We start from the raw sequence: 283,853 nt of genomic DNA, 5'->3' as shown, positions 1-283,853 counted from the left end.
GACACTTGGTATTTATCATATCCTACCATCCACCTGTCTGCAGTCCTGGTAGCTCATTTATTTCAGCTGATTCAATTGCTTCTAAATTATAATATCACAGCCTCACCTTACGTCGATCATGAAAATAAATCTGATTGAGAATACTTCACTATCATGACAATAATTGTACTTGACCCTTTCTTAAAGACCTTACAACCAATAAATGTTAATTGAGCACCGGGCTAAAGTGCCAGTTCTGGCAGAGAATGAGTTGATATTGGATTGATCTCCCACCTAATCTGAGTCAGCTTAAGCAATCTGTCATGGGACTGTTTGGGGTTCAAAATTTGGCAGTAAGTAAAATAAATAACAATGGCAAAAGTCAAGACGTGGGCAACATGCAGTTGGGGAAGAGCCCAAAATGGAAAGCAAACTTGAGAGATCAAGGGAAGGTCAGAAAAGGCAGAAATAAAGAGAAGCCTGACAGAAAAGAACTGACAATGGGGATTAATGGGGAAAGCAAACTCCAACCAACAGGCAGGAGCTACATGCCTCTTGGGCCTCTCTGGCCTTTAAATTCTCAAGTTCCCCAGGCTGGGAAGAACATTAATAGCATCAATAGCATCATGGCTAATATTTACTATGTATTCATTAAATGTCAAGGTCCAGGCTAAGAAGTTTACATGTGATATATTGTTTAATTTCATCGTGTAATCTTCCCATGAGATAGAACATAGCAAATCCCTTTCAGATGCTAAGTGATTCAACCATAGAATGGGTATCAGAAAAATAAAGACTCAAACTAATCGTCTCCATCCTTCCTTCAAAAGGCTCTTGGAATGCTTAGGTTCATTCATAACAGTCTTCCAATGTCGGACATACTTAGGTGATAGGGCCTACCCTCAATCAAGGTGGCCCCTCCCATTTGAGGGCAGCTCTGAATTACTTAACTCATTCATTCAGCTGATATTGGTAAACACCTATAATCTATGAGACAGACATACTTCTAGGCTAAATTCCCAATTTTGAGGACTGAAACTGATCATCTTTGAAAGGATCCCTCTGGCTACTGTGTTTACTATAAAGACTGTGAGAAAGCAATAGCTGGGAACAGAAATGGCCAGTGACAAAGGAATTGCAATAATCTAGGTAGAAAAAAAAAAATTGGGTGCTTAGAGTCAAACTAGTAGCCCCGGGAAATGGTGAGAAATGCCAGGCCACTGAGCACATTTTGAAAGTGACGCCCATAAAATGTAATGGATGGATAAGTGAAGAATTATGTGAAGAGAGAAATCAGAGAGGACTCCGGAGGCTGGGAAACAGGAAGGATGGAGTTTCCAGCTAGTGATATGTAAGTCAACAGGGAAGATGTCAGAAGAAGGCAAGTTGGGGAGATAGGAAGGGGAAGTGGGAACCTGACTCCGATTATGGGAAGTTGGTTGTCATAAGACATTAAAGTAGGGTTGCCACAAACACTTTGTTTCCTATTTTATGTGGGGTATATGTCCCTCTACTTCTCACCATTTGGGAGAAAGTAAGACTCACTGACAAACCCAAACTGGATAATGCTGATAATTTTTTTAGTTGCCATTGAAATTAAAATATCAACTGTGAAGAATGAAAGGAATGGCCAGATGGAGAGTCAGTTCCCATATGGAGAGTAGGAGGGAACAGAGGAGAAAACAAGCCAGGGAAGGGCATGGGAGATGATGATCTATTAGGATGCCTGTGCTTGCTGTGTGATTACTTAAGTCTTTCAAATATTTGTTTTTATTGTGTTACTTCACGATCGGGCCTAACCAAGAAGAGCTGTCTCTGTCCCCCCGAAATGACGGTGAATGATTTCTCTACAAAGAAATAGCTGACTCCGTGTCATGGTTCATTCAGCTCATGTTTCAAGAGATGAGGACCACAAGGCTTAAGCTTGTTCTTGATTTGTACAATTATTTCCAGTGAATAAGTAACATTTGCCGGGACCACTCCATGTGCTAGTTACAAAGGAGTCAGGAAGGAAACCTAAGACTACAGGAAGAGAGAAAGAAAAGGAGCGAGGAAAGACGCTTGCCCATGTTGGAACCTAATCAGGCTAATGTACACCAGCCAAGGTGCTTTACCATAATCCCAGCCACCAAAAAGGGGCAGGAAAAATGAAGGTAGCATCACTGCCCAGAGGCAGTCTTGGGTAATGCAATCTAAGCATGTAACTGAAGTTCTGCCCGTAATGGATCGCAAACCACATTTCCCTTCTGATTCTCCGTTTCCCCATGTGTAAATTTTTTCAAAGTCAAATTATTTCTTGGTAGTTTCTGCAATTTCAGAATTCTCTAACTCTGCAACACTTTGCACAAGGAATCCTTTCTTAAAGGAGCTTAGAGCAGTATAGGGAGGAACTTCCGGACACTAGCAGTTTCCACTTCCAGCACTGAGCTACACCCTACCTACCCAACTTCCGCCTCCTAGGGAGCAGGAACGAATCCTGACCCTCCCCACTGTTGGCTTCCACACTCTGCCTCATTGTCCGCCTTTCCCGGCTCAGGAAATGGGAATTCCATCCCAAAGAGCTCCCCTAAAGGCTTCCTGTGTTACAGGCGCGGAGCCCATCCTGGGGTGCCCTCGTGGAACCTCGTGGGGGTGGGGGGGGATCAGTCCTTGGGGAAGCACAGAGGTGCAGTGGCCTCTGAGGGGATACTGAGGCTTCCTCCCCGCCTCTCTCTCACTTCCCTCCCCCCCACCCCTGACCTCTAAGAGGGTCTCAGCTCTGCTCCACCAGATGTTCCTCCTCCATCGTGCAATGCCTGGCAACAGACCCCAAAGCAAGAAGATCCTGAGCCAAAATAACCTCTTCCCAATAAACCACTCGGATCAGAAATTCTGGAATCATCCTTCATTCCACACCGTCATCCCCCATCCCAGCTTCCAGCACATTACGTTGCCTCTCCCTGGGAGTTATAGGCAGACAGCTACGGCAACACTGTCCACAAGCACAAGCGTCCAAGACCACATCACCCTCACTCCTCCTTTAAACTAAGCCAACAGCTGCCCGGTGGGCTCTTCAGCCTCTACGGTTGTCTCTCCGAGCCCTTCCTTGACATAGAAGCCAGAGAGATCCTCTAAAACACACGTCACGTTACGTCACCGGGCAGCTGAAAACCCTCCAAAGGCTTCCTGTAACTTCCTATTTCCCGCAGGGCCCACTTCCTCTACCCATGACCTCTGGGATACTCATGACCTCTTGGACCTCACTTCCTGCCCCATCTTGTCCACCACCCTATGGTCATGCCAGCCAGTCTGTTCTCATTCTAGCAGTCTGAGCATGCTCCTACCTGACGGCCCTGAACTGGACACTGGGCATTGGCTTTCCCCTCACCTGTTCCGGGTCAACAACTACACAGCGCCTGCACAGGGACCTCTTCCCTAACCAGCCGATACATAATCTCGCTCCACGCCGCCCCATTATAGCCCGTATCACATGACGCAGCGCCTGCTCGCTTCTGTGACTGTAGGGTGCATTTGTTCAGGGGCAATGGGAGGGGAGAGGATGGAGCCAGGTGGCAGCGAGGACGGGGCTAAGATATGGCTGTCGGCAGGGGAGGTGAATGCCTTCCGTTTATTTTCCATCACTGAGCAGGGGTAGATCTCTGCCCAACTCGGAGTCCACTGCTCAAAGGCTGTGTCCCTCTCTCACTTATCTCCCCCAAAACACACACACACACACACACACACACACACACACACACACACACACACACACCAGGAACCTGCAGGGCTGTAGAAGCTGGAATCACCTCGGGCTTGCTGGTGTCAGGGCCCTCCCTAGCTCATCACTTTAGAAATAGCACTTGTGCTTTGCTAATTTCATCGTTCAGATGCCCCCTCCCCGGTGTGAGGGGTGGGTGCCCAATCTACAAAGGGAAGGAGAGCATCTGCTGGATGTTCTTGTACCCTTTGAGGACCTGGCTTGTACTTCAGGTCACTTCTGCAGCCTCGCACAATGGGCAACCACATTCCCAGAGTCCTGGGGCCATTCTGGATCCCGCTGATGGGGGTGGGGGTGGGGAATCAACCCACAAATGCACTGTCTCCCTGATGAGGATGCTGTATCACACCCTGGCCTCAGATCTCTGGCTAATTTCCCATGGCTGACACCAATTTGCCTGCCTTAACGTGTGTGAAAGGTGTGTAGCTGACAGGTGCGATTTTCTCTGGCCCATATCCTGGGTGTGTGAATCTAGCAGGGGAGGAGAAGAGACAGCAAGGCAGAGGTCTTCTCCAGCAGCTATGTGCTAACCTAATAACGATGTGGCATTCTCCACGGAGGAAAGTGGGAACAAACAAGTGGGACCACTCCTTCCCTGTGAACCAGAGCACTTGTGATGTGTGGTTCTGTCCTTGATGGTAGCATATGTGGGAAAGGAAAGAAAAAGACCCTGAAGTTTGCTACATAAAGCATCTGCCAATTGTTGCCTGCTTTTATATTTCCATTTTCTCCAGGAGGCAACTCAGGAAAATGGCCACTAGGCTACATGATATCCTAAGTTATCATTATGACATTTATCACCTGACACAATTACTGTACATGCATGTGGGGGATTCCACAGTGGAACCCTTCTGAATTAAGGGACAATATTACTCAATTCCACTAGGGGAATGACTGGAGAAATACGTCACGTGTGCAACTCTGCTGTGGTGGTTTCCAGCAACCGTTCCATCTTGGTACGGAACCATTATGCAGGTCCCTTCCACACATCACACAGGCTGGTCTCCCAGTGGTGAGCAGTGGCAGTGCATGACTTCCCAGACTAAATTACAAGACCTTGCACCTGCTGTGTTGCTTTCTCCATAGACTTCCTGTGGGAGGGGCCAGCAGCCATGTTGTAAGGCTGCTCAAGCAGCTAGCACAGGCCTACTATGTGGACAGGACACTCTGATTGAGATTTGCTTTTCTGAAGATTAGCATACTGTGGTATCTTGATGAAAGAAGCCAAAGGTAGGCTTTGGGGGTCATTAGGGTGGTGGCATCCTGGAGGCGGGGAGAAATGGGGATGGATTCGAGACCCAGTGACAGTAAAAGTCAGTAGATCTGGTGGTCACTGAGACTAGGAGGATGGAGGAGGGGGACAGGGAGGTAAGAGAAGAGGTGTCTGGTTGAGCAAATGGGGTGACTGGGGTATGAGGCCAATGGGAAAAGGAACACTAGAGGAGAAGTATATTTTGGGGAATGGGGAAGAGAGGGAAAATGGTACTGAAAATAAGTACTGAGCAATGCATTACGGAAACAATTTGAAAGACTTCAAGCTCACCAGGTTTTAGTTTTTCAGTGTTTTATTATGGCACACAGGACAGAGAATGGAACCGTGTTCATACTTCACACAAGGATTTCTCACCCCAACAAACTATTTCCATGTGGGTGGTTACTTTTTACACATACCCACAGCATGGTAGACAAGGAAATATTTTTACTTGTACACTCACATATTCACTAGAAATAAGTAGTGCAAAGGGTTCAAATAATTTGAAATGGTGACCACTTTGGTGTCAGGTGAAATACCTAACTTTTAAAGGTCATCAAAGGCAGATATGGAACAAAATTAGCTGGCAGTCTCAACTGTGTAAGAACAGAAGCATAGTTGCAGATAGCCAATAACTGTATCTCAATTCCACACCAAATACAATACATATTGTCGCAGTGGACACAGGCAGGCAGGGTATTTATTTGATGCAATATTCAACCAGTTAAGCTATCATTAGAGTTCATATATTCCCCAGGTAAGACATGCAAGACAATGCCAACATAGCACAGGTATATTATCTCCCTCCCACACTACTGGTAACAATGTCATCAACCTTATCTGTGATTTTTAAAAGCTTTCAAAATGTGTGGCATTAAATGATATTGATTTGAAGCAATAGAATTAAGCTAATTAACACAGAACCATGAGTTCAGGATTGTAGGCAATGTGTTCTCAGGGACAAATACCAATGATAGTCTTATCTTCTCTACCCACACCTAAATATTGATGAAAAAGCATTTCTCTTGATTATATCATGGGCTATGGTCCAACTGCCACACGTGATATTAAAAATGTAGTTGTAATAACTGTAGATTTCTGTTCAGGCCACATTGCATTGTTACATTACATATTAGTTGGCCACAAGGAATATATTTGTCACCTAATTTCAAAATTCTGTCCTAGGAATCCATCCTATACCTTCATGAAGCACATTTTATGGAGCAAAATACATTGTTATTTTTGTGTACTCTCACTCATAATTATCAACAGTAAAAATGTTTGCGGGAAGAGACTTTACAGTCAAGACTTACGTCCCTCAGACAAAAGTATTGTAGCTGTTTACCTCTTAAGTCTACAAAGGCTTGGAGGACCAACAGTCTGCCTGTATATGCTTTACACTTGCACTGTCTTTAAAGGTGTTCCACTTCAGTTAAAAACACAACGAGCAATGTCATTCACTGTATCTTTATTTACTACGTATTGCACATAACTCAAGGTCTTTAATTTCTAAACACCAAAGGTTCCAAAGGAGTCATTTTCCATGAAGTTTAACATTCACATTAGTGGACTCATTTATTCGTGTTGTGTGGGGTGTTGTTTTTTTTTTTCTTTAATTGTAAACATCTGAATGGTTCTCATTGCCATAGATCCTGAACTCATAAGCGTGGACCATGCACGGGCTGGCGGCAAGCCAGAAAGCCACTCTGCAAGCTAACAGATACTCAGCGTAAGAAGGAAAATTCATAGCACAACATTGAATGTCCCACCTAGTCATCTCGGAATTATACATATAGTGACTTCCTCATCCCTAGAGGATCTGCAACACAACTGGCTGGTTGGTGATGAGGTTTGATCTGATTTGGGGAGAATTCTTCTTAGGGACAATTAAGGGAAGTAGGGGAGGGGGAGGGGGCGGGGGGGAGGAGGGCTCAATCTTTCTTCTTTGTTGCTTGTTCCTCTCCAGCACCTTCCTCCTTCTTCTCATCCTCTTCCGATTCTTTGGTGTCTTCTTCTTCGCCATCACCTCCTCCTTCTTCTTCCTCCTTTGCATCTTCAGATCCTTCCTTGGCTGTTTGAACATAGAAAGAAAATTTATAGTATCCAAACCCAGGTAAGCACAGGTGTGACACACTTGTACAAAGGCCCTGCCGTGCTTCACACTTGTACAAAAGCCCTGTCGTGATGAAGCAAGGGACAGCATGCTGGCCCTGCCCTTCCAAGCTGCATTCAGCCAAAGCACATGCTGAAGAGAAGGCTTCTCTTGAGCCTTCTCCACACAGCATATGTGTGAGGAAGTGCTTGAAAGTACTGAATGTTTGGGCTCCTCCAGTTTAGGTAACCTGGACATTTTTATACGCCTGCCATCTCTTTGTGTTCTTTTAAGACACCAAACTATGGTACTAAACAGACCCAAAGTGAGACTTTTCTCTGAGTGTCAATTAAAAATATTTGCAAAGAAGATTTTGCAAAAATCTGACCCATGACCTCACTGACTAAAGGCATGTGGAACCCACACACCGTTTTTACTGGGGATTGCAACCTCATGTGTGAACACATTTTCCCTTGATACGCAAGTGTGTCAACTTCTGGGACCAACTGGTGACAGTTCTGAACCCTGCACACAAAGTGGGAGGGGCGTGTTTTTAAGGATACCTTCTTCCTCTTCCCCTCCCTCCTCTTCCTCGGCGTCTTCCTTCTCCTTCTCCTCCTCTTCTGCTTCCCCTTCCGAGGGGGGCTCGTCCTTGGCTTCCTCAGCTTTGGTGGCCTCGATGGTCTCCTCCACTTCGATCTGCTCTTCCTGGACGTGGCTGGTGTAGTAGGAAGGGAAGGAGCGGGCGGACATCAGGTAGGAGCTGGTCTGCAGACCACCGTAGGCAGAGCGGCCGAAGACCTGGGAGCTCTGGGAGTAGCCGCCGGTGATGCTGCCCACACTGGTGAAGCTGAGCCGTGTCTCCTCACCTTCCAGAAGTTTCCTGGGGATACAGGAGAAGAGTGGGGTTCAAAGAAAGAAAAGAAAATCAACACAAGAAGGGAGTTCGGTGACTCGCTCTGAGCTCCTAAGGCCACCCCAGTGCAGTACAGCCAGACATGATCAAGACAAAATGGCCGGTTGCTTGGTGATGGAGACGAAACACATAAGCACTAACAAATCATCGACACAAAAACTCCCAAACCAAGCCAAAAAAACAAATCCCTAAACAGTCCTATTCGATTTCAAATTTAAGAGGAAATTGAGAATGAGACTCAGGATGACCAAGATAAATACTTCCTTGCAAGAAGCCACCTCGCTATTATTCTTCCAGGCTTCTGACTCAATATGACTGAGTGGAATCTTTCTTTCTCAGGCGTCCTGACGGGGGCTCTCCGGGGTCTGTGACGTTACCTGTAAGCTGCAATCTCAATGTCCAGGGCCATCTTCACGTTCAGGAGGTCCTGATATTCTTTCAGGTATCTTGCCATTTCACTCTTTGTGGTTCGGAGCTCGTTTTCCAATTTGTTGATCGTGTCCTGTGGGAGGATTTAAGACACACCCAGGCATAAACGCCTGCTTCTCTCATTTTACTGTGGGACATTCATAGCTGTGCAGGGCTGTGAAACCAAGATGCCTGCCTCTAAACAAATAAATAAATAAGCTCCCCTTTGTTGTTAAAAAAAAAAAGAAAGAAAGAAAACCTATCTTGCCTAAAATTACAGCTTCAAGAAACGTGGGAGGAGACAGTTAAGACTTGAAACATTGAAAATGTCTTCAACCTAAGGATTATAAAACGGCTATTTTTAAAAATGGATAGAAAAACACAAGCTCTTTAACTAGGTCATGTTGGAAAACGTGTATGCATTTCTTTATAGAAAAGTAGCCAGGGTTTTTAGTTTGTTTCTGTAAAATGCTTTCTACATATCTGGATTTCTACTCCTCAAGAAGATAAACAGGCCTTTTTAAAAATGATAATAATAAATGGCTTCCTGCGACTAACCATCACCATCTAAGGGCCTTAAATATTCTTGACTGTGCGCCCGTGTCTCTGCTAAAGGGTGGGAACGCTTGGGGAAGGCAGCCCTCAAGTAGGCTAGTTTGGAAGTGGAGGCGTTTGCTGACCGGATACTCCCGTAGGCGGAGACAGTGGCTGGTTGGAGAAGGGAGGCCAGTAGAGAGGAGGTCACTGCAGATGAAAGACAACGCCCAACTCCCCCCGCCCCCACCATTGGGGTGCTTCCTGCAGAACAGACAACCCACTGCACCAAACAGACTGCAGAGGTCCGCCCCGCCCCACCCGACCCCGCCCACCTCACCCCCCCATCCCTCCCTCCCCTCCGTCTCTAAGGGGCCACGCCCTACGTCTCTAAGGGGCACGCCCACCTGTGCGCAGGCGCCCCACCCCCAGGTCCACTTCCTGGGCCCCTCCACGCCCTCACCCCGCACGCCCCCGCCCCCCACCACCCCCACCCCACCCCACCCCGGGCTCCGTCCCGAAGGCCAGATACCTGCATGGCACTGATGTCGGCGTTCTGCTTATCCTCCAGCTCCTGCAGCTGCTTCTCGAGCGCCTCGTTCATGCCCCGGCAGGCCTCGATCTCCAGGGTCTTGGCCTTGAGCAGGCGGCGGCTCTCGGACACCTCGTCCTTGGCGGCGCGCACGGCGTCGGTGTTCTTGGCGGCGCTCTCGGTGAGCACGGTGAAGCGGCTCTTGAACCACTCCTCGGCGTTCTGCATGTTCTTGGCGGCCAGCTTCTCGTACTGCGCGCGGATGTCCTTGAGCGCGGCGGAGAGGTCGGGCTTGGAGGACACGTCCATCTCCACGGAGATCTGCGCGTACTGGATCTGGGCCTGCAGCTCGGCGATCTCCTCCTCGTGCACCTTCTTGAGGAAGGCGATCTCGTCCATGAGGCTGTCGATGCGCTTCTCCAGCTCGGCGCGCGCGAGCGCGGCCTCGTCGGCGCCCTTGCGCGCCTCCATGAGGCGGCCCTCGGCGTCCTCGCGGCTCAGCACCTCCTCCTCGTAGCGCGCCTGCAGCGTGCGCAGCGTCTCCTCCAGCCCCTCGCGCTCGCCCTGCAGCGCCTGCTTCTCGGTCGTGGCGTCCTCGGCCGCCAGGCGCAGGTCGCGGATCTCCTGCTCGTACAGCGCGCGGAAGCGGGACGGCTCCGAGTGCTTCTGGCGCAGCACCAGCAGCTCGGCCTCCAGCACCTTGTTCTGCTGCTCCAGCTCGTGCACGCGCTCGATGAAGCTGGCGAAGCGGTCGTTGAGGTCCTGCAGCTGCGCCTTCTCCTGCGTGCGGATGGACTTGAGGTCGTTGCTGATGGCCGCCACCTGACTCAGGTCGAGGTTCTCCAGGCTGGGCATCAGCGACCCGGAGCTGGAGGAGTAGCTGCGGCGCACCGACAGCGAGGAGGAGACGGGCGCCGAGTAGCTGGAGTACGCGGAGCGCGCCGCGCTGTAGCCGCTGCGCACGCTGGCGATGTGGACCCGGGGCGGCTCCGCGTAGCGCCGCTTGTACGAGCTCGAGTAGTACGGCTCATAGCCGAAGGAACTCATGGTGGCGGCCGTGCGCCCCCGGCCCCCGGGCCGCGACGGAGGCCTGGACGGAGAGAAGAGCGGGAAGGGAGGGAGGGAGAGAGAGAGGGAGCGGAGCGGGGCGGATGGATGGCTGCGTGCGGCTCGGCGCCGGCCGGCCGCCCCTATTTATACCCGGGGAGGCTCGTGACGCAGCGGGCGCGCGGGCCAGCGGGGGCGGGGCGCTGCCGCAGCCCGGGGCGGGTTCTGCGCCAGGAGACCCGGTGGGGGTGAGCCGCGGCCGGCCGGCCGCAGAGCTGCGGCCCCGCCGCCCTTCTCCCGGGGCCTCTGCTTCCTCCAAGACCCCCGCGCCCACCCCATCGCTCCCTTTCCCCGTCCCCTCGCCCAGCCCCGATCCTGCTGTCTGCACCCGACCCTCCCCCCCCCCACTTGGCTCCCTCAGTCTCCCCAAGGCAGGACCTCAGTCTCCACGGACACCCTGGGGTTTTTCAATCGGGGCCCCCGCCCCTTGCCCGCCCGGAGCCTCAGTAATCAACCTTCTTGGTGTGGTTTATGGTGGCCGGGAGACTTGTGAGATCGTGTAGCAATGAGTAACAAACACAGTGTTGCACATCTGCGGCGTTTGCGGAGGGAAGCGCTGCATTCCTTTGGAGCTACTCCAGGCACTTTTCTTCAGTTCGCCCCCCTTTTTCCTTATCCTTTTTTTAATTTAATGCGCCCTCTCTCCACTCCTAGGTCCTGTGTCCCAACACACACACACGCACACACACGCACACACACACGCACACACACACACACACACACCGGGAAATCGCAACGCGACCGATGTTCCTTTTCAGCGTCTGGAAAGCTTGGGGCCGTGGCTCCGCCGGTCACTGTGTCCAGATGTCCCCATCTGGGGGTGGGATGGGGGGGGGGGTGAAGCCTGGATTGCTTTCGCTCGGGGAGATGACGGAGAGCCGGGAACGCGCGAAACTAACCCCAAGACCGAGTGGTTAGGCAGCCGCGCGTTCCGCAGAGCCTGAGGCCGGTACTAAGCTACAACCCGGCTGGACGCCGCCACCTGCGTCCTGAGAGAGGCCTCCCCCTTTTACACCTGCGTGACACCCCAACCTGCTTGCTGATTTCCAGAAGCCGGTCGGGGAGCTGATTGTCCCCAGAAGCTGCAGCGGCCCGCGGGGAGCGCAGGGCGTGGTCTCTCCGGGAGGAAAACCGGACCCTGAGACCTCTCGCTCTGGCGCCCACAGAAAATAGAATAGGGCCCCCCCCCATTCATAATAGTAATAACAACAGCAGCAGATGCGGTCAGGAACCCAGGGGTTTGCTTTAGGAAGCACCCAGACACCCTGACAGGTGGGGCAGGGCAGGTGGGGCGTAGGGCATTGTGCTAGGAGTGCCACCAGGTTCATGGAGATACTGCAGAGATTTCCAGAAGATAACCTAAGAGTTTTCATTTAGTGTTCGGTTTATTTATGCAACACCGCATGTAGTGTGAAGCTTGCTGATTTTTTTTTTCAGTTGTGCTGAGAGGATACCTGTAACTTTGCAAATAGGAACAGTGGACCGCCTCACCTGCCTCCATTGTCTCTGGGAAGGGGTGGGGGGGGTGGGGAAGCTTATGCAATGAGGGCCTTTCTGCCACCAAACCAACAAACCGACCCACCCTCGATTCTGGATTCCTCTCCCTGTGCGCCACCCATAAAGGCTGGTCCCGAAAACTTTCTTGGGACTTCTAAACGGGATAATGTAACGCATTTGGGGAACGTGGGTGCCGGTGGGTAACTCGGTGGGGGCTCACACCCTCCTAGGACTTGAAGCTGACCGGCAGACTCCTGCCCTAGGCTTCTTTATTCTGATGGCTTCCGATCACCTGCCTAACCCTGATGTCTCCTTCCTCAGTGACTCAGCAGAAGGAACGGCTTCTGTAAAGAAGAGAGAGGCGAAACGGAGAGCTAGAGAGTGATCCTGGCATGTATTTTCCTGCATCTAATTACCTATATAGGGGTGTGTGTGTGTGTGTGTGTGTTTAATCCAGCTCCGTGTAAAGGGCTTTGTCTCACTTCCCTTCTTCCAACTGCCTCTCCCAGGACCTTGCAGGGGGCACCCTCAGAGATCCCAAGTCTATCAGCATTTCCTCTCCCCAGCTTCGGCCTTGGGCTGCAGGTGCTGCTGGGGGGGGGGGTGGGGAGGAGGGCACTGGTTGTGGCTGTCAGCGGGAGGAACCATGCTTCCCCACCTCTGCTGCCCTTACAATCGCTGGGCAAGGGGGTCGAGAGTGGGAGGGTGGAGGGCCCCGGCCTTCACTGAGCCAAAGGCAGGGGGGAGCCAAGCTCTAGGTCGTCCGCCGGACTTAGAGAATAGCTCCCGGCATAGCCACCGGCTTCTCCCCGGCAGCCTGGCCGAGCCCAGCCGGGAAGGGTGCGGGCTTGAGGGACCCTCCAGGGCTGGCTCTGCCTGAAGCCCGCTGCTTTTTAAATGTCCTGCCCAGTCATCCTCCCTCCCAGTGCAGTCTCCTCCCCCAAGCCTTCGGCTCTGAGAGCCCACAGGGCATTTTCTCCGCCTGCTACAGTGGTGAAGTACGGGACTTGGAACTTGATTTCCCCTTAACTGGGACTGGGACTGGGACAGCCTTTGTGTTTTCTGCAACAGTGACAGTCTCTTCAGAGGAAGTTTTGTGTGTGTGTGTGTGTGTGTGTGTGTGTGTGTGTGTGTGCCCTCATTCCCCTTTAGGAATATTCTCCACAAGCATGGCATTGCTTAAGGGCTCCCAGAGTCAGCGCAGGAATCGGGGATGGAGCCCACAAATGGAGAGCCTGCCCCTCTGCTTATTCCCGAACACGCAACCTCCTCCAAACCTGCCACCGGAGGATACCACCACAAAGGCCACAATGCAAATCTCTCGGAGCACCGCGCACGGAGGATATTTTACTTCTGCAGTGACGTCAGTCTGAAGGCTTTGAGCTGACCGGGCGGGCCGGGCGGGCGGGCGTGGCGACTGGCGGCTTTTCAGTTCATTATCCTAAAATCCTTTCGCACAGCATGGGGCTGAAGTACGTAGGGGTGCGGGCCAGAGCAACTTCAGGCTGGAGCCAGGAGAGTCACACCTCCTGACAGCAGGGGTGGGGGGTGGGGATTGTCCTAGATCAGAACAGCAGGCAGGTCTCCATCCACCTCATCGTCAAGAAACTGCCTCCGTGCCCCCCAAAGCCGCCATCCACCTGCTGATGCCAGGAGGGATGAAGGAAATAAGCCCCTGTGGCCGCCGCCACCGCCGCCCGTGTGGCTGGCCCCGGCTGCCCATTATCTAATCAGGGCAAACTCCCGGGGAAACGGCCGAGGCCAGAGAGGCTAGTTCACTTGCCAAGCCACACAGTGGCCACCTCAGCTCGCAAAAGCTCTGCCTGCTTCCACACGGACCGGTCTGCCCTACCCCGCCCTGTCCCTGTGGGGTTTGGTCATTGCAGGCTGCACTGTGTGTGTGTGTGAAGCCTCTCCTCTGGGGTGACCAGTATGCACAGATACTGGGGGGTGGGGGGAGGAGGAAGAGAAGGGTGGGGAAATCAAGGAAGGGAAAGAAAGGGAAGAGGAATGCTGTAGGATCATCATGCTAATCCCAATGTCAAATAAAATAGATGAAGCCAGGTATGGCAATACAGTTCTGTAATCCTAGCAGTGTGGGGGGGGGGGCAGAAGAGGGGTAGGAGGATCAGGCTGTCAGCCTGGGATACACAGCAGGACCGTGTTTCACAATCAATCAACAAACAATAAATGTAATAAATAAATAAGTGAGGGCTGGGAATATAGCCTAGTGGTAGAGTGCTTGCCTAGCATGCATGAAGCCCTGGGTTCGATTCCTCAGCACCACATACATAGAAAAGGCCAGAAGTGGCACTGCACTGTAGCTCAAGTGGTAGAGTGCTAGCCTTTAGCAAAAGGAAGCCAGGGACAGTGCCCAGGCCCTGAGTCCTAAGCCGCCAGGCCTGGCAATAAATAAATTTAATGACTAAATAAATAAAATAATAAAAAAAACAGATGCCCTTAGTAAAACACAAAACAACCGGTGATACAACTTCTTTGGTTTTTAGTCAGAACTTAATAACATCACTTTAGCAAGCACATTCATCAGCTAGAAGATCCCCAGTACCTCTCCTACTGTGTTGTTGTTTTCTAATTAAGGTATCTTCCTTCTCTACTTGGTAAATGGATGTTCTTTTAAAAAGTGACCTTAAAAGTTTGCAGTAAGGACTAAGAGGAAAAAAAATAGCACTAGCACCCAACATCCCACTTACTAGACTTTAGCACACTTGCCATAAATCTTTTAACTCTTCCAAAAGAAACATGAAGATAAAAGCAAAAGAAATGAGTGCCTTGTTGAACAACTTCCCTCCCTATTTCTTGCTCTATATCATGACAACCACCCTAGGGAGCCTGCATGCCCCTCTTCCATGGTTTGGGAAATATGTTTGAAAGGCAGCTCCCTATTTGAATATGAACTATGTCTAATTTTTACAACCTCACATTCAGAAAGTGATGCTTTGTCAAGTGTGCTGTGCGGCTACAGAAGATCCTGATCGCAGCACAAACCAGAATGTCTCCTGAATCCATTAAAAGTGTGTTTATATTCCCAGCACGCATGCACTATTAAAATGACAGCAGCTTTCTGCTCTCCAAGCAGAAATGATGGCGATGGGCTCAGACCCCTAAATGCTAGTTCTGCGGAGGTAATGTATTCTAGCAAAGGTAATGTATTTCCTCCCTGGGGGCCTGCTCTGCCCTCCATCACAGTCACCAGTCTGAGGTGAGAGAGTCCACCCGGGACAATCATCTCTCCCAGGTCACAACAGTCTTGGCTAGAGCCAACAACCCCAACTCTGCACGTCTGGCTGTTCTTTCCTATCTGCAAGGAAGTGTGGGCTGCTTCTGCAGTTTGGGTCTTCACGAGCCCCCAGATAGTTCATGCAGCACCTGGATTTCTTGGGTGACCTGTGTGTGATTGTGTGTGTGTGTGTGTGTGTGTGTGTGTCTTCAGAAATCAAGGGGAGGGAGGAAGCAAGGCTTTCTCTTTGCATTTCTGTGCTAGGCAGACAAAGCCTGAGGCTGGCGCCTTTGCGAGCCCCGCTGGACGCCAGCCACCGTCCTGGCCAGCAGCTCCCGGCTGCTGCTCTTGTGGAATGCAGGCTGCAGGCTGCGGGCTGTGGCAGCTGCTGAGTAACTGCAAATGGGCGGATCCCTGGATCTCTACCAGAAAGCACACGCCGGCTTCTGAAACCAGAGAGTGCAACCCTGGTGCGAGGTAAGTTGGACATCGTGAGATTGTCCGGAGAGAAAAGGGAAACTTGCTTGTGTCTCGAGTGACTTACCAACTGGTTAAATACCTCCTGAGGGTGTTCACTCATGAAGCCACCAAATGTCCACGGAACACTTCCAATGTGGGGGACTGAATTGTGTGCCTGAAAGGATGCAGAAACCTCACAGCACAAAGGGCTTGGAAACTCCCTGAGCATAGTAAGAATCCAGCGGTGGGTGACACACACAACAGTGATAAACAGTGATAAACCTCATCCAGCATGCTGGTACTGAATGAAAGAACTCCCGGATACAGACTGCGTGCTGCATAATTCTGTTGATAGGCAAGTCCATGATGGGAAAGCTTACTTACCTAGAGTGGGGGGGGGGAGAGGAAATTCAGAGCAGTCATTGTTACTGAGGAGGTTGGGGAATGACAAGGGAAACTTCTGGGGTGTGGGGGGTGAAGGCATTGTTCTGTGCCTTAACAGGGTGACCCCCCCTCCCCCGCAGGTGTCTGTATTTGTCAGGATGCCAACAGCAGCATACCAGGACTCATTCATTTCATTGAATTTACATTTTACACTGGAGGAAAGAAACCTAAGACATGTTTAGTGTTATATAGTTATGAATGTATATACACGTATGTCATATGTAGATACCTCACACATCACTTTAGAGACAAACCCACAGGCACATGATATTTCAGAGAACTCTGCGAAGGTTAGAAGGCAGACATGTGTGGACGGCTTCGTGCTCCACGCCCTGCAGGTGCCTCACTCAGGCGTGAACTCGGGCTTCACGCCCCTCTAAGAAATGTCTGTCTCCCACTGATGTTAAGGATGAGTACTGGGTAACTGATAGCCTTTGCTCATATCGCATTAACGTTTTAGCAATCTTACATCGCTGCCTCATATTAATTTCAGATCAATATTGCAATTTAAAAAAAACATCGAGAGCTATTTATATTGTGACTTTGTTTAAAAACCCAGGATAATAACTTATTTATTTTCCTTAATCTTCAACATAAATACTTTGGGTCCTTTTTTCTAAACAACACAACAAAAAAAAACCCACAAAATTCTAAAACAAAAAATAAAACTTCCCAAAGTTGGGTCAAATTTGATCATGAATGAATATGCTGTTTCTTTTTAATGGAACACTATTAGAAATATACTTTATATGCCAGATTTCTTTTCAACTTCTTAGATCAGGAGCCAAGTTGTTTTAAGGCTTCTATCTGTGTGGTCCGTACTTCCTCCAGTGTCCCCAGGATGATTTCTAAAAGAGCAGATATCTCTAGGGAGATAGAGGCCTTGGTGCTCAACCCCTAGCTTTGGTGTCTTTCTTCCTAAGCTCCTTTCTCCCTGCAGCAGTCCTGAGGGACAAGCTGACTCAGCACTTGCCCTGCACCAAATTAAAAGGATCGGAGAGAGCTGGGGAGGTAAGGGGGGGGGGGGACTTCAACCCTTCCTCTTTCCAGCAACAAAGCCAGGGCTATACCCAGGTTTCCTCTTCTGTTCAGTTCGCTGACATCTTCTCACTCCATCTTGCTGCTTTGTACATACACGTTCCAGGCCTGTCCTGTGGCAGACCTCCGCATGGTGAAATTCCAGAAACAGGGAGGCCTCTTCTAAAGACGCCTAATGCGCGTCTGCTGGAGAAGGAGCTGCTGGAGACGGCTCCCTCCCTTTCCCTCCCATCACAGGAAGCCAGCGTCCATGGGGGACTGGAGTTGGGCTGATGCTGACAGGACGATGGCTTGCTTGTACCTTAAGATTGAATGTGCGGCTGGTGATGGTTTCAGAGAGAGGAGAAGGACAGAGACCCGGTGTAGAGGGGGGAGTGTGTCTGACCTCCTTGAGCAGGGAGCATAAGGTAAGGAAAGAAAAGAGAGAATAAACACCCAGGGGCTGAAGGAGCTGGTCAGACAATGAGCCAGGAAATAGCAGGGATGGAAACAAAACATTCATTCCCTGTGGATGTGGAATTTGCCAGGCCTATGGCAAAGGCCTCTGCTTTCCCGGTGCAATTTAACCAGCATTTCCCTTGCATTCATCCCAATCATGGAGGCCTGGGCTATCCAGGGTGTATTTAAGCCAGGAGGCTCACCTACAGCTTCATTTCAGAGAGTCTTTACCCACCTGAATTTTGGCCAAGGAAATTCTTTGCGTTGACAGGCACCTTTGAAATCTTTCTCAGTTCTTACATATAGTCCAGGAAGTTGCTGAGCAACTGGCTAAATGGAAAGGAAATGGACAAAGGAACTGCAGAACGACAGAACTAGCCACTGTGCCAGGCCGTCAAGCTAAGGGTCGCTATCTTCTAACCTAAGAAGACAAGAGAAAGGAGAATTTGCATTTGCTAAGTATACATATATGTTCAATAATCTTGGCCAAGCATTGGACAAGGTCATTCTCTTAGTTTCATTCGGTCATCTCAAAGTCCTCACGTGTTGCCTATTTAAAATATCCTCCTCTTAAAAGATGGGGTGGTTAAGGTTTAGCGGAGACAGTCTGCAACTGGGCTGCATTCGGTCATTTGATCTTCACAGAGCCCTGATGAGGTGAGAATAATTTTCATGCTACAATTTTTTTTAAAATATGAAGTTCAAAGACTTTAGGAATACAGGTCATAGAGCTGGGTCCCGGTCTGGCTAAATGTTCGTAGCTTCTGCTATGACAAGCCTGGTTTGGAATATGGGATACAAATCAAATAGCTCATTCTTTTTTTCTTGCCAAGTTTAAATGGGTATACTTATTGGGAAAAAATGCTGCAATAATCAAAGTTGAAAATATTCAAATCCCACAAAAGAAAAGTAACTTATGTTGTGGAAGTTTAGGCAAAGCATCACAGGCAGAAAGCAAGGAAGACAGCACTTTTATTTTATGAGTGGCCTTCGGAAATAGCCATCCATCAACTGAGCTCATTTATAAGGACCGAAAATTGCACCAGAGAATCTCTGTCCAGATACAGGCTCCATGTCACTCTACTAACAGTTGCATTTATTGTTTTATTATCTAGAAGAGAAACACACACACTTGAAAAGATGCTCTGCCCCTTCCAGCCTTGCTTTACCTTACAAATTGAATAAACCGCAGTACCAAATCACATTAGCATAACAGATAGGCTTTTGGATCTGCCTTGGTGATTGCAATTTACAAAGTGGTTTTTCTTCTGTCTTGCCAGCCAAGTTCTTGCCCATTACACTGATTAATATTTGCCTTATAGAAGGTATCCAAAATTAAAATGGTCTCCCAGTTTTGTTTCCGCGGCCCAATGACGTTTGGAGAGATCGCCTGTGTGGGGCCAGTACTCTGTGTGCGGTGGAGAATACAGGGATGGAAGGCAACTGCTCAGCGGCACTGAAAACTCTGAGCGGTCTGTTGGCGGGGGACTGGGCCCCCGCATGAAGCAGTAGAATGGGAGGGAGGCATTGTTCCCCTCGGAGCTTCCCTTCTCCCTACCCACTTCTCTGTGGTTAATCAACTCTGATTCCAAACTGCCAGAAAGGTGGGAAGAACCAAATAAGCTAAGCTCAAGGAACATTTTACAAGGATCTCAAAGGAGCGTTCTAGAACACAGCGTTACCCCAACGACTGACTTGTTCGTGCTTTGTCAGATGTGAGTCAAAGGCACTGTGACCAAAACCCACAGGGTGGCATCTTTGAGGGAAGAAAGGAACAGACACTAATTGAAATCTTGGGGTCGGGGGATCTATATTTGCTGATTTGCTGTAATCTTGTCCTCCCTACCAAATACGGCTGAGTCCGTAGTACACAGCTGGACAACGGTCAATATGGTATCTGTTCAATGAGTTCCCAGGCCAATATACTAAAACTCATTTCCCCAGCTCTGACTTTTAATTTTCCTAGATTGATTAGAAAGGAAGGGGAGGGGGTGAAGCAGATGCTTCTCTTATTCTGACTTTGACTTGGGGATTAAGGGTCGAAACAGAGAGAGTGCATCTAAATTCATTTGCATTTCGCATCTGGGATCCAAGAGCCAGCATGAGGAATTGACGAATACCACACCAGCCTGTCCTCTCTCTCTCTGTCTGTCTGTCTGTCTGTCTCAGTCTCTGTCTCTCTCTCTGTCTCTCTCTTTCTTTCTCTCTCTCTCTCTCTCTTTCTCTCCTTTAAGTCTTTGATTCTTTTATCTCTTCCTGAAATTTGTCTATGGATGATTTTCCTTGGGAGAAAGGAACCTACACATTTGAACCCCACGTCTGTGGCACAGTCGACGTCGGGGTCTAGGCAGCGGGCTGTTAGAGAGAGGACCAGCAGATAAATCTCCATGTCACCATGGGAACACATCCTGGAGGCTGAGCGGAGTTGGCTGCTCCAATCACCCAAGTCTGCTGACGACAGAGTCACCCTTTCCCGACAGCTGTCTTGTGCGGATGTAATATCACTCTGTCAATAGCTTTGAAAGTCTGTATAGTTTTAAAAAAATAATAATGTCAGCAGTAGACACGGTAATGGGATTGAGATGTGGCGCTCATCTTTGGTCTAACGCTGTCACTGATCTAGTACAGTTGACCCAAAAGTGGCCCTAACATTCTCATGGGGAGACTCACGGACGGTGCTAAGGGGACCCTTAGGGCCCCCGTTTTCTTTCATAGAGTCAATTGACTTTAACCAGAAGAGGAAGACCACAGGCTGCCTTCTTAACAATCACTGGTTAGGCGAACTGCAAAACCAAATGGCTGTGCTACTTCGGCATCCCTGCGTTCATAAAGTTTCAGCAAATCCTGCAGAGCAAGAGGAAGAACACTTGGGTCGTTTCTTGGGCAGTTAGCCATCCTAGGTTGAAAAGAGGCATCACTAGTCCATAAAAATAATTACATTAGGACGTGATTCTACACTAGAGAATACTTCGTTCTGTAAATACTTCTCAAACCACCATTCGGAATTGTATAATGGAATTTTGATCATAAGTATGAATATGTTTTCTGCAAGTAATCACAAATCCTTATATACACACACTCTTTCAACACTAATTACTTCCCTCACCTAGAGTGTTAATTCTATTTTTGTAGATAATAAAGCTACCATAAGACAACAATATTGACCAAGCTTCAAAAACTGGCTTTTTTACTTCATCATAAGTACATGGAAATTTTTTAATCCAGTCTACTTTATAACTTGTACACATTCTCCTTTCCTGCTTCCATTATAATGTGAATGAGATTTATTATTTTTCCTGAGCCAAGGTCTCAGTATGTAAACAAGGCTAACAGTGAACTATCTAGCCCTGGCCAGTCTTGAACTAGGGACCCTCCTGCCTCAGGTCCTGAGGCTGGGATTTGCATTGTGTACCACCCATGAATCTTTAGAATTCCCTCACAGACTCATAGATCACTAAAAATACTTTTTATAATAGTTTGATGTGTGCTTTTAGACTTAAAATTTAGAAGGATTTCAAATACTGAGTGAAATGGCTAAGAATTAACAGAAAAGCTTTCATTCCTCTATGTGTAAATATATATTTATGTGTATACTTAAATACTGATATGTTGATTTAATGAGATTTCCCAACACTTGGATGTCATATATACGTGCATGTTTTATGTCATATATACATACGTGCATGTTTGTGTGTGTGTGTGTGTGTGTGTGTGTGTGTGTGTGTGTGTGTGATACCGTTTGGCAGTACCAGGGATTGAATTCAGGGCCTCAGGCAAATCAGGAAAACAGGACCATTTGAGCTGTTCTCCCAGCCCTGTGTGTGTATTTTGAAAGGAAGAAAAGTGCTTTTAACAGTCATTCTAGCAAAAAGTAATATTCGTTCATGAATGTATGGCTTGTAAGGAGAGTCATTGCAAATAAAAGATCATTATTTAAATATATGTTCATCAAAATGTATCAGATTTCTATGTTTTGAGAAACTGTGTGTTAAATAATACTTGGGATCATAATTCAATGTAGAAAATGTTTGTATTTTCAAGAAATAAAAGGATTTGCATCGTTATACATAATTTATTATAGAGAAGAATATTAACAAAATATTATAGAGGATATTGATTTAAAATTACAAAGTGTTTGCTTAGAATAAAATAATGCAATATACTATAATAGAAACAAAAGTACAAGGAGAAAACTATAAAACGAATAAAGACTGGAGAAAGTTTTGGTATCTTTCAATCGGATGGTGGTAGGTAATGAGTTGGCACTTTATTTTGGCTCCTTCTGATATAAAAATCTCACGACTTCATTCCCAAATATCTACACTGAAACTATACTGAAAATTGCATCCGGGCCACTTTTTAAACTTTATTCTGATGAAAATTTTTAGATAGGAATTTACAATCAAATGAAGAGCCCTGTAGATTTCCAATAGTCTTCTGAAATGTTTTTAAACTATATTTTATTATCTTTAAGTAGTTGTGCAAAGACATCGTCATTCAACAAATCCGTTTATGAACACAGTGCATCTTGACCCGTGTCTCCTGTTTGTCATCCCCCTCATCTCTGGTACAGATCCTTAGGTCTCAGCCTCCTGAGGCTCTGGGATCACAGGTATGAGCCCCTAGTGCCTGGCCTCTGTTTTATCTTTGACTTTATTTGCTAATTTGTGTTCTCAGTGACTTTTGAATATGTACCTTCTGCTCCTTTTCTGGATGAATCCTGCAAAAGATTATTTATTTTCATTGAACTGTGATCTTTTTTTAAAAATCCCTTCATCTTTCTATTTCATTAATCTCTGGCTTTTATTTATTTCATCTCTGGGGAGATGTCTTACTTTGTTATGGTTATTTTATATAACGTAGTGAAGTGAAATTCCAGCTGTTACTATTCCAATTTTTTTCCTACTGCAGCTATAAATTTACAGTTATCAACTTCCTTTTAAAATAAAGTTACTTGTTTTTATTAAGTAGTTATACAAGAGGGGGATTAATTCCAGAAGTTATGAGTAGAACGCATCTTAATCAATGTCATCTCTTCCATTGTTCTCCGCCATCTTTCCCCCTCCCATCCCTACCTCAGGTTATGTAGTTCAGTTGTTCCATAATGTAATGTATGTAGTGACAGTCCCTGCTCACACTTCCTACCTCCATTCCTGTCCTTCTCATCCCCCGACCCTGAACACGTTTCAGCTTCCTGCTATTCATTTTGGTAAACGTTGGCTAGTTGATCAAAGGAGTTACATGGCCGGACTCTAAATGTCCTTTTAAGTGGCTGCATAATTCAATAACTCTCAAAGCATTTTCATTGTCCGTCAATTTAAATACCTTCTGAGCGTTGTCTTGAGTTGTTCTCTGAACCAGGGGTTATTTACAAATATAACTTTAGAAGTCTAAACAGCAGGTTGCTGCATTTATGTTTTTAGTCATTAATTTCTAGTTTATTTACAGTGGGGTTGGAGAGTGCTGTCTAGCTGATTTTATTTTTAGTAATTAATAATATACTAAGAATGATTTCTACCATCTTCCTCTCCTTTCTGCTTGGCCTTCTTTTCTTTTTTTTTTTTTTTTTTTTTTGGCCAGTCCTGGGCCTTGGACTCAGGGCCTGAGCACTGTCCCTGGCTTCTTCCCGCTCAAGGCTAGCACTCTGCCACTTGAGCCACAGCGCAGCTTCTGGCCGTTTTCTGTATATGTGGTGCTGGGGAATCGAACCTAGGGCCTCGTGTATCTGAGGCAGGCACTCTTGCCACTAGGCTATATCCCCAGCCCCCTTCTTTTCTTGTTCTTTCATTGACAGTGGTCAAGCTTTCTATCTTTCCTTCTCTCCCTGATTGGAACAGCTTGCGTTTGCTATCATTTCGCGGCTATGGTTTCACAGTGAATTGGAGTTGCTGAAATCTGAAGCTAGCATGGCCCGGGGAGGGAGAACCAGGTGGAGACCCTCTCACCACCTCTCCCGGGGACTCTGTGCTGCAGGTGCTTTGTTTTCTCTTTGAGAACTCCAGTGCAGTTCATTGTGCTGGGCATAAGGGGCCTTGAGTTCCAAGTCAAAAATGCCTGCATTCGAATCTCAGCTCCAAACACAACTCCCTGGAGAGGCTTGAGGATGGAATTTTTTCTAAGTTTTAATTTTCTAGTCTCTAAGAAGACTCCAGTATACCTGGGTCATAGTTAGGCTGGGAGAGTGCACTAGGAGAATGTATGTGAATGTATTGCCAAACGTGGTTTCAGCAGAGAATTCGTATTTGACGATTTCTCTGGTGGTTTGCCTTAATTTCACAGTCTTGACCTGGTGTCTTACCTTATTCAGCGGGAATGACATTATGCCGAGATTCCTCTGTAGGTGGGCGTTTACTGTTGTGTGCACTCTTTATTACTGAGATCAGTGCTAGTTTCGAAGCTATCACCCTCGGAGATGGACCTAAGATGTCTGACTCATTGCTCCTCTCTTCCAAACTGGACTGCTAAGGTCTCCCAGCCCTCCCACAGCTTGCGAAATTTCCCTGGAGCTAGCTACATATGAATGCTCAGGAATTATCTTGCTGAACTAAATAGTCAGACCATCTAAGAATCAAGGGCCAGGTCTATTTTACAGTTGGCTTATATTTTAGTTGAAATTGGATGCTGAAAACAAGCACACACACACACACACACACACACACACACACACAGAATTTTAAAAAGTGGTTTCATTTCCTGAACTGAGAGTAGTCCAATCAACGTAAGCACCAATTAGCTAACTGCAATTCCCACACTGATGAGCAGATTTTAGCTGCTAGGCGAGTTTGTGAGACAAGGTAGGATTGTGGAATTGGAGGCCCCGGCGTGGCTAGACTCACCATGGTATCTAAATAATCTATGCAGGACTGTAAATGAGAATCTGAAAGTAACTCTAGGAAGCACCACATAGAAATGCCTTGGGTTGAATCTGCTGGATTTTTATTCTGAAGATTACTGATTTACTTATTGCTTACACAGGAACTCACGGAGGCTGGCCTCAAATTCCTGGCCCCCTTGATCTGCCTCAACCTTCAGAGGAGCTGGAACTCCATTCCTCCAGGGTATTAGATTAATTTTCATACAATTCGCAGTTTGGTTGTATGATATGTTTGTATGATTAGGAACTAATTAGGCAATGCGCTGCTTTTTTTTTTTTTAAAGATGTTTTCACTCCTTAAAATCACCCAGAACCTTGGTTTCTGAAAGACAACCAAGGTTCAACGCTCGCATCACAAGACCACCATCTAGTGGTGAAAAGAGCACAGTGTAGGACAGATGTCAGCCCACCAGTGCCAGCTGCCCGCTGACACCCCACCCCCACCACCCCGCAACCGCCCTTGCTTTCAACCCCCCCCCGGGGGGGGGATCATCCTCTAGTGCCACCCCCCCGAAAAGGGCTAGTGGCAGAATTCCCGGTATCTGACTGCTCCATGGAGGAGCTCACTGGGGAAAGATACGGGTGGGTTCTTAGTGTCCTTTCATAGATGATGAAAAGCCAGTGATCATCTTTAGACGGTGAATGTTGCTATACCAAATTTTAGAAGAATTTCTTTCAGTTGGTGTAGAGGATACAGCTTAGCTTTTATTGGTGCTCCTAACATGAAGCAGGATTGACAAGGCTTTAAGTGACTTGTCTGAGACAGAGACAGACAGACAGACAGACAGAGAAGCTGGGATTGTACCTCCAGGTTCTCGGACATGCTGGGAAAGCATTCTGCCCCTTGAGCCACACCCCCGCCCCTTTCTGCATGTTCTCTTTGAGCTGGGGCCTCTCAATAACCCTCCAATGCCACCCACACCTGTTCGGAATGGCGTGGGCTTTGTGCTGCTGCTCTCCCCGCACGCTTTCCCTGCGGTCTCAGTTCCTCCCGCGGCTGAGCTACAGCTTTCTCCCGGCCCTTCCCGCCCCGGGTGCTAACAGTGCTGCTTCCCTTGCAGCGTTCCCTGTTTCTGTGATTGCCAGATTCTTCTCGCTATCGTTTTGTACCTATTTGCTTGGAGCTTATCGTGTTCGCTTGTGCTTCTAAATTCCCCCACAAAGCTTGAGACTCGCTAGCAATTGACAAGATTGAATCAATGAGAAAAACGCCATTTAGAAAACAGCTCATGGAGGCTCAAGGACATTCGTGTTTGGAGACTCTGAAAGGCACACCTTGGGCTCATTATGGGTAGATACGTGACCTTGCTCCTTCCTGTATCCTGGATGAGTCCATTCCCACCCTCCATCCCATATCCGCCTGTGGCAGTAAGAGCTGACTGTATCTGTGGGGGATACTGTCTGTGACCCCATGGCTTAGTCTGTTGGCTGATGAGAAGCATCTGCTCCAGTGCTAGTGAATTCAGCAGCCTTGGAGGGAGAGCCAGGAAGGAGGCCCTGCACGAGAAAGCCATCTTTCCTTGCTTCACAGCAAATGCAGGTCTAGGGCACAAGACTGACAGCCCCCCGAAGGCTTGTCTTCTCTGTTAGCCCGGCTACTTAGAGATCGTGATGAATATTTTAGCATCTGTGTAATAGCAAGGGACACTCGGGGACTAGGTGCTGACCCTGAGCTTTTGTGCTCAAGGTTAGTGCTCTACCACTTTGAGCCACGCCTCTACTTCTGGTTTTCTGGAGGCTAATTGGACATGAGTCTCATGGACTTTCCTTCCCAGGCTGGCTTACAAACCACGATCCTCAGATCCCAGCCTCCTGAGTAGCTGGTGAGCCACTGGCACCTGGCTGGAACACAGTTTTGTCCTGATGACATTATAGAGTAAGTGCCTTATGAGCTGGGGCTGTCCTATAAAATAGGAACTTCAGAGATTCACACTTAAGAACAAGGAAAGAAATTGGGCATTAAATTATTTAGCCCAGGATCCAGTTGGTAAGTGGGAAGTTAGACATGGAAGTTAAGCTTTCTAACCCCATTTCTCCCTTCCCAGAGGGAACACCAGTGAGTCAAGGCACCTGCATTTGAAGTGCTGTAGAAAGGCCGCTTCAGTGATGGGTGCAGTGCCTCACTCCCATAGTTCCGGCTGTGGAAAGCATCACAGCCTCCTAAGTATGAAGACCATGGCCTAAAGGGGAAAAAATAACTGAACTAAAGGTGACTAATTCAGAAAAGGCTGAGGGTATGGCTGAAGTGGTAGATCACCTATCTAGCAAACACCAAGGTCCTGAGTTCAAATCCCAGAACCACAGGAAGGAAATGAAAGGAGGAAGGAAGGAAGGAAAAGGGAGGGAAGGGCCATTTAATTCTACATTGTTTCCTACTGTGCCTTTCTCATATGTTTTAAACCCACCGTGAAAAGCAACATGCACAGATGCCAATGTCATAAGTATCGGGAAGCGTTCTTTCTAGAAAAGACATGCAGCTGAGTGCTTCAATTGGGACACATACCCTGTAAGTGACTCTAGAATACAGCTCCTTCTTGAACTGTTCTTTCTTGTTTTTCTTTTCCTTTTCCTAAGACCTTGAAAATCATAATACACACCTAATCCTAGAGAGGCAGCCGACACCCTGTGTCCGTGAAAGAAAGGACAAGGTAAGCGCAGAAAACACAGTTCTCATACCTTTGGCTGCTCCGCCTTAGTAACAATCTGATGTCAGACTTCTCAAGTAGAAGAAAAACAAATAAACCCTTTTTCTAGTTGATCACGGGTATTTGTGGGAAAGGTGCGAAGGCTGCTGGCTGGCTCTTAGGAAGAGGTGTCCAAAAAAGAAAAAAGAAAAAAAAAGCAAGCTTTTGTAACAGAAAGGAAGCAACCCTCGGGACTTGATGGTAACAGGGCGAGGGGTTCAAAGAGAGCAGAAGCCAAGGCCCCGAGCAGCAGAGATCAGGACCGCACTGGGCCGCACTGGGCCGCACTGGGCCAGCAACAGCAAATCCAGCTCGAAGCCGACATCAAGTGCTGAGAACGCTTTCCAGGAGAAACGCACGGAGACTGTGTACACTCGGTGAAATCCCACGGGCAGAGCCAGCCTCGCTTTCCAGCCAGGGGCAAGGCCTAGGATGAGGTACAGCTGGGAAGCCACAGGGGGAAATCCCACCTCTTCTCAGGATCACGTCCAGGGGGCGTGGGCATGGCCCGAGGAGCCGTTGACCCACACCATGCACGCGTGCTCCCCAGGAGTACCAGAGAGCAATTTAGGGTCAAGCGGAACATGGCTGTGAATCACGTGGCAGGGGTGGGGGGGGGGTGGGAGCTACTTCTCAGCCTTTGAGTCTCGGGACCATATGAAAGAAGAGACTTGGGGAATTTCAGCCCAAGCCTTGAGTCATTTCTGCCTCTTCTACCTGCACGTCGGTTCTGTTGGCTCCTGTTCTCTGTGTCCTGGGTCTTTGGGAACAGCTGCTTGTGACCAAATGCCAGATGCTCTCTGATTGCTCAGGTATGGGATGCCAGGATGGAGACAAGGAAGCTCCCAGGGTTGCGCTCCCACCCAGTTATGTCTGATGATCTGTTAGAGACAAGGTCATCAGATGGAAATCTCTCCATGGACCATAGGAATGATGCCATTCGTGTGTGTGTGTGTGTGTGTGTGTGTGTGTGTGTGTGTGCATGGATGTATGTGTACGCCTGGCATGTGAGAGACAGAAATATGCATGGGAGAAGAAAATAAACGTGACAATCATCATTTTTCTTCACTCAAGAATAATCACAGTTTATTTTAGGAAGTTTGCTTTCATTGTACATACATCATAAATCATAATCAATCAGAGACATGTACATACCTGAAGCTATCTTTATCTTTATATATATGTAATATTTTCACTTCATATCAAAAAAATACTTAAAACAGATTTATTTAGAATTTGAGCTGTACAAACAGAGACAGCATTTAACTGAATTACAAGGACTCTTCTGTGGATAGTTAGATAATGTAATAATAAACTAATTCACTACAAGCCCAGATACATCGCTGGCATGTAAAAATGGTAGCCTCCAGAAAGAATGATAGATCACCCCTGTCTTGTTACATCTGGAAATATCTTTTGAGACTAAAAATAATGGGTTACATTAGTTAATGCAGAGCAGTTATTTGGCTAAATTAAGCTTCAGCTACTATCAAGAGACTCATTCCAAAACGGGATCTTTTGAAGTAATAATAGTAGTGCCTCATTCATTATTTATAAGGTAATTATATCTGAGCCCCTGCTGTTTCCATCCTTCCATGGTACTGAGACTGAGGGCAAAGGAAAGAGGGGACAGGCACCCCACTTCCAAGTCCACATCAAGGATGATGTTTTTTGAGGCTCAGAATACTCAGATTGGTTCTCCATAAAGGATCGAACCCAAGATTTTTGTATCTTTTTTAAGAGAGGTGTTTTATATGGATGGCCTCCCATCATGTGTGCTCTGTCACATTCTCTGACATTCTGTGAGGTTACAAGCCATTCTTCAAATTCATACTCGATGGGGTAGAGCATGCACAGAGCAATTGTGTTGGAAGGAAGAAACCACAGGGCCACCGATTGATTCACCAACAGACATATAGACCTCTGTCTGTGCCCTTGCAGAAACCATCATTGCTTTTTATCAGGAGACACTCAGGATAGAGGAAGTGTTCCCTAGAGGAGTCCCCTAAGTAGAGACTTTATCCATCTTCTAGAAAACCCAGTGATAAAGATCCAGAGTACACGGTGCTTCCATTGAGACGCCAAACCAACCAGAAACCCAGCAACAGCTCTCTCTCTCTCCTCTCTCCTCTCTCCTCTCTTCTCCCCTCTCCCCTCTCCTCTCTCTCTCTCTCTCTCTCTCTCTCTCTCTCTCTCTCTCTCTCTCTCTCTGCTACAGAAATAACATGGAGTCAGAAGCTGGAGTCAATTTTCACATGAATGTCAATGCCTAGTGGAGACTGTTGTGTGAATTATCCTGAATTCTTATCAGGGGAAATTCAGGGGGAAAGGGGTCATTATTGAGAGAAGAGGTGGTTGGATTCTGCATCTATTAAATTGGCTTTTGATGGTCTTTATACAACTAATATACATGGTGATTGCTACAACAGGGAGGAGACTGGCCTATGCTTGCATGTGTGTGCATGTGCAAATGCGCGTGCGCACACACACACACACACCCCATCACATGCAAATATTTCCAACATGCCACAGACATAAGGAAGGAAAGCACATTTCTAAAGATTTTCTTCAGCATGGGGAAACTGAGTCCTAGCTAATCTGAAAATAACAACTTGTAGTGATTAGCAAATGAAGCAAAAATATAGAAGAACATACTGGATTCAGGCTGTGTGTGTGTGTGTGTGTGTGTGTGTGTGTGTGTTGTGTGCAAGGAAGAGAATTTCTCTTAATAAGTGACTGCAGCAATATCCTGCTATAGCTGGTCTCAGCATCAAGCAAGAACGCTGCCTATAAGAGCAATCAGATACATTTCAAAAGAAAAATAATTACCCACTTAAAATCAGTTATTGCCACAATCATACCAGAAATATCCGATTCAAAATCAATTAGCTAGCAATTCAAAAGGGAAAAGAAAGGAGAAAGAACATAAGTGTCAAGTTTCTGGGTAAAAAGGAGAACAGAACAGGTTCACAATTGTTTAGCTTACTATAACCAGACACCCGGAGTTAAAGCCACAATGTATACATTGGCTATCCCATAACACAGATGTAAATATGATTATTCTCAACAAGGGTGGGATTTGGACATCTCTATTTCAGCTTGAAGAGACTATGAGGTTAAAGACTTGTTCCTGTGCCCTAACACAGGAAAGGCTGGGCATACAGTCTAAGGAAATGGTGCACAGTGGGACAATTATGTATGGGTGTATTCATCGCCTTATTGTTTATGCTAATAAAACTCTGTCCAACATGGTGAGGTAACTTAAACACATGCTGATTCATATGTCCAAAAGACTATGAAGCAGCCTTAACAAATAGGCCAGGCAACATCTCATGCCTTACATACCCTCATGCAGATTTTCCCATGCCTGTGTACACATTTATGTGAAATGCAATCTAAATTAGGACTATATTATGTGTAACATTTTACCCTATTTTTTAACTTAATGTTCTATAAGTATGCCTTTAAGGGTAGATTAGTATAAGTGATGACAGATACAGAGCTTTAAGTTCCATCCCGTAGAGCTCCTAGCTGTTTGTTGTCAGCCGTGTCGAAGGTTCTTCTCAGCCGTCTAATTTATGGGCAGTAACTAGCTCATGAATTGGGGCAAACGGGGAGGATTCGGTCATCTGTTTGCTAAATTACTTGAAATGTTTTGAGGATGAAAGAATCTTTGCAAAGTAAAATCTGGGCAAAAGTCAGACTATGGACAGGAAGGCTCGGTGCTCCACCTCCTAGATCTGAATGCATTTCCCACAGCAAAGAACGAGGGCTCCGCAGTGCTGAGGACTCGCCCCGCGGCCCACGGTGTATACAAAATTCATTTGCATTTCCTATATCCCTTGCCCTCATCACCAGAAAGTAATTTGATATAGCATCTTTAATAACTTTTTTTTTTGCATGAATAAGGAGTTAGTTGGGGCTGGGGATACGGCCTAGTGGTAGAGTGCTTGCCTCGTGTACATGAGGTCCTGGGTTCAATTCCCCAGCACCACATATACAGAAAACAGCCAGAAGTGGCGCTGTGGCTCAAGTGGCAGAGTGCTAGCCTTGAGCAAAAAAGAAGCCAGGGACAGTGCTCAGGCCCTGAGTCCAAGGCCCAGGACTGGCAAAAAAAAAAAAAAAGGAGTTAGTTGCATTGTGTAGATTTTTTTTTTTCCTACCTGGTACAAAATTATAAGGATTCTGACTTTGGAACCTCCTCAAGTTTTCATTATTGGTACCAATCTGTAATGTCATGTCATCAGGCAAAGCCAACTTTTGTAACTTGGTCTGCATTCCGTGATGTGCACCTCTGAAGAATTATTTCAACGTATTCCAGGACCAATCTCCAAATATCATCTCCATTTCCTCTTGTGACTCAGAATACTTTTTATCCTAGAGCTAAGTCTAATCATTTTGTACTTACATCCATCCTAGAATGTCACGGGCCCAGGTGGAATGGCCATTTTGGCGTAGCTCGGCTTTGAGGTGTGAGTGACCGATGCCTGTCCTTAGAAGGAAGCAGGGCTGGGTGAGAGGAGGAGAGGGGGCGAGGAGAGGGAAGGTTGGAGCCCAGAAACTCCAAAAAAAAAAAAACCCATAAACCTTGAGCACCTCACAAACCTGCTTCAAACTCTCCTGAGTCACATATATCATTACTCACAATGTGATACAACCAAACTGACTATTTGTGTGTAAGAATTAATAGAAAAGAAAAAGGTTACTCCCACCTTACGTAAATGCCTTCTTTTTTTCTCTTAATTAATGATTAGGCTAGCCAAGATCCCTAATTGAACACCCTACCTTAAAACTTTTGTTTCTTAAAAGTGGCATTTGACTAAAGCTGGAAAGAGAGAGAGGGAGAGAGAGAGAAAGAGGTTTTGTACTGTACTTAGTACCACATAATTTTATTCCTGCTGGGAACTTTTACAGCTGGTTACGTGCAAGCCCTTGGTTCTATAAAACACAAAGCCATCAAGTGGCCTTTACAATGAACCACATTTCTAGCCCACACCAAATCTGAGCAACCTTAATGGCCCGTATTACGCATTAAACTTGCTTTATATGTGTTTGTCCTCCCATTCGATAACCAATGAATTATAAAGCACAGAATTATGGTAAGATTTAAGACGTCTTTGACAGACAAATAAATTCCTTTAGCCAGATTGCTGACATTATAAGACCCAAGGGAATTGGAAGGGTGATGATTTGAAGATAAAACCCAATGAATTATGGGTGCTGTGTCTTTATGCTTATTATTTTAGAAGAGAAGGAAATGAGTCCGTGGCCAGGATGCTCATATTTCTTGTTACGTAAATGCTTCTCCTTGTACCTCTTGATCCCATAAAGCCAGGAGGCTAGCAGAAGTTTGCCATTATTGCTCATAAAATTTGGACTCAGTGAAACCACGTAAGAACAATCTAGAGATGAGGCAAATTGCTGGGGGAAAACAATCAGCATTAAACTACAACTGGAGGAGTTGGGGCTTTAGCTCAGTGGAAGTGCACTTGCCTGGCAAATACAAGTCCCCCTCCCCATCTCAAAACAGAAGTACAACACGAAGCCCTGGCGCCATTTTCTGTTAGCCGCTGGAGTGGCCCATCCCAATCTCCAAGTCCTGCAGTCTGCCTTGATCTCCAAGTCCTGCAGACTGCTTGATCCTAGCAAAGCCTTTCTGCCTCACTCGTGGCCTGAAAGCAGTGACAGTGACTCTCCTCTGCGGCATCGTTTACAAAGCCAGCTCTTAGGTGGATTAAAATGTCAGACATTTGGGCAGTTTAAATTGAGAGCGAGGAGAGCTTTCCCTGAGTGCAAAGCTCCCTGCTGCATGATTCCCCCTTCCCCGCCCTCCCCCATACCACCCCCATAACAGCAAGAAGGGAGACAAAGCGGCTGAAGGTACACAAACCATCGATCTCTGCACGGGTAAAGCAGCTGTCTGAGTAGCAGACCGACTGCAGGCAGGACAGCCCTGTGTCATCTTCCGCCTTGGGTGAGACGCTGCCTTCACGTCCTCTTGCCTTCCTGCCTCCCCCACCCACCCCCTCCACGCACCAGCTGATCCTAAGATTCTACTGCAGCAAATGCATACATTTTGCTAACCTGCAATATGCAAAGGATTCACATTGAGATATCAATTCATAGATCGTGTGTGTGTGTGTGTGTGTGTGTGTGTGATGAAAGAGCATCCTTGGTCACAGTTACAGAAGCAAGTTATGAGTGACAACAAAGACAGATCAGAGAATGAGGCCACGGGGTCTGCAGACTCCTTTGAGTTTCCAATCGGGGCCCCATCTTCAGGCACAGTCAGTGCAGCCTGGAGTCTTTCCTGCAGTGTCTCTGCCCTCACCGTGTGGGATAGCAGCTCATTTGCCTGCCGTCCCCCCGCTGGGTATGCTGTGTGGGGTCAGATTTGTCGCTGGACGGTGCTGTGCCCATACAGCACGTCCCGAGCACACCTGCAGCAGGAGGAAGCAGCCATCTGCAGATCTCAGACGTGCACCACGGCGGGTCCACAGACAGAGCAGAGCCGGACTGGCCACTAACAGGTTACAGCCCAAGTTCATCTCCACCATAGACATGATCTCATCCGCAGATCTCGCCAGAGACAGGAGTTATGTCTCATTAAAAGTCTCAGCGCACCCACATTCTGCTGTGTCACGGACATCCATTTAGTTTACAGTTCTGCAGTGTCACTGGGCGGCCTTTGTGTAGGAACACGGGGGAAGAAGAGGCTGCAGTTAACCAATTCGAGGCAAAAGGGGAAAGAAAACAATGGCAGAACCACTGAAGGTCAAGTTCAAGATTAAAAAAATATGGAACGAGCTGAACTTCTGAGCTGGAAGGGGGCCCAAGGTGTGAGGTGCTCAGGGAAATGCGTGGCGTGTGTAAGAGTGAATGAATGAATGAATGCATGCATGTTTGCATGCATGCATGGGCACAGAATTGAAAATCACAGTGTGGGGACTGCTTTCTCTGCTCCGGCTCAAATGCTTATTTTCTCTCTTATTACCCTCGCATCGTCTTCTCCCCCCACCCTCGGCCTGCAGGTCTGTCGGGGTGAGACGTAGGGGCGTCTCCGTCCTGGCGGGCGCGCGACCCGCGTGGCAATGTGACCGTTTTCCTACCCACGGACATAGACCACGGAGTCAGCTTCTGAGAGCGAACTAACTTTATTGAGAGAGGGGCAAGGGTAGATGATCAGGGGAAGGAGGTTGGCCAGGATTCCCATAGGCCACGAGCTGTCAGGTGACCTCCAAGGGGCTGGTCACTTGACCTCCAAGGGGCTACGTCACTCTGAGTGCGCCAAACCAGGGCGGGGCTGGTAGGCGCCAGGCTGGCTGCCAGCTAAGTCGGGGGTCTCTTATCGGACCGGTTTCTCCAGATTCCAATGTATAGAGGATGGAAAGGCCGCATTCCCCAGCTGGGGGAGGTGCATCAGGCCCCTTCCATCTAGGGGGGAAGATGGACCCCAACACACAGGAATCAAACGCTAGAGGACCGTTCAAGGGAGGATCATGAGGGTTAGGAGTGGGCCTCAGGGGGAAGAAAGACCAGCTCCGAAGAACTCATGGGAACATGGCTGGGAATGGAAACCAATAGACATCTGTAATCTTTTGACAAACCCTAGAAGTAAATGCTAAAGGCAATTCATCCAAAAAGTGGGATAACTCGGAAGGATGCGGTCGTTATGTATTTTTTAAATTCGATCTGGGCTGGCTGTGGAAGTCTTTCTTTTGGGAAAACTTCTCAGGGGCCTTCTCGGATCCAGGGAGATGGAGTGCCGCATGCATTTTACTTATCTGTCTATCTATCCATCTATCTATCATCTATCTGTTTGTTGTTTTAAACAATGTGTGGGCTGGGAATATGGCTTAGAGGTATGGTACAGTGCTTGCCTAGCATGCGTGAAGCCCTGGGTTCGATTCCTCAGTACCACATACACAGAAAAGGCCAAAAGTGGCACTCTGGCTCAAGTGGTAGAGTGCCAGCCTTGAGCAAAAAGAAGCCAGGGACAGTGCTCAGGCCCTGAGTCCAAGGCCCAGGACTGGGGGAAAGAAAACCCAAAAACCTCGCTCCTGGTTTCAGCACCTGGGTGCCTGGACAGCGTCCCTGCTGGTGAGCGGCCCTTAGTTTGCATTCTGGGATAGAGATAGAGATAGATAGAGATAGAGATAGAGATAGAGATAGAGATAGAGGTAGACACATTTGGGGTCCTGGCATTTGCCCTTTGGGTCTCGCTCTCTGCCTTGTGCTCCCCGTCGAGACTTCTCCTTTTGTGCAGGCCCCAAGGAGACTGCATCCACATTGCAGTGACTTGTCCAGAATACTGAGTGGGGGGGGGGGGGGTTAAGAGGGGTGAGGGGGGAGCGAAGATCCCCTGCAGGCTGGGCAGAAGCGAAAGGCCATCCTTGGACAAGGGGGACACGGTCCCCACAGTCCCCTCGGCCCCCAGCGATCAGAGGTGCGTGCAGGAGCAGGGTGGAGTGCACCTTTTGGGGGGGGCGCCTTAGACCCGCCCAGACTTGGGGGTGCACAGCAGTGTGACAGACCACATAGAGGAGGGAACATCCCCTGATTGGCACAGACTTTGGGGTTGGGGTGATGCCCCAACACTGCCTTTGTGGGGGAGCTAGAGTGTCTTCTCCCCTGCATTCCTCCCAGGGTACACAGCGCCAAGGTGTTCATGTTGGCGGAGCGCAGCACCCTGTCTTCCCTCCGGAGGCAGAGTCCCCGCTGTGAGCTGCGTGGGGGCTGCAGAGGAGCCCCCAGAAAACGCGCCCACCTCCTTTCCACCCACCCTGTTCCTGCGTGGGTCAGGCACTTGGCTACTGCCAAGGGAAATGGGTGTTGATTGGCACAAAAGCAGCAGTAGCCTGCCCGGGCATGGGCTGGCCTCCACCAGTTCTCTCTCTCGGCTCTGTGGGTTGGCAGCATCCAGGGCAGAGTAGAAAGGCCGAGTCTGGGGTGGGAGGAAGGAGCCCACGATGGATGTGGCAGGATGCCACGCAGGACCGGTCATCCACGCTGAGGGCACTGGGTACAGAGTGACAGGGATCCGTGGGCCCCAGGCACCCCACTCACCGTATCCCGGTTAGCTCGTGAAGAATGGGGCCTGGACAAAGGGGCACTGGCCGCTCTGGAGCCCAAGGGGACCTGGTGGTGGGCTAGAGAAGCAGAGGGAGGGAGTATCCACAGGCCTTTCCCCTCTCCTGAGCCCTTCTCCCAGTCTCTGCGTCCATTGAGTTGGAGAGGACTTCCAGCATTTTGAGCTTCCATGCCAATTTTCCTCCCTGGATGGAACAGGGCGAGAGATAACGATTAGTCCTGGCAAGCCCTTCCCCTAAGAGCTCCTGTCTAGAGACTCAAGGCTCTTCTCCCTGTCTACCCCCGTTGTTTGTGTTTTCCTTCCTAAACTTGGGTGCCCAACTTTAGATTTTTCCCCATGAGTTTGTGCACATCCTCTCCAACAGATTATATTATTATTTATTTTGGAATCGTGGAGGGGGCAGCTGTCCCATTAGCTGGGGTTGCTTTGCCTAATCTTTGTTCCCCAGAGATTAGGGAATGTTGTTCTATAATACATGAAGGTTTTACTTGAGAGCAGTCTCACAAGCCCTGTCATCTGGGGCCACACAAAATTAAATAGAGAGCCCTGCTTGTATCTGCAAGGTTCTTGCTTATTTCTGCAATCCTCCAAGCAAAGAACAGCTAACCACCTTCCCTGCACTGGGTGCATTTAACTCTTTCTGCCCTGGTACAACCAGAGTGCTGTCTTTATAGCTGTGGGCATGAAGGCTGAGGAAGTCCAGATGGTTTGGAATTATCTAGAACTCCAGCATTATGGGATCCACACTTTGGGGATAGATATAGTTGGACACTGGTCCAGCAGAGACATTGAAAGCACAGACAGTAATCTTGCAGTAAGAAACACTGACCTGGTTTCTAGACTTCACTGTGGACTTCTGTAAATGGCATAAATTATTTACTTCCCCTAAGTCTCAGATTTTTTTTATTTGCTTAAAACACAGATTTATAATAACCTGTCTTCAAGGATGCAGGAAGAATTAACACTGTTACCTACGTTGAAAGTGCCCAATTCATCCTGGTCTCTAAGTAAAGGAAAGTGACCTTCCTATCTTCCCTGTGTTTTTGTAATGATGAGAATTGACTGGTTTAGCAATTGATTCCTTTCATAATCCTGTTACCCTCTATGGAAGGAAATGTACGCTATCACTAAAATTGTGGTTTTCTGTCCTTGTGACTTAAAGATCCTAAAAGCTCGGAGCTGCGTTTAGACAAAGTCCTGAGTCATCCCAGGAAACTGAAGGGGTGATGGGCGGAGCTGGTTACCCAGTGTGAACGGGCTCCATGGGCCACTGCAGTCAGCTGGTATTAGAGGATTAGGGGATTCAGTGTGCAAATGGGCTGAGAACCGCAGATGCCCCTGGGACCAAAAATAATAATTAATAATAATAATAATTGGCATCAGATTCCTAAGAAAATCTGGCTGGCTGCTTTCACAAAGAGATAGCAACACTGAGCCACTGGAGTTGGAGGAGAAATAAGAAAGTGAGCCACAGACTGTGAAAGGTATCATCCACCAAGAGGGCGAAGAGGTTTTAAAAAGAACTGGAGGCTCTAAGCTCCTAGCCCTGCCTGCTGCCAGCCTTGCCTCCCTCCAGATACCAAGTCCGTAAGACTGAGGGAACTGATTCAGGCCATGGATGGGTATCCTAAGGGTGTTCATTCCCAGGGAGAGATACACTTGTAAAGTAAACACCTCCAATCATTCAGTTTCCACCCCCCAGGAGACAATTTCCTAAGGACAGGAGAGAGAGAGGGGGGAGAGAGAGAGAAAGAGAGAGAGAGAAAGAGAGTCTAAGCAGGGCTTAGATGTTTAAAGTTGAGGTGAACAGGCAGAAAAATAGCATTTAGCTAAGTGGAAATAGTTGGCAATGTAGAGAGGGCAAGAAGGGAGCCATGTAGCGGTTACCCAAAGTCTGTAGTCACCCCCCCACCTCCACAGGATAATGACAGGAACTGGGCTATGAATGAACCAGAGGAACATACTCGGGGGTCACCCGATGAGGGTTCTGGGGGAAGAGAGGTGCCCAGCGTTCTGATCTCAAAGGAGTGGAGGTCTCAACCGCACTTTGTTAACAGCTCTGGAATCGGAAAGCCACTGAGGAAGGACTTGCTGTAGGAACGAGCAGCGAGCTTTAGAAGCGGGGCCAGCACGTAGAAAAGGACCTTGTGAGGAGGGAGGAGGAGGAGGGGTGTCAAGAAATGAGAGGGGTGTCCACAGCGGCCCGCACTGAGGGTTCCTTTACCGAACTTCTGGTCCGTTTCAGCATGGGCTGTTGCCCCCACGGGTGGATCCCCGGGAGAACTTCCCGTCATTCTGCTGAGTGGCCCCCAGCATGACCCACAATTCCCTAGTTCCACAGCTCTCTGTCCAGAGTTGGGAAAACGCTTCGATGGCTTTCTAATGTGAAGGGGAAATTTTCACAGTTATCAGAAATGTAGAACAGCAGGGTCCCTCTTGAATCCTTGTGTAGAAACAAAAGCCAATCTCCTCTATCTCTCTCTCTCTCTCTCTCTCTTTCTCTCTCTCTCCCCCTCTGTCTGTCTCTCTCTGTCTCTATCTCTCTCTATCACACACACACACACACACACACACACACACACACACACTTCTCAAGGAGCACAGAATCAGTCATGAAGGCAAATGTAAATGCAAAGAAAATTCCCTTTCTAAGACAATCAGCTTGGCCCAAAGTGGGCCTCGTGGAGGATACAGGGTCTGCACAGGAGCAGACAAAGGGTTATCAGGAGCCTTCCGTCGTTGCGCTGCAGAGGGGTGAGCAGGCTGGGCGGGGAGACTTCAGGTGGCTCGTAACCAGGTGAACTTGCACATGAACCTCCTGAGGTCTGTGCGTTTTGCTGGAAAGCAGAACCAGATGGCACACTCTTCGCAGAGATCTCTACAGACCTGGAAAGTCAGAATCTGTACTGTAGGGTGTGCAAAAACATCGTCAGCTTATTTTTCTCCATTACCTCTAAGCAAATCAAATGACAGTAATGTCAGGGCCATGAGGTGAGCAAGCTCCTGGTCAGCAGGGGAGGAGATACTGGGACCAGAGGTATTATGAGATACTGCCTTTACATCCCAGCATTCAAGAATATTACCCGCCATCTGAAACTCCCAACCCTTCTTAAGGCAAAGCAGAGACGCTAATTTGCAGGTTGCCCTGATCAAACTTGGTATGTGCCTTGGAGCTGGTAACTGGTAGATTGGAAATGACTTTCAAGAAGAAAATGAGCCTGGAGGAATTACGATGGCCTTCTTTCCCTGGTTACTCTCAGGAATGAGTCACAATGCCCAAGTCTCAGTGACTCATCGCTTCAGAGAGAAAGACTAAATTGTGATTCCAGGATGGTTTTGCTTTGCTAGGAATTTTATAGAAGGTTCTGGACTCCTTTCCAGACCAACCCAGGCTATCTGTGTGGGCATGGTATAAGATTGTCTTAAATAAAACCAAAGAAAGCAAATCAGCTTTTATTTTTAGGGTTGCATTTGTTTCTCCCCCTCACCTCTCTCTCTCTCTCTCTCTCTCTCTCTCTCTCTCTCTCTCTCTCTCTCTCTCTCTCTCTCAAGAATCTTCAGACAGGAAGCCTGGAGCTGAATTTCTAAATCCTCCCAGCACTGCAGAAATCCTCTTCACCATGCAATATCCAAGCAGCAGTGAGACCTCCCTGTTTCAGGGGTAAAGCTGAGACACCCAGATGTTTTAGGAGTTTAATCTTCTACTTTGACACAGCCTCAAGAATACTGAGCTCCTGGGGTTTGCCTTATTGCCAGCTCCTCTTTCAGGCCAGGACAAAAGGAATGACTGGATGGCAAGCAAAGGCAGTACAGACTGTTCCTGTTACTTCTACATTGCTCTCGGCTTCTCTTTTGTTTTTAAATGAGAGCTCGGCAAGTATTTGGTGCAAAAAATGGAAGCTATGTGTTGCTGCCCAGGGCTGCAGAATAGACACTGCGATGTTTAAAGCAAGGGGCTGAGGTGGAAGTAGCTCTCTGCTTCTTCTGTACTTGAGAAACGGTAAAGGGACCTGGCTGGCATATCTGATCAATTATCTTGAGGAAGCAACATAGGTTCTTCTCCATTGCTGAGCTAGGGGGGTCTTTGTGACGTTAAGTAGATGCTAAAGGAAAATGGTACCGAGGACTAAGGGACAGACCGGCTGTCTGGACTGGAGTATGTCGTGATTTGGACCTGAGCCAAACCAGGAAGCAGCAAAGCTTTGCCTTTCTTCCCCTATCCAGGCCTCTTCCATCTGTGAGAGCTCACAGGCCCCACTCTTCTTCATGCCTTCCTCCCATCTCCCTTTCCTGCCAGTGGGACTTTCTGTCAGAAAGAGGCGTCTCTCCCCGGGTCTCTTCTCTTCAGAATGGAACCTGAGCTCTCTCAAAAGTGTCTCCAAATCTACAAGGAACAGATGGGCTTCACTTCCAAGCCTCTATGCCCTCAAAAGAAAAACGGGATGGTGGAGGGGGTGGGGGGAGGGATCTTACATCATCATTCAGGATCAGTGAAGGGATTTGTCTTTGATATTACCAGCCCTCCATCCACCTGGGGTAGGCGCCACGTTGCTCAACCACAAGGCTGCTGGCATGTCAAGCAGGTCAACTTGTTGGACAGCCCTGGCCACACCCACTAATTGTCAGCCACGCGATCAGCCTTGGACCACGAAAGGTGTCCACTCCCCCCACAGTGTAGATTTCCAAATGTGCCTTTTCTTTCCAAACCACTGGACCGTCAAGCTAACTTCCATGAGAAGGTTTGGTGTGCCAGACAGCTCTTGTCAGGTTGGGAAAGACGGTGAACAAAAGCAAGGCGGGGCCCCTCCCAGGAGAGAAGCCTGGAGCACAGGGGGCCCCTCGCGGAGAAGGATAGCGGAGGTGACAGCAGACAGCATGTACATCAACCAGGCATGGTGGTGCGGACCTGCAGTCACAGCCCTGGGGGGGCAGGGGCAGGAAGACGGTGTGAGTCCTAGAGACACAGACCAGCCTGGGAATCGCAGAAGGACTCCACTGGGGAGGGGGGGAGGGAGGGAGGGAGGGAGGGAGGAAGGAAAGAAGAGGGTTTAGCAGTTTATACCTGTAATCTCAGCGACTGGGGAACTGAGATAGAAGGATTATGTTCTAAGATCCTATCCCAAAAGCAAACTAATAAAAGGCAAAAGGACTGGAAGCATGGGTCAGTCTCGTGATGAAGTGCTTCAGCCGTGCAAGGCCTTGGACTCAACCCCAGTACAGAAGAAAGACAAAAGAGAAGAGGGGGGATGAGGGAGGGGGAGAGGGAGGAAGAGAGGGGGGAAGGGAGGAAGGAAGGAAGGAAAGAAGGAAGGAAGGAAGGAAGGAAGGAAGGAAGGAAGGAAGGAAGGAAGGAAGGAAAGAAGGAAGGAAGGAGAACAAGAAAGAGAGTAAGCAAACAAGATAGAGAGAGAAATGATAGATGGACAGATAGATAGATGTTGTATTTAGGCATAAAAGGTTCCTTTTAGGCTCAAAAAGTTCTCCCAACATCTGGTCTTTCTCAAGTGCCTTCAGCTCAAAACGATGCCCCTTGACTTACGATGGTTCCGGTCCATCTATGGCCTCTCAGGCCTATGAGGGTGCAGAAGGAGAGCCACACCACCCGAGTCCACGACCACTGTGGTCTTCAGTGGACTGCATGCAATGGCCACTCTGTTATACATAGGCCTCGACCCTCATCTAAGGCACGTGTTCTTCATGTGCACATTTGAGGCGGGCAGTGGTAAGCGACGATGCTAGAAGGTTCCAGGTGTCAATGAAGTTTCCAGCTTTTCAACTAGCAATGCGTTGATCTTGATGTAGCTTTACCATAAGCCTAGGCACATCCCGGTGCTAGGAACTCCTTCACGGGCCAGCCAGTGGAAGGCTACTGTCCTTCCCGAAGTGGGAGCTGTCAGGTGCTCCAGCTTGAGAAGCCATGGGGGTCGTTCTGACCGGGAGACACCATCCACAGCATGACGGACAGCCGTGCTCACGGGACACGGTGTGGGGAACGAACTCTACCACTGGCGGGTGGAGACAGGAGGGAAAAGCGAGGAGAGAGTGAGGGAAGGGACGGCATTATATCCAAAAAGGAAATGTGCTCATTGCCTGACTGGTGAAACTGTAACCCCTCTGTACGTCACCTGCATAAGAACAGTCGGAAAAGAAGAAAGGAACAGAAAGGAAATGCTGAAGTTGAAACCAAGCTCAGAGGCCCACCCAAGCACCCGAAGCTGACAGGGGGAGGGAGAAGGGGCCACTCAGAGCTGACCAGAGCTGACACCCTCTTGACTAAAATGCCCTTCCGGACGCCCCTTGATGGGAAGGAGCCCGTCAGCATGGGGCACCAAGACCGTCATTGTCCCCTCAGGACCCGGATGCTGGGCGACAGACAGCAGTGGGTTAATTCTCCAGCTCTTGTCCTTGTTGTTCAAACCGACACAGGGAGCAGAAAAGGGGAGGGGAGGGGGAGCCATAAAATTCTTTCCCTGCCTTTGGGCAGTGACTGTGCATTTTCAGCAGTGATTTAAGATGGCCAGGATGGCCTCCCGCAATCATTCTTGTTCTCTTTCAAAGAACCTTAACGCCTGATCTGCATTTATGAGCGTGTCGGTGGAAGTTGGAGGGGCAAAGCCCACTAGTGTATCCAGTAAGGACGTAATAACACGCCCTCCCTCCCTCCCCCTCCCTCCCCCAGCCACCCTGGGCTCGTTTCCTGAGGTTCAGGTAGACGGTGGACCCTGCAGAATGCCATTGCCTCTGTGCTTGGCAAGTTCAGTGTACAATGAATTGCGACTTGGCTGCTTCTGTTTGACTTTGCATTCGTTGTCGAGGTTGCCCTGCAGAAAGGGAACCATTAAAAACGAAGCTTTCTAAGCAAAAAGAAGGACGTCCCGGAGACGTGGCAGCCTCTCTGTCTCCCTCCCCACTCAAGGTGTGACTCTTATGTGATCGATTGAGGGTTACTTGAAAACCTCACATCTCCGCTTCCTGTGGTTCTCCACATGTCAAACTCAGCCTCCCATTTATACCCGGGTCTCCTGCCCCCATCCGCTGGTCCTGCAAAACCCTACCCCTGCCTGACTTTCTAAGCAGAAGAGAGAATCTGGTTGAGTGAGTCATCAGGCCCCGCCCGGGGGCTTCTGGGAGGTGGGAGTGAGTCCAGGGGTCCAGGATGGCTGCCGGTTGCTGACTCACCTGCTAGCTGCTACTTGCCTGGTGCCCCGGTGACTAAGCAAGCCGCCCTCCCTGCAGGGCCCGCCCCCTTCCTGATGACGCGAAAGGGCCTCGTTGCTAGGGTGATTTACTCCACCAGGAACCTAAAGAAGGCAGGCGTGCTTTTCCCTTTCCCTGTTTTATTCAGGGTAGGACCACAGAAGGCAGGGCTGGCTCCTCCAGGCTCTCCAGAGACAGGGCTTCTAGGCAGCCGCATTGCCGCAGCATCCCGCTATCACAATGGGGAGAACAGGTCCAGGGTGATGGTGAGATGCTAGCTCCTGACCCTGCTCCTGGCTGGGCTCCTGGCAGAGCCTAGAGAGAGGCAAAGATGGCCCCGTTCTCTTCCCTTCCCCCCTCCCTTCTGTCCCCCCATCCACCCTCCCTTCCTCCCCTTTCCTTCCTTTCCTTCTTCTCCCATCCCTCCTCTCTCTTCCTTCCTTCTTCTCTCTCTTCCTTCCCTCCTCTCTTGTTTCATCCCTTCCTTCCTTCCTCCTCTCCTTCTTCCCCCTCCCTGCCTTCCTTCTTCTCTCCCTCCTTCCCCCTTTATTATTTTCTTCCTTCTGTCCTTCCCCGTCCCTTCCTGCCTTCCTTCCTTTCTTTCCCTCCTTCCTTCTCTATTTTGTTTCTTTTTTTTTCTCACTTCCTTCCTCCTCCCTTCTCCCTTCCCTCCTTCCCTTCCTTTCTCCTTCCTCCCTCCCTTTCTCTCTCTTTTTCTGTTTCTTTCTCTCATCCTTTCTTCCTCTTGCTCCTTCAGGGGTGAAGTGTCTTACATTCCTCTTCATCCTACTTGGAAACCAGGCTTTATTCCACCATTCGCCCAGAGAAATAACATTGTCGTGTGCTCCCATGAGACTTCTAACCGGTAGCTAGTTCTGCAGGACTTTCTCGCTCACCCCACAACCCCTCTCCTGCTGTCTGCTGTGCATCTGAGAAGCAAGAATATCTGAGTGTGTGCATTGCTCGAGCAAACGGCCCACGCTGGAAATCTCCCGTAGGAGGTGGTGGCGGAAGGTAACTGCCTGGAAAGGCCACCGCAGGACAGAGCTGGCACATCTACCTGGCTTCTTGAATGTCCACTGTGACAGGGACCATGCAGGCCACCCAGGCCACATACATCACGCACGATTGCACAGGGGTGGGCTATTTTTTTTTCCTTTTTTGGTACTGCTGGACGAGCAATGTACCACCCAGTTCCCAAACCTTAAGAAGGAACATAAACCAACTTCAGAAAATACACTCACAATACTCTGGAAAGTGCTTTCTCCATAATTTTGTATAGAAAGGTTAGTGAGAAACAACAGAACCATTCTAATCAGCTATTCTTGCATATTTTTGTGATTTCCTGAAGTCTATTTCTGTATACACTGGCTGGATCATTTGTATTTTTTTATAGTGTAGATAATCTTTCTCATCTAGCGAAACCACCACCAAGAAGACCACCGAGACTCAGACATTCCGAAATGCAATAGCAAGGCAAGGCTTTATTTAAGTGAGCTGCAACTCAGGCCTCGTCCTACCCACCGACACAGCAGAGGTTAGGAGGAAGCCTCGAGCTGTGATTACACAGGGCTTATAAAGGCAAAGAACAAGGTTACAACAATCAGGTGTTCAAGCAAGCAAGATTAGGACACAGGTACAAATCTGATTGGCTCAGGGTTCAATTCTAAAATGGGGTTCATGTGGTAAAATGGGGTTCACGTGGTAAAATGGGGCCTGACTTCAAAGTGTGGCACTTCAAAATGAAGTCAGACCAGGCAGAAGAGTCCATGAGTCTCTTAGCTCTAATTAACCACCAAAAAAGCCAGAAGTGGGGCTGTGGGTCAAGTGGTAGAGCACTAACTAGCCTTGAACACAAAAACCCAGGGATAGCATCCAGGCCCTGAGTTCAAGCCCCAGGACCAGAAAATGAACAAAAAAGCTGCTCCTGGCTAGGAGCAGAGATTCCAGAACAAATCAGGGAGACACAGGTCCCATGGTTTTTAATCATGGCACCTTAAAGTCCGTAGCTCTAAACAGGATTTACTCTCAGTTGGTGCTGGCAGAGCCCCAGCTCCCCCATAGTTAGCCATTTAACCACATACCAGGTTGTGTGGCGAGCGCTCTAATGTAGAATCTTAGATACCCACAAAATGTCAGATTGGCAGACGTTATCACCACTGTGCATTTAAGGAAACGAGCTAGAGTGGTTAAATAATTCATGCACTCCATAAATATTTATGGAGCACTCGCTCTCTGTAGGAACTAGGCTAGGTGCTTACTCTTGATGAATAAGACAAGCTCATGATCGAACAGGGCTGCTGGCGTCTTTTTCTTCCTCCTTCAGCCTTTGAGCTAAATGAGGGCTACAACAGCAAACACTGAAATAAAGATCATGAATGTCGGTGATAGGACTGATAAATCCTGTTGTATCTTCTAGTCCTGGTCATTTACTAAACAAGTGGATACCTTCCCTTCCTTCCTTCCTTCCTTCCTTCCTTCCTTCCTTCCTTCCTTCCTTCCTTCCTTCTTTCCTTCCTTCCTGCTTTCCTTCTTTCTTCACCTTCCCCCTTCCTTCCTTCTTTCCTCCTCTTTCTTCCTTCCTCCTTTCTTTCCTTCCTGCTTTCCTTCCATAGTTCCTATCTTCCTTCCTGCTTCCATCCTTCTTTCTTTTTTCCTTTCTTCCTAGTTCCTTCCTTCTTCCCTTCTTCTGTCCTTCCTTCATTCCGTTCCTTTCTTCCTTCCTCTTCTCTTCTTCCCTCCTTCTTCCTCTCACTCCCTCTCTTCCTTGAGGAGTATGCATTTTTCCCAGGGAACAAAAAGGAAGTTTCTGCCAGCACATCAACGAGGGAAGAGCTCAGAGAATTTAGCCAACATGCCATTCCTTCCCCCCTGCTAGCCAAACCACCATCAGAGAGAGACAAAGAGAGAAAGGCAGAAGGATTCCTCCAGCGGACACCACTGTGCTGGAAACGCGAAAAGGAGATTCCTCCTGAGCAACATCTGGAAGGTGGACAGTCAAGGAAAGAGAACTGTATGTGTATTTAATTAATTCTAATTCTAAATTCTTTTGTGGGACAGAAGCATTGGGTGCTACAAGAGGATATAATAAAATAACCAGTTGTGGATGCCCATATGAACGCATATGAAGTAGGTGGGCAAAAAATAAAATATAAAAAATGGGAGAGCTCTTCAGTAGAGGAGAGAGCATGGGCGAAGGCCCAGGGGGAAGAATGAAACCAAAGAAGATGGGCGGGGGAAGAAGAGGGGGAAGCTCCAGGAAGGCAGAGGATTTGGATTCCATAGGAAGGGCCATGGAAAGTCATTCACATATTTATAAATAGAGAAATGACGTCTTCCCAGGCCCCCACATAGCCTCTACCTCCACACCGTGGCTGACACCCTAAGCAGAGGTTCTGACTCCCCCGTGCAGCCAGACTCCTCCTCTGGGAGCGCGGAAAGCCGCTCCGTGCTCAGAGGCTGCTTTGATTCCGCCCAGTGGTGGAGCCCCAAGTGGCTTCAAGTGCTGTCCTGAGAACTAGGCGCGGCCACTCTCGTCTCCTCCGCTGGCCTTCACGGAGCTGCCTCATTGATTCATTCCTTTCCTTTTGCAACTTTAATTGAGCAGAGCGTGCTCCATGTCGAAGCCTATTTGCGTCCTCGGCTGTGATGTCTGCGGCCAGGCTGCCTGGTTCCAGCCCATTAGCATCATCACATACAAGATCTGGACCCAGTACCGTTGCCCCTACAATGTCTAAAACAGGCAGATCACAGTCCAGGCCTGCACCAGAACAGCAAACGAGATCCTAGCTGAAAAAAATACCCCGGGGCTGCGCAGCAGTGGCCCGTGCTCCTTACCCTCGCTACTCACGAAGCTGAGTCTGAGCAGACTGCCTGCCATTCGAGACCAGGCAGGCAGAAAAGTTCACTGGACTCTATCTCCAGAACAACCGGCACAAAAGCCAGACTGGGGGCTTGGCTCAAGTAGTAGAGTGCCAGCCTTATAAGCATGCTATCCTGAGTTTAAACCACAGGAATTCCAATAATAATAATAATAATAACCAGCACAAAATGGGCAATAGCATGCCTGACCAGCAGGAAGGCCTGAGTTCACACCACAGTGCCACCAAAAACCAGTTATCGATCAATCAAAGAAACAACAACACTGAAATCCACGATGTATGTTTAATTTGTATTTCTATCTGTTGATGGTTTATATTTCATCTCTTTCCAAAAATGTTAGGAGTAATTGAGAGTTTTCCCAGTCATTACTTTGGGTTATGCAACTGGGTAGAACGAGGCTTCCAAAACGAACCCATGACTTCGTGAATATTGAAGACAGCTATTGGCAGTGACTGCTATTTTGGATGACCTGAAGTTTTTGATAGACTTGATCAATTTCCATCTTTAAATGATCTAGAGAGAGAGGGAGAGAGCGTTCTTTCACAGAAGTGTACTCTAGCAGCCGTGAGACTCATCTGAGTCACCAAGCTCGCAGGAGATCCTGAGCTCTGAAATACTAGAAGCTCCCGGCATCGGTGGATCTAGGTGAAGCCGCCCACTACAGGCCTTCCTCCCTTCCCTTCTGAGCACTAGTCATCCTACGGGGCCCGGCTCTCTTTCTGCCCACTCCTGAAAGCCTTGCTCAACCACTCTTCCTGTTGAGTCATTCTGTGCACCCATTCTCTGCGGCCATTTTTTGTGCATACAGATAAACAAGGCACAGGCTGTAAAGCTCACAAGACTTAAGTGCATAACGTGGCAGACTGTGGAAAATGCATGCTCATTGTTCCTGCCCACATTTCTATCGCTCAGTACTTTCCTTTCCTGCCCCTTCTCCCATCACTGTCTCCCTACCCTAAGGCCACCACCTTTCTGATTCCAGCATAGATTTGTGCTGACCGTTCTTCATCTGTAACATGTGGGTATTGTTTTGCATCTGACTCCTCTCACCTGTTTTTGAAGTTCATTCATATATCCTAACATACATACATATATAGTCCATATATGCTTATATATACATACATACATATATAGTCCATATGTGTGTGTGTGTGTTCCTTTTTGTTACTGAGTAGAATTCTACGTAGGAATGTGCCACAGTTCATTTTCCTGAAGAAGAGCATTGGTGTCCGAACATTCTGAGGAAGCCATTTGGCTGATGTCTCCATTTTGTCTTGAATCAATATCTGCCGTGGGATTGTTGGGTGATGGGTAAGTGCGGACAGATATGTCTTTGGTTTTAAAGAGAAGCCGGCACTTCTGCAAGGCATCTGTACTAACGAGCCCTCTTACTGGGACAGCGTCAGTCTTGTAATCCACCACTTTTACCAGCTCTTGTACCATCAGCCTTGAGCCACAAGAAGTCCCTCACCTTGGTTTCCATGACACCTGACTAATGCCAAACTGCACTTCATGATTATGATTCACACTTCTCAGCATAGTTCTTAAGCCTGTAGAGACCTTTGAGTTTTTTTGAGTGCTCTTGGTTGTTGTTGTTGTTGAAGTGTTTTGACACTTGATGGTGGACTTAACTGCCTTTTGTAAGAATCCTTTATGCATGCTAAACTCCAATACTTCCTCCCTGCTCTGGGCTTCTCCCTTGTTTATCCTTCGGTTGTGTTTTGACACACCTGTTCCCTAGCTTTCTCACCACTCTGAGGGTTAACTGAGAAGAAGAGCTGAAAGGATGAAACGCTTCCTTTTCCTCACAGAGATTTCAGGGCATGGCTGGCCGACTCCATTGTTTCTGGGTCTGTGATGAAGTCAAGAGTCCTGGCAGAGAGGATGGGGTACAGGCCACCCTGCTAATGCCATGGGGTCCAGGAAATAGTGAAAGCAAAGGAGAGAGAAGAAGATCTAGGTCTACATACAGCCACCCAAAACACACCCCTGCAAGACTCCACCTCCCAAAGATTCCCAACAATGCCGTCAGAAGATGACCTCATCCGTCCATGACCCCGCCGCTGCTCAGTTACAGTGGGTAAGGTACGTCACTCAAAGCCCTCCCTGCTTCAAAGGTTTCTGTTGAGAAATAGGCTGTTATTCTGATAGATTCCCCTTGTGAAGTGGCCTGGCTGTTCTCTCTTACGGTCTTCATGATCCTTTCCTCGTTGGTGGCGCTTATTGTCTGAAACTGTAAGATGTAGTGGAGAGGTTCTTTTCGGGCCTGTCAAAGTGTTCTGAGCGCCTTTCCACCTGATGGGCTGGCTTTGTCTTTCTGTGAGTTGGGGCGCTTTCTGCTGATACTTGGACAAGTCCTTTTCCTACACCCCTCTTCTCCTTTCTCAATACCATAAGCCATAAGTTTGGTCTTTTGACTGCGTCCAGAAATTCTCTCTGATTCCCGAAGGAATGACAATGGTAAGACTAGCTTCCACCCACCAAGCACTCACTCCCTGCTACGCTGCCCTGCCTCACAGGGGCCCACAGGACACAACCAGCAGCCAGGGCTGAAAACTCGGAAACCACAAGCCAAAGTACACTTTTCCTCCCCTTACAGAGCATACAGAACTCAGGCGTTTTGTGACAGCCACAGAACGCAGCCTAATGTGGCCTATAACGTGCTGCTATACATTTATCTGTCCTTCATGGGAATTCAGTATGAACAGCCTTGGGATATCAGATATCAAGGTTGGCTTTAATGATACCCCAAAGTCCCTGTATTAAAAGAAAAAAGAAAAAAAAAAAAAAGGATGTGTATTCTTTGATTGGCTGTGAGCCTACCTTCAAGATTGCTAAGGTTGAAGTGAAGAGCCAGGGACACGGAGACTTAGTCCTGTTTTGTGATTCTCACTTCACAGTACCCTGCATCCCGGAGCAGCGGCCAGTCGTAACCAGCCTTTCCCGGGAGCCCTAGAACGAAGCAGCGCCAGGACTCTCAGAGCTCCAGCGTGTGTTGGAGTCACACGACGGCACGCCACCCTGACTTACACCCGCTGTGATTCTCCAGAGTGACGCCCTGCAAATGCTCCTGCTGCAAGCCACACTCCTGGGACTTTCTTTTCAGTATGGTCACCGGGGCCGGGGTACTGCTCACCTTTCGAGTTCTAGTGCCTGGAGCCACCATTCCTCCTGCTCGGATAAGTGCTACAAGACACACCCGGAGGGACTGCCGATGGTCTCCTGGTCACGGGGCCTTGCTGGGACTGGGGGACCCCAGAGCCATTATCCTACACCGTGGTCCCTGGTGTTCTCCACGAGGAATGTATTATTGATGAGCATCTCCGTCGCTACATTCTCAATATTTGGAAAGCCATCTATCATGCATGCGAGACAGCCTGGCCAAACAAAGCGTATCCAGCGGCGGCGCCCTGTTCTGGGCTAAATGGGCTGCAAATATATATATATTTGCTTTCACTTATTTAACTTCCAGAGATCTGCATTTCCTTGGAGGAGGTCACCTTGACATTTCTGTACCACAGAGGATTCATTTACTGAAGAAGATATCTAAGGTGAAGTAAATAGCGTGTTTATAGAGGATCTTGCCATGTCATTTTGAAGAAGACAATAGAAGTGAAAGGAAAGAGAGAGAGAGAGAGAGAGAGAGAGAGAGAGAGAGAGAGAGAGAGAGAGAGACTATAATCTGAATACTGGTGCCTCACACCTAGAATCCTCATTACCCAGGGGCCTGAGATTTGAGAATGATGGTTACAAGCTAGCCAAGTAGCTAAATCTAAGAGAAAAAAAAAGCCAGAAGTAGGGGAATGGCTTGAGTGACAGAGCAGGAGCGATGGGAGAAAAGCTCGAGTATGAGGCCTGCAGTTCAAGCCCCAGTACTGACACACACAAAAAGAAAGAAGAGACTATAAAGGACCCTAGAGCTCAGGTACAGTGGCTCGTGCTTGTAGTCACAAGTACTTGGGAAATGGAAATAGTTAAAGACCATTGAAGATCCCTCTCCCCACCAAAAATAATAATAATAATTAGCAAGACTATCTCAAAGAAAAGGCCAGGCATGGAGATACATGCCGATATTCCCAGCTATGCAGGAGGCAGACGCAAGAGAATTGTGGTCCAAAGCTAACCCAGACCAAAAAAAATGTGAACCCCTATCTGAAAAACAACTAAAACAAAAAGGGCTGGGGACGTGGCTCACGTGGTAAGCTCTTGTCTAGCAACTGACGGGCTCTGCGTTCAAACCCCAGCACTATTGATAAATGAGATGAAAAAAAAATTTATAAAATTAAATAAATAAAAATAATATGGGTCCTGGCAAACCATAATTGGTCAAGAAGGGAACTAGATCAGACACAGGTTTGGGAAGCTATGCGCCGGGAAGGACTTCCCTGTGAGTCAGGCAGGGTACGTGGCCCCTTCTCGGGAGCAGAGAGAAGGCCACAACCCAGAGTGCCCACGTGGCCACTGCCGAGGAGGGTCCCTCCTCCCAGAAGCCCCCACCGGACCAACAAAGCTCTTGCCGAGCGGTGCTTTCGCGGAGAGAGGAGCGAGGAGGTCACAGCCTCCTTCACCGGCAAGGCTACGCGTCTGACTGTGAGTGGATTGCTCCAGGGAAACCAGGGACCGTTAGCTCCTCCACATCTTCTTCAGCCTCTAGCCAGCTAGCATCAGGGGCACTGATCTGTGATGTCCCACCCCCCCACCCAAGAGAGAATCCAGCGAGGTGCGCGGGCATCAGCGCTGGGGCCAGAAGGCGCATATTAGCTGTGAGACATTTATCAGCTTTCTATTCTAAAGATCTGAATAACCTTGAAATTGACACCTCGCTCATGCTTTCAACTTCGTCATTGTCTCCTGCCCTAAGGATAATAGTAAGGATGCAAACTTCCGAAAGAGGAGACATTAGGGAAAGGGAGAGAAGGGGAAAAGAAAGCACGTAGGAAAGGGACAAGAATCTGTTAGGACACATGGAACCATCGATGGGATCTCTTGGACTGGGGTAGGAAACTTGGCGATTCGAGTGTTCCACATGGGTCCTTTAGATCATAGATTAGTAGCCTGTCTTTCAAAGACGGCTGAGCTGAGCGTGGTGGTTCAGGCCTGCAGTCCCGGAATTTGAGAGACTTCCCTATTTTCCACTTAATCCTTAAAAACCATTTAGTACTAAGTGGAATCTCGGCTGGCAGGCCCTGCTTGCTCTGGTTTTTGAAATATTATTCTTCTGTTAATTTACAGAGGAAAAAAATGATCTGGTGTTTTCATGTGTCACTTCCAAGAAGAGAGCCAGGGTTTAATTTACCTTTCCATTGAGATTTATGTCCTCTCTTGGATGTTTTGAAGCAAAGTGCGTTGGGCAGTCGCTTACTCTGTCACTAGCATTCACAGACTTGAAGTTTTGTTCTCCATAATGGCGCCTAGAGGCGGCTGCGGACCTGATTTTCTCCCAGTCGTGTATTTTATGGAAGTCTGTTCCAGGAAGTGTTTGGAGGAAGAAGAGAGTAAAATATTGGTGTCTCTCCCCTCTCAAATTAGAATGCATGGTATTGCCTTGACATCATACAGCATCCATCAACCCATGAGCCAGTCTGATGTATTTGCCTAGTAATTTATTCCATCAATAAGTGGAATGCTTCACTTGAGGACCTGTCAAACCATGAAGGATTTATTGATCACATACTATGTGCCAAGGTTATGCCGAGCTCCATGGAGAAGGCTAGCAAGAATCTGCCAGGCCATGGGGAACAACCCTGTAGTCTCTTGGAGATAAAGACACCCAGAGGTCATTCAAAGGGGCGCTGGAAGTGAAGGCACGCGGGCGTTGGCAACACCTGTCTATCTTAGGGTGGATGAGTCGTGACATCCCCAGCACCGTGGGGATGGAACGAGCATCCTCAGCCAATGAGAAGGAGCAGCCGATCGGGTGAGGGAAGCTGCAGGTCCCCGCCTGTAACGGGAGACGAGGGAGGGTCGGGTTTCACAGGAGCCACCGTGGCCAGCGGCGCGGGAGGGAAGTGGGGAAGGGCACATGGTGGGTGTCAGACCAGCACAGGTCCGCGCACACCGGGTGCTGAGCACAGAGCATGTGTGGTGTCCACGGGAACAGAGCCCCGCCGTAAAGGTTGAAGGTCAAGAACAGGACAGAAGATGGGAAGTGCACGCGGCTGGGCAGAAAGCCGGGCCCCCCTTGGAGATGAGGAGGGCGGTGTGCAGATTCTGGAGAGCCATGGAAGCCGGCGTGCAGAATTGCAAGGAGTGAGGGCCGCTGAGCGGATCGCAGAACCTCTCGACAGCCCCAATAAATAAGCAGGGTGCCCCCCCACCCCGGGAAACAGATCCCAGGAGGGCAAAGCAAACAGGGCAGTGACCCCAGCAGACGCCCCACCCTCCTGGCCCCCAGTCCCAGGCACTTGACATCAACCCACGCAGCGTGACCGCAGCCGTCTAATTAAAGCAGAGGAGGCAGCCTCCTCTCCCCTCCCAGCTCTGCTGCTCTGGGCTGCGAAGCATGGAGGGTTAAAAGAGATCGTGAGGCTTTTCAAGGAAGAGTGTTGTCTTTCTTACTTTCTTTTTTTTTTTCCAATACTGAGACTTGAACTCAGGGCTTTGAGCTCACAGTGCTCGCTTGCTCCTAACTGGCTCACTGTCTACCACTTGAGCTCAGGGCCTCACAGTTTCTATAGAAACTTGAGCTACACACCGCAGCCTCCCATTTCTGCTTATTTGTCAGGTAGGGTCCCATTTTTATTTATTTATTTTTACTTGGGCTGGCTTTGAACTCCGATATTCCTACTCATACCTCTTGTGTGCCTGGGAATACAAATGTAAACCACCGTGCCCCATTTGCTCTTTAAGATACGGTCTCAGGGCTAGGAATATGGCCTAGTGGCAAGAGTGTATACATGAAGCCCTGGGTTCGATTCCCCAGCACCACATATACAGAAAACAGCCAGAAGTGGCGCTGTGGCTCAAGTGGCAGAGTGCTAGCCTTGAGCAAAGAGAAGCCAGGGACAGTGCTCAGGCCCTGAGTCCAAGCCCCAGGACTGGCAAAAAAAAAAAGATGCAGTCTTAGTCTAGGTCTGCTTCCAAAGTCGCTGGATGAGAGGTACTGCACCCAGCCATAAAAATGTCTGTCTTCAATCTCAGACCATTCCAAAACTCCCAGGACAGCTCCATCAAGAACTCCTCTTGTTAACTGCTCGATCGGCTTGCATCTTAACTGGCTGAAATATGTGCCTTTTCTAGACTGCTGAGATGCCGGGCAATTTCACCATTGGGTGGGCGGGGGGTGGGGACAGGTTCCTTGTGCCCCCCTTGGGCTTTTTATTCCAAATCAGCGTGGACTCCCCATTTCCCTTGAGGCGCTGCTCCCCGGCAGGGGTGGCAATGTCTCCCTGCACCAGAGGCGCTGGGAAGGATCCATCCGACCTTCAAGCCGGGACTTGGCTGCTCGTTTGGACCACGTTGAAAGCCCCCAGCTGTCCCTGGCGAACCTTTTAGCTTCATTCGGTGTCACCAAAGCAGTTCGGGCCAGGGAAGCCACAAATTGAAGCCCGGCTGCTTATCCTGATGTCTTCGTGTAAATAATTAATATCCTCACCCCAGCCGCTATGAGGAGGAGAAGCCAGTGAATCAGCAGTTTCTCTCTGCAAAGCTCTGCTGAGAATAAAGAGCATCAGCACAGTGGAGGAGAGAAGGAAAAGCATTGATCCTTTCCCGGGGTACCTGCTTTCAAGCGCCACCCCCCCCCCCCGCATTGGCCTGCCCACTTCTGCTATTTCCGGTGACCCTGAGCAGACCCCAAGTCAGGGCAAAGATCTGACAGAGCTGTCCTTCCATAGGATGCAGCCCAGATCGACCACCCCTGCAAGAAACCAGATGCTGCCCCACCCCACCCCCATGATGGCCTCCCCCCAGGGGTGCCACCTGCCTCGGCCTCGTAGGCAGTTCCTTCTGGTTTCTAGTGTCCTTATCCGTACGTCATCAATGGGACCAGACACAGGTAGTACTCAGTGGGAGCCAAACATGCCCAGAAGCCTTCGAGAGAAATGACCCGTTTGCTATGGACGGCTGGGTTCTGGCTTATTTGCATCTGAGAACATTACTCTGGGATGATGGTGCTTTCCAAAAGTCTTGAGGATCCGTCCCCAGCGGAAGGTGGGGGAGGCAGAAATGCCACCTTAGCCTCACAGGAGACGGGACATGGATCCTTCCCGGAGCAAGGAGAGGGCGCGGACAGTGGAGCCCCCAACCAGGCTCTGCCGGGGTTTCTGAAAGAGCTGCTGGGAGGAGTCCTTGCCCCAGGGGTACTAGGGCCTTGTGCCTAGCAGGTTAAGGAGACACAGACCGCAGCCACGCTGGTAGCCCCTGGGGTGACATCAAGTCCAGCACAGCCAAGGGTGGGGGAGGATCCCTGAGGGGAGGAGGCCCAGATGACTTGTGATTCTCTTTTTACTGTGACCTGCTGTTGTTGTTTTTTCCCCCACTCTCAAAGGGACCCGTTCATTATCCAAGCCTGGAAAATGCATAGCAACATGGTTGGGAGGTGACAAGTCACTTCTACCTCGTAGAAATCTTTTTATTCCCGTGAGCACATAGCTGCTTAAGTGTTAAGGATGCATCCTTTCTACCTGTGGCTCACAGCTATAATCCTAGCTACTCAGGTAGGAAAAGTCCTCAAGACTCTTTATCTCCAGCTAACCACCAAAAAGTCAGACGTGATAGAGTGCTAAGTGATAGCACCTAGGCTGAGTTCAAGTCCCAGGACTGGTAGTCCTGTGCGGAGAGGTAAGGGCCTTGGGCATTTAGGACAATCTTCCTTTTCCCTTTAAGCCATATCTGGACTGTTGTAGCCTCCATTTCCCCATCTCTAGTATTCAAATCGGTGGATGATTTCCTCAGGTCTCTGCCATCCTTCTGCCTAGGATGGTGATTCTCCTGCCTGTGCCTCCCTTCCACCTGTGCCTCCAGCCTAGCTGGGGTTACAGACATTAACCACCACGTCCAGCCTGCTTCTTGTGATGGGGGAGAGGCAGGGAATGGGGGTCTCGTTGATTGTTTTCCCTGGGCTGTCCTCAGTCCTCCCAGTCTCTGCCTCAGGGGTACCCGGGAGACTGGGTTACCTCACCCAGGTAACATGGGATAGCTCTGTGCTCGGTGCAGTTAGAGCACACAGGCATTGCACAGGAGAGACAACTGGCATCGTCGCTTTCTTTCACAGTTTCCCCCCAGCATTTAAAAATCCACTGTGAACGGCAACCTGGGGAAAGGAGCGTGCTGCTTCATTTAGCAGCAAAGCGATTCGCGGCCCAGATGGTTCACTCCCAAACCAGGCCTCCTCCGAAGTACGGGTAGAACCAAAGCCATTGTTCCCGGCCAACCTGGGCGTTTTTCCCTAGCAGCCGGGCCCTGCTCCCTAGCTCCCAGCGAGCCATGGGCCTCCCATCTCCAGTCTCCCGGAGCAGACATCCCACCTTGAAATTTGGGTTTGTTAAGAGGAATTGACCGGGGCTTCAAGAAGGTGACAGATCACGAGACTGTTCAGAGGTATCAAGAAAAATCGTGACAGCAATCAATGAACCTTGCGTATCACAAGCTCCGAACTCAGAAAGACTCATCTCTTCCAAGAGCAGCTCCTCCTGTGACGGACAGGTCGTCAATGCTGTCAGCGAATGCACACGCTCCCCACAGCCAGAGAAGACAGACATTCTGCCCAGCGCCATGGACATAACCATGCCTCGGGCAGAATGGGATCTCAGCCTGGTGCAGGTGGCTGGGTCCCCGCGTCTCAGGGCACTGAACTACCCAGCCGGGCTTCAGTGCACACAGGCGGGGTGGGCTGTGACCCTGGACCACGTATTTCATGCGGGTGCTTCCTTCCTCATCTCTCAGGTCAAAGGTTAGACGGCGTGCTGTAGTATCCTTTGTAGGGAGATGAGCTTACAGCGCTTACGAGGACCCTCATCACTTCCACTCTCCAGTTTTCTAATAGAATTTCTCGCATATGATATTTATCATGTTCATGCATTCTTGGGTCCTTGGAGAAATGAATATTCATGCACTGATGATGTACCTCGCCATCTTGTACCCTCCCTGGAAGCGGGCTCCTGACTGCATTTTCTTTTTCTTTTTTCTTTTTCGGCTGGCTGTGGAGCTTGAACCCGAGGCCTGTGCACTGTCCCTGACCTTTTTTTGCTCAAGGCTAGTGCTCTGCCACTTTGAGCCACAGCTCCACTTGTGGTTTTCTAGTGGTTCATTGGAGATAAAAGTCTCATAGATTTTCCTGCCCGGGGCTGGCTTTGAACTGTGGTCCTCAGATCTCAGTTTCCTGAATAGCTAGGATTACAGGGATGAGCCACGGTGCCCAGCCTTGTGCTTGTATTTTCTACTGCCTAATCCATGGCCTCTGGATAGCCAGAGGGTCTCTGCTGGGTTGAAGGGAGTAGGGTACATACACCGGGTATCTTAGGGCAACAGTATCTTGTCTAGAAAGAACACAGATCTCGTCACCAGACAGCCCAGAGTTCGAACTCCATCTGTCCCTCAGCAGCCATGAGATCCAGAGCAAGTCACACAGACCCAAGCACCTTCACGCTCGCCATTGGAGGGCAGAGGTGACACTCCCTGCCTCGCAGGGTGCACGCCGGGACATGTGAACCATCCCCAAAACATGGGAATGTGACCAGATGCTCAGTAAGCGGCGGTGATCCACTTTCCCCACGTCTATCTCACCTTCCGAAGCTCTGCCTTCTAACTACCCAGAATGCATTGTACTGACTTATACCATCCAACTTGTAACCATATTACTTCCTCTCTTCCCCTTAAATGAATAGGGCTCTGGTACAACTCCCAGACGTTAAGTCACAGGAAAACAGACTAGCCTTTCATTGGAAGTGTGACATGCACCCTGGTGCAGTAGATGGGCAGGACCATGGATGAGTCTCTACTCACAACGGCTATCAGTTTGTTATTTAAACCACCCTGGAACTCAGTTTTATTTTCCATAAATACTGACATGGAATAAAAGGTAGCTTCCAATATTCACTTTTGTGTGTGTGTGTGTGTGTATGTGTGTGTGTGTGTGTGTGTGTGCTGGTCCTGGGTCTTGAACTCAAGACCTGGGCGCTGTCCCTGAGCTGCTGTATTTGCTCACTCTACCACTTAAGCCACAGCTCCACTTCTGGCTTTTTGGGGGTAAATTGGAGATAAGAGTCTCATGGACTTTCCTGCCTTGGCAGGCTTCAAACCACAATCCTCTGATCTCAGCCCCCTTAGCTAGGATTACAGGCGTGAGCCAGGGGTACCCGGCTTCACCTCCATTTTTTTTTTTTTTTTTTTTTGGCCAGTCCTGGGCCTTGGGCTCAGGGCCTGAGCACTGTCCCTGGCTTCTTTTTGCTCAAGGCTAGCACTCTGCCACTTGAGCCACAGCGCCACTTCTGGCCATTCTCTATATATGTGGTGCTGGGGAATCAAATCCAGGGCTTCATGTATACAAGGCAAGCACTCTTGCCCCTAGGCCATATCCCCAGCCCAGTACCTCCACTTTTTAATCATCAAATTTTTCTGACAGCTAAATATTTGGGGTACACAAAGGTCAGGGCAGGCACTTCCCCTACGAGCATCGTGAGGGCCAAACCTAGCCAGCCATGGCATGGTTCCTGCGCGGCACAAACCCCATCTCTGAGAAATAACCACAGAATGCTAGTGTCGGACGGGGGCAGGGGGGCAGGGAGTCTTTGGGGTCACGCCAGCCCCCAGCTCCCCTGCCACCTTGCTTCCAGTAGATGAAGTGAACAGACCTCTGTCCTGGCTGGGTCTGCGCCAGCTGGCAATCCCAAGCTCCTGCTACTCTATCATCTGGTTAACTAAGATGATGAAATCTCATCACTCCCATGTGGAGGGGGTGGGGGGGAGTGAGGGAGGGAACCCCAGGGAAGCTCAGCAGGGCCAGTAGCTCAGCTGGGTCCCGTCAGAAACACACAGATCTGGGCTGAGGTAGTGGGAGGCGCAGAGCTGGGCCTCTGGAATGCACCTGGCAGGCTGAGCCCATGAAAAGTCCCTCCTTGGTGGGGAGAAGCACCTGCCGTGAGCCCCTGCCTGGCTGAACAGCCACCTGTCTGCGAGGTAGCAGAAGTTGGGACCATTACACTGTGCTGACTATTTAAGACATCAGCATCGTATTAGTTAGTGTTGTGGGCTTATCATCGGTAACTTCCAACTTCAATCAGGTTCATCAAATCCAAGTTAATCAGATCTATCCCAAGATGGCAAATGGGTGAGGCGGGGCCTAAACCTCAGGGCCCTCCCCCTGTCCCTTGAGACACACCCGCCTTTAAGGGTCCTGCCTGCAATTACTAACACTGGAATAGTGAAGGAAACCTCATACACTTTATTGCCCTTAAACATAACAGTAAAGATTCAGTAAATACACATTTGACGAATCAGTTAAATTGGGGGTGGGAGAATGAGACAGAGCATCTTTATCTGAGTCCAAAACTTTCTGATAGTTCTGATTTTTATTGACTTGCGGCACACTGCGGATTAGTTCCTCACTGACCGCATTGATCGTGCTCCTTCCACACAAAATCCAATATTCTGAAGAGACAGGAGAACATTTCAATTGCTCTGCCAGCATCAATCTTTCTATTTCAAGTGTTTGGAACCTAAAATAAGAATTTATTTAAATTCCAAAGAATGTATTTAAATGCTGGCACATTTAAATTCTGAAGAGATGAGTTTTGAAGGTTATTCATATTTTATAACATAAAGTAAAACTTCAAACCCTATTAGAGGAGACCTGAAGTGGTAAATATGTATTTACACTTAAACTGTTTTTAGGAGGAAAAAAAAGCTAATGTACTATAGTGTGTGTGTGCGTGTGTGCGTGTGTGTATGCATGTGTGTGCATGTGTGTGTGCGTGTGTGTGTGTGCGTGTGTGTGCATGTGTGTATGTGTGTGTGTGTGTGTGTATACTCATGGCTTTATCCTCTCACTTGACTTTTTCTCTCAAGGCTGGCCTTCTACCACTTTGAGCTACAGCTCTACTTTTGGCTTTTTAATGGTTAATTGAAGATTAAAATCTCACAAACTTTTCTGCCCTGGTTGGCTTCAAACTGCAATTCTCCAAGCTCATCCTCCTGAGTAGCTAGGATTGTAGCAGTAAGCAAGCCACCAGTGCTGGCTTCCTTGAACTTTTCTATCACTTTTCTTCCTCACGGTTTCTTGTACAGCATCTCATCCCCTCTCAAGGACCCCTTTTTCTTTTCTTTCTTTATTTTTCATCAGTCATGGGGCTTGAACTCAGGGCCTGAGCATACTGTTTCTGACGTCTTTCGCGCAAGGCTAGCGCTCTACCACTTTTTTTTAGCCACATCTCCATTTTCAGTTTTCTGGTAGGTAGTTGGAGATAAGAGTCTCACAGACTTTCCTGCCCAGGCTGGCTTTGAACCACGATCCTCAGATCTCAACCACATGAATAGCTGGGATTATAGGCATGAGCCACCAGTGCCCAGCTGGAATCTTTTTATTAGAAACAATTTTCTATTGTGGCAATCCGCGCTCTTTAAATTTCCTTAAAATGTTTAAACCTGCATTCTGTGGACTATTACTCAAACAATTTAGATTTATTTCTTATCTGTCCCCAACTCCTTCCTTCCTTCCTTCCTTCCTTCCTTCCTTCCTTCCTTCCTTCCTTTTTGTGCCAATCCTAAGGCTTGAACCTATGGGCCTGGGAGCCATCTCTGAGCTTATTTGGCTCATGACTAGCATTCTACCACTTGAGCCAGAGTTCCATTTTTGGCTTTTTTTTTTTTTAGTAGTTTATTGGAGACTAGAGTTTCATGGGCTTTCCTGCCCAAGCTGGCTTTCAACCTCAGTCCTCAGATCTCAGCCTCCTGAGCAGCTAGGATTATACGTATGAGCCAGTAGCACCCTGCTTACCCTTTCCTTTAAATGTCTACTTCCAATGTGTTACTTCTGCAGTTTCTAATAGTCAAATGCTTATTCACAGGACATCTTCTCGAAGATGCTCCAGAGCAAAAGGTCTTTGTTGTATGTACATTTATTTTATACTTTATTCTATGTAGCACTAAGGTTCCAACCTGGTATATGCTCAACATGGCCTTCTACCACTGAACTATATCCCCAGTGCTGCCAAAGGTCTTTTGTCTGTTCCAACTTCCTATGGCACTTGTATTTGATTGAGACTCTCTTTGAAATCTAGTTCCTTTCCATGAACAGCAGCCATGTTGCCTCTTGCCACGCAATCTGAATTTTGACTTTCTGATCCTCAAAATAATGACCCCCCCTTCTTGTTTTATGAGATCCTCGCTCGTACGCACACCTGCGACAGAGTATTCTAGTGAGAGGACTCTATGAAAATCCCCTAAGGTGCTTCTGACAACACAGTAGGTGGCCACAGCTCTGCTATAGTTCAGAACTCATGTGTCCCGACCGCTCCGGTAATTTCCTGCTGATTAGGTTTCTTTTCTTCTTTATAGAAGAAGTACCATGCCAGGCTAATCACCTTAAAAGCATCATTTTTATTATGTCACTCTCTTGGCTTAAGGACACAAATAAGGAAGGATAACATCCTCATTCCCCTCTTCAGGGTACCCCGTGACCTTCCAACAGCGTGGAATCGTGGCTCCAACCCAACCAGTCTTTCCGCCACCCTGGCCTTTGCTTATCCTGCCAGCTCCCAGCACCTTGTCCTTGTCCCTACTCTCTTGGTTCAAGTCCTTTCTAAGTTCTCCTCCTTCTCCCATTGTGAGAGAGTTCATAAAGCCTTAGCAGCTGATTTTATCCATTTGTGTGTGTGTGTATGTGTGTGTGTGCTGGCACTTGGGCTTGAAGTCAGCCTTGGTGGTGTGGTGTCCCTTAGCATTTACATTCAAGGCTGGTGCTCTACCACTCGAGCCACAGCTCTACTTCTAGCTTTTTGGTGGTTAACTGGGAATGAGAGTCTCACAGAGTTTCTAGCCCAGGCTAGCTGGCCAAAGTTTGTTTCTTTCATCTCTTACCTTCTGAGTACCCCGTCTATACCATAACACACACCTGAGATCTCAGCCTTCTGAGTAGCTAGGGTTACAGGTGTGAGTCTCTGGTACCAGTCAAACTTTATTTCTCTCTTACCTTGTGAATGCCCCTACTATGCCATAACACACACCCACTTTTTTGTAGCATGTATTGTACAGCTGCTCCTTGTATTTGGTGGTGTGCATTTACTATACTTACATCTATATTCAAGTATGCATACAAAACATAAGGTGACACGTATAGCCCTTTCTTCATCCTGTATGTGAAGATCATATGATCCCAGCAAAGTCATAAACTCACAGAAGGCAACAGCTATGCTGCTTTCTAGCGCAGATTGGGGAAGAAGTTGGCTCTCAATTAATATCCACTTCTGCCATATGTGATTCCTATCATCTGTTATGTTTTCTATCGGGCAAGGACAGAAAATCTCCATCAAATGGAAAGGAAAGTTGATTTTTAAAAAAATGAAGATAAAGGCTGTGCTGGCAAGGCTGGTGCTAGGCCAACAGAACACAGCAGGAATGAATGAATGAATGAATGAATGAACAAATGCATGGAATAAAATTGAAAGAGAAGCTGTGCACAGTGGCTCCTACCCTTCCTCCTTGCTACTCTGGAGGCAAAGATCAGAGGATTGCCAGGACAAGAATGTCAGTGAGACTGTTATTTCCAATTAACCATCAAAAAAAACTGGAAGTGGAGCTGTGGATAAAAGCTCAAGGACAGTGCCCAGGCCCTGACTTCAAGCCCCAGTACACACACACACACACACACACACACACACACACACACACACTGCCAAGATCTTGCCGCCCTCTTCCTCACGACACCACTGCGCTTCAGTGTCACCAGGGGGGCTGCACAGTTCTTTCTAGAAGTTTCCTGGAGGCTGACCACGGGGTCCTGCAGCTGGAAATCATCTCACCCAGAAACAAGGCTGGGCTCAGCACGCAGGCTGGCTGTAAGAAGGCTAAGAAGAAAGGTTACCTACGTGCATCTCATTTCTCCCTACACAGATGGACTCCCTTGAAACCCGGCCTCCACCTGAGGTCCCCTGGGGCCTGAGCAGCACCCCGCTTGTCTGGTGACCCCTTGAGAGTCCCCAGGTGCAGCCACAGAAGGAACTGGATGGAGAATATTGAGGGCTGTGACTTGAACAGGGCGTGCCCGGGCCGGGCTGCTGCAGGCTGCATTGCAGTGCTCGGCTGAGGGGGGGGCGGGGGGGGGGGTGGGCAGGGCCTCCCAGGAACCCAGTGCCGGGTCTTCCAGGCAGCCGCACAGTGGCCTCAGCCGCTGAGCTGTACTTAAGTGAGATCTCCTGATGACTGCAGATTTAATGGGTGGGGAGGGGGACGCAGCCCGGGCTCTCCTCCTCCTCCCACAGAGCTCTGGAGGTTAGGTAATTGCCACAGGCAAGCTGAGCGCATAATGGAAGACGAGTCATTGTTAAAGCTCAGGGTCAAAGATGACGCTGATCAAGATGCATTGTCCTCACAGACTGACATGTGGAATTGAAGTGTCTCTGTACAAGTACACGCAGAGAGTGCGCAAGAAATGGACGTGGTGAAAAGGTGCTTCTGGAGAAAGCCTTTCACCTTTGCAGAATGTTCAGGCTTATGCCCTGAGGGTAATCGGGTGGGTGAGCCACAGGACTTGGAGAAAGATCGGGAAGCGCAGGAAGCTTCTGGAAGCAGATGTTTCTTTATAGCCAGTACTGGATTGATCAGCTATTATCATGACACAACTTGAGTGCTCAGTGAGGTTTGCAAGCATCCTCTCTCCATTAGTGCTCCTGGACCTCTGTTCTTCTTTCCTGGTTAATTGTGGGGCTTAAACTCAGGGCACTGTCCCTGAGCTTTTTTCACTTAAGGCTAGCCCTCTGCTACAGTGCAGCCGCAGCTCCACTTCCGCTTTTCCGGTTGTTAATTGGAGATGAGAGTCTCACAGACTTTCCTGCCAGGGTTGACTGCAAACGGAGATCTTCAGATTTGAGCCTCCCAAGTAGCTAGGATGACAGGCGTGAGCCACCAGCAACCGCTCTCCTTGAGCTTTTATATAAGATCTTCTTTTTTTTTTTTTTTTGAGAGCTCACTGTTGCATAAAGTTATACAGAAAACAGCTCCAATTAAGTGCCTTTCCTCGCCTCTCCAGCTTGCCATACTTTCCAGTCCTACTAACGAAGATGAAAAATGCAATTAGGCCATTTAAAATAGTAGGGCTGTGTGCTAGGTGTGGGTAGGCTGCTCCCTATGACCTTTCTGCATCTTTCTTACAACCTTCCTGCATCTTGCATCTTACAGCAATGGCCCAGAAAGCAAGCAAAGAGAAGAATACATCTCCGTTCCTGTTGGATCATAACTTAGCGTGTCAGGCTATCTCAGGAGAGAGCTCAATGTCCCCGACTCTTCTGGGATGCTCTAACACTTGCTGCTTTAGGAGAGACACAAAAGCGTTAGGCACAGGTGAGAGAGAGAGTTGAGAAACCTACAGACTTTAGCTTTATTGGAGCATCTAATAGCAGAGGATTCCGTCTGTGACAGCCCATGACAACGCCCTTAGAACGGGAGCCAGAATAATCAGATGCGAGGACATCAACCTGTACTGCCGGCAGCTTGGGAGTTGGGCTACTGGACGGTTGCAGTTTGATGCTAGTCCAGGCAAAAGCTAGAACGACCCTCTCTTAAGTCAGGCGTGGTCACGCATGTCTGTGGTCCCAGGTGCTCAGGAAGTGGAGGTAGAGCACAGTCAGATGCCAGCCTGGCAAAAATAGGAGTTGCTATCTGAAAAATGAACTAAAAGCAATAGGACTAGAGTGTGGGACTCAAGGGGTAGAGACTTGCCTAACAAGCATTGGACCCAGAGTTCAAGCCCCAGTACCAGGAAGGAAGGAAGGAAGGAAGGAAGGAAGGAAGGGAGGGAGGGAGGGAGGGAGGGAGGGAGGGAGGGAGGGAGGGAAGGGAGGAAGTGGGAAGGAGGGAGGGAGGAAAGCAGGGAAGGAGGGAGGGAGGGAAGGGAAGGGAGGAAGTGGGAAGGAGGGAGGGAGGGAGGGAGGGAGGAAAGAAGGGAAGGAAGGAAGGAGGGAGTGAAGGGAAGGGAGGGAGGGAGGGAGGGAGGGAAGGGAGGGAGGGAGGGAGGGAGGGAGGAGAAAGAAGGGAAGGGAAGGAGGGAGGGAGGGAAGGGAAGGGAGGAAGTGGGAAGGAGGGAGGGAGGGAGGGAGGGAGGGAAGGGAGGAAAGAAGGGAAGGGAAGGAAGGAGGGAGGGAAGGGAAGGGAGGGAGGGAGCGAGGGAGGGAGGGAGGGAGAGAGGGAGGAAAGAAGGGAAGAGAAGGAGGGAGGGAGGGAAGGGAAGGGAGGAAGGGGAAAGGAGGGAGGGAGGAAAGAAGGGAAGGAAGGAGGGAGTGAAGGGAAGGGAGGGAGGGAGGGGGGGAGGGAGGGAGGGAGGGAGGGAGGGAGGGAGGGAGGGAGGGAGGGAGGGGAAAGGGGGAGCCAAAACAAAGAGGCAAGTTAATTGCTTAATCCATGCGTACAGATTTGTCCAGTCATCCTGAATTTACACTTTGGGGTCCTCCTGCCATCTAATGGTCAAATCTCAGCACTGCAAAGCAGGAAGCACAAAGCAGGCCCCGGCTAAATGCTGCGCACCCTGGCTGAATCTTTTCTTTTCCTGCTGGGGGATGTGTCCTCATCCTCCCTCACCACACTCGCCTGCCCGGGTGTGTGTGATAGTCCTAGGGTTTTTCCTAGGTGGGTTATGGAAATGTCTATCGGCTCCTTCTGCCACCGAGAACATTCAAATTGGCTCTTATCGTCACCTTAACCAGATAGTTGACCGCTCTAGGTTTCTGTATGGTATATGGAGGCTGAACAAATCAGGGAAAGGTCCCACATCTTTCTAAACTGGATGGCGAAGAGAACACTGGTGGACTCATGAGAGAAATGGGCAAGAAGTGAATGAAGATGTTGATGCCCTCCAGACACAGAATGAAGCCGACATCACACACCTGACTGGGTCTGATGTCACGGGAGCAGCAAGGAGTTTGGAGTAGACACAGCATACACCACCTTCATACTAAGTTTGATTGAGTTCTTTCTCTCCAAGTAACGAATACCTTAAGAAAGAATCCCCCGGGCTTACTGTCAGTTATCTTTGGACGTGACGTTGTTGTGTTGTGCCTGGGAGTTTCTTCTGATTTGTGTCGGTGTGACCTTGGCTGACCTTCTCTACCACATCCTCCCGATTGTGAGACATCTTCACCTGTGTACTCAATATGATAGAAAATCCCCAGAAGGGATCTGAAGGAGAGGAGAGGTAGCGGGCCCTGTGCCCTGTGCTTCTCTGGGCTCTGACCTGCCCTACAGCGGTCAGCCTCTATAGCAGAGCTGGTACAGTGCAAAAAGTGACAAGGCACCGGCACACACACGTGGCTCAGAAGGCCCCTCAACTTGGGAGGCAGAAATGGGGGAATCGAGGTTCCAGACCAGCCCTGCCCCCCCCCCCAAAAAAAACTTCTCAAGGCTCCATCACAATCAGTGGCTGGACACAGTGACCCATGCCTGTCACCCAGGGGGGACCTAGGAAAGTATAAATAAGAGGACCTGGGCACAACATGAGCTGCTGCCTCTCCCCCAGCCCCTCGTTCACAAACACAGCCTGCCAAGTCCTGATCGGGGCAGGCCCCCAGCTCACAAGGAGAGCAAAGCAATTAGACCAGGCTGAAGGCCAGCTAGGCCCCGCCCCCTGGGCTGGCGGTGGCCTTGACCTTGGGGGGGCTCTATCTGCAGATAGGAAGGTGGGAAGGGCAGTCCGCATCCACTGGTTTGAATTTCATCTTCACACGCAGCTCAGGCCAATGACAATGGAGATCGATTTGTCACCAGATGGGATGACAGGGTGTGTGGGGCGTGAATCGGGGCGTCTGAAGGTTGTGACGGACGAGGAAGGAACTTTCCTGCTGATGGGAGAGAAAACGCCTGCCAATTCTGCAGTGATTGCAGACAGCTGAAGATCACCCCACACTCAGCCCTCCCCTGCCAGCCCCCACCCCACCCACCCCAACCCGGGCAGGGCGTGGAGGAGGGACCCAGGCCAACAAGAGACAGACCTTCAAACTCAGGACTCCCTGGGCTTATCAGCTAAGGCCAAATGTCTTCCTATTCCTGCCCTGATGTCCTTGCTTCGTCCTTCAGGAGACGGGGGGGGGGGGGGGGGGGGGGGGGGGGGAGCCGTGGGAGGGCCTGCCTCCCAGGCCTGGGTCTCAGTCGCCGCTGTGACTCACTGAAGAGAGCCTAGCAGGTCTTGACATTGGGAAAAAGCCAAGGGAGAGACCTCCCTCCCTCCCTCCCTCCCTAGAGGCTCTGGAAAGAATCCCCCCCACCTTGGGGACCCCCCCCAGAGGACTCCCAAGGGACCGGACACTTTGAACCCCAGACTGAGGGGAAAGGAAGCCCAGTTTTGATGGGGTTCTTACACTTTTCTGTTGTTTTTCATGGATGGAGGGGAGCTCTTCGGCAGTCATGTGACCCCTTTGAATCCCATCTCAGGAGACCACCGTCCTCAGTTCCATAACCTAAAGTAATCGTCAATTATATTGAAAATGGTGGCTAAGAAGCTTTCAGCGGCAGGGTATTTTTGGACACATTTGCAATGCTAATTTTCAAAGCACCCCATTAGAGAATTTTTATCATCCTTTTTTTTTTTTTCTTTTTGCCGTCTTCCATAACTCTTCTCAGGCCGACTATTACCTCACAAAAAAGCAAAAGCGAGTCATTTCAATGGGCGCCAAGCCTGAACGAGCAGGCGAGAACTTCGGTGTCTCATTTTCAAACTGCTTGCACTTCTTTGAAAATCGGCGTCTTTCCTCTTCACCCGCGCCTCCCTTTCTCTCCCCCCTGTTTCATTCATCCCGTTTCCTAGGGTGCCTGGAAAACAGCTTGCTCCTGGACGGTTCCTAAAAACCCAACCCCAGCAAAGAACTCCCAAGTCAGCAACCTCAGAGGCCTTCCATACCCAGCTTCTTCTTGACCCGTCCCTCCCACGGGGACCCCCAAAGTCGACGCCACATCGCCCTTGATTATCAGAACCCTTTATTTTTCCTCAGAGCATTTTTTTTTTAACTTTGGTCCTCATGACAGAGCCCTGCTGTGCTAAAGCTCCCTGCAGGATGGGAAGCCTCCCTGTGCTCTTACAGCAAAGGTCAACGCTTAGCTTCCTTATCTTGATAATGAAAGGTTGTGTTTTCTGCAGCTGGTCCTGAGGGAAAAATCCTGAGGGAAGATCGCTGCTCTGTGACTCAGCGGAAAGGAAAACGGGGGAGCTCGCGGCCAGGGAGCTGGGTGGACCTCAGACTTGAGCTTAGAGTGACACCTAGAGCCAGCTGGGAAAGAATGGCATCAACACTGCGCTGACACTGGGAATTAGGATGATTCCTGGGGTCACCTTATACAGCCTCGGGTTGCAGCTGATGCCACGTTTTCCCCTCGAAACAAAATCGGTCTGGTAACCCCAGCCCTGGTGGCTCACACCTGTAATCCTAGCTACCAGGAGGCTGAGATCTGAGGATAGGGGTTCATAGCCAGCCCTGGCAGAAGGGTCTATGAGACTCTTATCTCCGACTAACCACCAAAGAACTGGAAGTAGAGCTGTGGCTCAAGGGGGTAGAGTTCCTGCCTTGAGTGAAAAAGCTAAGAGACAAGGCCTAGGCCTGGAGTTCATGCCCTAGTACCGGCACACACACACACACACACACACACATACACACACACACACACACACACACACACACACCAAATATCTTGTGTGACCTACCAACCCATCAGGCTGCCAGAAGCTTCTATTTCAGTCATGATATGAATTCCCTGTGTACAGTTCCACACCTGCCATTTAAAACATCTCAAGAAACCTTACACAATATGGGATGTTGTGGAAAGCCAAGTCCATTACCCAGCTCGGATTTACCTAGCGTTCACAGCATAAATAGAGTAAGGATCCAATCCACCTGCTCATGGAGTAAATGACCCGGCGGCCCTAAATCACGCCATTGCCTCTGCCATAGGAAAATGACCTGAGCCTCCCCAGGAGGAAGAATCCGGCAAGGGAAGGGCCGCTCTGGCCCGGCAGGGGCGGTGTCCTGAGGGTCTTTGCTCTGCCTGCCTCCCTCCATGCTGGAAGCGCGTGAGAAGACAAAGACGCACACGCAGGCGCACACACGTTCCTGAGACACAGACTGTGAGTTCAGAAGAGGAAGCTCCAGGCTCAACTGTACTCTCAGGCAATTCCCGTAGAGCCCCCTCGCCTGTAGAGCTCCTGCCATTTACAAAGGCCCCAGAAAAATGGCCTCCGGAGGGCAGATGGCATGAGTGGGTGCAGAGAGGAGCGCGTGAGGCGTTTTCCCCCGGCTTCCATGGTGCAGTCGGTACCACACTGTGCTTCCTTCCTGTAGAAAACGCCAGACTCTGCTGGGCCGGGCTCCATGGTAGTCAATCACAGGCAAGCCCAGGCAAGCTGCTTAGAAAAGGGGCTTATTCGTCTCCATCAGAGATGACGGCCTTGTTTTCTTTTCCGACATGGCCAACCTGTTCCTTGACACCACACATCATTCTGCAAAGCTAATGGGACCAAGGGGACCCATCACCGAGAGGAGCTGCGAGAGGGGGACCGGGGGACCCTTCTCCATTTCCCGGCACAGCAAGGTAAACTCCATCTTCTCCCTCATCTAACTCTCCCTCACTCTCTCCTCCACAAAGCGCTTCATTGTTTCCATAGCTACAGACATCTGAGCCGGAGAGATGATTAGAACTCTGTCCAGTAGGAAACCACGAGTCACCGGCTGGATGACAAGAGCTAGCAAAGCAACACCACTGATTTTTTTTTTTTACTTAATCTTCAAGGACCTTGTTTTCTGGATCTGTAAAAGCTATGAAAGCCGGAGGGGTTGAGTCCTTGGTAAGGGGACAGGTCTCCTGCGGATGGCGTTGTGCATGGCTACAGAGGCAAACCCGACGTGCACCTGCACACCCGAGGCGCAGCTGGGACTCTGGTGTGCCGTCAACTCACTCACAAGCACTTCGTGCCGGGTCTGCAGTAGAATCTCAGTGAATGGAGCTTCTGTCCGCCACCGGTGATAGAGAGACAGAATGACCATTCAGCTTTGCGACGCTTCTCGGGTTTCCTTTATTTTTCTCCTGAAAATTGACTTAAGAAAACAGAGCATTCGTTTCCTGCAAAAGATGTTAGGTATGTTCGGTTTCCTACCCTTGAACTCTGAAGCAAATAATAATAATAATTTGATCTTTTTTTCAGTTGGCTGAACAACCCTCAGAGGAAAGTCAGTCGGCTCAAGCCTATAATCCCAGCTACTCAGGATGCGGAGACTTGGGGGCACCATGGTTTGAGGGCAGCTGAAAACAAGACTCCATCCCAACCACTGGCTCAGCACAGTGGCCCACGGCACCAGTCATAAGATGAGGAGGCATAAGAAGGAGGCTCATGGGGCTGGGACTATGGCCTAGGGGTAGAGTGCCTGCCTTGCATACATGAAGCCCTGGGTTCGATTCCTCTGCTTATGAGCAGAGACCCAGTGGCTCTGTTTCTGCCACCAGGATGGCGCGGCATCTCAGTGACTGCTCCCACGCTGGCTGGAAGGAGTCACTGCCACGAGAGGGGCGACCACCATGTGTTTTACACTGCAGAAAGAAAATGGATCTGAAGAGGAGGGTTTGGTCCAGGAAGGCAGTGCTGTTGAGCAGGGAGAGCCAGGCAGAAAGGACAACAGGGCACAGTGGGTTTGCATTGACCACGTCCTGGCCAGGTGAGACCCCTACCCACCCACCCCGCCCCACCACCCAGAGGTGCAACCTAACTATTCCCATCAGCAGCCCCGTCTCTACCTTTTTGTGTTATTCTTGTGTACTAGGGATGGAGCCTAGGTCTGCTGTGTGCATTTGCTCTACCACGGAGCGACATCCCCAGCCCTGAGGTCTACTTTCTGGTTGTTTTTCGTGGTGGTAGTGGTGGTGGTGGTTGTAGTTCTGGTTTGGTTTTTGCATTTTCTATCTAATGATTCCCTTTCCTTATCTTTTCGGGGGAAACCTTGTGGATTGTTTTGGAGGACAGTGCTGAATTTGCACGGAGAACAGATGCGATCAGCAAAGAAACAGCTGAGAAGGTGAACTAGGGCCGGAGAGCTCCCGGACGGCCCACGGCATTTCTGGAGGGCAGCTAGCGGCCAGCGTGTGCGGGCCGTAGGAAAAGGAAGGGCGGGAGAAACAAAACTCACAGCAGTGCCCAGTGGCAGCACAGCACAGGGATGGCACCAAAGCTGAAAGAGTTGTGTGGAGGGGCAGAGGCGCAGCTGCTTCTTCGTCTACCCAGGAAACGAGGCCCATGGGGAACATCAGACTACATGGCCCTCACCACCTAGGGCTCTGTGACTTCTCTGAGCCGGTGTAGTCTCCTAATACAGAAGCCGCACTTCTGCTTTGTCAGGTGCTTACAAAATGTAAGCAGTGGCTGGGCACCAGCGGCTCACACCTGGAATCCTAGCTACTCAGGAGGCTGAGCTCTGAGGATTTCAGTTCAAAGCCAGCCCCTGCAGGAAAGTCTGTGAGACTCTAATCTCCAATAAACTTTCTCCAAAAAAGCTGGAAGTGGTACTATGGCTCAAGCAGTAGAGCACCAGCCTTGAGCAAAAAAGTCAAACAAGAGTATAAGACCCTGAGTTCAAGCCCCAGTATAGGCAGAGAGAGAGAGACAGAGAGAGAGAGCGCACTTAGGGCATCTTATTACTCTTGATTGGATTGTCTCTGTTTTTCTGAATACTGAGAATAGCTTATAATAAATGAGTATTTCTGTAGGGAAATGAAGGTGACCTAAGTCTAAATCTCTTAACAAGTTCTTTGAAGAGAGACAGCGTGCTCAGAATCAACGCCAACAGCAGAACTAGAACATGGGACAGATTTCAAATAGCTCATCATAGGGGTAACAGTAACAGGACAGCTGCAGCCAGGCAGGAATGAAGAGTCAGGTGAGGAGTTAGCAGAGAAGGATGGACAGTTCCAGAGAGACAAGGAACCAGTGACAGAGCCACTGACTTCTTTCCTAGGCAAGTTTATTCTGAAGCATGTAGGAAAAGGTACATAGATGTAGAGGCCAAGGAAGCCAACCATAATAAATTAATTGAGCCTGATGAGCAGATGTGGAGACTGCCAGACAGATGTGGAGATTGCTGGATAGATGTGGAGATTGCCAGACAGATATGGAGATATCTGGACAGATGTGGAGATTGTCGGACAGATGTGGAGATATCTGGACAGATGTGGAGATTGCCGGACAGATGTGGAGATTGCTGGACAGATGTGGAGATTGCCAAACAGATGTGGAGATATCCAAACAAATGTGGAGATTGCCAAACAGATGTGGAGATATCCAAACAGATGTGGAGATTGCTGACAGATATGGAGGTATCCAGACAGATGGGGAGATTGCCAGACAGATGTAGAGATATCCGGACAGATGTGGAGATTGTCAAACAGATGTGGAGATTACCAGACAGATGTGGAGATATCCAGACAGATGGGGAGATAGCCAAACAGATGTGGAGATTGCCGGCAGATGTGGAGATATCTGGACAGATGTGGAAATTGCCAGACAGATGTGGAGATATCTGGACAGATGTGGAGATTACCAGACAGATGTGGACTGCAGACAGATGTGGAGACTGCCAGACAGATGTGGAGATTGCCAGACAGATGTGGATATATCTGGACAGATGTGGAGATTGCCTGACAGATGTGGACTTCAGACAGATGTGGACTTCAGACAGATGTGGAGACTGCCAGACAGATGTGAAGACTGCCAGACAGATGTGGACATATCCGGACAGATGTGGAGATTGCCGAACAGATGTGAAGATTGCCAGACAGATGTGAAGATTGCCAGACAGATGTGGAGATATCCAGACAGATGTGGCGATTGCCAGACAGATGTGGACATATCCGGACAGATGTGGAGATTGCCAGACAGATGTGGACTGCAGACAGATGTGGAGACTGCCAGACAGATGTGGAGATTGCTGGAAAGATGTGGAGACTGCCAAACAGGTGGCTCGGGGAGGTCGGGTGAGGGGCTAAGGTCACATTCATTGTGCAGCACACCTCAGTTACTCATCAGGCCTGAGGGTGATGGGTAGTTCTTGAAATGGTGCAACTTTCAGCCAAGTGAAGAAACAGCTGGATCATGAAACAAATGCACCCCAACGACGAGGAGAAGAACTAGAAGCCATGCTTTCTTTTGTTGTGCTCCTGGGAGTCATGCTCCAATCTCAGGCCTCCTGCAGCAAACCTTCGAAGGCTTTGGGTGGCAAGCTGAAGCCTGGACTTTCCCCATTCTGCCCTTGCACTTAGAAGGACGAGGGATTATTTTTCCTCTTTTCTTTTTTACATTCACTAAATGTCATTTCATGAGATGGGCAAAAGAGTCTCTAGAAAATAAAGTATTAATGAGAACATTGTCTTCCAGAGAGGAAATTAAATGAATAGCAAGTAGCCCTATTATTAGGTGTTAAATGACCTTAATTTCTTAACACCAATGAGGAAGAAAAATACCCAGCATTATGATGTGCCCTTTCTGATAACAGCAATAATATTTTATTTGCAATCTTATTATTCAGCGAGAAAGTTACTGGGTAATTGATAGGAGTGTGAGCTGAGGATTATGAAATTCCACTTACACCCAAATGATAAGGTACATTTCCATGGAGAAGGAATGGTCAAAACAGGACAATGCTCTGTCCCATTCGAAATGCACCGAAGCAATGACTACTCCACAGGAAGGAAGCAGCTATGCCCTCACAGCCCGTGAACCTCCAGGAAAAAAGTGCAAAGAACAGTTGTAACCAAAGATTCACGATCACGGTCCCCCAAACGTCCATGCTGATACCACCTGGGGAGTTTATAAGTATACTGAATCCTAGCTCTAGACATTTTAACTTAAAATCTGTGTGAGGTACAGTTTAGAAACGGGGGTTCTTAAGGTCTTCCCGAAACTCATTCTCACAAGCAGCAGTGACTCATTATTAGAGACAACAGTAATGGGAGCTTTTTAAATCACAGATTTGTGACTCACTAGTCAAGAGAGCTTTGTCTAAAGACAAATGCAGAAATGGAAATATAAAAAAAAAGAAAGAAAAAAGGAAGGAAGGAAGAAAAGAGGGAGGGAGGGAGGAAAGAAGGAAGGGAGACTAGAAATAGAATATTTCTATTCTATTCTATTCTATTTCTATTCACTGGAATAAGCAGTCAGATGACATATTCTCTATTGACACAGTAGCATCGTGTTTTATAGGTTGTCTAACATCTACTAGGTCACTAATATAATAATAGACATATAGGATAAATATAGAAATGGGGTGCCGGGTTTTCACAACACGAGCGAGGAAAGCGAGGAGCAAGGCCAGCTGGTCTGCTCCCTGGCTGCCCACACAGGAAGGCTGTGTAAGATGCCCAAAGAGACGCGTCTGCCCCAGTCGCAAGGAACACCAGCCCAGCCTCTGAGGGGCCTCAGTGCCCGCCCCCCAGCTGCCGTCTGAACGCCCTGGACTTCCAGGCGCAGTGACCAGCGCACCACCTCTGACACGGCGTGGCTGGATGCCACAGGACTCTGCTCTGGAGCTGCAATCCTGTTGGTTTTTACTGATAGGGACTCAGCTTTGACTGGGCGCTACAGATGTACGCACCAGGGTTTGGAGAGGTGAGCTGGGGCTGATTCATGAGTGCCCTCAGATGCCTCATCGGGACGTTTGGATTCTACTCTCTAAGAGGAGGCGAACGTTCAACACAGATACTTTTAGTGAGTAGGCAAGTGCTATACGAACAGAGCTTGGTTTAGAAAGATGACTCTGACAGTAGCTAATTGAGGATGGTATGAAGAGAGATAGGAGCAGTGAAGATTAAATGATCTTTGGAAGTGAACGACAGCACATTATTAACACAGCAGGAGGCGACATCTAATTAGTTATTACACTTATTAAAATAACTCTATGTCTAACAAACTAAACCAGACCCAACCATATTATTTGGTGCTCATTATCAATGTTTATAACTGCAATTGCTCTTGCTGTATCTACGTGAGTAAAGGAATTATTTTGACATATGTCTCAGGGTTCTAGCACCAGAATTTGCAGAACAAATTGGATGGCCATACTCTCTGGGCTCCCTCGATGTTCATGGAAAAGCCAAACATTTGTTTGTTCTACCTGTTATGTGAAGGAAATACCTAGAACTTCCCCATCCTCTTTTCCAGTGCTCTACCTCTCCTATGAACACATACATACGCTCCTAAGCAGGAACACAAATGTTCACGTACACACAAAGGCATGTGTACGCACATGAGAAAGTACACACACACACACATTAACATGCCCAGCTACACACATAAACAAGGGTTCACATGTTCACGCACACACACACACACACACACACACACACACACACACACACACACACACACACACACCAGCAAGGACAGCAGCATCTACAAGGGAATCCTAGCCAGGCGCTGGTGGCTCACACCTGTAATCCTAGCTACTCAGGAAGCTGAGATCTGAGGGTCACAAATTGGATTCAGAACCATCCAGATTATAAAGGCAAAACAATCTTCTGTCTTCTGCCCCCAAGGTTTCCTTAAAGGTCATGAAGATTCTTCAACAGTCTTTCACAGACACACGCTCCCTGAATACCAGTCTTTTGTTGAATTGTTATTATAAAGGTGACATACAGAAGGGTTTCATGAGTTTCATGAGTAGGTAGAGAATACATTTCTTTTGGGACAGTGTCACCCCTTCCCTCACTCTCTCCCAGTTTTTCCCTCCCATGCCCCAGCCCCGCAAGGAGTATAGGTCATTTTCAACATAGTGTCCAGTGAGTACCAGTGCTGCATTTGTTCACCCTTTGTCCCTCCATTTCTGGCGTGGTTCATTCTTTAAGTCAGCTCTCTGCAGCATCTAACAAAGGCCAAGCAACTTTTAGGAATCCTTACAGATGGCTTCTGCTGTGAGAAATGTAGCCACGTTCAGAAAAGTAATTTATTCACCTCCCAATGTGTTCCCTCAGCAGGGGCCAGGGGTCTCCTTCATATTCCGTGTGTCAGGGACAAATGGGCTTCGGTGAATGTCAGAAAACAACGCCATGATAAGGAGAACATTTGGAACATTCCACCACCACAGAGACTTGTTCAGAACAATATGGAGTTTCAGCAGTCTTAATTTTGAGAGTTTTACAGCACCTGCAGGTGAAGTCAGTGCCTTCACCAGCAATTCAGTTACTGAACTGATAAGTGGGAAAGAGCTGAGAACTGACAATCAGGAAACTCAGGGGAGAAGAAAATGTGCATTATTCTTCCTCTCGGCAATGAGCCCACACAAAACAGCATGAGACACCTACATTTTCACACAAACTAATTAAAACTTCTTAGGTCTTACCTCATTAGACTAATTTCATCCGAGCTAAACATATGCAGGCTCCTCTCTTCCAGTCAACTTGATGAAAATAATAGAGGCTATAAAGCTGGGGCCACTGCCAACTTAATACAGCAGCTTCTCTTTCTCTAGGAAAGGTGAACACATGTTGGGTTGAAGACGTCCATGTATTTCCTGCCTAACTTACCATTGCTTTAGATGAGGGAGTCCAACCAAAGCTCAGGACGGAAGCGTTGCATGCAGGCCAGGAGCTGACCACAGTAACTATACGGCTGTTGGCTCATCTGAGCCATTCAGAATTCTCCTTCCAATGACTTAGACTTCCACCATTTCCCTTCAGTTGGAGTCTTCTTTTTCATTTATTTTTGCAAAGCAACAATGAAAAGTGTGGAAGCTATCCGGGGGGCTGTGGGGGGGAATATCTGTATGCCCAACGGAGATGTTTGATATTCAGTATCTGATACAGCTGATCTTCCCTTCATAGTCGCTAATCTCTCTATCCCTTCTGCCTTGCTGCCTGCATGGTGAGTTCTCATGGGATAACCTGAAGAAAAATCACAGTGCCAAGGCTCTGCTCTTCACTTCCCCTTGGTTCCAGTTCCTGCTATCAGGGTAGGCCTCTGCCCCCACAACTGTGTAGAGATTCTGACAAGATACACTTCAGATTCAAGGCCACCTTGGTGCACGATGGAATTCTCCCCTGCTGGTGGGCAAGGGTTGCTGCCGGGGGCGGCCTCTCTGGGCACACAGCAAGGGAAAGGTTATCTTCAGCAGGGATGTCGAGCACGGACAAGCCGGGCACGCCTGCAGCAGAGTCAGCCCTGGTTTCAGGTCAGAGCCTGAGGAGAGCTGACCAGTTGGGGGCTGCAGAACATCAGACCCAGCCACTAAGAGACTTCTGTCTCCTAGGCAAGAGGGAAAAGAAGCAAGTGACTCTGGGAGATAACTGAGAAGAACCCCACGCCCCGGCTCCTGGAAATGACACAAGGCTGGACTACGTGCCCAAGCTAACCCAGCCTTGTCACCCCAAACCTATCAATGTCCAACCTCGATAGGAATGATGCTGGGGGGCGGGGGTGGGGGAAGGAGAGTCTCTTGGATTTGTCTGCCTGAACTAGCTCCAAACTACAATTTCCACATCAGATCTCAGCCTCTTGAATAGCTAGGATTACAGAAAGGAGCCACTGGTGCCTGGATGAGCCAAGGATGTTTGCCACATGGGACAACATCGGACAACAACGAGAGACCCTAGAGACATGGAAAACAGACAAGATGCGCCTGGAGCTGACTGGCCCTGAAGGAACTTCCAGGCACAGCCCAAGGTATGAAATCCCCCATGCATTTTAGAGACTCCCAGAGTTTGAAGGCAGGACTGAGTCCAGAGAGACAAAGGTGGCTGGAATCTATGGGCAGGGCACCAAAAGAAACCTCCAGGGACCAGTAGAGGATGGGAGAGCCCAGACTATGCAGGAAAGCTACCGCAGACTCAAGGAAAAAATGGCCAGAGGTGAAGAAAGAAAACAACACAAAGAGCTCATCCAGGACTGGGAAAAGTACCAGCCCATCAGGAAGATGCATAGCTCAGGGAGTCGTGGGCAGAACACTCAGACAGTCTTGCTTCCATGGGGAAAACAATTTGCTCCACTTTAGACCTGGCTCTGGTCCCACCTAGTAAATCTTAAAAGCAAAAACGCAAGGAATCAAACTGTTTCCATGTAGCACAACTGCATGCTAGAGTAAAGCTTAGGACTCTTTATTGGAAAGCCAGTGTATCCAGCATGGAACAAACCACAATTCACAGTGTGTGTTATCCAGTCAAATTTGACTAAGTAACAAGAAGGAAGCCTATCAGTCAAAAGCAACCAAAAAGCCCTTTGTCTAATGTTTTTTTTTGTTTGTTTTCCTGCTCAATTGTAGACCTTCTTGATATATTCTGTGTACTAATCCCTTATTGATAGATGATGTGTACAGTTTTCTTCCATTCTTATTGGCTGCCTTCTCATTTACTCCATGGTATCTTCTGACACAGCAGACGGTTTTAATTTTTTTTCTTTTTTTGCCAGTCCTGGGTCTTGAACTCAGTGCCTGGACACTGTCCCTGAGCTTTTTTTTTGCTCAAAGCTAGCACTCTACCACTCGAGCCACAGCACAGAGGAATCAAACCCAGGGCTTCATGCATGCTATGCAAGCACTCTACCACCAAGCCGCCTTCCCAGGCCAAGTTTTTCATTTTGATGAAATCCCATGGTAGAATTGCTTTTTTTTTTTTTTTTTTTGGCCAGTCCTGGGCCTTGAACTCAGGGCCTGAGCACTGTCCCTGGCTTCTTCCCGCTCAAGGCTAGCACTCTGCCACTTGAGACACAGCACCGCTTCTGGCCGTTTTCTGTATATGTGGTGCTGGGGAATCGAACCTAGCGCCTCGTGTATCCGAGGCAGGCACTCTTGCCACTAGGCCATATCCCCAGCCCCTAGAATTGCTTTTCATCACATTGCATCCTAGTGGGAAATACTCCTGGGGAAAGACCTAGTTCTTCAACCAAAAGAAACAAAATGTAACAGTAGAAAGGGGATTTTTCCATTAAAAGAGATATATTTTAAGCAAAGTAGAGAAAAACAAAACCCTGAAGTTTAGTGTTTAGAAGTTACACAGCTGAGTGGAAAAACAATGAAGCAACTAGGGGAAGGGTTTTTCTGTAAGCTTGATCCTATTTGCCATTAGAGGGACGGTACAGGCTGGAGTCTGGACGGACCCGTAGAGTTCTGGAAAGCTCCATTCATCTTCTGGATCTGCCAGAGCAAAATGCCACAGGCTGGGTGGTTCTGAGGCGTGTACCTTCCTGCGGCTCTGAGATACTCTCCTGCATATGTTTTACTTCAATAATTTTTTTTTAAAAAGCTATCTCAAAAATAGAAGAAAGAAAGCACAAGAGAGACTTCCCTAGCCTGCTTTCATTCACCCTGCGTCTTTTATTTTAAGAAATGTTGCTTTCTGGTATCCTCCGTGTCAGGGGAGAAATACATAATTCCACCCTCAATTTAGAAAGCGTCCAGATGCTGTTCTATTATTTTGTTGGCTCTGGGTAGAAGCATTGCTTCGAGAGAGGCTTTGGTGCCAGAAATTTCTTTGCAATATATCATGTGAGACACCGATGATTTGTGCTTCCACAGTGACCCTAGTGTTTTCTGTCGTTTTCAGATCCTTACAGTAAACTCCAGGCGCTTTCTGCAGGGGATGGAGGCTCCGCCTTTTCCCACAGCCTTCATTTTTGGAGATAATGTGGCAGTCAGGAGAACGGGACCTGGGGATTTCCAACTCTGCAGAGTCCTCCGTACTGGGCGACGTCAAATCGGCACCTGAATAAATACAACAGGAGCCCCTTCAATCGGCCTCCTCAGGGCCCCGTGTGCTGGGAGCCCGCTGCGAGCCCAGCAAACCCAGGCTCTGCTTTGTGAATAAGCATTCCCAGCCAGGGTCTCGCTGCTTCGTGCTCTGGTTGCTGTCATTCAGCCTCTGCAGGCCCAGCATCCCCGCCTCCCTGCTTCCTGTGGGTTCCACGGGACACTCGGTGGACGCAGCTCCCCGCCTAACTCCCAGCAGAAGCCACCAGGCCGGCGACCCTCCCTGGCGTGGGTCAGCCTTACAATTCTGGCTCCTGCTGTGTGCAGTCCCCGGCCCTCACACTCCCAAGCATCAGCCCGACCCTGACTCCAACCTCAGCCTCCTCACCCACCAGCTCTGTCAAGGCGGGCGCGCGGCTAACCCTTCCTGAGGCTCAGTTGACTCAGCCAGAATTGGGAGCACACCAGGAACTTCTAGGCACAGAGCTCAGATGAGCGAGCTAACCGGCGCTGGACGTGACTCTGCGGGTTCTGAGTGCGACTGGCTGTGTGCGCTTACAGCAGTAACTTGAGCTCTCTGCCTTCCTGTCCCCTTTTCTATAAAATAGAACTAACAACCGTGCCTACACGACGGGGCCGCTACAAGTACTGAATGCCTTGATTCCAGTGTAACAACCCACAGTGGCGGTGTGCTATTATATTATTACTTGATCTGTGTTCTTACCTACACAAACACAGACAGGAAAGTTGGCCAGAACACCCAGAAAAACAGCATAAGCCGATGGGAGCTTTGGGGGGAGCTTTGTTTGCCGCGGCCTCGGCCCCAGGCCAGCTAGCTGCAATGCTCTGTGTAAGACAGAGCGCCATGGCCGTAGCAGTGTGGAGAGGACACAGCCCGGGGGCAGAGACAGACACAGGAAGGGATGAGATCTACCCCACAAAGGAGGGTCCCCAAGACCTAGGGCCTCCAGACAGGTCCCGTCTCCTCACAGCCCACCCAAGAAGAGCTCATCCACGGACCAAGCGGGCGCCCAGGGGTGCTGTCTTCTCTCCGTAGCACCTGGGCGGGTGACAGGCTGACCGAGCACACATGACAGTCAAAGGCGGGAGTGCGCTGTGTTCTTGAAGTGTAGAGCAGCAGACTGGAGAGAAGAGCAGAGGGAAGGCTTCTTTAAAAACATCACTTTCACTGGGCGCCCGTGCCTCACACCTGTCATCCTAGCTACTCAGAGGCTGAGATCTGAGGATCGCAGTTCAAAGCCAGCCCAGGCAGGAAAGCCTGTGAGACTCTTATCTCCAGTTAATCACAGAAAAATCCGGCGGTAACTCTGTGGCTCAAGTGGCAGAGTGCTAGCCTTGAGTAAAAGGATCCCAGAGACAGCGCCCAGGCCCAGAGTTCAAGCTCCAGGACCCGTAATAAATAAATAAATAAATAAATAAATAAATAAATTGATATACTTTTTTTTTTTGTTTTGTTTTTTTGGCCAGTCCTGGGCCTTGGACTCAGGGCCTGAGCACTGTCCCTGGCTTCCTTTTGCTCAAGGCTAGCACTCTGCCACTTGAGCCACAGCGCCCCTTCTGGCCGTTTTCTGTATATGTGGTGCTGGGGAATCGAACCCAGGGCCTCATGTATATGAGGCAGGCACTCTTGCCACTAGGCCATAGCCCCAGCCCCTGATATACTTTTTATTAAGTAGTTGGACAGGCTTCTCTTCCAGAGGTCGGGTTGTGAGTCTCGTGCGTCTTGGTTGACGTCAGCCCTTCCGGCACTCCAGGTGGTTTACAAGGAAGTGAAGCGGTCTGAGGGTAGAAACGAGACGCTGGAGCACCGTCACCAGATCGTCCAGCGAGCCTGCTTGTGGAGTTTTTCCAGAAGGATCTGAAAGATGCCACACACTCCGCAAGACCACTCAGCACACCGTGCTAGGGCAGGGTCCACACGTCCATCCCGGGGTAACACACGAACCCAGTGTGCTTGGTAAGAGGAGAAAACGAAGAAGAAAAGGAAATATCTTCCCATTGGCAACAACCTGAACGGAAACAGTCACCAAAGGACACAGGTGGCATGACTCTATTTATATGAACCGACTAAAACAGTGACACTCACATTAGACGTGGGTCTACATTTCCTACCCTGCCAGCCAGGCAAAGCCACATGAAATGGGGGCCGTGGAGGGGAGAGGAAACGCTAGGGGCTCTTCCCACCTAGACTGCAGTCTCTCACGACATCAACCCTATACCCCAGACGTGACGTCCTCACCATCCGGTTGTCCCTCTTAAGAGACGGGGCAATGATGGGTCCTGCAGTGGGGGAATGCGGATGGTAGGCTCTCTCGTGCCTATTCCATTGAACACCTGCCCCCCCCCCAAAAAAAAAACATGATGTACTGGATAGTTCTCCCCAGAGAGCAGAACCAGCGTCCCATCTAAAGCGGGCGGTGCCCACAACCCTCTACTGCCGGATGGTATTGCTCCCGTGGTCCGTGGATCACTGGGTGTTCCCGGAGCTTTGTCTGCTACATACTTCGTAAGTGAGTGGATGGTGTTTTGTTGTTGTTATTTTGTTGGATAGGGTATCCGACCGTCTGAAGAAGCCATCTACCGCCCCAGGGGATGTTCATCAACTCACAATCCTGGCAACTCAATCAGATGAACCCTTCCTTGGGTGATTAAACTCAGTGGAGGGAGTACAGGCTGCACATTGGGAAGGAGAGGTGCCTTAACGTTTGGGTATCCGGAACCGTCGCAGCTGCTAATTTCTTCTAATGTTTCTCCATCGGCTCCATGATCCCCCTTCTTCCCCGGGACCTGGTATTGGACCCATGGCAGCCCGCTAAGGTTCCATTTCCCAGCCTTCCTTTCTGATCACTGATTTTAGAGGAAATGCTTATGGCCCCCACAGTGCGTCGCTGTGGGAAGATACCTGGGTGGCATGGTTCTTCCTAACAGTTTATCTCACCAGAGGAATCCTTGTAAAGGCAGCACACCCAGGTCTGCATGATGGAAATAGGTATTTTCTGAAAGATTTCTGAAGAGAGAAACCCAGTATGAAGGATGAAGGAGCCAGAGGTGGGAGTAAGATCAGAAAACCCCATGTTCTAATCTCAGCCATACCTGCACCACCTACCAAGGCTGGGTGGGCTGTCTTCTAACTCTAAACTCTCTCCTTTTTGTCTCTGCGGTGGAGATAAAGATAAAACTACAACCCAGGTGCAGGAACCTCACACCTGTAATCCTAGCTACTCAAAGGGCTGAGATCTGAGGATTACAGCTCAAAGCCAGTCCAGGCAGAAAAGTCCATAAGACTCTTAGCTCCAATTAACCACCAAAAAAAAGCTGGAAAAAGAGCTGTGGCGCAAGTGGTGAATACTAGCCTTGAATACAAAAGCTCAGCACCTAGGCCCTGAGTTCAAGCCCCAGGATGGTCACACACAAAATTAATTAGTCAAATAATTTTTAAAAATAAAAAAATACAACTGGCCTGGTAGAATGCTCTTTAGCACTGTAATCCTCTGCACAAAGTAAGACCTGGATAACTGGAAACAGTTTAAGCAACCTAAAACTTAGGGTGTCTCTATATGATAGGGGAGATTTGCTTGTCTTGATGGATGTGTATTAAGTGTACAAATTAGTGGGGTTCAGTGTAACGCTTCAAGACCTTCATAGTGTTCAAGATCGAATCCATCCTCCCTTTCCTAACTTCTTGTCAAGCCTCCAGTAATCACTATATCCTCGACTTAAAAAAACAAACAAAACCTAAAAGGTAATATTCAGAACCAATCAGCTATCAGATAGCTGCAAGTCACACTTCTAACAGCAGGTGGCAGTAGCATGCTATCCAGTGCAATATTGGATCTGTCTAGTGTGTGCTTTGTTTTTTTTTCTTTTTCCTTTTTTAAAGATTCTTTTTCAGTTTTGTTTTCCAAAGCTACATTTCCTTCTTGGCTTGTTAAATTATTGCTCCTTTATAGTTTCGTAAGATAATTTCAGTGTTATTTAGTAAATTATTGCTATTAGAAAACAGTAGACACAAATCACCACGGACTGATTGCGTGAAGTTTATCAATGTGTTTTGAGGTTTAGTCCTCTCCCTACCTTATACGCACCAATGGCGGCGTTGTACTATGAATCCATGGGACAAGAATATTGTTCATGTGTGGTCGTCTTTAATCCCAAGAAAAACCAAGGCATTTTCTCTAGACTAACATAGAGCATGGTCATTATTAAAGTAAATAGGCTCTCTCTGTGTGTGTGTGTGTGTGTGTGTGAGAGAGAGAGAGAGAGAGAGAGAGAGAGAGAGAGAGAGAGAGAAACAACAGGAAGGAAGAAGGTGGATAAAAGAAGGGCCCTTCCTCGTGGAAAAGCCTGAGCTCTGCTGAGGCATAGAGCCACGGTGCTTGAAATCCTTCCTTACCTGTTTGACGCAGCCACTCCTGGCTAATTTCACAGCAATTATAATTAGGTTTTTCCTGCTCTTGCAAGTCGCTTTGTATATTTAACTTCCCGTTCTGCTGCCTTCACAACTAGTGCCAGTTCACTCTCGAGCCCAGCACAGAATCCCCCGCGGTCGGTCCCTTACCTGTTCCATCAGGCGTGGGGCTTCCTTCCTCGTACTGCAGCTGTGGGGGCCCTGACACAGTGAACGCCATCGCTGAGGGCAGGGTGGTTTGTGCAGAAAGGGCGATGCTAACCAAGACCACAACAGCACCCAACCACGAGGCCCAGAGGGGAAGGCTGAGGTCCCACCCGATCGCCTTCTATGGAGTCCAGGGTCCAGCTCTGCTGGGAGGATTCAAAATGACCGTTTACAGCCCACCGCCTAAGCTCCCTCCACCTGCTGGCAGGTGAAAGACAAACAAGCAGCTCCATCTATTGGGCCTATTTCGTAACAAATTTGGTAAGGTGTCTTGTAAATGGATTACTTGAGAGAGGAGGGCAGAATCTGCAGAAACAGCACGGCCGTGAGCGTGGATCTACACATGCGCACGCTTCAAAGCAGGAGGGGAATGGAGAAGATTGTCTTGAGCCTATGTTCTACAACGGCAACACGAAACGCTGGACTGCGTTCTTTCTAGAGGAAAGCAACGTGCAGAAGGGGAAGGGGCGGGGAGGAGAGGTCACCAGTGCACCCTGGAGGGCAGAGATCTGGGGACCGAATCAGCTCCGGGACCGTTACAACGCCCTCAGAGCATGCAGCTGAGTCTTAGAGGGGATCTGCAAGCCACCGGGTGGAGCGGTAAGGACGATCTGGTCTTCCTTCATGAAAGAACACAATGAACGTTCGTTTTTCTCAAAGCTGCGCTTGCCGGCATTCCTTTACTGTGACAGATACCCCCGACCACCAGCTTACCAAGAAGAAAGGTTTGTTTCAGCCCAGGCATGGTGTGTTGATGGCGTTGTCTGGGGGCCTGCGGACAGGCAGAACGTCATGCCGGGGAGCCTCACCCACTGAAGGCACACCCTCCAAACCACCCACTAGGTCCCACCTTTTAGAAGCTCGAGCACCTCCACCCACGCAGAGGACCAGGCCTCTAACATGTGGGCCTCGGGGACATATTCAGATGCAACACAGCAAAGGCCTTTTGCAAACACCTCGGGCCACCAAGTGGTTTTCTCTGATGACCCTCTGAAGATATAAATTATTTGGGGGGGGAGGGGGGATGCAATACTAGAGCTTGAACCCAAGGCCTTGGACTTGCTAGGCCCGCACTCAGCCTCTGGGATGGGCCTCCAGCCCATTCTTGCTCTGGGTATCCTGACCTAAGGCCTCACTTCCTGCTTGAGACCTGTACCTGGGCCCCCATCTTCCTGATCTCAGCCTCCCATGAAGCTAGGGAAACAGCTCCTTCCACCCAGATGGAGTCTCATGGACTTTTCTGGCCAGGCTGGCCTTGGAACTATGAGCCTCCTTATCTCAGACTCCCGCATATTAAGAAGATAAATTCTGGCAGTCAATTCCCCAGTATTTCAACTATTATAGAATTTCCTGTTGCTGTAGTTTAGGGTAAGTCTCATGTAGCCCTCCTTGTTTGCTCATCCTTCACGTGGATTTTATTTTATACTATATATTTATTTTAGACTCACTGTGTTTTACTTTGTACCTCTGCGGATAGTTGCATTGGCATGAATGTTTCTATTTGCATTTCTTTATTCTAGATCTTCACATATTTCACTGCTAATTTCATACAGTAAATTAGAAAGTGTGCCCTCTTTTTCTATGGGTTATTTTATATTTGACTAACCTATTCCTTGAACAGACAAAAGTATTTGCTTTTATACATAGGCCCAGCACATTCTTCAGGTATAATTCTGTTTTGTTTCGGGGAGGGGGTGGTAGAGGCCCAAACTGTCCATGAAATTGGAATCCTCTTGACCGGGTCTCCCAAGTATTGGGGCTGCTGGCATGTGTCACCACACCCAACATATTAAATGTCCAATGTTTTAACTTTAATTCTTTCTTTCTGTGCTGCTTTCATTTCTGGGGCCTGGCTCAGTCCCATTCATTTACATTTTCCTAGTGAGAATAATTTCCACTGTGATCTTTACAACTTATTTGGAAGAACCGTTCTGTCTCCTCTCTAACTGTGTGCATTTCCAATGTTCTTTGATTCATTCTTGAGTAGATTCCGGAGACGTTCATTTCTCTCACCAGTGTGCCGCTGGAAGGGAGGGTTTATGGGAGATTGAGTCAGCTGGGTGGCCATCTGAACTTTCCCTTGTGCAAGTTTTAGATATAGGTCGGTAGAGTCTCCTGTGTTCCGTTCATTCACTGAAGCATTCTGACCCTGGCACCCAAACAGTGAGTCATCACAGCTTTACAAGGAAGAAGGCTGAGGTCCAGGGACACATTTCAGCCGGGCACTGGAGAAATCCGAGCACAATGACCACAGCCAGTGCTGGCTGGGCCCAGTGTGAGCCAGAGCCCGAGGTCACAGGGACAGACAGTAAGAAATAGTCAGGTGGCTCCTAACAGGAGTTTGCATCTGAGAAGACCGGAAGAGACTGTTGGCTTATGAGGCATGCCTGGTTCTGGGAACAAGCAAGCCAGGAGGCATGCATTCTGGGAGACATGAGTTATAAGAGGGCAGGGCTTGTTCAAAGAATATTCTACCACAGCCACGGTGTGAGTAATGAATCCCAGGGCTGTGGCCCCGGATTTACTCAGCTGAGCCAGGTAACTGCTACCTAGTATTAACAGCTAACTGTCTATCCTGAAGGAAATGGGCTCAGGAATATTACCCAAATATTCTCTTGGAGGAAGCAGACCCCCCCGCCCCCCGCCGCCCCTTGAGACAGAAGATTACACATGGAAAAGCCAGTGCCAGGTACTGGAGGCTCAAGCCTGCAATCCTAGGTACTTGGGAGGCTGAGATCTGAAGATCAAGGTTCAAAGCCGTGAAACTACTATCTCCACCGAACCAGCAAAACATCCAGGAGTGGAGCTGTGGCGCAAGTGGTAGCCTTGCATGAAAAAGCTAAACAAGAGCACAAGGCTCTGAGTTCAAGTCCTAGTACCTACTAAAAGAGAGAGAGAGAGAGAGAGAATAAAGAATGACTGTCAAAGAGGGCATATTTGGAGAGGAGAGGGAGAAATAAGACAGTTACACAGTGTGTTACATAAACTTACGAAAACAGCATAATAAAGCCCACCCAAATACTGTTGAAGAGGAGTTGTGCAGAAGGAGAGGGCAAGCGTACAGATGGGGCTCATGGCATCACAGGAGGGGAATCGTGTGGAGCCCTGTCAGCTGTGAAGATGTGTTAATAACTGAAATGGTCAAACAGAGTGGCGCCCCCCTGAGGCTGGGCCCTTCCCCTCCCTTCCACGCCCCGTCAGGGGTTTCCATTTCTGGACAAGGCGGGCCACGGTGGTTTCTGGAGGTCTGACCACTGGGCCCCGGGTGACTTAGCTGCCCCCAGAACCGGGTTAGAACCAAATACAGCTTGTGTGTTTTCCTCGTGTTGTTTTTCCTTTATAGTCCACTCATCTTCCGATTCAAGGAAAGATGCCTTCTATCTAAAAAGCAACAACAGCACCCCTTTTCCCATGCTAGAGCAGAACCCAGGACCCCCCAAACACAAGGCCGGTGCTCTCTCCCTGAGCCACGCCTCACCTCCAATCCTTGGTTCTAGGGATAGGGTCTCACTATGTAGCCTCAGGCTGATCTTGAACTCTGACCGGCTTTAACCTCTGGAGTGCTGGAATGACAGGTCTGCACGACCACACCAGGTTCAGCACTCTTAACAGAATCCATGGATTCTTACAGGAGGTTTCCATCGATTCTTACAGAGAGAGATGGCATGGGTTTGCAGCTGGGGGGGCTGCTCGGAAGATAGGCTCCCCATTGCTTCTGCACAGATATCAGAGGAAAAAGAAAAGACTATGTCTTCCTAGCAAGGGCCCTGTCACTCCACCTACCCATCTGGGCCACAAGCTAATTTTAAGCCTTATTTTAATAATAATATAAAAAGACTTTGAATAGCACTGCTTCTATGATTTAAATAGGCCCTCAACCTGGGATTTAACCATCTGATATAACAAAGTGGGTGGACTCCAGTCCTCCAAGGGAACAGAATAAACAGACTGAACGCTGTAATTAAAATTTTCCCTTTCCCTCCAAGTCTCCCTAAGGCACTTATTGTGAGACCTGGAATCTTCAGAGCCCAAATCTGCAGCCTGGGAAAAAGCCTACCATGAAGGGTGGGGGCCAGGCAGCTGCAGTTGCTTTGGTAGAAACCCAAGGTGCCTTGGTGAGGGCATTAACCCTGTGCTGTGGGTACAATGGACAGTTAGTTCTGTGGCTGGGGCCGGGGTCACACTCCTGGCAGATCTACCCAGGAGCTGCCCAGCTCCGGGCCTGGGAGTCTTCCTTACAACAACTGCTCGGGTGTGAGGGTCCTGGAGTAGAAAGAACAAGAGCTAGGACTTTAAAAAACAAACATATCTTCAGGGCTGCAGCCACACAGAGAAAAGATCCCCCCACCTACACACACTTCTGTTGCTTGGCCTGTTACACACACACACACACACACACACACACACAGAACCCATCCTCTTTCCACCTCCCTTCTGGGCCCTATGCCCTATTGCCTTCATGTCTTGCCCGAACCTCACATCCATACTCGGGTCTTTGCAGGCGCCGCAGGCAAGGTAGGCCCTGTACAAACCCCTCTGAGCTTGCCACTCCTCGGTGGGTCTTGGGCCCCCTCATCGGACAGCCTCCCACCCCCCTCCACCCCCATCCCAGCCCCTTGCACCGAGTCTCCTCCGGAGTCTCCCAGCTCCTTCCTGGTTGTAGAGCCTGTCAAACCCGCTGGGTGGCCTTTAGTTTTGCTGTTGCCGGTGTCCAGAATACTCTGCCCACCGTGCTCACGTCCTGCGGCTGCCTTTCCATCGCCCCGGCTACCTACCGCTGGGGAGGTGGCAGCCAGCACACCCGACCCCGCAGGCCTTGTTTTCTGGATCCGTTCCCCTGGGCAGGCTCTGGGGAGGCCGGCGTTTAACCTGAGTCACGGCCACGCCTCCATCCCTGGAACAAGAACCGGACCCTTAGGTGCGGCGCTCGCTCGGTGCTTCCTACTTGGGAAAGGTGGAAGGAGGAATGACCTCATCTCCTGACTAAGGTCATCCTGTCGTCACCCGAGGGAGAGAAGGCTTGGGGAGGGAGGGTGGGGGGGGTGTCTCCAGGACTCGTGCACTTCTTATTGCAGGAGAGAGAGAGAGAGAGAGAGAGAGAGAGAGAGAGAGAGAGAGAGAGAGAGAGAGAGAGAGAGAGAGAGAGAGAGAGAGAGAGAGAGAGAGAGAGAGAGAGAAAATAACACCTAGGGCTTACTTTCCTCAGAGGAAAAACAGGATTAAAAACAAAGTTCCGATCTGGTTTTTGCAAAAAAAAAGAAATAAAAATAAAAAGTCTCCAAAGTGACCGCGCCTTTCCATCGTGGGCCACTCGTCCGTTCGCTTTCCTTTCCAGGCTTCCCCCGGGCGAGGCAAGGGGGAAACTTCCTGCCCTTTCTCGCCGGAGATCTTTTCCTCCGACGGTGAACCCCAGCCGTTCTTTCACTCTGCAAACTTTCGCGTTCTCCGGGGGCGGGTGTGTGTGTGTGTGTGTGTGCACACGCGCCTAGGGCCCCGCGGGAGCGGGGGTGGGGGTGCCCCGAGGGGGAGGGGGTGGGGCGATGCCGAGCACCCCGCAGGAGAGGGCGCCCGCAGTTGTAAGGTCCGGTTCCGCTTTGGGCCCCCTGCCAATCAACTACATACAGCAGGGGGGAGAGGACCCTCGCGCGCGTGCGGGACCCCCCCCTCCCTCCCTCCCCGCAGGGGCGACTTCTGGGCTACTGGCCAGTTGGCAAAGAGCGGCTCGGGGCGGACTTTCTTCCCCACGCGTGCACGCCCGCTCGCCTCACTGCGGGTGTGTGTGTGTGTGCGTGTCTGTGTGCGCGTGTGCCCCAGGATTTGGTTACACACCGTTCCCAACTAGGGATAAGCAAGTTGCACGCGGAGGGATCCCCGGGAAACGATCGCACGCGTCCAAGCCCGTCCGCCTGGTGCCAGGTGTCCGTCCCCCCCCCCCCCCAGCCCCGTTTGCGATAAGGAGTCGGCTTTCCGGGCTGCATGCGGGGGATCCCCCGGGCGTTGGGGTCCGCCCCCCACCCCGGGAGGGGGCTTCCGGCTCTCGGGCGTCTGGCTAAGTTCTCCGCTCATCCATTGGGCAACTATTGACGAGGGCGCGCGGAGCGCCCGGCCCGGGCGGCGCCCCGGAGGCGGGAGGCGAAGTCCCGCGGGGTTCCCCGCGGCCCCGGCCCGCACTCGGGGCGCCCTGGGCGGGAAGCCCGCCCGCGGGGGGGCGCGGCGATCGCGGGCCGGGAGGGGCGGCCCGGGCGCGCGGAGGGCGCGGCCAGCGGGAGGGGCCGGGGCGGCGCCGGGCAGGGCGCGCTCGGCCGTGCGGCCCAGCAGGTGACCGCGGGCGGCGCGGGGCGGGGCGGGCCGGGCCCGGGGCGGGAGCGAGTCCCGGCGGGGCGGCGCGGCCGGGCGTGGAGTCGGCGAAGTTTGGCGGAACATGGCGGCCGAGCCCGGGGCGCGCCGGGGCGCGCGGGGGTGGCCGGAGCCCGGGGAGCTGTAGCGTCGCCGCAGTCGCCGCCGCGGCGGGGCGAGGTGGCCGCCATGGCCCGCTGGATCCCGACCAAGAGGCAGAAGTACGGGGTTGGTGAGTGTTCGCCCCGCCCCGACCGCACCGGATCGGAGCGGAGCGCCGCCGACTTCCCCCGCCGCGGCCCCGGCCGAGCGCGCGGCGTCGGCCGTTTGGGACCCGCGCTCGCCGGGACTCGGGGCTCCGCTCGGGCGGCCGCAGCTCGGGGGACCCCGGGGGTCTGGAGCGCCTTCCTGGGGCGCCGCGGGGGAAGTCCTCAGCACTGGGGATCCCCGCCGGCTAAAACTGCCGTTGGGCTTGGGAGCGGCCGCCCAGCCCCGAGCCCCGAGCTCCTGCCCGGCTCGGCCGGGGCGCGGAGGCTAGGGGCGCGCCCGCCGCCCGCGCCGCGCCGGGTCCCGGGTCCCGGGTCTGTTCTGCCCGAGGTGGCCGGCGGGCGGCGGCACGGGGCGCCCGCTCCTCGAGCCGGGCGTTTTTGCCATTCGTAGGTTCTTCTCTGACGCCCCAAAAGGAGGAGCCGGGGGTGGAGAGCGGCGCCCCCTTTTCCTCCCCGGGGCTGGGGTTGCGGGGGGGGGGGATCGGGAAGGAGGGCGGGGTCCCCGGCGGTGCGCGCGGACGGAGGGGCGAGGCCGGGCCCCGGGTGTCCGCGTGGGGTCCACTCCAGACCGCGACAGCCCTGTCCCGGGGTTCGCGTCGGAAACGGGGGGTGCGAGGGGCTCCCGCCCGGGTAGAGAGAGAGAGACCCGCGCCTCCCGCCCTTCCGGGGGCCGGGCCGCTAGCTGGGATCACCTTGGCGATCAGACCCGGGAGGCTCAACTTCGTCGGGGGCCCACCGTCACTTTCGCTCGGGTTCATCCCCACCTTCTTCCCCACCTCCCGGGTCTAGGGGAGCAGCCCTGCCACGCCACCCCACCCCGAGTAGTGCCTAGTCTCATGTTTGACAGCCAAGCCAGCGACAGACACGGTCTCTCTAGGTGTCTCCATAGCATTAAGAAAAAGACCCTCATCATTACTATTGCACTTTTAGGTTGCTCCGGATTGTGAACCTGAGTATTTTTCCTTCCACTCTGAACCACACACACACACACGCCTTTTCATTCACACTCTGCTGTCACACGTGCAGCTTAGAAGCCGGTGATATCTCTGTGCCTCCCATCACCAGGTCTTGATGTAGTCCTGAGGCTCACTGGGATGCCCGGCCAGTGAGGTAGAAGAGAAATGCTCCCAGAAAGTAAGGTCTGCCCTGTGTGTGGCCTCCTCCTAGGCTCAATAGCAGTGACCGAATTCTAATGACGAAACAGTTATAGATTCTCATTTGTTTTGAGGTTTAAAAAAAAAAAAGCTGCTCCCCAAAATATTATGACTTGGGTGTTGTGAATGCAAAACATATTCCAGGAATGTTACATTTTATCTTCCTGGGCATAGGAACAAGTCTGTTTTCTTTTTACTATCCCCCTCTTCCTCCCCCCCCCCCACCAGTCAGTTTAGTATTTCTTATCTCTTATCATTAGTCAAGACAAAAATATTTAGATTGTATTTGTAGGGCCCACAATGTGCCTGAAATGGCCCTAGGGTGTAAATCAGACCCAGTGCGTCCTGTTAGGAGTGGATCTGACCTTTGCTGCAGACAGGGCAAGGAGCAGAGAAATAGCTTCCATTCCTCTTCCTTTCCCTCCCGGCTCAGAAACCTTTCCTGGCCTAGCCAGAAGTCTAAAGGGAGCTCAGCTATGTTGGGGGTCCCATCAAGGGGCTCCCTTCTTCACCAACATCCTCGCGTCTTCTTTCTTGTGCAGACAGATGGACTTCTCTCTGCGCGGTAAACTTACCACGGAGGGTCCCTGTTTGGCACTTTGCTCCCACGGCCGGTTCAAATTGCCTTTTTTTCCCCTAAGCCAGTACCAGAGCTTGATCTCAGGGTCTGGGTGCCGTCTCTTTGAGTGCCTCAGAGGGCTTCACTCTACCCCTTGAGCCACAGCTCCACCTCCGGCTTTGGGGTGGTCACTTGAGAAGGATCACCTGCAGGTTTTCGAATCCACTTTTGGTGAGCGCTTCCCAAGCCTTCCGGCTGCTTCCGGTCCAGGTGGACGCCGTGCCAGGCCGGCTTGTGTGGCCTCGCCTCGGCCTTATCAGTGACTCTGGCAGGATGACTCAAGGCTGCGGCCCTGCCGTGCGGGTGTGCCAGGCCAGGTGTGTAATCCCCTCACCTGCTGGCTTTCCACGGCCACACTCACCTGCGCCCCCCACCCCCCAAGAGCCGGGCACACACACATCACTGTCACACCGTCTTTGCTAGGATATCTTGTTACAGTTCTTCTAGTTCATTACTACCCAGTGTTGATCCCTTCCTGTGCCTAAGTTAAAAAGACCACAGGGGGGCTGGGGATATGGCCTAGTGGCAAGAGTGCTCGCCTCATATACATGAAGCCCTGGGTTCGATTCCTCAGCACCACATATATAGAAAACGGCCAGAAGTGGCGCTGTGGCTCAAGTGGCAGAGTGCTAGCCTTGAGCAAAAAAGAAGCCAGGGACAGTGCTCAGACCCTGAGTTCAAGCCCCAGGACTGGCCAAAAAAACAACAAAAAACAAACAACAACAAAAAAGACCACAGGGCACCATGTAGTAGCTACGGAGCTTGGTGCCCAGGTTTCAGGCATGTATGAGGTGAGGTGTCTGGAACGTATCCCCTGTGGTGAAGAGGGTGTGCTGTGTTAGGCCTCTCCTTCCTGCTCGTCCTTGGTCTTGGAGCACGCTCACCTGCATGCGTCTCATGCAGCATTATTCCTCTCGTTAGACTCCGGCCTCTCCCTCAGCCACTGTGCCTTGTGTTTTGTTTGGATAGATGGAAGGAAGTGGGAGCAAACACTTTGTCCCTAGCTCTGCACGTGACAATACAGGAGACAAACAAGGCGGCAGGACAGGGCCTAGGCAGGGTGGTGGGGATATGGGGGGCTGGCTGGACCGTCTTGGGGTGTTACTGTGTCTGCTGGCTGGAGACTCGCCTGGCAAAGAAAGAAAGCCCTAGGGTAGCCACCTGGAGGTGTTGTGATGAGTGCCAGCTACCCCTTGCCTGTGGTGGGCGGAGTCAGGGACAGGGTAAGGCTGGTCCCCCTCTCCCCCCAGGCCACCCTGTGGGCAGGGCACTCAATTCCCCTGCCTCCTTTTTCATTTCATTTTTTTTTTTTTTTGTCTGTCGTGGGGCTTGAACTCAGGGCCTGGGTGCTGTCCCTGAGCTCTTCAGCTCAAGGCTGGCGCTCTACCACGTGAGCCACGGCGCCACTTCTGGTTTTCTGGTGGTTAACTGGAGATGAGTCTCGCCGGCTTTCCTGCTTGGGCTGGCTTTGAACCGCGATCCTCAGATCTCAGGCTCCTGAGTAGCTAGGATGACAGGTGTGAGCCCCGGCGCCTGGCCTGAGCTCTCTTTACTGGAGGCGAGTGCTTTACCACGGGCGCTGCCTCCTTTATCTTGGTGTCCCTCTTGGCTCTTTTCTGACGTAGCCTTGATTTTGCTAAGGGGAAGGAAACCCAGTCTGGCTGGTAGGCCACGGCTTTTGAACACAGTTCAGTTTCCTTAATCTCTACATCATTTGCACCTACGTAGATTGACTCGATTGTGAGCACTGTGAGCTCTGTGAGGCGGTGCACTGGGTACTGGGAACAAGTGCTTTCCTTTGGGGCCAAGGGACTTCTCTTCATTCTTGCTTTCCCCTCTCTCCTTGCTTTTATATGGATCTTAAGCATATGAATGATAAATGTGCACGTTTTTGAAGTGTGTTTTTAAGTCTGCTTCTGCATAAGCCATTTCTTATGTGCTTATGTTGGGGCTTGACCTTGTGCTTACACTTGGCCTTTTTTTTTTTTTTTTAACCACTTGAACCTCAGCTCCTCTTCCAGCTTTTTGCTGGCTAATTGGAAATAAGACCCTCACAAACTTTTCTACACAAGCTGGCTTCCAAACACAGTCCCTCAGACTTCAACCTCCCGAGTAGCTAGGGCTACAGGTGTGAACTGTGGCGCCATTTATGGCAACAACAGCTGCTGGTCCTGCTGGCTATGGGTTCTTTGCAGGACGATTAAGCAGCGCAAGTTGGGGTTTTGCGCGTCGGTTTCTAGGAGGCAGAGTGGGAAGTATTTGCTTCCACTGTTAGCTCTTGCTGTGGCTCCCCAGTGAGTCCAAAGCGCTTGGATTTACGTCTCAGTGGGTGAATGCATTCAGGTGTGGGGGCCCCTACAGCTGGCAGGCTGATGCGTCCAGTTTGCTCTTAGAGGGAGGAACTTGGTGCTCAGGGCTTCTGGCCCTCTGAGTTGCAGGATTCCCTTTGTCAGAGGACCCTGCCCTCCCAGAATCTTCTAAAGTACGAGGACTGCAAATGAGACTTGCTGTGTTCAAAAGCTCGTTATTTTTGACACTGCAGTAGGTACGCTTCAAGTAACCAGATCTGACGACAGGTAGCAGCTATCAGAATTCTGAATGAGTGGCAATACACTTGGAATGATGGCTGGGTTTCAGGAGCTAAGAGTTCAAGGGCAGCTTTTAGCGCGGCCTTGTAAATAAATAGAGACCCAGGCTGTAGCTCCCAGGGCTAATTAGTTACGGGCCCTTGTATTCACCTGAAGAGAGGGCCCCGAGCATGTCCTCAGGGTCTTCCAACTGTGGAAGCTAAGGAAAGGGACTAAGAAAGAAGAGAGAACTAATGTTCACTCATTAGGAACCTAACCTTGTGAGGTTCCGTTCCCAGCTGTTGCAGATGCAGACTTAGAGACGTTTCAGAAGGCTCTTGGATGAAGAGGCCCCTCTTCCCGCCTCCCAGGTAGTCCTGAGATGCGGTTGGCTCGGGTTGGTCTTCACTCTGGTGGGTCTGTGTGGGGTTTCTGGGTCAGGTGTGAAGAGCAGCAGGTGAAGGCAGAGGCAGACGGGGGAAGGGCAGAGGCAGGGCAGTTGTGGGGCAGAATCCAGCTGCCTTCGCCCAAGTCTGATGTTAAAGAGATGCACAAATACCAATTAACCACCAGAAAGCGGAGGCTCAAAGTGGAAAGCCTTGAGCAAAAAAGCTCAGGGACACCGCCCTGGCCCTGAGTTCAAGCCCCATGACCGACCAAAAAAAAAAAAAAGGCCACAGAAGTAGAAGAGCAGAGGGTTGAATTCTGACTGTCCACTGTTGCTAGCCAGTGCTAGAACCCAGGATCTGCTTTTCCTGGACAAGAAGGAGAGGGAGTGGCCAATGCCCATGGAATCTGTCTCTTTGGCACTCATGGTGCTCCTTAGTCGCGGCTGCTATTCTATAACGGCTCAACAAACACCCAAGCAGTGAGTACGGCTGTCCCTCCCCATCCATAGGCCTCTCTCTGTCTCTCTCTCTCTCTCTTTTTCTCTCTCTGTCTCCACTCTCAGTTACCCATGATGAGTGAAGAAAGAATTCAGTGGAAAATTCCAAGAATGAATAAGTCATACGTTTTCAATTGCGTCCTCTTCTAGGTAGCACGATGCCATCTCTCCCCGTCTAGGTCCCGAGCCACCCCCTGGCCAGTGTGTCCGTGCTGTATATGCCACCTGCCCGTCGGTCACCATCTCGCGGTGGCTCGTCAACAGCTTGGCGTCCAAGTGCCCTGTACTTATGAGTGGCTCCAAGGAGCAAGAGTAATCATGCTAGCGATTTCAGTGCAATAAGTTGTGACGTTTGTCCTATTGTGTTACTCTCCTAGTACACCTTATACCAGTACTGGGGCTTGAACTTAGGACTTGGGTATTGCCCCCTTTCTCTCAAAGCTGGCACTCTACTTCAGGCTTTGTTTGGGGGGAGGGGGGGTTAATTGGAGATTAATGGGCTCTCGGGCCCAGGCTGATTTCTTCATCCTGGGGTCTCAGCCTCCTGAGAAGCAAGGATGACAGGCGTGAGCCACCAAACTTCCACTTCTGACGCCTCTGCTGTTCTCATCCCCCCCCCACAAGCCTGCAGCGCCCCCGCCCCCCCCCCCCCCGTTCCCAGAGCTGCCACTGAGCCCTCCAGCTGGCCTGACCGTCCCCCATCATTCTGGAGTCAGAGAAGCCTCTGAAAGGTCGCCACCGTGCGCCCATCTCTCCCCTGGTGCTTTCCTGGCGTTAAGGGTTGCACGGAGGCGCTCGGCGGAGCCTCTGGCCCCGTGGGGCTGGTCCGCAGCTCTCTCCTCTCTGCCTCCGTGGTCCTCGCCTCCCCGCCCCACTGGCCGGCTGCTTTCTGTGATCTGAACTCCCCAGGCACCGCTTGACTCAGGGCCTTGGTACTCACTCCTCCCGCTTGTGGAATGTTCTCCCTGGGCGTCCAGAGGTTCCTTCCCCATCCAGCGCTCCCAGCAGATAGCCAAGGGTGCCAGCTCCTCCCCCCCACCCCCCATCTACCCTCCTGCCCCCCAGGGCTGGGTGTCAGCCCTGCCCCTTCTTGGTGTTGACTTAGAATGGAAAGCTCCAAGGACAGGGACCTTTGTCATTATCTCATCTCACCTCTGGCCCCCAGGAACAGCACGGGGCTCCCAGTCAGCTCAGGGAATGGCTGCCACGCTGAATGCCAGACCCACCGTCTACCCCAGGTGACCTTGCCCACCAGAGGAGGGGCTCCGTCGAGATAGGAGGCCGTAGAGAAAGGGACATTTGCATAATAAAGTGGGTTTAATAGACTGCATTAGCACAGGACTACGTGAACAGAAGGCTGGAGATAATAAATGTTGCTTTTTGGGGGGGTGGGGGGAGGAACCTGTCTGGGTTCCCTCCTTACATTGCTTTTCCCCCTCTGGGGTATTGTGGAGCCTTCGTGGAGGAAGGGGCCTTGTGAGACCCGGTGGCAGTGGAGAACTAGCGGGCGGCTCTGCGTCACTGCATGAGGCCCGTGCAGTGTGAGTGGGAAGGAAAGAGGGCACAGGCCGCCACAGGGAAAGTGACCTCGAGACTTCCCCTTTCCCAAGCAGGTGTCGAGGTGCTTTCTCTGGTAGCCCGACGCTGGTGGCCCACACCTGTCATCCTAGGTGCATTCTAGGCTGACGTCTAGAGGATCAAGGTTCAAGGCCAGCCTAGGTAGTAAAATTTGCTAGATTTCCTCTCTCCGACATGACCAACAGAAACAGGTCTGGGGCCTTGGCTCAAGTGGTAGAGCAAGGACAGACGCTCGAAGCCCTGAGTTCAAATGCCAGTTTAGCAAAACAGGAAGAGATCGCTAGCCAGGTGATGACCGTTCACATCTTTAATCCCAGCTACTCAGGAGGCTGAGATCTGAGGACTGCGGCTCCAGACCAGCCTGGACAGACAGACCTGAGACTCTTATCTCCAGTGGACCAGTAAAAACCCGGAAGTAGAGTTGTGGCTCAAGTGGTAGAGCACCAGCCCTTGAGTGAAAAAGCTAAGGTAGATTGTGAAGCCCTGAGTTCAAGCGTGTGTGTGTGTGTGTGTGCGTGTGTGTGTGTGTATACACCCACACTTAAAAAAAAAACAGGTCCTTAATGCTGAGTAATTAAATAGAAAACGTCAGAGACCACACTTACGGTGCAGAAGAAGAAAATGAAGTTTAGAGGGCTTTGAAGCAAAGGCATTAGTTACTTAACTATTTCCTCAGCATTGGGAGGCTGAAGCTGGCAGATAGTAAGTTCAAGGCCAGCCTGATACATAAGATAGTTAGACTGTCTCGAAATAAAAAAGACTTGTCAAAATATCTGTGTTGTTCATGGGAACGGCATCGTTACCCATGTTAGCTGAAATGTAAGTGAATGTTTTGGTTTCTTGGCTTTTGAATTTTTGAGGGGGTTTGAAAAGATGAAAAGAAATCAATCTTATCACAGTGAGTTGTCCCAAAAAGCAAAAACAATTTTTTTTCCAACTGTTAGCTTCTTTCACAAAGTATTCAATGAAATAACACAATCATTTGAGCAGGATTTTCAGCACTTCCGAAAGCATCACATGGGCCCGTACTTGGGGTTGGAATGGCTTTGTTCTTTTCACGGAGATCAAATACCGAGTCACCTACGGTGTGCCACTGTCTGTGGACCCGGACGAGCGTGCGTTCTTCAGGAACCCATTGATCTTGATTGATCGCCCGGCCCTCTGTGCCTCAGGATGAATAGGTTTCTTGGTAAGCTTTAAGGAGTGCTTTTTAAAAAAATTTGTTCATTAATTGAACACAAATTTTTTTGACAAGGTGTTATGCAAAAAGGGTACAGTTACATAGTAGGGCAGTGTGTACATTTCTTGTGATATCTTACGTCCTGTTTTTCTATCCCTTCTCTAGGTCAGGTTGACATATATACAATACACAATGTATCAAGAACATATACAGTACCCACGTGGCCACGCCCAAGAAAGTTCGCCTAGGGCTTTAAGTGTAATGTCGATATTAGACCATATGTAGTCTTATAGGAACGTACATACCTAGCTTTTGAGCTATTGTATTCCCCTGAGAGGTCAATTTTTGACCTTTATATGTTGAGTAATTGTTTGGTTTTAGTTACATACTGTTGGGTCGCTGCCCCAATCCTGTGGGGAATACCATTTGACAAGCTGTTTTTGGTTTCACAGACTTGGTCTCTACTGTCTCTCCGTCTCCCTTTGTTAACAGTCATATATCAGGGAGATCATGCCCCTTTGTTTTCTGTGTTCTAGGCTTGTCTCGCTCAACATTATTTGTTCAAGTTCTGACCATTTCCCTGCGAATAACAATATTTCACCATTCCTAATCGCTATGTAGTATTCCATTGTGTATAGGTACCATATTTTTTGGATCCATTCGTCTGTGGAGGGGCATCTGGGTTGTTTCCATATTTTGGCTATTGTGAATTGTGCCGCGATAAACATGGAAGTACAAATGTCTTTTTGATATCTTGGGGTTTGCTGTTTAGGATAGATGCCTAGGAGTGGTATGGCTGGGTCATAGGGTAGGTCTATATTGAGCTTTTTGAGAAACCTCCATACTGTTCTCCAAAGTGGTTGTACTAATTTGCACTTAAGGAGTGCTTTTGAGAAACCGTTTCGGGGCTGAGATGTGAGCACACAGAGGCAGGCCACGGCCCAGGACATTGTTTTTCTAAGTGATGTTGGGACTGGGTCCTCTCTGTGCCGGGGTTGGCGGTCAGGGCTGGCTCAAATCATTGTCTGAATCGCTGGCAGTCGCTTCCTGAGCCCGCGAGACACACAAGGGGCTTTGTCTCCCTCAAGTCTCTGGCCATGACACAGACCCTGCTGTTCGACGGCCCAGGAGTCATTACTCACTCGTGGCTCGCATCAGCTGACAGCCGCCTCCCCGGTCACCTCCCGACGGTGCCGGATGTGGACTCTGTTCTTGAAGACAGCCGAGAGAAGGAGAAGGAGGGAGAGAGTCCTTGCTGAGCAAGCCCGGGTGAGCAGGAGCGCTTCCCAGTGACCCCTCCCCCCGCACCCCCTCCCCCCGTGTGCCTGCAAAGGCTGGACTCCCCTTCACCTCCGCCTCCTCTCAGGCCAGACCCAGGTGGCACGCCTCACCCAACGTCTTCTGCCAGGAGACCAGTCCCGAGACCATCAAGTCCGACGACAGAGAAAAGCCTGAGTTTTGCCTTCTTGTGTATTGAATCCTAGTCCAGAAAAACTGAAGTGTGGAAATCCCTCCTCCTGGCCAGCACCACCGAGCTAAAGAAGAGAGAAGCGTAGGGGAGTGAACCGTGTCTAGGCTCACACTATTTGTATCTTATTTATTACTTAAAAAAAATTCTAGTACTGGGGCTTGAACTCAGGGCCTTGAGCTCTCGCTTGGCTCTTTTGCTCAAGGCTAAGTACTCTATCCGCCGAGCCACACCTCGGCTTCAGCTTTCTGCTGGTTAATTAGAGATTAAGAGTCTATCTGATTTGTCTGCTTAGGTTGGCTTCAAGCCTTGACTCTCAGACCTCTGCCTCCTGACCAGCGAGGATTACAGGGGTGACCACTGGAGCCCGGCTCCTAGCAGATTTCCATTTCAACTCTTCGCTGTTTCTCTCTCTGTCCTTTAGGGGAGGGCAGTTGGTTTGATCAGATCTGGCTTCCTAGAAGAGAATGCTTGTGTTTTCTGTTTTACTTTTCAGGTAGAGATTTTTATAGTAAATAAGATTCAGGGGCTTGGATATATATGGTTCACAGGGTGGGGCGTGGGAAAGGTGCCTTGTGCAATTCTCCAGCCCTGCAGCAGTAGCCATCCATCCATCCATCCATCCACCTCCACCTACTGAACACCTTCCTCTTTTGAAGAGTTTGGGGAGGAAGTGTGTTTCCGGAGGTTGGAGCCTGCAAAAGTAGATGTCACCCTGTGGCTTGCACAGTCTGGTCACTGACTTCTCATGTGGTATCCTGCCTTTCCCCCTCCTCCTCCCCCCCAACCCCCCGCTTGGTGTCTTTGGTTACAGCTCGGGGGGGGGGGGGTGACAAAGCATCACTTGCAGAATTAGTCAGCACAGGCGCATTGGAGAACCGGTGTCATTGTGTTGGGCCTAGTGCTGAGGGGTGAGCGTGACCTATGGAGATTAGCAGGTTATCATACTGACCCGGAGGTCAGACCTAATGGACGTGTCATGCAGCAGGAAATGATGGTGCCGCATTCTGGAGAGTTCAAGGCTGAGCCAGGCACCTGGTTTTTCCTGTGGCTTGGCTCCTGCTCCGGGGTCTCTGATGGGAGCTGATGGTTTCACCCTGGGTGAGGCAATAGGACTGCGTCTCATGCAGAGAATCGGCTACTGACGTCCTGGAGCAAACACTTCCTGAAACAGAGGCTCTGCCTGTCTGTCTATTTATCTGCCTTGCTAGTATCAAGGTGCTTCTGCTTCGCTTTAGGCTTCCTTCACACCAGGAGTAAATGGCAACTTGCCCTTGCTCTTTACTGTGGCAAGTCAAGAAGGCCAGTCCACCGAATCCTGTGTGTTCCAGTTTTGCTTTCCCTCCAGTGAACGTTAATGTTAAATTATGTTCTGAATCAGTCGGTACTCAAGGCATGGTTACACATTTGGTGTCTTTAAAGACAGGATCCGGAGGATCAGAACTATTGGGAAGTTTGGTATCATCGCAGTGATAAAGGACTGTATTTGGTGTGAAGAATCCAGTGATGTCTGGTATAACCTATCAAGAAATAATGCATGCATTCAGCCAGCCAGGTGTGGTTGTACATGCTTGTAATCCCAGTTCCTAGTAGGTACGGCAGAAGATCACAAGCTGGAGGCCATCCAGTGTTCATTGCAAGTTCGAGGACAGCCCTGAAGTAGAGAGCTGGCCTCCTTAGACCATTTCTCAAACCAAACAGAGCCTCAAATTCATCATGTTTGACTTAGCAAATCCATTTCAGTGAGCTTAGCCCACTGACCAACTTACATATGTGAGGAATAATGTGTGTGGCTATTCATTATTTATTACAGCGTGATTTGTAGCGCAATCATGTTAAAGACGTAACTGTTGCGCAGTTGGTAATGGGCTTGGTGATTTATTCATAGGATGCCTTCCATACAGCTTGCTAATGGACAGTGTCTGATCGAGATGACACAGCCAGCAGATCAAAAAGGGGAATGGAGTCAAGTGCACGTCTCTGTTGAAAGACTACAGCAGTGCCTCTACTTTGTGCCTTACCAGAATTGGTTTGTGATGTTCGAGGGAGAAGAGAACACCGTGATGTTGGGATAGGCAGAGATTTCTTAAAGGGAAACATACAACTCTTGCAAAAGAAAAGAAAACAAAACATCAAGCCATGCAGCGGTGGCTCACACCTATGATCCTAGCTATTTGGGGGGCTGCGATATGAGGATTGCTGTTTAAGCCAGCCTACAACGCTTGCTAGGGAAGCTCTTAGCTCTAACTAACCACCAAAAGGAACCAGAAGTGGAACTGTGGTTCAAAGTAGTAGAGCACTAGCCTTGAGCCGTGTCTTGGCCTTGAGTTCAATCCCCTTGACCAGCACAAAAAAGGAAGAAAAACAATTGCCAATCATACTAAAATGAAGAATTGTTGACCAAAAGACTCCTTGGAGCGACTAGAAAAGCAGCCAGAGTGGAAGATATCTTCCTAGTGCACACATCTGAACAGTACCTTCTATTGAGACCATAAAGAACTACACTTCATGGGAGGCAAAAGAGATCCAATAGGAAAACGAGCGCTAGAAGTGAACAAATGCTTCATAGCAAGGAGTTGGTCATGTCTGAAAATCCCGTGGACAGCTGCTAGTTCCTCCTTACCACCAGGGAGATTCAAGCACAGTGCTGGGCCAGCGTAGCCCCCTTGGATGGGCTGGGCTGAGTGGAGTAGAAAAATGCAAACGTGCAAGTCTCAGCTGCCGTCCAGGCTGTGGTGATGGGCGGGCTTCTGCCCGTGCAAGGGGCATGGAAATTGGAGCAGCCATGTTGGACATTGATTAGGAGTTCCTAGTCAGGTTAGCCATCCGTCTACCCACAAATCCCACGTGAAGGAATACTCATGGTACACCAAGCAAAGAAGCGTCCATTTAGAAACCACATAGTACCCACCAAGAGGCAAATGGATATATAACTTGTACCCCAGGGAGAGGACGGCTGACTTACACATGCACACAAACAGTGAGGATGGACGGAAGGCAAAGCAAAGACAAGACAGGCACGGAAGTACATGCTGGGTTATTCTGAGTTTATATGGACCAATGCAGACAACTAATCTGTGCTTTTAGATGTCAAGGAAGTTTGCCTTGATGTCTTCCAGGCAGGAAGCCGAGAATGTGCTGGAAAGAAGATGGGACCTTGAATTATTGGTTATCTTCACTCCATTATTTTGTCGGTTGTGGGACTTTGAACTCAGGGCCTGGGTGCTGTCCTTGAGCTTTTCTGCTCAAAGCTAGCCCTCTACCACTTTGAGCCACAGCGCCACTTCCAGTTTTCTGGTGGTTAATTGGAGAGAAGAGTCTCATTCATGGACTTTCCTACCTGGGCTGGGTTTGAACCTCGATTTCCAGATCTCAGCCTCCTGAGTAGCTAGGATTACAGGTGTAAGCCACCAGTACCCAGCTAATTTTTAAAATTACCTTTAATTCATGCTATTTCCTGATCTGGTTACTGGTTAGAGGAATATATTCACTTTGTGAAAATTTACTGCAATATACATGTAAGGTATTTATGCTTCCCTGTGTGGACATTTTCAGAAAGAGGAGGTTGGAGGTATGGCTCGGGTGGTAGAGTGCTAGCTAATGAAAGAATCAGATACTGAGCTTGAGTCCCAACTTTGGACAAAAGAAAAGAAGGAGCAAGCAAGATTGTACATCACATCACTCTGGGTTGTTTTGAACATCTGTTTGAGGAGTAAGACCAAGATGCAAAAAAAAAAAAAGTGTACTATTTTATTCATTAAATATTGGTGCGGCGGGGGGGACTGGGAAGGTGGCTTAGTGGTAGAGTGCGTGCCTGGAATTTATGAAGCCCTGGGTTCGATTTCTCAGTACCACATAAGCAGAAAAAACCAGAAGTGGCACTGTGGCTCAAGTGGTAGAGTGCTAGCTGTGAGCAAAAGAAGCTCAGGGAATGAGCCCAGGCCCTGAGTTCAAGCCCCAGGACGGGCAAACAAACAAACAAATAGTTTTTTGGATGCAACTCATGGCAGTGTGTTGTCTGTGGACGCTAAGTGCTAGAGTTTAATTCCTGAAATTGTACACAAGAGTTGCCCCGTTGATAGTTTCTTGGAAGGAAATGGGTGGTCAAAGGTCAGAAGAAGAATTTGCATACTGTGAGTAGATCACCAGTTTAAGCAAATAATCTGCACTCAACGATCCTGTTATGGCTACTGTAATTTGTGACCAAAGGAAGCCCCTGTGCTTACCTCTGTCTTGGAGTTCTACCATGTGACAGACCCTGTTTTGGTAGCGTTCCTTGATCACACAGGATGTACTGGGTGGGTTTGACACATAGGTTTTTCATAGTTGGCTCTAGCAAAACTTGAAAAAAATGTTCCTGTAATTCTTGGTGGCTGCCTATAATTTAATACACTTTGCTTTCTAACAGCTAATTGTGTAAGGCACGCTCCATCTGTTTATAATCAAAAACTCAGTCCAAGATTTTTGCTTCAGTCAAGGAAAAATGGGAATTTTCCTGTTTATGTGAGGCGCATGTCTTTACAATCCTCAATTTGGAAACTTGTAGAGTCACTTCTCATGAATTTTAATGTGAATTTGTTGGTTGTTTTAAGGCCCTAAGTGGTTATTTCATGGTGGATAAACCATTAGTCTCAGAGTTTGACTCCCTCGTGAATGGCCGTTCTGACTGGGGTTGAGATGGATGGAATCCCAGTGTCATTTTGATCGACATTTCCTTTATGGCTAAGGATGTTGAACATTGCTTCCTAAGAAAGTATGATGCCATTTTCTTACTCTAAGTGACAAATGCATGGTATTCTATCTAGCACTCCCTAGAATGAAGTATGTCAAGAGCGAGAGGGAATATCTCTGCAATTAATTCTGTAGTCTAGCAGTGTCGTATATAGTATCTGCCCATATATATGAATATCCACACACGTGTGTGTTTGTGTTTGAGTTGCTAGGGAAGATCTAGACACAGGTGGTTTTCTCAGAGCCACATGTTAAGCCAACATTAGAACTGTGGGTGCTGTTGTCAGTTCTGCAGACTGGAGGGCCTTGTGGGCAACCATGCGCAGAATCACAAGAGCCATTTGCCGCGAGCGGAAGCTTTGCAGAAGCATTGCCTGTGGTGGGATTCTTGAAGCCCAAGTCTGCTCAGCTTTATTGCCCTCCGCCTTTGTGAAGCCATAAAAGACTCTGGGGCCAAGCGGGAAGGTCGGGATAGGAATAGCACACTTCCGGTCCCGGTGGGCTGTGTGTGTTCCTTATCTGCAGTTTTCTGGGCACAGCTGCCTGACAGCTCACTAGCCTGGCAGCCCGGGGGGGGGGGGTCCCTGTGGGCGAACTAGCGGGGATGACTATGGAAGTACTTGATCCTGCTTGGCTCTAAACCTTCCTCAGAAATCCAAGCCAAATACTAATCCAGTTCTAGTGTTAAAGCCATGTGATCAGAAACGGCCTGATCTTGGCAAGCATCTGGGGAATTTGAGCTTCTGGGGTGGGGGGGGGTCTTTAAGGCTGTGCTTTTAGGGGAGCACTCAACTTGCTGCCTTATGCTGTGCCTTAAAACATGATTGATGAATGTATGAATGAAAGAATGAATTCACTTACACTGAACAAACACGGATTTTTGTTCTTGTTTGTGCTGGTACTGGGGTTTGAACTCAGGACATGGAGCTCTGGTTTAGTTTTTTTTTTTTTTTTTTTGCTGAATTGACTCTACCACTTGAACCACAGCTCCACATCCAGCTTTTTGCTGGCTAATTGGAGATCAGTCTCACCGACTTTCCTGCCTGGGCTGGCTTTGAACTGTGATCCTCAGATCTCAGCCTCCTGGGTAGCTAGGAGTACAGGTGCGAGCCACCAGCAGCCAGCTTCTGCCACATATATTTTAAGTCATGCCACTTGAGTGTGAATCCCCTCTCACAAGTTGTAATTCCTCCTACTGCTCTGGGATGGCCCACAGCCTTCGTGAATATTCTGCGTCCCAGCAGCTGACTGGATGGATAGGTATGAGGGTTATATGAAATACAGAATGCGTAGCCCAATGCTGGTGGGTTCCAGGCATGCCTGTAAAACCTAGCTAGTCAGGAGGCTGGGATCTGAGGATCGTGGTTTGAAGCCAGCCTGGGGAGGAAAGTCCGTGAGACTCTCATCTCCACTTAACCACCTAGAAGCTGGGAGTGGTGCTGTGGCTCAAGCGGTAGAGCACTAGCCTTGAGCAAAAAAAGTTCAGGCACTGTACCCAGGCCCTGAATTTTAGCCCCAGGTCAGCACCGAGACAGAGAGAGAGAGAGAGAGAGAGAGAGAGAATATGTATACAAAGCTTGGAGAAAGAAGAGGCAGGACTACTACCTAAAGGCTTGCTTCCTCCTCTTTGGTTTTGTGGAGTGCCACAGAATACAGCCCAACGGTATGACCTCATAGACATCTGTCCCCAGTAGCCTCAGCTCGTTCTGCCTGTTCTATTTTCCTATCACATAGATGATCAGAGACACTGAAGTTAGGAATCTATTGAGGACTGGAGTGGTCGTTTTGTATATACCTGTCTCCAAGGAGACAAATGTCTGTCTGCATGCAGAACAATCTAGAACCACCTCCCAGAAAACCACGACCTCCCTGGGGAGAGGCTGGCAGCCAGTTAGTTTGCCTTTGGCAGTGTTAAGATTGCTGTTCAAGATTATGTTCAGATTGGTTGCTAGCTCCAGGCTGCGTGCTCATGGGTTCACTGATTCCAAAATGGTTGGAAGGATTCTGTTCGTATTTGAGTTCTGGTCTATACCAAAAGCCTTAGAAGTTTTGAATCTGTCTTGTATGTAGATAGACAGACAGACAGACAGACAGGCAGGCAGGCAGATAGATAGATAGATAACATATTATTGAATTAGATGTGAATCTGCTAGCTCAGTGCAGATTTTACCCACATGCCTTGTTTCAAAGTCAGATAGCCAACAAACGGAAAACAAAAAAAGGAAGAAAGCAAGCAAATAGCTTATTCCATGAAACAACCCACAACCCCATCCCGTTCTCCCTTGATAGTATTTTGATTCTGGTTTAAAGTAATGACATGAGGAGAGATTTTTAGATGAAGAAAAAGGGAAAGGCCCTCATTTGCTGCCCAAAGACATTTTTTTTGGGGGGGTTAGGGTATTTTAATGTTAAAAACTGATTCCCTGGTGACATTTCCATACATGCATGTAATCTACTTGGATGACACTCACCCCTCTTTCACTCTTCTCCCAACATCCTCACCAGCATTTGTTGTTCTTCCTCCTGGCAAGGGCAGGTGAGCTGGAACTTTAGTTTTCATCCGTGTTTCCTTTATGGCTAAGAATGTCGAACATGGACTGGGTTGTAGCTCAGCGGCAAGGCGCTTGCCTAGCAAGTGCAACGTCCTGGGTTCGATCCAGAAATTTTAGCCGGGCACTGGTGGCTCATGCCTATAATCCTAGCTACTCAAGAGGCTGAGATCTGAGGATCACAGTTCAAACCCACCCCAGGCAGGAAAATCTGTGAGACTCCTATGTCTAATTTGCTACTAGAAAACTGGAAGTGGCACCCTGGCTCTCAAAATGGTAGAGCACTAGCCTTGAGCAAAAGAGCTCAGGGACAGTGCCCAGGTCCTGAGTTCAAGCCCCACCACTAAAAAAAAAAAAGAATGCCAAACATTTCTTCATGTTATTGATTGGCCACTTATAGACTAGAGAAGACACATACACCCATTCATTTGTGCTTTCATTTGCTCTCTTTTTTCTTCCTTCCATTTCTTTTAGGACTCAGGGACAAAATTCCATGTTGGTGAAGCATTAACTAATAGTTATAAAACCTCAGGAAAAGTACAGTATTTCTGGGTCTTGTCCTTTTTCTTTCTTGGGGCTTGAACTTTGGGCCTGGGCTCTGTCCCTGAGATTTATTTATTTATTTTTTGCTCAAGGCTCCTACTCTTCCCTTTTGAGCCCCCAACTCCACTTCTAGCTTTTTGGTGGTTATTGGAGATTAAGAATCTCAAGGAGATTTTCCTGCTCACGATGGTTTTGAACTGTAGTCCTCAGATCTCAGTCTCCTGAGTATCTGGAATTACAGGCCTGAGTCACGGTGCCTGGCCTGTGTGTGTTCCTCTTTTTATTATTATCGTCAGATGGTTGTACCACGTCTTCCAACGGCTGCTATTAAGAAATGACAGGAGGAGGATATAGAAATATCTGGAATGTAACATATGTTCTGTTGTTCATGGACATATTGTCTTCTGGCAGTTATCAGCAGGCTAGAGGGACGGGGCCTCATTCTTCTGGAATGACTGGAAGGCTTTTCTAACTTTTTCCTCCCTCCTTCCCTCCCTCCTTCCATCCATCACTTTACCACAGGCATTCCAAGTTTTGTTTGTTTATTTGTTTGCCAGTCCTGGGCTTGAACTGGGGGGGAGGAGGGGACAGGCACTGTCCTTGATCCCTTTTGTGCTTAAGGCTAACACTCTTAACACTTGAGCCAAAGCACCACTTCTGGCCTTTTCTGTTTATGAGGAATCGAACCCAGGGCTTTATGCAAGCTAGGCAAGCACTCTACCACTAAGCCAACCTTCCTAGTTCTAAGAATTCCCTGCTAGTTAGTTAACAGCATGGGCTTAGATTAAGTAAGCTTTTTGAATTATCCACCTCATGAATATGACTTGGGTTTTGTTTCTGTTTGTTTTGCGCTGGTAATGGAGCTTAAACTCAGAGCCTTGTGCTCTTGCTTAACTTTTTCTGCTCAAGGCTGGCCCTCTACCACGTGATCCACAGCTCCACTTTGCGCTCGTCACTGACTGATTGGAAATAAAGCGTCTCGGGAACTGATGGGAGATAAAAGTCTCAGGAACTTTTCTTCCGGAGATGGCTTCGAACCTAGCCCGCCCCAGAAACTAACCATGTTGCTCAGCCTGGGGGAGGATGAAGGCTGCTTTGTGCTGTTCAGTATGTCACTCAGCATGGAGGGTGGAGGGCATTATAGAATTACAAACATGCCACTACCGGATCAAAGTTCAGTCTCCATCGTTTAACCCCTGACTTTCCCCCTCTGGTAGGCATTTGGGTGTGGTGAAAGTAGTTCACACACATACACACACACACACACACACACAGATATATGCCTTTCTCAGCCTCTGGCCTGGGTCTTGTGGATCAGTGGTCAGGGCTCAGATCTGTTGGGGGGCCTCGTGGATGAGCAGGTGGGGAGCCGGAGGTGCAGGAAGGAAGGGCAGGGAGAGATGTTTGGTGGGAGACCTGGGGAGAGGAGATGTGTTCACTCACCCTGGGCTTCCTGTGTGTCCACTGCACACTGCGAAGACTCAACGAGGCGGACCGGGTTGCGTTTTGTGGGAAGTTCCTGGAGTCAGAAGCCATAACTCAGCTGTAGAGGAGGAAGCCGGGGTGTGGGAAGGATGGTGGAGACGTATGGCTTTGTTTCTGGGGCCTTGGGGCAGCAGAGCTTTTTTTTTTTTTTGGCCAGTCCTGGGCCTTGGACTCAGGGCCTGAGCACCGTCCCTGGCTTCTCTTTGCTCTTTGCTAGCACTCTGCCACTTTGAGCCACAGCGCCACTTCTGGCCGTTTTCTATATATGTGGTGCTGGGGAATCGAACCCAGGGCTTCTTGTATACGAGGCAAACACCCTTGCCACTAGGCCATATTCCCAGCCCGGAGCTTTTTCTATGGGAGAGAACTGTGCTTTCGGGAAGCGCTCCCCCCCCCCCCCCCAGGGGCAGGGCTGCCGTGCCTCGCGCCTGGAGGCTTCTGAGGGGCTGAGGGGGGCAGGGGGTGACCCAGGAGGTGCCAGGGTGGGGAGGTTTGTTGGATGGCCTTGATTGTTTTCATGGTTTTTGTTGTTGTTTGGTTTGCTTTGGGGAGGTTCTGCTTTATAAGCCACCAGCACATTTGCTGTGTTTGCTGAGTTTGCTCTCCAGGGGGATTAAAACAAAACAAACAAAAAAGCCCACGTTGGTAGCCTTTGTCAGCCTTTGTCGTAGTCTGTGGCACTCAGCCCTCCGCGGGGGCAGCAGCGGGTTATTAGCAGACCGCCGCTCGGGCCCTGCACCCCGTGGGCTCGCACACAGCCAGCAGAGGAGGTGGAGCTGGTGGGGGGGAGAGTTTAGGTCCTGGGGGACAAGCAGTGCCTGGGCCTGTCTGTCGTGGCCTCCGGAGAGGCCCTCACACTCTGAGACAGCCACCCACACCTGACACCTTCTGACCTACGATGGACGGCCACACTGCCCCCAGGAAAGCCGACTCGTGGTTGTGATCGGATTCCGTCTGGGGTGTGTGTGTGTGTGTGTGTGTGTGTGTGTGTGTGTGTTCCAACACCACTTGCACTACAGAGATGAAGTGTAAAAGGACGCTGCTGTGTGCCGAAGTTACGTGCTCTAACTAACTGGACAGGTCAGCAAGGTGCCTCAGCACCTTCCAGATCTTTCCATGAACACAGTCGTGCCCCTTATCCTTGTGTGTGGGGGGGGAGTCTGCATCTCAGACCTGTGTATCCTAGGCTTTATGAAGTCTAATTTATAAAATTGGGTGTCATAAAAGGGGAACGGCGGTAACAAGATGCTGTCATTAGTTATTTCATCCCGCCAGTCGCTGCTGGAATTTTCTTTGCCTGTCGTGGGGCTTGAACCCGGGGCTTCGTGCTCTTGGCCTTTTATTGATTTATTTTTGTGTTCAGAGCGGGTGCTCTAGCACTTGAGCCACACCTCCACTTCTGGGTTGTTGTTGTTGTTGTTGAATGGTTAATTGGGGTGAAGTCTCGTGGATTCGTCTTTCCCAGGCTGGCTTTGAACTTCGGTCCTCAGATCTCAGCTACGATTAGCCACGGGTGCGTGGAATTTCTAGGTGACGGCGGGTGACGGAGATACGGGGTGAGAGGGACCATGTGCACCAAATTCCAAAGCCCTGCGCGTGGGTGACCTCCCGTCTAATTGCCCTCCCTCCTCCCTCCTCGCCCTCTCCCTCCCCCGTCTCCTCCCCCTCCCGTGGCCGTGACTATTAATTCTTCATTCTTTTTCACCCCAGCTTCGCGGTTAGGGTTCTGTGATGTGCCGGTGGCCGGCTGATCTTTTGCTGGCACTCGGTATCGTCAGAAACCATGAGAAAATGGGAGCCCTTGGCATCGGGGCAGGAAAATGAGTTCTTTCTTTGCCGAGGGGGGTCTGGGTAGGCTCCCTGCCCGTTCTGCGTTGGGATGAAATGCCAGCGGAGGCTTGGGGCAAATGTGGGGCCCCGTCCCCCCGGCTCTGCGCTCCCCACGACACGCAAAGTGGTGAATAATTAGATTGTTGGGTTGTTTGGGCCGGAGGCTGAGTCAGGCCTTGAAGTCGCTCCACCCGGAACGCCGTGGTCTGGGATGGGAGCTGGTGGGCGGGGGAAGGGTTTCCTGCAGGGAGGATCGTGTCGAGGGCCGGGATTAAGACCGATGGCCCCTAGTTCAGGGGTCCAAAGTGTGGGTCCCCTTAGATGTGACCACGCCTGCTGTTGCACCCTCGTGTGGAGGGCCTCACACTTCAGACGCACATCCATTCCCTTTTGCTTTAACTGCTTTTACCCACGAGGCAAGGCTCTTTTGCCCAGGCCAACCTGGGGCCAAGATTCTCCTCCCTCTGCTCCTATAGAGCTGGGATTACAGCTGCACACTGCAGTGCCCAGCACATAGGATTTCTGAAATATAAAATGCTATTATTATTATTATTTATCAATATGGACAGAGATAAAGAAAAGTTTCTGTATCCATAGACAAGCAGAAATACCCAGATATTTAAAAAAAAATCCAACTGTTAAGTTTCATGAGTAGTCTTAATTCACAAGAGGATCAAAATTTTCCAAAGCTAAATCCATCTTTGCAACCTTTTCCAGGAAACACTTGGTTCTAGGAGTAGGTTGGAGTTTAATCCCATAGGCTCAAGTTCCCTTTATTAACCCAGCGTGAAGCCCGCACGGTGGGCTAAGCCATTGATTGGGGTGCCAGGCAGGGTGGGAGGGACATCTGAGAAGGAAGACCAAGACGTCAGCGTGGGGTGAGACTTCACGAGGTGGGTACCACCTAGGACGCAGTTGAAAGGGTGTTGAAAGGAGCTGTCCAGATGTGTCCCGTGGCTGACGGGCTCCGTGGGGGTAGTGCTTGCTTGTAAGCGCACGGTGAACTCCCTCCGTGTTAAATCCTCCGAGGACGCCCCGTGAAGCCAACGCCATCCTCCACTCTTTCTAGAAACTGTCTGGGAATGCTCTAGAGATAGAAATCACCCCCCTGGGCTTGGCTTTGTGAAACAGCCCTGAATTTTGACTGCCAGAACCCTGAGTCAGGATGAGCGCTGTTGGAGAGAATGTTCCTTGGTGGGTTGAAGGATCATGTGTTCAGGCTCAGGAAAAGGCAGGTTGATTGCAAGTCCGGGCTTTGGAGCCCAGCCCTCGGCCGGCCGCTGTGGGTGGGCTAGCTCTTGCCCTGGCCCCTTGCCTGGGCTCTCCGGAGACTAGGCTGGGTGTGGGTGGGAATAAAAGATGGAAACCGACACCCCGGGCTCCGTGAAGGGAGCCCGATTCCTGCCCAGGAGGCGGAGGCGGCCTTTGTGTTTCTGGCCTGAAGTGAACTGGCCGTGTAGACAGGGAGGCCAGCCAGGCCTGGGTCCAGTACCCTCCCTGGGGTCTCTCTGGTGTCTCAGTTCCTCTTCACCTAGGAGGCTTTGTTTCACACAAAAGCTGGGGGGGAGAAGGGTGTGTGTGTGTGTGAAGTTAGCAAAACAAAAGTGGCCCTGGGTAGGTTTCAGGCCCTTCTGGCTGGGGCGGTGGTTTGTCGCCTTTCTGTGGGGTATGCGTCGGTTAATGCCTCCTGTGTGCAGGTTTCCAACACAGGATCTGGTTTTCTTCTCTTTTCCTTTTCCATGTTTGCCTTCTAGCTTGGGGGTCTTGCCTCTGTGTTTTTCCTCCCGCTCCATCAGGGTCTAATTAACCGTATCCTTCAAGGGGAGCTCTGGGAAGACTAGACTTTCCCTGAATTCCTCCCCGCCCCCAAGGCGAAGCAGCCACACAGTGAAAGGCAGTCGAAGTGGCTGCCCACGAGGCCTGCTGCCCAGCCCACCAGGTTGTGTGCTGCCTACTGAGCCATGACTGCTCTGTGGGGTGCTGCTGCTGTTGTTGTGGGGAGCGGGGAGAGAGGAGGGGGGCCCTTGACGTGACAGGCACACGCCGCCATCCATCCCCCTGAGCTGCACCCCAGCTCCACACCCTCTGAGAAGGGGTGAAGGGGAGGAGCCTTTGACTAGCAGGCCAGTCAGATACCTCCATCTCCTTTCTCCTGCCTGCTGCCACCTCTGCCTCTCAGCCGCGAATCCGTGCTTCACCGTGCCGGGTCCCGTTCTGCGTGTTCTGTGCCTTTGCTTCGGGTGCTGGGTCCACACAGCGGAGAAAGATGGGCCAGGACACCCTATCCGGTGTGGAGTCCTGCAGTCCAGGGCCTGTGAACCAGGGGCTCCATTTCTGATCACCGTGGCTAAGAGGGAAATGCTGGTCCATCCCTGCGGTGTCAGGGACCCACGTCAACAGAGACTTGCAATATTACATGGAACGTTCCAGAAGTACACAGTTCAGTGTGAAGCTCATGAGGAAAGCTTTCCCATCCAACTTCATCCTGCCTGGGGCTGGACGCTCGTTCCACCCGGCTTGTCCACACTGCCGGCCCCTCCCTACCCCGGGGCTTCCCTCCCTCCACACCCCTGGGGGCTGGGACTGGGGGCACCATCCAGTCCCGGGATACCTGGGCCTGTGTCCTGTCCCGCTCCGTGTCCCCCTCACTGGACGGCTGCGCACGTCCTCCTGCCTGGGGCAGGCTGAGGATGGGGGCAGAGCCTTCTGGAAGCCCGGCAGGACCCCGGCTTCCCTGTCCAGTACCTGTGTACACACAGCGGGCGTCTGGTGTCATCGCCATGATGTCTGGTGTCTGGAGTGCCAGGCCTGGGACAGCGGCGTCTGCTCCGAGCATACGTGCGCTCTGGCTTTTGGGGGATCACGAGTCCCCAGACTGCAGCAGCGAATTAACTGGGGGGTGGGTCGTGGAATGGGGTCCCCGGACCCGATTTTCTGGAGGGTGTGGGCCCGGCCTCCTCCAGCTGTGGGATGTAGAGCCGTCTCCCCGGAGCCCCCCGGTGCGGAGGGGGTGCAGGTCCTGAGCGCACCCCACCTCGGCCCTGGGGCCTTGCTCGTTCTATTTCCGGCCCCAGCCCTTGTGACGACCCCCGATGTGTCCCCCAAGCGGAGCAGTTTTGACAGGACTTTCCTCGGCGTAGGTAAAGGGAAAGGTGATTGAAATTTCTCAACTCCGTGAGTGAAAATACCAGCGGGCATGCGGATGGCTGTGTCCTCGGTCTCCTCGGACCCTGGGTGGAGAGGGCGCCAGCCGTGGCACGCAGACACACGGTTCTGTGTTTGAAACGACGGCACCGTTGGTTTCCGCAGACCTGTCTGCCCCTGGCGTCTGAAACGGGAAGACTGGGCGTCCGGATCTCAGTGGCCTTCAGTTCACTCACTGGGCCACCCCCCCCCCCCGGGGCTTGCCTTCCTCTGTGGGGTTCGCTTGTGGGAGAGTTGAGAGTCTCCTCCCTCCTCCTCCTCCTCTTCCTCCTCCTCCTTTTCCCCCTCCTCCTCCTCTCCCTTTTCCTCCTCTTCCTCTCCTCTTCTTCCTCGTCCCTTCCTCTTCATCTTCCCCTCCTATCCCTCCTCCCCATCTCCTACCCTCCTCCTCTACTTCCCTTCTCATCCTTCCCCTCCTCCTCCTCCTTCTCCCTCTCCTCCCCCTCCTCTCTCTCTCCTCTTCCTCTTTCGCCTCCCCTCTTTTTCCTCTTCCTCTTCGGGTAATGATGACTGAGCTCTGGGCCTCTCTGCCACTGGAACCACACACCCCCCCCCCCACAACCTTTCAGTTATTTTTCAGACAGGGTCTCTGGCGTTTTGCCCAGAATTGACCTCGGTCCTTGATCTTCGTGCCCCTTTGCCTCCTGAGTAACTGGGATTACAGGCACGCACCGCCACACCCTGCCTGAGTGTATAACGCCAGTCGATAACAGCGCAGAGTCTGCCGCTTGTCAAGCCAGCGGTGCCCTCCCAGTGCCCCGGGCCTGTGACTCAGCGCACAGCCTCGGACGGAGGTCAGCTTTCCCGAGTGGGAGGTGTTCCTGGAGGACGAGGCCTGGCCCATCCTTCAGAGAGCCCCGGGGGTCGTGTTGGAAGGTGCGGGACATGGCCTTACGCTCATCCCTTGAATCAGGGAAGGGGACGACGCTTCCCATCTTCACCAGCTGGCCGGGCTCCCTGGAGACTGTGTCTCTGGCCTTTGAGACAGGGTCTCGCTGTGTAGCCCGGGCTGCCCTTCCGACTCCAGCCTCCTGCCTCCACCTCCCCGCGTGCGGGTGCTGCGGTGGTGTACCGGCTGGGATCTTGTTTTAAAATGGACTTGGTGCAATCCCCTCCTTTGGTGAAAGTGATACTCTTGTGGGTGTTTCTGGAATGTTCCGGACCCGATTGGGCAACCGGAACTCTTCATGCCTTGGCTGGCAGGAATGAAGAGAAGCAGCCCCGGAGGTGTGGGAGGTAGCCACGGGTCTGATCTGGCAGGGTGTGAATGAAACGCGGTCCTGGGGCTTGAACTTGGGGCCTGGGTGCTGGTCTTCAGCCTCTCTGTACTCAAGGCTCGCTCTGTACTACTAGAGTCACAGCCCCCCTTCTGGCCTTTTCTGAGTAGCTTAGTGGAGGTAAGAGTCTCGTAGACTTTCCTGCCCGGGGTTGGCTTTGAACTGTGGCCCTCAGAACTCAGCCTCCTGCGTAGCAAGGATGATAGATGTGTTCTTACCGTTCATCCTCGCGTGATTTCGCACGCCTTGGATGGTTCTCAGTGCTCTCGGCTGGCAGACAGACAGAACCGGAGCCTGGGTGGGGGGCTGAGCCATGGAGAAAGGCGACGGGGCGGGGGGGGGGGGGGAACTTGTGAAAGGCACTAGGTGTGAAAAGACACAATCTTCCCCCCCAGTGGGATGTCCGAATCCCCCGGGAAGGGAGAAGTACGCTGGCCCCTGGTGGCCGGGAAGGGAGGGAGGAAGGGGAGGGAGGAAGCCGGTGATTCCCAGCCGGTTCCTCCACGAGCTCCCCTGGCCGTCAGCACCGCGCCTGCCCTCCGTCCGTCCGTCCGTCCGTCCGGTCTGATTAGAAGGCGCGTCGGCAGAGTGTCGTGGTCTTCTCGCGGAACCCCCTGTGAAATTGCTAGAAACGAGGTGGCTCGTGCCTTGATTTCCATTCAGAAGAATAAAGTAGCATCAGAGTCAGGAACAGACCCTGTGTCCGGGGAGAACGACGGACCTCCACCGCCTCCGCACAGGGTGGACGTGACGGGACCGCTGAATTCCGTCTCCGCTTGCTTCGAAGCCGGGCGCCGGTGGCGGCTCACCCCGTCAGCCTTCGTGACTGAGGAGGCCGAGGTCTGAGGATCATGGTTCAAAGCTAGCCTGGGCAGGAACGTCCATGAGACTTTGTATCTCTCGTTAACCACCAGAAAGCTGGAAGTGGAGCCATGATTCAAGTAGCAGAGTGAAAATCCTAAGGGACCAGGCTCCCTCGGTTCAAGCCTTTCTACCACCAGGGATAGATTTGGGAGCTATTCCTGAGTAATAGGGTCGTTGTCTGCCTCTCTGCTTTCGTTGACTGCAGTGTATTGGCTGTTCCTTCATTGGTGCTGTGTCCGCCTGTCCTCCTTTTCATTGCTGAGTAGGATTCCAGTGTATGGGATCTGGAGCTCTCGCCAACTTTTGGTGACTACAAGGAAGTATCTCTTTACAGAAAATGACCCTTCTCTTACTACCAGAGGAGGAAAAAGAAAACCAGAGATAAGAAGGCCTAAAGTGAGATAACAAAAATAGGATTCAAGCATTTGTACCAGGAACAGTACTGTCATACCGCACTGAAATGATAGCGGAGGACTGTGTGTCTAATCGACTAATAGAAGCCCCGCCCACGGTCCACCAAAGAGAATCAGCTGTATGCCTCCCACGGCGTCCCCCCCCCCCCCCCCCGTGGCTCATTTCCGCCGTGAATGTGCAGGCGGGCAGGACGCGGTCATGGATCCTCTGAGGCCCCTCTCTCAAGGGGAGAAGAGACTAAGGTTGAGGTGAGGAGAGGCTGAGGGAGGGAGGGAGGTCGGTCCTCTCTGGTGATTTCTGAGCTTCTCTCTCGGGCCAGGAGGCTCCGGGCCAGGAGGCCCAGGTACAGGTGGGCCTTGCCAGATGTGAGCCTCTGGCTGGGGGTTAGGGGAGGGGGGAGGGGGCTCTGCTCTGCATGGAGCTCCAGGAGGGGCCCCACAGGTCGTAACGCACGCACGGCAGTATCTGTGGGTAAAGTTGGGGCAGGCGGTGTCGTCACCCACCGGTGAAGGCCGGGGCGGTCGGGGCCGGCTCGTGTTCCCGATTTCGCCTATTGTAAATGCGACTCATGGGTAGGATTTGGTCGGAGGAGAGCAGCAAGGGCCGTGCACACCAGGGGATCTGCGGGGAAGCTCCTCTGTCGTGTACGAGGATGGCGCTAGTGGGAGATTTCGGAGCTGGGGATTAAGACCTAAATAGGAGTCTGCGGGATAGCGATCCGTCACTCTCTGTGATAGGCGTCCCCGAAATACGACATCCTCCCCTCCGTGGCCCTAGGAGACACTTGTTTCTATGCGAGTCGAAACCGAAGGCAGGATGGGCCATGGAAACCCAAGGGCAGTTGTTACGAGGAAGGGTTGTTACGTGGGTTCTTATGAAGAAGTAATAGAGGAAGAAGGGGAGTCTGGGGTGGGCGGGGCAGAGCTGGACGGTATGGGCAGGAGGTTATTCAAGCCCGAGTGGCTGAGAGAATGCCACCCCTCATGGGGGGACGGCAAGAGGTCCCTCTTCAGTGTGGGAGGTTGTCTCCTTACCTAGATAGTAGATAGCAGATCTGGTTCCCTAACAACAAGCGTAGGAAGCCGTGGTGGGCGTGTGTGCAGGCAGAATTCCACCCCCGATGCCTTCGATGGGACCACGTCCCCGCTGCTGTGGTTCCCAGCCTAGGGCAGAATTTGGAATGGTTGTGATTGCCACTGGCAGTCATGGTTAGCCTGCCACCCTCTCGTTACAGCAAGTGATAGCGGACGTGACGTGTTCATGGGAAAGACCAGTCAGTCTATCTTGCACTCCTTTTATTAGAGTGGCTTTTATTTTTAAACATCAGCCGACAAGTCAGCCAGCCACGCTTTCTGCGAGCCTCTTTGAGGATGTGGCTCCGTCACGCACACCACGGGAAGCTGGACCGGCGGAGAAAGGGGAAGGCTGAGGCAGGCCCGCGGCTGCCGGCCCCTCCGCGGTCCGCGGTCACCTGTCGCCGGGTGCGAGTCGTTGGCCTCAGGCCCCATCTCGATTCGCTGGGCTGTGCCCTCCGGCTTTGGGATGAGGAAGCGGTGGGGAAAAGGAGCTCCGACCACCGTAGACCGTAGACTTTCGGTTCTGTGGTTTTGTTTCTCCGTTGCTGTGCTGCAGCTTTCCTCCTTTCAATGTTCCATACAAATCTAACCCCCCGGGAATGTACGTGTCACAGCTTGTAGGTGGTCTCATGAGACCAGGGATCCCATCAGGAGACCCTGCTTGAGTTTGTAGCTAAGAAACAACATGTCCAGACTTGATGTTCAATCCACAAATAGGTACCTATCTACATGAGTATTGTATATAATTATGTGATTCTGCATTAGGTAATTCAATATTACACATGATTATATTATATATGCATGTCTGTAGGATATATTCCTAATGCACATGCCTATGTACATGTAGATAGGTGTATGTATATACATACATATTCATTTGTACATGTACATATGCGTATGTACGTATAAGGAATATGCATATATGTATACGTATGGAATGTGTATGAACGTATAACCCTCAGGAGATAAACTTCGAAGTTAAAACGAATAAGCCGATCACGAACTTCTCTCCTCCTTCAGTGTTTAGGGCGGGAAGGATCTCTTGGGAGAACCGTTGGTGGGGGTGGGGCTGACGTCCTGGTTGATGGTGCCTGCCCTGGATAGGCTAGGTCTCGGCAGTTAATGCCACAGGCTTCCCATTGCAGAACACCCTTTTGTAACCTATTGTAACGATCAGTCCAAAACTACAGATCTTTTACTTCTTGGTGTCAAACCTCATCATTATCCTTGAAGTATTTATTTATAATGGAAGACCAAAGAACTCAGTCTATTTAGCCTTCTACAATGTCGTTGCAGAAAAGCCTGAATGGATGCCAGGCACCAGTGGTTCACACTCAATAAGCCAGGCTACTCAGGAGGCTGAAGGGCAAAGCCAGCTCAGCCAGCCAGATCCTTAAGACTCTTATCTCCTATTACCCAGCAAGAAGCCGGAAGTGGTGTGGTTCAAGTGGTAGAAGACCAAGTGAAAAGCACAAGGCCCTGAGTTCAAGCCCCGGTAACCAGCACACAGAACCACACAGTGAAGGTGAAGGACAAGGGTGAATTGTGCCTCCTCATTAGTTCCTGTAGAACTAAGCGACCAAGACTGGTCAGATCTACCTTGTCATGAAAAAGTCGAAGTTGGATCACCTTAATATTCCGAATCGCGGATGACTCAAATTGGAGCCTCATTTCTTTGCTGGGTTTTTCGTTTGCACATTCCATCAGAGGACTAATGAAAGATGAAGTGTTTTGTTACTTCTGCAGAGAGTCGCAATCTGGGGATTCTAGAAAGAACCTAATTCATTAGCAAGATTTATTCCTAGCAGTCCAGACTTTCCAACATCCAAACCATCCTATTTCTGGCTGGGAAGTCTGTTGTGTTGGCTTCTTATTGCATAATCCCAAGACCTTAATTTTCTTTTCTTTGTTCTTCTCCCCCCACACCACTCTCATATAATAATCAACATATGTAATAATAAAAAGCAAAAGCCAAATCATGGGTTTGGTGCAATGCAGACGGTATTGCAACTGTAGACACACTGGCTTGTCTGTTTAGCTCTGTAAAATTACACTTCCCTGACACAAACATGAAGCCACTTAGGGAAGAATTCCAACCTTGTACCAAGAAGCTGGGGAGGAGATTTATATACAGCAACTCCCCCTTTTCTTGTTTAATTTCCTCAGACAAAACAAGAGATTGTGGTGGTGCCTGCCAGTTCAAAGCAACACACAGCCTGTCTGTCCATCTGTCTGTCTCTGTCTGTCTGTCTGTCTCTCTCGCTCCCTCCCTCCCCCCCATCTCTGGGCTGGATTGTCACCTTATGAATCACAGCACTAAGGTCAAAGGTCCTTCAGAGTCTTCCGGTCCTCGTCTGGACCAAGTCACTGAAAGTCATCCATTGTGGAAAGTGGCCGAGTAGAGTCTTGAATGCAGTTTTGTTTAACCTTAAGGTTTTCCTCTGGCTTTATCTCTGATAGTTGTGCATGTCCTGGGGGTGAAAACAGCCCCTAAGGAAGTTCTGTAAGAGAAGCGCAAGAATGTGGCTGCCAGGGGGAGGCGGTGGGAGGTGGGGGGAGGGGTGGATGAGTGTTTCCAGTTTATTTTCCATCAAGTTCCCTCAAAATAGCACCAGACTCTCTCGCAGCCCGCAGTGCGCGCCAGCCCTGAGCTAGCTTTTGGAGCTTGCATTCTCGGCGAGGGCTGGCAATCTGGGCTTCTAGGCTGTTGGAAGGCTCGTGGCCAGCTCGGGTCATCCCAACCCAGGATGAAGAACGGAGCAACCTAACAGCGCTGCTGCGTGCAGGCCGCGTCTGAGCTCTCCTCCCTGAAGGACGTATGTCGTGACACCCACCGTGTAGATGACGGTCCTCGGCAGTCCGTGCAAACAGGCTCCCCCCCCCCCCCCCCCCCCCCCGGCAGAGGAAACCCACTGTGCAGCCAGGACAGGGAGCCGGAGGGGACAGCTGTGAGACAGGAGTTGGACCCGATGGATACTGACTTGTGGAGAACCAGAATCTTTCTTGCTCGTCTGCACAGAGACGTGAGGCAGATTTCAGGCTTCCTGAGTGAGGAACTACCCCTCTTGGGAAAGCCACTGGTTGCCTTATCAGATTTTCTTTGCCCCCTCCCCCCCCCCCCAAAAAAAAACAACCAACCAGGAGAACAGCAGGAGAGGTGATTTTTGTTTTGTTTTGTACGGTCCCGGGACTTGAACGCATGGCCTAGGCACTGTCTCTGAGCTTTTGTGCTCAAAGCTAGCGCTCTACCACTTGAGGCACACAGCTTCTCGGCTGTTGACTGGAGATGAGCGTCTCACAGACTTTCCGGCCCGAGCTGGGCTTCAAACCATGATCCTCAGCTCTCGGCCTCCTGAGTAGTTAGGATGACAGGCGTGAGCCACGGTGCCCGCGGGAACCGTGATTCTGACATTTCCTGAGTGGTGAGAACGTACAGGCCTCGTAGGAAAGCAGAAGTGTGTTTGAGTTTGGGGAAGACACGGTGAGTAACAGAACCGTGGATTTGAGACAAGAAACCAAAAATGATATTTAAAAGTTGTCACTGGGCTAGGCACTAGTGGGCTATGCCTATCAACCGAGTTCCTCCGGAGGCTGAGATCTGAGGATCACAGTTCAAATCCAGCCCAGGCAGGAGAGTCTCTAAGACTCATATCTCCAGTTAACCAACAAAAAAAGCCAGAAATGGAGCTGTGGCTCAGGTGGTAGGCTGCTAGTCTTGAGTGAAAAAAAAATCTAAGGAGCAGCACTTAGGGCCTGAGTTCAAGCCCTGTCACCAGCCCAAAAAAGAAAAACAACAACAAAGCGAATGTTCTCATTGGATGTGGAGTGTCTTTGGGTTGGGCCTGGCCTTGTCATGAGCAGAAAGCAATTATGTAGCCAGTGCCCATCCATGAGAGCTTCCTTCCGTTCTCATTGGCGACAGCCAAGCTCAGCAGATTCTTTTGACAGTTCAGAGGCAGACGGAGCAGGGAGGATCGTTGCTGTGGAATTCAGAGAGGAAAGAGCCCGTGCAGGGTCCCTGAGAGCCCTGTGCTTAGCTGAACTATGTGTGTGTGGGGGGGGGGGCAGTCCTGGGGCTTGAACTCAGGGCCTGGGCACTGTCCCTGAGCTTCCTTTGCTCAAGGCTAGCCCACTTGAGCCACAGCGCCACTTCCAGCCTTTCTGTGTATGTGGTCCTGAGGAACCAAAGCCAGGGCCTCCTGCGTACTAGGACGAGCACTCTACCACTAAGCCTCATTCCTAGCCCCTGGTGCAAGGTTTCGTCTCTAGCAGTCTCGGCTTATTTCCTAATGACTAAGAGCAAGGAAGAGGTGAAGCTGGTCACTAGCAGTGCTTGTGACAGTGACCTCCCTCTTCCTGTTTCCATCTGTGTGTGTGTGGGGGGGGGGTGGAAGGAAGCAGGTCCAGAGAAGGCAGTCAGTGAATGGAGGATGGCGGGGGGGGGGGGGGGGGGACAGACGATGTGGGGAACGCACCGAATGAATCAGCAGTCAGTCCTTCTGCATTGTAGACATCACCCATACCCCCTCCTGCCCCGCCCTGCCAATCCTTATTCGGGATTCATTGTCTAGTCCCAAATCCAGCATTTGGAAAAGTAAAATCCAAAGGAGCCCAACAAGATTGGCCTTGTCTCCTGAACCATGACTGCAGAGTAGTATTGGGGCGACTTACTTGCAGAGTGCCTGGCTCCGTGACCCGCCAGGCATGGGGTGGCGTGCGTCTTTGCACGGTCAGGTGAATGTCTGCAGATGGAGCGCCAAGGTGGCCGAAGAATATAGATTATTCAGCAGTAGAGGGAAGGCAAGAAACAAGTCAGCCTTAAAAACCCCCTTTTCATCAGCGCACATGCCACACCACCTGTGTACATTTCACTGTACAGTTCAGAGGCTTTCAGGAAATGTGGGCCTCTGCGTGTGACAGTCACCACAATACATTTGGGGGACATCTCTGCCTCCCATCAAAGCTCCAGACCGCGTACGCTGTTCCCTGTCCATCCTCATCCCTAGCGGCACGCGGTTGGTAATCCTCCTTACTGTCTCACAGATCCACCTGTACAAGGCATCAGGAAACGTGTTCTTCTGTGTCTGGCCTCCTTCCCTTAGCCTCGGTGCTGTAGCAGGTGTCTGTTCACCCCTCCCTTTTACCGCTCGGCAGTATTCCGTGGTCGTGTTTGTAGGCTGCTGTCTGAGCCGAGGATGACTGCAGCCACGACTCCCAACAACCTGTAGACTGGTATAAAAAGTTTTGGAAGCTGGGCCTGGCGGCACACCGCTGTAATCCTGACACTTAGGTGTGTAAGCTTGTGAGGTTGAAGCCAGCCCGGGGTACATGACGCGACCTCTCAGAACAAAAACCAGACACAACAGACTACTAGGGAACCGACTGAACACATAGAGATATATTCTTTTTCCTTATCATTATTTCCTAGACAATGGAAGGATCACGACAATATACACAGTACTTACATTGTCCTGGATGCTGTAAGTAACCTAGGGATGGCTTAGAACATGTGACAGGAGGCCAAGACCTAGAGGATGGCCGATGGATGCCAACCCAGGGCAGAAAAGTCTGTGAGGCTCTCTATCTCCAAGTAACTAGCAAAGTGCTCCACTAGCGCCATGGTTCAAGTCATGGAGCATCAATCATTCCAGCCCACAAGGCCCTGATTTCAAGCCCCCATACCAGCATACATGAATAAATACATACGCAAGATGTATGAGGGAAGGCTTTGGGGTTGTCTATAGATATCACTCCATTTTGTGCAAGGGATCTGCGCAGCCCCAGGCTGTGCTATGGCCGAGGGGTGACATGAGGAAGATAGCAAGGGGTGACGGGACCCTCTTTTGTCCCTTCTGTCAGGGCTGAGGTGCGGTTGGTGTCTGCCGACTGTGGTGCGTCTGTTTCCTGTGAATGTTGTTACAAACTTGTTGACTTGAAGCAGCAGGACTTTATTATCTCACCATCTTGGAGTCTGGAGTTTTGCAAAGAGGGTGTGGGCGGGTCTGTGCTCCTGGAGCTCCTCGGTCCCAGGCGTCTTCCGAGCTTCTGGTAGCTTCTGGCAGTCCTTGACCCCAGCTCTCCCGGTCTCTGCTTCCATGTTCACGTCCTTACTGCCCATCCCTCCCCTCCCCCTCCCCCTCCCGCCGTGGTTGCACTTAGGGAGCCCTAAGGGAGGCTGTTCCTCTTGGACCATTTAAGGTAAAACACACACACACACACACACACACACACACACACACACACACACACACACACACACACACACACACACACACACACACACACACACACACACACACACACACACACACACACACACACACACACACACACACACACACACACACACACACACACACACACACACACACCCGGTTCTGGCTCATGTCTGTAATCCTAGCTGCTCAGGAGGCTGAGATCTGAGGATTGAGGTTCAAAGCAGCCTGGACCTATGAAAGGCTGAAAGTGGAGCTGTGGCTTAAATGGTAGCGTACTAGCCTTGAGTGGAAAATACCAGGCCCTGAGTTCAAGTCCCAGTATGGGCAAAGGAAGGAAAGAAAGGAGGGAGAGAGGAAGGGAGGGAAGGTAGGCAGTTAGGCAAGCAAAGGAGCTGCCCAACTAGTTTCCAAAGGGGGGTCTTTAACTTTCTGGATGTGCTATTTACTGGCATTCACTATATCCCCCCCCCTTTTTTCTTCATTCCTCCTGGCCATGTACAGGTATTCTGGTTACCCCACATTCTTGCTGTGTGTCCTCTCTCTTAAGTGTTTTTGTCTTGTAGTCATTCTGCTTGGTGTGAAGTGGTATCTGATTGTGGTTTTGATTTGCATTTCCTCATGACTAGCAATGTGGAATATACATTCATGTGCGTATTAGTCATCGACAATTTGGGGTAAAATAATCTATGCAAAGCTCTTACCTCGTCTTCTTCTCCAATTGTGAGTTAGCCCACTGGTCTCCACAGCCTCTAGCCTTGCCAGTCCCTGACTGGGCTGCCCCGAGGTTGCCTTGATCCGAAAGTGGGGGACGGCTCTGCTCCCTGGGGTGTCATTCTGCCACTGCGGGCGGACGTGACTCCCAAGTGTGACCTCGGGCCGTATATACTGGATCAGGGCCGCTAAGGGACCGCACCCCCTTCTCCTTCCCCGGGGTCTCGGCGTGGTGGCATTTCAGGACCCCACCGTGGCTTCTCTTTCTAGTCTGGTTTTTTTTTCCTTTCGTAACTCTGACCCGAGTTTAGTGGAATAGGTATTTCTGCGATTACACTGCGACGAAGTGTTTGCCGGCTTTCTTCCTCCCGCAAGGTTGTGGGAGCAGAGGCTGCACCTGTACATTTTGCCACTCTGTCACCAGCCCCTCAGACAGGATGTGCGTAGCAAGCAACCCGTCGACGCGTGTTGGGTGGTGGACGTGGGGTTCTCGTCTCCGCTAGAAGACAAAGGGGCTCCCGCGAGGGCACCACACCGGGTCAGGCATCAGATACCTCGGTCCCTCACGTGGGGGTGCCCCGTTGGCCCGCCCGGGTTTTCATTTCCCTTCTTGTTCTTTCCCTCGTTTCCAGCGATCTACAACTACCATGCTTCCCAAGACGTGGAGCTGTCCCTGCAGATCGGCGACACGGTCCACATCCTGGAGATGTACGAGGGTGAGTGTGGCCCCTGTCCCGCCAGGCGGGCTGGAGGTGGAAACAGCGGGCGTTGCGTATTAAGCAGGAGGCACTGCCTTGCCTCCCTTCAGCAATCCGGGATGCTCTCCAGGGACACAGCCCATACTACAGGTGGTACAGTTGAGGTCTCTGCCGCTATGTGTGGAGTTGGCCGGGAAGGGGGAGGGAATGGGGGGGGGGTACACTGGGCCTTTGGCTGGTAGTAGCTGCAAGGGTGTGTTGCTGATTAAGAGTCTCTTTGTGGCTGGGCACCGGTGGCTCACACCTGTAATCCTAGCTACTCAGGAGTCTGAGATCTGGGGATTGTGGTTCAAGGCCAGCCTGAGGAGGGAAAGTCCATGAGACCCTTTAGTTCCTGTGAACTGGCAAAAAGCCAGAAGTGCAACGTACGTGGTAGCGCTCCAGCCTTGAGCGGAAAAGAAGGCTAAAGAAATGGCACCCGGGCCCTGAGTTCCAGCCCCAGAACAAACAGGGAAAGAGTCACTTTCTACTTGATGTGGATGTTGCTGATATGGCCGGGTTGTGGGGAGCAGGGCAGGAGGGACGGCCTTCCGATTCTCTCTTCAGAGAATTAGGTCAGGCCCATGGCGTATTTCCTCCAAGTAGGTCAGGCTGTTCTCACAGTGGTTGCAGTTAGATTAACGGGGACCCACTGGGCAGCCCCAGGCCCGGGGCGGGGGGGGGGGGGGCGGCTTCCACTTTAATCACTGCAGTGGACAACAACAGTGCGTCCAGGCCACTGGAGTCGAGGACCAAAAAGCAAAGAGCCTCAAGTAGAATCTGGTTCTTCCCTGAGAGCCAGGGCAGGAAGCAGCAAGGTGGACTCTGATCCTCCACTCAGGGGTCTTGAAGCAGCTTGCTAGGCCCAGACACGTCGATGCTGGAGACCGGAAGCCTGGAGGAAAAGGAAGCCGGCTTTGGCCATAAAAATTCTAGCTAAATCATCCACCTGGTTGCACAAGAGTCTCTGGCTACAGCCGCAGACTCTCCTGTGCTTTTGGCAGAGGGCCTGCTTCTGTGTTATCTCTCTCTCTCTCTCTCTGCATGCACAATTCACGTAATCCTGTAACTCCCCGGGGTTGAGAGGAGACAGGGCCGGCTGTGTGGACTCTGCCCAGCCCAGTCTCGCACTTTGCTTTCATCCTGGTCACCGTAGCGTCAATTCCAAATCACCGAGACATGCGGGACAATGGGCAGATCATTCCAGGACTCCTGCTTGTGAAATCGCAGCCCCGGGCCCCCCCACAAGGCCCTCATTTGTTATCAGGGAGCCCATGAGCCTCCTGGTGTACCCATGGAGGTAGGTTTCCCACTGCAGAGGTACCACGCGTGTGTTCAGCTTCGTGACTCAGCCACAGGGGCTTGGAAAGAATGTATGTTCAGGGATCATTGGATTTTACATTTCTTACTTGCCACTTCTCGTTTTTATTTCTGTCACTAATTGGACGGTGTTCGGTCTGCCCACTGTGCTATGTCTCTAGAGTGAGGTGGGTTGTTTGCTTTACTTATTCTGAGACTTCCCTTTAGGTGCTTACTGTTTTGGAATTGGGTTTTTAATTTGTGTTTATGAAGTCTTTTTTTTGTTGTTGTTGTCTTCTGTAGGAATGCTTTATGGCATTCTGTTCTGTCTGAAGTTAGAGCCAACTCACTGATGGTAGTCCAAGTTCTCAACGGTTTCCTTCTCCCCTCCGCCTCCTGCTCCCTCTTTCCCCCCACTTCCCCCTCCCCCTCCGGCTCCCCCTCCCCGCCTCCCCTCCCCTCCCCCTCCTCCTTCTCTACCTCACCTCTCCCAGGCCTCCTCCTTTTCATAGTCACGATCTCACCATGTGGCCCAGGCTGGCCAGGAACTCACAGTTCCCCGCGTTCACCTCCCAAGCACTGGGATTACAGATGTTAGCTGCCATCCTCAGGGAGAAGCTGAGAGCCGCAGACACTGCAGCCGACGTTGCACCCCGGCCTAGTGTGGCCCCTTGCGGATCTTGACTTTGTCGTTCTTCACTGACATGTTAGCTCTGTGTGTGTGCGTGTGCGTGTGTGTGTGTGTGTGTGTGTGTGTGTGTGGTTTGTAGTAGTCCTGTGTTGGTCATGTATCAGGAAGGATGGAATATTGATGTTGATCGAAAGACCTTTATATTCTGAAGACACTTTTCTCATTGTCTATGACCCTCGCATAGAGAATGTAGAGAATGAGCTCTGTGGGTGACGGGGCCCGCAGGCCTCCACGCAAATTCAGTATTTTGTATAGGTACCGTAGGTATTTGTGTCTCGGGGCTGGTACTAGAGCTTGTGCTTGGGGTGCGGTCTCTTCACTTTTTCACTCGGCTGGCGCTCCACCGCTTGAGCCACACCTCCACCTCTGGCTTTTTGGGCGGTGAGCTGGAGGTAAGAGTCTCATGCGCTTTTCTGCGGGGGTTGGCTTAGAACCACCACCCTCAGCTCTCAGCCTTCTGAGTAGCGAGGATTACCAGCGTGCGCCATTGACAGACAGCACCCGGCTTTTAACGCTGTTCCCGGTGATTTTGTTGCGGCGTGTTGTAATTTTCCGCTTGTGGCCTCATGCGTGCACACATCGTGTTTCAGGTTTGGGAGCATTTCCTATACACGCTGACATACAAACTCCGGACTTGCGTCTGATTCTGTACCCACAAGGCAGTGCTCCTGCTCTATCGCCGCTGCCGCGCGGTGTGCCTGGGGAAAATGCTGTCCCCGCCGTCGACCTTTGATCCGTCTGCTGTGTCCCCCCCCTCCCCCGCCCCCCACAGAGGACACGTGGCAAACGTCTTGTGTTCCGTAACCACCAAGTGGCCTGTCAGCTTCCCAGACGAGATGATGATCCTGGATTCCATTTCCTCCACCTCTCTTATTTTATAGGATTCATTTTTCAATAGCGTCTACCTTGCCAGAGGCTCAGAGGCAGGTTCTTGTATCTGCTAAGTACTTGGCGTTCTTGGCTGCAGTCTCACGTTCCTTTCCTTCTTTCTTTTTTCTCTTCCAAGCACTGCAGGACTGAGGGCAGGACTCTCTTCTTGCCAATGTTAAAGTCAAAGGAAACGCTGAATAATAATAACTCGTGTCCAATTCCGCCTCCCCCCATCCTGTCTTCCCTGAGAACAAATAAACAAAATGGGAACACCCATGATACCGCCAGACCGATGGTACTGCCAGTCCCGCTGGTAAAGTCATGCTGGCATGCTTTGCTTGGCCCTGGGGGTTTGAGTCTCACAACTTCCTGTCTCCGAGTCCTGCAGGCTTGGGGGGGCACCAGCTGCCCCGGGCCCTGCCCTGCCGTGTGAGGTGCGCACACCAGATCTGCCGAAGCTGTTCCAGCGAGGTGTGGACGGGCGTCCACCCACATGGAAGAAAGTTCTCTGCCCACAACCCACCACAGAACAGCCCGGGGGACTCTCCCTGGCTGCTTCCAGCCCTGTGGGCGAATGAGTGGACTCCTCAACAAGGTCCAGACGGCGCCTGCCTCGGCTAACCTGACACGCCCCGTGGGGGGGGAGGCCACGGCAGGTCAGGACCCTGGATGACGGACGTCCCAGTTTCCCTCCCCAGAGGACATGCAGGTGGGGCCTCAGTTTCTCTACTCACTGGACCCTGGACCCTGCCCGATGCACACAAACAACGCAATCAGGCCCCGATGGAAACGACAAAATGAGATACCACGTCGGGGGCGACCTGAGCTCCGCAGAGAGGCGCAGCACCGAGGGCTGGGGACCGGAGGCCGAGGACTCCCAAGGACAGCACCAGCGTCGGAACTGGAGAAGCTGGGCTACCTGGGAGAGCTGGAAGAAGTGCAGAAAGAAGCACTTGTGCGTGGGCAGGAGCTCCTCAGTGTACCCGTGTTGTCCTCTAGAGCGCGAGGCCAGCAGAACGCTCCTGAGGCAGGAAAGCCACTCTTAGAAAGCCACGGGGGAAGGTCATTTCCCGGAAATGCTCGGAACCGGGGATATTTTGGGGTTCCGGAAGAATGACGTGTACCTAAGCAGGCAGGCCCCTTAGAGGCGGGGCTGAGTCTACGCGTGGAGTTGGTGCGTGTTTTCTGCGCCCCTCGGTCACAGAGCCCGCCCGCGAGTCAGTGTACAGGACGCCATCTCTTCCCAGCATCTGAAGGTCACCGCTCCGCCTGCCACAGGAAGCCCACACGGAATGTTCCACCCTGGAGGCCGCATGTCAGCGCTTACACAAGCTTTAGGTGTTGTGGCATTTTGGGTTTGGGAGTCAGGCATGCTCACCCCGTCGGATGAAAAGGTTAGGGGTCAGCACGGGCTCTCGCTTGCGCCCTGTAGGTGTTCAGTCTCCTTTTGGAGGCCTTTGTATGTGGGGGAATCTAAGTGAGGTGGCCAGGAACTTTGTTGTCGACGACATGGATGTACAGTGGAAGGCTTTTCCCTTCGGCTGGGGCGTAACCATCATCTTTCTGAGGTGCTGTGATGGCATCCTGTGTTTCGGTCACGTGACACACCGAAGGTGAACTTGTTGAGCGTCTCATGGAAGAAGATACGTTTTAGAATACGCTCGGGGCTCCTGCCCATCCTTCCGGCTCTACTCAGGAGACTGAGATCTAAAGGATCTCAGTTTGAAGCCAGCCTGGGCGGAAATGTGTGTGGGATTTCCACCTCCAGTTGGCCAGCAAAATGCTGGACTGGAGGCATGGCTCAGAGGGAGAATACCAGCTGCGAAAGAAAAAGCCAAACAAGAGCACGAGGCCCTGAGTTCAAGCCCTAGTGCTTCGTACAAACAACAACAACAACAAACTATTCTATTGTCCTGGGAGCCTGGACATCAGTTTTGTTCCTTCCTCCCCTTAGTCTTTGTTTTGTGACTTTTAAAACTCATCAACGATGACCAATAGTCATCATCCATGTAAGAAACAAACAAAATAAGGAACAAAACGGATTTGAAGAATCAGTTCTTGGGCCAGGTGCTGGTAGCTCACACCTGTGAGCCAAGCTACTAAGGAGGCGGAGATCAGTCCATGAGATCCTTATCTCCAATTCACCATTAAAAAAGAACGTAAGTGGCACTATGGCTCAAAGTGGTCGAGTGCTAGCCACTGAGCAGAAAAATTCAGGGACAGCACTCAGGCCTTGAGTTCAAGCCCCATAACCGCAAAGAAAAGAAAAAAGAAAGTTCATCTGAAAGCTTCCTGGGGTCTAGATTTATGTAACTGTCTGGCTGCCCCACTAGTGAGGATAATGGGACTTTTATTGGGACTCTCAGTCCTTCCCTGCTAGGACCTGCCTTTCGGAATATAAATGGCGGTGGGCCCAGCAGCTTGGATTTTATGACAGGCAGTGCGCGTGAACGTCTTGGCCCGGGTCTCGAAAGCAGAGTAGGCTGTGAGGTATTGCCTTGCGTGTGTTCAGTCCCAACCCACTCTTCCTTCAGTGGGGTTTGTCACCAACCACGGTGGGGCATCTGTTCCTGAGATCTGCGTTTCAGAAGATGAGCAGGACAGGAGGAGTGTGTGGCTGAGCCGAGTTACTTAAAAAGCAGAGAGCCCGGAAATGGTCTCTTCTCAGATTTGGGACTATTTTTTTCTTGTTTGCTTATTGTTGTTGGTGGTGGTGGTGGATGGTGGTGATGGGGTGTGGTGTGTGTGTGTGTGTGTGTGTGTGTGTGTGTGTGTGTGTGTGTGTGTGAGAGAGAGAGAGAGAGAGAGAGAGAGCGCCCAGGGCCTCTGTGGCCTCAGCTACCCTCTTTAGTCTCATTTTCTATTTTTAACTAAAGAAAAAAACCTTTTATTTTGATTTATTTCTATTCGGTTATTTCTTGGTGGTATTGGGATTTGACAGCAGGGTTTTGAGCTCATTATGTACCTGCTTGGTCACTTGAGCCATAGCTCTAGCCCTTTTCACTTGAATTATTATTATTATTATTATTATTATTATTATTATTGGGTAGAATCTTGTGTTTTGCCCGGGGCTGGCCTTGAATTACGATCCTCCTATCTCTAGCCTCCCTTTCCCCACTTGGAATGAGGTCTTGCTAGCTTGGCCTTGGGCAGGCCGGCCTAGCACTTGGGTTCTCCTCAGCAGCCGGGATTAACCAGCAGGCACTACCACATGGGCTTCCTACTGCTTACAAGAAAGAGAATGTCTTCTCCTCTCTGTGCTTCTGGAGACACAGTGGTGTTTGCCTTTCAAACCCATTCCTGAAACGTGCATTACTTAGGTCTTAAGCATCCACAGGACATTCCCGCGGCAAAGCCAGAGCTCTCCCGCGATGCCATGGTGAGCTGGCACTTGGAGTTGCCCCACGTGGCCAACTGCCCACACATCTAGGGGGGCCCGCTCAGCCCCGACACGCAGGTGCTCGGGGAATGCCTTGCGTCCGCTGGCTGCTGGAGGATCTGGGTTGGCTCAGCGGAGCGGGAGGGCGGGCGCCTTCTGCCCTGAGCTCGCCGGTGCCGTGCCCCCCGATGGCTGTCTGCCGACCTCTCCGTGGACTGCGGGGCCGGCCGGGGCCTGAGGCGGCCTGTCCCGTCCCAGCCCCTCACAGCCACCAGCCTCGGCCACGCGTGACGTCAGAGTCCCAGGGAAGGTTTGCAGTGGAGGACAGGTGGGCGTGTCTCGGCTTCATCTACAGTAGTTCATAGAAGAGGGGTGTAGGGTCTTTAAAATCATGTTATAACGAAGTGTGTCAAGGAATTAAATAAGTAGAAGATATTCTGTGTTCATAGACAGTAGCAGAATATTGCCAAGATCTCATTTTTCCCAACATGATTTTGGGGCGTAACAGTTTTCCAAAGTGGGTAAGGTCCACTTTTGAAAACAACAACAACATGTATTTCTCCCTCCCTCTTTCTCCTCTTCTCTCCTTGTTTCCTTCATTCCTTCTTTTTTTTTTTTTGGTCAGTCATGGGCCTTGAACTCAGGGCCTGGGCGCTGTCCCTGAGCCTTTTCTGCTCCAGGCTGGTGCTCTACTACTTGAGCCACAGCACCACTTCCAGTTTTCTGGTGGCTAACTGGAGGTGAGAGTCTCATGGACCTTCCTTCCCAGGCTGGCTTTGATCCCCAAATCTCAGCCTCCTGAGTAGCTAGGATTACAGGCGTGAGCCACCAGTGCTAGGCCATTTTTTTTTCTTTTCTTTCTATTTGTGTACACACTGGGTTTGTTGTCCAGACTCGCGGATTCAAGCAGCCCCCCCTCCCCTGAGTAACGGCTTCACCTTTGCAAGCCCCGCTGCTGCCTGTGAGATAAAACCCGAGAGGCTGCCGGTGACGCGCCAGGCCACGTCCCGCCCTTGCCGCTTTCCCGAGGGAGGTGAGACTCAGCGCGCAGAGCACGAGCCAAGAGTCACGGCCCCCCAGAACGCACCAAGGGGGTTGGCCAACCGGAGGCGCTGCTGGCAGACCGGGAGGGCTCTGTCCTGTGGGCATGGGGAAAGGGTACCCCTGCACTTCCTCGTGAATACACCATCCGACGTGCAGGGAGCCCCACACCGGTGACTCACGCCTGTCACCCCAGCCGCTCTGGATCTGCATCTGGGGGGTCGTGGTTGAAAGCCAGCCTGGGCAGGAAAGCCCGTGAGACTCTTCACCTCCAAATAACCAGCCAGAAGTCAGAAGTGGAGGTGTGGCCCACGTGGCAGAGCTCCAGTCGACGGCGCCCAGTCCCTGCATTGAAACCCCAGGACCAACATTATTTTTTTTTTTAAGTGTTTTGAGGGCCTGCACTTGCATCTCTGCGAAAACAAAGCTGAAAACCACACCTTCCCTGCCTATTTTTTTTTAAATTTTTTAAAATCGCTACTATAAAGGCGATGATGTCCAAAGGGCTTCCTTCCAGTTGCGTGAGGTGAAGAGCGCGTTTCTCTTGGGACCACGTCACCCCTTCCCTGGCTGTGTCCCAGTCCTTCCCTCCCGTCCCCACCCACCCCTTCCTGTCCTTCCCACGGGGGAGGTCAACTGGCATCTCAGGCTGCTAGGATTTCACGGCCACGCTCGCCCCACGCAGAGGCCGCGGCCCTGGTTCCCGGCTTCCTCCTCGCAAGGGGAAAGAGCCAAGCCCTGTGTTTATATCCCAGTCGTTTTCCTCCTTTCCGGTTTCCTTCTGCAACGCGGAGGGTTGAAAGCAGGGCCTTCTATTCGCTTAGGCAAGCGCTCCAACCCTTGAGCCATGCCTTTGGTCCTTTTCGCTTTGTTTGTCTTTCTGGTAGGGTCTTTTGGTTTCTGCCCAGATCTGGCCTCTGACCAATATCCTCCGACCTGTAGCCTCCCGGGTAGCTGAGATGACCGGTAAGAGCCACCGTGCCTGGCTTATTGGTTGAGATGAGGGTTTGTTAACTTCTTGCGTGGGCTAGCCTCAAGCCATAATCTTCCCAAGCAACTGGAATTGTGAGTGCAAGCCGCCACATCTAGCTTTAGTTTTATTTTTTCTGTGTTTTTTTTTTTGTTGTTGTTGTTTTTTAAGTAATGGTGTTAGATATCAGTGAGTTCCAGGGTCAGAGACTTTTGTCTTGTCACTAAGGCATACTATGTAAGATAATTATCCTGAAAAACAGATTCATCACGTGCGCACACACACACACACACACACACACACACACACACACAATGCAACACACCGCAATTAATCTTTCACCATCTTTGCATCCTTCCGCTTCCTGCCTTTGGGTTTATTTTCAAAAGCCCAAGGTGGGGGTCCGTGTGGCCGGGAGTGTTGTTTTATTTTGTTTCCAGCACTGAGGGTTGCCTTAGGAGGAGCGGGGCCCCAGGCTGCTCCAGGCTCAGCTCCCCAACTTCTGCCCAGGAAACCTGACAGTTTCACCTGGCCCCAGGGGGATGCAACCTTTGACCTTGGCCTAATTAAGCTCCCACTCCGGGATACTTAAAGAGGGGAGGGGAACAACAACAACAGGATTTCACACCTGCTCCTCCTCTGCAGACCCGGGGTCCCCCAGGTAATGCTGCTCCCTCCTGGCTTCTGGCCTTTCATTCCTGGAAGGATAAACAGAATTTCCAGACCTTTTGTGTGTGTGTGTGTGCGGGGGGGGGGGGGGGGGGGGGAGGGGTGTCGATTTCACTTGAGATGGTAGGGTGAAGGCTGATTTTTACAGACTACCCCCCCCTTAACTTACACTGCGAATGATGCTTTTCTTGTTGGACAAGCCTGCAGTGAACACCGCCCCCCCCCACCCCACCCTTATTGATTCTTCCATCTCCAGGCATTTCCATTAAAAGCTCTTGCAGATCTCCTGACTTGTTTATGGAGCTGTTTTCTTCCTCCTTGCGGGACATGTCTGATGCTACCCGTTCAATAGTATTTTTTATATTTAATGAATGAGCTGCCACATTAGTCTTGTAAATCCCCCCTCTCTCCATGGGTCACCCCAATGAGCGGTCTCCTCCTCTAGCCTAGCCCTGCCCACCCCACCCCCCTTTCTCCTTTGTATTCTTTCATCCTCCAGCCCTGGGTGAAGTGTTGTTTGTTTCCTGCTTCTGTGCCTGGGTTCTTTTCCTTCCCACGATAAAGTTTGGGACTCCTCTCATCTGCGGGAATGTGTTCACGGAGTCAATGAATCTCCGATGGGTGCTTGGAACTTTTAGAGGTGGCAACAGCTCATTTAGAGTGGGCCTGGGCCGGGGACCCTGACGTGGGTAACTGAGGTGAGTCATGTGTCTGGGGAGAAGCGACGGAGGGCAGAGTGGTAGAGAAACAGCTCTGTGGTTTTCCACACGTGACTCTGACTTGTCTTCGAGGTGATTTCAAACAGCCGGATTTGAAGGATGCCCACCCGTGGCTCGGAAGCAGTTACTTTATAGAGTTCTGTAAAAGACAAGGCAAGTGTGTCCAGATGTGCACAGGCCCCTGAGCTGGGGACAGATGTCCAGTCTTTATTCATCCTTTCCAGATCTCCTGCACGATAGCATCCTAAATCCAGGGAATATTTCCGGTCCAGACATATCTCTTTCTCTGCCTCGATGAAGACCATGGTCCTAAAGCAGCGTTCCCTCCACTTCTCCCTGAATCACCCAGCAGCGCTCTTTACCTTTTTGGATGCCACTGACAGCTTGTGAAATTTTAGAGTGTATCTCCAAGGGAGATAGTTTGCATTTTCAACTTAATGACATGTATAGCAGAGACCAGGGGGCTGTGTTCTGGCTGATTTGTGTTGTGGTTGCCAGTCCTGGGGCTTGAATTCAGGGCCTTGGCACTGTCTGAGTTTCTGATTTTTGTTCTTTTTGTTTTTTAGCTCAAGGCTAGTACTCTACCACTTGAGTCACAGCTCCTGTGTGACTTTTTGTGGTTAATAAGAGATAAGAATCTCACGGACTTGTCCTGCCTGGGCTGGTGTTGAACTGCGATCCTCAGTTCTCAGCCCCTTGAGTATCTGGGATTACATGCGTGAGCCACTGGCACTCAGCTTTGCTGGTTGCTTTTGGATAGAACAAATTGCAAGCGAGTTGTAAAGCAGTATTGGCAGATGACTTAAGGTTCAAGCTGTACTGCCAGCAAGAAAGAAAGAAAGAAAAAAAAGGTGAGATCTGAGGATCACTGTTCAAAGCCACCTCAGGGCAGGAAAGTCCATGAGACCCTTATCTACGGTTAGCCACCAGAAAACCAGAAGAAGCACTGTGGCTCAAAGTGGAAACGCACTAGCCTTGAGCAGAAAAAGCTCAGGGACAGCGCCCAGACCCTGAGCTCAAGACCTACAACCAACAAAGAAAAAAGAAAAAAGCAACAGTTGTAAAATAGATCGCAGCGTACAATGAGCCAGACTGTTCATCTTCTAATACACTTTCTGCTAATTGTCTCATCATTGCTAGGACAAGAGAACGTATACTGGAAATGTGTTTATGTTGTGCCAGTAAACATATTATGTTCGTGTTCTCTTGTTCCATTACAGGTTGGTACAGAGGATATACTCTCCAGAATAAAGCTAAAAAGGTACGGCTTACTTCAATTTTCAAGTCTTATCTGAGCTCTACTAAATTTATGTTAAAGCTATCAGGTCCCGTTACCTGCACTGCCTAGATCATGGCATGTTTTCTCCTTGGTTCGCTTTTTTCTTTGAAAGTGAATTCTCTGAATCTCTGTACATTGTCCCAATTCAAGGAGAAAGTCCTAGGTGAATTTGTGTGTGTGTGTGAGAGAGAGTGTGTGTGTGTGTGTGTGTGTGTGTGTGTGTGTGTGTTTGGTTCTAGGGCTTGAAGTCAGGGCCTGGCACTGTCCCTGTGCTTTTTCCTCAAGGCTTCTACCACTTGAACCAACGCTCCTCTTCCATAGCTTTGCTTTTCCTTCCTTCCTTCCTTCCTTCCTTCCTTCCTTCCTTCCTTCCTTCCTTCCTTCCTTCCTTCCTTTCTTCCTTCCTCCCTCCCTCCATCCCTCCCTCCCTCCCTCCTTCCCTCCCTCCCTCCCTTCTTTCCTCCCTTGTGAAATGAATTGGAGATTAAGGGTTTCAAAGACTTTCCTGCCTGGGCCTGGCTTTCCGCCTGGGCCTTCAGGTCTCAGCTTCCTGAGTAGCTAGGCTTACAGGTGTGAGCGGCCAGCGGCCAGATGGCTTCTGGGTAACTTCTTGGCCCTTGCCCCTGAAGCTGAGCAAGGTGGTATAGCACGGGGGACCCCGCTCTGGGGGAAGGATCCACTCCTCCCCGTTTCCTTTGACTTCCCTTGCTTGAGTCCTCTCGCGGAGCACTGTCCCTGTGGCCACTGAGGGGTTCCTTCTTTAGCAAATGGACACCCGGGAGCAGTGGTTTCCAACCTGAGCTCCACTCCCCCCACCCCCACCCCATGATACCTTCAGAAGTTAGTAGCTTCCCACCCATACGTAGGTGACAGAAAATGAGGCCGAAAGAAGAACATGCAGTGCCGTGGTAAGGACTCTTTCATGGCACGTGTAAATTCACGTGGACTCCACTCATTTTTTTTAAATTATGTTTTCTGCATTTGATTCTATTACGTGCCACGTATTTGATGTGTTTGGACTGTCCATAACAATAAATTTCTTTCTGTTCACGCCGGGCACTTTAAAAACTACTGAGCCAGACAGTCCGTCTTTCCTGTGTCAAAGCTACTAACCATCAAGCCCAGCAAGCCGGGGCTTCACTGATGCCTCTCCGTGTCTTTTCAGGCCCCGTCAGCGCTTTTCCTTTGATGGGGCTTGGCTCTCCAGGGCAGCCTGTTGTGTCAGCACTTTCTTTTTGAAAGAACCAAATTGATCAGGACTTATTATTTCAGAATTAGCCCAAATGCCAACTAGAAAGGAGAGAAACAGTTTTTTAAATTTTTGTCAAGAGGGGAGAAGGGATAAAAGCCTGTGAGCTTGAATACCAAGGAAGCAGGCCGAGGTTGGACACTAGACTCTCAAAGGAGCACAGGGCCCCTGAACCGCCTCCCCAGGCGAGAAGATCAGGACTTCTACTCAGGAGGCTGAGAACGGAGGATCACAGTTCAAAGCCAGCCTGGGCAGGAAAATCCTTGAGACTCTTAGCTCCAGTTAGTCACCAAAAAGCCGGAAGTGCGGCGGTGGCTCAAGCAGTAGGGTGATAGGTTTCAGAAGAAGAAGAAGAAGAAGAAGAAGAAAAGACTAAGAATTAGGAGCAGTGTGAAAAGCATGCACCGCTGAGCAGTTCCAATCCCAAGCCTGTCTGGAGGCGGTGTCAGAGGTGGTGTGCAACCATGGTCCCCAGTTTGCCCAGTGAGTCGCCCCTAGCTCGTGGGTGTCTGCCGTCTCTCGGGCCCTTCCGAGATTCTTTTATTATTTTTTGTCAGTCCTGGGGGGCTTGAACTCAGGACCTGGGTGCTGTCCAGGTAGCTGTCACCTTCAAGGCTAGCGTACTACGACGTTGAGCCACAGTTCCACTTCCAGTTTTCTGGTGGTCCTTTGGAGGTAACAGTCTCGTGGACTTTCCTGCCTGGATTGGCTTTGAACTGCGATCCTCAGATCTCAACCTCCTGAGTAGCTAGGATGACAGGCGCGAGCCACTGGTGCCCGGCTTCTTTCCTAGGTTCTAAGGTGGCTGCACAGTGACTGGCCTAGAGAATGGCGCTTGCTCCAGCGACACAGGTGCATGACCACCGGGGTTGGCAAGCCTGGCTGTTCTCCTGCTCTCAATTAATTTGTGGGTTCAAGTAAGGAGTCAGAGTTCCTCGCCTTTTTGTTGTTGTTGGTCCTGGTGCTTGAATTCGGGGCCTGGGCACTGTCCTTAAGCTTTTTTTTGCTCAAGGTTGGTGCTCTACCACTTGAGCCAACGCTCTGCTTCCCACTTTTGGTGGCTAATTGGAGATCAGAATCTCATGGACTTTCTTGCCCAGGCTGGTTTCAAACTGTGATCCTCAGAGCTCAGCCTCTTGACTAGCTACGATTACTGACGTGAGCCTGACACAAATGATGTTTCTGGGCACCTGTTAGGGACAGGATTTAGCCCATTAGCATTTCTTTTACTCACAATTACAGAAGTGGCAGTTAGTTCAGAGTACAATCAGAGTTAGCCACTTTGATGTTTAGTATTTGTTGAAGAGGAACAATATTCAGGCCACTTATATCCCAATCTATTTTTAAAGCTAAAGAAAAACATTCTCAGACAAGACCATAGGATTCCTAATGAAGAAATGTCCTGTGTGTTGAAAACCAGGTCTGCTGACCTTAGGTCTTCTTCCCCTGAGACTCTCTACTTGGTCCAGAAGAATTTTTCCAGCATGGACCATCTTGGGTTCCAGTGCATTCTGTCACTTCCTCCTGCTGGGAAAGGTGGACAGATCGATGGCCCCAGCATGCACATGAGCTAGCTCTGGGTGTGACTTACGTATTTTTCTATTCAAGGAAGCCTCATTAAAAGGCTTCTGTAGGCGTGAAACTTCACCTTTAAGATGAAGTATTTCAGCAATTAAAGAAAATCCTATAGTACAACGAGAGGATGATACCAAGACCTGGACACTGATGGTTTGTTTAAGTTGAAATGTCTTTCTTGTGAAGAGCTGAGAAAAGTGGGTGGAATTCAGGGTCAGTTGTGGTGAATGAGGCTCTGCTCTTGACACCCCTTGGTTAATTAAGAAAGCTTGTTCTGGATAGCTCTGTCCTCAGCCTCTGTCCCTTCCTTTCCGGTCTTAGGGGAAGAGCAACTTGAAAGGTCTGTTGTCTTAATGGAAACTCTTGTTGTCCTTTATAAGCCAACCGAGCCATTTAGAGGATGATAAAAGGGCCTAGCGGCTTTCCAAACTCAATAAGCCAAGAGCTTTGAAGAAACTGATTATTGATCCTGGCAGAATTACGGCAGCGTGGATAAGGTCAGCGTGTAGAAATTCATTGTTGGTTTATTTTATTTTTTTTAATTCTTGAATTCATGTGAGTAGGTCCCATTGAGGAAAGAAAAGCAGAACTGAGATGTCCTATCAATCACAACCCAGGCTTGCTGGGAAACATTCTACCAGCATCACATTTATCCAAGTGCCAAGGGCCTGGTGATACTTCCAAATGACACAGTGATCGTACTGAAAGTGAATCTTCTCTCCATGTGAATTTCCTCGGTGCCGATTATCTGCTTATGATTAGCCTAGCCATCACGTAACTAATCACAGTCGGTGTATAATTTAAACACTTCTGTCTTCTAGTGGGGTATCTCCTAGCAATTAGGAGCAACCTTTTTTTTTTTTTTGAGGTATTGGGATTGAATTCAGCTTTGCACTTGCTAGCCAAGTGCTCTGCCACTTGAGTCATAACCTCCAGCCCAGTCCTTTGCCTTCTTGATTGGAAAAACTTCCTGCAAGTATAGACTTTTGGGATACCAGTGTCACCCCTTTTTGTTTTCGCTGTTGGTTTGGGTGTGTTTGGGGGCTGGGGATCGAACCGAGGGGCCTCATGCATGATGGGTAGGCCCTCTACCACTAGGCTGGACCTCCAGTCCTATGTTATAACTTACTTTAAGCTTATGATGACCACTGTAAGAAGTTTATTTCTACCCAGATCCCCTCCTTTTTTTTTTTTTTAACAAAGTCTGGATTTCTTTTTCAAATTGTGATTTAAGAACGAACGTCACAAAATTAGCCGTCTTATGCGTTACGTTCTGTGGCACTGAGCCTGTCCACATTGTCACACCACCGTCATGGACACCTCGGTCCAGAACCTGTCCATTCTCCCAACCAAACCCCTCATGAAACCCCGAGTCCTCACTCCCTTCCCCAGGCCTTGGGAACCCCCATTCTTCTTTCTATAAACGCGACGGGCCCCACTGGAGTCCTTTGGTCACCGGTGTGTTCTACTCCGCATCGAGTCCCAGAGAGCACCTCTGGACGGCTGGGTCCCGGTTTCCATAGACACGACCATCAGCTCGGCCCCAGGAGGGGCGCCCATCATGCCTCTGGTGTCCCGTGGGCCGTCGAGAGCCTGGGACTCCGGAAGCCAGGCTCAACACCTCGGCGGCCCCCAGCGAGCTTGCGCTGTGGTTTCCGGTTGCTCGTCAGCCTTCCCCGATGGCCGCATGCCGGGTCTGTAAGGGAGGAGCTCGGGTCACCTCAGCGGTGCGCGCGCTCTCGTCATCCCAGCGGCGAGGCAGAGGAACGCCGCTCACCACGCCCGCACCCCCTCTTCGTGCGCGCGAGCAGGCGAAGGCGCAGGATTTCATCGAGGGCCATCCATCGGCAGTGGCAGGATCCCATCGGTCACCCCTCCGCCGGAAGCAGCCGCTTAATCTCCGGCATTCTTGCTGCTTCCTGTGTCGTTGGCAGTGGATCAAAAGGAAGGAAAGTCAGTACCGTCCAGATAAATGCAGGGCGTGACGCTGGGCACGAGCAACGGCTGTTGACACCGACTTCTTGTCCCATCAAGGATAACGGGGTGTGCACACGTCTTGGGTTACGGTGCTCTGAACAGGGGGGGTGTGTCCCCCAGTTTGTGATCAGCCACTTGGACGCGTGATGTCCACAGACTTCATGGCGGTTGATGGCGGGGGGGCTCTGGGCCAGGTGCCTGCTGGGTCAGCTCTGCCCAAGTGAAGGTCAGCGGTGCCCTCCGCCAAGGTCATCTTCTACCCTAGGCCCTGGGCTGTGTACAGGGCTTTGTACCAGGGCTCACGTGTTGCCTGCCATCCGTGCTGGGTGCCATCCTTGTCCGTTGCCCGCAGTTCCGTGGCGGGGCCGTGTGTTCTGGGCCGTACAGTGTTAGGATGCTGGAGAGGAGGGAGAATGGCGTGGTAGGGGTGGACCAGTGCCGGAATAGCCGGGTTGCGGATCTCATCGATTGGGTGCACAGGGTTCAGGGAAGGTGTCGACGTGGTTTCCATTTTATTTCATTTTTAGAATTATTTCTAAGTAGCTGTACAAAGGGGTTTCAATTCCGCATATCAATGTATGAATGTGAAGTGTCGTGGCCCATTTCACCCTTCCCACCCTTCTCCCCGTCGCTCCCAACTCCACCCATCCCCTCCAGGTACCCAGCTCCGTTTCCCAAACGCCCTTCACACTCCGAGCCCGAACCTTCATTTCTACCTTTCCGTTGTCACCGTTTCGCATTGTTGGGGAAGCCCCGGTCTCCTGCAAACCCGGTGGGGGGGAAAAATGTTGTCGGCATGTCCCCGGTCTTTGTTGCTGCGTGATGTTCTTGACTTGGAGGCTGTCTAAGCAAAGTTCTTCTGTCTCTAGGGCATTTTCCCTGAAACGTACATCCATTTGAAGGAGGCCACTGTGGAAGACCGGGGGTAAGTCCCTTGGAAGGGATGGGAGCAGACTGGAGGCGTGGCTCAGTGAGTAGAGCGCTAGCCAGTGAGCAGGAACATCAGGGACTGAATTCGAGTTCTGGTCAGACCCAAAGAAGAAGTGATTGAAGCATCCCTTTCACCCATGAGTATTTCTCCCACCTCGTTGATTATTTCTCTTCGAGAGAGAGATATGACTTAAAGCATTTCCCTGGTGGATTCCCTCCTCTGTCTGTCTGCTGTCTCCCTGGCATGCGTTCTCAGCATATGAAGACAGCAGTGTTGAACTGCCTGTGGGTTTTAGCTCCTCTCCCGACATTCCCTGAGAGTTGGGTTTTTCACTCCGTATTGAGGAACATTAACCAAGCTTCCCAGCACTGTCGATGAATGAGCCTGTTGGGAGGCCCCCAGACACGATCAATGAGCGTCGTGGAGAAAAACGTATTGAGTTCATGCTGTTCTCACTTCTGGCCAATGTCATGGGCGAAGTGCACCCTGACCGGGCCCTCCGCCCACGTTTTCTCTGCTGGGAAGTCCCAGGGAAGAAAACCCAATCCATTCTAGCAAGTGGTATGGGCAGGGGTGCCAGACATACTTCTTCACCCATCCTTCCAGCGCAGCTACCCAATTGTCGTCCTTGTTCCATGCTTGGTTTGGTGGTTGAGGCTCCCAGGGAGAATTGGGGTGGACCGGTAGAGGCTGGCTCCCCCATATATGACAGGAACCGGGTTGAGTCTGGGGGCTGTGTTGTCCTAAACCGCTCTGCTGCTTAGATGTGATGGAGACCCCCCCTCCCGGACACAATGCACCCCGCCATGAGCATGCTCGTTTGCTTTCTCTCAAGCCAGAGCAGACCCCTTCCAAGTCTTTGAGGGTCAGGGGGAGGGTGCTGGTGGAGAAAAGCAACTGTCACTCGTGGTAAAGCAAGCATCTGATTGGCTCCCTGCAGGCAGCACGAGACGGTGATTCCCGGGGAGCTGCCCCTGGTGCAGGAGCTCACGGGCACGCTGCGAGAATGGGCCGTCATCTGGCGCAAGCTCTATGTGGTGAGTTTCCTCCTGGCTTCGAACACGCGGACACAGCTGCCCTCCGCAGGGCATTGGCCCCTTGTCAGCGCTCAGTCCCCAGTGGGCAGCATCTTCCTGAACGGCTGGCAAGCAGCTGAGTGTCGTTTTCCCCAAAGCCGGGCCATTGATAGGAGAGGGTGGAGGGAAGTGACTGCACTCCTTCCTCAGATTCCGCCATGGATCAGCATGCTGCTTGTGGAAGTGCTAATGGGAGCCGTTAGCACCTTCCTGGCCCGTCCTAGTGCCCTATTTTGAGTCCTCCACACTCCTTGTAAGTAGCTGTAATGATAAGTATTAACGTGTCACCAAGAAACCCAGGAGGCTTACTGTGAATGCATCCCTGTGTGTACCAGGGGACAGAAATCCAGAAACGTCCCACAGCTCAGCTACCCAAGGATGGCACTCTTTTATTTGTTTATTTATTTGCTTTGTGCTGGTCTCGGGGTCTATGTGCTTTCCCCTGAGCTTTTTTCGCCCAAGGCCGGAACTCTACCACTTGAGCCACCGCTCAAGCTTCCTTCTCTTTGCTCATTAATTGGAGATGAGAGTCTCATGGACTTTCCTGCCCGGGCTGGCTTTGAACCATGATCCTCAGAGCTCAGCCTCCCGAGTAGCGAGGATGACAGGTGTGAGCCCCCGGTGCCTGGGTTGATTCTTCAGTCTTGGTGAGTTCCCGGGAGCACCCCAGCCACGGCAGGCCGTGGAGGGGAAGCGGTCACCAAACCCATTCCCGCAGGCGTGCTCAGGGGCCGGGTGGCACAGTTGCGTTCCAGTCGGGGCTGTTGCCCATAATGTTTCCTTCTGGGCTGTCTGTCCCTCACCGCTCAGCCCGTGGCCTGGCCCTGGGGATCTTGGGCCTGACAGGGGAAGGTGCTCGTTTGAGCTCTTTAGGTGCAGTTGATGGGTGGTCTGACTCTTACTTCCTAAACCATCAGCTCGGGGAGGGTGGGGGTGCGGCTGTCCGCTCGGGGGGCCCCGCGTGGTCCATCACCTTGCACTGATTTACCGCACGCCCTCTGCAGTTCTGGTTAATGGATTGCTTAGTGAGAGATGTCGCAGGGTTGATGGATGAGAACGGCACGGTTTCCTTCCTGACGGTGCTCTTTCTGGAGATCACTGGGCGACGAAATGTGCAGAATGTGCTAGATGGTTCTCAGGCTGGGCACCCCCGCTGTGTCGCTCTCCTGCTATCATGAAATACCCGAAGCGGGGTGAGTTAGAAACAAGAGCGTTTAAGGGCCTGATGTAGGAGTCAGCCGAGATCTGGTGAGGATGGCATCACCTTGGCAAGAACTCGTGTGAGAGAAAGAACCAACGGGCAACACGGGGAGCCAGAGCACGGGCAGGGCCTCGCCTCGGTTCACCTCAAGAGGCAGACACTCACGAGAGCCACCTCTGAGGCTGAGTCTTCCGTGAGCTCCGCTAGGCCGGGCTCTGCCGGGCACCCGACACCATGCAGACCTGCGGGAAACACTCAAGCCGCATCCTTCTCGAGCCCCACCCCCCCATCCCGCATCCCAAAGCCCCGAACCCAAGGTTGCTCCGGCGTCTGAAACGGAGGCCTAGAGGTGCCACCGAGGAAATGCCACGCCCGACACAAGAGGGTGGCATGTAGGTCACACGCAAGAGTGAGTAAAACTTTGCATACCGTTACCATCAGGCTCCGTAGAGGGCAGGCAGGAAGCGTGCACGCATCGCTCCATGCCCTAGAAACGAACCACAGATTCCTCTAGCAAAATCAACCCTTGCGATCTGTGCGTTCCGGTCTTCAGCTGATGGGAGCGTTACACCGTGGGTCCCGAGGCTTACTGGCGGGGAAAATGCATTCTGCTGACCAGATGGAGCCCAGTCCTGGAGAGCAGTTCTTTGAGAATCATGTGCAATACACTATAAGCTTCAGGGGAGGAATGTGCCCACCCGAAAGAAAGGGAGACCTGCTCCCCAAAGGAGGGAGAGGCCAACGGCACCTCCCGTCTTCCGTCTTGCAGTGCTTTCGTACGGTGCTCAGCCGGCGTCATGACACTGTCCGTGTGTTGGGAAGCAGGAGCAAGCTCCTGGCCGACACATCAGGACGCCGGGGTAGCGATCGAGCAGACTCTCCTCGCTGCCTCGGGGGTCTTAAGCCGCTCGAGGACTCCGCTGTTGCTGGATTCGGCCCCTGTCCACCGTGGAGAAGCTCCCGGGTGGGCCGCACAAAGCTGTGAGGACGGGAGGCCGGCGGCTCCGAATGTGTCCCCCAGGCAGACTGTCAAGGTCTCCGCGGAAGCCGGCGTGGGTTCCTCGCCCCCGTCTCGGCCTCTTTGGACGTCTCCCCCCGGCGCGGCCTTGGCTCGGGGCTTTGCTCTCCCTCTGCCCGTGGCTGCTCTGGCTTCCTACGGGCACCGCGCCGACCCAAGGCCGCCGGCTTTGTCTCCCTGGCGTCATCCTTGCAGAGTGGCCTTGAGCGGACAGTAGCAGGCTGTTTCACCACCAGCCTCGGGGCCTTCTTGGCTTGGGTTCAAGTCCAGGAGGCCTGGGCCCTTCTGGAAGGCAGCAGGAACATTCCTCGCAGTTTCTGGCCAGCTTGGCCTCCACGGCCGCTTCTCGGTGGGAGCCGGTGGCCGGGTCAGCAGGGTCCCCGGGGACGTGCCACCGCAGCGGGCACCGGAGCCAGCAAGGCCGGCTGGTTCTTCCACTCCGGCTCCCTTCCTTCCACTCCGGCTCCCTTCCTTACTCTGTGTATATTTTTACATTCAGACAGAATAACAAACCTAATAATAGTGATGGAAAACAAGCAAACCAAGACAGAGAGAACTTCGGGGCCTTGGTGGTGGAGTCTGTGGTGTAAGGAAAGTCCCTGGATAGACCAAGTTTTATTTTATTTTATTTTTCCAGGAAATCGATCAGACCTGCTTCCCTGCAGGCCTGGCCTGTCATTCAATTCTCTCAAGATGATGGATTTAATTTGTTGTTGTTGTTGTTGTTGTTGCGATTATCAAGGTGTTGTACAGAGGGGTTACAGTGACGGAAGTCAGGTCAAGAGTACGTTTCTTTTGGGACACTGTCGCCCCTTCCTTCGCAGCCGGGGAAGGAGGGAGGATGCACTAGTCTGTTTTCTGCTGCTAGGACAAAATGCCTCAGGCCAGAGACTTCATGGAGAGAAGAGATTTATGGGGCTCCCAGTTTTGAAGGCAAGAGAGCCCAAGGTTAAGTGACAGTTTGTCCTCCGCGGTAGCCTTGGTGGTGGCGTGTTGTGTGATGATGCCGGCTTCTGGCCGGCCGGTGTGTGTGAGCGGGCCCAGGCTGGCTGTGTTGTAACAGCCCTGCCCAGCACTGGCTTGCTCCACGAGCGCAGCAGCGCCGTCTCGGGCTCGGGGAAGCCTCCCAAGAACCTAACTTCCTCCCCTAAGCTCGCCTCTCAAAGCTTCCACCCTCGCACTGACGCCAGGGGGAGAGACCACAGCCAGAACACGGCAGAAGGCCCGGGAAAGAAGATTCTAGATTTTTCTCCCCACCTGACATGCTACCCTGCAAAGCCACGGAGCAGCAAGGGTCCGCTAGCCGCTAGGCAGAAAGGCTCGCGCAGAACAATCTTGGGAATGTGGCACCAAGTCCGCTTCCTTGGAGTAAATGGGAAAATTGCTTCCTTTGGTCCGTTCCAGCTTGTCTATTCATAATGACTTTGGCACAGCAAGTCAGAGAAGAATAACTGTCTTCATTCTTCTTTTGAGGGAAGAACTTGGCAAATGAGGCTGATACTGGGCAGGCAATCGTGAAATTGCCAGGGATAATATCTGATGGAACGGAGATTGAGAACTTGTGAATATGGGCGCCAAACAAGGCAGCCCCACTTGCGGGGCCCTCCAGCCCCTCCCCTCCCAGAGTGAGAGAAGTCTTATATTCCTATTCTATAATTTGTAAACACTAAAAAGTCCTAACTATTAGTACACAAATGGAGAAAGGGGAAGAGAGAGAAAATGGAGGGAGGGGGAAGGAAGAAAAGGAAGAGAGAAGTGGAGGAAGGGAAGGGAAAAGAAGGGAGGGAAAGCAAAGGAGAGGAGGGACCCTCTTGGCAGTTCTGGAGGTCACAATCGCATATGCGTGTGTACCCGTGTGTACATACCAGTACCGGGCCTTAAACTCAAGGCATACCGCCGTAGCTCCGCTTCCGGCCTTCTGGTGGTTAATGGGGGATAAGAGTCTCATGGACTTTCCTGCCCTGGAAAGCTTACCTCTTGCCGTCGTGATTTAAAAGCACCCCAGGCAGAATGCCGAGAGAAAGACGCTCCCTTCCGCCATGCTTACATTATTCTGCGCTTCCTCTCCCCCGTGTTCCCGTCGCAGAACAACAAGGTGACGCTCTTCCGCCAGCTGCAGCAGATGACCTACAGCCTGATCGAGTGGCGCTCCCAGATCCTCTCCGGGACGCTGCCCAAGGACGAGCTGGCCGAGCTGAAGAAGAAAGTCACAGCCAAAATCGATCATGGCAACAGGTACACCAGGGCCAGCCCTGCCCTGCCCTGCCCTGCCCTGGTGACCCGGAAAATTCCCGGCACCTTCTTGGCTAAGGATACTGTTCATAATCGGAAGGAAGGAAGGAAGGAAGGAAGGAAGGAAGGAAGGAAGGAAGGAAGGAAGGAAGGAAGGAAAAAGTTGTTAATTACCAAGAACCAATGGCTCCTGCTTATAAATCCTCGCTGCTCAGGAAGCTGAGAATCTTGGTTTGAGGCCAGCCCAGGCAAGAAAAGTCTGTGAGACCCTTTATCTCCAATTAGCCAGGCAAAAGCCCACGTGGAGAGCTATGGTTCCAGTGATAGAACTCCAGCCTTGAGTGAAAAAAGCTAAGGGACAATGCCCAGGACCTGTACCAAAAATAATAAAATAATTTTAAAAGTTTAAAAATGCCACGCACGGGGCTGGGGATATGGCCTAGTGCCTGCCTCATATACATGAAGGCCTGGGTTCGATTCCCCAGCACCACATATATAGAAAACGGCCAGAAGGGGCGCTGTGGCTCAAGTGGCAGAGTGCTAGCCTTGAGCGGGAAGAAGCCAGGGACAGTGCTCAGGCCCTGAGTCCAAGGCCCAGGACTGGCCAAAAAAAAAAAAAAAAAAAAGCGCCACACACGGTGGACACCCTCTCCCCTACCGCCCCCCCCCCCCCCCGCCATCTGTCTTCTGGGGTCTCACCGTAGGCAGGCAGAGAGGTTTCTCTGGTCCCTGCGCCCCGAGCCCATACAGGGAGTACTGCTGGGTTAGTTCGTCTGAGATCTGGCTCCTGGCAGCATCCGTCGTGAGTCTGGAGGGCCTGTGGGTTTGGCGGGCATGGAAAAGAACCTGCCAGGTGCGGTCCTGTGTGGATGGAGAGGCAAGAGACAGGGACAGATGGAGGGATGGACAGATGGACGGTACACGTGTGTGCTTTCTTCCCAAAGACCTGCCCCCTTCTCCGGCCCCCCCCCCCCCCCACAATTGCTCATCTTCTTGCTGTCTGCATTTCCCACTTCCAGAGTTGTGCGGGCCTGGAATGCACCTGGGGCCCCTTTTCCACTCCACTCCCAATTCTTGGCACTAGGTAGTCTTTTGGCTTTTATCCGCACCCCCTGGGCACAAGAGCCTTGGGAGGGAGGGCAAGCGTGTGGGACACAGAGCGCCATCTTGCCCTGCTGGACACACAGCTATGACTGAAGGCACAGGGATAAGGAAAGCTTGCACCGCTAATGTTGATGGAGGGCTTCATTTCTTTGCATTGGTGTCTCAGGTGCATTCTCTCAGTAAGTTCTCATGGGAAGCTTGAAAGGAAGGACATTGTTTACAGGGGAAGGGATCCCAGGGGTAGCAAGTACCGTAACCAAGGTTCAAATCCTGGTCTGACTCTGGTCAGAACCGGTGTGAAGTTTGGTGTGTATGGACACCATTCCTTGGCATACTATCACATGAATCTGGCTGACTCTGTCCCGTGAGTGTGTGAAGGTTTACTGTGGTGTGGAAAGGAGAGAGGAGCTAGAAGGCGGAATGGCGCACCCTTTCCACTTGGGGGGGGGGTGTCTCTGGGTGCTCTGGGCGGGACACCCACCGGGCCCCTCTGCCCCCCGCAGAATGCTTGGGCTGGATCTGGTGGTGAGAGACGACAATGGGAATATCTTGGACCCGGATGAAACCAGCACCATCGCTCTCTTCAAAGCGCACGAAGTGGCCTCCAGACGGATCGAGGAGAAGATTCAAGAAGAAAAGGTACACGTCCTCTGGCGTGCACGTCTTAACACACTGGGATCCCGTGTGTTGCTGTGGCTTTTAATAAGAGAAAGGGAATTTTTGATGGCAGAGATAGAAACATCTAGAAAGGCATTCATGTCCTCTTTTGTCAGGCAGCCAGGAGAGTGGAATTGTATCTATAACCCATCTTCCTTGGCCAGCTGGGCAAAATGTTAGCAAGACCCCATCTTAATTAATGAGCCGGGCATGGGGTGGTTCTTTTTTTGTTTTTTGTTTTTGGTACTGGGAATTGAACCCAGGACCTTGTCCTTGCTAGGCAAATGCTTTGCCACTGAGCTACATCACAGCTCGCATGGGGTGGTTCTTGACACTTGTGGTCCCAGCTACATGGGAGGTATGGGGGATTGCAGTAGAGTTAAAGGGCAACGTTATCTGAGAAAGAACCTAAAGCAAAATAAGCTACATGCACAGCTCAAGTTGCAGAGCAAGCACTTGCTCAACAAGCAGAGGGTCCTGGGTTCAAATGTGAGTACCTCAAAAAAGAAAGGAAATGCAGAAGCCTAAGAAAAATAACGATGCCACCATATATACTATATGTATATTATATGCACACATTTTATAGACAGATAGTGCACGCACATGTGCTGCACAGGCTAGTCCTGGGGCTTGAACTTAGGGCCTAGGCACTGTCCCTGAGCTTTTTTTGTTTTTACTCAAGGCTAGTGCTCTACCACTTGAGCCACAGCTCCACTTCTGGGTTTTTGGTGGCTTCGTTGAATATAAGAATCCCGTGGACTTCCTGCCGTAGCTGGCTTCGATCCGTGATCCTCAGATCCCAGCCTTCTGAGTAGCTGGGGTTACAGGTGTGAGCCACCGGCGTCTGACTTCTCTCTTTCCTCGTCCACCCAGTCGATCCTGCAGAACCTGGACTTGCGAGGCCAGGCCAGCTTCAGTACGGTCCACACCTACGGCCTCTACGTGAACTTCAAGAACTTCGTGTGCAACATTGGGGAGGACGCCGAGCTGCTCATGGCCCTCTACGACCCAGACCGGTCCACCTTCATCAGGTAGCCCAGACCCCCCTTCCCCTCCCCCATAGCAGCCCAGCCTCTGCCCTGGCCAGGCTAGGCAGAGGAGACGGGGAAGAAGGGATTTCTGGGTAGTGGCAGGGAAAGTCCCCTCACGCCTGCCTGCCTGTCTGCGGGCTCTCTCTGCCCTCCTTTCTCTGAGAGCGGCCGTGACGCCCCCTGGCTCATGGAGGATCATTGTCTTCCCTCACCAGTGAGAACTACCTGATCCGCTGGGGCAGTAACGGGATGCCCAAGGAGATTGAGAAGCTCAATAACCTCCAGGCGGTGTTCACCGTAAGTCCCTCTCGGGGTCCCTCTTGCGGTTTTGTTAGCGTGGTATGGTGTGGAAATCACCTTGGCGGTCATTTGTACAAGGATTGGTAGAGCACCTACTAGATGCTGGGCACGAATTAATGGACAGGCCCGAACACATCGGGGGAAAATACAGAATCTGCCTTCTAGGGTCACTCCTGCCGGGGTAGGGAGATGGATAATGATGAACACAGGGGAGGGGTGGGGGATTTCCATGGCGGCAGTCCTGCAGCTGGGGAGGGGTGGGGGTCTGGCTTTGTGGGTTGGGCTGGGGCTGAGGGTGGGCGGGGCTGAGGCTGAGCTGCCTGCGGATCCAGACCTCCTGAGTGCGGCCTTCTCCCTCCTCCCTCCACAGTGCTCCTCCCTCCAGGGGGAGGAGGTACAGGATGTTGTAGTTGGGACGCCGAGACCAGCTTGGTCTTGGGTGGGAGCTGTCCAGGCCTCTCTCTCTCTCTCTCTCCCTGGGGAAGATTCTGGCTCAAGGCTAGCTTGCTGAGCAGAACCGTTAGCAAGATGCCACCGTAGCACTCACGCTGGGTGTGGTGGCGAGCGCCTCCCATCCCCCGCCCTGTCGGGGGAGGAGGGGGTGGACACAAGGAGGCTGTCGGTCCAGGCCAGCCCAGGCAAAACCACAGGACCCTGTCTCAAAAATAGCGGATGCAAGAAAGGCTGGGGATGTGGTAAGTGATAGCACGCCGGCCTAGTAGCCATTAAGGCCCCGAGTTCAAACCCTACTGCAATCATTAAAAATTCCCAAAGCCTCATTTACGAATGCCTGCGTATTGTTCAGTAATGGCGGTGCAGTGCCGTTTACACACCAGGCCTCCAGGAGTCTTTATTCTCTGTTATCAGGAACTGCAGATGAGACTAGAAAGTCAGCTGGAGGTTACTATTATTGTTACTATTATAACCTGAAAAGACAAGTTCAAGGTTCTTTCTTTTTTGAAATTTTTAAGTTGTGATTATAAAGGTGATGTACAGAGGGGTTCCAGTGACATAAGTCAGGTAAAGAGTCCATTTCTTTTGGGACAGTGTCCCCCTTTCCCTCGCTCTCTCCCCGTTTCCTCCCTCCCATCCCCACCCACAAGCGGTGGAGTTCATTTTCCACGCGGTGTCCGGTGAGGACCGCGGCTGCCTCTGTCCCCTCTGCCTCTAGCATGGCGGCTGGGACCGGCGGCGCTTCCTGTCTGAGCGGCCTAACTCAATTAGAGAGAATAGACTAGGCGTGCTAATTTGAAAAGCAGCGTTTCGTTCGGGGGGGGGGGGGGGGGGGACCTGGGACTGCCGCTTCGCGAGAGGGTTGTGAGATGTCTTTAAATGACTTCTGACAGCTAGGAGGCCCGCGCTGGCTGTTCCCATTCATCTTTACCACTAGAAAAAGATAAAAAAGGCCTTCCACCTGCGTCCGCCTGCTGGCAAAGCAGGTGAAGAAGCACACAGAGCCACCCCGGCTGCCCCGGGCTCTCCGGGAGGCGTTCCGAGAGCACAGGGAACCTCAGAGGCCTGTGTGAATGCTGAAGCCAGCGTCGTGTCTGTCTGTCCGTCCGTCTGCCCTTTGACGCTGAGATGCGTCCTGGGTGGCTGTAACGCGGTAACAGCGAATGCCGTGAGTGCTTGTTGCGGTTGCCGGCAGTACTAGGGCTCGATCGAACTCCGGGCCTGCTACTTGCTAGGGCGTTGCTCCTGCTGCCGAGCCCTGCCTCCAGTCCTGACTTTGGCTGCTTGCAGTGGAGAATGGGAGGCTCACTTCCTGTCCACCCTAGGGCCTCCCCGAGGCTTCCCGCGTTGGCTAAGATGCCCGAGAGCGGGTTCTGAAAGTGGGTCTGCCCGGGCTGGCCTCGAACCGGGACGCGCTCCGTCGAGCCCGCCGACCGGCTACGCTCGAGGACGGAGGAGCAGGGCCAGAAGAAGCCAAGGCGGGGATCCCCCGTCAGGGGGGACGGGGTGACGCGGGCTCCCTCTCCTCCGCCCCAGGACCTCAGCAGCACCGACGTCATCCGGCCGCGCGTCAGCCTCGTGTGCCAGGTGGTCCGCGTGGGCCGCATGGAGCTGAAGGAGGGCAGGAAGCACACCTGCGGCCTGCGGAGGCCCTTCGGAGTGGCAGGTACGGGAACGGCCCGGGGCCGCCGGCGGGCCCCCCCCCCCCCCCCCGCGCCTCCCTCCGGGCCATCCCGGGGGTTACGGGTGTTCTGGGGTGGCCCCGGTCTCCCCTGAGCGCCGGGCCTCCCCGCCCGGCCCTGCTGCTCGAGGGGCTAGCCTGCCGGAGCAGCGAGTTCTTCTTTCGTGTGTGTGTGCTGGTACGGAGGCTTGAACGCGGGACCTTGCGCCTGCTCAACTCGCCTGCTCACAGTTGGTGCTTGCCCACCTGAGCCAGGCCACCAGCCCAGCTCCTTGCCAGTTAGTTTGGCGATAAGGTCTTGAGCCACACCTCCACTTCTGGCCTTTTTATGCTGGTGAAGTGGACATACGAGTGCCACGGATTCCTCTCCCCAGCATGGCGTTGAGCCCCGATGCTCAAATCTCAGCTTCTGCACAGCTAGGATGACGGGTGTGAACCCAGGGACCTGGCCAGGGTCATTTGCTTTCGAAACGAGCCATAGGGACCTGAAGTTAAATTTGAGGCTCTTGCCCACTTTTCTATTTCAGGGTGTGTGTGTGGGGGGAAGTGTTTTGTATGTATCATGTGTGTCATGTACAAGTGCATGTGTCATGTGACCTGTGTATCTGTGCGTACTGTGTGTGTGTGTGTGTGCACGCGCACAGCATGTTGAACGTGGTGGGATTACAGAGAGGACTGCTTTACGCTGGGCCTTGCTGCCAGGTTTCCTGAGGTAGCAGCATTAGCAGATGAGTTGCCCCCTTTTGGAGGTGTAGTTAAAATAGTCCCAGCGTTCTGTCGCTTTCTCGCGCCTGGTGGCAGGCTGGCTAGCCCTCTGCCCCAGGCCCGCCCTTGCTCCTGGGCCTGTATTGTGTTGCTGTCTGCACTCTGGGCCGGGAGGGGCATTCTTCCATCCCCTTCCTTCTCCTTTCCCCTCTGAGCTCCGCTGCCAGGAAGTGGTCATTATTGTGTGTTTTATGGCCGGCTTGTAATTTATTAACTAAAGCAGTACCTGCAGCCTCTCGCTCACTAATTCTCCGGGCAGAGATTGATTTATTCTATAAAAGGAATGTACTCAGAGTCATTGCCATTCAATATAGGCAAAGGAAATTCAAAGCCTTGGGTTTGAAGCTCTTGATTGTGTGTGTGTGTGTGTGTGTGTGTGTGTGTGTGTGATATTTGGGTTTGTGGTTGCCGTTGGATTCATTCCCTGGCTTTACCACTTAAAACACATGACTCACAGGCCAGGTGCCAGTGGCTCACGCCTATAATCCTAGCTACTCAGGAGCGTGAGATACGGCTGGATTACGACTCAAGACAACCCCGGTGGGAAAGTCTGTGAGACTCAACTCTTAACTCCAGTTAATCACCAGAAAGCCAGAAGTCGAACTGTGGCTGAAGTGGTAGAGAACTAGCCCCGGGAGCAGCACCGAGGGGTTGTGTTCAAGCCTCAGGACTGACACACAAAATAAAATAAACCAAAAGCTCATGAGTCAGAACAAGTGACAAGTGACTGAGCTTTCCGGTTCCCTAGCTGCCTGGTCTCTAAGGAGGGCGGGTAGTACCAGTTTACGGGTAACCCCTGCACTGCGTGAGTCGGGAACAGATCCCTGCACGCGTCCGGCGATACTGCTGCCAGGGTTGAGTGGAAAGCAGGTGATGGGAACTCAAGGAGCTAGATTCAGGCCCTGAATTCCGCCCCAGGTCTTTAGTTCGTCTGACAGTCCTGCCAAAAAAAAAAAACCCACCCAGTGTCAGCTGTGGTTTTGCTTATTAAGAAGTACTTTTGTCTCGCAGGCACAGTGATGTAGCCTCGGCCCTCGGGAGGTCAGGGGCAGGGAGAGGGCAGGTTCGGGCCGCCTGGGTGCGCGGTGAGGCCCTGTCTCAAACTCGTTCACACACACGGGAGCGGCCACGGGTTTCTTGCTTCCCAAGAATTTAGCGTTCGTTCTTGCAGACTTATTTTTATTTTCTGTGGTACTGGGACTTGAACTCAGGACCTTGTGCTTGCTAAGGAAGGACTCCTACCACTGGAGCTTTGCTCTCGACCCTTTTGTTTCCGAGGTGGGATCTCATTCGCTCTGCCGGGCCTCCGTCTCGTGAGTAGCTGGGATCACAGGGCTGTGCCCCCCACGCCCGGCTTCTGTGAAGAGCAGTGGGCAGATTGGTGGTTTCTCAGCCCCCGGCGAGGTGTGCGGTGCCCTCTGGCCTGGCGCACCGCAGCAGCCAGCTCCAGGGCCCCGGGCTGGCAGCCTCTGCCTGCCAATGATGTCTCTAAAGAACCTCTCCTCCTCCTAGTGATGGACGTGACCGACATCGTGCGCGGGAAGGTGGACGACGAGGAGAAGCAGCACTTCATCCCCTTCCAGCAGTGAGTCCTCCGGGGAAACTGAGGCCTGATTCTGTGGGCATGGGCGGGGGGGGGGGCGTTGAACACTGAATAAGCTGCTAGGAGGCCTTCCCCGACTCAGCCAGGAGCTGCACAGAGACTCCCTTCAAAGTGCTCGCTGCTGCATCTGACTGAAGAGGGCACTGCATTTTCTGGTCAGGTCACGGGAGGAAAGCTGGCTTGGGTGGGAGAGAAGCCGACGTCCATTGCCGGGCAGCAGTGGGCACGCACACCGAGGGTGCCCCCCGGTCCCAGGGCTGGCGTAGTCCGCCCCTGCAGCCCCTTTGCCCGGGCCTGCCCCCGGGGCCCAGGAATCTAAGGACATCTTCCCAGGTCCACTGGTGGTCCCAGAAGGGCCTTAGAAGTCACGTGAGCCTGCCTACCTCCTGAGGGGAAACTGAGGCCCTGGGGCAGACTCCTGCCAAGCTTGCCTTGCCGTAGAGTGGCAGCTCTGTCTCTAGTCCTTCAGTGCAAGCGGCCCCCTTGGATAGGACGATGAGCCTCCCTTCTGGCTTTAGTTGAACAGGAGACAGCTGCTGGCAATTCTTTTCTTTTTCTTTTTGCCTCAAGTCATTTCCAAGGTGAATTTAGTGTTTCAGATAGGCACCCTTTGGGGAAATCAAGGAAAAGAGGCAAAGACAAAAGTCACAACTCTCTACCCATCTATCCTCTGTCTATCTATCTATGGTACTAGGGTTTAAAATAAGGGCCTCACCCTGGCTAGACGAGCCACGCCTCCAGCCTTTTCAGATAGGACCTCCTGTTTCGTTTCCTTGGGACTAACCCCTAACCTAGGTCTCCCTCCCTGCTGGGTTAGAGTACCAGAACGGCCACACCCAGCTTACTTATTGCTGTGGGGTCTGGCTCACTATTTGCTTGTGCTGACCTTAACCTACAACTCTCCTGATCTCTACCTCCCCTGTAGCGGGGATTACAGGTGGGAGCCACCACACCCCACAAAGTTTACTTTAATGGCGGCCATTGGCCTTATTTTCTATTCTAATATTGGACAACACCAAATTCCATGGAATAGTAAGTGTTCCAGTGAGCCAAGCAGAGGCAGCTGGTTTTACGGACAGAAAGTTTGCTGAGAAAGGTGGAGGGTGGGGGCTGGGGGACCCTGGCTCCAAGAAAGGGAGCAGGGAGGGAGGAAAGCCGGGAAGTAAATGAGCAGCTTAGTCATTGTCAAGTTCTTTTCTCTCCTGGTCAGGCTGGGACAGAAAGAACAATTGGAAAGGAACTGGGTAATTTCAAGTTACTTTAGTAGGTTCTTTTCCAGGAAAAGGCCAAGGAACGTTGTTTATCTCTGCTGATTTCTGGGAGGGTCAGCCATTTGCTTGGGTTGGAACGTGGTCACTTGCCGCTCGGAGCCTTCGCCAGAGTGACTCCATCTTGATGGGTAGCCTGGGTTCCTGGGTCCCAGTGGGGTCTGTGCCACTACGGAAAAACCCCTCCGGCCAGACTTGAGTCTGTGCTTCCCAGTTCTCTCCAGACCCGCCAGGCCGTGCGTGGGCTTGGACTGCAGATGGGGACCGCAGCCGCACCTGCTTCTCACCTCTCTCCCTCCGCCCCAGAATCGCCATGGAAACGTACATCCGGCAGAGGCAGCTCATCATGTCGCCCCTGATGCCGTCCAGCGTCATCGGAGAGAACGAGCCCCTCACGTCCATCCTGAACAAAGTCATAGCGGCCAAGGAAGTGAATCATAAAGGACAAGGTAGGGGCGGGGCGGGGACGGACCAAGGAGCGGCTCAGCTGAGAGGACTTCAGCCTCTCCTCTCTCTCTCTCCCTAGTCCCTCCCTTGTCTCTATTTTTCTCCGTGTCTGTTTCTCTCTCTCTCTCTCTCCCCCCCCCCGCTCCTCTCTCTCCTCTTTCTCTTTCTCTTTCTCTCTCTCTCTCTCTCTCTCTCTTTCTCCCCTCTTCTCTCTCCTCTTTTCTCTTTCTCTCCCCTCTCTCTGGATCACAGTCCAAGGTGGATCGCCTGTGATGGCAGTTTTTATCCCGTGAGTCATTTCTTCTTTCCGCACCTAGTGTGGACTGAGTCCTTGGTCCAACACAAGGAGATTCAGAAATGATCGGGCGCTGCCAGCTGAATCTGTGTAGCCCATTCTGTTTCCTGCAACTGAGAATTAGGGTTCAAGCACCCACGGTCACCTCGCCCAGCTCGGTTCCTTGTTTTTCTGGCTCCCCTGTAGTATTGTGTTGACACTTCCAACGAAGAGAAAAATCTGCTCTGTAGAAACACATGTTCAATTCACTCAGCAAAGGGAAACCGTGGAAACTCTAGAATCCAAACACCAAGATGATCACCAGATTTTGGGGGGTGGGGGTGGGGAAGACTGAGTCACTTTTTCTTCCCTGGTCTGTGAATGTCTTTGGACTTAGAGACAATTGGAAAATGCATTATTTCCTGCATAGTTAGCGTCTCATGTAGTCACAGTTATTCTTAGTAGGAAAGTTATGTAAGCAATAAATTACCTGAAAACAAAGAACTAAATTTATTCTGTTTTGATTTGTTTTTTAGCTCTTAACCGAAGAATACCATTTTAGAGTAGAAAACACCTTTGCTAGGTTGCTGTTTTATAGTTTCGTTCTAAAACAAAACTAAGAGCCTTTGTTATTTCTTTCCTTGCTTTTGAACAAAACAAGGTCTTTTCAGATGTCTTTATGCTCTCCACAGATATTTTTTTTTTATGACTGCATAATATCCTATTGCCTGGAGTTCTCCAAACCACAAAAGCCAAATGCATTTGGTTTGAAGGTCTTATTTAGCTATACTTTCTCTGGTAGGGTTACAGAGTACCGCATCCCATTAAATAGAATAATTGTTCTGGTGGACAGAGCAGGAGAACTTACCTTTTGTAGACAGAAAAGGACTGAAAAAAACAAGCAGATACCTCACTTTGAAAGGAACTATTCTTTTTCTAAGGTAGGAAAAGGAAGGCAGGACCACGGGAAGATCAGCGAGGCCTTAATAGCTGGTTACTTTTTTGGTAAGGGTTAAAACAGAGGGAACGTCATTATCTTGTCGATTAAATTAGCCCGTTTAGGAAATTTGCCTTTTTTTCCCGTTCTTCTGATTTCTTAGACGTAAGATAAGCTTTTTGGTGCCATGGAACTTTTTCCCTCAGTGACTCTACTTTGATTTTCAGCCTGGATTGTTGGGGCACCGTACAGGCCTGAGCAACTTAAAAAAAAAGTGAGATTCTATGTGAAAGAAAAAAAAATAACCAAAGCCCAGAGGGCTGGATGCATGGCTCAAGGGGTAGAGCACCTGGGTAAGAAGCATGAGGCCCTGAATTCAAACCCCAGTATTGCTGAAAATGATAAAAGTCTGCAACTCTTGGGAAGATGAAAAGTAAATTTCCTCTTAGGTTTTAATAAGCAGCTAAATTACCTAGCCTTCCTATATATGCATGGATTTCCTGTCAAAGATTTTCTGAGCCCTTTACGTAATGAAGACAGTAACCTTTCTTCTTTACGATACATCATTTTCCCCAAGTTTTAGCCTTCTAAATATTTGTTAGACTATATTACCTGTCCCTGTGGATCGTATATTCATGTCCCATTTATTTGTCATGTTTTTAATTTTCTTATAATGGCTGTAAGTTCGTTATTTCTTACAAGTATCTCATTACCACACAGGATGCTGTTTGCATCTTTATGTGTATCAAAACTTATGCCTAGCTAGTTGTTTTGCTCTCGTATAAAAGATGATTCATTTTCAGAATTTCAGTATCTATACATTATTCTTCCTCCGCTTCCCTATCGGCTTTTCCTGCTCCCATCTTTGTTGTGAGAGGAATCCATTTGAATGAAAATAGGACCTGAGAAATAACAACCATTCTGTTTCAAATAGCGAGAAATCATCTCAGCCTCTTTATCATGGAGTCTTTTCTGTGTTTGTTGACACCTTTTCCATCCTGTATTAACATCGTCAGCGATCACCACCACAGATAACCACATTCCATCTCACTGCTTCCCACGAGATTAAACACTTGCTATGGCCTTGTACAGAATTGTGGCTTTGCAATAGTTTGGTATCTGGGAGGGCTCGCTCTAGTCTGTTTCTCCCCTCCAGTTAAGAATCTGTCACCTGTCTGTCAAATTCCTGAAAGAAGGCCCTGTGGTGGTTGAGGGAGCGATGGGTTTAACTGGAGGCCTTTGGGATCTTTTAGGACACGAAGTCTAGTGATGCTTACACGGTATCTGGGTCACACAGGAGTCCTGCATGTTGTTTGGTTGGTTTGTTTTTCAAGGTCTTTGGGTGTCCTTGAAGCTGTTGCCCGGTGACCTCGCTCAGGTGCAGAAGAACTTTTCCCACCTGGTGGATAGATCGACAGCGATCGCCCGGAAGATGGGCTTTCCAGAAATCATACTGCCAGGTAAACCCCTGGCTCTATTCGTGCTTTCTGTGCCTTTCCCTGGGATCGGGGGTCCCCCCGCGGGGGTCGGGAAGCAGCACGGCTTCCTCATCGCCGGTGCGAGAGGCCGCTGCGTCCTGAAAACCTGCCCCGTGGCCAGGCCAAGGAAACGGCTCCAAATGACACCATCTCCAGCTCTCCCTCCTGTCCCAGCCGCCTCTCCGGCTCCGCCCAGGACACGGGCTGGGTGGCTTCGTTTTCTGGCGCCTTCTCTCTGCTGTCCCAGCTCTGTGGCTTTGTTTTCTTTTTAGGGGAGGAGGGGGGGTCAACCAGGAAAAAAGTTGAATGAATCCATAACCCCCATGGAAGGGAATAAGTATAAATGCTCTGTATGTATTTAAAAAAATACCTAGGACAAAGAAAACAGCTCATTCACTTCCTGGGTGGGTGAGCTCAGGACTGAATCAGCTCCCAGACCTCCATGATATTACACCGTCTTCCAATGTGAACACACAACGGCCCCACAACACGACGAGGAGCATCCTTGTCCTTGATCACTTGTTGGGGTGGGGTGGGGGAGGCACTGCCTCTGGCTGTGTGAGGGGTGAATCAGAAGGGCGTGCCGTGCGCACACAGAGGGTCCCCAGTCCTGGTGGACACCCTGCGTGTCCAGAGCTTCTGTCAGAAGCCTTCACTGATGTGCCAGTCCTCCCCCTCCACTCCTCCCCTCCCGCCCTATCTCTCCCCAGCGCCATCGCACGGCTCTGCTAACCCGTGGCAAACGTGGCAGTGGCCCCGTGAGCCCACGTCACGCAGCGATGTGGCGTCACCTGATTCCGCGTTTCCCATGCTGCAGGCGTGCAATCGCCCCTCTCCACTGTCGACAACACCCGGGTTTATTACCAACACGGGCTGCGCGGTGGCTGAATAAACACAGCCTCGCCAGACGATGGTGACATACCCAGAAAGCGACTGAACTCTGGAAGTGGGTGGAGGGTCAGCCTGGACCGGCCTTGCCCTCACACAGCTTCCAGTCCAGTGTGGGGTGACAGGGACGGACACACAGCCAGTCAGTCACCCATGACACTCCTCATTACAAAGGAAGGGGGCAGGCCCGGTTCCGACCTTGGCTAGAGGCTGTGGGGAATTTTTCCCTTGAGCTCGTTTTACAGGAAGGAAGCGTAGCATGCGCGAAGGCCCAGAGGTAGGAAGACAGTGGGACTGAAGTCCCCGCCGTCAGAGGGATCTGGCGGGGAAATGAGACTTCAGAGACAAAAGCCCAATCCCGAGGCCCGCAGGTCACAGCAAGAATCTGGGTCTCAGGAAACCGGGTGACTCTTATCTCCAGTTAACCGGCGAAAAGGCTACAAGTGGAGCCGTGGCTCAAGAAGCAGAGCTCTAGCCTTCAGCAGAAAAAGGCTGGAAGCTTCCCTCGACCTCCCCTGGCGGCTGCTCGTCCGTGGGGAGGGTGGGGGACACGTCGGGTGGGTCGGCCCCGCCCACAGCACCCTTATCCCGTCGCAGGAGATGTCCGGAACGATATCTATATCACTCTGATCCATGGGGAGTTCGACAAAGGCAAGAAAAAGACGCCCAAGAACGTGGAGGTGACCATGTCTGTGTTTGACGAGGAGGGCACCCTTCTGGAGGTACATGGGTCCCCGGAAACCTAGTGCCCCCCCCCCCATGGCTCTTGCAGGGAGGGCCCTGGCTGTGCTCCTTCCCCACCATGGGGGAGGGGCGTGGGTCGCCCTTCTCCCAGGTTGTCCTGGCCTTGGGTGCTGAGTGCCTTGAACTGTGGCTCTGCCCAGACTTCTGTTAAACCCGGAGGCTGAGCGGAGCGTAGACGGGAGGGAGGACGCAGTGTTCTCAGATACGGCGGCGAGAGCGTGCGAGGCCTGACTCGCCGGTCACCGGCCGCTCCCCGCTCCCCGAGAGAGGGCAGAAAGGAAGAAGAGGGAAGAGAGAGCCAAGAACGCAGGACGGGGGAAACGGCAGAGGGTGTTTGGGAACTTAAAGGAAAAGGGCAGGAGCCTGTCATCCCGGCCATTGTGGGAAGCATAAACAGGAGGAGGATCGTGGTCTCGCCCTGTGGGGTGAAGAGTGGAAAAGGACCAAAGCGGGAAAAAGCCTGGGCGGGGGGTGTGGTTCAAGTGGTGCCAATTCAGTTCCTCACACCCCAAACTTAGTGAGGGTACAGACGCCAGAGTAAGACATATCTGGGCAGGGTGTGTGTGTGTGTGTGTGTGTGTGTGTGTGTGTGATCTCTAGACAGTCGAGTGTGCCCTCTCCTCACTGTTTCTTTCCATCCAAAGAAAGCAATCTACCCCGGCGCGGGGTACGAGGGCATCTCCGAGTACAAATCGGTGGTGTACTACCAGGTCAAGCAGCCCTGCTGGTACGAGACGGTCAAGGTGAGACCCCACTCCGCCGCTCCTCCTCATTCTCCCCGCCCCCTTCCTGCCTCTCTCTGTCGTCCTGAGCGGCCTTGAGGCAGTCTGTGAGAGATGAAGGGGTGGTTCTAAGTCATAGCAGCCTCTCTTGAGCGAACCCCACACTTTGGCCCCGCGTCCTCCTCCGTTGAAGTCTCCAGATTCACATAGAGAAGCCTTGGGCGGCGCCACAGGCAGCAGAGACGGTCCACCGTCACCCGGAAATGCCCACCCTCTGCCAACTGTCAGCCGACCTGTTCTACTGCTTGGTCCCTAGCCACGTTTCCTCTTGTCACTCAATCAGGAGTGTCCTCTGCCGCCCAGAGGGTGGACAAGCATGTGCCGAGATGCCCTCTGAATGAGGGGCCCAGGACTCCTCAGTGTCCCCCCAAGGTGCTAGAGTGCCTTCTAGCTTCACAGCCTGAGGCCCCGTCCTTTCCCATGAGGCCCTGAGTTCAAACCCCAGACCTGCACACTCACACACACACACACACACACACACACACACAGAGAAAAGCTCAACATGATTTATGTGCTGATTTCTCTGATCTTGTTGACTTAATGTGTATGACTCAAAAACGTCATATTGCACCCTATAACTGTGTGCAACGATTAGATGTCACACAAAAAAATAACGCTCATTAAAAGTGAGCCGAGCCTGGCGCCGGTGACCCAGCACCTATAATCCTAGCCACTCAAGAGACCAGGATCTATGGGTCACAGTTTGAAGCCAGCCCAGGAGAGTCTCATGAACCAGCAAAAAGTCAGAAGGAGAGGCATGGCTCAAAGGGTAGAGCACCAGCCTTGAGCTTTAGAAAAGTCAAGTGAGAGCGGGAGGCCCTGAGCGCAGGCCCCAGTATCTATACAGAGCTGAGCCTGAATCTCTGAAGACAAGCCTTGCCACTGGGGTGCTGTGTCTACAGAGCGATGACGCTCCCTCCCCCTCCCTCCCTCCCCCGGTGCAGGTATACATCCCCATCGATGACGTCACGCGGTGCCACGTCCGCTTCACCTTCCGACACAGGTCATCGCAGGAGTGTGAGTACCACTGGCGACAGGTTGCCCATAAAAGAACCACAAAAAACACGATACCTTTGCCTCACGCGCTCTGCCGGGGAAGGAGACGCTTGAACAGTGATTTCAGAGCTCCCAGTAGCGAGTTTCTCCAGTGGGGCGGCTGACGGTCCGACTTCTGCCCCGGAGGGCCTGGGGTGGGGGGTGTCAGAGCCCAGAGGAGAGTCATCTCCCCCCCCCCCCCCGCCCCGCCCCGCCCCCGTGGTGTGCTGGCCTCGCCCACTGCCCACACCCTTGGCCCGTCTGTCTTTCCAGCCAGGGATAAGTCCGAGCGAGCCTTTGGCGTGTCCTTCGTGAAGCTGATGAACCCGGACGGCACCACGGTGCAGGACGGGAGGCACGACCTGGTGGTGTACAGGGTGAGAGGCCGTCGGCGCGTGGAGGAGCCCCGTCCCCCTCCCCGCCGTCGGGCTGAGGCGTGCAGACATGGGCCCCTTCAAGCCCTAGAAACCCCCAGTGCCCAAGGAATGGCCTCGGGCTGGCGCGCCTGCCGGGCAGGCAGAAGGCCCCGAGGGGAAATCCCAGCACTGCCACCCAGGGGAGCGCGGGCCCTCGGGCGGAGGGTGCGTGTGTGGCCCGGGGTGACACAGGCGGTGGCCCGGGTGGGCTCCCTTAGATCATGGTGGTGGTGGGAGGATGTGGTTTCCTATCGCCACGACCCAGAGGCTATTTCTGTGCCGTGGGGGCCCGCTTCCTTCCCTGGCAGGGAGCCCCCATTGCTCTTGTAACTGTACTGGCACCAAAATTAAAATGCCGTCCGACTTTATCCTGCAGTGTGTTGACTTCATTCTGGCAGTTACCTGGAGAGTCCTTAGTTCTTTCTTTGTTTTCGTTCTGGTCCTGGGGTTTGAATGCAAGGCCCGGGCACTGTCCTGCAGTTTGTTTTACTCAAGACTGGCCCTCTACCACTTGAGCCAGAGCTCCACTTCTGGCTTTTTGGCGATTCCTTGGAGGCGGGAGTCTCACGGACTTTCCTCTCCAGGCTGGCTTTGAACCGTGGTCCTCAGATCGCATCTCACCCCTTTTGTTAATTCTGTGTTGAAATCATTTCCGCGCTCTGGAGCACAGGGGCAGATGCCGGCGGCGTGGGAGTTGGAGGACAGTCACGTGACGAGGTCACATGACGAAGCCACGTGTTCCCCGCGGGTTGTGCACGGCCAGGGCCGCCCATCCCCTGCCCTTGCTGATGTGATCTTCCATGTCAGGGGGACAACAAGAAAATGGACGATGCCAAATTCTACCTGACCCTGCCGGGGACCAAGGCGGAGATGGAAGAGAAGGAGCTGCAGGCGTCCAGCAAGGACAGCACGAAGGACAGCTTCCAGATCGCCACGCTCATCTGCTCCACAAAGCTCACGCAGAACGGTACCGGGGAGGGGCGTCCTGGGCACGCGCGCTGACCTCTGACCCTTCCGGGCTACCTGGATACCCGCACCGGCCTGGGCGGCGTGGTGCCTGAGGCAGGAGGCTGGGTGCTTCCATTCTGCCCTCTGCCTTTCTGGTGACCTTCCAACTCATTCATTCATGAGGGTTGTGTGTTATGTATTCATTTATTTTAAATCCACCGTTAAAACAGTGAGACGCATTTCAGTACTTCCTTTGGGGGTCTGTATGTGTCAGGATAGGGGCTTGAACTCGGGACCTAAGTACTGTCCCTTAGCTTTTTCACTCAAGGCTGGTGCTCTACCACTTGAGCCACACCTCTACTTCTGGCGTTTTGCTGGTTGGCGGAGATAAGAGTCTCATGGAGGGGCTGGGAATATGGCCTAGTGGCAAGAGTGCTTGCCTTGTATACATGAGGCCCTGGGTTCGATTCCTCAGCACCACATATACAGAAAATGGCCAGAAGGGGCGCTGTGGCTCAGGTGGCAGAGTGCTAGCCTTGAGCAAAAAAGAAGCCAGGGACAGTGCTCAGGCCCTGAGTTCATGGCCTAGGACCGGCCAAACAAACAAACAAAAAAAAGAGTCTCATGGACTCCTGTCCGGCTGAGCCGGCTTCGAACCTCGATCCTTTAGATCTCAGCTTTCTGAGTAGCTAGGATTACAGGTGTGAACCACCAGTGCCCAGCAAGTAGTCGTGATTTTGAATCAAAATGGCCCTTTTCCACCCAGTCCAGCCAGACGTAGATCATGATAAAGGAGAAAATAAGCAAGATGGGAAATTGAAGGCAGGAAGGTTATCTATAAAGTGTTTCTTAAGCTTACTTTAAAAACTTATTGTTATTATAAAGGTGATTACAGGAGGGTTACAGTTACCTAAGTTAGGTAACAAATATGTTGTTTTTTTGTTGGCCAGTCCTGGGGCTTGGACTTAGGGCCTGAGCACTATCCCTGGCTTCTTTTTGCTCAAGGCTAGCACTCTACCACTTGAGCCACAGCGCCACTTCTGGCCGTTTTCTGTATATGTGGTGCTGGGGAATCGAACCCAGGGCCTCATGTATAGGAGGCGAGCACTCTTGCCACTAGGCCATATCCCCAGCCACAAGTACGTTTTTAAGTTTACTTTTTGACTCTCATGTCCTTGCTTGAGAACCTCAAGTTTGAGCAGATGTTGCTTGATGTTCCCTGTGCGTTAGCAATTAGCTTTTGTCTTCTTGAAGAATGAAAGAGATCACACCGGTATTCTCTTAGATGAGAGGCTGTAAATTGAAATCCGAGGTTTCCCGTGAATTGGCTGCTAGGATGTACAGTTGCCTTGTCTAGAGAATTCCGTAGCTCTGTCATGCGAAGGTCTGGATCTCTCCTTCTGATGCGTGTGCTTTGTGGCTGCTCCCGCAGTGGACCTGCTAGGCCTGTTAAATTGGCGTTCCAACGCCCAGAACATCAAGCACAACCTCAAGAAGCTCATGGAGGTGGATGGAGGAGAGATCGTGAAGGTATGTGAATCTTCATAGCTACATCTGCATTCTGTGTGTGTGTGTGTGTGTGTGTGTGTGTGTGTGTGTGTGTACTGGAACTTGAACTCCGAGCCTGAACGCTATCCCTTAGCTTCTTCCACACAAAGCTGGCACTCTTTCCACACAAGCCATAGTTCCACTTCTGGGAGATAGGAGTCTCACAGACTTTCCTTCCTGGGCTGGCTTCATGCCCTCAGATTGCAGCTGGCATTCCAGGCATGGGCCTTGGATGCCCAGGGAAATGTACCTTCTGTGTCTTCGTTTAACATGTTCAGCCGGTGACGGTAAATAAAAGACTTTTTCTGGCCTGCGTGGCCCATTCGTAAGAAAAATGGTATTTTAAAGCCTATTCTTTGGGAATATTGTGGTTCCTGAATGGCTGCCGCCTGTGCGGATAAGATTTCCTGTGAGCCAAATTAAATCACCAAAGTAACCCCTTCCCCCCCCCCCCCGCTTTTTTCTCGCCTTCAGTTTTTGCAAGATACGCTGGATGCTCTCTTCAACATCATGATGGAAATGTCAGACAACGACACGTACGACTTCCTTGTGTTTGACGCTCTGGTGAGTGAGTGGCTCAGTGCTCACACTCCGGAGGAAAATGTTGGGGGGCGGGGGTTGGGGCGAGCCCCACACCGCATCAGCAGTGAGAACTTAGTGACCAGCCCTCAAAAACCGGTCTGCGGCCCTCCCTCTCTCGGCCGTGCTCTTCCCCGTTTACCGAATGCCCTGCTTTGGGGCTGCAGGCCGCCCCTCCCTCCCCCCGCCGCCGCCAGGCCAGGGGTGTTTGTATCGGTCATTGATAGCCATCAGTCACGCACCTCACACGTAACGGTCTCTCCGTTAGTGTGAAATACACTCCAACCTGAAGACAGAGACTGCGGCTCCGCAAGAGCAGCGTCGCAATGGTTCCTAGTTGTTCCCGCCGGTTGGCAGCAGGCCCGGCGTGGTGGCCCTGCAGCTGTTAACGTGCCTTCCCCGCCTCCCCCGTCCCTCCCCTCCATTTGGCAGGTGTTTATTATCTCACTGATCGGAGACATCAAGTTCCAGCATTTTAATCCCGTCCTGGAAACCTACATTTACAAGCACTTCAGTGCCACCTTGGCATACGTGTGAGTACGGCCGGTGGGCGGGCTGGGGTTCCAGGGGCTGGTGTTTGAGGAACGAGAGGAACCTGGGCTGGGTAGATGTGCCGGTGAGCGTGGACCGTGGCTGTCAGCGTCCGGGTGGAGGGAAGGAGGAGCCATTAGCGTGTTCTCCTGGGAAAGAGGTCGCTATGTTCCCATCTTCCTTCTGGACGTGGCTGTGTGTTATTTGACTTCTGTTTATGTGTGGTATTTGTTTACTTGTTTTTGTACCACCATTGAAGTTTGAAGTTAGGGCCTCGCACCCCTGCTTAGTAGCTTTTTCTGCTCAAGGCTGCTGCTCTGCCATTTAAGCTACGTCTCTACTTCCCGCTGTTGTGGCTGGCTGCTTAGACATAACAGCCTCTCTGATTTATCTACCTGGGCTGGTTTTGAACCCACATCTTCAGATCTCAGCCTCCTGGATTGCAAGTGTGAGCCAATCGTATCCAGATAAACACTTGAAAAAAATAATCCAGAACGTGTAGGGGGAAAAAAATGAAGTCATGTAGGAATAGAATCCAGGGCTGGACTCGGAATTAAACGGTGAATCTGGATGTCAGGGGGTTGAGCAACGAATGAAGCGAGGCCAGAAGGGCAGGCGGAGGGCCCAGCCCTGCCCCGCAGCGCCTCGGGTTGCTGACTGCCCACAGGAGGAGGGGGTTTCTTTCCTCTGGCCTGACAGGGTGCACTTCCTGCTCTTGCACACAGCAGCCATCTTGGGCCTTGGGCCTCCTCCTCCTCCTCCTCCTCCTCCTCCTCCTCCTCCTCCTCCTCCTCCTCCTCCTCCTCCTCCTCCTCCCCCCCCTCCTCCCCTCCTCCTCCCCCCCCCCACCCCGTCCTGGGGCTCAAACTCAGAGCCTGGGCACTGTCCCTGGGTTTTTGTGCTCAGGGCTAGCACTCCACCTCTGGAGTTAGAGCACATTTTCTGGCTTTTTGATGGCTAATTGGAGATAAGAGTCTCCCGGGGGGATTTCCTGCCTGGGCTGGCTTCGAATCTCCGTCCTCAGACCTCAGCGTTCTCAGTAGACCGTAGAGAAGCAGACTAGAAGGGCCAAGAGTGAGTTTGTTCTGGCATGTTCTAAGGAGCGTTGTGGCTCTACATCCCGCCAGGCCACCTCCTCCCCCAGTTCTCAGAGCCCCCCTTCTCTCCTCCGTGACTTGGTTTTCCCTTTCTTCCCCTCCGAAGGAAACTCTCCAAGGTACTGAACTTCTACGTGGCCAACGCGGACGACTCCAGCAAGACGGAGCTGCTCTTCGCCGCGCTGAAAGCCTTGAAGTACTTGTTCAGGTTCATCATCCAGTCGCGCGTGCTGTACCTGAGGTGAGCGGGCATGTGGCCCTTCCCTTCCTCCTGGGCGTGTGGCCAGCTGTGAGCCCTCCACGCTGGACCCGCCGGGAAGAAAGCGGAGGGTGAGGGTGTTCCAGGAGGTCCGGGCCAGGCTGGCTGGGGAGTCCTTTCTATCAGCAGATTCCTGACACCGTCTGTCTTCCTAGCAGGAGGGCAGGGGCTGCGTGGGGCCCTGGGGGGGGGGGGCTTCGGGTGGGATGACTGCACTAGTGCGAGAGCTTCCTGTGGCCCGCGGGAGGCGGATGACACGGAGGGGACTCCGGGGAAAGAAAGAATCCGTGGCACCATGTTGAAATCATTCCTTCTCCCCCGTGGAAAGCGGATTGTGCGGGACAGGATGGAAGCCAGGGCGGTGCACGCAGCGAGCCCACGGGCTGAGCGGGGCCGTGGAGACCTGCCGTCCGGTGTTACGGTTCTTGAGAGGAAGGGCCGGACCGTAGTGGCCCTCGGATTCGGGGTGGGGACTACCGCTAGCATTTCTGCTGGCTGAGCGGCAAAGCCGGTGGGTTTCCTGTTTTCAGATTTGTGCATCTTGAGGGACTGCCGAAAATAAATAAATAAGTACAAAGAATCTCGTGGGCTTTTCTGCGCCCAGGCTGGCTTGGAACCCCAAATCCTCAGATCTCAGCTTCCTAAGTAGCTAGGATTACAAGCGTGAGCAACCAGCGCCCGGCTCCGGCCTTGTGTTCTGGAGACCGCAAGTCTTATTTTTTTTAAAACTTCTTTTCGGAAGATGGGCAATCCAGCTTCTTCTCTTTCTTTCCTCTTAAGATTCTACGGCCAGAGCGAAGATGGAGACGAGTTTAATAACTCAATCCGCCAGTTATTCCTTGCTTTCAATACGCTGATGGACAGGCCTCTGGAGGAAGCCGTCAAGATCAAGGTCAGCCTGGGGTCAAGGTGCGGGGGAAAGACGCTGTGGACCGCAGGACTGACCGGGGTGGGAGAGGAACCACTTCCCAAGCCGGGGGTGAGCGGGCCGGTTGTTATAGGACTTAGAAAAGTAGAGGGGAGAGGGAATGGGGGAGGGTAGGTGCAGAATACTACCCAGTAGGTAACAGGCCCTGGGCTCCAACCTCAGTACCGTATACACACACACACACACACACAGACACACACACACGGACACACAGACGCACGCACGCACAGAGCAAAAACAGAAGGGCAGTAAAGGGGAAAAGCCCACATTTCACCCCTGAAATACATTGGCATTTTCAAACTACCAGTTAGAAATCCCCGAGCTGGCGCGACCCTTGTTGGGCCCCTGTCATTTCAGTAACCTGATCCGCGTGCTCTTATTAAGCTGTTAGTTTTCCAGCCCCCTTATTCCTTCCAGAACCCACTGAGCCCCCCCCATACTTTTTCTTTTCTTTTTTGCCAGTCCTGGGCCTTAGACTCGGGGACTGAGCACTGTCCCTGGCTTCTTTTTGCTCAAGGCTAGCACTCTGCCACTTGAGCCACAGCGCCACTTCTGGCCGTTTTCTATATGTGTGGTGCTGAGGAATCGAACCCAGGGCTTCATGTATACAAGGCGAGCACTCTTGCCACTAGGCCATATCCCCAGCCGCCCCCTCCCCCCAATACTTTTTCAAATGTGACATGACACCAGTCCTTGGACGTCGTTATTTTTCATTGTTCCTTCTGGCAACTTTGTGAAGACCCCAAGGACGTAGAAAAACGACTTCCCACATGGCCAGAGCCGGCTGGTGGGAAAAGGCCCTGCCCCCCGGGGCCCCCATGGGCTCAGGAGAGGGTGTAGACGGTTCCCTTGAACATGGCCAGGATTCCCCCTCCTGGGCCAGTGTCTGCCTCCAGTCACCGCTGCAAGGCCCCAGCCCAGCCGGTTCCCAACAAGTCCTGGATTTGTGACTCGGCCCATGGTTGGCTGTCTTGCAGGGAGCAGCTCTGAAGTACCTTCCTAGCATAATTAACGACGTCAAGCTGGTGTTCGATCCTGTGGAGCTCAGGTAATTATTAGACACCGTTGGTACCTTGCTGGGAGCTTTCATTCTAGAACATGTAGGGGAAGTACATTCTAGGCTCAGTGCAGTGCTATAGAATGAGCCACAAACCTCACAAAGCCCCTGACAGGCAGATGTGTACTTTCTCGGGGCACACACAGACCTGAAGGAGTCTGCGGAAGAGAGTCACATTCCAGTGCACTTGACTGCAAGGGCCTTTGGTGGAGCTGAAGGCCAAGGCAGGCCCTGCCCAGTGGCGGGGGGTGGGGGTGGGTGGGAGGGGATGGGGGCGCGGCCTGAGTGGGAAACCCTGGCCCTTTAGATGGCTCCAGGCCTCAGCAACACCCCCGGGCTCTGGCTATTGGGAGTTTTGCAGGCACAGCTTTCAGGGTGGAAGAGAAGGTTGTGATGATGATTCTAGCCGGGCACAGTAAGTCCCTACCACCCGGGTCTCTCTCCCAGCGTGCTCTTCTGCAAGTTCATTCAAAGCATTCCTGACAACCAGTTGGTCCGGCAGAAGCTCAACTGCATGTCCAAGGTGGTGGAGAGCAGCCTGTTCCAGCAGTCGGGTGAGTCCCTTGGCCTGGGCGGCCGCCGTGGGAAAAACTCCGCAGGGCCTTGCCTCTCTTTTGCCTTATTCGTTTTGTGTTTGTGCCACTTTGTTGGTCCTGAAGGGCTTCCTGGGCAACCCGTTTTAAGAACCCAGGTCAAAGGGAGTGTGATGATTCACATCTGTAATCCCAGCCAACCAGGAGGTAGAGACTGGAGGATCACAGTCCGGAAGTACAGCAGACCCCATCTCAACACGGCAGCTGCCTGCTTGCTCCTGTAGGCCCAGCTAGCTGTACAGAAGAAAGGCCTGGGGCAGAGGGGGTCACAGTCTGGGGCTGGCCCCGGGCAGAAGCGTGAGACCCCGTCTGAAAAAAAATAACCAAAATAAAATGAGCCGAGGGTGCGGCTCGAGTGGTACAGCGCCGGCCTAGCGAGCACAAGGCCGCCAAGGCAAACCCCAGGGCCCGCCGAGAAAGAGACACACAAAAGCGCTTGTCAGTTTAACATTTCCAAGTGACTTAAACAGCAGAAATGGTGTGATGGCGCGATGGCGCGTCGTCCATTAGAATAATCAGCAAGATAACCTTGTCCTCAAAAGAGGAACCACAGGCCACGGGGCAGGTTGCCTTTACTACTACGTTGCACTAAACTCTAAGATACACAAAAGTGGGGCCCAGGTGGCTCCTGCCTGTAATCCTGGCTACGTGAGCGGCCGAGATCTCGAGGGTCACAGTCCAGGCCAGCCCAAGCAGAAAAGCCCATGAGATTCCATCCCCATTTAACTCATAGGAGCCTGGGCTGGAGGCATGGCTCAGGTAGTAGAGCACCACACGATGAGCGTGTGTGTGTGTGTGTGTGTGTGTGTGAGACCCCGACACGAGGCTGCAGTTCTGTGCCTGAGACCGTGTGCTCCCGTGGCCTGGGGCGTGGCCTCCCTGCGGGGCTGGCTGCAGGGAGCTGCAGGACGGTCAGCCTCCCGTTTCCCGCCCCCCCCCCCCCCCGCCAGAGTGCCGCGAAGTGCTGCTGCCGCTGCTGACGGACCAGCTCAGCGGTCAGCTGGATGACCACTCTCCCAAGCCGGACCATGAGGCCAGCTGCCAGCTCCTCAGTAGCATCCTGGAGGTGCTGGACAGGAAGGACGTGGTGAGTGGAGCCTCCTCCGCCTGGCTGTGTCCGCGGGAGAGGCTGGGGAAGCTGGGAACACGGAGGACGGACCCGGCGCTCCGAGATCCCCGCAGACGGATTTGCCCGCCACTGCCCACCTTGGCTAGCCATTGAGGTCCTTAAGAACTCTCAGTGCTCTGCCGATCCCCGTTGAGACTTCTTCCTCTTCTCTCCAGAAGCGTCTACTGTGCACCCTCTCCTGCCCGACCCTGGGTAGACATTCCCGCACGGCTGGCATGGTCTCTTGATAGGCTCCCTAACATGGTTGATTTCTCTGGAGCCCCGTGGAAATAGTGTTTGGGGGTTTGGCTTTGTTTCTGTGCCAGGACGAGGGGCTTCAACTCGGCGTCTGAGTGCCGTCCCTTAGATTTTTCGCCGAAGGCTGATACCCTACCACCTGAGCCACAGCTCCACTCCTGGCTTTTCTGGTGACCGATTGGAGATGAGACTCTCACGGACATTCCTGCCCAGACTGGCTTTGAACTGTTGTCCTCAGGCTCCTGAGTATCTAGGCTGATAGGTGTGAGCCACCGGCGCCTGGCCACTTTTTATTTCTGAGGGCCCTGGGCACCGCTCGGCATCAGACCTGGGGACCACCAGCTACAAAGGGATCCAGATGGCCGACGGCCAGGATGAGCTCGGGGTGGGCAGAGCTACGGGATTAGCAGGAGACCCTGGTGATGCTCTGTGCTCTCGGTGGAGCTATGCCGTTCCGTGCTACCGTCTGTCTGTCCCTCGGGGATAAGACACTGCCAGGATGAGCTCCGAGGAGAGAACTCTGTGGGAGGCGCCCCCGGGGGCGAGGGAAACGGAGTCAGGAGCGGTGGCGGGTGTCACGGTCGGTGTCTCCCCCGCAGGGCCCCACGGCGGTGCACGTGCAGCTGATCATGGAGCGGCTGCTACGGAGGATCAACCGGACGGTGATCGGGATGAACCGGCAGTCCCCCCACATCGTGAGTGCCTCTTCCCCGCCGTCCCCGGGACCCTGGGCCCTCACAGCCCGGGTGACGAGTGACGGCCCTGAGCGGATCCCAGCCCCCAGCTAGTGCCGTGGGTCCCCACTCCCCCCCCCCCCCCGCCCTCGCTGCGCGGGGGCCTGAGGTCGGGAGGGCCGTGGTCCTGGATCAGCCGGGGAGTAAATGTGAGACCCCGTCAGAATCCGCAGCTGGATGCAGCCGCGTGCGCCTGTCGTGCCGGCTTTGAGGAGGCTCCAGAGACAGAGCAAGGTTCTAAGCGGTTCCCGGCACACGCGGGAAATCTGAAAAATAACCAAGGCACAGAGGGCTGGGAGTGTGGCTCGGCGGTGGAGTGACTGCCTACCAAGCCCAGGGCCCTGGGGTCACGCCGCAGCGCCACCAAGCGATTACAGCGGCCATCGTATACGCTAACTCAAGAACGTTAGCGTTGTGTTCTCGAAGAGAGGTCGTGTGGTTCCCATGAGAACATGGCATCCACCTGGAGGAAGACCGTAAAGGGCGAGAACCCCATGGAATGTTCCAGGGAGGGCAGGGCCAAAGAGGCAAAGCAAGATGAGCCTAACAGAGAGAAAGGGGGGAGCATGCAGGCAAAGGGACACAGACAACACCATGCCTAGTTTAGTGCCTTTGTGTCTGGGTACAGGAGGATGAATAAATATCAGTGACTCCATGATTGAGATGTGCAGATGCAATTATACACACAGGGAATGATACACACAGGGAGTGATGCACACAGGGAGTGATACACACAGGGAGTGATACACACAAGGATGATACCTACAGGGAATTATACACACACGGAATGATACACACAGGGAATGATACACACAGGGAGTGATGCACACAGGGAGTGATGCACACAGGGAGTGATGCACACAGGGAGTGATACACACAGGGAATTATACACATACAGAATTATACACACAGGGAATGATACACACAGGGATGATACATACAGGGAATTATATACACAAGGATGATACCTTCAGGGAATTATACACACAGGGAATGATACACACAGGGAGTGATACATACAGGGAATTATACACACAAGGATGATACCTACAGGGAATTATACACATACGGAATGATACACACAGGGAATGATACACACAGGGAATGATGCACACAGGGAGTGATACATACAGGGAATTATACACACAGGGAATTATACACACAAGGATGATACCTACAGGGAATTATACACATACGGAATGATACACACAGGGAATGATACACACAGGGATGATACATACAGGGAATTATACACACAAGGATGATACCTACAGGGAATTATACACATACGGAATGATACACACAGGGAGTGATACACACAGGGAATTATACACACAGGGAATTATACACACAAGGATGATACCTACAGGGAATTATACACATACGGAATTATACACACAGGGAGTGATACACACAGGGATGATACATACAGGGAATTATATACACAAGGATGATACCTACAGGGAATTATACACATACGGAATGATACACACAGGGAATGATACACACAGGGAGTGATACATACAGGGAATGATACACTTAGGGAATTATACACACAGGGAATGATATATACTGGGAATTATACACACAAGGATGATACCTACAGGGAATTATACGCATAGGAAGTGATATATACGGGGAATTGTACACACAGGGAGTGATATACACAGGGAATGATACACACAGGGAATGATGCCTACAGGGAATGATACACACAGGAAGTGATATATACAGGGAATGATACACACAGGAAGTGATATATACAGGGAATGATACACACAGGAAGTGATATATACAGGGAATGATACACACAGGGAACTGTACAAACAGAGCTGGTGGTTAGAAGTTTCCCCTCCCTCCTACGAGCAGCTGTGCCTGATTCACAGATATCATGTTGTTCTCTTATCTGTGGGCCTGCTGGAGGGAGGTACGGGGCGGGGGGGGGCAGTGTGTGGCGGGAGAGGGCTGTTGGCCCCACAAGTAGAAATGACACTCGTGGCGTCTTCATTCCCGGCTGAAGGGGCCTTGGAGCCATGGCACCCCCGCGTTTTCCCACGGCCTTGCCTCTCCTGTCCTCCCCACTCGACACTCACGGTGTGACCCCCCCCCCCCACTGGCCCTGTGTCCCTTACCAGCCCCGGGGGCTTGGGATTTGTTTGGGTTTGGACAGTAGGGCAGAGCGACACCCCCACGCCTCTGAACTCTGGGGCGCCCCGACGTCTCAAGCCCCTTGCAGCCCTGCACGCTTCTGGTCGTGCACTTGGGAATATTCCGCCAGCCCTTTCCTCTCCTTTCCCGCCTTCCTCGCATTCATAGTTGTCGGGCCACGTTGGAGTCTTTCAGTCAGTTCTCCCCGTGGGCTTTCTCGCATGCAGTTCTGTCCTCCCCAGAAGCTCTGAGCCGGTAGTTGCGTCTAGCTGAGGTCCTGGGGTGCGCGCGGCTCGACCCCCCGGGCTTCCTCGTGGGCCTCGGGGGAGCGGGTCTCCAGCGGCGGGCGGGGCTTGGATCTGCGCCTCCTCCTTCTCCAGGGCAGCTTCGTGGCCTGCATGATCACCATCCTGCAGCAGATGGAGGACAGCCACTACAGCCACTACATCCGGACCTTCAAGACCCCGCACGACATCATCGTAAGTCGTCCGGGCCCACGCCAGCGCTCCCCTTTTGGTTCTTGTGGTTTGGGGTTGAAGCTAAGACCTTCCCACCTCCACCTCCCAAGCATCACCTGACCCCCTCCCGAGGGCTTTGCCTGTGGGGGAGCGTGGTTTCCCGTGCGGCCCCCCGCCCTGGGTGCGACCGTCCACGCGGGGCCCTCAGCAGGGACGGGCCGGGCCTTCTTCATCTCCTCGCCGGGATAGCACCAAGCAGTCAGCTCGCAGCCCCTAGCTCACGTGGATTCCAGAGAGCCCTCATGGAGAGCACGGGCAGGAGATGGTTTTTGCTGCAGAATAAGGAGAATCTGTGGGGCTGGGAATATGGCCTAGCGGTAAAGTGCTCGCCTCGTATACGTGAAGCCCTGGGTTCGATTCCTCAGCACCACATAAATAGAAAAAAGCCAGAAGTGGCGCTGTGGCTCAAGTGGTAGAGTGCTAGCCTTGATCAAAAAGAAGCCCAGGGACAGTGCTCAGGCCCTGAGTCCAAGGCCCAGGACTAGCAACAAAAACAAAACAAATAAACAGAATAAGGAGAATCTCCTTGGAAGGGGCCCATTGCTGGTGCCATGCCCATGGGCCGATGGCAAGCTGTGCTGGCCTTTTCCAGACACAGGAAGAGGAAAGCTGTCTGTCCCTTACAGTGTCTTCCACACTTCCACTTGCTTTGCCTTCGTACAAACACATGGTTCTCATAGGTGCTATCACGCATGCATCTGAGGCCGAGTTAGGCTCTGGAACCCTTCCCTCCAGCAGCCATTAGCAGAGATAAGCGAGCCATAACTCATTGTCACACTGTGAGCCGTGGCCCCGGCCTGGGATGGGTTTTCAAGCCAGAGCCACTCAGCGCCAGTGGTTTTGCAGTCGACTTCCAACCCTACGCAGAGCACAGTCTTCCTTTTATCTTAGTGGTTTGAACTCGGGGCCTTAGACTTGCTAGGTAGGCACTCTACTCCTTGATTTATGCCCCTGGCCCTTTTTTCTTTAGTTTATTTTTTCCGAGTCTGGCGTATTTTGCCAAGGCTGTCTTAGACGGTGATCCTTCTCCTCACATCTTCCTCGTGGCTGGGATTACAGGCGTGTTCCAGCCCATCCAACTTTTGGTTAAGATGGAGTATGGTTATTTTCCTGAGAGGGCACCAAAGGATTTCTAGCTCTCTTGTTGCCCACCACCCTCCTCTCTGTGGTGAACGGGAGCTGAAGGGAGTTTGTTTGTTGCTAAGCCCAACCACCTCAGTGCTGGTGCCCTTGGGCTTACACCGGAACTGGGTAGAGGCGGGGCGGGTACCAGACTGTAGGGGCCACCTGCAGACCAGGAGGTACCGGAGACGGGGTGAGAGGACTGGAGGAAAGACCGGTGGGGGCTGATTCCCCCGGCACAGGCAGAGGGTAGGGCAGATAAGAACAGCCTGGAATTCCGGCTATTCCACTTCCTTGTAGGAAATTTGAGGCAAGCTATGTCGCCTCCCTACACCGTTTCCCATCCATGGGGGAATGCTTACCTTGAGGGAGAATGTGAACATCGGCCAAGCCCATACCTGGGGAATGTCTGGCTCTCTACTTCATAGACGCACAGGGAATGCCTAGGAAAAGTACAACGTAGCTGTGATGCATAGAGTTCATACTCTACGTAAAGTGTTCCATCGCACATAATACACGTCATGTGACACACTGGGTAACGTGCGTACGTGCAGTGAGGTTTATATTGCAGCTAAATTTTACACATTACGTATATCGCACATATTGCATAATCATCTAGAACATTCTAGGTGTTCTGCAGTGTGTATGTGCACTACACTCTACGAGTAGAGATGTTGCATAACATAATCTTATTGGGACTGGGCTATAAGATAAAATTCACATAAAATATTTTAGCCTTTTCTTCGGAAAGCAGCTGCTAAAGTAGAGCTGCTCTGAATCCGCGCGGGGCAAGGGCCGGGAGGAAAGCAGGCTGAGTTGCCACGCGCCGGGTGGTGGCATGTGATTAGAGAGAGAGTCCTTGTCCCCCAAGTCTGTCAGGCGAGGGCCTGAGCTCACACCGCACCCCTGCCGCATCCTCCGCAGGATTTCCTCATGGAGACCTTCATCATGTTTAAGGACCTGATCGGCAAGAATGTCTACGCCAAGGACTGGATGGTCATGAACATGACGCAGAGCAGGTGAGAGCCCCGCAGCTGCCAGCCCGGGCTGGAGCCGGAGGACCCTGCCGCTTCCCCCACCCGACCCCCCTCCTCCTGACACCAGGCCCTCCCCCCCGTCCCCCGACCCCCTGTGCCCGGGACCTGCGGCGGCCTCCCGCCTCCCCCGCCCCCTCCGTCCCAGCCTTTGTGGCCAGGCATCGTCTCCGATGGCCCCCATGCCCTCAGAGGTAGGCGCGCGTTCTCGTTCCTTGTTGGAGCGTGGTTAGATTGATGGGCGGTACGTTTCCCCCACCGCGTTGAAACCAAGAACCGTGGTTTTTGAACACAGCACCCAGCCCGAGCTTCACTGTTTGCTGGCTGGCCACAGCTGTTTGTCAAATAGGAATGAATTGAGTCTTGTTTGATTATTTTAACTGTTATTGTATGTTCAGAGGGGGACATAAGTTAGGTAATAAGCACATTTCATTGTAGACAATGCCACATCTTCCCTTGCTTGTTCCCTGTTTGTCCTTCGGATCGTCACACACGTATAGTTCTCTCTCTCTCTCTTCCTTCCTTCCTTCCTTCCTTCCTTCCTTCCTTCCTTCCTTCATTTTTTCCTTCCTTCCTTCCTTCTTTCCTTCCTTTCCTCTCTCACTCTTCCTTCCTTCTTTCCTTCCTTTCTTTTTTCCTCTCTGTCTCTCTCTCTCTCTCTTTCTGTCTCTCTGTCAGTCCTGAGGCTTGAACTCAGGGGCCTGAACTCTGTTCCCCGAGCCTCTCTGTGCTCAAGGCTAGCACTCTACCCCTGAAGCCATCGCGCCACTTCTGCCTTTTTCTGTTTATGTGGAATCGAACCCAGGGCTTCATGCACACCCGGCAAGCACTCTAGCGCTGAGCCGCCTTCGCAGCCCTGCTTGCTGTTATGACGCGAGTCAGGTAGCGAGTGCACTTCCTTCGCCCCGTGTCTCCTCGCCCCTCATTGGCTCGCAGTGTCTCCTCGCCCCTCATTGGCTCGCAGGCCCTCTCCCGTCTCCACCCACGGACTGCATGGCTCACTCTCGTCAGCCTCCCATGAGCTCCACTGCTGCACTTTCCCACCCTTTTCTCCCCCTTGAGTTCCGTGCCCAGTTCATTTTCAACACAGTATCTAGTGAGTACCATTGCTGCATCTGCCCACCCTTTGTCCCTCCATTTCTGTGACCCCTTCCCTATCGAAGACAGAGATGGACAACCAAGACAAAAAGGAAAACAAGACAGCAACAAAGGAAACGAAACCTCTTGCGTCCATCTCCTGGAGTTCATTGTGACAAATAGTATTTTATAGGATCACACTTTGTGTTCCTCTCCGTGGAATTTTCTCAATGAGCTCCCTCAAGCACAATTAAGTGTGGATGATCCTGATGCCTGATTAGAAAGCCCTTCCCGCCTAGGCTCAGATTAGAGAAAACATCGTATCAGCAACTGTAGACTGTGAAAGCAGTACCCAGCAGCGGGGGCGAATCACCCCATCTGAGGAGCTGAGGTGCAACGGCCCCGGGGTACATCCTCAGCTCCATCCCCAGCCGGAAACTGTGCTTCTCTCCCCCCACCCCCCACCTCTCCCAGGCCCCTCCGAACCTTATAAGAGACAGACACTCAGGTGCCTGTGGACGGCCCTGTCGCTCCCTGGTAGAGCTTACAGCCTTCTCCTGCCAGCCAAGTTCAGGTTCGTGGGAAAAAGTCCCCACTGGTACAGAGCTGCCATCTTGACCGGGTCCTTTCCTTCCCAGGGTGTTTCTCCGGGCGATCAATCAGTTTGCTGAAGTCCTCACGAGACGCTTCATGGACCAGGCGAGCTTTGAACTTCAGGTGAGCGGGTGGCACCGCCCGCACAGCCGAGGAATTTCTGGTCCTAAGAGGGCGACTCCGAGGGGGAAGCAGCGGCCCGGATTTCTTTCATACATGGCCGGGGTTTTCACACATGGCTGGGGTTTTCACGTTTCCTTTTTCCTGGGATAGTAATACATGTGACGGGAAACAGAAGTGATCTTCTCATGTAGCACCCCCCCCCCTTATCCCCAGGGGTCACCCCGAATGTCAGGAGCCACGTGGGATACCAAGCTTGTCCTTCCTCTGCTTCCTCCCGGACCTACAGTTAAGGTTTTTTCCCTAAGTCAGGCACATAACAGAGTAGCATGCATAAGTCGTAGGAAAATAGAGCAGTTACGCCAAGATACTGCATTCAAAGTTGGGGGAGGGTGGGTGCCCAGGGGCTCAGGCCTGAAGTCCTAGCTGCTCAGGAGACTGAGATCTGAGGATTGAGGTTCAAAGCCAGCCCAGGCAAGAAGGTCCATTGAGACCCTGGTCTCCAATAAACTGCCAAAAAGCCAGGAATGGTGCTATGGTTCAAAGTGGTAGAGCCTTGAGCACAAAAGCTCAGGGCCAGCAGCCAGGCACCGGTGGGTCACACCTATGATCCTAGCTTCTCGGGAAGCTGAGATCTCAGGGTCCTGTTGTGAAGCCAGTCCACGCAGGGAAGCCCATGAGCCACACATCAGGAAAAAGCTCGAAGCGGAAGTGTGGCTCCAGTAGCAGAGTGCCGGCCTTGGGGGAGGCGGGGGAAAGAGCACAAGGTCTCAAGTTCAAGCCCTACCAGCAGCACACGCGCGTGCGCACATACACACACACACAGAGTTAGGCCACTGTGGTCTCTCCTTAAGAGTCAAACATTAATATTTGTGCTTTGTGGTTGCTTGTGGTTACCTTGACGCCTCAGAAACGGTGCTATGCGGTTCTTTGACAACTCGTTTGTCTGCTTTTCCATAAAGTATTTTTTCTCACTGTTTTCACTGGCTAAGCAGTCCTGTGACATAGCTGGTCCATGGTTTGTTGATCCTAATTCTTCCTTAGAACATTTAGATTGTTTTTCTTTTTCTATTACATTGGAAAAGCTTTCTGATTTTGTATGTGTGTGTGTGAATATATATTTATTTATATTTATCTATTTATTTAACTATCCACAGTTATTTTGTCAGGAAAAATATCCTGGAAGTATTTACTAGTTTAAAAGTTTGGCCAAACTTTAGGCCTTTGCATACAGAATGCCAAACTACCTACTATAAATAGGCGCAGTTCTTGGAGTCCATGTCTCTTTATCTCAGGAGTAAAGAATAATGCGAAGTTTGGAGTGTGTGTGTGTGTGTGTGTGTGTGCTGGGGCTTGAACTCAGGGCCTGGGCACTGTCCATGAGCTTCTTTGTGCTCAAGTCCAGCGCTCTACCGCTTGAGGCACAGCACCACTTCCGGCTTTTTCTGAGTGGTTTATTGGAGATAAGAGTCTCGCGAACTTTCCCGCCTATCCTGGCTTCGAATTGTGGTCCTCAGATCTCAGCCTCCTGAGTAGCTAGGGTGACAGGCGTGAGCCACCGGTGCACGGCTAGATTGCTTTTTTTTTTTTTTTTTTAAACTAAAAGAAAAGCTCAAGGCCTGAAACTTTCAGGATTGAATAATTGAGACCCAAGAAAGAGTAAAAATCCTATGAATTTTATTTCATATTATTCCTCGAAGCCCCAGCTTTCTGCCATGTGAATAGCTTCCCCCCTCCCGCCCCGCCCTTTACTCTTACTGACAGTATTTTCTGTTTCTTTTCTGCCCACCCAATTAATCCCCGAGCAGCTCTGGAACAATTACTTCCATTTGGCCGTAGCTTTTCTTACCCATGAGTCCTTGCAGCTTGAGACCTTCTCACAAGCCAAACGCAACAAAATTGTAAAAAAGTAAGTGTGCCTTTGAATCTCGGTGACGACTGGCAGGGTGATTTGACTGTTGACTTTCAGCAAGCAGTATTTTTGGTGTCATAGAGATACCCAAACGGTACCAAAAGGTGGCAGCAGATACTGCTGTTCACTGACACGGTGTTAGCATGGTAAGTCTTTAGTCACCCGGGAGACCTCAGATCCATTCCTGTGCCGGGAGCTCTGCCCTCTCCTGGCAGCACCTGCAAATTGCAGGCATACCACCCAAATACCAGCTCCTGCTCCTTTGCCCATACTAGTTACCCTGCTCTCCTAGGCATTATTATGTCTTGGCTTGGAATTCAAGATGGGATTCCCTGCAAGACTGATGACACATTTAAAGACTCTGTTCATTGTGTTTATCTCGGGAGTATTTCAAAGTTGAGAGCCTGGAAACTCCAACTACTTAGTTTAAAAAAAAATACTAATAATAACTTGAAGCCAGGTGCCACTCAGAAGGCTGAGATCTGAGGATGACAGTTCAAAGCCAGTCCTGGCAGACAAATCTGTCAGGCTTATCTCCAGCTAACTAGCAAAAAGCTGGAAGTGGGGCTGTGGATCAAGTGATAGAGTACCCGTCTTGAGTGAAAAGGCCAAGCAAGAGTGTGAGGCCTGAGTTGAAGCCCCAGTACGGGCACAAAGTAATTACGATCACTTGAGGAGCCCTATGTGGTAGTGCTTGTCTGTAGCCCCAGTACTTCCAAAGTTGAGACAGGAAGATTGTGAATTCAAGGGCAGCCTGGGCTTCCAGAGAATTTGTTATTAGAACGTCTGTGAATTTTGAACTTGTTTTCCCCTTGCTAGGATATCTGGAATTCTAGGAAACTACTCTGCAGTCCTCGAACTGGCTCTTGCATTAAAAAAAAAAATTAAAAAAAAAACAGCCGGCATTGGCAGCTAAAGTAGTAAAACTTCAGTGGCTGTGCTTTGAAAGATAAACCTCTAACCTGTTCTGTAGATTTCCTCCGGGGGCAGGTATTGAGGCGCTGGTTTTCAAGATGGAGCCTTTTCCTGCCTTCAAATGGCTTCAGTAGCTGTATAGCTTCTTTAGGAGGATGGACTCGAGATGAGTTCACAGTGTAAGTGAAGTTAGCTAACTGCAAGTCTGAGGAGAAGGAAAAGGCTAATGAGCACGAATGCTTCTACCCTGTATCAAATGACTCGGCCTCACTCGTGGCAAGAGTCGTGCGTGCGTGTGCTGGCACAGCTGGGCTGCCTGGTAAACGCAGAAAGGTCAGCCGTGGACGTGGCAGCGATGCATTTTGCGCCCAGTGTGGGCAGCGGTCCCACACGGAAGGCAGGGTGGAGGGGGCAGGGTGACGTCCAGACCTTTCCACGGCACAGAGCTGTCATTTGGCTCTTTGCTTTGTAGCAACCGGTGTGTGTCTCTCTCTCCCTTCAGCCAGCCAGGGAAGCCCGGAAGATCAGCTCAGCTCCTTCGTTCCTTCTCAGCCATTGCCTTAGTTTCCCCCGCTGTTCAACATTCTCTGAGGCATCTCTGGCTGCTGACCTCCTCTCTCAGTGTCCCTGCCTCCCTCGTGACCCTCAGGGACATGGGCTGTTCCAGTGCTGGTGGTGTGTGTACTGGGGCTTGAACTCGGGGCCCCAGTGCTGTCTCTTGGCTATTGTGGCTGAAGGCTGGCACACTCTACCACTTCTGGATTTTTTTTTTCTTCTGGTAGTTACTTGGAGATAAGAATCTCATGGACCTTTTGCCTGGGCTGGCTTTGAACTGCACTCCTCGGATCTCAGCCTCCCGAAGAGCTAGGATCACAGGCATCCACTGTTTTTACTCCCTTCATCACGGTGCCCTCGGCGCTTCATATCTACAAATTCTGCATCCTCCACCAATAGAAATAATTTGGGAAAATCATACCCATACTAGACATTATTGGCTTTTTCTTTTCTATCACTCCTAATCAGTTGAGTGTCCCAAGTTTCACATGTCATTCACATTGTAGTGGGTGTCATGTGGAATCAAGAGGATTTAAAGAACAGGGTAGCTGTGCATAGATTACGTGCGGGACCAGTGCGTGTTGAGCAGGGAGCTTGTGTATCGGCTGGGGCTCCTGGAGCCTGGCCTGTCTGGGTTTCCAGAGACAACTGCATTGCACGGAACTCGTTTCCACCACCGACTGTTTCCTCCATTCTGATCTTGTAGATATGGGGACATGAGAAAGGAGATCGGCTTTAGGATTCGGGACATGTGGTACAACCTGGGTGAGTGACGTTGGCGGGCTTGGGCCACTCCTGTGATAAGCGTGCCTCCAGGCTATAATGGCTTTCATTCTGATCACTGGGGATAGCCGTGGGATGTGATAACCAGGCTGTGATTGCTGTCATTCCAATCACCGTGGGATGTGGGATATGGTATCACTGAGCCTGTGTCACTGTGAAAGGTGATTTCTGGGCTTCACACCCTGGTCTCAGCTGGGAGCGTTGATAATCCATTGTCTTTTATCATGGTATCACATGACCAAGCGTACAGCACTTCAGCATGCGCTGGTAGATGGTGGCGGTTTACTCACAGGAACTCCCAGTGTTAGGTGCCCTAGTGGAGGGAGATTGGACTGCGTTCTTTGTAGTGAAGTGATTTTTTTTTTAATATCCTCATTTGCTTTCCTTCCAGGTCCCCACAAAATCAAATTCATCCCATCTATGGTGGGCCCCATTCTGGAGGTCACTCTGACCCCCGAAGTGGAACTCCGCAAAGCCACCATCCCCATTTTCTTTGATATGATGCAGTGTGAGTTCAATTTCAGTGGAAGTGGCAATTTCCATATGGTAAGGAATGGTGGGGGCCGCAAACCACACTTAGAGCTCACTCCTGTTCCTGTGCCTTTCAAGATGGAGGCACGGCTGCTGGGCCGCGCAGCCCAGAGCTGAGCTAACCACTCCCTTCCACATTTGATTTTGTAATGCAGTGAATGCTGCCCTCTGGTTTTCTGCCCCAGAGGCTAGATGGAAGGGTTCTGTGTCTCTCATGAAGCAGTTGGTGCAAGTTGACTTTGTGTGTGTGTGTGTGTGTGTGTGTGTGTGTAGTGTGCGCATGTGCACACTTGCCAGTACTGAGGATTGAACTCAGGGCTTGGGTGCTGTCCCTTAGCCTTTTCCCTCAAAGCTGGCTCTCTGCCGTTTGAGCGATAGTTTCACTTCCAGCTTTTGGGCAGTGCATCAGAGCTCATGGACTTTTCCATCCCAGCCGGCTTTGAACTGGGATCTTCAGCTCTCAGTCTCCTGAGCAGCTGGGATTGTAGGCGTGAACCTCCAGCATGGGACTGGCTTCCTGCACTTTAACCCTGTGTGCTGAAGGATCACATTGCTGGCGTCTTCTCTCTGCCTATTTCCTCATCTCCAAAGGGTTAATAACACTGAAAAAGATTTTGGTTTGAGGTTCGCCACAAGCCAAGCAATCTCATTTTCAAGACTAAGATTAAAAAAAAAGAAATAAGATATAAAATGAGAGTTCTTGGGCTGGGTGTGGCTCAAGACATACAGCACCTGCCTACAACAGGAAGCCCAGAGTTTGAACCTCATACCACAGCCCCCCCCAAAAGAGATCATTAAGCTACTTTTGTGTGTGTAATTATAATACAGGACAAGATAATGCAACCAAAGTGAATGTGATGTTTTTGGTTAGTGGGTTGGCTGGTTGGTTTGAGGCAGGGCCCTAGTGTGGTAAAACCAGGCTGGCCTTGAACTCAATCCTCCTGATTGCTGCGATTACGGGGTTTAGCGCAAGATCCAAGAAGGACAGGAAGTGGGATCAGCCCCCCCAGGTAAAGGGGTTGAGTCCTCTCAGGGGAGATGGGCAGTCCGTCCATCTGTCGGCATGCCGGCTGAGTGGGTCACGTGGTCTGTGAAATGTTTGCCTCTGCTTGCAGTTCGAGAACGAACTGATCACAAAGCTGGACCAGGAGGTAGAAGGGGGCCGCGGAGACGAACAGTACAAGGTTCTTCTGGAAAAGCTGTGAGTGTCCACAAACAAGCCACGAATGGGGGGGCTTTGTGTCCCCGTGGAAAGAAGCGAGGTTCTGTCACCCCACTGTCAGCAACCTCGGGGTTGCTGGCACTGCCCGGGGTGCCCTTAGCCAGGCCGGTGGGCTTTCTGGTGCGGTGCTAGTGCTGTTTTCTGCTCTGGGCCCGGCTGGGCCCAATCCCGAGAACGTCACCCCTTCAACATTCTCACCCCCTTCCTCCCAACACACCCCTTCTCTCTCGCTTTTTTTAATTTTGGAGGATGGGGCTCAGTCTCCCCCTTCCCCTTCCCTTGTCTCCCCTTCTTCCCTTGACCCCACCCCACTTTTTTTGAGTATCCATTCCCTGGTCTTTATTTTACTGAATTTTGATTCTGCGTTCCAAAGGAATCACACTGTTCGAGGTTCCCCTTGAATCTACTGTATTTCACTCCATACATTGGTAAGCACTTGCGTACCTGCCAGCGTATTTACTTTAGCATCTGTAAGCTGAACATCAAGCTTCCACCCATGAGAGGAGACATACACTCTTTGTCTCTCTGAGCCTGACGTAAAGCATGCCACTGAAGACGGCAGCTCTGTGTCCGCCCCGCTGGTCCCTCGCCGCGACTTCGGCTGCACAGGGGTGACCCACACTCCCACCTCTTCCGCTTCCTTTGCACGGAAGGAGAAAAGAAGACGTGTAGGCATTGATTTAAAAGCCTTGGGTGCTGGCATCAGGGGAGATTTAGGTCCTGGTAACTGAGAAGCTGATACAAGGATTGCAGTTCAAAGCCATGTTGGGCAGAAAAGTCTATGAGGCTCTTCTAGTAACCAGCAAAAAAAAACCAACAACAAACAAAGAACCCCAAAACACCACCAACAAAACCCCCCTGAATTCCGGGTGTGGCTCAAGTAGTAGAGTGACCACCCTGAGTGAAAAAGCCAAGCCTGAGTTCATGCTCATTTCCAGCACACACAGTCCTCATTTGACCAAGTACTAGGGGTGTAGCCTTGGGTCTAGCGATTCACCCCACCCCGTGCTGAAAAGTATTAATGTTACAGTTGAGAGGACAGAACGTGCACCCAGTATCGCCGGCTGCGGAGTTCACGCACGGAGAATGCGGGCCACCTTCTTTCCAGTGTTCCCACCCTCGCCGACCGCGGGTCTACCAGCCGTGTCACCGGTGCTCATTTTGTGTGTCCCCGGCTCTGCGTGCACTTAGGGGGCACTAGGTTTGAAGCCTGGACACTCCCAACATTTTCCTTTGTAATTTTAGGGTTCCCTGAGGAACAAGCACACTGGTTAGTCTGAAGTGAAAGGAAATTGTTGAGTGGCCGGCATTTTGATTTTAATTGTGTTTTGTTTTAAGGATGAGAAGGTCTTTTGTATCCTGTTTGCATCGGGTGCCTGTTTGACCTTCCAAGTCTTCCCCGCTTGTAACTTTTGTAATTCTCATGCCTTGTGGAATTAAACAGAGAAGTTATATGCCCATTGAAACACCCATGACAAACTACTCATTTAAAACAAACAAAGCAACTCCTACCTGTGGATTTTTCACATCAAGATCTTTTTTTGTTTGTTTGTTTTGTTTTTTTGCCAGTCCTGGTGCTTGGACTCAGGGCCTGAGCACTGTCCCTGGCTTCTTTGTGCTCAAGGCTAGCACTCTGCCACTTGAGCCACAGCGCCCCTTCTGGCCTTTTCTACATATGTGGTGCTGAGGAATCAAACCCAGGGCTTCATGTATAAGAGGCAAGCACTCTTGCTACTAGGCCATATTCCTAGCCCCACATCAAGATCTTATTTTGGATTTTTTTTCCCTTTAGATCACTAGCTTGATAAAGTATCACTGTGTACAGAAACAATGCCCCAGAATAATCCTAGAGTCTGGACTAATTCTGTAGATTGCTTTCTCATTCATTCATTTAGTGTCAGGACTGGGGCTTGAACTCAGAGATTGGGCGCTGTCCTTTCGATTTTTTGGTCAGGGCTGATGCTTTCTACCACTTGAACCTTAGCTCCGCTTGTGGGGCTTTGTGGGGTTTTTTGGTGGTTAATTGGAGATAGGAGTCTCGTGGACTTTTCTGCCTGGGCTGGCATCTTCTGACCTCAGCCGCCCGAGTAGCTAGGAGTACAGACATCAGCCACTGGAGTGCCTGGCTCTTTCTCTCGTTTTTTCCCCCTGCCTGTGGCCCAGTTTTCTTTTCACTGTTTGCTATAGGACTCCTCACTCAGAGCTTTGCCCAAAGGGAAAGAATTAGATCAGAAGTCTGACTCTGCCTCTTCCTGTCAACAAATCTGCATCTCTGTCTGAAAAGTCCCATTTTACCAGAAGCCCCACCTACCTAGAGGTCCCAGGTTTCTCTGGGTTGGGCGTTTGCTTACCCCCAGTTTTGCAGAATGCCCAGGAGATAACATGCCCGGCTTTGGGGAGAACGAAGACAGAAAGAGAATCTTTGCTTAATGTAGGCCTGATCCTTTCTGTGGTAACAACTGAGAAACAGAAAGCCCACAAACACGAACTGCCCTCCAGAGATGGACATTGTGGGCCCGGTGGTATCTAAGGGCAACATGAAGGATTTGAGGACGGGGTGACGCGATGCCCCGTACCGGGACTGGACAGCCTTGCAGGGACAGTGTTGCGTGTTGGCTTGCCTAGCATCCCTTATCATTGAGCCTAGCGCCACCTGCTGCCTGGACCTGGGTCAGCACACACAGGTAAGGCCCGAGTGCCTGGGTAGAACGCAGGCACCTTAGTCTCTGCTTCCCCTCCAGGCTCCTGGAGCACTGCCGAAAGCACAAGTACCTGTCCAGTTCTGGCGAGGTCTTCGCCCTCCTGGTCAGCAGCCTCTTGGAGAATCTGTTGGACTACAGAACCACCCTCATTCACGATGAGAGCAAGGAGCACCGCATGAGCTGCACCGTCAACGTGCTGGTGTGTTTGTTATCTACATGCAGACAGACAGACAGACATAGATATGCCTATACCCTCCCACCTCCTCCACGGCTGCCCGGAGCTCAGCTCCACGTCCTTCTCACAGATTCGGGGCACCCCGGGGCCACCTTTATGGAGTCTGTGTCCTGCTGAGGTGAATGGAGGTAGCCGACTCCGCTCTGGACTTAGATGCTAGACCCCGAACGGTCAACCTGGAGGATAAATTTGGAAACAGGGATGGGAACTGCCCCCTCGGCATTCCACGCAACTCTTCCCGTAGACCATCCCTGGCCCGATTCCCTGTCTTGCTTCCGCGTGGTTGCTTTGCTGTTGAGATTGAAGGACAGAGAGAAGGAGGAAGCGGAGCTGGGTTCTCATGGCAGTGGAAGCCTCTGGTCTCCCCTCTGTGACCTTGGGTCAGAGACCTCAGCCATGCAGCGGCCAGTGGGTCTCCTGCTGACTATAAACTAAGACCTCTCACCACTTGACTCCCCAAAAAACAGTGCCAGCAGGCAGTTTCGGGGTGAGCTGGCATGGAGTCCCTTAGGTGGTCTCTCAGGTTTCTTAAAAGCATGAACCTTGAAACAAAAGGTTCTTCAATTTACCTTCCTTACAACCCAGCACTTCCTTGTCTGAAGGAGGGGGGGAGGGGGATTCCCTTGGGAAGAAATGACAGGAGGAAAAGCAGTGATTGTGTTCTGGCCATATTCATGGCCAGCTTATCGACAGCCACTCATTTACGTTGGAATTTTGTGACCTTTTCTCGGCAGAATTTCTACAAAGAGAAGAAGCGAGAGGACATATACATACGGTAAGCTGAAGGAAACGTCTTTATGTTTTGGTGCCTTGTGATCTACTTTTTCAACAAGCCAATACTCATCTTCCCAACCCCACATTTGGTGCGTTGAAAAGATGCCTAAAAGGGAGTGATAGACACCCCATTTGTGAAACAGAGTGTCTGTTCTTTAGACGTATACCAGATAAATGCACTTGAAAGAGTAGACAGATGGGGTCATGTCAGGGCTCAGGGTGGGCTAGACCTCTATCGGAGCAGTGAGGAGAGGCTCACAGGAACAGGTATGAAAATTAATCCACCACCAAGTCTTGGCTGGTGGGGGGGGTGTCCATGAGCCCCTAAGCAGGGAGCAAGATTGTACACCAATGGAGAGAGAGAGAGAGAGAGAGAGAACCCCTGGTTCTCAAGTGCCTCAGACAAGTGTTCCTATGCATGAGCACTTCTGGGGAGGGCAGTGGGAGGAAGCAGGCTCGGAGCTGAGTGTGGGCGGGCCTGAGTACAGGGTCACTTCCCGCTCTCCCCCGGCCCCTCCCTCTTCCCTTCCTACCAGATACCTGTACAAGCTCCGAGACTTGCACCGAGACTGTGAGAACTACACGGAGGCCGCCTGCACACTGCTCTTACACGCTGAGCTTCTGCAGGTGAGTGCCCCGCACAGCTGGCAGTCCCGGGCCCACCCAGTGTGCTGTGTCACAGTTCTGTCCCTGGGGACCGAGTGCCCAGGGCTTCCTGAGTCTCACAGGAAAGAACCTTGGTTAAGGCCTACCCTTCGTCCAAGAATATTTTCCCACCTTTGCAATGGCCGCAACCCTCTTCCCTCATCGTGTATTTGAACCCCCATAGGAAGTAAAGCACGACCCAGGGGCCTCTTTTCAATTGACATTCTAACTAAGGGGATAAAATGCATATTGATTAATATATAGACATCAGTAAAACTACCATAGGAGTACTTTCCTTGTTTATACTCTATAAGTAAAATTATATTGCAGCATGATGTAAACATATCTACATGTATGTTCCTGAGTCCCAAATAATTGATATTTTTTTTTCTGTTATCTTTTTTGGTTCTGGTGCTGGGGCTTGAACTCAGGACCTGGGCATTGGCTTTTTTGCTCAAGACTAAGTCATCTACCAATTGCGCCACAGCTCTACTTACAGCTTGCTGGTTCATTGGCGATAAGAGTCTCACAGAGTTTCCTGCTCGGGCTGGCTTTGAACCCAGATCCTCAGATCTCAGCCTTCTGAGTAGCTAAGATTACAGGCATGAATCACCTGCACACAACTAATTATTGACTTTCTATCCAGCTTTTTAGTTTATGGTATATAGTGGTTTTTCGATGGAGTGCTTTGCGTTATGAAGAATATAAAGACAGTGAGAGGTAGTTTTACTTCCTATCCATTTTGACACTCCCGAGATGACTCTGGAGCAGTACTGAGCTGGCTTAGCATCCTCATTTCACTCCCTGCTTTCCTGGTCCGTGTGGCATGGACCAACACTTGCTTTTGTGCATGTGTACAATTTTTGTGTTTAGTAAACAATATCAAATACAGTATGAATGAGTCAAATTATAGGCCTTTTTGTTTTCCTTTTTTTGGTCTCAATATTGGTTGCGTTCGTCTCTGATAATGAATGGATGCGTTGTGTTAACCCCAGTGCGGTGTCTGTGTCTTTTTCAGTGGTCTGACAAGCCCTGCGTGCCTCATTTGCTCCAGAGGGACACTTACTATGTTTGCACTCAGCAGGAGCTGAAAGAGAAACTCTACCAAGAAATCATATCGTACTTTGACAAAGGCAAGGTGAGCCGTGGCTTATTCGCCAAGGGGATCAAACTATCCCTGCCGAAACTGCACCCCCTTCCACTGCCAGCTGTTTTCGTGGTATTTTCAGATGGTTTTTCAGATGCTGCTCTCACTTACGTCTTCCAATAGCCCTAATTATAGTTAGGTAGATATTATCTTGTCTTAGAAGTAAAGAAACTGAGGCCCTTATGGAAAGTTCATTTGTTGATGCTTTTTTTAAAAAATTGGTCTCTTCACCCTTTATGCTCCTAAAAATAATGGAAAACTCCAAAGCACTTTTGCTCATGTAGATTTACCCATTGGTGTTTATACTTTGTAGAAACAAAAGCAGAATAGTTGTCAGTCTTACCCATTAATGTCTATGTGTCGGTACTTAGGCCTGGTACTTGCTCAGTTTTCTTACTCAACAGCTGTTATTCTAATATTTGAGCCATGCCTCTAGCTCCTCTAGCTTCGTCTAGTTAATTGGAGCTAAGTGTCTCAAGGACTTTGCTGCCTGTCTTTGACTCATGATCCTCCGGATCTCAGCCTCCCGGTTAGCTAGATGACAAGAGAGTACCTCTGGTACCTGCTTCTGTCAGTCCTTCCTTCTAAATAACAGTGACACACCTGTTTGTTGCCTATGAACATAAGTCACATAGAGATTTCAAAAGCCACTGTATTCGCCAAAGTACTGCTGATACACGTGACCCTCAAAAGTACACCCGCACCGGAAGACCCAGGAATCACTTTCCTGCTTCTGTATTCACGCCACTGTAGTACCGCAGGTCATGTGGCCTTTGGAAAATGCCACTGTATGTTGGCGAGAGAATGGCTTGGGGTAAGAGGAGTAAGGTGAGGAGTGTTGTGATGGCCACTGACCCCTCCACGGGTCTCTGGGGCCCTCAGGGGCAGGGGCCACCCTCAGGACACCACCGTGCCAGCGTGCCCCCGTCCCTTCCACAATGTGATCAGTAAGAGGCCCCCCTGGCAGCTCCTGCCCAGGCTGCCTGCACCTCGCCCAGCTGGTCTGGCTGATTCCGTGTGGCCTGTTGCATGGCCTCCTCTGTGTTAAGATGTGGTCGGATAGCCCTGGGGAGGGGGGGGTACCTGCACACCCATGGCCACCCAAACAACTGCTAACAAGGTTGGAGCAGGGAGCAGCCAGATTCTCAGTGCAAAGGAAGCACCAGGGCCCCCCGGAAGGCCGGTCTCCACGGGCAAAGCGTGTCATGCCACACCACGGTGCCATGAAATAGCACCTGTTCTTTTAAGGTACTGGGTCTTGAACTCAGCTCCTCAGGCTTGCCGGGCAGGCACACAGCCACGTGAGCCGTGGCTCCAGCTCCCTTTGCTTTAACTACTTTTTGGTTTGGTTTGGTTGTTTGGCCTGGGAGGCCTACACCCAGAACTTCCTATGTACACCTGGTAGATAGCCGGTCTGATAGGTGCACACCACCACACCCATGGTTGTTTGTTGAGATGAGGTCTCCCCAATCTGAAACATGTCTGGTTCCACACATGCCAAAGAAGGGATATGTCAGGTTAATTTGGTCAAGGGGTGAAGCTGGTTGGCCTGCAGGGGAGTAGCGGCCGTCAAGGAGTAGCGGGCTGCAGTGCTCCTCCCACCCGGGGCTCCCTACCAGTGGCTCCCCGGGGCCTTAGCATTGGGCTCAGTGACTCCTGTGTTCTACCTCACCCCACTTCCCTTCTGCAGATGTGGGAGAAAGCCATCAAGCTGAGCAAGGAACTGGCGGAGACCTACGAGAGCAAGGTGTTCGACTACGAGGGGCTGGGCAGCCTGCTGGTGAGTGCGGGCGGCGGGCGGCTCCGCCAAGCGCCCCTGGAGGGCCAGGACCCCGTGGGGTGCTCCTTCCAGTGCAGCAGCAGACCTGGCTGGAGATGAACATGGGAAAACAGAAAAGGTCCCAAAGCCTTGCAGGCTGGATCTCCAGCTTATCCACCCAGGAGGCTTGGGGCCGGGAGAGTTCGCAAGCCCTGATTTCAAGCCCCAGGACTGGCACCTAAAGGGAATACATAAATAAAAGGAAAAGGAACTTGTGGAGGCATGGCACGGCCTCCTGGCACAGACGAAGGCACCGGGCGCCCGTTTCCGCAGCAGCTCACCCCAAACCCTTGGTCGTGGGCCGCTTTCCAGACACCTTTTCCCCTTGGTTTCTGTGTTCCACGCTCACAGGCGGATCGGTTGTTGTTACTCTCTCTGAACTGTCCCCCCCCCCCCCCCCGCACACCCGCACACCCCTAACCGCGTCCTCCTAACCTCCCAGCGGAACGTCTTGTTTTGTTTGGCAGAAAAAACGAGCTTCGTTTTATGAGAACATCATCAAGGCCATGCGGCCTCAGCCGGAGTACTTCGCCGTGGGCTACTACGGGCTGGGCTTCCCGGCCTTCCTGCGGGTGAGGAGCCGGCGGGCCGGGCGGGGCGGGGCGGGGCGGGGCTGGGCCAGGCGTGGGGCCTGGAGGGGCGGGGCCAGGCATGGAGCTGGGCGGGGCGGGGCGGGGCCAGGTGTGGGGCGGGGCGGGGCCAGGCATGGGGCGGGGCCAGGCGTGGAGCCGGGAGGGGTGGGGCGGGGCGGGGCCAGGTGTGGGGCTGGGTGGGGCGGGGCTAGGCGTGGGGCAGGGGCGGGGCGGGGCCAGGTGTGGAGCCTGGCGGGGCGGGGCCGGGCACGGGGTCGAGCGCGGGGCCTCAGGGCTGTTCCTGATGGCAGGCGCGTGTTGGCAGCCGATCTTCCCACCCACAGTGCGGGAGGTCGGGGCAGAAGGCTGCTTCCTGAATTTGGACCTCTCACCCCACAACCCCGATACCACTAATGTTCTGGAAGTTTCTTTGTTAGGCGACTCCTCAGGTGGTTGGAGAGAGGGGATGCTTGCTAAGAGGCTATTGTCCTTCCTTCTCAGACATGTCTGCAGTGGCTTTGGCTTTATGGATTGAACAGCTAAGGGTTGAGGCTATTAGGTTGTCTCATCCAAAACTGTCTACTGAAGAATCTGGTCTGTACCAGTCTCGTGGAAGGTGCTTTTACAGTTGCACAACTCCTTGCCCTCTGGTTTTTACAAGTTCATCGGGGGGAGAGTTCCCTAAGTATACATAAATGTAAAGTATAAGCCATAATCAAAAAGGTGTCCTTGCTATGGGGCTGTAATATAGCCAGGGACTGTTTAACCAAGTGAAGGCGACATGTATAGCTTCCCAAAGATCATAGGGCCATTCTCCTAATCACCAAAGTTGGCGTCCTTCCGACACCTGGGGGAAGAGGTAAACAAAGTCTAGCACCACCCACCCTGTGGAATACTACTCAGTAATAAAAAATAAAAAAGAAGAGAGCAAAGTGAGGCCTCGTCTAGGTGTCCCATCCTTCTTCCTACTTAATGACTTTGCTTGCCACCTCTGACCTGCAGAATAAAATCTTCATCTACCGGGGGAAGGAGTATGAGAGGCGAGAAGACTTCAGCCTGAGGCTGCTCACCCAGTTCCCCAATGCTGAGAAGATGACCAGCACCACCCCCCCGGGAGAAGACATCAAGTCCTCCCCGAAGCAGTGCATCCTTGCTCAGAAGGGCGGTCCCCAGCGGGGCGTGAGCTGCTGGCTAGGTCCTGAGAGAGCCGTCGTGAAGGAGTGTAGAAAGTAAAGGGCTAGGTTTTATAGCTAGACAAGGAGCGTGAGAGTGGAGACTTCCCCTTCTTCCTTGGCCGCGGTTACAGACGTTGAAACCCCGGTGTCTTCAGGGGAATTGGTTGCAGTCTCTTCCCCCACCCCCACCCCCACCATGCCAGGGATTCCATAAACCACAGATGCTCCTTACACATTGCCTAACCCGGCTCTGTGACTCTTGTCTGTAACCCCAGCCACTCAGGAGCCTGAGATCAGAGGATGGCAGTTCAAAGCCAGCCTAGGCAAAGTCCATGAGACTCTTATCTCCAGTTAACCACCAAATAATTGTAAGTGGAGCTTGGCTCAAGTAGTGCAGTGCTAGCCTTGAGCAAAAAATGCCCAGGGACAGCGCTCAGGCCCTAGGTTCAAGCCCTAGGTCTGGCGCGCACACACACAGACACACACACACACGTATTGCACAGACCCTACACCCCCACCTCGTGTACCCCTAAAAATCCCCAACAGAATATAGACATTATACAAGCCATTACTCGTTACCATTTAGGGAATAATGACAAAAAAATTCAATACATGTTTAATTCAGACGTAGTTATTTACATATCTACATATCATTGCATGATATATATTGCATTCTCTCTATACACACCTACATATCTATTGAAAACCATTCCGGCGACCATGTATTGCTGGCTGTTGCATCGATGCCCGGTTTCCTGTGGCCAAGATGGTGTCTGACTACAGGTGTCCTGCAGCAATCTCTTCCTTCATCAGGCATTGGGTGGGGAGCGGTGTGGGGTAGCCTGGGCAGCAGACGAAAAGCCTGGTACCCGTGCTGCGTCTGGCCGGGATAGAGGAGAAGCACTGCCACGCCGCGTCTTCCTTTCCTTAACGAGCCCTCAGATATGCAGTGTTTCACTGTGAAGCCAGTCATGAGCCTGCCGCCCAGCCTCAAGGACAAACCCGTTCCAGAGCAGATCTTAAAGTAAGTGGCTCTTTATGTGGTGTCTGTGTGTGCACACGAATATCATGGGGCTTGAAGTCAGGACCTCTGGCTCTTGCCTGGCTGTTTTGCTCAAGGCCAGAGCTATACCACTTCAGCCATAACTCCACTTCTGGCTTGCTGGCTAATTAGAGATCAGAGTCTCACAAATTTGTCTGCCTGGGCTGGCTTTGAACTGAGATCCTCAGATTTGTCTCTCTGTCAGGAGTACAGGCGGGAGCCACTGTTGTTCAGCAAGAAACTTCAGTCTTAGGCTTCAGATCCTGAGAATTCACTAGGGCTGGGAATCCCAGAAAACCATCTCTTTTTTTATTTGGCCAGTCCTGGGGCTTGAACTCACAGGGCCTGAGCACTGTCCCTGGCTTCCTTTTGCTCAAGGCTAGCACTCTGCCACTTGAGCCACAGCCCCACTTCTGGCTTTTTCTATATATGTGGTGCTGAGGAATCGAACCCAGGACTTCATGTATGTGAGGCAAGCCACTAGGCCATATTCCCAGCCCCAGAACACTGTCTCTTGAGAAGCTGAAAGGCTGTAGAGACGGGTTGGTGGGACAAGGCTACGCAAATGAGGTCGGCAAGGTGGCCTGTGAAGAAACGGCATGGATAATAAACATGAGGTTCAGGATGAGCGCCCCCTGTGGGTGTGGCCTGGGAGGCAGACCCACGGCCCACCTCCACGCCATGGGTCGGGCGTCGGCATTGGGGTGCTGTGGGAGGGGGTGAACTGAGCTTGCTCTGCCCCCTCGCAGCTACTACCGCGCCAACGAAGTGCAGCAGTTCAGCTACTCGCGGCCCTTCCGCAAGGGGGAGAAGGACCCAGACAATGAGTTCGCGGTGAGTGCGCCCCATTTCCTCCTCGGGTGAGGGACAGTGGGACTCGCACCTGGGCTTCCAGCCTTACAGCAGAGACGGGGATCCCCAGGAACAAGAGGGGTCCTGCCGGCTGTGTGACCTGCCTGGAGAACTCCAGAAATGGCTCTGCTTTTGACCTTACCTTGACCAACATCCTCTTCCCTGGGACCTTCGGAGCGGGTGGGCCCGGCCAGGTGACCCCGGGGTGCCCGAAACTCTCCGAATCATCACATCTTGTGTGGACACGGGCCCTCTGAGGAGGGAGCCTGGCTTTCCCCAGCCAGCCAGATTTGCCCTTTGACCTGGAAACAAATCCCACGTCTCCTTTCCTGTCTCCCTTCCTGCCCCAGACCATGTGGATTGAGCGGACCACGTACACGACGGCCTACAGCTTTCCTGGGATTCTCAAGTGGTTCGAAGTCAAGCAGATCTCCACGGTGAGCCGTCTGAAGTGAAAGGAACAACAACAGCAGCAATGACAAAAACCAGCTTTCTGTCTGCAAACAGAATAGCAGCCTTTGTACGCAGGGCCTGGCCAGACTTCTTAGGCCGACTTGGTGCTTTTCAAAGGGGGACTCAAAGGCACGCTTGTCCGCTAGCGCTGCTTGCAGTACTGGTGTGTCAACACCAGCCGCGAAGGTCATCCCAGTGAATGAGTCTTTGATGGCCCCCGGGGCCGTGTCTCCCCCGCAGTCTGACAGCCCCCGGCCACGCTGCTGGGGTGCTTCTAGGGGTGCTGTGTCCCTCACGTCTTCTCTCCCGCAGCCTGCTTGTTCCCTTTGGGGATCCCCCGCTCGTCACCTCCCGGGTCCGCCTGGCTCCTCCCCCTCGGCCACTGCCCAGCATACCTTGCTGTCTGTCATCTGCTGCAAAGCCTCTCATTCCCCGCCCCCGCCTTCATCTTCTTAGCCTGTGTGCTTTGCTGCCGCTGAGTGTGAATCCCATCATGGCAACTTGACCAGTATGCGTGTTCCTTCCTGCTCACGCCCCCGCCACGCCCCCCTCCCACCTGGTTCCTACAGCACAGGGCCTGTGCACAGGTGGACGAGGCCTCCGCCCCTCCCGCCCACCCCTCGTCTGCACCCGTCTCCCTCCCCTTGCCCCCATGCTAAGAGGGTGCATTCCAGAGCTAAACCAGGACTTCCACGCTGGGTCAGCCCTCTGTGACTGATAGGAGCCTCGCTCTCTGCTCCCGATGTCTTCTTGCCACTTCTCACCTAACCAGCTCCCATCAATTGCCTTCTTGGCCAGACCATCTCTGGAATGCCCGAGCTGGATCTATGCCCTGTCACAACCTGGGCACATTTTGGACCCACACTGTGTGAACGGTGGTGGTGGTGGTCATGGGGCTTGAACTCAGGGCCCTGGATGCTGTCCCTGAGCATTTTCCCTGAAGGCTAGCACTCTACCCCGTTGAGCCACAGCACCACTTCCAGTTTTCCGGAGGTTCGGTGGAGATAAGAGTCTTATAGACTTTCCCGCCCGGGCTGGCTCTGAACTATGATCCTCAGATCTCAGCCTCCTGAGTAGCTAGCGAGGGTGACAGGCTTGAGCCGCCCTGCCCTGCTAGGGTTATTCAACATAGCTTAGTTTGTGTCATAGCAACACTATTGTGAAAGGCAGGCTGACCTGGACTAGCAGAATGCCCCTGTCCAGTGGTTTGCAGGGAATGCTTGCATTGGCTGCGTTTCCCCACCCCCCACCCCGGCTGTGAGCGGGGCTCACAGCTCCCGCCCCTCCCCATGCTCCTTCCTTCAGGAGGAAATCAGCCCCTTGGAGAATGCCATAGAGACCATGGAGCTGACCAACGAGCGGATCAGCAACTGCGTGCAGCAGCACGCGTGGGACCGGTCGCTCTCGGTGCACCCACTCTCCATGCTGCTCAGCGGCATCGTGGACCCCGCTGTCATGGGGGGCTTCTCCAACTACGAGAAGGTGAGCCCCCGGCCCACCCGAGCCATGGCCTCCGTGAGCCACTTGCAGAATGCATTTCCTGTTCAGATCTCAGTCGGGGGTTGTTTCTTCCCATTGCTCCACTCTAGGAACGAGATTATCAATCATTTCTGTGTTAACATGGGCCCCTCTGTTAAGTCGGGGTTCAGAACTGACGTGTCTGTTTCCCGGTGATGGGCCTTAGTGGTAGGACTGCGAGTGTGGTACTGTCAGGAAATCACAAATACAGCCAGCACGCACTCTCCTCACGACGCCTTCATTTCTGCATCCTGTTCTGTGTCCAGCATAACCTTTCGGGTAGATGATTAGTGAAAAAGTACAGGCATTGACATAGTAAGAAACAAACATGGGGGCCGTTCATATCACGTGGACGGCAGGAAAACCATTGGTCACGTCAGCCTCTCCACCTGGTCTTTGGTTGCCGTGCTGGGATTGAACCCAGGGCTTACCCATGCTAGGCAAGCACTCAACACTGAGCTACACATGTGCCCACCCATACATGAGTTGTGATCCCAGAAAGTCCACTGGATAGCAGCGCTGGTCACCGGGTACCACAGAGCAGGGCCGCCCAGAAGAGGAATGCATTTGTAGTTAGATGTGGCTGGTGTGTCAGAACTGAAGACCCCTCGCACCTTCTGGAGACCTCTTGTGTCACTGTGAGGGTCAAGGGCAGGGAGGGGTGTGTGTGAAAGGGATGTGTTCCTAATGAATGCTCGTGTCTCCCCTGCGCCTAGGCCTTTTTCACAGAAAAGTACTTGCAGGAGCATCCCGAAGACCAGGAGAAGGTGGAGCTGCTCAAGAGACTTATAGCGTTACAGGTACACAGATCACTAGGGGTGTGCAGAACAATGCGCGTGTGTAGGGCATTGCAGATGTGCAGGGCCTTGCGGTCGTGCGGCACATTACAGGTGCATACAGCATTCCAGATGTGCACGGCCTTGGGGCTGGGAATATGGCCTAGTGGCAAGAGTGCTTGCCTCCTACACATGAAGCTCTCGTTCGATTCCCTAGCACCACATATATGGAAAACGGTCAGAAGGGGCGCTGTGGCTCAAGGTGGCAGAGTGCTAGCCTTGAGCAGGAAGAAGCCAGGGACAGTGCTCAGGCCCTGAGTCCAAGGCCTAGGACTGGCCAGAAAAACAACAACAAAAAACCAGATGTGCACGGCCTTGAAGGTGTGCGGCACATTACAGGTGCATACAGCATTCCAGATGTGCACAGCCTTACAGGCGCGTGCCACGTTCTGGATGCTCACGGCGTTGCAGGTGCACGGCCTTGCAGACGCGCGGCACATTACAGGTGCATACAGCATTCCAGATGTGCACGGCCTTGCAGGCGCGCGGCACATTACAGGTGCATACAGCATTCCAGATGTGCACGGCCTTGCAGGCGCGCGGCACGTTACAGGTGCATACAGCATTCCAGATGTGCACGGCCTTGCAGGCGCGCGGCACGTTACAGGTGCATACAGCATTCCAGATGTGCACGGCCTTGCAGGCGCGCGGCACGTTACAGGTGCATACAGCATTCCAGATGTGCACGGCCTTGCAGGCGCGCGGCACGTTCCGGATGCGCACGGTGTTGCAGGTGCACGGCGAAGGCCTCGGCTCTGTGGACAGCCACGGCACGTGGCTTCGTGACCCTCTTCAGGCAGCGCTGTGTCTACACAGCCTGGTGTAGACTACTTTCCTTTTTCTTTTTTTAAACCTTGAGAACCACACCTCACCCATGGTCCTGTTGGACAGAAACTGAGGGCTGGCCCTTCATCCAGCCTCCCAGTGTTAACCAGAGCCGAGGTGAAAGTTTAGCTAAACCCATCCCGCCCCACCCCTGCCCCGACTCCCCCCTCATTCCCGCTCTACCCGCCCCCGCAGATGCCCCTGCTCACGGAAGGGCTGCGCATCCACGGCCAGAAGCTGACGGAGCAGCTCAAGCCGCTGCACGACCGCTTGTCCTCCTGCTTCCGGGAGCTCAAGGAGAAAGTGGAGAAGCTCTACGGGGTCATCACGCTGGTAGGCTGCGTTCGGCGTAGATCCCAGCGGTTCCCAGACGCCCGTGTGCCTTTGATGCGGTGGACTGGCGTTTCCAGCCCCCGCAGAGTCATAGCAGCCTAGGAAGAGCAAGGAATAGCGAGGCAGGAGAGAGACACAGGGAGACACAGAGAGAAACGAGAATGGGAATATCTTCTGCCTTGGCCGGTCTTTGTGTGTGTGTGTGTGTGTTTGTGTGTGTGTATATGTGTATATATATAGATAGATAGATACAGAGATACATATATATATACACATACAGTTATACATATACATATATGATTTATTTTACTTATTTATTTTTATGCCAGAACTTGGGCTTAAACTCAGGGTCTAGGTCCTGTCCTGGGCCTTTGTGCTCAAGGCTAATGCTCAGCCACTTGAACTATCAACTCCATCTCCATTAGAAAAGATCATAAGACTCCATCTCCAGTTAGTCAGCGGAAAGCCGGGCTAGACGTGTGGCCCAGGTAGGAGAACGCCAGCTGAGCAAGCAAGCTAACCCAGCACACAGCCCCGGGTTCAAACCAGTGTACGCCACTTCACTTCTGGCTCTCTGGTGGTCCCGTGGCCTTTCCTGCCTGGGCTGGCTTTGAACCGCAGTCCGCCTGAGTGGCTAGGATGACAGGTGTGAGCCACCAGCACTGGACAAACGGGGCAGCCGTGTCAGCTCCTCCGGGGTGCCCCGCCCCCCCCCCGCCCGCCCCTCACCCCAAGTAAGTGGCCGTGTGTTTTTTCAGCCATCCAACCTGCGGGAGAGGAAGCAGAGCCGCTCGGGCTCCCTCCTGCTGCCCTACATCATGTCCTCCACGCTGCGGAGGCTGTCTGTCACCTCCGTGGCCTCCACCTCCTCCACCTCCTCGGAAAACGCTCCTTCCAGGCCGGGATCCGATGGGTAAGGCTGCACCGGCACTCCCCGGTGTGTGTGGGGGGGGGGGAGGGGGCGGGGCCCGCAGTTCATGCCTGCCACGCTTGCCTGGGCCACCAGAGTGACACATGGTCCTTCCCCGGAGTCAAGTCCTAAAGCTCTTTGCTTCCCTTGGGCAGAGCAGAAGCGTTCATGGCAATAGCAGTTTATGCAGATGAGCCAGGCTCACTGTGGTGCGCCTAATCTGTCATCTGAGCTGTCCGGGAGGCTCAGATCCAGAGGGTTGTGGTTCTGGCCAGCTGGAGCAGAAAAGTCCGCGAGACTCCATCACCATGTCATGTAGAATGGCAGCGGAGGGGCTGGGGATATGGCCTAGTGGCAAGAGTGCTTGCCCCGTATACATGAGGCCCTGGGTTCCATTCCCCAGCACCACATATACAGAAAACGGCCAGAAGGGGCGCTGTGGCTCAAGTGGCAGAGTGCTAGCCTTGAGCAAAAAGAAGCCAGGGACAGTGCTCAGGCCCTGAGTCCAAGGCCCAGGACTGGCCAAAAAAAAAAAAAAGAAGAATGGCAGCGGAGCAAGGAAGCTAAGCCAGCCCAAAGCCCCGAGTTCAAGCCTTGGTGCCGAGCATAAGAAAAAGCAAGTTAAAAATGAAATCGCGGGCTGGGGATATAGCCTAGTGGCAAGAGTGCCTGCCTCGGATACACGAGGCCCTAGGTTCGATTCCCAGCACCACATATACAGAAAACGGCCAGAAGTGGCGCTGTGGCTCAGGTGGCAGAGTGCTAGCCTTGAGCGGGAAGAAGCCAGGGACAGTGCTCAGGCCCTGAGTCCAAAGCCCAGGACTGGCCAAAAAAAAAAAAAAAAAAATGAAATCGCAGAATCCTAGTACCATGTCACCTACAGTGAGTTCCCTTGTCCTTGTAGGCGCCCACCTAATTTTTTCTTCCTTTCCATTGTTGAAAACATTTTTAGCATTTGTATTTACTGCATGAATTAGTGATATAATCACGTGGTATGAAATCTCAAAGCTAGGCATGTATCCCTCACTCCTTCCTTCCTTCCTTCCTTTTATGGAATCTAGTTCTCCATGTACTAGATAATCTCATTTCTATACATTCTCTCTTGAGTCGATTGTTCACTAGCAGCTGAGTATTAGAAATCCAGGTCAGGCTGGCCTGGAGGAGCCCTGGTCCCGCGTCCTTGCAATGCGTTTCCCCACCCTGGGATGGGTCCGGTGACTTTTGTTCTTCTTCCTGGCTGCTAGGTCAGTCCTGGAGCCCCTCTTTGAGCGCAGGGCCTCCTCGGGTGCCAGAGTCGAAGAGGTCACCCTCAGAGAGGACAGTGAGAACCGGGTCAGCAGGTTCAAGAGAAAAGACTGGAATCTGAGCAAGTCTCAGGTCATCGCAGAGAAACCGCCGGAGCCGGACCTGATGGTAGAACAAGCAAGCGAGCCAACAAACAAGGAGGAGGGAGGGAGTAAAGGAAAGGGAGGGGAGGGAGGAAAAAAGAAGAGAGAGGAAGGGGGGCAGGCAGGTCGTGTAGGTGTGCCCCCGCACGTGTGTGGGGGTGTAGGTATGGCCCCTACAGGCACGCGGGGGAGTGTGACACCTTTCACTCCAAGGCCCCGAGTGAGCTAGGTCACAGGCCATGGTTAGAAACGTGTGCTGGAGAATGTTACCTGTCGACATCCGTATTGTCAAGGAGACCTTGTGCCCACAATGAAAACGATCTTATGGTTCTCACCACCCTGGTCCACGAGTTGGCCCAGACATGGTTTGTTTTTCTTCTTTCGTAACTAACTCAAGAAAGATACATGTTCCTACCATGAGCCACATCAGCTTGTTCAGACAATCGGAGTGGCTTATTTCCAACTTAGGTGACACAGCAGCCAGCCCAAAGGAGCCTTTGAGGGTCAGAGTGATCCCCAGTTCAGCTCTCTGCCCACCGGTGCCCACCATGGGAGAAAGTGACCTTTCACAGTGGTTCCTGGTGCTCAGCCCTGTCCAGAGCTGTTCAGAACGTTGTTGAGCTCCCCCCGCGTCCTGGCAAAATGGTTTGCTCCAGTCTCCTCTCTGCTCACTAGAGTCCAGCCAGAAAAGTCCAGAGGCCCAAGAGTCTCCAGCTGGTGGACAGTCGGCTGACGCCATTTCCCGGCTGCTCTCCTCCTCCCTCCACGCCCCTGAGCCCGCCTCCGCTCACACCCAAAGCCACCAGGACCCTCAGTAAGTGTTCTTGTGCCTCTTACGTTCTTTCGGCTAGAGAATGAAGGTGGTGGCGGTTGCTTCATGAAATCTGGGCAGGTTTTTCACCAAACCAACCACCAGACAGTTGGAATACACCAGACAGTTGGAAAGTTGGTTCCGCTCAGGGAATGCTAGAAGTTCCTGTGGTTGGGCAGGGAGCCTCTGGCTGAAACTTGAGGCAGATGAGAAAAGAATCCAAGCCGAAATGGAGGGCCACCTGCCAGTGGCAAAGGGGACACAAGGGTGGACTGAGACCAGGCTTGGCAGGCGTGGGGGCGAATATTTCCCTGCGTGGCTTGTCGGAGAACAGAAAAATACCCTCAGTTCCACAAAACGTTCTCATGTTCAGCTTTGTAGTTCAAAAGCAAATGGATTAAAAAAGGAATTTTTAAGGGGCACAGAAACAAGTGCACCAGTGGTATTTACTGTAGAAAACGGGTTGTGCAACTTGGTACAACGTTGGCGATGGGAGAGGGCAAGGAAAGGGGTGACATTGCCCAAAAAGAAATGTGCCCATTACCTGTGTTATATCACTGTAGCCCCTTTGTAACAACTGACGGAATTTTCCATTCAGAACTTCTTGGGAAGCGTCTTTTCATGAGTGAAGGGTGGGGTAAGCGGCCTTTGTTCTGGCAGGAAAGCATAGACGCAGGCTCCAGCCATTTGATTGGCCAGCCCGGTTCAGGTGCCACGTGGCCAGCAATCTCTCCCTCCGCTTCCTGTGTCATTTCCAGGCTCTCCATCTTTGCAGACAGAAAGGCTGGTGACTTCTACCCCCCCTCCGCCTCCCCCCAAAAGCAAGCCCTATGAGAACAGCCAGAGGAACTCTGCCGAGGTAGGAGCCTGCCCTGGGGTGTGGAGCCCTGCCCTGCCCTACCGGGGTACGCACACAGAGCCCTCCCTACCCCCCCCCCCACCACCCCAGTAAGGCAGTCATCCTGGAAATACAGGCTGATGACTGCCTGGGTATATGCCAGGTGTCAAGGTGTGTGTGTGTGTGTGTGTGTGTGCACTAGAGTGTGCATGCACATGTGTGTGTACATGTGTGTGCATGCGTTTACATGCGTGTGTTTCTGCTCAGCTCAAGAGAAACATGGAGGCAAATGCAGGCCTCCCTCCCCCACCCCCCTAGGAGGCCTGGCTAAATACAGAGGGACTCAAAGCCGAAGCGGAGTTTGGAAGGCGAGGGAGGGTGGCGCCGGCAGGAGAGGACCCCCTCCTAATCACGCCTGTCTGCCCCCCCAGATCGCGCCCCCGCTGCCCGTGCGCAAAGAATCCCGAGGCCCGCCCCCGCCCCCCCCCAAAGCTCGGAAATCCGGCCCGGGACCTTCGGAGCCCGGCGGCGCGCAGTGAGGACTCGCCGCCTCTGCACCTCCCGGGGCCTGGGGCTCCGGAGAGGGGCCGCTCCGGGCCGGGACACCGCCCGCCGGGTCACCGCCGCCCCCGCGCGGTCCAAAGCTCTGACGGAGACCCGGGGCCAGGCCGCGCCGCCTCCAACACCCCTGGCCACACGGAGTTCTGCTGCACCGCGGCGCCCGCCACTGCAGAAGCGGGGGGGGGGGGGGGGGGCGGCTAGGGCCGCGGGGGTGCAGCGCGGTGGGCGCCCCCCGGGTGGCGTCTGGGCTGGGCGGTGGAAGCCCAGGGGAGTTCTGCGGGCTCCGTTCCCGCGCGCGTGCCTGTGCCACGCGGCGTGTTGGACGTGACACCCTCCTCGCGCGTGCAAGGCCCCCGCGGCCCAGCGTGCCTCCTGATCAGAGCTTGCTTCGAAGCTCTTTTGCACACGGGACTTCCTGCTCCTGCTCCCTCCTCCGGCCGCACAGGCCTGGCGGGACGGGACGGGACCTGGGTGTCCACATCGCCGGCTTCGGGTCCATCTTGCGGGCAGCGACACTGCTGTGCCTGCCACCTGATCTCACCCTGGGGAACGCAGTGTTTCCTTGTGATTACTTATCCCTCTTGATCGTGGGGTTCGTGTGATGACTAATGGTACTAATGTCAGGATGGAAACTGGGATGATTTGGAGGACCAAACAGAACACACATAGGAAAACCACACGGTGTTTCCAGGCCGCATAGGAGACTCCTCGTCCATAAGGAAGTGGAAGCTGAACGCAGGATGTGGTGCTCCTGCATCTCATGCCTGGCCCCCATCTGGAAGACATCTCTAACAAGGTTTATAATACCTCACCCTATTGGACAGGAGTGGGAACGTCCCAGACATTTTTGTAGTGTATAGGTGTTGGTGGCAAACTCAGGCTGGGGGTGGGAGAGGACTGATGGGAAGGGTCTCCCCAAGACCTCTCCCAGAGTCCTCCCTGCCCCGCCCCCAAGTCAAGAGCAGAGAAAGACCTGCATTGGCCTGCCAGCCTCTCCGTGCCTGTGTGCCATCAGTGGCCATCAAGGACCAACGAAGCCAAAGCCTCTGAGACAAGCCCCACCCAGAACGTAGCATACCTACGTATTCTAGAAGAGTTATGGAAAGGTCTGTTCTTTGCTTCGGGAGAACCTGCAACGTGATTATGAAAAAAAAAAACAACAAACCCACACACAAAGTAACATGGGCTTTAAATTTTTAAACGCATTTGGTCTCAAATCCCAACGTTCCACCGACAGAGCCCTCTGGGCGTTTGCTCCGTTGCTTTGGGAAGCGTGGGTGGCTGCTGCCGCAGAGGTTCCCGTGAGGCTCACAGGACTTGGAGTTGAGCACACGTGAGATGGGCCTGTCTTCTCTCTCTCTCCTGTCGGAGAGGCTGGGGTATTGTGTGGATTACTCTGAGGACTGCCTCTTTGTATTCAGCATAGTAAGGAGTGTGTGTGTGCAGATTGGTTCTGTACATACCGCCCTCCCTTCTCCAAAAGGTGGCACCTTGGGGCGCCTCTTACATGGTAATTTATGAGGAGAAAAAAAAATGTTAATAAGGTTGGAAATGGATCTTAAAGGGAAAGCACTAAGGCCTGCAAGGGAAAAAAGGGGGGAACCGAGACATAATGGGGGTCCCCAGTGGTCTCTGAGCAGATATCTGGAGTGCCTGGATGAATTCTTTGTTTAATAGGTTACCTTTAGTGATGATTTCCTTTCCAAATTATGGGGGGGGGGGGGGCGAGGAATAGATCTTTACTCCTTGAAGCGAGGTAGGGCTGGTGGGCACGAGGTTACAGACAGGATGATTCGCTTCTTTGGGAAGTTTGTGGAGTAGAAGCGTCCCATATTGACAAAGTCATACATAAGGCCAGTCCTGGAGTCAAAGGAGAAAACTGCAAAGATCACGTGATGTTTAGACTAGAGGAGAAGGAAGCAATGGGGAGGAGCTAGTCTAAGTTCTTACTGAGATCCAGGGACATAGCACTAAGCCCTCAGGATGTGGTAAATCAGTGTGTTCCGTGCAAATAGACGGTTCTACCATATACTGTAGGATTGGAAAATCAGGGTATTCAGCTAAAAATGTGGCTTTACTCAGGGCCACATGTCCCCCCCCCCCCCCGACTCCAGAGTTTCAGTCGAGCCCTCCTGCCACGGAAGCCCACTGCAGAGTCAGGCTAAAACAGTGTGGAGCAGGACTCGAGAGAACAAAGTACCTTTGTTCACTCATCTCCTCCACTTGCCTCAGAATAGAGGGATGACTTCTTATTGTAACCCAGAGATGGATCGTACCCACAGTTCAGGGCACAAATCTTAGAGATCCATTTCTAGATTGCTAGACATACTGGTGTCACTTCTCAAACACAAACAGGACTCTTCCTGCCGCCCCTCACGGTGTCCACAGAGCCTGGAGCACTGCGTTGTGAAAGGTATTTACTTAGAAGGATCCACAATTTTGTGCCTTTTTCTCCACTCAGGTATCATGCAAAGGGGAGAGATACCCCTCACACCAACAATACAAAGTAATGACTATAAAGATACATATCTTCCAGCAAGTCCATATTATCTCTCCTACCCTGCCCACTCCTTTTCATTCTAAGTGAACCAAAATGAAGGCATCTCAGAGGGGAACCTCTGTACTAAAACTTTCAGGTCCACATACTAGAATCCCCCCCCCCCTTTTTTTTAAAATCCCAACTTGGTGCTTTGACCTTTGACTCTTAACCTTTGACACATGCTTTTTTTTTTTTTTTTTTTAATTTAAACACCAAATGATTCAGACTGGGGATGTAGCTCAGCGGTAGCCAGGTTCAAGGCTTTGGGTTCCATCCCCAACACTACCAAAAATTTTAAAAAAAAAAACCACACACCACCAAACAGATTTATGACCATTGAAATGATGGTTCACCGCACACTGTTGAAATGTCGATACAAATTACCATAGTTCTCTGTAGAATCTTGCTAACAAAATCACGGCCATAACTGTCTTCAGATTTTATCAGCCTGGGGCCACCCGGTTTAGACTTCTGGTTCAAAGTAGCAGGTCAGTCATATTGCCTTTCCCTGTGTCCTTTGGGGAGTGGATAACATGGCTTCCTTAGAAGTCTACAAAGCGAAGTAGGAAAAAAAGGCTTGTGTGCCTGGATTCAGAGTGAAGCCATCGGTCCTAACATACGAGCAGAAGAGCTTGCCTTCTGATGCACGCTCCCAGGCTGACTTCCCAACCCAGCCAAAGCGGAACGGGGCGTGCTGCCCAAACGCATCTCCCAGCCGCCGTTCATCCAGACTTGGTGGAAAACTCCTTTGCTATGTCGGGGTTCGTGCACAGGCCATGGGGGGCTGTGCACGGAAGTAGAAGAGTTTTGTTCAGATTTACTGTTATTTATTTTTTAAATTAAAAATGGAAATGTATTTTGAAGCTCACCGCGTGTTTATTTTTGTTATTACTCTTAATGAACTGGAACCATGAATGTCGTAGTATTTCCTTTACTGACACCCTCTTCAAAACCCATCCCTGCACGGAGGTGACAGTGAACGTCGCCACTCCTGGGAAAGATGCCCGGGGAGAAAAACCGAGCCCCCGTCCTGAGCGTGCGCAGGGCTTGTGTCCATCGTCCCCGAGGCGCCCTGAGCATGCGCAGGGCTTGTGCCCGCCGTCCCGAGGCGCCCTGAGCATGCGCAGGGCTTGTGTCCGCCGTCCGAGGCGCCCTGAGCATGCGCAGGGCTTGTGTCCGCCGTCCCGAGGCGCCCTGAGCATGCGCAGGGCTTGTGTCTGTAGTTCCCGCGGTATCTCCTGAGCATGCGCGGCGCTTCCACCACCGTGGCCTCTATGGAACCACACACCTAGCCTCTGTGGACAGAGGTTCTGTTCTTCATCGTGGATAAAGGCAGAGGTAAAGGAGAGAGATTGAGAGTGCAACTAGCTAGGCCTGGCCGACCTATTACTCTGTCAGAGTGATCTATTCTCTGAAAAAGCAATAGTGTGCCATGCCTAAGCATTAGCCAGGTGCTTGCTGAAGGTGAATGATGGTGTGCGGGCCCCTAAGACTGAATGGAGGCATCGGCCTGCGACCTGAGATTCCCACGGAGAATTAATTCCCACTGCCTCGGCTAGTACTATACACCATTACGAAAACGATCCATCTGTTCTCATGGCTGCTTTTTGCTGCTTGATCGTGTAAGGCCGCAGACGTTGGCAAACTCATCATTTTATAGGTTTGCCCACCTTTTTTCAATTTTATTTTTTCAAAGGCTGCAGACTTTACCTGTTTGAGGCCTTCTGATGGAGAATGTTTGACATTTCAGTGCAGGGAGCATTTTCCCCCCTTTACCTTTCCCTGAGTGGATGGATCCAGTGCTCCCAGGTGCTAACTCTCCTTAGTTGCAAACTCCTGGATAGATTCCATCAGAAGCCTGCAGCAGCAATGTCAAGGAGCTGGGCAGGGTCTTCTCTGCAGCTGCCTCCAAAGAAACTTCTCCAGAGAGGAGGTTTTCCAGTGTAAACCTGATGCCCCAAGTATGGCGTATACACTAAGCAGTCAGGTTGCCCTTAAAAATGTAGTCGAGATTGTAACATATATTTGTTTCATAAAAATAAGTTGTTACTGAGTGATTGGCGAATAGAAGCTTCGATACTTCTCACGTGTATTAATGAAATAACATTATTTTTCTTTTGTTCCATGAGTGGACTACAGATCCCTGTTCACATTGCTTAGCACCCTCTTTGTGGGTGGAGGGGTAAGCAGAAGGGGAATAGCGTTCTCATTTCAATAGGAAGAGGAAAAGGGGCCTACACATTCCCATGTAGGTTTGTGGCATAGATATTACCTAAAACTTGAGTTGGCTTTGTTGTGGTTGTTATATTGTCGTTTTGGTGGCACAGGGATTTGAACTCAGGACCTCACACTTGGAAGGCCTCACACTTGAAACATGCTCCCCTTTTTATTTTTCCCCCCTTTAGTGATTCTTTTGGATAAGTCTTTTATTCTTTGTCCCAGGGCCAACCTCAAACATAGGTCCTCCTACCTCCACCTCCTGAGTAGCTGGGATTATAGGCATGTACCACCATGCCTGGCCATTGGGATTTTCCAGTGGCCTCATCGCCACTTGGTTTTGATAAGTGAAAATGAATGGAAATACTGGTGTGTCAGGGCCGGGAGCCTATGGAGAGCCACCTGTGAGGTTCAGAATCCTGTTTCCGCTCCAGCCCTCCAGTTTCCCCTACACCAGTACACCAGTGGCGAACGTGGGAGCAGGCAGAACCAAGCGGGGATCCTGACCCCCCAGGACCTCAGTTTCCTCAGAGTGAAGATCATCTGATGTGTTTTCCATCCGTGGATTAGTAACAATGTTCCTGAGACATGTTAGCTGGAGCCTGACTTCAGTCTTAGTGAAGAAGGTTGGTGATGACGCTGCTTTAAGGCTGAGGCACGTGGGGACCTCAGGCCCTTGTCTTCCGTGAACTGTCTGGAAAGGCAGGTGGACACTTACTTTGGGTCTGTGGTCCCTCTAGTCATGTGGACATGGTTGCCCCTGCCCCCCCACCCAAGGTGAGGGTACGTGAGGTAGGGAGCCTTTAACTAAGGAGGTGGTTGGGTCACCGTGGCAACTCCCGCAGGGGCCACGGCTCTCTCCGGAGGTGGCTTAGGTCTTGGGACGAGGTTAATGATGGTGAGACCACCAAGTGCGCCCCTGGCCACTTCTGTGTGCGCTCCCACTGCTTTACCCACTGCCTCGTTACCGTTGGCACGTTCAACCCCCTCGCCCAGGTGTGGTCTTGAAGGTGGACGTTCTCAGCCTCCAAAACCAGGAGCCGAGGTAAGCCTTTTCCTTACTAAGTGTCCAGACATGGGCTTTGGGGTGTGTTGTTATTGTTGTTGTTGTTGTTGAGATGGGATCTGGCCTTGAACTCTCAGTCCTGAGTGTCAGAGGCACAAGTGTGAGTCACCACATCCAGCTTTGGGCACGTTTTTAGAGCAGCAGAAACCAGATTAAGACAGCTGCAAACTGTCCACGTGTATCTGGGCCAGAACATGGAACCAATGGGTCAGTGGACCAGCCGCCCCGTGAGACCCCTTCCCCCAGCCCCTAGGCCTCACTGGGGTTCTGCCTGACTTTCCAAAGGCTGAGAACTCCTTCCTACATGGCTCCTCCTTAACTTCTGTGGCAAACGGTAGGACGTGAAGTTCCAGTCCTATGGAAGCTAGCCGAACCAGCATTTTCTGAATAACATGGTTATTCCTCTGTGGATTCAGCAGGGGGGGGGGGGGCGGGGGAGAGTAGGGCCCAGAGCACAGACACTTGATGTCACCTCATCTCTCTTCAGGGAAGTTAAGCATTTGCACACTTCTACCACTGTACCCACGGCACATCGCTTTATTAGGAAGTAGGGCAGCTTGGTGTGGGAATGTCTGAAAGTCACATGATGTACCCATACATACATAATGGGTCACAAGTTTCTTTTTCATTGTTCTACTTCAGGATTTGAGGTCCTCCCACCAATGGATTTACATCTTCTTCTGCCCTGTTTCCTCTTCAATCAGACTTTCCTGAAAAACACACAAATAAAAAAATAGTATCAAGTTTGATGTGGCCAGCTGAGTTTCATTATATATCTATCTACATATATATACATATATGTATATATAACATTTTGATTTCTTTTTTTTTTTTTGCCAGTCCTGGGCCTTGGACTCAGGGCCTGAGCACTGTCCCTGGCTTCTTCCCGCTCAAGGCTAGCACTCTGCCACTTGAGCCACAGCGCGGCTTCTGGCCGTTTTCTGTATATGTGGTGCTGGGGAATCGAACCTAGGGCCTCGTGTATCTGAGGCAGGCACTCTTGCCGCTAGGCTATATCCCCAGCCCAACATTTTGATTTCTAAAATAGGGATCAAGGAGGGGCAGGTCCATTTGTTGTCATGAACTAGAAAAGTGCTAGAGTGGTTGGTAATTATTTTTTCCAGTCATGGGGCTTGAAATCAGGGGACTGGGCGTTGTCCCTGAACTTCTTTTGCTCAAGGCTAGCCCTCTACCACTTGAAACACACCACCACTTTTGACATTTTCCGAGCCATATATTGGAGATGAGACTATCACGGACTTTCCTGCCTGGGTTAGCATGGAACCACAGTCTTCAGATCGCAGCCTCCTGAGTAGCTAGGCTTACAGATGAGAGCCACCGGCATCTGGCTTTTGTTTTCTTTTGCTTGAGATAAGTTCCCATTAGATAGCCCAATTGGTCTCAGAGTGGCTTTGTAGACCAGGCTGACCTTAAACTCTCAATCCTCCTGCCTTAGTCTCCTGAGTATTGGGATTACAGGTATGTGCCAACATGCCTTGCAGAATGTGTCTTGTTAAGCTACTTACTAACAGCAATAAGAAGAATAAAATCTACATAATATTAGCTTCAGGATAGGATATGAGGAAGAAGGTGATAGCAATTTCTGATCAATGTGAATTAAACCAGCCATTCTTTAAATTGCTTTGTAATGCCATGTTTGAGAAAATTCATTACTTGGTGTTTTTTTTAATCAGGTATGAAGAATGTTTAGGATAAGAAAGAAAATAAAGATGTCATCCCTGTTTCTTCTTTGTCCTGTGGGCATGGAAATTGAAGTTATTCAAGACAATTAACATTATCTTCATCTATAGCTTATTCAGGCTTTCCCTCTTCTGACCACAATTGATAATTGACCATAATGCTTTTCAGACAGCAGCAAATAAGTGAACCGTGGAGCGCAGTGACATTGAATTCTGCTAGCTTCTGTATTCCACTTGGCTTGTATTATTATTTTTCCCATCAAAAGCTCCAGTGCTCCACCTATAATCCTAGCTATTCAAGAGGCTGAGATCTGAGGATCATGATTTGAGACTCTCATCTCCAATTCACCAGCAAAAATCCAGAAGTGGAACTGCCGTGAACAAAAAGCTCAGGGATAGTGCCCAGGCCCTGACTTCAAGCCCCAGTACTAGTGCCTATAGTTGGTTAGTAAATTCCCATTTTTGGTGCGAATTTAGCTCTACCAAACAAAACAAAACCCTACAAACTAAATCTGTGGCTCTCTAAATGTACCTGTTTGGAATTTTAAAATCCGAAGTGGAGGAACAACATCTAGAGAAGTGTCTGCCTTCAGCATTTCCCAGGGTCCTCCAAAACCATGTCTTAGAACAATTGCTGAGCCAGCTGAGGGAAAGCTGAGTAGGTTTGATGGATGTACTTAGAGAATTAAAGTATAATTAGACAACTGTACCCTAATTACACTTTAAGAATTAGCAGTGGGAAGAGATCTGTTGGGCAGAATTTGCAAAAAGTGTTGTGGAGATTTCAGTGCAACTTCAGACAAGAAGACAAGAGTTTCCAGCACCGAATGCTGTCTGCCGGATGCAATGAGGTAAAAGGGGCCCCAGCAGTTAGGAAAATGACCCCCACCCTCCACAGTGCTGGGAGTGTAAGCAGTACCAAAGAGCCTTTTCATCTCCGCAGGGCTGAATTCAAGATCACTTCCAAAAGATCTGGAGGTGTGGCTCAAGTGCCAGAGCCCTCGCCTAGCAGGAGGTCCCAAACTCAAACCCCAGTATTGCCAGAAAAGTCGGGGGGTGGAATCACTTTAACTCACCAGAGCGGTGCGCAGGTCCCTCAGGGGAGAATGAGTCTGGTGGACCTTGCATTCAGAGCGCGGGGCTTCTACCAGTTGGTCAACCTCGTGGGCTATCTGAAGAAAAGTAACGTGGTGGTTGAAGATGGAGATAATGAGATGAAATGGCATTTTTCCATCTCCACCACCAACTGTCTGTGGGGAGTGAGGTCTAGGAGTGGGAGAGCCCAGGAAGAGGAAGAGGAAGTTGTAGTATCAGTACTGGGGACGGTCACTTAGGGCAGTTCTGCCATGGGGCTTGGGCTCCGAGCCTGGGCGCTGTCCCTGAGCCTCTTGGTGCTCAAGGCTCATGCTCTACCACTTGAGCCACAGTGCCACTTCTGGCTTTTTTGAGTAGTTTACTGGGGATAAGAGTCTTGCAAGACTTTTCTGCCCCGGCTGGCTTCACACTGCAACCCTCAGATCTCAGCCTCTTGAGCAGCTTGCATTACAGGTGTGAGCCACCAGCACCTGACCCATTTTACACAGGGACTGGAGACCTGGAGATGCCGCCGACAGAAAGAATGGACAAGATGAAAAGGAAGTACTTTGAGCCTAGAAAGACCCGGAACACACAAAGAAGCAAGAGCTTCGAGTTGTGAGTAGAGTTGGCTTTTATTTTCTGGCTTTTCCTGAGATTTGCTTTTATGTATTTTCTCTTGAGAGGAGAGTTTCAAATTCTGGGACTTCTTTATTATTTCTCAAAAAAAAAACACAACAACAACAACAACAAAACCAAAAATGATTCCTTTCCAAATAAAACTAAATGGTTTTAAGTTTTCCCAGCTAAATTTCCCTTACATTTTTTTTTAGGTTACTCAGCTAACATAAATGGTTTTTTGCATGTCCATGTCCTGGGACTTGAACTCAGGCCCTCTTGCTTTTGCTTGGCATTTCTCTCAAGGATGGTCTCTACCCCTGAGCTATACCTCCAGTTTTGTTCTCTGTCTCTCTCTCCCCTCTCTCTCTACTTACTTGGAGATAGGAGTCTCATGGACTTTTCTGCTGGCTTCATTCCTCTGATCTCAGCTAAGAGGCATTACCCACCTGTACCTGACAAAAAGTGAGATTATATACTTTTTTTTTAAGTACCCCATGACTGTGCTGGTAGTAGTACTGTAATCTAAACTATATGAAATAAAATCTACACTCTTTTCCTACAGGGGGTTATCCCCATAAGTTTGCTAATTCTTGGACTCCAAGCCTCCCTGCTTCTTTCTGCTTAAATGCCTGTCTCCCGTGGAATGACAGAACATCCACCCTTGATAAGAAATATTCTGATTGACTGTCATAAAGATCTGAGAGTATGACGCGCTGTCTTGCCCTTGTCAGTGGTCACGACCCGTTTCTTTAAGTCTTTGTCTGAATAGAAGGTGGGAAGATGGCGCTTGTACTTTGCGCAAGGCCTATCTTCCGTGGCCTGTGTGTCCTGGCTAGAGGGCACCGTCCACCATTAGTGCTCACACTGGGTGTTTCATGGCTACATTGTAGCAAACTAGGTCCCACCTGGATGCCGAGGGGAACATACCTCTTGGAAAGAGTCCAGCAAGTTGTCAGCATTTCTCTTCCCCCCGGGGCGCAATCCATAGGACCAGTGCTGGCTGGAACAGGGCCCCACACACAGTGCCAGTAGAACAAGTCCAGCCAGCAGCTTTGGAAGCGGCTTCACGCTGCGCAACATCCCTACACGGACAGAACGCACCCGGGGTGGGGAGGAGCGAGAATAGGGAACCGCTCAGGCAAAGCCTGGCATCCGCGTCATCAACCCTTCAGAAGCTGGATGCTGGAATCACACAGCTCTTACACACAGACATTGAAACACAGCGTCATCTGCTTGCTTGTTTGGGTTTCCAAGCCATCAGAGACGAACAAAAACCAGTGTGTGCGTGTGCGTGTGTGTACACACACACGCACACACACACACAAAACCTCTGTACTTTAAACTCTAATTCAGTACTTTTTTGTGCTCATTATGTTTTTATTATTTGCTTATTAAAACACACGGTTCAACTGTTATCAATCCCATGTTCTTGCAATACATTTTGCTCATTAGAGGTTGTTTTTCAGCCAACTGCTTTGAAACATAGTCCCTTACTAGATATTTCTGGCAAATATAAAGTTGCTTTGCTTTCAAAGGCTAGACGGTGGTACTAATGACGTTTTGCTGACCATCTGTCCTGTAGTCTTTCAAGTATTACTTCTAGCTTGTCTGTCTGTTGCAGAGAGGATTCTGTATTCAGGTGGTGAGTCCTAGCAGATACCTCGCTTGCTAAGAGAGCTTCTAACTGTCCCATGTCACTTGCCTCTACATTAATTTTCATCTCATGGGGAAGAGGCTAAAATTAACTGGTCAGGGAGCTTTGGGGTTCTTCAAAGACTGTATCTCTGTGGCTAATGGTGAAAAGGTCACTGAAGGTCAAGGGTTCCTTAGGCACCATCATACCTGGACTTATCCTTTGGGGGTATATAAAGTCCTGTAGATATACAACAGCGCGCGCGCACACACACACACACACACACACACACACACAATTTTACCTGTTTGGAGGCAAAACCCAACAGGATCCCAAGCTTCCTCTGCGGTGTGTTGTATCCTATGATTTTTCTATTCTCCTAGCTTCCTTTTTATATGAAACTTTTCTAGGACATTGAAATATTTCCTGCTGGTAAATAATGTTGCACATGAAAAAAAATTTTTTTTTAAAAGTCATTTTTTAAAATCCTCACTTAAAGCCCTTTAATGATGTATGTAATTGGAACACCTGCTGGTATATCTGTTAAAATTACTTAAGTCAGGCCATTTAAAACCTCAGCTAAAACTTTTATAGCTAAGGCCACCATCCAAAGAGATTAAGATCTTAACGAGGCTGAATTCCCTTGAGGAAATTGGCAGCCCTACCAAGAATCCAAGGAAAAAAAGATGTCTGATATTAAGTGAGGTTAAATGTGTACACAAGAACTTCCTCCAGAGAGACGATGCAATAAATATATAAGTCAGGACACTTGGAAGCTAGTCTTAGCTGTTAAGATTCCATTTGTACAAGGAAGGATTTACACTGATCATTGAGTTGTTTCTAGTTTTAACCATGTACTTCATTAATAGGTGATTGTCATTTTACCAACCCATACAGGACCCTCAAGCATATGACAGTGAACATTTTGTCCCACCAGGTCCCTCCTTCCCTCTGAAGCCTTTGGTAGCACGACAAAGGTAAGAAAGGAACCTAGCACTAAAACGATGGTGAGAGCATGCCACACGATAGAAGCCGATGGATCCACTCGATTAGTAGATACTTACAGAGTTAAAACATGCCCACCTATGCATGGAGAGCAGCGAGCCGAAGGGGAGAAACAACAGGTGCATGGAATAAGCACCTGAATAAGGTAGGTATCATCACCCCGATGTTCATTTGAGTTGGGGTCTAATATATTGTCCAGGCTACCCTAACATACTGCCCTGGCTGATCTAAGAACTCAAATGATCTGCCCACCTCAGCCAGCTAAGTGCTGCAATTACAGGATGTGACACTAGCCTGGCTGCTTTATCCAAATTTTATAGCTATACCACCCCTACTCCAAGGCATGACTTTGCTTGCATATGTTATTTACACATGCATTTAAAAGACAACTAGAACTCTGCACTCTTTACTGTGTTCATTACCTTCCTCTAATTTGCTGATCTATGTAACCCATGACGGTCAATGATTCTCCCCTATTTAGCCACCCGTTAGCAGGCGCTGGCATCTAGTCAACGTTCTGTAGGTTTGAATAAATGAACGTGTCAATGAATGAACGAGTCGGTACTTTGTAAACCAGATTGGTCCTCCTATTTCCTCTTATTTTTGTTTCAGATGTTTTCTCTGATAACTAAACTTTGATATACACTAGCTTGTAAAGCCTGTTACTTTGGCTAAATGGTAAAATGCTTTAAGGGGGGAAAAAAGCCAACTTGTTCATTTTAGAGTTGATTGGTAACTTCTCAGGCGATGTTAAACCCATTAGTCGTGGAAATGGAAATAATGTCATTTTGAGGATTTTAAGTAAAGAGCAATGTAAATCTCGAGTACAGGGTCCCATTTTCCCTGCTTTTCCCAGCCTTCTCCATGATAGTTTTCCAGTTCTCGAGGATGGGGCTGGGGGTGCGACTAGTGGGAAATCCCAAATTAAGACTGATTGGCTTGGAATCATTCTACGTTTTTCATTTAGGTATCATAATCAGTGTACCTTCTGACATAAAGAGTGGAAGATTGTATATGCAAGGAGAGGTTACTTCTCAGTAGGAACTCATTAGGTTTAAACAGTGTTGGTTCAAACAGTCCAAACAGGGTGTACTCTGTTAAAGGGTGTACTTCAAGAGTGTTGCTTAACAGAAACAGTGGTTTTGGTTGTGACTACCAGTGACTTAAGACTTGGGAGTCCTCTGGGCGAGTATCACAGGGTTTCTTGTAGGTTTCAGTCAGTTGGTATAGAATTTAAGAGAATCGCTTTGAAATGTTTAAGACAAACACGGCAACATGGTCTGAGATTATTCAATATGCTCTACATTCTCTTCTGTACTACTAGACAACCAAACCGCTTTGCAGTTCAATGTGCTTTGATGCTTAGTAACCTGCTTGGGTATTTTGTGACTTGCTGTACCAAATAATTCAATGTAATAAACTGGGTTTAAATAATTGGATTTTATTTTGCCCTATTCCCTTACCCCTCACCCCCAATTTCAAAGAATGGCTTTAGAGAGGAAACTGCTTCATTTCAAACTCTGAAACACCTCTAAGTTATAATGATGATGGTTTCATAAGCTTGCTGGAGGACAGATGAAAAACATCTTTTCTGCCCTAATGCAAAATCTCAGCAGGAAGAACTCAAGGTTAACTGCAGCTGACACGTGTCCTCAGGTGATAGAAGGGTCTCAGAGCACTAATCCTCACCGAAGGTGCTTCACGCTGAAATAATTAGCCACTTTTCTTTGTAGTAGTGAACCTTCTGATTTAAAATATACTATTCCTTGGGGAGTTAATACAATTCTAGGGGTTTTAATATATTATACATGACTTAAAACTTGATTTCAGGGTAGCTTTCTAGTTAAAGATTTGCAAAATGAACCATCAGGGAAAAATATGCAAAATATTGGTTTATAATAGAAACCTTCCTAAGAATCTTGACAATATTTCTTACTAAAATTCCCTTGAAACTGTACTAGTTCAAGGAACTAGGTTCAGTCACATATGCATTGCTTTACCAGGGATGGGAAAGGTCTGGTCTGTGATGCGGCAGACGGCTATGCTTCTTGTTGGCTGCCTGAGGTCCTGCGGCTGTCCTCATTGATCCTTTCAAATGATCTGGGGTAATGGTAAAGAACTGACTTTTATCAGTGTGTATGATCTAAACAATTCAAGGCTAAAACTTCGCCCCAGCCTCTTTCCCCCAACTCAACTATTTTAAGTCATGTGGACAGATGGCACATTTCATCCCTGGGGCAAAATGCAAGTTTCAATATTTGGAAATTTTCTCCTTTCCAGTTCTTTTAATTGTCAGGCTAAAAAAACATGTGTTGGGAGTAGACCAGACATTCACCTTCATAATGCAAGCTGCACACATTCATCAGCCAGAGTAACCCAAGCAAATTAAATAAATCACTGGGAGGCACTGTCCTGATTTTTAGCTCATAACGAATACTGGTAACAAGGTGTATTTTGGTACTTTCAAGCAGATCAGTCCCTAACAGATGCTATGTTGTATTTCCTGCTCCCCCCACCCCACCCCCGCCCCCTTAGGGCTGGTTGTGGGTCCATGTTGGAAACCAGTAAGGGAAATAACAGAGAAGGAATGTCTTTTCAACATTTCATGTTGTTTATTAATGCAGATTCTAAGCACACTGTGTTTCAGTCTTCCAGCTCCTTCTGCAGTTTTAGCTTTGTCTACAGAGGTACCCTTAAGCGAACAAACACACTCTATAATTCTTGAAAATATAGTACAGAGTGAAATGATTTAAATATAATTTAGGCACATATTGATTATGAAAATAGATATCTTTCAATACAATACTTCTCTGTCTTGGTAAAAATAATAAAGCAAAGAAAATAATTTATTTCTACAGTTGCTTTCCTCCCCCGTAGAGGAGCGCCCTCCTCCCGCGGGGCTGGGCAGCCCCTCTCTGGGGAGGAAAGCTTTGCATATGTCGAGAGAGAAGCTACGGAAATACTGACACCGCGTCACCCTGCCCCGGGAGACACAGATGGTGCTCCGCGGTTCACTGCCTAAGGTAATGATGAGGCTATAGGATTCAGAACCCGTTTGGACACAGCTGACATCCCTGCTCTTGGGGTACACGTAAGGACACTGGACGGGGAAGGGGGAAAGGCCCCATCTCGCTGCTGTAGCCGAGATAACGACTCAAGAAAACCAAGCTAAATTTTGATTAAACAGAACAAAACACATGCAACAGAAAACAGAAGTAAAAGAATCAAAGGTGCTGACCAACTGATATTGCATCTTAGACCAGCCAAACGCTTCTTCAGATTCGTGTTTTTGGTGGCTACTGTCAGACGCGAGCTTGCGGTTCCTCGTTCCCCACTGTGGGGCTTGTGCTGGCCGGCCCGCTGTGTTGCCTTCCGACAGGTCAATGTCTAAGCTGGCCCTGTGAACCGGCGCTTGCAGTAGACGAGACGCACCTTTGGCTTTTTGGTTCTGAAGTACCTTTCCATGCCCGTGTTGATCACGTACTTAGCCAGCGGTGTCAGTGGACCTCGCCGAGAGTGGCCCCGCACCACACTCGTTCTGGGGACGCCAGAGCTACAGGCACGTTGGCCTTCCTCTGGAGTCAGAGGGCCGGCCTTGGGAAGGTCGCTCCGTTCTCACTGAGGTGGAGCTTCTCATGTAGCTACTTGCTCTAAAAAGTAAACATCAGAAAAACGAACCTGAAAACGAGAGCTTTAGGGAGTCTGAGCTCACCACATTCAGAGGGTGTGCAGGTATTTAAAGAAAGGAGGCATCGCTAAAGCTATTTATCAACCTGAACGACCTTTCCAATGTTCTCATAAAGTTGAACAATTTAAACATCCATACTGCATCTAGGTATTCAATAAATATAATTGCATATGTTGTGCTTTCCATAAATTAAAATTCTCAAATGCATCTTCAACCAAGATGGTATTTCCATATCATGCCTATTTAAAAGCAAATATAAGAGCTACTATTTCTGATCACAAAACCAGGCACTCCCCACTCCATTCAAAAGGCAGCAGTATAATCTAGATTCCTTCTCTACATCTATTACATGAAAGCTTTTCTTAAAATCAGAATGTGGGGGGAAAATTCACGTTTTTCCCCTTTATGCACCACTGAACAAAAAGCGCAATCCTCTAAATGTTTTTAGAAATTCCGGTACAGTGTTATTTCTTCTAGACATCTGAGTGGAGAAAGAAAATGATGAAGGAACCATCTTTCTTCTCGGCCGTCCTCCTTCGACCCGAAGCCCTCATCTGACACTTTGGGACATGTGGAGCGGCGTCAGCATCTCTTCAAAGATGGCCCCCTTCACGTTGGAACCCCGTAGGTTGGCTTCCTGAAGGTCACACCCAGACAGATCACAGTTCTGCAAGACCAAGGGAGGCTCGTGTAACGCAGGTGCAGAATTAAGGTCTCGGCCGATCCCCCTAGAAGTAATCGTGCCATGTGAGGACACTGCTCCTGTAGAACCAACCTCTTTGTGGAGCATTTCTTCTGGCGTATCCTAAGCCAGGTGTCCTTCTACCTATATTCCACCCTGAGCTGCACACATGTCCAGAAAACACAGCTACTTGTTCAGCGAGAAGGTGAAAAGGAAGCACACCACAGTTCCTGTGTGTCAGGAGGAGGCACCGAGGGCCCACGTGAGTCCTGACGTAATAACTACTATCTAAACCCATTTACCACAATCCCAATCAAGAACAAACAGCATGAGGCGGAGAAGCCTATTTTTAAACATATTTGAGATTTTACTTCGTTGTTTAAAAATGAAGTGGATTTGTCCCCTCTGCAGCCCTAATATTTGTACAGCCGGGAACAGCCTTTTCCCCAATTTGGTGACTTCAGGTGGACGTATGCACCGTGGCAGAATGGAGCTGTGTGTTAACTTTTCTGATCTCAACAAAGGGAAGATGACACGGAGATTCTGCTCAAGTCCCTGGGGATGGCAAGGTCTCAATTAAAAATTAACTTCCTTGGAATTTTAAATATATGAAAAATGTTGCTGGATGAATAAGACCTCCCTCTATCAATCAAATGTACCTACGTGGAAAAGACCCAAGGACAAGGAGAGAAAGGAAGCTAGGCGGGCTGAAGGTCACACGAGCTGTCCCTGGGGCAGCTGTCTCTGATTTGGTGGCAGAGCGACTCTGGAACTGAAACCGGTGTGAACAAGGGAAAGGAACTCGGCCCTCCAGCTGGACTGGGGCAACCGGGCCACTCGGCCCAGCCAGCGGCTTTGCTTGCGATGCCACTGGTCATTCTGGAGTCCTGGAACTCGACAGACGCTGTGAACTCACCTCTAAATCAGTCCCTGCCAGGGTTGCCCCTCTTAGGTTACAGTTCTTCAACTTGGCGTTTTTCAAGGTGGCGACTCTCAGGTTAATCCCCGTCATCTGACTTCCTTCCATATCCACACCTTTCAGATTAGCACCTGCAGCATACAGAGGAGTTGAACCTAAAGCTCCTATTGGACGTTCTTAGCCAGCTTACAGATGTAGAGCTCCACATTACGATTTGCTTATTTATGGCAACAGGGCAAGAATGCCTCCTCAGTGCTTTGAGGAGAGGAATCAACTCTGTCTTTTGATAACTAGCCCTTTTATGAAATGCCTCCGTAAGTTTAGGACGAGGGAGGTGAGCACTGTGCCCCTACACACACAGCGGTCAAGGTCCAGTTCACAAATGCATCAGAGCACTAGTGCCTCAGTACCACAGGACCAAAACCCCTTCTGGCTTTGTACATATCGAAATTCCTCCTTTTGGTCAGTATCAGAACATCTTATTTTATTTGGAGTTGGGCACGGATGGCTTATGTCTATAATCCTAGAGACTCAGAAGGCTGAAGTCTAAGGATCTCCACTTGAAGCCAGCCTAGGAAAAAAGCTCACAGGGTTATATCTCCAATTAACTAGCACAAAAGTCAGGATGGCTTATCTTATTTGGAAGTGAAGATGTTGATTCTCTAACTGAAGCCTTATTGAAGAGTCAAGGCTTTATTTTCTGAGTCCTCAATTTTACCCGGCATGCAAATGAGACCACCTTCGCCATACTCTGAACCTGACCGGAAACCAATCCTCTCATCATCCATCTAGTTCTGCCCTTCACAACCACGTCCCTGGGCTTTGTCATTACTGCTCGCAAATGTCTACACAGAGGCTCTCACCTTCCAAGTTGGCTTTAAGACCAGAGGGATCCTCAAAATTACACAGCTTCAGGGATGCGCCTTCTGCATTGGAACAGAGCATCTTGACCCCCTGGAGATTTGCGCACTGCAAAGAGAACAGTCCTGGCATGAAGGTTTATACTTTGGTCACACATAGTGCAAATAATAAAATAAAACGACATACACAGAGGAGGAAAAGGCCCAATCCCACACATTCAACATCTGTAAGACTGTTTTAATGGAAGCCAGTAAGAACTTATTTTTTTTTTAAGTTCTCTTACAGGGACTAAGAGTGTGGCTTAAGTGGTACACCGCTTGCCTACCAAATACAAGGCACTGAGTTCAGTCCCCAGAACAAAACAACAACGAAGAACTGTTCCAAAAGAAACAAATTTACAACAACATGCTCACTTCGTGTGAGACATAATGGTTTTAGTTTGCCCTATAACCCAAAAGGATTCTTACATCAAGCACTGATCCTGAAAGATCAGCTCGTTCAAGATTTGCACAGCACAGATTTGCGTGAGCAAGGTTGCAGCGGCTTAAATTGGCCATTTTGAAATTAATGTATCGGAGGTCCAAACGAGAAAGATCAGCACCACTGAAATTTAACCCCTGAAATTAAAAAAGCACAAAGTGTCATCATCTTTAAATCATCTGTCTGAATTAAATTTAATTGCTATAGCGAACCATCAAGTGTTTCAGAAGCAACTTCTAATTCAGTCACTGGGGAGTTTACTACGAAACACAAGCAAATGCAATTTAGATACACGAATGTATTTCTTAGTGTTTCTCATGAGAAACTGCATATATTAGGATATAGCCTGGCTATACTTCATTTATGCATAGAAATTTCTAAGGAGAAATCTCTACCAGTGACATACCTGCTAATCAATGTGATTTTAGTTAAATTTTTAGTGATACTTTAAATGTCATTAATTCAAGAACTCAGGAGTTTTATTAAGAAACAAATGGATATGTGGGTCTTCAAAAATCTGTACTGCTATAATTTGTAAAGGTAAAAGTATCTGCTACTAACCATACATAAGCAACTGGGCAAATACTAATTTTTTAAACTAGCTGCAATCCTCACAAAAGCTGGTATACTAGGCACAATCATCATAAAAATGGCAAATGTATCTGTTTTTGGATAGCCATTATGAAAGGAAATCAATGCTGTGGCCCACAATTAAATTTTATTTTGCAGGAAAAAGGAAACCAAGGCAAAATCAAAACAAAAGCCCCAGGATGGAGTTGGCCTAACCAGGGAGTATGTGAGGATGAAAATGTCCAGGTAGTCTGTGCACGGATGAAAACACAACGAGAAAACTTCTTGGAAAACAAAACAAGGGCTACTCACACTTGTGTCATACAAATGCCATGCAAACGTGCTTTGGTTACCTGGCAACGCAATTCTGATTTGGTCGGTGTGGCTAGTAGAAATCGAACAAATTCCTTTCGAGATATTGGTGAATGGTCCTCTGGTGGCTGAGAGTTCTTGAAAAAGGTATTTGAAGAAATCAGTGGGGCTTTGGGGGGAATACCCACAATAAATGTACTGCTGACCACATTAAAAACTTAAAAAGCCTAACCTTTATTGCCACTTCCAGGTGCTCGATCAATGAGTCAATGCCAAAAAACCTGGCTTCTTCTAACACACCTGTGGGAACAAGAAGCATGGCACTGTGGCAGCCAGCAGTTCGTTTCCATGCGTGCTAAATTCTCACAATGGAACTGAAATTCAACAGATGAGTTAAGAGCAGACAAGTGACTAATGTCTAGAAAGTACAAATAAAATACTGAAAAATATCTATAACCCAGGATTTTCTGCAATGGGAAAACCAAAAAACAAGTAAATTGGGGTTGGGGATATAGCCTAGCGGCAAGAGTGCCTGCCTCGGATACACGAGGCCCTAGGTTTGATTCCCCAGCACCACATATACAGAAAACGGCCAGAAGCGGTGCTGTGGCTCAAGTGGCAGAGTGCTAGCCTTGAGCGGGAAGAAGCCAGGGACAGTGCTCAGGCCCTGAGTCCAAGGCCCAGGACTGGAAAAAAAAAAAAACAAGTAAATTCCAGCCAACCAGAACTGTGAGTTAAACCCTTCTCCATCCATAAGTTAGCTGGCTTGAGTGTTTTGTGGCAACAATACCAAGTTTACTAATACAGAGGTCTATAAGCTTTCAAATGTGCAATTACTGCTTTATAACAAGGCATTTGTTCACCTTGTATGGTCAGAATAAGAAAATGTAATACTCCCTTTTCAAAAGATACTCTGAAGAACTTTCCCCAAGTTAATTTTCTAGTAAGCTGTAGAACTGAGGGTCTACTAAAATCACCGGATTCAAAAGCACGGCTGCTTCTTTGCAGCACTCTATTTTCCAGTGTAACAGGATCCGTAACTGAATGCCAAGTCAGAGTCACAGTTTAACTCATAAAAATAAAGCAACCAAACCCCTAAAGTACTTTGTGATGGCATTTAAATCTTAGAATCTAAAATTAAAAGGCATGAGTTAGATATACACCAAAGACCATCTACCTGTGCCAGTCTCTCTGATGCTAATAATGCATGTGCGAAAAACTCACCTAATAAGTTAATGCCATCGTTTACAATGAGCTGTCCGTGACGCAAGTAGTTCAAAATGGGTTCAAAGTACTCAGGACTTCGATCAATTAGGAAAGCGCCTCTGTGATCTTGCTTATTCCCCCAGACACCTGTGTGTTTAGTACAAGAAAGCCCCCCAGGAACAAAAAAACAAAGTTAGAATGTGTGCAGGAAAAACTGTGTCACCCACCAGCAGTTTTTACTCCTGTAAGACTATTTCACTGCAAAGCCAGCACAGATGTAAGTAGATCCCCGAACAGGAGAAGCACCTGGGACTCACCTCTGTCCTTGAACATGTGGGCCAGCATACTGTCAGGTTCTTTATTCACTAAGGTGCTCCTAAGAATTCAGAGGAAAAAACCCCACCTCATTATGTGTCCTTGTAAACAAAACATAGTTAAGTCAAAAGGACACTTGATTTCAGCTGTTCTCTCAAAAAGACATGTGACAGCCTGGCAGGAATGATGCTGGAGAATACAAAGGTAAAGTTAAGTTGCCTTTACCACAGCTCATTGGAGCTTTCTTTGATTTAAATACTGTCTTCGCTTCCGTTAAGCAAGCTATGTGCCTGCGCCGTGATCTTCCTACTTGTGCTTTCCCAGGTCCCTGGAGGTGACAGGCACACACCAACCCCTGCCCCCAGCCAGTGGCTGAGAGGCAGTCTCTCGTCTTTTTCTGAGCTGGTTCCTGATCTTCACCTCCCAAGTAGTTAGGACTCCAGGCTTGAGTCACCGTGCCCAGTGAGAGATACTTTTGATCTAACATTTCTCTGATTCCCTTAACATAAGTTTGTCTCTAACAAATTTCAATGCGGTTTGTTTTTTTCTTTCTTTTGGTTTTTTGAAACAGGGTTTCGTTAGGTAGCACAGACTGACAGCAAACTCATGATCCCACCTCAGCCTCCCAAGGGCTGGGATTTTAGGTGTGCACTACTACACCTATCTTTTACTTTGACTCTCTCTCTCTCCACACACACACACACACACACACACAAACCTACCGTGTAGTTGTAAAGTACCGCCCTCCGACATTTAAGGTTAGCCAGTCTGTGTTAGACCCAAACAGTCCTTCCGGTGATTTAGAATCTGTCTGAGGATCTAGATAGGACATGCAGAAAACATAAAAGTATTAAGAGTGAGAATGCTGTAAAGATAGCAATAGGATACATTTTCAACTCAATCTACCATAAAAGCATCTGAGAACTCTACAGGACAACCCGTGGCAGAACTGAGGACAAACTAGGTGAGGGGGCATTTCCAGCCACACCCACAGCTGGAAGAGCAGCGGCTGCTAGCATCTGTGGAGAAAAGCAGAGACGCAAGGAGTCCATGATGAACACAGAATTCCAGCGCCTACTTGACAACAGTAAATGGATACGCTCCCCTAGAGTGGTGGTATGAGGGGACTGCACTAAGACCCCAAGGGCTGGAAATGGTCCTGTTTGCAAAGCAATCAGGCAAAACTCCCTCAGAAGGACAATGCCTCAGAAGACAAGAAGCTGGGGAAGAGACCAAAGAAAAAGGAGTTCAGGTAGGAGTTATGAAGGCCTGCCAGACCAGAAAGCTGTGTGTGTGTGTGTGTGTGTGTGTGTGTGTGTGTGTGTGTGTGTTAATTAAGCCCATATTAATACCCCAGAAACAACAGAAAAGGACACTTGAGAATCCTTTGTCACGCCTCCCTTCTCAGGTTAAGGAAAACTAACTTCATGTCAAATGAGCAGCAAGTTAGTATTGAGACCAAATCCATATAAAAGCATTTTCAAAGAACAGAAAAATAACTTCCCTAGGAAAGAAATACCAATAGATAAGAATCATACTGCAATATACCAACAGGTTAAAATGACTATAAAGGATACAACAACATAACATAGGATTATAAAGTTCAGAAAAGAACTCTAAAGCGATTTCAGAAATGAAGGGTACACTAGAAGAAACACAAAGAATAAACACAACAGATAATGCCTGAAGGAAAAGGTAAAAAAGAAATGGCCTGAAAAGTCAAAAAGAAAAAAAAGAAAAGAGGATTTATAAAAGGTTTCAAATGTAAAAGACAAGTGTTGATGATAGATTCAACATACACATTAATCCAAAAAGAAGAGAATTGAGGCAAGATAAAACGTGATTTAAAGTTCAAGAAAGTTTTTCTATGATAAGAAATGTACACATTTAAAAGTACATATTGAAAAGAACATACCACAGACTAAGTAAACCAACCCAAAACAAACTAGCACCCCAAGAAATGGTCTACTGGAATGCTGTACTTAAGGGAAGAAAATCTTTTGGGTGATCTAGGAAAAAGTCAGTTAAGAAAGATCCATTAAAAAAAAACTGTTTGTATTTTGGTAGTAGTAGTTTGAACTCAGGGCTTCCTGCTTACTAGACAGGTGCACTACTGTTATATCTATACTTCCAGCCCCCATGTTTGCTCTAGTTGTTTCTTCCCACCCCCAGGCTAGCCTGAACCTACTATTTACTACATGCTTTTAAACAAATGCATTTTATTATTATTATTTATTATTATTATTACTATTTTGGTGCTGGTACTGGGACTTGAACTCAGGGCCTCCTGCTCTTGCTTGGCTTTTTCAGTCAAGGCTGGCACTCTACCACGTGAGCCATACCTCCAGTTTTGGCTTTTTGCTGGTTAGCTGGATATGGCTGGAGCCTCACAGACTTTCCTGCCGGAGGCTCAGATCTCAGCCTCTGGAGTAGCTAGGGTTACAGGTGCAAGCCACCAGCACCAGGTTACTCAACTTCATTCTTTTGAGAAATTCAGTTATGCTTTGTTGCAAGCTTAACGGTAATATTCAGGTGTGCCTTTGTACACAGCTGAGGCCAAGTATTTTTTGGCCTGTATAATTTTCGGTAAGCAATACATGCTTGTAAATATGTGACAAAACACTCAGAGAAATTTGGACAATCACTAATAACGAGGAACTTTTAGTTTCTAAAATCAAAATCACCTTATCATTATCATGAATTAATCAATACTTAAAATCCAGAGCATAAACAGGAACATGAAAGAGTGAACATACTCTAAAGCCATCCTGAAATCAGCATATCCTTCAAATAAAAGCTAGACTTTAATATACATAACCCATGATCCTGGAGAACTAAGTGTAGCTGGACAACTTCTAAATTTTAAAATTCACTGAAAAATATTTAACTTTTTTCTTTTTTGGCAAAAGAAAATGGCTTTTAAGTTACTTACCGATAAATGGCTCTCCTTCACACACAAACAAGACATCATCATCCCTGGGAAAACAAAAATTTTTTCAAGCTACTGCCACATTATCTGTGCATTACAGGAACGGTTCCTTAGAATTACGTATACAATACATTTTTGCTATCAATCCTTCTGCAAAGATGCTAAATTTCCAGTGCTTTGCTGATTCTCTGGACCTAGTGTTTCAACATGTAAATTCAAATAAGATTCTGTACATGGATGATTTTCCCCCCCCCTCTTTTCCAGGGCCTTGTGTTCTCTCTTAGCTCTTTAATTCAAGGCTGGGGTTCTACCACTTGAGCCACACCTCCACTTCTGGCTTTTTTGCCGGTTACACTTGAGATAGGCGTCTCACAGACTTTCCTGCCTGGGATGGCTTGAGCCATGATCCTCAGGTCTCAGCCTCTTGAGTAGCTAGGATTACCCATGTGAGACACCAGCAATCGCTCAACAGGATACATTTTTGAAAGAGAAAAAAAAAATCACAATGCGCATTATGTTCATTTGGCTTTCTTATTAATTTAAGAATGTACTATTATGCTGGTTAAAGCCACAGTCAACTGCTATCTTCAGTTTCACCTTAATCCTTTACCTGTGAATAAACGATAGAAAGTCTCTCTAAACTCATAAGCAGCTACCTGTGTTAGAAATGAAAATAAATTTCCATACTAGATTCAGGGAAAATACAAGGACATCTATTTAATGCTCCCACGATACACTCAAATGGAAATGGATTGAATATTACCTACAGTTCTAAATATCAGCGTGTATCTTCCTTCCTGCCCTCCCCACTCTCAGACTAAACAGATGATGGGACACTACTGGAGACTAAAAGCCAGGGAGCAGGTGCGCACTGCCGACTCTGCTGCATCCTTCTGTGCTGTGCATGTCCAGTAGGACATCCTAGAAGCACAGTTGAGGTTTTCTTAGGAGCAGAATGCATTTGAAAATGAGGCGGGTTCACTTATCCACTGAAACTGCAGCTGGGCTGCAAGATAAGATGCTAAAAAAACTACAAAGTCCTTAGTTTATTCAGACTTTCTCTACTTGCTCACAATGCTGGTTAACTTTTTTAGACTAGTACACACGTTTCATTTCATTAACAAAAATCAATGACCTGGGTCAGTCTATGACCTGGGTAAGTCCTGTAATTTTTCAGATGCTTAGTTTCCTTGTTTGTAAAGTGAAAAGACTAAAACTGATTAACTTCAAAGGCAGTACAATACATTGAAAGGTCATCTGTCTGGGATTTACAGGGATTGCACTTTGTACACACTGTAATTTACTGCATCATTATCTTCACACCATCAATTTTACAAACTCATGCTTTGCCAATTTAACAACCCACAAAAAAGCAATCACACTGGCATAAAAAACTAATTTGTGTTCTGATAGCCATATTTTCTGTTTATGATCTCTTTCCTGGTCCAAAATTCTGACCTTCTAAGGAAAGAGTGGGATTTTTTTTTTCAAATTTTTATTATCAAAGTGATGTACAGTGGGATGTTTGTTTTAAAAAATAATCATAAAAACCAAAAACAATTCTCCCAAAGTTACTACTGTGGTGCTGGGGCTTGAACATGAGTTCCACTTCTACTTACAATTCTACTTTATAAAGCATGTGTTCACAAAATTAAGTCTCTGTGACGTTTATAAAATTTAAATTCTCATGAAAAGAATTTAACAATAAACAAATATATATATATAACAAAGAGATTAATTAATTTTAAATTAAAAAACTGCCAGGCACTGGTGGCTCATACCTGTAATCCTAGCTAAACAAGAACCTGAGATCTGAAGATCATGGCTCAAAGCCAGCCCAGACAGCCAAGTGTGTGAGACTCTTACCTCCAATGAACTACTCAGAAAAAGTTGGAAGTAGCACTGTGTCTCAAGTGGTAGAGTGCTATCCTCGAGCAAAAAGCAAACAAAAACAAAAAAAATGAAGCTCAGGGACAGTGTTCAGGCATTGAGTTCAAGCCCCAGGACCAACACACACACACACACACACACACACACACACACACACACACACACACACACACACACACACACACACAGCATCATGCCAAACGGGGCACAGTGGTACATGCTTCTAATCCCACCACTATGAGGCTGAGGCAGAAAGATCATGAGTTTGAGGCTAGTCTGAGCTACACATAGTGAGAAACTGCTAAAGAAGAGACAAAAGAGGAAAAGGGAAGAAGGAAAGAGAAAAGAACAGGGAAGGAGGAAGGAAAACAACTTCGTGTCTTATTAGATCTATGTAAAGTATCATGAAGAAGAAATTCCTTCTAATCATGTAGGAGCTTTGCAGAAAGACTATCAGTATACTGAGATATACTAAGAGTTCTCTATCTGATCAATATATCTTAAGTCCAAAGAGTTAGTTCTAGACAATCACCTGCCATCTTAAGAGAAATAGCACAGCACCAAGAAGCCAAAGGCACACTGCTGGCAGTGTAGACCAAGGCAACAGTTACCTGATCAAAGCAATGTCATCAATCAGTCCGCCTTTCCCGTTGTACACACTGGTGGCTTTTATGCCAAGTTTACTGCTAGCCACAGAAAGCAAATCCGATAAAGTTCCATACACAGCAACCACCTGTGAACACACCAAATTAATTTGAACAGTGAATGTCATCACCCACAAGTTACAAACCACCTCGCACTGAGGAAATCTGATTAGGACAAGATTTCAAGAGCTTCCTAACAGGATCCTTCTATCTTCTAGGACGCGTTTATTGACTGAAGACCCCCTGGAGGAAGCCACAACTACAGGCTAAGAAATTCCTAGAGCCCAATGGCAATCCACCACCTTAAGCTGCGCTCAGCAGGCTGTGGCTGTGCAGGTAGATGGCGTGAATCCAGACTCCGACAGCTGTCACCCGCACACAAGTCTGTGTGTGTGCTGATGCCAGGGCTTGAACTTGGGGACCTCATAGTTTTGCTCAGCTCTTTGCGCTCAAGCAGATGTGATACCACTTGCACCATGGCTCCACTTCTGGCTTTTCGCTGTCTACTTGGAGACAGAAGTCTCTAGGAGTTGTCTGCTTTGGGTAGTTGAGAACCACGATCCTCAGACCTCAGCTTCCGGAACAGCTAAGATTGATAGGCATAAGCCACCAGTGCCCAGTTGTGGCTTTCATATAGTGGACTTTAATGAAGCAGTAAAAAGGAATAAAGTTCCAAAAGACTGAATGCAATATGATGCAAACAAAATACAATGTCTAAAAACTACCAAGACAAAAACATGTAGGTTAGGTGAATATACATATGTGGTAAAACTGATTAAAAATGAAAAAAATGGCAAAGAATGAAATTCATGAACATGGCTGTTTATAGGAAGGCAGGGGAGCAGGAAAATAAACACAATAATTGCCTACATACTAGTGCCTAGAATTGTATGGCAGGTTTATGGATATTTATTATTTTTCTTTCAATTTTTGTATGTGTTAATTTTCTTTTTGGTGGTATTGGGGATTGAACTCAAGAGCCTCATGTTTGCTAGGCAAGTGCTCTACTACTTAAGCCATGTGCAGATTTATTAATATTCTTTATTCCATTCTTTTGTATGTATGAAATATAGCATGAAAGGTTTAAGCTTAAACAGTGAGCCCTTACAGGGTTCTCACTAATGTTTAGATTTCAAGAGGCAAAGAAAGGTTCATATATTTCTTTTACTTTCTTCAGTGCTAATAATGTAATGAGTTCAAATCTGACTGAATACAACTATACACATACACGTATATACATATATATTGTATAACCTCAAATCAAAGCCAGAAAGAAAGAGTTATTTCCTGGACTAAGAATGTAAACATCAGTATAGAATGAAGATGTTTTCTAACCCACTGTCTCCAGTGTTTGGGATGGTAGCTCAGTAACAGAAGGTACCTGGTGAGTATTAGCTAAATGAATGAATGAATAAATGAATGAAGTTCACTGAAGGCCTGTGATTTGCACAACTTATTAGTCAACACTCAAGCGTGTTATTCTCAAGATGTACAGAAACTGGTTTCATGAACAACAGGTTGCTTAGCAGCCATGCATATGTGAATGTCTGAATCTTCCTTCCCATTTCCTTAGTGTTAAGGGCTACAGGGACTAGTAACCAGAGAACGATGGGGGCTGTGAGAGACAAGAAGAAAGGTAAGAGACCTTTCTAGAGCAATTTAAAACACTACCACCAGTTTTAAGAGCCCAATTCCTTAGGATTAGGTTTTCTAAATACTTTTGACTATGCACCCTATCCTGTAAACATTTTGGGGGGTGTGCTCATCATATGGTTACTTATAAATCACATACCATCATCAGAACGTACACGTTCCCAAATGATAGAAGGATTTTCATTTACTTGGACTGTGAATTGGCCAGAAAGATCCCAGAAATAGTTATCAATAACTTAGATTCTTAAATACCAGATTGATTTTAAACATTCAACATTCTAAAAAAGGGGGAAGAAGGAAAAAAAATCCCAAGGCTATTTGTCTTCATATGCTGGAAAATACTTTTAAATGTCTTCCAAATTAGGATGACTTCACCCTATAAATGGATATTCCAAAGAACAGTATACACGGAGGGGAAAGCTGACTGTTAATAGCAATTATTAAATGGTGCTTTCAGTCTTTTTTTAGGAGTTGGCATTTTTGACTTGAGATCCAAAGGGGCTCTTTTATTTTTTAGATCTCATAGTTTATGCCAGAAGCAGCAGCTCTGCCATTTCCTAGTTGTTTACTTTGCTTGCATAATTAATATTGTCTTCTATTTGTAGCATCTTTGAATCACTTGGCCCTGTAGCCAGGGTTAACTTAGTTGATACTAGATGCTACACCTAGATACTAGATGCTAAACTTGAGCAGTGGCCCTCCCTTCCTCCCTATCTATTTATCTACCTACCTACCTATGCTTCTATCATAATCAAAGGGTACCATTCAGTGAGGCTGCTCCCTGTCCTCCTTCCTTTGAAGCCTGACACAACCCAGAACTGCAGATACCAGGGCCCTGTTGTTTTCAACGTTTTCACGTGGCTCTATTTTGAGTAAGAACATGATTAATAGGTGTGTTTTGTCCTGAACTCTGATGGATCATCCTGTAGCCCCTCTGTGGCAGGTACAGCTCACATGGGAAAATAATTCTGGAGAAGGCAGTGGCCTCCCTCCAACATCAGAACACACCCCACTTACTCATCCTGAGATGCCAGACAGAAAGTCTACAGTGAGCCTGGGATGGAGGAAAGAAATCTGTGCCTCTCCACTCCCACCCCGCAGCTCCGTGGCCCAGTATGACCACCACTGACCAAGGTAGGAGAGGAAAACACATTTGAAAACATAGGTTACTTTTATGATGAAGAAAAATAATAGAAACTAGGTAAAGAAGACAATGTAAGTGATACAGACATTCTAGCAGGTGGATGAGAAATCAAACTCAGCACTGTTTTAGCATGTTCTTCAAGGAATCCTGCCAATCCTATTTACACACATAAATATAAAAACAGTAAATAAATACATATTTCAAGCTGTTATGCATTACTCTGCCCTTTTGTCAAGTATAAGTCATTTTAGTATTTTTTAAATCAGGCCAAGAGGAAAAACTGAGCTGGGGGTATGTTCTCTAGTGGAGTAGCAAGTGCTTGAACTTTTATGATCTTTGTAGCATACCACCTATTTATTTGTGATTATTTGAAATGGACTCTTCTTGGTCTTCTGGGATTCTCTAGAAAAAAAAATCTGTCCTGGTCAACATTAGGGTAGTTTTGAAAAAAAAAAAGGAGCTTTAAAAAAATACATTGAAAATAATATTGGATGAGGCCTGTGGCAATATGCTTGTAATTCCAGCTGTTCAAGAGATAGAGAAGGGAGGATCCAGTCAGAGGCCTGTCAGAGCAAAGTTAGCTGGAGACCTCATCAGAAAAATCAAAAGCAAAAGGGCTGGGGGGTGTGGCATAAGGGGTGAGTTCAGTCTCTAGAATGGTGATGAAGAAGAGAGACCAACTCAGCCAACTTTTAACTACAGAATTCAGTAGATACGGAATATTTATGCTGTAAGCATTTTGTCTTTCACAGAGTAACAGGGCAGAGATGTTTGCTTTTGAGGTCATATTACAATCACAACACTAAATCCTCACTCAGTAACAACCTAAATGTTTAGATCGTGAACACCAGCTAACTATAAGAGACAGGTTTAGAAACAGTGACAAATGATCAGAAAGACTGTGACACTTTGGTGAGGCATATTTTTGAGGTTGGAGCTCAGGAATGTGAAATCTTTGCAGATAACGTGTTGGCATGAGCATTAAACCTCTAAACCCAGAACACAAAATTGTAGTGCACAAACCCACTGTGGTTCGGGCGTGGGGTTTACAACACATGGGTATGGAAAACTGCAGAGTAGCTGGAAAGCGATTTAAAACAAAAAAAAAAAACCAAAACAACAACAAAACTTTTAGACAGCTCTGCTGTTTAAAAAAGTTTGTTATTTCCAGAATGTGTAGCAAAGCACCTTGGAAAATAACCGAGTGCCATTCACCTTTACCTGAGCTTGATATCAAGGCTGGCTGTTTGCTCGGCCACAATCACCCAGGGCCGCCCGGCCAGCACAGCTAGAATTTTCCAAAGTGGCAGGACAACTTTCCTGGGTGGGGCGAGGGAAGGAACCGAAGGAGGCTGAGAAGGTTCAGGATTCCTCGGGGACTTGCTGGGGAAATGAGCACCACGCCCTGGACGGGGAGGCCTTACCCCGGCCAGGGGGTGGGGAGGGGGGGGGGGGTCCCGGCACATCCACGCGCTCCGGCCGGCCGGCCTAACCGTGAAGTGGGGTGGGCACAAGCCGCGCGTGGGGCCCGGGGCGTCCGAACCCCTAGCAAACCGGGGACGGGGAGGTGGGGGGGGGGGGCTCCCGTCCGGCACCTCCGGCGGGCGGAGATGCCACCCCGGGCGGACACGGTTCCTCAATTCATGCGGCTGATGGAGTTCACGCGCCGGGTCATCAGGGGCCCGGGGGTGGTGGTGGTGTGGGTCCCCCGCGGGAGGCAGAGGGGAGGGGACCCCCGGCCCGGAGGCCCCGGTGACAGCGGCCCCCCTGGGTTCCCCCCGGCGGGGGACAGCGGCGGGCGGGTCCGGGGCCCGGGCGTCCCGAGGCCGCGGGGCCCGGCGCGCTCCCCGGCCGGTCCCTCCCCCTCCCCTCCCCCCTTCCGGCGGCCCGCGCCCCCCTTACCTTCCCGTTCTTGGGGCTGCCGTTCAGGAACAGGGTGACTCGCCTCATGGCGCGGCCCCCGCCGGGTCCGGTGTGAGCCGCCACCCTCCCCGCCGGCCCTCCGCCCCCCTCCTTCTCCTCCCGCCCGACCCCTCCCTCCACCCACGCGGACTCCCCGCCCTTCGCCACCTTCCTGCCCTGGCTGACACGCGCGCGCGCGCGCGCGCACACACACACTCACACTCACACGCCGCAGTCCCACACCCCACCGCGGGCCGGCCCTCCTTCCCACCCCGCCCCTCAGGCGCCACAGCCTGCCTGGGACCCTTCCCCCACCTCCCCGTGATCGACACGGCGCTGCGCCCAATCAACTCGCGGCACCCCGCCAGAAGCCAGCCAATCACAACCCTGCCTTGGGGATGGAAGGCGGGAAGAGAGCCTGAAGGCTAGCAGACCGACAGGCGTGTCAACCAATCAGAGCAGAACCTGAAGCCAAACGGCGGCGTTCAGAGTTACTGAGCAGGCGCACGCTCACTTCCAAGCGAGTCTTATTTGCATTTGGTGGGCGGGGTCTGGCGGAGGAGGTGGGGCTTCCAAAGGCCCACACACCAGTCAATCAGCGCTGTGATCCCCGCCCGTCCTCGTATCGTGATTGGCCCGAGGAGTCTTTTTCGAAGTTTACAGCATCCAATCAAAAGTAGGAGGCGGGACTACACCAACAGAAAGGTTGTTCCGCGAAGCTTCCCCCTCGGGAGAAAGTAGTCCCGGGACTCGGTGTCGCGGCCCGCGTCTCGGGTTGTCGGGGTCGCCTGCAGCTTGGGGTGGCTTTTCCCCGGAGCTCCGGGAGGGGCGGGGGGGCCTGCCGAGCGCGCGGGAGCGCGGGGAGGCCGGGAGGGGCCGGGGCTCGCGGACACGTGCCGGCCGGCGCGCAGAGATTCGCGCAGTAACGGCTCCACCGGAGGGGCGGCGCGGCGGTTTGAATCTGGCGGCGGGCCGCGGGCTCGCCGGGATCCGCGGGATCGAGACCCGCTCGGCCGGGAGCCGCCGGCCCAGCGCCTGCGGCCGCTGCAGCCCAAGCGAGCCCTTGTGGCGGCGAGGGGGGGTGGGTGTCTCCCGGACGACGCCCGCAGTTTTCCTCATCGGTTGGGGCCCCAGGAGGGGCTGGTGGGCGTGAGAGGTAGGTGGGTCCGCGTCGGGTCCCGGGGCCGAGCGCCGGGCCCGGGGTGCTGCGGCCTAGGCGGTGCCCCTCAGGGTCGGGTCTCCCCCCTGCCCCCCCCAGCGCCTCACATGACCGGGGTTTCCTTCCCTCCCCCCCCGCCCCCGCCGACCTGCTGGGCCGGGACCTGCGGAAAGGGGGGTGCCGGGTAGCTCGGGTGGCCCCGGACGGGTGGAGCAGCCCGGGAGGGTCTCACGGCGTCGGCCTTGTCCATCCCAAGTGTGCTCCATTTGTCTTTAGTTTGCGCCCCATAGGTCGCCCCTGTATTTCCGTGCCGGTGGGGATCGCGTCCGAATTCAGCCGTGGAGGAGGCTGCTTTCCATCCCGTTACACTAACTAATAGGGGTGGTGCATCTCTCCGCCCCCCCCCCCCCTTTCAGATGGATCCGAGTGCAAAGGACCCGGAGCCCTGTGAAAACACGGAGTCTGCTGCAGTTTATGATTCCGGTGCGTGGCGATCGGCTGCCTCCTTGTGCAAACGTTTGAGACTCAGTGGCGCCCACCCCTCTGTAACGCTTCTTGGCTGTCTTCTTTTCAGAGAATGCCTCTTTTATTTTGGGGGCTGGAAAACTTGTGACTCCTCAGAAGAACCTCGCGGAAGCAACTCCTAATGTTTGCGCATCAGATGCTTTAAAATCGCCTTTGAACTTTTCCACAGTAACAGTGGAGCAATTGGGGATTACGCCTGAAAGTTTTGTCAAGAACTCTGCAGGTAAGAAAAGCTGTCATTAAGAACAACTGAAGCATAGAGTTGAACGCCGCTGTGTGTGTGCGCGTGCACATGTGTTTGTGTGTCTATGTGTGTGCGTGTGTGCTTGTTGGTACTGGGGCTTGACTTCAGCACCTTTGGTGCTCTCCCTCAGTTTGGTTGCTCAAGGCTGGTGCCACACCTTCTGGCTTTTTGTTGGTAAATTGAAGATAAAGAGTCTCACGAACTTTCCTGTCCTGGCCGGCTTCAAACCGCAATCCTTACATCTCAATCTCCCAGTAGATAGGGTTACGGACGTGATGCCTGGCTGGGAGTTGCATTTCTATACTGTCCTGTAACTGAGTATCTGGATTGACTGACTCTTGGAAACCTGCCAGTTCAGAAGACTTGTGTGCATTGCAGTTTTTCTAGCGTGGAGGATTAGCGGTCTCAGCCCCCAGCGTGGTTATGGTCATCCTGAAAAAGATTGGTATGAGGAACTTATGAACCTGACATATGGGATCTAAGAAGTGATATGATAGCAAGAGTTCCACATTTTTTGAGTATGTATGAGGAAATCAAAGAGCAATTAAAAAAAAACAGTGACAGATTGAGTTGCACCTCTGTCCACCCTCAAGCTTTAAAAATGAGGTTCTTTGTGAAGCCTTAGGTGGAGAAGAAAGAAACATGGAAATGAAAGCAGATTAGGAAATAACATGAGATTTAAATGGAGGACAATGTGGAACAGGCCAGTTGCACTGTGTTGGCAAGGCCCAAAGGTGACAAGGCCTAGGTGATGCCTGACCCATTTTTGGTTCCTCAGGAACCAAAGCTGAGCTCAACTTGTGTGTTTTGGCTTGTGTGCAGAATTCAGGAGAGTGTGCTGAAGGTGAGAGAGTATCTCAGAAGGCAAAAAAATCCCCACTATGTTGGGGGATTAGAACAGAAGGAGTCTCTACTCCCTCCCCCTCCACAGGGAATATGCTCCAAGATTCTCAGTGGGGTTCTGAACCTTATATAAGGTTTTCCTGTTCATACATTCCAGTGGTTAGGGTGGGTTTATAGTAAGCATAGTAAGAGGTAATACGGTTAGCATGGAGCAGTTACAATTGTGTGTAATCAAAGTTACACAAATGTGCATTAGGATTTTCATTGCCATGACAAAATATGTGACACAAACCATTTAGAGTGAGGAAAAGGTGACTTTGGTTCATGGTTCCAGAGGCTTTGATCCCTGGTTGCTTGTTCTATTACTAGGGGCCTGATGTTAGACTGAAAATGGGGCCTTGAGCAATATATGGTGAAACAGGAAATTTCCCCTCATGTCAGACAAGAAGCAGAGAGGGACAGGAACAAGGCGTAACGTGCTACCAGTGAGGCTGTACCACCCAGTAATGCCGTCCTTCTATGAACCCATGGAGGGACGCATCTGTGATCAAGTGATCTCTGTGAACCAGCATACTGTGTGCTCTTATTACTGAACTTTCCTCTTTTCACAGAGCAACTTTTTTATCACACCCGAGTTGCCCAGCAACACTACTGTAGAGCATAGGGTCAGTTACTAAGTAAAATAAGGGTTACTTGTGGTCAGTCTGCCAGACCCCAGCAGTCTTACCTGATAGCCAGGATAACCAGCAAGTGACATAATAGATGGTGGGTGGCGTTTGCAGTAGGGATCTGTTGGACACAGCAATGATCTGTGTGCCGAGCAAGCTGGAGCTGGCCAGCTTAGAGTAATACAAAACTTGTAACTTGTGAATTGTTTATTTCTGGCCTTTTCCATGGCATGTTTTCAGATGGTGGGTGTCTGAAACCATGCAACAGGAAATGGATAAGGAGGACTTATTATTACAAGTGTCTTGGTGAATAAGTTTTTATTCTCAGGGATATGACTTAATTCAGAAAAGGAGAAGTCCTATGTTAATCCAGCAATCCATTATCCAACTCTGCAGAAAGTATGGAGCCAAAGATGAAGATAATGGAAGTGCTTTTGTATATTTTATTTACTTATTTATTTGCTAGTCCTGGGGCTTGGACTCAGGGCCTGAGCACTGTCCCTGGCTTCTTTTTGCTCAAGGCTGGCACTCTGCCACTTGAGCCACAGCTCCACTTCTGGCCTTTTCTATATATGTGCTTTTGTATATCTAGTCAAAAGCTTTATTAAAGACCTCTGAGCAGGCAGTTTGCCATTACAGCAACACAGGTTAACTCAGGACAACATACACCGTCCCCTGACATCCTGCTGATATGGGTACCAGCCTTGCCAGACTCCACTCAGGGGTCCATAGCATGCGTTTTTTATTCTGCTTTCTCTGGGGTTGGTGCATTGCTGGCATTGGATATGGTTACTCACGATTGCTTTGTATCGTTCCAATTCATAAGAAAGCTGTGTTACAGGGAAGTCATCGCCCTATCTGAAAAAGTTTAGACGACGTTCTGCGGTTGGAACCCGGGGCTCTCCTGAAACAAACAACCTGATCCGCTTCATTGCTCAGCAGCGGAACTTGAAGAATGCAGAGAAGTCTCCGCTGGAGAGGTCCTGCTGTTCCCCTTTCCAGGTATGTGTTCGCGTGCATTCTGCTTGGCTTGCTTAAGCTCTTGTATAGGATGCTGCCTCTGGGTACATCTTCACCTAATCTGGATCTGGAGAGTCCGTTGTTGGTTTATGAGTTAATAAGCATGTTTGATGAGGCTAAGCATGCGTGTGGTAACTGGAGATCTCTTTTTTTTTTTTTTTGCAGCCTTTCTAATGCCAATTTTTCTGGCACAAGATGAGGCACTGTTTTCTTTGGGTAGCTTGTCTCCTGTGTCTCTCCCCCTGGTCTGGAGGTTTGAATTCAGGGCCTAGGTTTTGTTGGTGAGCATTAGTATTTAAGGCTAGAGCTCTACCACTTGAGTCACAGTTCCACTTCTAGCTTGTTGTACTTAATTGGCAATAAGAGGCTCACAGATTTTTCCTGCCCAAGCTGGCTTCAAATCACAACCTTCAGATCTCATCCTCCTGAGTAGCTAGGATTATAGGCATGTGCCACTGGTGCCCAGCTAGGGCTTATAATGTTTTTATGACAACTGTCTGTTGGTATGTAAGGGACAAGGGCTCCCTAGGACCAGATGTCCCTGGACAGCCTCGTAGAAAGGAGCAAATTGCTTGTCTTCTGATGAAGATACATTTTTCTATTTTTTCCAAATTTTTATCAAAATAATAAATGCACCTAAAAAATAATAAATAGTTCATATTTTATTGTGAAAGACATATAGCCCCAGGATGCTTTTCTTAAGTGAGGGACACAGTTTTGTGTATTGGATTTCTTATTTAAAGTAATGTACACACATATTGCATCTTTTTTTTCTTTCCAGTTTATCTCTCCATGGGACCGTGGTTCTTAAAAGTTTTTCAGGCAGCTTAAAAAAACACAAAAACAAATGTGGGCATTGGTGGCTCACGCCTGTCATCCTAGCTACTCAGGAGGCTGAGCTGTGAGGATTGCAATTTGAAGCCAGACTGGGCAGGAAAGTCCATGAGACTCATCTCCATAACCACAAAAACTTGGAAGTGGAGCTGTGGCTCCAGCGATTGAGTATTAGCCCCAAGTTCAACCCCAGGACACATACAGGTTTTTAGGCAGCAAAAAGGACCCTTGCAGTTCCTGAAAGTCATGAAATCCAAGTGTTTTTTGTAATATATTACTAAGCAGTTGCTTTTTTTCTTCATAATGTTGATATATATGCTCAGGATGCAAACCCCATAATTCCTAATGTTGAGTAACTGGTGCCTTGGCTTGAGCCCAGGCAGTAATATCAAACTGTCAGGCCTTCATAGGAGATAGTGTCGGCTTCACTCAATGTTCCTAATGCACTAAAAATGTTCCGTTTTGTGGAATCATCCTAGCCCTAGCCCTTGAGTATTCTGTAAGGTGAGAAGTCCTCATCTAACACCCAGCACTTTGGAAGCACACTCACAAATGTGCTGGGTGTTCTAGAACCATCTCAGGTAATAGAGCTAGCTGTGTGCCAAGCTAGCTATTTCATTTTCATGAAGGATCATTTTTATGTGAAGAGCAACTGGCAAATCATGGCTAGTGAGATTGAGAATGCTTGTAATAAGATAACTTGCCATTATCTAGTACTTCTCTCCTAGTATGATACGGTCCATTTTAGTGAGTAATCTTTGCCTTGATCCTGGTTAGCAGGATTTCCAGAGAGGCCTAGACTTACCCACCTGTTTGTTTACAAAATGAGTGGCTGACTTTCTGCCTCCAAGGAAGTAATTTCCCTGGCTCCTGTGTGCAACCAAAGGTGTTCCTCAGATGACTTAGTAGATGATTTGAGCACACTCATTGATGAAATTCACAAATGGGCATCTTCCTTCTGCCCTTCTTCCTTGTCCATCTTGGGATTCGGTGTTGCCTGAAAGTTGCTCACCTGCAAACCACAGGGGATGCCATTTGTCTGCCAGTCCCCGCATGCTTTTAGTGTGCACGGTCCCTGGGCTCATCCGTCTCAGTGGTAGCCAGCTTGAGGCTACACGGGCACTGCTAATCACGCTTTCTCAGGTTTTGGAAACTAGGGAGGAGCCGAGGGGCCGTTCCAGTGCTTATAGCACGGGCAGATGTACAGACAGGAACGTTCGATTGCCTTTCATCTTCAGAGAACCTTTGTATATTTAGTTTGCTGATGATAGGCCTAGAACATAGAAACTGTTGGTTTACAAAACCCTTTATGTTTCTGTCCCTTCACAGGGTAGCCCTGGGCCTTATCGAAATGTTAATTGTTCTTTAAGAGAGCGAATATCTGCTTTCCGGTCAGCTTTTCACCCCATAAAGGAAAACAAGAAAATGGCCCAGTGTCCAGAACTCTCGGAGGCAGAAGGTGGGTATGAGGCAGCAGGCTTGAGTGAGTGGAAAGACTTGATCCAGGCAGACTTCTGTGTTTAGAAGAACAAGCTTCTAGGACATGAGCAAAGCTTAGTTTTGGTCATGTGAATGATTCTTCCAGGACACAGTTGTGTTTTTACTTGGACCCTCACATTTAAAATTCAAGACACTGCAGGCATAAATGTGCTGAGGACAGAGGCCAAGGGCCTGGCGTGCTGGCAAGCGTACCCCCAAATACACTTCCAGCCCGTCCAGTTTGCCTTCACCATGAGATTGGGCCTCCCAAGCCTGCATTGCAACATCGTCCCAGTTAAGTTTCAGATTTGAAGAAGTTGGAGCTAACTAGATCACGTCAGCTTTTGCACAGGACATTTGGCAAAATCTGGATGTACATCCTTGATTTTTATGCAATTACTGTTGTTTGGCTAATATCTATGTGAGTACCAGATAGCCAATTCTGATGTTAACCACAAATATATTCAGCCTGACGGCAGGGTTGTCTGCCATATTCCTGACTGTATCTCTGAGATTATAATTATGTTGCTTTTCAGTTTCTGAATTTTTTTCAGTCACAAAATGCTTTCAGATATCAGGACGCGAGTGACATCTTGGTCTTAATAACTGAGATCATTATAACCATTCCTCTGGCACTTTACCCTCTGAGATTCCAGAAGATTCTGTGTCATTTCTGAAACTGTCTTCCTAATTTGTTTTTGTGGACTATAACTTGCCTATTTGAGTTTCTGCCTGGATTTAAGCTATGCCATCATTGTAACTCTACAGAGGTTAAACCCTCTGAAAGAACCAAAGCACATTGCAATTTTTTTTCTTTTTGTTGTTGTTGTTTTTGCCAGGCCTGGGCTTTGAACTGAGGGCCTGAGCGCTGTCTCTGGCTTCTTTTTGCTCAAGGCTAGCAGTCTGCCACTTGAGCCACAGCGCCACTTCTGGCCATTTTCTAAATATGTGGTGCTGGGGAATTGAACCCAGAGCCTCATGTACACGAGGCAGGCACTCTTGCCACTCGGCCATATTCCCAGCCCTGAATTGTATTTTTTCACAAAAATTACGTAGAATCAAAACAGAACAGTATTAGATCATAACTACTTTCTTCACCATGTTCAAAATGGAAGGCTTCATAACAAATTTAGAAAGCCTGCCATACCATATTAGTGTAAATGTGCCTCAGTGTCTACATTTCAAAATCTGAAAAAGCTTCATTCTAATAATGAAATTTACTATTATCTTTTTAGTAGTCATATTTTTTTCTCTTTTGTTTAAATTTCCTTTTTAAGCGATAAACAAATATTTCTTTTCACTGATAAGTTAGACAGAAACAATGAATTGTCAAAATATTATAATAAACAAGATTTTAAAATAATGCTTTAAAACACATGAGCTGGTGGCTCATGCCTATAATCCCAAAGTCCACCTGGGCTGACTTAATTAGCAGAAAGCCAGAAGTAAAGCTGTGGCTCAAGTGGTAGAGCCCCAGCCTTAAGCAAAGAAAGCCACATAAGAGCATGTGGCCCTGAGTTCAAGCCCCAGCACTAGCTGGGGTAGGGGAGAAATTCATGTTCCTGTGTCATTTGTTTGTTCTTTCTGTAAGTAGCTGGGCAGGAAGGCCTCAGCGAGAACCAGCAGTGCCGGTCCTCTAACAACGCAGCCAAACGCCGGAGAATATCCTCACAGAGCAAGTCCACCAACCCTTTTGGCACCGTGGAACAAAAAGTGGGGGGTGCACAGATGCTGACTGCCGGCTCCCCGAAACTGCGTGCTTCGGGGGCTGCTGCTGAAGGCCCTGAGGTAAGCCACACCTTCCCCACAGACACAAGCACTGGAGCGGCTCCTAGGCAGCTGGAAGACTGCCACGCCAGGGCCTTTCCTCAGTCTTAGTTCTTTGTCTAGCTGTGAAGTTTTCAAGTGTGTTTCCTACACACTAACTGGGCATCGTTTTTAATAGGTAGATTGCTTTGGGCCACTAATCGGATACAGAAGACTTTATGGAAATACAGCCCTGGGGTCTTCTGCATGAGGGAAGGATTCAGTCTTCCAGCAAGTGTTTTTGGTTATAGTTATTGTTTGTGCCAGTACTGAGGCCTGAACGCAGGGTCTTATGCCCTCACTTGACTGTTTCACTCACAGCCAGTACTCCATTTGAACTCTTTGAGTCTCCCAGTCTAGCGCTTTGCTTGTCAACTAGAAATATGAGTCTTGAGGATTTGTCTTTCTGGGCTGGCTTCATACTGAGACCCTTAGGTCTCGGCCTTCTGAGTAGCTAGGATTACAGGTGTGAGCCGCTAGTGCTTGGCTCCTCAAGGAGGCAGCTTTTTGTGTTTGGGGCATACGGATGGATTATTTGAGCATCAACTGCAGCTTCCTCTAGTAGCAAGTGCGTGGGGATTTTGTGTGTGGTGCCATCTGGCCTTGCTAAGACTGGCCAGGAAGCAGGGTGCTGTTTACCCATTCCTTTTTTGTGTGTGTGTGCCAGTCCTGGGGCTTGAACTTAGGGCCTGAGCACTGACTGTCCCTGGATTTTTTTTTTTTGTTACCTCCTCCCTCATTCCCCCCTTCCCCTCCTGCTCTCCCTCTCCCCCCATGAGTTCAGTTGGTTTAGACAAAATGGTTTTGCAAGTATTGCTTTTGGAGTCGCTTATCTTTTTATCCTTTGTCTCTCGATTTTGGTATTCCCTTTCACTTCCCTAGTTCTAATACCAGTATATACAGTATCTGGGGTACTCAGATGTGATACAGTGATAGCGTGGGTACAACCACAGGAAGGGGATACAAGAGTATCATCAACAATAGAAGCTACCGTTTCACATGGCATATTGAAAGTAATTACAACAGTGATATAACAGTCGTTTCCATAACATGGAGTTCATTTCACTTAGCATCATCTTATGCGTTCATAAGGGTATAGCTATTGGGCTCTTGTGATCCTCTGCTGTGACTAGCCTAAACCTGTGCTAAATTATTCCCTATGAGGGAAACTATAGAGTCCATGTTTCTTTGGGTCTCCGCCAAGATTCTTTTTTTTTTTGCCAGTCCTGGGCCTTGGACTCAGGGCCTGAGCACTGTCCCTGGCTTCTTCCCGCTCAAGGCTAGCACTCTGCCACTTGAGCCACAGCGCCGCTTCTGGCCGTTTTCTGTATATGTGGTGCTGGGGAATTGAACCTAGGGCCTCGTGTATCCGAGGCAGGCACTCTTGCCACTAGGCTATATCCCCAGCCCCTGCCGCCAAGATTCTTAAAGGACAAGGACTGATGTTTTTCCTAAGGCAGGAGGAAAATACTCCACTGAAGTTCATTGGCCATCATTGCAAGTATGAGTGACAGCCAGTCTCCAGAGGGCCTTCTGTTGCTTTGTTCTCTTGGTTTTAGTTTTTTCCAGAAGCTTCTTCCTTTCTTTTGGAGAGGAGGCAACTGCCACATCCCAGCTGGGACTTTTTTCTGTGCCTGTCTGTCACTCAACCCAGTGCATGGCTGGCTTAGTCATGTTTGATAGTCAGTAGAGATTCCGAGGTCTAGTGAGTTCCATTTGTGTCTCAAAATTGCTCCCTCTGCTATATTCATGTTAATATAAAATCTTCATCTGACTGAAGAAATTGTCATCAGAACTTCATTGCCTGGATGATGTAGAAGTGATTGCAAGTTTGATATGAATAGATACTCTCTCCTGGCTATTACTTCCCTTGTTATGTTGGTTAATCATTATATGTCTTTATTTTGAGAATTTGCTCTTCTGTGGGTAAGCAGATAACACAATTTTATAGGCTTCCAACAAGAAAAGCGTGTCCTCTAAACTTCCTTGAGGGCTGAAAATTGTTTGGTGGGATGTTTCGAGTACAGATAAGATGAACAGTCAGTCCATTGTTAAATCACTGTAGACTCTTGCTAGCTGCAAGATTTCCAAATAACCCATAGTGCTTCTGCATTCAGATACTGGCCATAATGTAGGTAATAAAATGTAGTACTATGTGTGCCTGCGTGCCCGCATTTGCGCGTGCCGTACTAGGGTTTGAATTGAAGGCCTCACACCTGCTGAAGGTACTCTGTTTACCACTTGAGCCTTAGCCCAGGCTCTTGCTCTAGTCATTTTTCAGATGGGGTCTGGGCTGGGACCGAGACCCCACCTATTCCTCCCAGTAGCTGGAACCAATAGGTATGCACTCCTGTGCTCAAATCATTGGTTAAGGACTAGGCTGGCCATGGTCCACCTTCCTCTTGAGTTCTACCTCCTGAATAGCTTGGGTTATAGGCTTGTGCCACCACTCGGAGCCACTTCTTTACTCTTGAATGTTTCTTCCCCAGAAATCATGTGACCTTGGTTTTACCCAGTCTGGCTTTGTATTTGAAGAGTCTGTTTCTGTTCCAGAGCTCACAGAGGCTTCAAGTGGTGAGTATATAATCTTCCTTAGTGCAAGTGACATTTGTCATCAGTATGGCCATACACTAAAATTGGGGGGGGGGTCACTCATGAGGTTTTCTACATTTTTAGGAACTCGACCTAGATTGTGGGCTTACTGTTTTCTGAAGAGTCTTTTCTTTCTGAACTGCTGTCAGGAATTCATGACTATTTCTAGGCTGACCGATTACAGCGTAGAGTAGCCAAGGATAGTGGTACACACCTGTAAACACACAGCAAACTCCACCCCCCCCAAGGGAAGAAAATGAACTCAAGAACTACAAGCAAGCATATTTTGTTAGAGACTCCGTATCCTTTCACTTCTGTTTTCCAGTGTACAGAAGATATTTTACCTTTCCCATCATCAGTGTGCTTGTGTCAGTGAGTGTCTCACAATGTATTAGGGTTGTTTTCATTCTGCCTGAGTTCTTTTATTATTTGACACTAAGTGCTGGTGCTAGGACTTGAACTCAGCCTCCTGCTGTCATTTGGTGTTTCTATTCAATGCTGGTGCTCTAGCACTTGGGCTGCACTTCCACTACTGGCTTTTGTGTATGTGTGTCCTGTGTGTGCTCAGTGTGTGTGTGTGCACACTCACACATGTGTTCATGCATGCATGTGCCTCTTGGAGGGCTTGAACTCAGGGTTTGGGAGCTGTCCTCGAGCTTTTGTGCTGAAAGCTAGCTTTCTGCCACTTGAGCTACAGTTCTCTTCTGGCATTTTGCTGGTTAGTCAGAGATAAGCATCTCACAGACTTTGCTGCTGAGGCTGGCTTTCAACTTTGATCCTTAGATCAAAGCCTTAGCCTCCTGAGTAGCTAGGATTACAGGCATGAGCCACCAGTGCTTGGCTTGCCTGGGTTATTTTAAAGTAAGAGTTTTTGTAAGACATGTAGTTATATATTTATTTATTTTCGTTGAACCTGGGGTTCAGGACCTTGCACTTACTCGGCAAGTGAGATGCCATTGAGGTACACTTCTGGTTTTGCTGCCTTTCAGTTATATTTAGCCCAATTTCTGTTTTCTTTTGTTAGTTGTCCTGGGATTCCAACATGCGATTATATTCTTACCATCTTCTTCCAGATTGTATTGTACAGCTTTACATAAAATACAGAAATTGACAGCTGACCTCCTTTTGCACTATTGTTCCTGTATTGTATTTACTTCATTGCAATACCATAGATGTTACTAGCTTTGAATTAGGCCATCAACTACAATTCAAACAAGTTACGCTTCTGCAATACTGGGGGTTGAATTCAGGGCTTTGCCCTTGGTAGGCAGGTGTTCTACCACCTGAACCACACCTCCAGCCCCTTTTGCATAAATATTTTTTGTTCTGGCAGGCCTCAGACCTTGATCCTCCAACTGAGGCCTCCCACGTAGCTGGATCTACAGGCCTGCTGTTGACACCATGCTGGGCTTGTTTTATTATGATGAGACCACAGTGTTCCATTATCCACCCGCTGCGTAGCTGGAATGACAGGCGCAAAGCCCTGTGTCACGTGGAATTCCGTAGTAATCACTGTGTTATCTCTGCACACACTGCAGATCTGCCGTGTGTGTGCCATGTGGAGCAAGCAGGTTTGGGTGTCTCTTGTCTCACGCTGGCGCCTTTTATCTCAAAGAGCTGGCTGTTGCTGACTTGGTGGAAGGCGACACTGTCCCTCTGGATATGCTCATTGCAGGAGTGAGCACCCGTGTGCGCCCCAACAGTGCGTCACCCGTGACACCAGTGCTCACGGACGCCCCACTGCCCGAGTCCTTTGTGCTTCGTTCCGTGTTGAAGAAACCTTCGAATCTACTTCCTGGGAGCTGCCAGGTAGGAAGAGTCCCGTTTCCTCACGTGAGGATCCGGAACGCCCTGGCCGGTAGTGTTGAAGGTCTGTTTCCCCTTCCTGCTCATGCCTGTTCTCCTTGTCTTCCGTTTTGCGGTGTGTGATTTGAAGCAGGCCGCAGGCTTGCCCGACAGGTGCCCCACCACTGAGCTATTAGGCCTCTGGCCCTCCCTTTGCACTGGTTATTATGAGGTTTTGCGTGTTACGTGGGCATGCTCCTGGGTGGTAGTCTCTTTATGCTTGCTGGCTGTAGCCCGGATGGCAGGTGTGAGCCACCACGCCCAGCTTCTTCCATCATGAGAAAACCTTGCAAACTTCTGCCCGGGCAGGCCTGGGAACCCTGTGAACGATGCTATAAATACCCAAGTGACCCTTGGCAGACAAAAGGCGCCCTATCCTTGATACGTAGATAATTAATAGCTGCTATTTTTTAACAACTTTATTTGGGTTGAAGAGCTTGTTTGGATCCCTCATCCCTCTCGCACTGCTTATGTATGATGTCCTGTGTTTATTTTCTCTTACTTGGTATCTTAATGACATAACTTGGTGAACTTCAAGTTCTACCACCAGAATCGTAGGAAGACATTGACAGCTGAGGTGATGAATTATCAAGGGATAATGATACTGAGTTGGGCAACACTAGTTGGTTTCTAAAGTTTGGGTTATTTATGGACTCCTTCAGTTGTTTTGATGAAGAATAAATCTGAATGTGATTGCTGTATGTTGTGTTAAGTTTTTCTCAGGGTGTTCTACATTCCTGTTCTGGTCAGGAAGATAACTACCTGGCTTGGGACGTAGCTGTTACTAAGGGCGTTGTAATGGGCAGGATTTGAACAGGTTCTGTTGTTAGGGGGAGGCTGTGGTGGAGAAAATGGACTCGTTGATGAGAAAGAGGGCTGGGGAGGGAAGAGGAGTGTGATGATGGAGAGAGACTGAGTGGGCTCCAGTGTCTCGTTTATAATCCTCGCCACTCAGGAGACCGAGGTCTGGAGGATTGTGGTTGAAGGCCAGACTGGTTTTGTCTTTGTTTTTCTTGTTTTAGTGCAATTCTTACACCTCAGGCCATTTTTAAAATGATAATAGTTATTTGTTTGTAATATTGACCTACCCATTTCCTTCCAACTACTCTAGTAAATTGAATGCCTCTCATCAAGTCATTTCATAGTACAGCTCTTTTTCTTTTAAAATTATCTTCAATAGATGCACCAAGGGATTTCAATTCAACATGTCAGTTTATTCATATAATGCATCTTTGATCTGTGTCGCTTCTTCCATCACTACACACACTCTCTCCTCTCTCTCCACTTTCTCCTCTCTCTCTTCTCTCCTCTCTCTCTCTCTCTCTCTCTCTCTCTCTCTCTCTCTCTTCTACCCCAGCCCCACCCAGCCCCTTAAATCACCTGGTTCATTCTCGCCTATGCATGTTGAATACTGACTATTTACCCACTTTCCCACTCTCGGTCCTTCCTGTCCTTTCCCCTTAACCCTCACTCTTCCTCAGACAAGACATGTTTAAGCTTCCTGACAGCTATTTTGTTCACCTGTTTGCAAATTGGTCGAAAGGGTTACACCTTGGGAATTCACCCCCAGGTAGAGCATTCTTGAGGCAGTTTGGTTGTGTATATGAGACTATATTCCTGCATGTGTTCATGTTAGTGTCTAGAGCGAGCCCCCTGTGCTGATACTGTGGTGTTTAAGCTGGAATGGTGATGAGAATAAAGGTCATCTTGAGTGCTCCAGCCTCTGCCCTGCAGGGAAACATGAAGCCCTCCCTTCTCAACGACTGTGTTTCTTCATTCAGGAACACCACCCCAGCCTCGGCCACCACGGGCCGCATCCAGGCTTTGTCTCCAGTCCTTCATGCTGTTGCGAAGGACAAAAAGCAGGTAGAACATTTTTTTAATTAAGTAATTTTGAGATAATAAAACCGGATGTGATGTGTCAGGTTTTAGTGATTTGTTAGTATGCTTCTTTTGTTTCATGGGAATGAAGAGCCTTTGCGGCAAGTGGAATGACTGCAGAATCCCAGAACTGGTCTAGAACTGAGGGTGTGGCTTCGTGGTAGAGCGCCTAGCTAGCAGCGTCCCGGTAGCCCCGGCTTCTATCTCAGTGCGGTCTCCTCCCCCTTTCCTCCTCCCCCCTATTTCACCTATATTTAACCTCCTGGTGGAACTTGTAAACAACATTACATTCCTATTTTATAGACTTGGCAGATATGCAGATTTTAACTTTTAAATCTATGCCATGTTTTTATTGGAAATTGGCTTCTTTTTTAAAAAAATTGTTCTACAAATTCCTTGTTATACCAGTAATTGCTGAATATATCATGCAGAAATATTCTAGCATATGCTTCTTATTTATTTTTGATGTTGGTGCTAGGGCTCAAACTCAGTCAGGGCCTTGCACTTAGGCTTGATCTTTTCACTCAAGGCTGGTGCTCTACCATTTGATCCACAGCTCTGCTTCCAGCTTTTTGGTAGTTAATTGGAGATAAGAGTCTCATGGACTTCCCTGCCTGGGCTGGCTTTGAACTGAGATCCTCAGATCTCAGCCCCCCTAGTAGCTAACACGACAGGTGTGAGGCACTGGCACCTGGTTGGTATATCCTTTTAGATTAGAGTACAGCTTCACTTTCTGACATATTCACCTTCCCTGCCTATGGAAGATGAAGACGCTCGTGAGGTGCTGGGCCTGCACACCGTGAGGAAGAATAAGAGAGTGACCTTCATGGAAGACCTCAGCTATGAGGTGTTTGATCAGTCTTTGCCACCAAACATCTCACTGCGTAAAGGAGGCACACCTGTCTGTCAGAAGGACTTGCACAAGACCAGCCCCCAACCCCCTGAAGAGTCACCTCTTCCTGGACAGTTCCTTCAACCCAATTTTGATGACAAGGAGGAGAATCTTGTAAGTGTGATATCGTTCCATCTTCATCCAGCTGTACCTGGTGGGGCGTGAGCACTGACGGTCGTAGAACCCTGACAGAACTGCAGCAGGAAAACTTACTTTTGGCTCGTGGTCTGAGAGGTATTAGGGCCCCTGTCCTGGGGAGAGCATCCCAGCAGTTGGGTGGCAAAGGGGCTTCTCACCACCAGGCAGCCAGCGCACAGAGAAGAAGACGGAGGGAGGGATTAGAGAGGAGGGAGTGGAGAAAGACAGCTGCTTAACACACAGCTCAAGCCTACAGTTCTAGCTGCTTGGGAAGCAGAGATCAGGGGATTGTGCTTGGAGGCTAGTCTAGGCAAAAAGAAGTCCAAGAGACTCCATCTCAAGCAGTGGGCTGTGTACATTTACAGTGTGCCTATCATCCCAGATACAGGAGAAGCAGAGGGAAGCCAGGACATAACTCAAGACCCTACCTCAAAATTACCTGGAAAGGGCTGGAGGCATGACTCAAGAGGTAGAGTGCCTGCCTGTCAAGGACAAGGTTCTGAGTTCACTCATCACTTCTGCACCTTCCCCCAAAAGAAGGTTCACCATGACAGTAACTTGCCTTGAGCTTACGAGATGCACTATATGATATGCCATGTTTTAAGTAGAAATTCCTTTGTTCCCTTTGGTTTTTCTCTATTCTCAATAATACTTGGATGACACCTTGCACATAGCATATTTCATGGAATCTAAGTGTCATTGATGGTAAGACATACCATTACTTTAGGAATCACTAAGAGAAAGTACTGAAACTAAACACACTGTAAATTATAAGAGATGTTAAAATAGGAAAGAACAATTGTATATAAAGTTCTAGATTTTTTAAGGTGAAAAAAGACTTTTGCTTACAAAAATAGTAGTATGACTTTTCGCCAAACTAATCGGAAAAAAGGGAGAACCATTTCTAGTGTAAGAAAAGACAACTGACAGAACTAAATACTCAGGCACATTAAATGCAGTAAGGGGTCATCGTGATCAATCTTGTGCAAGTAAGTTTAGCACAGGTATGTTCTTCAACAGACATAAAATTGACTCAAGAAGAAATGAATTGTTTCATTCCTGTTTCAACTAAAGCAATTTAAGTTGTCACTAAAACCTTCCCACAAAGTGATCTGCAGATGGTTTTCCTGACAACTTCCCAAGTATTTAAGCAAGTTACAAGTGTCATAATTGTATACACATTCTTTAAATATTTGGGAAGGGTGTGGAAATGCCTCAGAGTTGTTGATGCAGCATTAACCTGAAAGGGCATCTGACAAACAGTACAAGACCATAAACCTTAGGATGCAACATAAAAGGATTTAACCCAAGGGCTGAGAATGTGGCTTAGTGGTAGAGTGCTTGCCTAGCACGCATGAAGCCCTGGGTTCGATTCCTCAGCACCACATACACAGAAAAAGCCCATAGTGGTGCTGTGGCTGGAGTGGTAGAGTGCCAGCCTTGAGCAAGAGAAGCTCAGGGACCGTGCCCAGACCCTGAGTTCAAGCCCCAGGACTGGCCAAAAAAAAAAAGATTTAACCCAGGGGTGTGAAACTCAGTTCTGTGCTTGAAAAGAGTACAATTTACCAGGTTAACAGACTAAGGCCAGAAAACTCTTGTGATGCTGACACATCTAACAAAATCCAGCATCCATTTCTGTTTTTTGGTTTTTTGGGGTTTTTTTGCCAGTCCTGGGGCTTGAACTCAGGGTCTGAGCACTGTCCCTGGCTTCTTTTTGCTCAAGGCTAGCACTCTTCCAACTTGAGCCACAGCGCCACTTCTAGCTTTTTCTGTTTATATGGTACTGAGGAATCAAACCCAGGGCTTCATGCGTATGAGGTGAGCACTGTACCAGTAGGCCATATTCCTATCCCCAGCATCCATTTCTTTATCTCTGTCTCTGTGGCAATTGTTTGGGACAGGTTTGTTGTGTTTATATTGCTATTTTGCCTTATTATGATGTGTTTCTTAATAGATTTTACTTGGTTTTTTTAGAGTTAGACCACTGTTTTTTTTTTGTTTTGCCTTGTTTTTTGCCAGTTCTGGGGCTTGAACTCAGGGCCTGGGCACTGTCCTTGGCTTCCTTTTGCTCAAGGCTAGCACTCTACCACTTGAGCCACAGTGCCACTTCTGGCTTTTTCTATATATGTGGTGCTGAGGAATCAAACCCAGGGCTTTATGTGTACACGGCAAGCACTCTACCACTAGGCCATATTCCAGCTGAATTTTTTTTTAATATAAGCAAAATAATTTATTGGGCCAGATATGATAGTGTATGCCTATAATTTTAGCTTTAAGGGAGATGGTGATGGAATGATCCCAGTCCCAGGCCAGACAGCAAAAAAGAAACCCCAGAACAACACAACAAGGGTGGTTTGTGTGACTGGTAGACATGTGCTTGGCATACCGTTGAGCACAAAGTCCTGAATTCCAGTCCCAGGGCTTCCAAACACTAAGCCCTCCGCCCCGGAAAGCACCTTATCAGCGCCCATCGTGGTTATTTCACTGCTTTTTGTTGTTGTTTTTTTTCTTTGTAGGTCCTGGGGCTTGAACTCAGGGCTTGATTGAGTGCTGTCCCTGAGCCTCTTTGTGCTCAAGGCTAGTGCTCTTCCACTTGAGCCAAAGCACCACTTCCAACTTTGAGTAGTTATTAGAGTAAAAGTCTCATGGACTTTCCTGCCTGGGCTGGTTTTGAACCGTGATCCTCAGATCTCAGCCTCCTGAGTAGCTAGTGTTACAGGTATGAGCCACTGGCACCTGGCTCTTCACTGTTTGTATGCTGTTTTTTCAGCAGAGTGTGGGGTTTAAACTCCGGGCTGGAGCTTCGCCACCGAGTCTCACCTCCAGCCTGGTTTTTCGAGGGCTACTTTTAGGGTAGGGTCTCACTTCCTTTTCCTGCCTGTGCACACACCTGCAGTATAATCAGCCTATGTAGACTTCCCATAGTGGCTGAGATGGCGGGCTTGCCACCACAGCCAGACTCCCTTTGTGGAGATGGGGTCTGGCAGACTTTGTTCCTAGGCTGGCCTGGAACTGCATCCTCCCAATCCCAGCCTTCCATCTAGCCTAACTGTATGTGTCTGTGCTCCCAGCCGTGGGGTGAGAAAGATTCCTGTAATTTTCTTCTGCTTGGGCAGGCCTCAAACTCCGACCTTCCCAATCTCAGCCTCCAAGTAATTAGGATTTACAGGTTGGTGCACCAGCATCTGGTTACGTTCATTTCCTAATAAATACGTGTTTTTCTTTTTAGTGGATGATAGTAAACATTTTTATGAGAGACATGAATAGTCAGCATTATATTATATAATTATCCTTTCATGCTTAGACTTCTGTCTAATCTTTTGTTGTTGTTTCTCCCTCCTCCCTTCCCCCTTCTCTCTCCCTTCCTTCTCCTTATCTCCTCTTTCCTTCTCTGTCCTTCCCTTCCTCCCCCGAGAGATGGTATCACTACATCACCTTGACTGACCTGAAATTTTCTGTCCTCCTGACTGCCCTCTAGGCATGCACCTCCTCGCTCTGCCAAATTTCTCATCGTTATGCCTATTATAATTATTTTATACCTACTATGATTGATTAAAATCCATATTATTTATTCACTGAATTTAAGGGGATATAAGGATATAATCTCTACTTCTTTTTCCCTTTGTTTAGGAAAACATAGAACTACTTCCGGTTTCGTTCCCGGACCTGAGTCCTAATAAATCTTCACCGTCTGAGGCTGTCTTAGGTATGGGTCATCACAAACCTTACAGGTCTTCCTTATAGCCACAAATGTCATTTTTAATGTGTAAAAGTTGATTTTTTTTTAATATTTACATTTGGTACGGAGTATGTACTTGGTTTATGAAACCCACTACTGTGGTTTTGAAAAGCTGATGAGAAATTGCATCACAATCTCCTGCTTTATTTGGGTACCACTCTGTAAAGTTGCTATATGCAGTCTGTTGCTTCCTCAAGTTAAGTATTAACAGTAAGCTACAATGTACAAGTGAGATTATTTGGATAGTTAGGGTCACTTTTTATTGGCGCATACATTAATTGTTGACCCCATCCATTACTCTCCCCTGACCACCCTTAAAACAATTTCAGCAGTTGCCATACATGCATATAAAGTTCTTGGACCATCTTTTCCCTTATTCTCTCTCTCCTTGTCAACCTTCCCTTTCCCCATTGATAGCGCCCAGTCATGATAGCACTTTTTCCCCCATTTAGTATAATGCTGCTATAGGATATATGTGGCCTTTATTATGTTCAGTTTATTCTTTCTGTTCCTAGTTTCTTCAGAGCACTTAGTGTAAAATGCTTTTGTTTTATCAAAGGCTTTTTCTGTGTCATTGAAATGATCATGTGATCTTTGTCATCAGACTCTCTGCTGTGTCATGTCTATTGGTTTACATACCATCCTTGTATCTCCAGGATGAAACCAATATGATAGTGTGTATGATCTTATTAATGAACTGTTGAGTTCTCTTGAAAATGCTTTAATTGTTACTGTAAAGTTGATGTATAGAAGGGTTATGGTCATATAAGTCAGGTAATGAGTACATGTCTTTTTTTACCTTTTTGAACCTCTTCCCTCATTTTCTCCCACTTTTCCCCTCCTGACCTCCCTCCTACCCAAGTTGTATACTTTATTTTCAACGTAGTGTCTAGTGAGCATCACTGCTAAATTTTTCATCCTTTGTTCCACCAATTCTGTGCTCCCCTTACACTCCCCCAAACAGATAAACGTACACAAAAGGTACAAAAATCAAAAACAGTGACAAAGGAGCAGAAAAAAACAAGAAGCAAAATAACATAAAACCTCTTGTTTCCATTTCTTGGAGTTCATTTCAGTAAACATCATTTTATGTGATCATATGCACATAGCTATTGAGCCTTTGTGACCCTCTCCTAAAAGCATCTTCCTTTGGTCTCACTGTGTGACTGTCTAGAGTCCTGTATAATTTATCATGTTCAAGTGTATGTTTTTGTCTTTTACCATCCAGTGTGTTTATGGATATATTCTAGTTACCACAATGAGGGAAATCATGCGACCTATGTTCCTTTGGATCTGGCTTAGTTTGCTTAATTTTTTCCAAATCTTTTCATTTCCTTACAAAGGGTACAATACCATTCTTTCTGATGGAAGCATAGAACTCCATTGTGTGTATATACAACATTTTCTTGATCTACTCATCTACTGAGGGGCATCTGAGTAGATTCCATATCTTAGCTATGGTAAACAATGCTGCAGCGAACATGGTTGTGCTGGCAGCTATAGTATGGCCTTGTTTGTGGTTTATTGGATAAATTCCCCAGAGTGGAATTGCTGGATCATTGGGAAGCTCTTGTTTAGTCTTTTGAGATAGCCCATCCTGCTTGTTCAGTCTTTTGATAAACCTCCATCCTGCTTTCCAGAGTGGTTGAATACGTTTAATCTCCCACCAACAGTGTAGTAGGGTTCCCTTTTGGCCACATCCCCACCAGCATCTGTTGTTGTTAGCTTTCTTGATAATGGCCATTCTAACTGGGGTGCAGTGGAATCTCAGTGTTTTGATTTGCATTTCTTTTATGGCCAGAGATGTTGAGCATTTTTTCATGTGTTTATTGGCCATTCTTATTTCTGAGAAGTCTCTCTTTAAGTGTTTAAGTCCATTTATCAATTCAGTTGTTGTTTGTTTGGGGCTTTAATTTTGAGGAGTTAAATTTTTTGAGCTCTAAGTGTATTTTAGATATAAGGCCCTTGTCTGTAGCTAGTAAAAGTATTCTCCCATTCTGTGGGCTTTCTATTTATCCTTGAAAGTGTTTAGTGTAGAATTTTTGTGTCTGTGTTCATCAGAGATTAAAATTCTTTTCTGTTGTGTTTGGGGATGAATATAATACTGACTTCATAGAAAGGATTTGGTAGCATTCTATTTCTTCCTGTTTTATCTCATGGAAAAATTTGAGGTGTATTGATGTTATTTCTTCTTTAAAGGTCATATGGAATTCAGCTATGGGTCATAGGCATTTTGTGTTGGGAAACTAAAACCGCTTCAATCTCATATCTATAGATCTGCATTTATTATAGACCTGCGTAAAGATTTATATCTTCTTGGATCAGTTGACTAGGCCAAAGACATCTAGAAATGTATCCATTTGGTCTAGATTTCTGTTTATTTAAATGTTTAAAGATTTTGGAAGTATTCCCCTATGATCCTCTGGATTATACACTGGTGTTTTGATGGCCCATTTTGATCTTTGAATTTTATTTATTTGGGTTTTCAGGTTGATTGGGATCCGTCAATCTTATGTATTTTTTCAAATAACCACTTTTTGCTTTATTGAATCTTTACACATTTTTTCCTTACAATTATATTACTTTCTACCCTAATCTTATTATTTCTTTTCAAATGCTAATTTTGCATTTGGCTTGTTCTGTTTTTCTCAGAGCTTTAGGTGCATCATGAGGTTTTTTTATTTTAAGATCCTTCTGATTTTTCAACGTAGACTAACATTTGAACCACGGTCTATTACTTGTTAAACTCTTAACATGGGCTGGGGATATAGCCTAGTGGCAAGAGTGCCTGCCTCGGATACACGAGGCCCTAGGTTTGATTCCCCAGCACCACATATACAGAAAACGGCCAGAAGCGGCGCTGTGGCTCAAGTGGCAGAGTGCTAGCCTTGAGCGGGAAGAAGCCAGGGACAGTGCTCAGGCCCTGAGTTCAAGGCCCAGGACTGGCCAAAAAAAAAAAAAAACCCCTTAACATACTAGATTACCTTTTATTCATACTAAGAACATCAATCAAATAAAAAACTTCCTAAACTTTAAGAAATTTAGATACAATATTTTCATAGTTTGGTCAATGCCATCATTTCAATTCCACAAAATGAGGTTTAAAATAAGTGGACATTTATGAAAATATGTTCATTTTAATGTGTCTTACTAATGCATATGTTCACAGTGTTAGGATTTAGTGTGTTAGCTTTGAGACCTGTCATACTATCACCATGCGGTAGTGAAAGTTATTTGGTAAACTTTGAAGTTTCCATTTTTCCCCACTTTTGGCCTCTGATATTGTTCTTAGTAATTTATGTTTAAATGTAATATAAGTAAAAGTATAATATTATAGGCAAAATAATTTAGGCTTAAATGTAATATTATAAGCACAAGGAGGAATAATGGACTAATGGGGTGACATTGATCAAGATACATTGTATTAAAAAATTGACAGGCTGAATTGAAACATCTTTGTAGTTAAAAAAAAACTCCATTAGGAAAAAACAAAAAAGCAATGGTGATATCAAAAATAGACCATATGGAGCTTCCACGAGGTGATGCATGTAATATTTCTATAGTAGCAACCTGGTTTTTCTTGTCTTGCTTATCAGGTACTGAGACCTTTATTTCTTCAAATAACCTCGAAAAAACATCCTCTCATGAAGTCAGTAGAGTAACACAGGCTTCTAACAGAAGGAAGGTGAGTGTGGACGGTACAGATCTCTTCATGGGCAACCGCAGTGGGCAAAACTCTTATTGGTCAGTGTCATTAGGAGACACCTTATCCTCTTTTGTATGTAATCCAGAATAATAATAATGTTTTACTAATTTACTTTTAATTCTGTAAGAGTAATAATCCACTGAAAAACACGATGATTTCAAAATTAGGTTCTTGTGGAAGATAAAGCTTTAAGGTCTGCATGATTTTATGAATTGTATTAAGGTAGACCCAGATCTAGGAGACAACATAAAGGTAACTCTTCAACCGTGCTTTGTTATGCTTAACACTGGATTTCAGCTAGGAGTTTTAATAACTCACATTGATTGTATATTTTTTGCTATTTTATTAAATTCTATAAAATTGGATTTGTAGTGTGTTTGGAAGGTAAGCCAAGAATTCCTACCTAGCTAATCCAGGTAATCTAATAATTCCTGACTTTCTTATAACCCCCCCCCAGAGGTAAGTACTAAGTTGTAGGTTCTCTATAAATTTAATGACTTAATAAATCCACTAAAGTTTTTTCTGTCCTACTATAATTTTGCGTACGACCTTATGCTTTTGGATCTGTGTGTGCTAGATCAGGCAACGGTGATAGGCATTTCTCTTGTTTGCATTTTGGGTGTCATGTCTGTAGTTGAATTTGTGAGTTAGGGAATGGGATGTAAATGATGGGTGTCAGCCTGGACTGTAGGTGCATGATAGACCACTTACCTTACTTGCCTTGCCAGGCCCAAGTGCCATGGGGGAAAAAAACCAAACAAACAAGTGAGAGCTTTACATTAAAATGTAACTGCTTAGCTTTATATTGTCACTTTTCTTTATAGCGATCAAATGTTTGCAACTTGGAGAATATGGAGACTCCGAAAGAAAAGAAGAGGAAGTCTCATGAAACCAAGTGTACAAACAAAACAGTTCCTAAAAAGAACCAGGTAAGTGACCTAAATAGAATATGAGCCAGGCTTGGTGATGCAAGCCTGTAGTCTCCGCACTCCAGAGGCTGAAGCAGTAGGTTAGAGAGTTCCATGCCAGCCTGGGCTACAGAGTGAGACAGAAGGAAGTTAAAAATGTTTCAGAAGTTCTATGTTTATTGAAATATGGAAACATGGCTTTTTTCTGGTTATAATTGAACCCATGATTACTTAGGCCATATTATCCTAGATTAGAACAACCATGAGCTGTGATCTATTCAACCCTTAAGTACCTGAGAGCTTTATCTTTGTGTCACATATATCCAGCACAATAGATAGTAAACATTCAAGAATGCAGTGGATTCTTGACTTTGAGCCTAATTTTTCATCATCCTGTTTGAAATCCTACCTTTTATTTTTACTGTCTAAATTTTATGTTCAATGAGGCTGGGTCTCCATATACAGTCCAGAATTGCCTGCCACGAGCCCTGCTGCTTCAGTCTCCCACGTGCTGGGATAAAAAGCGTGCTAGTGTGCTCAGTTTCTAAACATTTTAATGGACATTCAGGTGCCTTAGGCTCACATGTGAAATCGTAGCTCCTCATGCTGAGATCTGGAAGATGGTAGTTCAAAGCCAGGCTGGGAAGAAAAGTTCACTGAAGTCCAGTTCCAAAATAACCAGCAAAAAAAGACATGGAGATGTGACTCAGGTAGAACATTTGCCTAGCAGACATGAGATGTTGAGTTCAAACCTCAGTACCACAAAAGAAAAAAAAAAAAGGCAGGCAGAAAAGGAAGGAAAGCAAAGAAGGAAGCTGAGCTGTCGCTTCGTTGTTCTCCCTGCCGTCTAGTACTGTATCACAGCAGTGTTCATGCCTGCAGACGCGGTCTCAGGTCTGCGCTCGTTTTTCCCCACAGAGCCACTGCACTAGAACTCTTTTTCCAGTTGTTCGGTAGCCCGGCTTCTGCAATCTGCACATGTGCTTTAGGTCACATCCTCACTGGCCATCTCAGCAGCATTGGCATAAAAGTCTGTTAAGGGTTTTGTTGTTGTTGTTTTTCTTCTACCCACCTTTTTTTTTTTTCCTAGAATTCTACTCTTTGCCCTGATCAATTAAAATTTTTTGATGACTTTGTGTAATACATGATTGATAATGATCAACTTTGAAAACCAAATCTTCCTGATCCATAAATGTATGTTCACCTCCCTACTAGACGACTTTTTATTAAGCCATTGATTTCACCCCCATATGCAGCTCATAAACTTTCTTCTCAAACTCCATAAAATGCTTGCCTTGGTTGAGTGACGGGGCCCCTTGACTCATCAAATCTAAATCCTGGATTATTTCCTTTTGTTAGATTATATTTTAAATTAAATGATAATTCCTTTTGTCGGGAAAAATGCCTAAGTTCAAAAATAATTGCATAACTTGTTACATTTAATAATTGACTTATTTCAAATCTGTACTATTAAGGATCATGTCAAATCAGTGACCCAGAATTGAAGAATTGCACATTGGCTTCTTCCAACTCCTTCCTATCCCCTGCCGAGTTATTCTAATTTATGTCACAAAAGGAATAGACTTACAGTAACCTTAGAGGGGAGGGAGTGAGGGAGGTGTTAAGCAACAGACAGCAGCCCTCAGTGAGTCTCTAGAAGACGCGGCAGATGGGAACATGTTGACGGAGAGAAGAGGTGGGAAGATTTACAGCTCAGAATGTGCTAGGAAGGAACTAGAGGGACCCGGGCGCCAGCCTGCCTACGGGGGTCCCCGGAGACTCGGCTCAGCGTTGGCAGGTACAGTGGGTTGGTTGGGAGAGCAAGAAAGTGGTACTGAGAGAAGCAGATTCATGGAAGTCCTCTATAGGGAGCACCGTGCGCCAGTTGGCATGCTGCCCCGCCTCTCCACCCGAGCCGCATGGCAGATGCTGCCGTCCAGGTGACAGCCCTCGCCCTGCCATTTAGAAAGCCTCGCCATCTCCACAGCTGGCCCGAGCCTGCACACTAAGCCTGACCAGGAGCACTCCCCCTCCTGACCCGCCCAGCCCGGCCCCACACAGGGAGAGCTTCAGGGAGAGCTGCCTTGCAAGAGCAGATGGAGCTGGAACGCAGAAACCCATATCACCTCATCCAGGCTTTCCTTAAATTAGAATTAGCAGGTTGAGCGGGACCAAGTGCATGACAGAGACATGATCAATACAAATGAGTTATAAAACGAACCCCGGAGAATATGCATTTACCCTACTTGTGAGCCTTTCCCCTCAGGATGACACAGGGACTCACCAAGCCCAGGCCTTCCCTAGTCAGCCCAAGCCCATGGCCACTCACGGGAGCTCTCTGCTCCTCTCCTTACCTCAGGATCAGTTACATGACTTCACTTCCATTCTCCTACCCTCCTAGTAATTGGCCTGCTCACTAGTACATTAACCATAATCCAAGGATGACGGGATATAATGTGAGAAGGAACTTCCCATGGCATCGCACCCCAGTGGTCCCAAAAGGCCTATGAAATGGAATAGTCTTGCTTATTATTTCTGAAGAATTTTTCTTTGCCGGCTTCTTCTGAGCATTTTATTACTAGTCTAGCCCCTCCACCTGAACTGTGTGGATGTTGATCACCAACTGGTATTACCCCCCAGAGAATACATGGGACTATATATATATATGTATATATGCTTGGGATGTGTTGTTGCGGCAGAGTGCTTGCTTAGCATGCATGAAGCAAGCCCTGGGTTTGATTCCTCAGTACCACATAAACAGAAAAAGCCAGAAGTGGTGCTGTGGCTCTGGTGGCAGAGTGCTAGCCTTGAGCAAAAAGAAGCCAGGGACAGTGCTTGGGCCCTGGGTCCAAGTCTCAGGACTGGCAAAAGAAAAAAAAAGTGTACATGTATACATACATATGTAGTTTTTATACTAAGGAAATATAAATATACATTTACAAAATTATAAAACTAAGAAGAAGATGGTACAAAAAATAATCAGGAAAAAATAATTGTAAAAGTAGAAGTTTTAAGCTGGATACCACAGCTCAAGTCTCATAATCTCTACTTGGGAGGTAGAGATTGGGGATCACAGCTTGATGCCAGCTTGAGCAACTAACGTTTGTGACCCCATAGCAGCCTGGGCGCAGGGGTGGCTCCTCACCCACGGGGAGAAGGACAGACAGGAGCAGTGCAGGGCAGGTCAATCCTGGTCATAGCGCAAGGTCTCAGCTAGAAAATAATGGGCACAGCAGCACTGGTGGAGTGGCTCACGTGGGAGACCACCTGCCTAGCAAGGACGAGGGTGAGTCAAAAGAAGACACAACATCGAGGGGACTGAAGGGTTGTGAGGCTGTGCTGCTGGCAGCCACTGGCTGGACCCGGCTCTAGGAGACCAGGCCCTGAGCCTGCAGCAGGTGGCATTCTCAGCGCCCCTGCAGCATAAGTAACCCAGGGCAGCAGTGGACGGAGTTCTGAAACTCCCAGGTTAAGAGCAGACGCATAGTGGCGGGATTGCGCCAGATTGCAGGGGCTGAGGCAGACCAACAGCGTGGTCCGAACAAGCCGGATACCGCCAGCAGGTAGGAGGCGCTCAAGCCCAGGGAGCGGTGCCATTTCCTCACTGCCAACATAGGCGTTTGTCCACCTTTTTGGAGACACTGTCCTCAAACATTTTGTGGGTCCTGGGCCTGCTTAGGGAACGGCCTACAGTGCCTTCTGCTGGTTCACCCGTGGGGCAGCCACCCACGCAGGACCAACCCTGCCCTGAAACGAGTCGTGATAGTGGTCTTCTACACAAGATCCAAGGAGACTGCCCTCCTTAGCTGTGGAGCCACGGGTCTGTGTCTCAACATGTGACCTCCACTCGAGGGTCTTTAGCACTGTGCCGTCACCAGAGAGTTAGGCATGAAAAACTCAGGATTTCGAGAAGAAAACCTCCAAATGGAAACCGCCAGAGCTGAGCAGCCAAGTAGCAAAGACTTTCTAAGAGAGGTTCACAAAAAGAACAATTCACCGCTTCCACCTCTGTGATCCTGAGAGCAGAGTTGTCACACGAGCGTCCTCTGAGGTGTGGGCTCCTGACACTGGGTCACCAGCATGACCAGGGCCGCGCCCTCACTGCGGCACCTGTCAGCCACCACGTGGTGCCGAGGCCTGCTCTGGCCCTTCAAGAGCAACACCACACAGTCATTGGGAGAACAGCTTTGTTGTTGACACCTGGCCATTTGGGCACACCACTGGTGACAGGGTGACAGGAATCCTTAAATCTGTGCTTGCTGAGATCACCGATCAGCGATGAAGAAAAGTCAGTCTAGAATCGCTTCACATTAATTCTGCTCTGTGGTGTGTGTGTGTGTGTGTGTGTGTGTGTGTGTGTAAAACTTAGTAGCCAGACTGAAGAAAAATGTTCAGAGAAAAATAATGCTAAATATTAAGATTTAAGTTGGGCACCATGGCTCAGGTCCATAATCCTGCACAAACACCTAGTTCTTCCTTTATCCTTCACTGAAAACAAATTATAGCTATTCTCTTAGGGCTGTGCAAGTATTTTTCCTTCTTCTGCCACGTACCCACCTCACATCCTTTCTTGTCCTCTTGTCCTCTTGTGGAAGGACAGGATTCGGAAGCCAGGTGGCCTGCCTGCAGAGCCTGCATTCCTACCCACTAGACTTACTAGTGCTCGTGGCTTGTTTCTACCTTTTCCCTTCTCCAGCCTGGCTTTCCTGCTCCCTTGTGTGGAGAGCTGAGGCGAGACTTCTGTTCGTTTTGAAATGGTAGTGATGGGCCTGGGAATGTCGCTTAGTGTGCTTGCCTAGCATGCATGAAGCCCTAGGTTGGATTCCTCAGCACCACATAACGCAGAAAAGGCTGGAAGCGGGTGCTGTGGCTGAAGTGATAGAATGCTAGCCTTGAGAAAAAGTAATCCAGGAACAGTGCTCAGGCCCGAGTCCAAGCCCCAGGACTGGCCAAAAAAAAAAAAAAAAGAGAGAGAGAAAAAGAAATGGTAGTGACAATGGCATTGTATTAGAAGCTTACTATAAATATTCATGAATTATACATATGCAACAATGCTCAGTCATATGAACTCAGTGGCTCTTATAATTACCATCTTACAAATTTTTCAAGATTCAGGAGATACTTTTTTTTTTTTTTTTTTTTTGCGGGGGGGGGGGGGCAGTCCTGGGCCTTGGACTCAGGGCCTGAGCACCATCCCTGGCTTCTTTTTGCTCAAGGCTAACACTTTGCCACCTGAGCCACAGCGCCCCTTCTGGCCGTTTTCCATATATGTAGTGCTGGGGAATCGAGCTTCATGTGTAGGAGGCAAGCACTCTTGCCACTAGGCCGTATTCCCAGCCCTTACTTTTTTCAATTGGTGGGAAGAAACAGACGAAAGTCCAAGATGAACACAAGAAAGAACCAAAACTAACAGAGGAAAGGTTTGTTTTAAGGGAGCTGTGTCTGCATCTTCCATAACGAGCCATAGTCCTCCACGGTGAATTCCTCTAGAGCCTAGAAATGGAGAGCATTTCCAAAATGACTCAAAATCAGACAGGGGAAGGGTATAGATTAAACTCAAGGCTAGTGCTCTACCACTTGCCATGGTGCTACTTCTGGGTTTTGAGTGGTTAAATGGAGATGAATCTCACAGGGACTTTTCTGCCCAAACTGGCTTTGAACCACGATCCTCAGATCTCAATCTCCTGAGTAGCTAGAATTACAGGCATGAGCCACTGGCACTGGCTTTAATTTCTCATTTTGAGTTTGTCTTCTCAAGTGACCCTCTTGCCTTATTCTCCATGACAACAGACATAAACAACTTGAATGATTTTAAAGCTACTTAAGCTATTTTGTTTCATGACCCCCTTCACTGGGGAAGAAACAATTTGATTTTGGGGGGAAATACAGTGTTTTTAAGGCCAGTACTTTAAATCTACATTTGTCTACTCCAGGTTAGTCAGCAGTCTGGATCATACTGGTTCTGGGAATTCTCCATTATTACATGTGGCTTTTTTTATTGCATCATAAGCAAGGCTTTAGTAGTGGATAAAATTTAATGTTTAATTTGTTTATCTTTGCTGATTCTCATGGAAAATATCAAAACATTATTAGATATATTTTCAGAACAGACCTGAGGTGGTTTAATTACCATTTTTTTTATATACTTTCACTTGCTATCACCTTGGGAAAACAGCATTTTAGCCTTTCAGTCATGCTTATTAGCAAGTTTAGGTGATCTTGACAACCACGTTATTTCCTTTGATATTCATTCCTTCATATTTGCTGAGTAGCTCTTGCATGCTGGGTCCTGTTAGAGGTGTTAGAACTATCTGGATAAACAAAGTCATGTTAAAAAAATAAAAGGGATGCTTTTTGTTTCTTGTTTAAACTTGTTTGAAGATTTTTTTAATCATCATGTGACCTCCCAGACTGTCAGAGCGTTAGAGAAGGAATGGGAAAGCGGGATTAGCCAGCTCAGCGCTCCTGGCCCTGCCCGTCCCCTCCCACGCCGCCCGGCCTGGGGTGTGTGTGGGCTGGGCACCCGCCTCGCACAAGGACAGGTGCACAGTTGAGTTACTTGACTAAGGCAGTGGAGCAGTCACGTGGGAGAAAGGATGCGAAGCCTCAGTATCTGGCACTGGGGGGGTGCATGTTTCTCTTGTCAAATTCATCTGTGAACCCCACCTTCAGATTTTTCTTTTCTCTTGGCTTCTGCATCCATTGACCAAGCCAGCATTCCCCATCTGCTCCACGGGGTGTCAGCAGATGTTCCCCGAAAGAGAGAAGACGTCTTGTCTGATGGAAAAATATTTAACCCGGCATCTTTCTGTGTAGAGAGATTATTTACACTGAGAACTTCTCAGAGTCTTATGTTAAATGTATGTTGTATATCACCAAGAGGCACATTCATCTTGCACAGTTCTAAAATTGTTTTCTTGTGGAATGTTGTGTTTGGTTCTGTTTGTATCGCTATAGAAATCTCAAGGAACAGAGTTGTGTGCTATTTTTGTGCTCTCGAATCTCACAGTCTGTCTTGCCCATTTGCCCCCGGCCCAAGTGCTCCTCTAAGACCTTGTCCTGTGCTGTGTTCTCACACCACACATGCAGTTTCTCCATGGGTGCTGGAGTGAATCCCATGTTCTAGAAGCACTGATTCTCAAAAACATCTTAAAAGTCTTTGAGGATATTCCATTCCTTTTGCTTAGTTTCTTTTTTCTTTTGTAGGTTGTGGTGCTTAAACTCAGGGTCTGAGTGCTGCCCCTGAGCTCTTTTGCTCAAGGCTAGTTGAGCCACAGTTCTACTTGTTTTTTTGAGTGGTTAAATGGAGATGAGGGTGATCTCACAGAGACTTTCCTGCCCGGGCTGGCTTTGAACCATGATCCTCAGATCTCAGCCTCCTCAGCCAGGTTGACCCATGAGCCACCAGCATCCAGTCCTTGTTTGTTTATAGTGTTGAAGTCCCCCTAAAATCTTCTCTATATGAAAGTCTTTTTTCTTTGTAACATAAAATGCTTCTCATTTGTTAATTGGTCATTCTAACTAAGTGTAACTGTGCATACCAAAAGTTTTTTCATGTTTTTAAGTTTTGTGGAAATTTCTACTGTGGACAACTGACTATTGCTGAGCCTTGTGTCCCTTCCATCTTCTAGTGCTTGCTGAAACCCCACCTCATCACCCGTACTGGATTCAGCACCAGTACTGTGACCTCCCAGGAGCGGGACGCCAGGTTGTCTAGGGAGCCAGCTGGTCCTGGGCAGCCTGTACCAAAAGGGCACTTTGTTGGCCAGTCCGGGAAAGGAGCATGCTAGGCTAACAGTTAGTTACCTTTTTTTGTTATGTCTGAGAACCTCTTACATGAGGCACACCCAGCCCTGTGATTTCTCCATTTTAATCATGGTTAATGTATTGGTTTGAATCAGTGGAGCTAGCCCGTGTGGTCTTCAGGTTGTATCTGAACACCTGTGGTTTCTTCTCTGAGGCCCGTGAATAGCAGACAGCCTCCAGTAGCAGTCGGTAGGTAAGGATCACCTGTGATGTTATGACTACGTCTCCTGTCCCCATCTGCAGAGTCTCGCCTGGACTTGGTTTTTCTAGCAGTCATGTTGCCAGGGGCTATGTGGAAATAGAGAAAGCTGTTGAACAGTGTGTATGTTGGGTTCTGCTTTCTATTTTTCTGACTTTGTATAAGTTACCTTATACACTCCAAATTTTAAATAACATCGTACATGTTCTGGTAAAACTACCTGGATGGTAATAAAGAGGTTTTAAAGGGCAAACTGTGTTTGAGGTACACGGTGGTACGTGGCAGGCTCTACTGTGTTTCTCAAGTACTGTGACTCATCTTCTCAGGTTGGAAAAGGCTGCAGAAGGAAGAAGGGAAAGGGCAGGAGAAGCACTCCCAAGCCTCTCTACGGGGAGCGAGAAGTTGCTTCCAGGAAGCCCCTCCTGAGCCCCATTCCCGAGCTGCCCGAGGCCGGCGAGGCGACGCCGTCAGGCGCGGGCAGCGTCCGGCCTGACTTCGGGAGGACTCGTCCAGGTACCGGGCCCTCGCCCTCGCCCTCCCCCCCGGCCGCCCCCTCTGCCCTGTGGTTGTCTAACTTCCCCCTTGCTGTTCACCGCGCACGCGCGAGCCCAGCCGGGATTCCTCACTCGCTCTAGGGAGGAGCCGGGGCTCCGCCCTCCTCGGGACCCGGGGAGACCACCGCCGACCACGGCAGCCCCGGGAGCGGATGCCCGGCTTTCTCGCACTGGCTTCTTAGAGACTAACTTCCGCGCTCAGGCATTCCATTTGGTGCTGTCAGACTCCCTCCCCCTGTGGAAGTGGTTCCCATTTGTGTATATATATATATACACACACACACACACACACACATATATATATATAATAAGAACGTGGAGAACCAACCCACCCCAGTTTAGCAGGAGGATGGGTGAGAGTGATTAAAAAGGACAGTAACCACCTCGCCGGCCGGCCCGTCCCGTGTTGCTAACGAGCCGAGCCGCCCTTCCTCCGGGCGGATCCGGGGGCGGGGGCGGCCCGTCCGTCCACGCTACACGAGAGCCCCGCGTGGCCGAGCCCCCCCCCTCCCCGCGAGCCGCCCGCCTTCCACGCCTGGAGCTGCCTGGGGGCCGGGGGTTCCGCCCGACGGCGGCGGGAACGCGCGGGCCGCCTGCCGTGTCCTCACAGCCCGGATCCCACGCTCGTGCGCACGCGCGACTCCCGGCCCACGCTCGTGCGCACGCGCAACCCCCGGCCCACGCTCGTGCGCATGCGCGCCGCGTGGCTGCGCCGCAGTCATGATGAGCGCGCGTCCGGGACTGGGCACGCCTGCCGTGTCCTCACCACCCGGCCCCCACCCCACGCTGGTGCGCACGCGCGCCCCGTAGCCGCGCCACAGCCACGATGAGCGCGGGGCCCCGCTGCGGTCGTGCCCGTTCCTCTTTGCCCGCGGTCGGGGACCTGCAGGCCCGCACCAGCTCTTGCTAGCGGGCTCGAGGCCGGCTCGCCTGCCTCCGCCCGCGCCCTCTAATCGGGCTTGACCTTCCTTCCCCGCCCGCCCGCAGGTGGTTGCAGCCCGCCGCGTGCCCGGGAGGAGGGGCCGGCCCTCGACGCGGCCGCGAGGAGGAGGAACCTGTTCCCCGCGCGCCCGGGCCCCGGGGCCCCCAAGCTCCCCAAGCTCCGCCGCCTCTGCCCGGACAGCGCCCCACCGCCCCGCCGGACCTGTGAGGCGGGGGTCGGAGGCCAGCCGTCGAGGGTCGGGGCCCCGGAGCCCCCCGGGGGCGGCCGCTGCCCCAGCCCACCGAGCCCCGCGCCCCGTCCACAGGGCCCCGAGCTCGCCGAGGATGTGAGCGCCACGCGCGAGCCAGGGGACTCGGCTGCGGTCACGACCGGCCCGCGAGGACAGGCCCTTGCCCCGGGAGGAGAGGAGCCCCGCGGCCCCCGGGGCGCTGCGGAGCCGGCTGCCGGCCAACCCCCGAGCTCCAGGCCCAGGAAGCCGCGGGGACGCCCCGCACGCCCTCGCCCCGTCCACGCGGAGACCCCGGAGAGCCGCGGCCCCAAGCCCAGCGCGGAGACCCCGGAGAGCCGCGGCCCCCAGCCCAGCGCGGAGACCCCGGAGAGCCGCGGCCCCCAGCCCAGCGGGGAGACCCCGGAGAGCCGCGGCCCCAAGCCCAGCGTGGAGACCCCGGAGAGCCGCGGCCCCCAGCCCAGCGCGGAGACCCCGGAGAGCCGCGGCCCCAAGCCCAGCGCGGAGACCCCGGAGAGCCGCGGCCCCAAGCCCAGCGCGGACGCGGCCCGGCTCTGCCACGAGCTGGCGGAGGCCATCGAGCAAACCCTGCGTCCCGCGGGCGCGCAGCCCAGGGTGCGCCGGAGCACCCGGCTCCAGGGAGACCCCGACAGCACGGGGCTGGTGTGGGTGCCCGCGCCCAGGAGGAGGACCGTGGGCCCGCTGGACAGTGGAGGGCCCGGCGCCCGGGGCCTGCAGGACGAGGAGCAGCCTCCCGCCGCCGTCCTTGCCGTGCCAGGCGTGCCCGCCCCGGTGCCCCGGCGGCGGCGGCGGCGGAGCTGCGCGCCCACACTGGCCGGTGGCGCACCCGCAGCCCCCGAGCCCACCACGGGGCCCCGGGACGCCGGGGAGGCCTGAGCCGCTTCCCTTCCGTGCCCCGCAGTTCCTAACAAATAAAAATGAATGGAGTTGAATGGGCTTTGGAAGAAATCAGTGAGTTTCTTCATCATTCAGAAACCTTCTTCTAAATGGGTTCCTCTCCCGAGAGGCCACAGCTCTTCTGGGTGGAAGGATTGTTTCGAACCCAACAGTATGTCCCTGAGTTCTTATTTTCACATGCCAAGCCCTTCCTTTACCACTGAGAGTTTAGGCTGTGGTCAAAGCATCCAGTAGAAGTGACTTTTTTGTTTTTGTGGTTTTTTTTTTTAAGGTAAATGGGTAGAAACAGTGGAACTTTATGAAAATTAGGGCAATATAAAATTGAGAATTTAAAGAGAACTGTTAGAAACTGAAATGGTTAAAAATCTTTTAGCAAAGTGGAGATCGTAAAGCTTGATTTGGGTTTCATTTAGAAAAACTGATGCCTTCTCTGTCTTAAATGAAGTTTTTAATGTTAAAATCCAATCATAAAATTTCCAGAAAATCCCTTCGGTGAGAATTTTAGAAGTCTGTCATTGTAAATGAATGTATAATTTAGGCAGAACTAATGGGAAAGCATGCTTTGAACAAGATTCTCTGTTTTGAACATAGAGGGAGAGACTAGTGTTTCATGAAAATGTTGCATTTTCATCTTTTAAAGACTAGATTCAGCTTATTTAAATTTGTTGCAGGCAATTTGGAATTTAATTCATGATTTTCCACTTAAAAATGTGCAAAGCAGAAACTCTTGGAGGAGTTCTAGAAAATTAGTTCACGAAACAAGAACTGGTTAGTGCAGTTTTCTCTTTAAACATCATTTTCAGCAGCTTTAATTTTCCATCTCATACTAGCCGCTGCCATTGCTTGCCTGTGTCTTTGATTAATCTTTTGCAGTATTTCCTATGAATGTTTTGGTAATTCAGATAGAAAATCTGAATTGCCGTCTATTTGGAATTTGTGAGTGCCCATAAATCACTGTATCATGAAACAATTGTCTCTGAAATCCTGTAAATCCTTAAGTTCTCCCTGGTCCTTGATAGCAGAAACATGTTAACAAATAGAGCTCCCAATAAATAACACAACAGGGAAGAAAGCTCCCTGCTGGGCGGCCATTTCCCCCTGTAGATGGAGACTGTTTGTTCCCGCCCTTGGCACCGCCAGGTCTGGAGCTCCTGCTGCTAAAGGCTAATGTATTTTACATTAACACGCACAGCCATCCCAGCTTCTGCTGCTGAAGGGTGGATTGTCCAGAAGTTCCTTTAATCTTTACATGTAAATTATTTAGGCTCTGGTATAGTGGTCAAATCCATACCACTGAAAACGAACTATTAAAAAGACTTCTGAAGCTTTTTGGTTGAGGTGATTTATAATGAAAATAACAAGAACCAGTTTTTCAGAAACCTGAGTTGGAGGTTTAAAAAAAGTGCCTTTCTCCTTTGTTAAAGATGAAGGTTAAAAATCTATTGAGCGTCAAGAGCCTCTTCCCCCTTCCTGAAAACCTACCAACTCCTTGTCTACCAACGCCTATAGTTGGTAATATAAATACAACTTACCAGTTGTTTCACAATGTTCCATTAGAAATAGTTTGTTGGTTTTTACGTCACCAATACTGGCAGTTTTTCTCATAAGACCTGGTCTGAAAAATCAAGTACTCTCATTCTTACCAAAAGATTTATGGATTGTGAATAATTTCTATGTTTGGTCATGCTTGTTTCTTTTACTATTTCTTTCTGTGAGTGGTTAATTCGGAGACATGGCTTCAAGATAGTTTTTTCCTGTCGTTTTCCCTTAACATCCTCTCCTGTCTTCTGTCATCTGCCTCTGTCCCTGCAGTTTCTTGCTCCTTGCAGCAGGTGGCAGCGTGGCACCTAAAAGTTCTCCCTTCCCTTCCCTGTGTTAGCTGAAGACCAGGCCTCTTATTTCCTTTTCCCTGTGCTTTCCCATGTTAGACCAAAGGACAGGTTTCCATGGAGGGAGGCAGAGAAGACTGGTACAGAATTGTGAGGGAGAGGGCCACACAGACGCCGCCCACCTTACCCAGCTCTCTGTGTGCAAACAACGTACAACGGGTGTTATTGGCAGTGGGCTCACCATGTATACTCCCTTCTGCAACCACACTTTTCCGAAAAGTTCATTGAGTGTCTGTCTTACCGATAGCCTTGCTGCCGCTTCAGTTTCCTTAAATTCCCTGCTTGGAGTTACATAGTTTTGATTGCTGTTGTTTAGATAGCTGTCTTGTAGATAACAGAGCTCCCCCTAGATTATTTCTCTCTTTTTTTTCCTTTTCGGTAGTCCTGGGGTTTGAACTCCGGGCCTCACGCTTGATAAGGAATCACTCTACCCCTGGAGTCACACCTCTAGCCTCTTTGTGCTTTACCTTGGGTTGGGGTCGGGTCTGGCACTTTTGCCTGGGCCAGCCATGATCTTACTGCGTCTGCCTCCGGTGTAGCTGGGCTGACAGACCTGTTCCAGTACACCTGGTCCCCGTCTCCAGATACTGCTACTGGAAATGATGCCACACAGGGCTTGTGTGGAAAAGCCAGTGAGGGAAAGCAAGATGGTTTGGGAGTTCTTCTGTGTAGATGTGAACTGGGGAGCCCCTGTTGCAAACTTGGCATCCTTCTCACTGTTCCCATATTTTTTTTTCCTCTGTTGCTTTTTGCCTCTTGGCCTGTTTTCTCTCACTCTGCTTTCACCAGAGCTGTAGAGTTGAGGGGCACACTTAGAGCTGGTCTCACAAGGAGAACGTTGTCGACAATGTCTGATCTCCAGGCAGGACAGCCATTTCGTGAGTGCACGTGCTGTAGATGGAATGTTGTTCTGTGCCAGGAGGTAAGATACCATTTGGTAAAGTTGACCCAAGAAATTAGCATATAGAGCAATGAAGTGATAGAATATTTCCAGCATCCTGGTTTACTCTCCCGCCCCCCGCCCTTCACAGCTGCGAATCTGATTTTTTCTTTATAGTTCTGCTCTTCCCAGAATGTCATGGACATGAGCTCATCTAGTACATATCCTTCTGTGTCTGCTTTTGCGATTTATCTATGTTGTAATAAGTACTTTATTGCTGAGTAGTGTTCCATGTTATAAATATACCAACTTTTGTTTCCCCATTCAATACTTTATGGATATTTGCATTGTTTATGTTCTGGCTGTTGTAAATAAAGCTACTCTCCCTTTACATACGGTTCTTTTTTTTTTTTTTTTTAAATAGACAAGTACTCATTTATCTTGGATAAATACGGCCTGACAAATACCACGGGATTCCTAGAATGGGTGGATGGCCTACGTTTCCTTTTTTAAGAACATGAACTAATGTTTCCTGCAGTGTCTTCACACTGGATCATTTGTATGGATGACACGCTGAGTTTATTTGGTCCACCTCAGAGGCTGCGTGTGGCATTGTCCGCCGTTTCCATTTAGCCATATTGGCAAGTGCTGGTGTGTACTTTCCAGTGACTCATGGTATGGAACATATCCCCATACCGCCTTGTTTATGTTGACACTCATTGTTCTGTTGTTCTGTTATATCCATGTCTTACTGTTACTGAGTTGGAAGTATTCTTTGAATCTAGATCCTTTATTTAAAAAAAATGTTCACTTTTTGTGTGTGTCCTTAGAAATTTTCCAAAGCGACAAAGATTCTTTTCTCCATTTTCTTCTGGAATTTTTAGAGTTGCGCTTTGCACGTAAGTCTGAAATCTGGAGTCTGTTGTGTAAGACGAGGGTAGGCATTTTGTTTTTAAAGGAAGTCATCCAGCTGCATTTGTGGAAAGTGTATCCGCGCCCCCTTGGTCACACTAGCGCTTGTGTAGGAGTGGCGTGACCTTCTGTCTGCGGCTCTCTGGACGTCGTTCCACTGTTCTGTAATGCCCAGTCCTATGCCAGCGTCGGGGCATCTTGACATCTTCTCTCCATGTGGATTTTTATCATCATGTGTTTAAAGTTATTGGGGGACAGGGCAGGAGGGACAGAAGCCAAGGAGAGAAACGTGAGCCCCCTCTCAGGGAGCGCACTGCCTCGTGCAGAGGAAAGGCGGGCTGGGAAGTCAGGTTGTCCAGACGCAGCCGGGAGACCTGTGCACTCGGCCCAGCCCTCCGTAAACGCGGCTGAGCATTCTGCGTCTGCGCTGCGTCGCGGCGAGCCTGGCCTGCCGCCCCTCCCTGCTTTTTGGACGTGGCGGTCTAGACAGCAGTGAGAAAAGTAAATTCAAGAAAGGTTCAAAATCAAGCTTGCTAATATATATATTTTTTTTTTCAGAAAGGATAAGCTTTTCCTTTGAAGTGTTAGAAAGTTTAGTACAGAAATTGTTATTCCATGCTTAGAAAGTAACCTTAACATTTAGGAATTACTCCCTCACATGGAAGTGTTTCCCTTCAGCAGGTCACCCCACGCGGGCAGGTTATAGATTGACCGATAATACATCTGCCAGGCATTTATTCAACAATTGCTACGTGCCAGGCTCCCGTCTCTAAACACCGTCGTGGTCCAAGGGGCAGAGGACCGCAAGGGTGACGGGACTAGGAGGCCCTGCCCTGCCCTCCAAGTGACATGGCTTCCGCAGGCCGGGAGGGAAGAAGCCCGGCTTGAGAGTTTTCAAGAGGCACCATCAAGTCTCCAGAGTGCAGGCTGTGGGTGGCAGGTGCTTCAGTCAATTCCCATCATGCTTTAGCCTACAGATACTACCGGACAGAGCATGCCTTTGACCGCATGACTTGCGAAATGTACGTAGAGGCCTACAGACACTTCACTGCCCCTGAAGGTTGTGACTCTGGCTTTGACATCCTAGATCGCGTGACTGGAATCAGCATTCAAATAAATAACTGGCCAAGGTTTTGTCCTAAGGTTGGGTGGCTTGCCGACTAGGTGGGTGCTCTGCCGCTTGAGCAACACTTCCAGCTTAGTCTTGTGCTGGTTATTTTGGAGATGACAGAATTTTCAGTCCAGCTTGGCTCGAACTGTGGTTCTGCAGATCTCAGTCTCTGCGGGTGCTGGGATTACAGGCGTGAGCCACCCGCACCTGGATTCTTAAAACTTGTTTTGATGGTTATTTGCATAGCCTGTTTTATAGTTCACACGATTGTTCATTTTCTAAGTTCTAAAGATTTCCAGTTGTCTGATGTGCTGGCATGCCGTTGTACATAGCTGGATGAATTTCTGCTTTAAGAAAAGTAAGATACAAGTAACGTGTTTTAAATGAGGAATCACTGCCAATCTGGAGACATTGATTTTTCTTTTGTTATCTTCAATGGAGATTGTATTTATCTCAGTTATGACCTTCAAGATTTATTGGGAAAGTTTCTGGAAATTGAGGAAGTTGGAATAAGGCACTTTTTGGAACTACTACTGTTTTTTACTACTATTATATCACCTGAAAAGGGGGAAAATGAGCATGAATATTGGAGAAAAATGCAAACTTGTGTTTTGTCAGGATGGCTGGGATTTCACCTTCAGATTTCCAATGAGGTCAGAGCTGACTTGTTCAGTGCAGTAGAAATGTCTTGGGGTGCAAACAAACGAGCGTTTTGAGTTTTTAATATCACAGAGGGAAATTCAAATCACATTACATTTTGTGAAGCCCTTAACTCCTTATATGTATGCCTGTGTGAGTTTTTTAAGCTGTGAAATTTGAAGGTCACTTATTAAATCTGCTCCCAACATCTAATTATTTCATGACCTTTAACCCAGCTAGAATTTAGGTTACAAAAGTTCTTCCACTTTAGTCATCTTTCCTGACCTTAAACATAGTGGTTTGATAGAGGTATTTCTGATTTTGTCATATAAAACCAAACTGTGTTTCTAGTGTTCTGATATCCTCTCGATAAATAAGGAAATTATGTCAGGGGCTGTCAGATGTCCAAAAGTCTGTCCTACTGACTGTCCGTTTTGACTGTCTGTTTCAAACTAGAATCTTTGGGTGTTTTTTATTCCAGTATAAAATTGCTTTCAAGCACTTGAAACCAGAGAGAAAACGAGTGAAAGGATTTTTCTGTCCAAGGAAATTTAGTTCTGTGTATACCCGTTGCTCGATTGTAAACGGTACCATTTCAAATATCTACAATTTGAAAACATTCAGGCTGTCCGAATCCCATTGATTCATTGCAGAGCAAAGACTCCCAGCCAACGAATCTTGTCTTTTCTGGTTTTAAGCAGACATTGGGAACGAAGATTTCAGAAGTAATCCCTAAGTCAGACCTGAAAAAAACTGGTGTTGGTCTTGGGCGGTTTCCAGTGACCCTGTGCCCCTCTCTTCCTGTCCCCTGCGTCCATTTGGAACTGGGTAGCCATTTTTGTTTTTGGAAGGGAAAGGAGACAGATATAATGAATGACTTTTATTGTGCAATATTTCAAACTCTCTTGAATGCGTTGGAATGGGATGGAAACTGTTCTGCCCTGTGTCATTGCCAAAACAAACAAAACATATTCCCGAAACCTGGAGGTGCATTTCTCTCAAAGTGCCAGTGGAGTTCAGCATTCAAGCAAGAACCTGGCTTGACCATTTTGAGCCCTTGTTCGGCTGAATATTAGGATAGGTCGTAGCCAAAGCAAATACCCTGGGAAAAATTAGTGCACATATTTACAGCTTGCAGGTGGCATTTTTTTTTTTTAGCTCTTAAAAGTTGGGAGATTTGTCTTAAGAAATTACATTTGTGGTAATACTTTTAACTAGACTGCTTTCTTGCTAATATTTTTTCAAACGGACTCTGATAATATAACTCCAAATGTAAATAAATTCTACAGAGGTCCCTAAAGAGTGATAAATACTTGCATTTGAGTATTTAAACACTTAGAGATGACTAAGAATCGGAATTCTAGGAATATCAAACCAGCAAATACTAAGGGCCCTAGATAATAGCCTTTTGTGTCCCCTCCCCTCCCCCAACCACCTTAAGCGACATCAGTGGCTCTTTGTGACATCTCCAACACTGTTCACTGCCCCCGTTGCACGCTTTGGTTGTTAAGTACCCCCCACGGCATCCTCAGGGAGAAAGTATTCTGCACAATAGAGATAACTCATTCCATAATCTACCATCCAGTTCCATGACCCGGACAAAACACATTTATTATCCCCGTAATATCGTGGAATTTACGGTCCCTCTGACCAATAGGCCCTTGGTGTGTGTCTTAACCAAGAAGTGTGGGAAGAGATTCAGCCTGCTTTTAAGGTCTTCCCTTTGAAATTGAGAAGCCAGTGTTTGCTGATCAGTACTAAGTCACGGGCAATTTAAAAGACACGAAACAAGTACTGTCTGCGTCCGGCGTGGAAATTAAGAGCGCTGCATCCAGAGGCAAGGATTCCGGCTCCGCAAACATGGTCAAGGCCAGTAACCAGGCTGGCTTGCGTGTTCGGGAAACAGGAGTGGTTGCAGGAGTGGAGTCTGGTTTTGCGTAGTCTGCCCTGAGTGGGTAAGTAGGTGTTTGCTGAGGCTCACGGCAGTGGAGCTGGCAGGGCGCTCGTCAATGTGAACTCACACCGAGGGAGATGAGCCAGTAGAAATTTCTTGGGATAAAAATCAAGCTCAACATTTTTTTAAAATTTAAAATGCCACTATAACTTCTTAATATTCAAACGTAAAATGTTCTTTGAGTAAACTTGGACTGACTGAACACTGATTTGTCTAAATTCTGTGTGTGTGTGTGTGTGTGTGTGTGTGTGTGTGTGTGTGTGTGTGTGTGTGTTTTGTCTGTACTGGGGCTTGAACTCGGGGCCTGGGTGCTGTCCCTGAGCTGCTTTGCACTCAAAACTAGTATTCTGCCACTTGAGCCACAGCTCCACTTCCAGCCTTTCAGCGGTTAATTGTAAATAAGACTCGACTATTCTGCCTGACCTGGCTTCGAACCACAATTTTCAGACCTTGGCTTCCTCGGTAGCTAGGGTCACAAGCATGAGCCACCAACCAGCACTGGCTAAATTCTACACATTGTTAACCCGATGAGAGCTGAAGGGAACTTCTTCTTCCCCAAAGGACCTTATTTGGGGACTTAAAAATCTTCTAAATAATTCCCATTGTGGCTCCTTTCCACTCAGCGAAACAGCCCATTTTCCCTCCAAATAATTAATTTAGGTCCCTCCAGTTATATAATTCACTTATAACCCTTAACAGAGGCTCTGCCAAACCTTATTTTGGGGGGGATTTGAGTTTCTGCCCTCCACATTAGAGTAAGACACACGAAACGCATAAGGCACTGTAACGAGAGCAAGACATAGTGTTCTAATCTTATAAATAAGCTGCCGAGAGGGAAGCGATTGGACGGGACCGACCGGACTGGATTCAGCTGCCCTCACCTCCCAGCAGCCAGGACTGAGGTGGCAGGAAGTCCCGCCCCTGGAAGCTGCTGCTCCTAGCAGCGTGGACATCAACAGCTGCAGTCTTAGTCTTCCAGACCTTCAAGAGTAACCATCAAAAGCCACATCTGTTTCCTTCCAATGAATTCCATTACCTTCACTTCTCTAAAAGACAGATTGGGAGAGTCAGGGGGATTAGAGTTACAGAAAAATCCAGAAGGAAATCTCGATTAAAGTAAGAACTGTTTCTTCCTTCAGGTGCCGACACTTCAAATAAGCCACCTTGCCAACTTGCCCCTAATGCTGAGGCCTGGCCTACACTATACGCCCAGTTTCCCGTGGCCAGCCTGTAAATGCCCAAGTGGACTTGTGTCCCGTATCTCAAGAAAATCATCCCAGGCATAATATCCCTGTCACTTTGGAGGTGTGGGTGTCTTCTTGACATTTTCCTGTCCTGCCTGCCACCCCCCCCCCCAGCTAAGAGCTGTTAGCATCAGGCCAAAAGCTGTAACGATATTAAGATGTTTTCTTCAACCTTGTCCCCAGAAAGATTCCCTGTTTCCAAGAGATTGTTCTCCTCGGGGCATTACATCATGAATTGATTCAGTTCTTGGAGGAAGACGTTGGACAAAATATAATGGATGACCTCGTGGGGAGACATACTTGGGTTGTTAAGTAGTCCCCACCAGAAAGCTGAGAAACTGCTTGTAGACGGCTGCAACGGCCACACTTGACCTTTCACCTCCCTGCACCCCAGCCCGGAGCTTTGGTTCGGCAAAGGTTTGCGTTTGTGTGGGAATCAGAACTTTTCTCCTTCATCACACACGCGTCTTCTTTGTGCTTGACGTGACTCATCCCTGCGGTTTCGTGAGCTGGGTTCTGCCACCAGGCCCTGGGATGGGGTGGGGGTGGGGGGGGCGCCGGGGGGGGGATGGGTTCAGAGGTCGTAGCCACCCATGCTGCCCTTGCTGTGTGGAACCTGGCTTTTCCACGTGCAGCGAGAAGGGGGAAGGGTCAGCCCGGGTGGCGAGGGTTGCTTGATATGTTTAACTGTCCCCAAAAGATGTGCGGGCATCGTGCCCGACAGAAAAGAAGGCAACACTTGTCAGGCGTTTGGAAGGCATCCCACTGCTGTGGTCACGCAGATAGTGGGGCCTTGGAAGCAAGAGCGAGGCTGGAGGACAGGATCGAGTTTCCTCTTTCTTGGGAACTCGTTCTGGGATAAGGATGTGCGTGATTGATGAAATAACTCCTATCCAATAAATAGTGCAAGAAGAAACGTGGGAGCTCTTTTCCTTTCCAAGTTCACGAGTTGGAGTGGGAAAAGGACTGTGCAGAGTTGGCCGTGTCCCTCTGCTGGCCCTGGAGTTGTAGCGATTTGGAATGCAGAACGGAGGGGAGGGAGAAGGAACCGGAGGGATTGGGATAACAGAGGGCCTTTCATCACCAAATGCCCAGCTGGTGACTGGAAGCTCGGTGGTGTCCAAAGCCTGCTTAACAGATTGTACGGTCCTGAAGTGACTTGGCTGGTTCCATTGGCAGGATGGATGAAAACTGGATGGGTATGGCCATTTTTTTTTTCCTGAGCATGTCAGCGAATCTCAGTTATTGTCTTGTCTCAAAAATCTCCAGTGAGAGGATTAGCGGAGCCTCCCCAGAGCTCTGCTCTGTATTCCTGCATCCCAATAAAATCACTCAGTGGCTCCAACCAGAGCCCTGACTCAGCCTAGAGGAGAGTTCAGCACTGTTCCTGAGGTGAGTGCCCCAGAGACCAGCCAAAGCCCTTGCTGGACTGTGGTAGGTAAAATGGAGAGCTGTAAATGGGGTGAGTGTCCCGGGGTCTCTACTCCCTCTGCAACTTCCCGTGAAAGTATAGTTATTGCAAAATGGAAGGCTTCAGCTGGTGCCGGTGGCTCGCGCCTGAAATCCTAGCTACTCGGGAGACAGAGATAGGAAGATCGAGGTTCAAAGCCAGCCCATGCAGGAGTCCTTGGGACTCCTGTCTCCAATTAACCAGCAAAAAGCCGGAAGTGGAGCTGTGACTCGAGCGGTACAGCTCCACTTTTTAGGAAAAAGTCAATGGAGAGCAAGAGGCTCTGAGTTTAAGCCCTACTAGTGGCACACACACACACACACACACACACACACACTTATGTGCACATGCACACACAGACTTTTAAGAGCTGAAGTGCTTAATACAGCCATAGCAAGAGTCTGTCTCATTTACCACAAAAAGCAATGTTCCTTAATGTGGCTGCCATGGAACTCAATTCCAGCAAGTTCACCTAATTCACAGCTTTATTACACACAGCAATACGTGTGAGCGAGGGTGGCTGTATATAAATACACCCATAGATAAAAGAAATGTCAAAAACTAAAGCTAAGGGCTGGGAATATGGCCTAGTGGCAAGAGTGCTCGCCTCGTATACATGAAGCCCTGGGTTCGATTCCCCAGCACCACATATATAGAAAACGGCCAGAAGTGGCGCTGTGGCTCAAGAGGTAGTGCTAGCCTTGAGCAAAAAGAAGCCAGGGACAGTGCTCAGGCCCTGAGTCCAAGGCCCAGGACTGGCAACAAAACAAAACAAAACTAAAGCTAAAAAACCAAATCCCGCAGCCCTTATGCAGCTCAGTGGATGTGTTCCCGGCAGATCTCACAAGGAAGGTTTCCTTTTGTGAGCATGTCTCTCAAAAGCAAAGTCCCCGCCCCCCCTCCCCCCCCCCCCCCGGTAAAAGTGAATGCACTTTGTGTAAGTGATGAAGTGAACTCTTTGGATTTGTCTTTCACAGAAGATGAGGAGCTTAAAAACAAACACATGCCCGGTGTCGTACTGACCACTGAGCATGCGTGGTCTCCTTGGGCCTCCTCCCCATGGCCACCAGGGTCTGCAGTGATACGGGTGTGCGTCTTCCTATCAGCTCAGCACGAAGCGCCTCGTTCAGATGTCCACCCAGCGGCCTTCTGTCCAGGGTCCTCCGAGAAGAAGTGTCCCGGGCTGCTGTGACCTGCATGCCATCCCGGAGTTGGCCAGGATCCGGGCGCCCCTCGGGGGCAGGGCTGGAGTGGGGGGTGGGCCTGCCTCTCTGGGCCGGTGTTCACGGATGTCCGTGTTGCCCTGGGCGATGGGGAAGTGGCCCTGTGCCAGCCTTGCTAAGGTTATCCGAAGCCTCCTTAGCGTTCGTGTCTGCGCACACAGGATGCGATCCAGCAGTCTCTTTGCTCCATTTTGGTGGGGGGGGGGGGGCTTCTCCATCTTTCTTTATTCAGTTGCTGGGAGGCTGTTGCACAATCGTGTGCCGAATACCCCGGCGTTGGCCACACTCGGACGCCATGTATTCAGCTTTCCCCTGTGCTCGGTGGTTTTCCTAGCCGTG

At 49.9% G+C, this 283,853-nt stretch overlaps 5 protein-coding genes across 6 annotated transcripts; 2 read left to right on the top strand and 3 right to left on the bottom strand.

Moving 5' to 3' along the window:
* Positions 1-6,919: 6,919 nt before the first annotated feature.
* On the bottom strand, positions 6,920-10,575 carry Nefl (neurofilament light chain). Its single transcript, XM_048330815.1, has 4 exons — positions 9,471-10,575; positions 8,374-8,498; positions 7,644-7,963; positions 6,920-7,059 (listed from the first exon to the last, which is right to left on the bottom strand). Exons 1-4 carry the CDS (start codon positions 10,515-10,517, stop codon positions 6,920-6,922), a joined length of 1,632 nt encoding a protein of 543 aa, XP_048186772.1. The 5' UTR covers positions 10,518-10,575.
* An 80,700-nt stretch (positions 10,576-91,275) lies between these two features.
* On the top strand, positions 91,276-206,407 carry Dock5 (dedicator of cytokinesis 5). The gene is made up of 52 exons (XM_048330992.1): positions 91,276-91,463; positions 126,487-126,570; positions 137,450-137,490; positions 143,179-143,234; positions 144,181-144,277; positions 148,622-148,770; positions 150,375-150,510; positions 151,402-151,559; positions 151,775-151,856; positions 153,849-153,978; positions 156,271-156,343; positions 157,936-158,078; positions 160,622-160,747; positions 162,251-162,375; positions 163,042-163,140; positions 164,124-164,196; positions 164,488-164,591; positions 165,438-165,597; positions 167,011-167,108; positions 167,601-167,690; positions 168,138-168,238; positions 169,440-169,574; positions 170,373-170,484; positions 171,498-171,568; positions 172,025-172,131; positions 173,121-173,257; positions 174,136-174,231; positions 176,799-176,897; positions 178,983-179,077; positions 180,808-180,886; positions 182,692-182,792; positions 184,972-185,030; positions 185,440-185,594; positions 186,695-186,780; positions 189,543-189,702; positions 190,473-190,513; positions 191,049-191,139; positions 192,176-192,295; positions 193,995-194,084; positions 194,591-194,695; positions 195,698-195,839; positions 196,813-196,894; positions 197,662-197,746; positions 198,115-198,201; positions 199,523-199,699; positions 200,452-200,535; positions 201,592-201,729; positions 202,488-202,642; positions 203,884-204,052; positions 204,703-204,841; positions 205,597-205,697; positions 206,108-206,407. The coding sequence occupies exons 1-52, from the start codon at positions 91,421-91,423 to the stop codon at positions 206,213-206,215; spliced, it is 5,574 nt and encodes a 1,857-aa protein (XP_048186949.1). The 5' UTR covers positions 91,276-91,420; the 3' UTR covers positions 206,216-206,407.
* Kctd9 (potassium channel tetramerization domain containing 9) lies at positions 198,411-237,396 on the bottom strand. Of its 2 annotated transcripts, XR_007208590.1 has the most exons (15): positions 237,288-237,396; positions 232,556-232,677; positions 230,058-230,101; positions 227,848-227,944; positions 227,128-227,186; positions 226,829-226,957; positions 225,837-225,904; positions 225,646-225,741; positions 224,710-224,859; positions 224,245-224,350; positions 223,379-223,512; positions 221,521-222,447; positions 204,346-204,348; positions 200,189-200,194; positions 198,411-198,422 (listed from the first exon to the last, which is right to left on the bottom strand). XR_007208590.1 is itself a non-coding variant. In XM_048330994.1 (12 exons), exons 1-12 carry the CDS (start codon positions 237,333-237,335, stop codon positions 222,331-222,333), a joined length of 1,170 nt encoding a protein of 389 aa, XP_048186951.1. In that variant the 5' UTR covers positions 237,336-237,396; the 3' UTR covers positions 220,681-222,330. The 2 variants fall into 2 exon arrangements, 1 of the variants encoding a protein (XP_048186951.1); XM_048330994.1 differs by lacking the exons at positions 198,411-198,422; positions 200,189-200,194; positions 204,346-204,348 and having other exon boundaries at positions 220,681-222,447.
* On the bottom strand, positions 212,592-216,534 carry Gnrh1 (gonadotropin releasing hormone 1). The gene is made up of 3 exons (XM_048330995.1): positions 216,382-216,534; positions 214,836-214,931; positions 212,592-212,769 (listed from the first exon to the last, which is right to left on the bottom strand). Exons 1-3 carry the CDS (start codon positions 216,532-216,534, stop codon positions 212,728-212,730), a joined length of 291 nt encoding a protein of 96 aa, XP_048186952.1. The 3' UTR covers positions 212,592-212,727.
* Positions 237,397-238,862: 1,466 nt separating the features above from the next.
* Cdca2 (cell division cycle associated 2) lies at positions 238,863-272,191 on the top strand. Its single transcript, XM_048330986.1, has 15 exons — positions 238,863-238,929; positions 239,021-239,194; positions 241,568-241,728; positions 243,910-244,039; positions 245,654-245,847; positions 248,355-248,439; positions 250,073-250,266; positions 252,084-252,168; positions 252,948-253,189; positions 256,844-256,919; positions 260,549-260,637; positions 261,483-261,587; positions 269,898-270,084; positions 270,543-270,914; positions 271,113-272,191. The coding sequence occupies exons 1-15, from the start codon at positions 238,863-238,865 to the stop codon at positions 272,189-272,191; spliced, it is 3,240 nt and encodes a 1,079-aa protein (XP_048186943.1).
* The last annotated feature ends 11,662 nt before the right edge of the window (positions 272,192-283,853 follow it).

The sequence above is a fragment of the Perognathus longimembris genome, chromosome 21 (assembly GCF_023159225.1).
Source record: "Perognathus longimembris pacificus isolate PPM17 chromosome 21, ASM2315922v1, whole genome shotgun sequence".
Lineage (NCBI taxonomy): Eukaryota > Metazoa > Chordata > Mammalia > Rodentia > Heteromyidae > Perognathus > Perognathus longimembris.
Note: the sequence above shows the minus strand (reverse complement) of the source record. Positions and strands in the feature narration are given on the sequence as shown.

Excerpts from the sequence above, each read along its gene's own strand:
- Nefl (XM_048330815.1), bottom strand. The coding sequence starts at position 10,517 with ATGAGTTCCTTCGGCTATGAGCCGTACTACTCGAGCTCGTACAAGCGG. Across the intron at positions 8,499-9,470 it reads CCGACATCAGTGCCATGCAG|GACACGATCAACAAATTGGA; the intron begins GTATCTGGCCTT and ends ATCCTCCCACAG. Across the intron at positions 7,964-8,373 it reads ATTGAGATTGCAGCTTACAG|GAAACTTCTGGAAGGTGAGG; the intron begins GTAACGTCACAG and ends CTGTATCCCCAG.
- Dock5 (XM_048330992.1), top strand. The coding sequence starts at position 91,421 with ATGGCCCGCTGGATCCCGACCAAGAGGCAGAAGTACGGGGTTG. Across the intron at positions 171,569-172,024 it reads TTCGATCCTGTGGAGCTCAG|CGTGCTCTTCTGCAAGTTCA; the intron begins GTAATTATTAGA and ends TCTCTCTCCCAG. Across the intron at positions 194,085-194,590 it reads AGGGGCTGGGCAGCCTGCTG|AAAAAACGAGCTTCGTTTTA; the intron begins GTGAGTGCGGGC and ends TTTGTTTGGCAG.
- Gnrh1 (XM_048330995.1), bottom strand. The coding sequence starts at position 216,534 with ATGTTGCGCAGCGTGAAGCCGCTTCCAAAGCTGCTGGCTGGACTTGTT. Across the intron at positions 214,932-216,381 it reads TGCTGGACTCTTTCCAAGAG|ATAGCCCACGAGGTTGACCA; the intron begins GTATGTTCCCCT and ends ACTTTTCTTCAG. Across the intron at positions 212,770-214,835 it reads GGGACCTGCGCACCGCTCTG|GAAAGTCTGATTGAAGAGGA; the intron begins GTGAGTTAAAGT and ends TGTGTTTTTCAG.
- Kctd9 (XM_048330994.1), bottom strand. The coding sequence starts at position 237,335 with ATGAGGCGAGTCACCCTGTTCCTGAACGGCAGCCCCAAGAACGGGAAG. Across the intron at positions 224,351-224,709 it reads TTTCAGGATCAGTGCTTGAT|TGCGCAAATCTCCAGGGGGT; the intron begins GTAAGAATCCTT and ends TTCTCTTTGCAG. Across the intron at positions 222,448-223,378 it reads TGGCAGGGACTGATTTAGAG|AACTGTGATCTGTCTGGGTG; the intron begins GTGAGTTCACAG and ends TTGGTCTTGCAG.
- Cdca2 (XM_048330986.1), top strand. The coding sequence starts at position 238,863 with ATGGATCCGAGTGCAAAGGACCCGGAGCCCTGTGAAAACACGGAGTCT. Across the intron at positions 241,729-243,909 it reads CCTGCTGTTCCCCTTTCCAG|GGTAGCCCTGGGCCTTATCG; the intron begins GTATGTGTTCGC and ends GTCCCTTCACAG. Across the intron at positions 270,915-271,112 it reads CCGGCCCCCACCCCACGCTG|GTGGTTGCAGCCCGCCGCGT; the intron begins GTGCGCACGCGC and ends GCCCGCCCGCAG.